This window comes from Podarcis cretensis (genome assembly GCF_951804945.1).
Source record: "Podarcis cretensis genome assembly, chromosome: 1".
NCBI lineage: Eukaryota > Metazoa > Chordata > Lepidosauria > Squamata > Lacertidae > Podarcis > Podarcis cretensis.
Genome location: NC_137170.1, coordinates 8,493,801 through 8,737,593, shown reverse-complemented (window position 1 = coordinate 8,737,593; position 243,793 = coordinate 8,493,801). Strand labels below are relative to the sequence as shown.

The 243,793-nt window shown below is 43.0% G+C and overlaps 5 protein-coding genes and 2 long non-coding RNA genes across 12 annotated transcripts; 6 read left to right on the top strand and 1 right to left on the bottom strand.

The window, feature by feature from the left end:
• The first annotated feature begins 4,188 nt into the window (after positions 1–4,188).
• Positions 4,189–19,578, top strand: LOC307208956. The gene is made up of 3 exons (XR_013835275.1): positions 4,189–4,326; positions 17,061–17,457; positions 19,297–19,578. It is a non-coding gene; the product is annotated as an uncharacterized lncRNA (long non-coding RNA).
• On the bottom strand, positions 14,055–125,832 carry LOC307209020. Its single transcript, XR_013835290.1, has 3 exons — positions 125,731–125,832; positions 79,079–79,209; positions 14,055–14,160 (listed from the first exon to the last, which is right to left on the bottom strand). It is a non-coding gene; the product is annotated as an uncharacterized lncRNA (long non-coding RNA).
• LOC307208000 (potassium channel, subfamily K, member 16-like) lies at positions 20,176–42,179 on the top strand. Its single transcript, XM_079962290.1, has 6 exons — positions 20,176–20,323; positions 24,037–24,237; positions 24,801–24,921; positions 36,594–36,757; positions 37,633–37,795; positions 41,914–42,179. The coding sequence occupies exons 2-6, from the start codon at positions 24,043–24,045 to the stop codon at positions 42,072–42,074; spliced, it is 804 nt and encodes a 267-aa protein (XP_079818416.1). The 5' UTR covers positions 20,176–20,323; positions 24,037–24,042; the 3' UTR covers positions 42,075–42,179.
• On the top strand, positions 47,833–60,101 carry LOC307207810 (potassium channel, subfamily K, member 16-like; the record flags this gene model as incomplete). Its single annotated transcript, XM_079961880.1, has 5 exons — positions 47,833–48,027; positions 50,357–50,477; positions 51,995–52,158; positions 54,304–54,466; positions 59,721–60,101. The coding sequence occupies 5 exons, from the start codon at positions 47,833–47,835 to the stop codon at positions 59,885–59,887; spliced, it is 810 nt and encodes a 269-aa protein (XP_079818006.1). The 3' UTR covers positions 59,888–60,101.
• LOC307207842 (potassium channel, subfamily K, member 16-like) lies at positions 66,703–124,266 on the top strand. Of its 3 annotated transcripts, none has more exons than XM_079962047.1 (6): positions 66,703–66,840; positions 69,180–69,380; positions 70,641–70,761; positions 75,633–75,796; positions 76,313–76,475; positions 78,060–78,325. In XM_079962047.1, the coding sequence occupies exons 2-6, from the start codon at positions 69,186–69,188 to the stop codon at positions 78,218–78,220; spliced, it is 804 nt and encodes a 267-aa protein (XP_079818173.1). In that variant the 5' UTR covers positions 66,703–66,840; positions 69,180–69,185; the 3' UTR covers positions 78,221–78,325. The 3 variants fall into 3 exon arrangements, with proteins under 3 accessions (XP_079818173.1, XP_079818172.1, XP_079818171.1); XM_079962046.1 differs by lacking the exons at positions 69,180–69,380; positions 70,641–70,761; positions 75,633–75,796; positions 76,313–76,475; positions 78,060–78,325 and adding exons at positions 109,798–109,998; positions 113,653–113,776; positions 115,717–115,880; positions 116,899–117,061; positions 124,001–124,266 and having other exon boundaries at positions 66,706–66,840; XM_079962045.1 differs by lacking the exons at positions 66,703–66,840; positions 69,180–69,380; positions 70,641–70,761; ... (1 more) ...; positions 76,313–76,475; positions 78,060–78,325 and adding exons at positions 107,960–108,108; positions 109,798–109,998; positions 113,653–113,776; ... (1 more) ...; positions 116,899–117,061; positions 124,001–124,266.
• LOC307207613 (potassium channel, subfamily K, member 16-like) lies at positions 88,084–100,610 on the top strand. The gene is made up of 6 exons (XM_079961590.1): positions 88,084–88,205; positions 89,723–89,923; positions 91,389–91,509; positions 93,653–93,819; positions 94,777–94,939; positions 100,129–100,610. The coding sequence occupies exons 1-6, from the start codon at positions 88,203–88,205 to the stop codon at positions 100,293–100,295; spliced, it is 822 nt and encodes a 273-aa protein (XP_079817716.1). The 5' UTR covers positions 88,084–88,202; the 3' UTR covers positions 100,296–100,610.
• A 485-nt stretch (positions 125,833–126,317) lies between the features above and the next one.
• On the top strand, positions 126,318–151,409 carry LOC307205169 (potassium channel, subfamily K, member 16-like). 4 transcript variants are annotated; one of them, XM_079957349.1, is made up of 6 exons: positions 126,318–126,371; positions 136,623–136,823; positions 138,055–138,175; positions 143,668–143,831; positions 147,156–147,318; positions 150,870–151,409. In XM_079957349.1, exons 1-6 carry the CDS (start codon positions 126,333–126,335, stop codon positions 151,124–151,126), a joined length of 945 nt encoding a protein of 314 aa, XP_079813475.1. In that variant the 5' UTR covers positions 126,318–126,332; the 3' UTR covers positions 151,127–151,409. The 4 variants fall into 4 exon arrangements, with proteins under 4 accessions (XP_079813475.1, XP_079813474.1, XP_079813476.1 ...); XM_079957348.1 differs by lacking the exon at positions 126,318–126,371 and adding an exon at positions 126,915–127,228; XM_079957350.1 differs by lacking the exon at positions 126,318–126,371 and adding an exon at positions 132,722–132,886.
• The last annotated feature ends 92,384 nt before the right edge of the window (positions 151,410–243,793 follow it).

Below are 243,793 nucleotides of genomic sequence, written 5' to 3'. Positions count from 1 at the left end.
ATATTCCGCTAAACCAGAAATAGTGCTTCAGGTTAAGAACTTTGCTTCAGGATGAGAACAGAAATCGTGCTCCGGCGGCGCGGCAGCAGCAGGAGGCCCCATTAGCTAAAGTGGTGCTTCAGGTTAAGAACAGTTTCAGGTTAAGAATGGACCTCCGGAACGAATTAAGTACTTAACCTGAGGTACCACTGTATTGGACCAAAGGCAGGGCAAAACACCACACTGTGCTGTCGAACTGGGTGGCAGCCACGTGCGTCCTTTCTAAGAGCTCGTTCCAATTTAAGAGCTGCTAAAGTTATTTAGGAAAATCATGTGTTGCAGCCAGCACTTCCCTCTGACATACTAACCTGCATCCTAAATAGTCGGAAGCCCCGGGAGGGCTGTACCACGTGCCTCCTCAGAGCATCTGAATCTGCTCACATTGAGGAAAAACCCCATAAATATACATGAATCGCTATGCATAACTCAAGCTACATAAACGTTACAAAGGAGAGTTGCCTACCAATGGCTTCGCTCGCCTCTGAGAGTAGCTTATTCTCAAAGCATTTATTGTTCTAATACTATTCATAGTTTCTGTGGCATTGGAAGGGATGTTATCGTCCTAATCTAATTCATCTGCACAAAAGCCTTCTAAGGTAAGCAAGACTGAGAAACTGAGACTTATTTACTAAACACCCCCTCTCCCCTCCCCTCACAGGGAGCTTCATGCATGAGTGCAGATTTGAAGTTAGGCCAAATCCCATCCTCTCCATCCCAGAATACTTTAAAGTGCACTCAACATCCACCCTCCTCCCCCCAAAAAATGCATTTTAGGAGACAATACATATTTATTTACACCCTGCCTTTTGCTGTCAGGGCTATCTACAATGTAGTGGGCAGATAAAGGGATATGAAGACTGAATTTGAAGTTTGTTTATAAAATTTGTGTCCAACACAAAGGAGTGAAATAATTGTAGGCCTGGAAGGGGTCCCAAGGATCATCTAGTCCAACCCCCTGCGATGCAGGAATCTCAGCTAAGGCATCCATGACAGATGGCCATCCATCCTCTGGTTAAAAACCTCCAAGGAAGGAGAGCCCACCACCTCCTGAGGGAGACAGCTCCACTACCGAACATCTCTTAGGGTCAGAAAGTTCTTCCTGATGTTTACTCGGAATCTCCTTTCTTATAACTTGAATCCATTGCTTCTCCTATGAAGATAGGGACGTCCTATGGAAAAGCAAGACATTCCGGGATCAGATCAGAAACCGGGGTGGCTCCTGAAAATAGGGTGCTGTTCCTGGGAATTAGAAACACTTGGAGGGTCTGCAAGAAGCTGGTGGTTACACAGGTTTATAGGGAGGACGTGTTAGTGGCCTACCAAGAAGCCAGTGGTTACCCAGGTTTCTGGCTTACGCTAAAATAATATTTCGTGATCAAGAGAAGCCACCTTCATTCAAGAGGCTGGGCTCTGACCAAGTGCCGCAGATGTTTCTCTGGAAAGGGCTGAGGTCCTGCTCTTGCCAAAGCTACTGGCAGAATTCCCACTGCGCTAGCCTGGGAAGAGGCTTTTGCCAGTTAATTGGCTGCTTCTTTCTTCTTGCTGCCTAGGGAGGCACCCTTGCAACAGCTGGACGGATTAGGCTAATCTGAGGAATGTCAGCCAGTTAAGTGCCCTGGGGAGATTGTGATCAATAGGTCAACTATGAGCAACCTTTCAAAAATGTCTACTCTTGATAGCACGTCACACAAGCTGCCCTCTGAGCAGGACTCACTCTTCCTGCGGTGCCCTGGAATTTCTTGGGGAATTTCTCTGGGGCAGGTTGTTCCGATTGGTGGACCACACGCTTTGCATCCTGGTTCAATCCCTGGCATCTCCAGGAAAGGCTGGGAGAAAATCCTGCCTCCGTCACAGAGAGAGCTGCTGCCAGGCAGCGTCAACAGTTCTGAGCTGGAGGGACCAATGGTCTGTTTGGGTATTATAAGGCAGCTTCCTAAGGTCTTCTGACTGCTCCTGCCTTGCTCTGCAGCCTCAGTTGGGATGTGTATTAAGGCAGGGATGGTCAACATGGGGCCTGTCAGTACACAAGTGCATGAAGAGACCTTCCCTGTTCCATGGGGGGTCCCCGGTCCTCTCTCCCACTGAAATTAGGCTTGAGAAGAAGCATCATCACCAGGTGTACTGAGTTGAATAGGATCCAAAATGCAGCAGTCTGATTGGTCCTAGAACAATAGGATCCAAAATGCAGCAGTCTGGTTGGTCCTAGAATAATAGGATCCAGAATGCAGCAGTCTGATTGCTCCTAGAATAATAGGATCCAGAATGCAGCAGTCTGATTGGTCCACAGGAGCCACCCAATCCAACTCTAGGTGGAAGTGAATATGCAACCTGATTAGCCTACAGGAGAATCCTGGAATTAGCCAATCACGTGAGGCCCATTGTGTAAATAATGTATATAAAGCAGACATTCTGGGGGAACTTCCATTCCTCCTCACCACTATGAGCTGAATAAAGAGCATGAAATCCACTCTCGACTCTGAGTATATTTCACCAACAAAATAGGTTATGACATGTGCTTTGTTGCAGAGTTGTGTGATGCCCACAACAGCTTCTTGGAACCCAAAAAGATATCCAGGAACTGCAAGAAAAGCCCTGCTGAATCTGGCCAATGGACCATCTTGTCCAGCATCTTGCTCTCACAGTGGCCAACCTGGCGCCTGTGGGAAACCCTCAAGCAGGACCTGAGCGCAACAGCACACTGTCCACCTGCGACTCCAAGAAACTGGCATTCAGAGGCATAATACCTTTGACCGTGGAGGGAGAGCTTAGGCATTGTTACAAGTTGCCATTGACAGCCTTTCCTTCATGAATTGGTCTAATAATCTTTTAAAGTAAGTGGCCAGCACGACAGAGATGGTGCAATGGGATCACACAGTGTCAGAGCTGCACGTTTTGCTTCCATTTTCTTCTCACTGGGAAGTCAGGTTACGCCCCAAGAGAGAGAAAGAGAGAGAGATTGACTAGCTCAGGGCCATCCACACAGTTGCACTGACCCTCCAAGTGTCTCGATTTTCCGGGGACAGTCCTGGATTTACAGAAGCCGTCCTGGTTTCTGATTTGATCTCAGAAAGCCCTGCTTTTCCTTAGGATGTCCCTATTTTCATCAGAGAAATGTTGGAGTGTTTGGAGTTATGCGATTCCCCAAGCCAAGGAGATAAGTAACTATACAACCTTCAGAAGACATCTGAAGGCAGCCCTGTATAGCGAAATTTATAAATGTTAAATGTTTTATTATGTTTTTATATATGTTGGAAGCTGTCCAGAGTGGCTGGAGCAACCCAGTCTGATGGGTGGGGTATAATTCTTATTCTTAGTCATATCCTTACTCTTATTCTTACTCTTGCTCTTATTATGGAATAGGATGTCCCTATTTCCATCAGAGAAATATTGGAGGGTATAATTGCATGGCAGAGGGAGGGGTTTTTGAACCCGGGTCTCCCTGGTCCCCATCCAGCACTCTATCCACTACTCAATGCGCAGGCATGATACATAGCCAAATGCAGCCTGATAAGATCCCACAACCGATGCGACTTCTCTAAAATCGTTTGCACTCCCCTGGCCTGTGCTCTGCTGGAGGAATGCATATCTAACAGGGGAGGAAAGAGACATTATACAACATGCCATATTGCCTAACACCAGAAGGCTTGCCAGACACAGGCTGCACAGCTGGAGCCCAAGGTTGTCCCAGTTCACACTCGCATGTGATGGCCGCCTTGGAGCGCCACCTGATTCTCTGCTCTGACCTCTCCCAGATAGCTCGGCCAGCAATAACAGACCCTGGCTTGAGTCCTGCTGTCTCTGAGATCAGGACAACAGGGCAAAGCATGGGATGGTCTGACCAAGACACTGTCAATCCTGGAGACAAGAGTTCTTCCAAGTCGAACAATAGGGGCCTGCTGCAAGGATGTAATCGGCAGAGTTTCCCCCTTTGAATCACGTTTGCATGTCCTAACACATAACAGGGAAGGGCTGCAGCTCAGTGGTAGGCCCAGCTTTGATCTGTGGTATCTCTGTTCAGTATAGTAATTTAATTCACTAAAATTGTAAATGCTTGTATGCATCACTATGTGTTTAAATGTGATTGGCTGGTAACTGAATTCTAGAGAGTTCTCTAGCAGTTCTGGCTAATGTCGGTCACATGGGAGGTATCTCGTGAAGGAGAGACTCCATTTTACATGAAACGAGATGACTGTGTTTTAGAATCCATTGTGAACACTGCTACGTTGAATAGAGTGTTAGAGAGCATCTTCTCTGCTTGGAAGAAGGAAAGCAAAGCTGCAGGAGAAGGTAAAAGTGGAAAACTCTCATAGGAGCTGCAAGGCATGGCCTAAAATGCTGAGCTCTGGAAAGAGAGGAAAATGCAGTTGCTTGGAAGTTAGAAGAAGAGACTGTAAGCCCATGCTTAGAGAAGCAGGTGACTGTAAATATCATGGTTTAATTCATGCAGTGCTTTTTTTCTTTAAAAAAAATGTTTGGGGTACTTTCATTTTCCTACTCAATGAGGTCAAACAACAACAACAACAACAACAACAACAACAACAACAACAACAACAACAACAAAGTTATACTCCGCCCATCTGGGCAGCTCCAACAAAATATTAAAAACACTAAAACATCACAGGGCTGCCTTCAGATGTCTTTTAAAAGTCAAATAGATGTTTATTTCCTTGACATTTGATGGGAGGGCGTTCCACAGGGTAGGCACCACTACCGAGAAGGCCCTCTGTCTGGTTTAGGGGTATTCGTACCACTGCGTACCCCCAGAAAAAAAGCACTGAATTCATCTATAACTATGTTTCTTCAAGTAAAGTTTTTGAATATTATAGTCTGGACAAAGAAGGGTATCAGTCATATATATGATTTGAGCTTCTTAGCACTGTTTTTGCTACCCTTACTCCAGCCACCTCCAGGTTGGGCTGGGAATGTCCCCTGTCTGAAATCCTGGAGAGTGTCTGCCAGTCAGTGTAGGCAATGCTGAGCTATGTGGATCAGTGGTTTGTCTCAGTAAAGTCAAATTCCTGTGGCCATTTCTGCTCTGGAGATCTTCCTGCTGCCTCTGCCATCTGACCCAGGGTTGGAGGCAGCTGGCGTGAAGCCTCTCCTCTTGTGGCATCCTGTTGATGTGGCATCCTCTTTCTAGAAAGCCCATCTCACATTGATGTCCTTTTAGCCTCACCTGAAGACTTCATTTCCTCACTCATCAAGCGTTATCATCTGGTTTTATTGCCACTTTTATTCCACTCATTTATTGGTTGTTTTATGGCGCTTTTCAAAATTGCACTTCTTCACAAAGCGTTCCAGGGGAAGGTGGCAAGGAAATCTAATCAATTGCTCAATCAATGAAGAGTGTGTGGCACAAGGCAAGGTGCAGGCGATAACTCCTAAGAGAGCCGAAAGCGGTTTGGCACAGACACAACCTTGGTCTAGTTAGGAAGGACCATGTTTCTTTTGTCTGGCCAAACAGGTTCAGCAGGATTATGCAACACAACTGAAACCTGAAGATCTTCTCTTATCAGAAGAGATAGTGGGATGAATGTACGCTAGGTTACCTGCAGGTGCCAGTGTGCCTTCTACAGTACCCATGAAAGGTCTCATGAAATATTGCTTCAAAAAATCACAGTGTATGAGGGACTGTCTGTTCCGTTCCTATTTGTACTTGCTCAGCTTCTTGTACATTGAACATGTGCCCCACTCCTTGAAAGATTCCATCAACGGTGTCTCCAAAAATTTTTACACATCACCTGGGAAGACAGGTGAACTAATGCCAGTGTGCTGGAAGAAGATCACCAGTGTGGAAGAGATGATTCTTCAACATCAACTTCGTTGGACTGGTCATGTTGTACGGATGCCTGATGATCATCTTCCAAAGCAACTACTCTATTCCGAACTTGAAAATGGAAAGCGTAATGCTGGTGGTCAACAAAATAGGTTTAAAGACTGTCTCAAGGCAAATATAAAAAAATGTAATATAAACACCAACAACTGGGAAACACTGGCCTACGAGTGCTCCAGTTGGAGAACAGCCTTTACCAAAGGTGTCATGAGCATTGCTCGAACTCAGGACAAAAGGGAGAAACGCGCTAGGACGAAGGCATGCTTGGGACACCCTCACGATGGTCAACTCCTGCCGGAAACCTATGTCCCCACTGTAGAAGGACGTGTGGATTCAGAATTGGCCTCCACAGTCACTTACGGACTCATTTATGGGAGACAATCTTACTCGGCTATGAGTGATCGCCAAAGAAGAAGACATTGAACATGCCCCCCACTCACATTTCAGACAACCACATTGTGAAATCATAGCCTTAAGATGTGGATTCTGTTGTTGTTGTTGTTATAAAAGTTGGGTGCCTCCCCCTCTCTCTGCTAAGCAGTAGCAAGAGCCCATGAAGTTCCAGGCACACACCCAGGGTCTGTTGTCCTTTGGAGAATTGAGACACTGAGGAGACCGTCCTAGCTTTAAGAAATATGTTTTTTTCACCTATTTACACCTTCAGTCTTCATGGAGGGAGTTCAGATCTTACAGCATGGTCATTTCAAGAGGGGCTTGTACCCCACAGCAGTACAGTCCAAGGCATCTCTCCCAGTCAGCCTGCAGCCAGCCTGCCCAAGATGGACCCCATTCTTTGTTCTCCCTTCTACCCAGAACACCATGCTAAAAACTCTTTCCCCACCCATCAACTCACACCCAGTTACCCTGGCAACCTTTAACCCCTTGTCTCTGTTCACACCTCAGGGCGAGGGGGGAGAGCAGGTCTCTTGCATTGCCAATGGCCTTCAATGGCCCTGTATTGTTGCTTAATGGCCCTAGCTTGGCCAGGTCATTTTGCATAGGCTAGCCCAGGAATTCATCTGCAACTTCTATTCTCCCATCACATCCCAAATAATCAAAATCCTAGCATCTTTTAATTTTGTAGGGATTAGGGGGTTCCCCCCCAAAAAAACCTATAACAACATCATCATCACTATCATTTATTAGCTACTTGCTGCAAAGGAGACTCTTAAGTGACTTCCAAAAATTACGCGTCAAAAGCATATTGTAAAACCAAAGAAGAAGAAGAAGAAGAGGAGGAGGAGGAGGAGGAGGAGGAGGAGGAGGAGGAGTTTGGATTTGATATCCCGCCTTTCACTCCCTTTAAGGAGTCTCAAAGTGGCTAACATTCTCCTTTCCCTTCCTCCCCCACAACAAACACTCTGTGTGGTGAGTGGGGCTGAGAGACTTCAAAGAAGTGTGACTAGCCCAAGGTCACCCAGCAGCTGCATGTGGAGGAGCGGAGACGCGAACCCGGTTCCCCAGATTACGAGACTACCGCTCTTAACCACTACACCACACTGGCACTGCGCTGGCACTGCATTGCAATACAACCGTCGCAGTGGCACAGCAAAAAGCAGCCGAACACAGTTTTCAGGAAACAGAATATTTATCACCATCGCGTCAAATGCCTTGGGAAAGAGAGAGGTTTTTCCTTGGCCCCCAAAGGATGTTAATGATGGGGCCAGGCAGAACACGCTAGGGAGAGAGAGCATTCTGTGCCCAGCTCCAGATCTTATTTATCAACATGCCTGTGCCTGGGAAGGATGCAGATTCCGTCTCTGTCTGCTGAGATTGGATACTGTTAGTTCTTTGTGTGGGCAGCAGCCAAAGAAGGTTGAAGAAATCCTTGCAGTCCGACTGCAGCATTGGGCAGCTCAGACTACAACTCCCATCGGCTCCAAGCAGTACTCCTGGTGCAAGCCTGACCTTGTCCACTCACCATTAGCTTGTTAAAGATTAACCTCGAGAAAGATCAGAGTCCAGTGAAGACAGATTCAAGACCGAGGACTGTATGCCAGGGTCACAAAATGCACAATCCCCTTTCATGCTAAATTACCATCCTCTTTCCTTTAAGGAGGGCAACGGAGGCAGGTTTGCATTAAGGCAAATAGGCTCCGTCCCAGCAACCTTAGCCAGCCGGCAGCTGCTTGCCTTCTTATTTAGAAACAGTCCAGTGGCTGGCACTGCCTGTTGCCTTCCTCCTCTGTTGCCTTCCCCCCCCCCCCCCCGTCTGCAATAACACAACTACCTAGGAGGTCCTTAGCACCCAGTTTAAAACTGAAATGTGAAACCTCTCCCCAGGGAGTTTTGCTCAGTGCCTACAGTAGACACCTTTGGGTGCCAGGTGAAAACGGTCCTCTCCAAATGGGCTTTGGGCTGGCTATCATCTTTTATCCTTTTTAATGTGGTTGTATGGGACGCAGGTGGCGCTGTGGGTTAAAGCCTCAGCGCCTAGGGCTTGCCGATCGAAAGGTCGGCGGTTTGAATCCCTGCGGCAGGGTGCGCTCCCGCTGCTCGGTCCCAGCGCCTGCCAACCTAGCAGTTCGAAAGCACCTCCGGGTGCAAGTAGATAAATAGGGACCGCTTACCAGCGGGAAGGTAAACGGCGTTTCCGTGTGCGGCTCTGGCTCGCCGGAGCAGCGATGTCACGCTGGCCACGTGACCCGGAAGTGTCTCCGGACAGCGCTGGCCCCTGGCCTCTTGAGTGAGATGGGCGCACCAACCCCAGAGTCTGTCAAGACTGGCCTGTACGGGCAGGGGTACCTTTACCTTTACCTTTTAATGTGGTTGTGGGAGGCGGCTTATCAGTTTGTTTTGTTCTTATTATGTATTTTGTGTCTTTATATTGTATTGCTAGGCTGTGAACCACCCTGAGATCTCTGGATGAATGGTAGTTCATCAATGAATTTCAATGAATCAATAAATTTCAATGAAATTTACCATAGTTTTCCGTGTATAAGACAATTTTTTTTTTGTTACTAAAATAAAAATAAAAATTGGGGGTCATCTTATACGTAGATAGTGCAGAGCGGGGATCGGGTGATGGTTGGATGTCTGCGTTGAGCGGACAGACAATTGGTGGCTTCGGCAAAGCATGCGATTGGCAGCTGCGGTCCCCCCCCCCAAAAAAAACAACTCTGGGCAATCTCCCCCATTAATTTGAAGTCTCAAAAAAATAGGGGTCATCTTATACATGGGGGCGTGTTATACACGAAAAAATACGGTAATTAATAATAATTAATCAAGGAGCTAAACATAGCCACCCTTTGAAATTAGCAGCTTTCCAAATTTTGTAATGCAGTTCTCTGGCTGGGTAATATGTACCAAAATGCCCATTTTAGGATTAAGTGTGCATGACCTAGATGGAGCAGTGATCTGACTCAGGATAAAGAAGCTTTTATCCCTAGATTTCAAAGAGCAAAATAAAACTTTGCATGTTCCCAGCCCTGTTTATACCAATTTTTCATAACTTCATAATTGAACCGATGTTGGGGGGAGGGAGAGAAAGTAACCCAACAAAGACTTAATTGCCCTTCTTTTTTAGCAATTGAGGGGCGTATGTTGAACTAACCCTTTTCAAATAAAGCTGTGCAGCCCAGTTTCAGCTCCTTTTAGTTCAAACAGCTTGCCTGTTTCCTTTCGAACCAAAATGAAGTGGTTTTGACCTAAAAATATTTGCCGAATTTAGATAAGCAGCTTAAAATAGTCCGAAACCCTCTGTGCATGTGGTTTGTGTGTGAGTGTCATTGTGCACAAAACCGCCCCTAATTTGTTCTGGCCCTGTCAAGGAAAAAACACATGGAAGAATAAAATCTGAGCTAGGGGGTTCGAAAATGTGCTTATATTTAATCATTGGAGCAACAGCTGGAGCTTGTTAATCTCTAAGCTGGCTCAACCATTCTTATTATTTTATTTATTTGTTTACAAAACAAGGAAGAACAATGGTCGCTTAGACCTAAAGACGTGTTGCTTCAAAAAGGAGCCTGGGGCTACTGCAAGGGACTCCACTCCGGATTTGTGTAGGGCTTACTCCTGAGCCTTTGCTTCTCCCAAAGATATTCCGCAAGGCAGTAGAGGTTTAGGATCAGAGTTTTCCTTCTCCTGGATGGTCTCCCTTCCCAGGTGGACGAGCCCCACCTGCCCCTCACTTCCCTCTACAGCACATGCAGAAACCACCTTCTTGACCATCAGACCCACTCTTGGTCTCGTCCACTGGAGCCTGTCTTCACATGAAGGGGAAGCCCCTAGCTCACTGAGGGTTTGAGACCCACCAGCTCCCCTCACCTGGTTTAGCCAGCCAGTCAAAACCATTCCCGGGGTGTGGCCACTGTCACATGTTGACAGCTTCTAGGAGCCACAGGTGAGAGCCAAGTGCAGGGTGGAGACCAAAGATGGAAAGACTACTCCAGAAGGAGTACAATGTATCACCCACCAGAGGTACTACCCCTCCTCTAACACCCCATACACCCAATGTAGAATACACAACATGGAAATCATTTAATAAATAAAACAGGCTGCCAGTATAGAGGACATCACAGCCCTTGAAATCTTTTGAGCCGGGCCCAGGTCCAGAGATTACCAGGTTTGCCTTGGTTTGCCTCAGTTGGCTCCTGATGTCAGTGCTCAGACGAGGAGCTTCCTCTCTCTCACACAGTCTACCCATGGTTGTGGGTTCAAGTCCCACATTGGGCAAAAGATTCCCGCATTGCAGGAGGTTGGACCAGATGGCCCTCGTTGTCCCTTCCAACTCTACAGTTCTGTTATTCTCGTGGCCCCTGAAAGACTAGTCGATGTTGAGGGGCATAAACATTTGTGTAAAAGCGTAGCCCAGTGCCCTAATAGATCCGTTAGTCTTTCAGGGACCTAAAGGAAACATTGCCGATTTCAATAAAGAGAGGATGATGATGTCTGATGAGGAGGCCAAGGAGAAGGAGAGATTATAATATAGATGAGAGGCGGTTTTCCCTCCATTCAGTCTCGCACGTACAATTCATTATGTGCAGAGAGGAAAGAGTCTCCATTGCTCCTTATCAGCTCCTTTGTGTGTGCATGACATTTTAAATGCAGTGTGGGACAAGCATATGTCGAGTGATTGATCGGTTTGTGCTACCTACTACAGATGGCTTCTTCCATTGAACGACTGGCCTATTTTTGGATGCCTGCTTTCCACTCACTCTCTCTCTCCCCCTGTCTGTGTGTCTCCCTTGTTTCTAGCAAAGAGCTCTTTCCCAGCTAAACAAGACAGGAATAGTTTCCATCCGATCACCCAGGATTGGAAGAGCAGCGTGGAGGGGGCTGGAGAGAAGAAAGTAAGAGGACCACCCCCCCTCCTGCAGTTTGCATTTCCTCATGCAGACAGACCCCTTGAGATTTGCAACTTTACATCTTGTCAACAGTTAATTGGTTGAAATTATTCTTGGCGGGGGTGGCGGTGTAGATTTTAACTGGATGTGCCTAGACGGCCACAGAGAACAAATTATTCCCTATGAATAATTCCTGCAAAACATTACCCCCGCCCCCTAGGACATAGCAAAGATCTGGCCACCCACAAGGCTTGTCTTATTAAAGGAAATCAGAATATGGATGGATGTGTGAAATATAAGGACCTAGGAAGTTGCCTTGTACAGAGTCAAACCATTGGTCCATCTAGTTCAATATTGTCTACACTGACTCCTTGGAGGCTTTTCATCAGAGGTGAGATGGCCATCAGTCACGGATGCTTTAGCTGAGATTCCTGCATTGCAGGGGTTGGACTGGATGACCCCTGGGGGTCCTTTCTAACTCTACAATTCTGTGATTCCTTGATTCTAAGCAGCTGCCTTCTGTGGGAAATGCTGGGTTGGAGGAGCACAGGGACACACACACACACCTGGCAGGGGGAGACAGGAGGGCTATAGCTCCTGGTAGAGCATCTGTTTTGCATGCAGAGGATCTCAGGTTTAAACACCGCCCCCCAGCATCTCCACCTAGATGCCTACTTGAAACCTGGCAGAGCTGCTGCTAGTCAGTGTGGACAATATTGAGCTATATGGCATGAAGTGCAGGCAACTCCATTTATATCAATAATAATAATAATAATAATAATAATAATAATAATAATAATAATATTTTATTATTTATACCCTGCCCGTCTGGCTGGGCTTCCCCAGCCACTCTGGGCGGCTTCCCAAAAAATATTAAAATACTGTAATACATCAAACATTAAAAGCTTCCCTAAACAGGGCTGCCTTCAGATGTCTTCTAAAAGTCTGGTAGTTGTTCTTCTCTTTGATATCTGGTGGGAGGGCGTTCTACAGGGCGGGCGCCACTACCGAGAAGGCCCTCTGCCTGGTTCCCTGTAACTTGGCTTCTCGCAGTGAGGGAACCGCCAGAAGGCCCTCGAAGGAGGACCTCAGAACGATGGAGGTGGAGACACTCCTTCAGATATACTGGACCAAGGCCGTTTAGGGCTTTCAAGGTCAGCACCAACACTTTGAATTGTGCTCGGAAATGTACTGGATGCCAAGGTAGGTCTTTCAAGACTGGTGTTATATGGTCCCAGTTACCAGTCTGGCTGCCGCGTTCTGGATTAGTTGTAGTTTCTGGGTCACCTTCAAAGGTAGCCCCAAGTAGAGCACATTGCAGTAGTCCAAGCGGGAGATAACCAGAGCATGCACCACTCTGGCGAGGCAGTCTGCAGGCAGATAGGGTCTTGGCCTGCATACCAGATGGAGCTGGTAAACAGCTGCCCTGGACATGGATTTGACCTGTGCCTCCATGGACAGCTGTGAGTCCAAAATGACTCCCAGGCTGCGCACCTGGTCCTTCAGGGGCATAGTTACCCCATTCAGGACCAGGGAATCCTCCACACCTGCCCACCTCCTGTCCCCCCAAAACAGTACTTCTGTGGCGGTTGCATTTTGAGTCATTGCATGAATTGTGTGCAATCAGAACACCCATTGAAAAAGCTTGCAAACACCACATTCTGCCCCCACTCTGCCCCTTTTTATGACATTTGGGGGTCACTTCCTGGTTCGGTGCGATGCATGTGTGTGGTCACCAGAGATTCCTTCTCACCCACAGGATTGTGGGTGCCCACTGCCACAATGCAGATGAGTGACATCACATGCACTACATTCTTCAACATCAACTTCGTTGGACTGGTCATGTCGTTCGGATGCCTGATGATCGTCTTCCAAAGCAACTACTCTATTCTGAACTTAGAAATAGAAAACGTAAGGCTGGTGGTCAACAAAAGAGGTTTAAAGACTCTCTCTAGGCAAATCTAAAAAAATGTAGTACTGTATAAACACCGACAACTCGGAAACACTGGCCTGCGATCTCTCAAGTTGGAGAACAGCCTTTACCAAAGGTGTTATGGGTTTTGAAGATGCTTGAACTCAGGACGAAAGGTAGAAACATGCTAAGAGGAAGGCGTGCTTGGCAAATCCACACCGTGATTAACTCCCTCCCGGAAACCTATGTCCCCACCGTGGAAGGATGTGTGGATCCAGAATTGGTTTCCACTGTCACTTACGGACTCTTCTTCCTCCTCCACTCTGCAGCCAGCTAGGCACCATTTTCCATGGGGAGGAACTTGGACTTGGACGCAGACTCTGCCTGGTTTCCTCTAACTTCACTTCTTGCAATGAGGTAACTGCCAGAAGACCCTCAGAGCTGGAGTTCAGTGTCTGGGCTGAATGATGGAGGTGGAGATGCTCCCTCAGATATACAGGGCCAAGACGGTTTAGGGCTTTAAAGGTCAACACCAACACTTTGAATTGTGCTCGGAAACATACAGGGAGCAACGTAGATCCTTTAGGGCCAGTGTTATATGATCACCAGTCTAACTGCCGTTCATTCATTGATATTTTGTCATTTATATCTCACCTTTTCTCAGCTCAAGGTGGTGGTTCTCTTCCTCCCCATTTCATCCGCACAACAACCCTGTGAGGCAGGCTACACTGAGAGCCTGCAAACTGACCTCAAGGTCACCCAGTGAGCTTCAGAGTTGAGCAGGGATTTGAACTCTGGCCACTCAAGTCCTAGTCCAACACTCTGACCACAACACCACAGTAGCTTGGCTGGACTTAAGCAATGGATCCCGAGGTGCTGAGTGTGTTGGAAGCATGAGAAGTCTCTTGGAACGTTTTGAGAGGAAAGAATGTCCTGAGGTACTGCCAAGTGAAGTGTGTGTGAATGCATCTCTGGGGAGAAGGGATCTGTGCTTTTGCTTGGGTCATTTTTCCTGTTCCACAGTATAGACTGTCCAACCGTGACCAGAAGGAAAAACCCCTTCTGTGTATGCCTACCTTTTCCACCCCACTCTTTTTCATCCCTGAATTCACAGCCTTTTTAGGGTCATAGTATAATCGGAGTGAAGTTGAAAATGAGGACAGCCAAGATCTCCTGGCACTCGCTTTGGACAAAGAGTTGGGATTTCTGAATGCTTAAGACCTCGGTCCTCCACTAGAAAACAAAGAAAAAAGGAAATGAAACACACCATAAAGAAGATAATCTAAATATAGCTTTGCTAGGGAGATATGCGCATATATGTGCACAGGTGGCAGCAACACACGCTTTGTGCAGTAACAGAAGATGCCCCAAATAAAGCCAATTTAATAACGTGCACACAGTCTCACAACCCCCTTGTGATGTGGCTAGCATGGCCAGGAGAGAAAGGCTTGGCGAAGTTGGAATTTGATTTGAAAGTGGCGCCAAATGTAATTTCTATAATACCCAGCGAAACACACAACAAAAGCATTCTATTAAGGTTACAACACTTTGCAGATGGAAGCCCTTGTGGATGCTGCTTTAAATGGTTTCTTCTAAAAAGGTAAAGGGACCCCTGACCATTAGGTCCAGTCGTGACCGACTCTGGGGTTGCGGTGCTCATCTCCCTTTATTGGCCGAGGGAGCCGGCGTACAGCTTCTGGGTCACGTGGCCAGCATGACTAAGCCACTTCTGGCAAACCAGAGCAGCACACGGAAACGCCGTTTACCTTCCCGCCGGAGCGGTACCTATTTATCTACTTGCACTTTGACGTGCTTTCAAACTGCTAGGTGGGCAGGAGCAGGGACCGAGCAACAGGAGCTCACCCCGTCGCGGGGATTCGAACCGCCGACCTTCTGATTGGCAAATCCTAGGCTCTGTGGTTTAACCCACAGCGCCACCTGCGTCCCGTATGGTTTCTTCTACTTTCCCTTATTTTATTTTATTTTTAAATGGGGGGGGGGGACAGTTTACTTATCCAGCTAAGGAGAGATTTCATCTCAACCAATGCAGAATTTGAACCATGTTCTGTTTCAACAATATTCAAAGACAACGGTCCACAATATTGAGGGAACTTGGGCGAGTTACATCCCACATTATTCCCAGCTTCTTGGTAGTCTCCTGGTTCTTAGTGAGATCATTCCCATACTCTCCAACTTTTCTCTAGTGAAAATAGGCACATCCTAAGGATCATATCAGAAACAGGGATGGAAACTTGGAGAGTCTGCATTCCTTAACAAATGTACTCCATTTAGAATGCTTAGGAACACGGGGAGCTGCCTTACACAGAGTCAGACCATTGGGACATTTGGCAGAATACTGTCTAGACTGACCGCAAGCAGCAATTCAGAATTTCAAACGGGAGTTTGGAAATGCTGGAGTTTGAACTCAGGACTCGCTGCCTGCTAAGCAGATGTTCTACCACTCAGTTTGGGAAAGGAGAGTCTTCCGTCTCAATGCTGGTGGTTGGATGTTCAGCTCCCATACAGCTGGAGGCACTCCCACAACGACAACAAGGGGCTGTAGCCAACAATTTTTTTTCTAAACCACCCGAAATTAATAGATCTAAGTCCGTCATGTTCCTTAATTTCTTTGTAGGAATAATAGTGAGGTAGGAGAGCTGAGAATAATGCCAATATATTTCACATCCGGCAACCAATGCGCCCCTTGGGTTTCAGATAAATTATGGGCAGACAAGTCTAAGAAGCCTGGGACACAAATTTTCACTGCCCTCTAGCGGCTATGGTGCCTTATTTACCAGAAGTAATGCATTTAGTGTTAACTCTGGAGGTGTATACTCAATGCTGACTAAACTAAGCCTCCGGAAAGGAGAGTGGCACGTCCCCATGTCCAACTGAGGTTTGTCTGCATCCAGTCGTGCCAACAAAGCTCTGCCCCAGCAGGTTCACAAGGGGTTCCAAATTCAACAGGCTGGTTTGTGGGTTAGCTTGGAGGCAATGCCCAATTCATCAAGGTCAAGATCTTAAATTTCCCGGAGATTTTTCACTGGTCAGTGTTGCAGCCCTAGCTGGACACGTGCGATTGTGGAGAGCCTTTGCCCTGCAAGGAGTTGCTGTAATAAAGCATGACAGCGGCTCATTGCCAAACAGAACAGAACGAGGTGCTAAGTCTAGTGTCCGTCATTTTTATGCACAGAACGCTTTTCTGTAACTGGGAGTCTTCATGGTTAAATGCTACAACCTGCTGTTGAGTTCAGGCATTGCACATTCTCTGCCCCAACTCCCTATGTATGTTTTAAAGGAGCTTTTAGTTCACCAAAATAGCTAAATTTCCCCACAGTGTTTGTCATACAATCCTGAACACAATTTCAGGTGGACTACAATTTCTATCATCGTTGACTTTTGGTCATGCTGCTTATTTGATTATTAATGTAAATCTATTTTGTATAGTTAAGTTTTTACCTCTTTCTTCAGTACATTTTATTTTATATTATTTTATTTTATTGCTATGGCTAGTGGCTGATGCAAATAAAGATTCTTCTAATTTGGGGCAGATGAGAGTCTGCAGGGCCACAGACCTTTGTTCTAGGTATTTTGTGGGAATAGCTTCTGAGCAAACTTTGCAGCTGTTAGGCTGCCAAGCAATCCAATGCACATTTACCGTATTTTTTGCTCTATAAGATGCACTTTTCCCCTCCTAAAAAGTAAGGGGAAATATGTGTGTGTGTTATGGAGTGAATGCAGGCTGCGCAGCTATTGCTGCGCACTGATCCCTCTTGCTCTTCTGGCTTCAGGAATAGCCAGACAAAGCCTCCAGAGCGCTCCTTCGCTCAAGAGGCTTTGCGTTGCTTTCATGTTCCTTGTTTTCCTCCTAGGTGCCTCTTATGGTCGGGTGTGTCTTATAGAGCGAAAAATACGGTACTTTGGCTGTAAACAAAGAAGGCTTCCTTCTGAGTAAATATTAATAGTTGTGCTATAAAATTATGTTTTTCAGACCTCCTTGCTGGCCTTCTGGAGGGTGTACACCAAAACTATAGCTCTGCAAGAGGCAAACTTCACTTCCCAGGAGCCTTTGAGGGAAGCAGTGTGCTTTAAATGTATGGCATGGACTATCTGATGATAAGCGCCGGCTCCCTCGGCCTGAAAGCAGAGATGTGCACTACACCCCATAGTCAGATTCAACTGGATGTAACCATCCTTGGGTTCTTTACCTTTTACTTTTATTACTTCCTGCGATCTGGACACTATGTTTCTGTTGATGTAGCGTAGAGTCACTTTGGAGAATAGAATACATGGTGGAAACAGTACTTTAAGAAAAAGGGTTTATTCAGCTAGCTACACCTTCGATCTGCATGGAGGAAGTCCAGATCTTATGGCATGGTCAGTTCGTTGTTGTTGTTGTTTAGTCGTTTAGTTGTGTCCGACTCCTCGTGACCCCATGGACCAGAGCACGCCAAGCACTCCTGTCTTCCACTGCCTCCCAGTGGAGAGCCAGTGTGGTGTAGTGGTTAAGAGTGGTAAACACGTAATCTGGGGAACCGGGTTCGCATCTCCGCTCCTCCACATGCAGCTGCTGGGTGACCTTGGGCCAGTCACACTTCTCTGAAGTCTCTCAGCCCCACTCACCTCACAGAGTGTTTGTTGTGGGGGAGGAAGGGAAAGGAGAATGTTAGCCGCTTTGAGACTTCTGAAGGGGAGTGAAAGGCGGGATATCAAATCCAATCTCTTCTTCTTCTTCTCCCACAGTTTGGTCAGTCTCATGTTTATGGCTTCAAGAACACTGTCCGACCATCTTGTCCTCTGTCGTACCCTTCTCCTTGTGCCCTCAATCTTTCCCAACATCAGGGTCTTTTCCAGGGAGTCTTCTCTTCTCATGAGGTGGCCAAAGTATTGGAGTCTCAGCTTCAGGATCTGTCCTTCCAGTGAGCACTCAGGGCTGATTTCCTTAAGAATGGATAGGTTTGTTCTTCTTGCAGTCCATGGGACTCTCAAGAGTCTCTTCCAGCACCACAATTCAAAAGCATCCATTCTTCGGCGATCAGCCTTCTTTATGGTCCACCTCTCACTTCCATACATCACTACTGGGAAAACCATAGCTTGAACTATACGGACCTTTGTTGGCAAGGTGATGTCTCTGCTTTTTAAGATGCTGTCTAGGTTTGCCATCGCCTTTCTCCCAAGGAGCAGGCGTCTTTTAATTTCGTGACTGCTGTCACATCAGCAGTGATCATGGAGCCCAAGAAAATAAAATCTCTCACTGCCTCCATTTCTTCCCCTTCTATTTGCCAGGAGGTGATGGGCCCAGTGGCCAGGATCTTCGTTTTTTTGATGTTGTGCTTCAGACCATATTTTGCACTCTCCTCTTTCACCCTCATTAAAAGGTTCTTTAATTCCTCTTCACTTTCTGCCATCAAGGTTGTATCATCTGCATATCTGAGGTTGTTGATATTTCTTCCGGCAATCTTAATTCCGGCTAGGGATTCATCCAGCCCAGCCTTTCGCATGATGAATTCTGCATATAAGTTAAATAACAAGGGACACAATATACAGCCTTGCCGTACTCCTTTCCCAATTTTGAACCAATCAGTTTTTCCATATCCAGTTCTAACTGTAGCTTCTTGTCCCACATAGAGATTTCTCAGGAGACAGATGAGGTGATCAGGCACTCCCATGTCTTTAAGAACTTGCCATAGTTTGCTGTGGTCGAAACAGTCAAAGGCTTTTGCATAGTCAATTGTAATGGTTCTAGGGGTTGCTCGTGCGTAAAATCGGCGCCACACCTGGCTGGGTTGCCTGAGTGAACCCTTTCTGTCCAGACAGCCACTCACCCGTGGCTGTCTCAATCGCTGGCAGAATCCGTCAGTGGGCGTTTCTTGAACTTCTTCCAGCAAAGAAGCTCTTTGACGCCTAGTCTCCGCCTACTCTCCCTGCGCGGAAGCCTTCCGTGCGGAGGGAGGGTGTGGGCAGCGGAGGACCCGTGCTCTCCCCGCTGGTCTCCGGTGAGGAGTCATGGAGCCACCTCGCCGATTCCCCATCTGCCTCCCTTCTCCACTGGTGCTATGCTGATTTGCTTCCCCAGAAGATGGGCTGCTTCTCTCCCTCCCGGGACACTCTCCGGAATCCCTCTGGAGCCCTCCCTCTCCCTCTGGCTCCGATGGCAGTTCCCTGACATCAATGAAGCAGAAGTAGATGTCTTTCTGGAACTCTCTAGCTTTCTCGCTCAGTTCAAGAGGCAGCAGTACAGGCATATAGCCTCTCTCTCCAAGATGGATCTCTCCTCCCCCCTCTTTCTTCCCCCCAGAAACCACTTGCCCTCCCCCAGAGCAGGTACCCTGGCAACCTCCCAAATCCCCAGTGTTCATTCACATCTAGGAGCAAGAGAGAAGTTCCCTTGCATTGTTAATGGCCCCTATTGTACTCTTAATAGCTACAGATCAGCCAGGTTAATTTGCATAAACCAGCCCAGGAATTCCCTGTCTGGAACAGCTCTGCAGTTTATGTTTTAATCCATATCCCAATTAATCAAAATACTAGCATTTATTCATTCCTAGGGTTTTTTTGGGGGGGGACTCCCCCCCAATCTATTACACTAGCACTAGCTTTGCTGCAGCATCACACTATTGACTCATGTTAAGATCGTGGTCCACCAAAACCCCTAGATCTTTTTCACATGTACTGCTAGTAAGCCATGCATCTTGTTCTTCCTTCCTATGTGCAGCACCTGACATTTGTCCTTACTGAAATTCATTTTGTTAGCTGGGGCTCAATGTAGGGTTGCAAAAAAGAGGACACTTTGCCAACTTCTGCTTTTAACTAGGGATCGCTATGATGACTCTACCCATGAAAAAGAGGGCATGTCCTGGACCAATGGCAACCCTCAATTCTGATTCTTTCTTCTGTGGCATTAGCTACCCTCCCAGTTTGGTGCCATCTGCAAATCTGATGAGCATTCCCATTGCTCATCAGAACTTGCTCCCTATACATTTCTAAAATACTGTGGGCTGATCTTCCTACCAGCCTCTCAGACCTAGAGGCTGTCAGCAGCCCAGCAGGTACAGAGGGGGTGACCTCACAGAGGACCAGCTAAGCAAAAGAAGGTAATGCACCCATGACCTCATAGAGCCCATGGGGGGGGGGGTTAAGCTGCTCCTCCCAAATAGCTACCCAGTGAAAGGGAACCACTGAGACTCTCCCATCAGATACTGGGAGTTAATGAAGTGGATAATTTAAGAATTACACTCTAAGGACTCTGACAGGGTGAGTGAGGAGCCAAGCAAAGACCTCTCCCCTCCTTTTAATTCCCTCCTCCAAATGACCCCGGGGCTGGTTATGGATGTGGGAAAACACACTAGCTCCACCATGACAAAGCCTCCTGGTTTTCTCCTTCCATGTTTCCCAATGAACTGTATTTCTTAAGAAACCAAACCAAACCAAACCAAACCAAACCAAACCCGGAAAGAAAAAGTGTGTTTTGACATGCAGTGTCCTAACACCTTGAACGACTTTCCCAAGCAGTTGTTTTTTCCACAGTCAATATATGGGAGTCCTTTTAGAAACCTATTCAACATGAAAAGGTTTTTCCTAGTTCTTCTAGCAACATATTCACATATGATTTTGTCCTCAGAGCTTCCTTGCAATGTCATATTCAAGAGACTTTTTTTTTGGGGGGGGGGGGAACAGCAGCCATGTAGAAGGCAAAGTAAAGGGGGGATGGGATGAAAAAAACCCAAAACTCTATACTTTACAGAGTTGTTATTGTAATTCACCAGATCTTAACCTATTAAAGTATTTCCCAATTTTTAAAGACGTGTTTCCCCACAAAGCCATTTTGTCAAATTTATATTTTTTTGAACATGTGATGCCATTTTGTTCAAACTGATGTTATTTTTTCAATAGTATCTTGAATATTAACATATTTAGACCCGAGTGCCATCCATCTTTCTTGCAGGGCTACATAGGAATATTCCAAGGTAGCCCAATTTGGACAGTTATTTTCAGTTGTGTGTCTCCAGAGTTGTGTAAAGGTAAAGGGTAAAGGAACCCCTGACCATTAGGTCCAGTCGTGGCCGACTCTGGGGTTGCGGTGCTCATCTCGCTTTATTGGCCGAGGGAGCTGGCGTACAGCTTCCGGGTCATGTGGCCAGCATGACAAAGCTGCTTCTGGCGAACCAGAGCAGCGCATGGAAACGCCGTTTACCTTCCCGCCGGAGCGATACCTATTTATCTACTTGCACTTTGATGTGCTTTCGAACTACTAGGTTGGCGGGAGCAGGGACCGAGCAATGGGAGCTCACCCCATCACGGGGAGTCCTAGGCTCTGTGGTTTAACCCACAGCACCACCTGCGTCCCCCAGAATTGTGTACCTGACATTAAATATGCTTGATGATACAGTTTTAAATCTGGGATCCCAAATCCTACTTCCTTGATCAACTTTTGCATTGTTTGAATAGATATTCTTGGAACTGAAGAGCCATGACGCCTTGCTCCGACTTTTCTCCCTCACTCCCCCCAGCACAGCCATCTGCCTAGCCCCTTCCATCTTTCCATGTAACGAGGAGAACTCTTTCTCGGAAGTAGCCCCTCCCGCTCAGACTCACTCTCCTCTCCTCTTCTCTCTCCTCTGAGGACGAGAAACTGCTAATCAGAGGGGATCATTCTCTATATCCTCCCTTTCTTTCCTCCCTCATTGCCTACAGTTCCCTGACACACACACCCCCCCCACCCCACCCCGACTTCCCTCAGTTCCAGTCTTTGGTTTCTCTAAGAATGCTGTTTTCGGCATGTTACAAAGTTGTATAGCTCCTCAAACTATTTAGCTGATTATTATCAATAAAAGGTTTGTGAATGTTTATTCAAAACCTGCCAAGGAGTCCAGTTTGCTTCGTTGCGTCTTCAGATACTTTGTAAAGGGTTCCCATTCATCCTTAAAGTCACAGTTATCCTTGTCCCGTAGCTTATATGTCAATTTTGCCAGTTCTGCATAGTCCGTCAATTTTTGTTGCCATAATTCTTTAGTTGGGGTTTCTTCAGTCTTCCATCCTTGTGCTACCAGAACTCTCGCGGCAGTTGTCGCATACATGAAGATGTTTTTCAACTTTTTTGGCAGGTCTTGCTCTACAATCCTCAACAAAAATGCCTCAGGTTTTTTAACAAATGTTAAATGGAACATTTTCTTCAATTCATTGTAAATCATTTCCCAAAATTTTTAATTACCTTACAATCCCACCACATATGATAAAATGTCCCCTCCTTTTCCTTACACTTCCAACATATATTTGAACTAGTTTTGTACATTTTCCCTAACTGCACTGGTGTTGTGTACCGTCTGTACATCATCTTCATGTAATTCTCCTTCAATAGGGAACAGTCTGTAAATTTTAAGTCAGTTTTCCATAATTTAACCCAATCTTCCATCATAATGTTATGCCCTACATCTTGTGCCCATTTAATCATAACTGATTTTACTTCTTCATCTTTCGTCTCCCATTCTAATAATATGCTGTATGCGGCCTTCAGTAGTTTCACTTTCCCTTCAATCACTTCCGTTTGAAACCTAGATCTAGTATAACTAAATCCTTTCTTGCTGTCTTCTTTATGTGTTTCATATAGTTGTCGATAATGCAACCAACTCTGAAAGTGGTCTTTGATCTCATCATAATCTCTTAATTTCCATTTTCCATCATGTTCCCTTAATAAATCAGCATATGTGAGCCATTTCCTTTCTTTCCAAGTGGTTTGAGCAGTAATGCTTCATGTGGTGAAAGCCACCACGGGGTCTTTTGTTCCAATAAGTCTTTGTATCTCTCCCATACTCTCATTAGTGATTTCCTGATTATATGGTTGTAAAAACTTCTATGAACCTTTCCTTTCCCGAACCATAAGTATGCGTGCCAGCCAAATCTGTTATCATGTCCTTCTAGTTCTAATGCCTCTTGCTTATCCAATCTCATCCAGTCCCTGATCCATACCAAACAAGCAGATTCATAATACAATTTAAGGTCTGGGAGGGCAAACCCGCCTCTATCTTTTACATCTGTAAGTATTTTATGTTTTATCCTTGGCTTTTTGCCCCCCCCCCCCCGATAATTCTTGAAATCTCTTTCTGCCATTTTTTAAAGCATTCATCTTTCAGGATGACTGGTATTGATTGAAAAAGAAATAGCATTTTTGGCAGCACATTCATTTTAATCGCCAATATTTTTCCTAACATTGAGACATTCATTCTGCTCCATATTTCTAAATTTCTTTTTACCTCAAGCCAATTTTTTTCATAATTATTTTTAAATAGGTTTATATTTCTTGATGTTAACCAAATCCCTAAATATTTAACCTTTTTATGGACTTCAATCTCAATGTTTTGTTCTAATTCGGTTCTTTGTTCTTCCTTCATGTTTTTAACTAATAATTTCGTTTTATTCCTATTTAGCTTAAATCCTGCCACTTCCGCAAATGCATTTTCTAAACAAAGATTTGATATTTTGAAAGTATTTGCTTGGTATGTGAACTGGAATTTCTTTTAAGATATAAACTAGGTATTATGTTCAGTTTAAGAGCTTTGACTTTCCCCCACAGGGTCAGGTTCAATGACTGCTGCCTGTTGATATCCATTGATAAGTCATGATACATTTTGTTGATGTTTAACAATGCTAATTTAGATAAATCTTGTGGTAATAATAACACATGGTTGACTCAGGTTCAGCTTGTGGTCCACCAAGACCCCTGGATCCTTTTCCCATGTACTGCTACTTAGCCATGTGTCCCCCATTTTGTATTTGGGCATCTGGTTCTTCCTGCTTAAGTGCAGAACCTTCCCTGTTGAAATTCATTTCATTAGCTTGGGTCCAGCTATGGAGAGTGCCCAGCTATGGGGCTGTACTGTTGAGTCTGGGTCAAGACAAATAAGGACTTGCTTTACTAAACTATAGTCCCTCTTGTGTCTGCTTCTTCCTTGGCTCTCATTCCCACACAGAACAACATGCGTGTGAGCAGGGTACAGGGCCTCCTGCTGGTGGCTGGCATCTTGACTTACTTGCTGATGGGTGCCCTCATCTTTGAGCTTCTGGAGAAGGATCACTACCTAAAAATGGAAGATGCAATGTTTCACCTGAAAGAGGATTTTTTTTTTAACTACACCGCTCTCAGCCCAGAAGAGGTGGAGTTATTCATACAGGTAAGGCATTACTTCAGGAAGAATGAAAGAGATGACTAAGGCATGACACCAGAGGTTAAGAGATCAGAAAGTATATATGGGGGGAATACAGTTTAGGAGGTGGGAATTGAGGTGGGGACAGAATCAGTGGCCAGCATAGAGCCATAAGGACTCACCCTTCCTACTAACCATTTATGGCAGTGTTCTGCCAACACTGTTGGAGGCAGCACACTGAGCTTTCCTCCACTCTCTCCAGGCCTGGCCATGATTTAAAGCTCCTTGTCTGAGCACCATTTTGTTACTCTGAGCACCATTTTGTTACACCATTTTGTTACTCTCCATTTTGTTACTCTATGCCTACCAGTTACTGGGGGTGACAAGTGAGGGGAGGGCTGTTGTGCTCAGGTCCTGTTTGTGGGTTTCCCATGAGCATTGGGTTGGCCCCTGGGGGAAGAACGTGCTGGTCTGATCCACAAGAACTTCCCTTCTGAATGCATAGCGATTTGGTTAGCAGTATCTGGTGATAATCAGAGGAGGGGCTATTCTTATTGTTGGAATATTCAGAGTCTTGCCTTCAATTGCAGAAACTGGTAAAATATGTTAAGATGGGAGTAGAACCTATAGGAAGACATGGTGATGAAGGAACGGCCAGCTGGGATTTCAGTACTTCTTTCTTCTTCGTGGCAACTATGTTAACCACAATAGGTACTGTCATTTGGTTCTGGCTTATTCGCGAATATAGTATGCAGGGCATTCAACTGCTCTCAGTTAAATTGTGTAAAGCTGCAGGCTTTGCTTTTGCTCCTTCATCATCCTTCACATCTCATTTTTGTCTTTCCATTTCTGGCCAAATAAATAGTTCATTTATTATATGCCCAACAAGACCATTCCCTGATTAGTTATTTATTCCCCACCCTTCTGGGGCCAACCCATTATTAAAACCATCCTGTGGAAAGTAGTTGGGCTAGGAAACGAGTTCAAATCCCACCTTGTGCAACTGACCCAATGCCAGGTCTCCCAATGCAAATCCGTCCCTCTCAGCATAACCCTATGCATTCAGTGGGACTTGTTCCCCAAAAAATTTGCATAGGATTGCAACTTCTTTCCAGTAAGCTACAAAATACAGTCAAGAAACCACACACCCTTTATGTCTAGATGAATGCCTTCAATGCAGAAAACCATGCACTGAATGAGTGGGAGAACCTACCTTATTAGCACTGTTTAATCCAGAGCTTTCAAAACTTTTCATGTTGGTGACACACTTTTTATACATGCATCAATTTGTGACATGGTAATTCAGTTTTACCAGCAAGCTGGTGGTTAAACTAAGCCCTTTCCAGCGTTGGCATGACCTACACACTGCAGCCAACACGCTAACATGTTGCGACACACAGTTTGGAAAGCTCTGGCTAAGCTTTTTGGTGTGAAGCACAAATTGGGATTCCAAACAACAAATTGAAGAACTAGGCCACAACCAACAAGATGCATTTCAATAGGGGCAAATGTAAGCTTCTGCACTCAGGCAGGAAGAACCAGCTGCACATATATAAGATGGGGGACATCTGGCTTACTAGTAGTACATGTGAAAAGGATCCGGGTTTTTGGTGGCTGTATCCAGATCAAGGGAAGCAATAGTACCACTCTATTCTGTCTTGGTCAGACCACCACTGAAATACTGTGTTCTGTTTTGGGCACCACAATTTGAGAAGGATTTTGGCAAGCTGGAACATGTGCAGAGAAGGGCAGCCAAGAAGATCAAGGGTCTGGAAACCAAGCCTTATGAAGAATGGTTGAAGAGCCTGACAGAAGATATGAGAACCATCTTCAAATATTTCAAGGGCTGTCACATGGAAGAGGGAGCATGCATGTTTTCTCTTGCTCTGGAGGGGAGGACTCGAGGCAATGGCTTCAAAAGACAAGAAAGGAGTTTCCGACTAAACATCAGGAAAAACTTCTGACAGTAAGAGCTTTCTGATAATAAGGGTTGTTTGACAATAGAACACACTCCATCATGAGGTTGTGGGTGTTAGTTTCTGTGTATTGCCACTGTGCAGTTGCTTGGAGTCACAAGACTCTGTTTTGCATTCCAGAGATTCCTTAAAAAAAAAATATATTTATTAAGTTTTTAACAAGAAAAAGGTTACAAAACAGCAAACAAAAAACACACAAAGAAAATACAAAAACCAAAATTTAACGTAAAAAGAATAAATAAATAAAAAATAAAAATCCCTCTTTCTAATATCTTACCACTCATTTACTTATTTTCATGACTTCCTCACACCTCCCTTTTTTGTATTCCATTTAAAAAATTGTTCAGCAAATTCATACCCTCTTAATTTATGCTTAATTGTTTATCCTCACATATTATAACTTCAAATTTTCATCTAATATCAATCCATTCTTGCATATTCTTATTTTGCCTTATTACTAGAACCACTTCGTTTCATTCCAACGTCATTAACATTCAATAATTTTACAGTGTTTCTGTAGATAGATTTTAAATTTCTTCCAATCTTCTTCCACCAACTCTTCTCCCTGGTCTCGGATTCTGCCGGTCATTTCTGCCAATTCCATGTAGTCCATTACTTGCATCTGCCATTCTTCCAAGGTGGGTAGATCTTGTGTCTTCCAATGCTTTGCAATGAGTATTCTTGCTGCTGCTGTAGTGTACATAAAGAAAGTTCTATCCTTCTTTGGCACCAATTGGCCGACCATACCCAGGAGAAAGGCCTCTGGTTTCTTCAAGAAAGTATATTTAAATACCTTTTTCATTTCATTATAGATCATCTCCCAGAAAGCCTTAATCCTTGGGCACGTCCACCAAAGGTGAAAGAATGTACCTTCAGTCTCTTTACATTTCCAACATTTATTATCGGGCAAACGATAGATTTTTGTAAGCTTGACTGGAGTCATGTACCACCTGTATATCATTTTCATAATATTCTCTCTTAAGGCATTACATGCCGTAAATTTCATACCTGTGGTCCACAACTGTTCCCAGTCAGCAAACATAATGTCATGTCCGATATCTTGTGCCCATTTTATCATAGCAGATTTTACCGTTTCATCCTCAGTATTCCATTTCAACAGCAAGTTGTACATTCTTGATAGTATCTTAGCTTTGGGTTCTAGCAGTTCTGTTTCTAATTTTGATTTTTCCACCTGGAAGCCAATTTTTTTATCTAAATTATAGGCCTCCCTTATTTGAAAATAATGAAGCCAATCTCTCACTTTATCCTTTAATTTCTCGAAACTCTGCAGTTTCAATTTGTCACCCTGCATTCCAGAGATTCCATACTGTTGGAAGTCTCACGGGAGACGGGAGACAGATGTGACATTACTGGTTTCCTGTTCCTTTGTTTGTTCAGTTGCTCTCTGCTCTCACAGAGAGACGATGTATTTCTTTTCTGTCTCCATAGCTTAGTAATAAAACTCTTAGCATGTAGCTCATACTTCTCGTCCTTCCCTGTGCTGGATACTCTGCATAATGGGAATGTGCTTGGAGCCTTATAAGGGGCTCTGGTCGTTAATTACTGTCGGAGGTGATTCCGGAGGAGCTTGGAGGAGCTCGGTCGAACGGAGATTCCGACATTTTTGGTTTTGGGCCCAGAAGAACGGAATGCAGATTATTTTCTCTGCGTGTCAAGAAGATTGATGGGAGGTAGGTGCTCATTACCCGGGAAGCCTGCCAGTCCCTCAGACTCAGAGATGGGGGGGGGGGTAAGGAAGGGAAGTTGCCCAGAACCTTTTTCTCATTGGTTAAAAACTGTAACCTAATAGATGCCTGGAGACTTAGACATCCGCTGGAAAAGCAATTTACGTACCACTCTGAGCCTAACCAATCACTGTCCCGAATAGATCAGATCTGGGTCTCGAACGAACTAACACCAATAATTATACGGGTAGAGATTCAGGCTAAAATAATATCTGACCACAACCCAATAAAGATGGAACTGAAAGGTCTGGAAGAAGGTACTTTTAGATGGAGACTGAAGGATTATCTCTTAGATGACCAAGATATAGTCGAAAAAGCGCAGAAAAGGATGAAAGAATTCTTTAAGGATAATATGAATAAAGGCACCAAAACTAAGGTGGTATGGGATGCGGGCAAGGCAGTGATGCGGGGCTTTTTTATTCAGCAGAATGCCATTAAAAATAAAGGAAGAGATAAAGGGAAAAAGGACATTCTGAAACAGATAACGGACTTGGAGGGGAAATTAGTTAAAAAACCTAATAATAAGAGAATAAAAGAAAATATTAAAGTACTGCAAGCCCAGTATGCAACAATAATAAATAGGGAAGTAGAATGGAACATAAAAAAACTAAGACAAAGAATGTTTGAGTTTGCGAACAAGTCAGGGAAGCTTCTGGCATGGCAAACCAAGAAAAGAAAGGAACAAAGCACAATAAATAAAATTGTTGCGAACGGAGAAGAAATAACTAACCCCAAGGAAATAAGGAAAGTTTTTCTGGATTATTATAGAGGATTATATAAAAATAGAGAGAGATATAACCAGAGAAAAATAGAAAGATTTTTGAAAGATAAGCAGGTTCAGAAGATTCCAATAGAGAAAAAAGAGCAATTAAATACCCCAATAGAGACAGAAGAAATAAAATCAGCAATTAAAGAATTAAAAAGAGGAAAAGCCCCGGGCCCAGATGGCTTCATGGCAAGCTACTATAAAGAAATGGAAAATATTGTATTGGCACCACTGAGAGAAGTAATGAATAATATTTTGAAAGAAAAAGAAATACCAGATACATGGAAGGATGCTTTCATTACTTTAATCCCAAAACAAGATTCAGATCTGTCGCAAGTTAAGAACTACAGGCCGATCTCGCTGCTAAATGTCGATTATAAAATCTTCGCAGGAATACTGGCAAGTAGAGTTAAAAACATATGGTCAGAATATATCCATGGAGATCAGGCGGGCTTTCTGCCGGGCAGGCAAATGAAAGATAATATTAGAAGTATAATAAATTCCATAGAATACTTGTCTGCCAGGTATGATAAGCAAGCCATAATGATGTTCGTGGATGCAGAGAAAGCATTCGATAATATAGTTTGGGACTTTCTACTAAAACAGTTAGAATATATGGAGGTCGGTATGAACTTCTTCAATGGAATAAAGGCAATCTATACGGAGCAAAAGGCCAAATTGATTATAAACAACGTGGTGTCAGAAGAAATAACGGTAGCGAAGGGTACAAGACAGGGTTGCCCACTCTCCCCGTTGCTATTTATAATAGTACTGGAAGTACTTCTGAACTCAATAAGACAAAATAAGAAAATAAAAGGGATTAGAATTGGTCAAAATGAATATAAAGTTAAGGCGTTCGCAGACGATTTAGTAATAACAACAGAAGATCCGCTGAACTCAATAAAAGAGATACTAGAAGAACTGGAACAATTTGGTAAGGTGGCTGGCTTCAAGTTAAATAAAAGAAAGACTAAAATAATGGTGAAGAATTTAGATTCGAAGGCAATCGAGGAATTACAACAACAAACAGAAATAGAAGTGGCCAAAAAGGTGAAATATCTAGGAATATGGATAACCCCAAAAAATATAGACCTATTTAAGAATAACTATGAGCAGGTATGGAAAGAGATAAAAAAGGACTTGGAGAGGTGGGGGAAGCTGAGATTGTCATTCTGGGGTAGGATAGCTTTAATTAAGATGAACGTTCTCCCAAGAATGTTATTTCTGTTCCAGAACTTACCGATAATCAAGGGCACTAAGATATTTAAAGAGTGGCAAAGAGGAATCTCAAAATATGTCTGGCAGGGCAAAAAACCAAGGATTAAGTTTAAATTGTTAACAGAAGCTAAAGAAAGAGGGGGATTTGCTCTGCCAGATCTGAAATTATATTACGAGGCATCGTGCCTTTGCTGGGTGAAAACGTGGATAAAATTGGAAAATAAGGAACTATTAGATCTGGAGGGGTTCGACAACAGAGCAGGATGGCATGCGTACTTATGGCAGGGGAAGAGGAAACACAAGGGTTTTGCAACACATATCTTTAAAGGCCCTCTAATGGAAGTTTGGGAGAGGAATAGATTTTTACTAGAACCTAAAGTACCACACTGGCTATCCCCATTGGAAGTTATGAGCGTGAAAAAAGTAAACATGAGAGGTGATTGGATAACTTATGAACAACTGTTAACAAAAGTAGGGGGGACATGGAAACTGAAACCATATGACCAGGTTAAAGAAAAAGTTTATGATTGGTTACACTATTTCCAAATAAACGAAATGTTTAGACAAGACATTAAAGAGAGAGGATACGCGGATAAAGAATCTAAATTCCAGACTGAAATAATAAACAATGATTATAAAATTCTTTCTAAAACGTATAATATGCTATTAGAGTATAACTTGATAGATGAGGAAGTGAAGTCGGTGATGATTCATTGGGCAAGGGACATCGGCCATAATATATACTATGAAGAATGGGAGAAACTCTGGAAAAAAAATCTTAAATTTACAGCTTGCATAACGTTAAAAGAGAACCTTATGAAGATGTTTTACTGTTGGTACATAACACCTGCAAAATTAGCAAAAATATATAAAACTTGCAAAAAATGCTGGAAATGCAGGGAAAAAGAGGGATCCTTCTTCCACATGTGGTGGGACTGCAGAAAGATCAAAGGTTTTTGGGAAAGTGTATATAATGAAATGAAGAGTATATTAAGATACAACTTTGGGAAAAAGCCGGAGGCTTTTCTGTTAGGCCTAGCAGGAAGTGATATAAAGAACAATGACAGTAAATTCTTTCAATATGCAACAACGGCCGCAAGGGTCCTATTGGCTCAAAACTGGAAACAACAGAACATACCGACGCTTGAGGAATGGAGAGCAAAACTATTAGAATACGCGGAGATGGATAGATTGACGGGGAAAATTAGATATTTAAAAGACCAAAGGTTCATTGAGGATTGGGGGAAATTCGTGGAATATCTGGAAAATATAAGTGAAGGTCAGATAACGCTAAAGGTAAAGGTAAAGGTACCCCTGCCCGTACGGGCCAGTCTTGACAGACTCTGGGGTTGTGCGCCCATCTCACTTAAGAGGCCAGGGGCCAGCGCTGTCCGCAGACACTTCCCGGGTCACGTGGCCAGCGTGACATCGCTGCTCTGGCCAGAGCCAGAGCCAGAGCCAGAGCCGCACACGGAAACGCCGTTTACCTTCCCGCTGGTAAGCGGTCCCTATTTATCTACTTGCACCCGGGGGTGCTTTCGAACTGCTAGGTTGGCAGGCGCTGGGACCGAGCAGCGGGAGCGCACCCCGCCGCAGGGATTCGAACCGCCGACCTTTCGATCGACAAGCCCTAGGCGCTGAGGCTTTAACCCACAGCGCCACCTGCTAGTTGGGTTTAAAAAAGCTCTGTGAAAAGGTTGGAATATTGTCTAAAGAGAAAAAGAAGGAAAGAGAAAATAATGTCAATATAAGCCAGGATTTGTGTGAATTTGTTAAATTAGGGTATGGATGATTTGAGGGGAAGCTGAAGGAAGTCTTATAGAAAGAAATCTGTGACAACAAGGTGTAAATTGCTGTATTTTTTGTTTGTTTGTTATGATTTAAAAAACAATAAAAATTATGCAGGGAAGCCTGCCAGTCCCTAATTAATTGGCAATAAGGGTGGACTTTGAACTTCAAGCCGAAGCACTAACCGGCTGCGGCAGAAGGGTGCTGTTTGAAATGCAGCTGCTGGGAAACAGACTGAGCTTGCTTTAAAGACACAATGGCCAATCCAAAAGTACAGGGGGCTCTTCAATTTGTGATGGGGATACCAAAGCTCTCAAAAGGGAATTATCAGGAATGGGTGCAGTATGCAGAAGCCCTGCTAAGAAAAGAGGGTCTGTTTAATGTCATAACAGATGCGCGCTCCCAGCTCCAGTTACCCAAGAATGGGAGGCTAAGGATTCCAAAGCAAGGGGAACTCTAATGCTTATTGTGTCCCCTGAAGAGTTTTGTCTTTTGCGTGACAAGGCCTCAGCCAAAGAGTAATAATAATAATAATAATAATAATAATAATAATAATAATAATTTATTTGTACCCCGCCCATCTGGCTGGGTTTCCCCAGCCACTCTGGGCGGCTTCCAACAAAGATGAAAAATACACCAAAATGTCACATATTAAAAACTTCCCTGAACAGGGCTGACTTCAGATGTCTTCTGAATGTCAGGTAGTTGTTTATCGCTTTGACATCTGATGGGAGGGCGTTCCACAGGGCGGGCGCCACTACCGAGAAGGCCCTCTGCCTGGTTCCCTGTAACTTCGCCTCTCACAGTGAGGGAACCGCCAGAAGGCCCTCGGAGCTGGACCTCCGTGTCCGGGCAGAACGATGGGGGTGGAGACGCTCCTTCAGATATACTGGACCGAGGCCATTTAGGGCTTTAAAGGTCAGCACCAACACTTTGAATTGTGCTCAGAAACGTCTCCAACAGTCACATTTAAGAACAGAGGTGGGAGCTTCTTTGTTCTTTTATGCCAAGTTGCATGATATGGCACTTGCTGATGGAGCAGATGTACGTGCTCACCTCATGGAAATGCAGAATCTAAGGCATGAGTTGCAACAGCGTGGAATCACCTTTCCAGAGGCTGTGTATTCCTTCATGATTCTACATTTTTTGGGTTCAAGTTGGGAAGCGATTGCCAGCCAGCTTGCTGTTTTGCCTACAGCTCAGCTCACGGTAGTGCATGTTACTGCTGTGGTGTTGAATGAAGCGGATCGGTGTAGTGCTAGCTGCATCACTAAGGGGGATTCCTCACAGACTTCATCCCAGAATGCAGTGCAACCACTAGATGGCACCAAAGCTTTGAAGGCAGTGAAATGCTACTATGTGGGCATCTAGGCCACATGAAGGGGGAATGTAAACATCCCAATGCCAAGGCAACAGAGCAACACAGCTTAAGTTCAATGCATGGAAAAGGCAAAGGTCAGAAGTCCAGGACAATGCAACACAAGGCCATGGTCTCACGCTATACTTCAAAGGTCCAGAAGACATCTAGATCTTTCTTCATCATAGACTCGGGAGCCACCCGGCACGTCTGCAAAGACAAACACCTGTTCGTGTCCATTACTCTGCAGGAAGGTGCCATTCACCAAGCGGATGACCACACAATCTCCAGCCAAGGCTACGAAACGGTTGTGCTTCACAGTTTGGATGCATCAATACGCAACGTTCTTTTTGTTCCAGATGCTGCACACAACCTATTGAGCGCCTCACAGCTGACTGAACAGGACATAGATGTTTTCTTCAAGAAGAGGAAGTGCACCATCACCAAGAAAGATGTCTTTGTATTGCATGCTGATTATGTTGATCATTTGTTTGTATTACATTATGATGATTCTGTTGATGTTGTGCAGGATGAAACTTGTTGTATTGCAAATACTAACAAGGTTTTGCATGCAGGATGTATTCATGATTATCACAGGAAACTTGGTCATTTAAACTTCGAGGCAGTTTCCAAAATGCCTGCCTTAGTTGAAGGTATGACTATTAACCCCTGCAGGTACCACATGAAGTGTAAGGCATGCGCAGCAAACAAGGTCAAAATGACTGCAAAAGGTAAGGTAGACAAGCTACAGAACCATACCAAGTAGTGCATGCTGATCTCGTTGGTCCACTAACACCCTCTTTGGGTGGAGCCAGGTACTTCATGGTTCTTATTGATTCATATTCCAGATATATTCATGTGTTCAATCTCAAGCAGAAATCAGAAGCGTTTCCTAGGTTCAAGGAATTCTGTGCTTGGTTGAAAAATGTGCATGATAAACAGGTGAAATGTTTATTTACAGATTGAGGGGGAGAATTCACTTCTCAAAAGTTTGAAGCTTTTGACCTTTCAAGTCCACGGTCTCCTTGGATGAATGGACTTTGTGAAAGGGTAAATCAAACATTGCTTCAAGGCTTGATAACCTTGCTGCATGACGCCACTCTTACAGAGTTATTGGGCAGAAGTGCTCAGCTGTTTTGTTTATACTTATAATCGCAGATTGTCATCACTGATTGGTTGTACCCCCTATGAAAAGATGTTTGGCAAGAAACCATACATCAAGCACATGAGAATTTTTGGTTCTGACATGTGGGTTCACACACCACAGAGCTCCAAGTTAGGCAAACGTGGTTTGCATGGTATTTTTCTAGGATATCAGAAAGGTTCTTACAGAGTAATGATGACTCACTCTAATACAGTTCGGCTCACTAGAAGTGTTGAGTACAATGGCAAGTAGGGGGAGAATGTGGGAATTTTCCAATGTTATCCTGATGACAGTGAAGAGTCTGAGGATAAACAGCAGCAAAGCCCCACACTCACTGATGAAGGTTATGATTCTGATTCTTAAACTGACTCAGATGGTTAAGAGGATTTCAAAAGTGCTAAGGCCTCTCTGCGACCCTCTGAAGGCTCTGATCGAGAATTGGAGGAACCACTGTTCACTATAGGCAGTGGGTTCTGCTTAACTGGAGGTTTTTAAGTAGAGGTTGGATGGCCATGTGATATGGATGCTCTAGTTGAGATTTCTGCATTGCAGAGGGTTGAACTAGATTACTCTTGGGGTTCCTTCCAACTCTGCAATTTTACGATTCTGTGACTATGAATTGCCAGAAGCTTGGTGGTTTTTTCCTCTGAGTTCATTTCCACCTGTGCACAAGATCCTTTCTCTCTCTATCTCTGCCATATGTTGATCAATATTTTCCCCCAAAGGTCCTGTGAATTCATTAGTCTGGTCTTTCTCTGATCCATTTTCATTCACCATTCTGTGCATCTCATCTCTGAGCTCTTGCAATTGCTCATCCAATAATTGTGGGATGATACTAACAATCAATGGTGCGTTCAGCCGTGTCTTTGCCATATTGAGTTCTGTTCATCACTCCCTTAGCAGCCTCTGCTTTGAAAACTTGTGTCTGTCCCTTTAGGTAAACAGTGCATTCCATTCCAACAGTTTGAGGTTGAATTCCAACAAGACCGAAGTATTGTTTTTGCAGAACAGGGGAAGCTACCCAGAGTGGCTAGGGGCAACCCAGTCAGATGGGCGACACATAAATAATAAATTGCAATTATATTATTATTCCCATGCTAATGGGTTCAATCTCACTGAAGGGGTGGAGAGTTAAAAGTAATATAAGATGAAGATTTTAAACTAACCAGATCATCCCAATCATCTGATAATTTAAGATAAGCTTTTTGCTTTGTTTTTCAGCCTCTTAAATAATGCCTCTTCTTACACCAGAAGCCAATTTGCATTCTGGATAAGAATTAATTAATAAGAAGTAATTGGCAGATAGATCAGCCAAGTCTTAATTGAGGCCAATCGCAAAGGAAACTAAAATGGAGGTTTTTCTGAGCAGAAAGCTTACCCTGAGGGCTGTTATCTGGGCACAATGGTGGTTCCTCTGTCTAAGACGCTCCTTGCATGCCCTATTTCATCACCAAAGACATATCATCAAATACATTTCTAAATTTATCCCAAAATAAATAAGTTTTTTGTAATTCATTTTTTAATCCAATAACTGTATCACAAATTTTGAAGAACTGAAAAATCTGAAGGTTAAGCATGTTTCAATTCACAGGCAAGGCTAGGTCACACTAGAATTGAGAGAAATCAAATTCCTTGAGCATTCTTAAAGTCTTTAGGGGCTTGGGAATTGCAACTTATTTTAGCCATGACGGTCATGAATGGAGAAACTCAGCTCCCTCCTCACTGCAGATCAACCTACATTTGTTTTGATTATCAGGAAAATGCTGTGACTGCCACTTTTTCATGACAAATATATTATCAATCTTTTGGGGTTTTTTAAAGGGTTGCCATGATGAGTCTCTATTTCACCCAATGTTTCACAAGGTCTCCGAAGTCATACCTCCACACTTGGCCTCTTCCATTGCATCTCAGGTCAGTTCTTCCACAGTGGGCCTGTCCGGTCCAAGGAACAGGAGGGAGACACTTGAAGCTCCCACATAATTATGCCTGGAGGAAGTTTCTTTGTTTGAAACTGTTAATTGCCCCAAGTGCATTGGCACAAAGGAAGTCAATAAGTGCAGTACATAAAATAAATACATTGGGCTGTATTCAAGGCTGCCATTTCGGTTGTGCACAGACCTCTGCTTCCACAATGAAACTTACCCCTCTTCTCCTCTCTGTACCCCTCTGAGCATCCTCAATGTCTGCTCCAGAGGGTATGGGGATCCTCTGGAGCAGATTTGGGGGTTGTACAGGAGAGAGGAAAGGAAGGAACAGTCAGTCTCAATGTACATGCTGCTCTCCACTGGAAACAACCCTTGGTAGGGACCCTACTCTGTAACTTCTCTAGGCAATTGGCAAATCGACAGTTGCTGACGTCCTCTGCAACCCTTTCTTAATCTTTCAACAGGCTATGGAAACCTCTGTCCCCATACGAGAGAAGGTCAGCTCTTTTGTGTTCTTTTTGCTCTCTTTGGAATCCCCTTCAACCTCATCTGTTTTAACTATATCGGCTCTTCAATCTCAAGACTCTTCGAAAGCTGTGCAGAGAAAGTGTATGGGAAAGGAAAGAAGGTAATTCAGCTACTTTATCTGGAGATAATTTCTAATCTTACCAATCACAAGACTGAGGCCGACATAGACAGCTATAGACATAGACAGCACTCAGGTCCTGTTTGCAGGTTTCCTGTGGGCATCTGGTCAGCTTTCATGAGAACAGGATCCTCAACTAGATGGGCCCTTGCCTGATCCAACAGATCTCTTCTTCTATTTTATTGCATATACATATGCATATCTGATTAGCTGCCTCTATAAGAGGTGGAAGACAAGGATAAATTAGACATGTGCATTATGCCATCTGAGGAAGATAAACTTGAACTGTGCCTTCAATTAGGAATGAAATACCACCATAGAGCTTGACCACCATGAATTGTGACATCAGCAGGAAATTGTGCTCTAGATGAAGTTTAACGGGTGGAATTATTATTATTTACAGTGGTGCCCCGCAAGACGAACGCCTCGCAAGACGGAAAACCCGCTAGACGAAAGGGTTTTCCGTTTTGGAGGCGCTTCGCAAAATGAATTTCCCTATGGGCTTGCTTCGCAAGACGAGAATGTCTTGCGAGTTCCTGCGGGTTTTTCCCCCTTTTCCTAAGCCGCTAAGCCGCTTATCAGCTGATCCGTTGATAAGCTGCTTATCAGCTGATCCGCTAAAAGCCGCTAATCCGCTAATAGCGCTAATCCGCTAAGCTGTCAATGGGCTTGCTTTGCAAGACGAAAAAACCCCTATACGAAGAGCCTCACGGAACGGATTAATTTCGTCTTGCGAGGCACCACTGTATCTGTTAACGCAGCCTAAAATAACAGTGCATGGCTGTCGGTCGAGAGAACTGAGCTCTGTTGCATCAAACCTACCTTCTTTTCTTTTCTTTTCTTGCTTTATCTTTCAGAAATCAGCAAGATACATTTTCGTGTTCGTGGTTCTGGGAATTCTAATGTTTCTTATTTTGCCAGCGTTCTTCTTTCAATGGATGGAGGGCTGGGCTTATTATGAAGCTATCTATTTTACGTTTGTTACCCTCAGCACCATTGGTTTTGGAGACTATATAATAGGTAAGGCTTTCAGAATACTTTGATATTGTGGGCTTAACTGATTGTACAGATAAAGCGAGGTCATTTGTGGCCTCAAGGTACTGGTGGCAGTAATAGGCAAACTGTCCCCAATCCCATCCCCACTAATTCCCCTGCCGCACCACCCATTATTCCACCACGCAGCACAAAACCTCCAGATTAAAACCTAGCAAACCAAACGCTTATATTGCCTAATAGACTTCTACAAAAATAACAAACCCTTGCCAACACAAGAAATACAAGACAAACTAGAAGACACCCAAATGTCCTGGTTAACACATCACCAATTGCATACCCTCTTAAACAATCCAGCAGTAAAATCAACAGCAACTAGGCCTCTGACAACCTTCAAAACCTCCTTCTAACAACAAAGGGACAGGTAGAGGAATGGCATCCAGAATATACAAAATACTACTACAAAATCCCACGAACTCCCTAGACGCAATAAAAAAAAAACGGGAGGATGACATAGGCGATGAGATTAACCCCACTCAGTGGAACAAAATGTGTTCTAAACCCCCCTTTAAATCCATATCAATGAAAAGAAAAGATCTCACCCTGAAACTCACCTACAGGTGGTACCTAACACCAAGAAAACTAGCTAATATGCCCAGGAACCTCACCAAAATGCTGGAGAGGGTGCACATCCACAGGTACATACCTCTCCACATGTGGTGGGAGTGCCCCAAAACCCAACTATTCTGGACAAGAACCATACGAGAAATAAGTAAAATAACCAAGCAAGTATTAGAAACCACCCCAGAATTGGCCTTACTAAACATCGTCCAAGACAATAATGCCCACTTACACCACAAAGAACTCATAACCTACCTACTTTAAGCATCCAGAAGCATCATAGCCAGACACTGGAGAGACCTGTCAGGAGTAAGCATGGACCAATGGTACCAAATAGTATGGGAAACAGCCTGACTAGAAAAATTATCCAATAAGCTGAAACTGACAAGGGGACAAATAGAAGAAGACACCTTCAACCCGGTATGGCTCCCCTTTATCACGTACACAGCCCAACAAGACAATGACAAAAACCCATCAACAGCATACAAATCAATATGGCTAACCTGATCCAAAACACACACACACCCCACTCACACATGAAAACAAAGACCACCACAGCCAACCTCAAATGAATAACCACATCCTAGGCCAACCCCAACCTCTCTCACCACCAAAGGAACACAAGCGAACAGCAAAGAACCTGCACAAGCAACGCTGACACCAAACCCTACATATAGTAAGTAAAAGAGAATCATCGCCACCCGACCCCAACCCCACTCATCTTCCTCCCCTTTTCTTCCTAATGTCTCAGCAAATGAAACTGATTTGTAAAAATGTTACATGGAAAAAATACGAGAGAGAGACATTGCACACAATTTTGTAAATCAATAAAGTCTTTAATTAAAAAAAGGGGGGGAGGTACTGGTGGCAACCAATCTGCTGCACTGAAGAATATGAAAGCTCAGTTCAGGTTTCATAAAAAATGATGACTTGCAATGATTATAATCTGGAACCCAAACCATATTTTAAGTTTCTCAAGTACAGACCCTCCAAGTATCCATATTTTCCAGGAACAGTTCTGGATTTACAGAAGCCATCCCAAAGAGTACTCATCAATGGTTCCTCAACATCCTGGGAAAAAGTGACAAGTGGTGTGCCACTGGGTTCTGTCCTGGGCCTGTTGTTGTTCAACGTCTTTATAAATGCTTGGCTGAATGAACTGAGAGGATGCTTCTCAAATGTACAGATGACACTGAACTCAGAGGGGTAGCTAATCTCACAGAAGACAGAATCACAATTCAAAATGACCTTAACAGATTGGAGAACTGGGCACAAGCTAATAAAATACATTTCAATAGGGACAAATGTAAGGTTCTGCGCTTAGTCAAGAAAAACCAGCTGCACAAATATAGGATGGGGGACACCTGGCTTACTAGCAGTACATGCGGAAAGGATCTAGGGGTCTTGGTGGACCACAAGCTTAACATGAGTCAACCGTGTGATGCAGCAGTGCGTGTGTGTGGGGGGGGGAGCTAACTCTATTCTCGGCTGCATCTGTAGAAGTATAGTGTCCAGATCAAGGGAAGTAATAGTACCACTCTATTCTGCCTTGGTCAGAACACACCTAGAATACTGCGTCCAGTTCTGGGCACCACAGTTTAAGAAGGCTGTTGACAAGTTGGAACATGTGCAGAGAAGGGCAGCCAAGATGATCAAGGGTCTGGAAACCAACCCTTATGAGGAATGGTTGAAGGAGCTGGATATGTTTAGCCTGGAAAAGAGGAGGCTGAGAGGAGACAAGGTAGCCAACTTCAAATATATCAAGGGCTGTCACATGGAAGAGGGAGCATGCTTGTTTTCTCTTGATCTTTAGAGTAGTATAATGATCTCAGGCAGTCAGATGGCTCCAGTATGCAGTAACAAGCCTCTGGAAAATTCATGTACGTTTATTTACAGATCAAAGAAACAAAGCGCGGCACACACCAATCAATCTCTGGTAATCAGGTGCTCAGTCTGAGTTTCCGTTCCTCCGACAACACAAGGTTTGACAACGTCTGGCCCTGCTCCTATGACCTTTACATAGCCTTCTCACCCTCTCCTCCCTCCTACTGTGAGGAGACCATAGGAACTCCCTCTTTTTGTTCTCCACTGAAGATTCCCCTGAACTCTCTTCCCTTCATGGTTGCCTAGTAACCTCAAGATGTCTCTCCCTTGGGTCTGATTCTCTGTTACTCTGCCAACTTTGTAAGACTGAGAAGGAAGGGGGTCAAGTTAATTCACTCCTGTCCTGCCTGTGATTGTGTTCTCTCATTGTCCAAGTCAGACCCCTGCTAGATCCCTGACAAGTAGGACTCAAACCAATGGCTTCAAGTTGCAAGAAAGAAGATTCGGACTAAACATTTGGGGGAAATTGTGACAGTCAGATCTGTTCGACAGTGGAACAGACTCCCATGAGAGGTGGTGGACTCTCTTTCCCTGGGGTATTTTAAGCAGAGGTTGGATGGCTATCTGTCATGGATGCTTTAGCTGAGATTCCTGCATTGCAAAAGGTTGGCTAGATGCATTAAACATAAAAGAAAAGAAAATGTCCAGTATGTTTTCCTGGACAGTGATTTTGCACCTTTCTCTTGGTTGGAACTGCAACTCCACCCCCATTGTTCAGCCCGGACACTGAGGTCCATCTCTGCGGGCCTTCTGGTGGGTCCCTCACTGCAAGAAGTGAGGTTACAAGGAACCAGGAATATGTCAAGGAGATAAAGAACTACACAACCTTTAGAAGACATCTGAAGGCAGCCCTGTATAGGGACACAAAATACAGTGGTACCTCGGGTTAAGTACTTAATTCGTTCTGGAGGTGCGTTCTTAACCTGAAACTGTTCTTAACCTGAAGCACCATTTTAGCTAATGGGGCCTCCTCCTGCTGCTGCACCACCAGAACCCAATTTCTGTTCTTATCCTGAAGCAAAGTTCTTAACCTGAAGCACTATTTCTGGGTTAGCGGAGTGTGTAACCTGAAGCGTATGTAACCCGAGGTACCACTGTAAAAAATTTCTTCCAGTAGCACCTTAGAGACCAACTAAGTTTGTTATTGGTATGAGCTTTCGTGTGCATGCACACTTCTTCAGATGTACCGTATATCAATAACAAACTTAGTTGGTCTCTAAGGTGCTACTGGAAGAATTTTTTTTTATTTTGTTTATGTACAGTGAAGTTTGTAATGTTGTATGTTTTATAATGTTTTGATATATGCTGGAAGCCTCCCAGAGTGGCTGGGGAAACCCAGTCAGATGGGTGGGGCACAAATATTATTATTATTAAGCAGGAGGTTATAGGATGTGCACAGATTGGGCATGTGGTAGGGCAACTACCCCAAAGCTTTTGCATCATGTGCCCAAACCATCACGAATCGGCAATAATAAGCACACTGGCAGTTTCCTCCGTTCATCTTCCCACAATTCAGTGGTAGAAATGTGTTTTAAATGTATGGTGTGAATGTGTAGCTAACGAACTTTAGATAAACTGAATTGGTGAGTCCTTTAAATCACCTCCTCACACATTATTGTTGCTTTTCTCTGTGTCTCCAGGGATTAAGCAGGACAGGACGTATTTTCCGGGCTACCGGGTCGTCGGAGCCGCTTGGATCGTCGTTGGTCTGGCCTGGATAGCTGTGTTGTTTCAACGGGTCTCTTCATTCCTGGCACCTGTGGATCCAAAAGCAAGCTCACCAAAAAAGAGTAAACGGTGAAGATTACACCGCCCCAAAGGAGTCAGTCTGCTAGATTTCCACTGGAGGAGAATTTATCATTGCATTCTGGTGGAGACAGACATAAAAATCAGCTAAACTCAAGAACTTCTGCTGAACTTTTTATAATTGTATGGCAGTGTGACATTTAACTGATTCCTTAAAAACTCACTAGTTCCTAATAAACTGTGAAATAGCCTGGTATTCTGCAACCAAGAGCGGGAGGGTCGGTCTTACTTGGACTGTGTGCAGAGGAGAGCAACCAAGATGATCAAGGGTCTGGAAACCAAACCTTATGAGGAGTGGTTGAAGGAGCTGGGTATTTTTATTCTGGAAACGAGGGGACTGGGGGAGATATGAGAGCCATCTTCAAATATCTCAAGGGCTGTCACATGGAAGAGGGAGCATGCTTGCTTTCGCCTGCTCTGGAGGGGAGGACTCAAACCATAGCTGTCAACCTTCCTTTATTTGGAGGGAAACTCCCTTATTCCAGCGCCGTTTCCCGCTGCTACCCCGGATTGTTGATATCGCGTAAATTTCCCGGATTTCAAAGGAAGCAGCTCCTCTCCCTCCCTCCCTGCTGGCCAGGGAGGAGGGAGGCTCCAACTGTGTTGCTTGGCTGCGTTGCTCACCACTAAGCAGTCTAAGAACGACTGGGGGGGTGGAGCTTGCATGCCTTGTGCCGATCAAATCGGCTGCGTTGCCTGGGGACTCGCCTTTGCTTCAGCGCTTCCCAGTGGAGAGGTGACGGTGTGGTTTTCCTTGCTGCTGTATCCCCTTGCCGGGTTGCTGCGCTGTAGGAACCACTGCTTGAGGCTTCGTTTGGCTGCTGGCTGGGCTTTCTGCTTTGGGGCTTTTGGCTCAGAGGGACTCTACTCTCTCTGTCTCTGTGTGTGCGTGTGAGTGTGAGAGAGAGTGAATGTGTCACTTAAGCTGATAGTAGGAAAGCTGATAGTAGGATGCAGGTGGCGCTGTGGGTTAAAGCCTCAGCGCCTAGGGCTTGCCGATCGAAAGGTCGGCGGTTCGAATCCCTGCGGCGGGGTGCGCTCCCGCTGCTCGGTCCCAGCGCCTGCCAACCTAGCAGTTCGAAAGCACCTCCGGGTGCAAGTAGATAAATAGGGACCGCTTACCAGCGGGAAGGTAAATGGCGTTTCCGTGTGCGGCTCTGGCTCGCCAGAGCAGCGATGTCACGCTGGCCACGTGACCCGGAAGTGTCTCCGGACAGCGCTGGCCCCTGGCCTCTTAAGTGAGATGGGCGCACAACCCCAGAGTCTGTCAAGACTGGCCCGTACGGGCAGGGGTACCTTTACCTTTACCTTTAGGAATGCTGTAGCTTCACACACTTACCTTCACACAATGTGTAATTAACTTGGGGAATTTTTTTACCGCAGGATGTGGTGAGGTCAGTACTTTAGATTTATAAGGGGATCGGAGAGATGAATGGGAGATACGGTTTGTCAGTATTAATGGACAGCTAAATAGAAACTTAAACCCCAAAGTTAGGACCAAGATTCAAATCCTGACTGAGTAACTTTGCTCACTAGTAACATTGAACTATGAGGACAAGGTGGTTGGACAGTGTTCTCGAAGCTACCAGCATGAGTTTCACCAAACTGCGGGAGGCAGTGGAAGACAGGAGTGCCTGGGACAGGTGAGGCTGCTGATCCCTTATTTTCAAATCTGAAAGTTGACAGCTATGACTCAAACCAATGGCTTCAAGTCTGTGATGTAGGTATGATGTTTCTGGGGGTGGTCTTGGACTCCAGGGCGGGCAATTTAAAATGTCTATATAAAGGCTTGCACGCATGGCTCGGGGCCCTCCTCTCTCCTGCATGTGGGGGAGCACCCTGTTGCAACAGTTAATAAATATCAGGCTTACGGGCTGCTTTGCTTCTCAGTATTCTCTGGTTGGTCTCTGTTATTTTCTCCTACCCATAGAGAGCCTACAAAAGGACTCTTTATGGGCTCTTGGGTACGCCATAAGGGAAAAGGAGCAGGTTTTTTTTACTTACCGGTATATCACATGGATGCAGCCTCACTACCAGGGGTATCTGATGACAAATGCCGACTCCCTCGGACTGAAAGCAGAGATGTGCGCCACACCCCATAGTTAAATTTGACTGGACTTAACCATCCTTGGGTTCTTTACCTTTTATATTTATTACTTCATGTGATCGGGACACTATTTTTGTTGATGTAGCCTAGAGTCATTTTGGAGAATAGAAGAAATGGTGGAAACTGTTGTACTTTAAAAAATAGGGTTTATTCAGCTATTTACACCTTCAGTCTGCATGGAAGGAGTCCAGCTCTTACGGCATGGTTAGTTCAAGAGGCAGCAGTGCAGGCATACAGCCTCTCTCTCCAAGATTAATCTCTCCCCCCCCCCACTTCTTTATCCCAGAAACCCCTTGCCCTCCCCCAGAGCAGGTACCCTGGCAACCTCCCAAATCCCCAGTCTTTGTTCACACCTAGGGGGAAGAGGGAAGTTCCCTTGGTTGTTAATGGCCCCTATTGTACTCTTGATAGCCAGAGATCAGCCAGGATAATTTGCATAAGCCAGCACAGGAATTCCCTGTCTGGAACAGCTCTGCAGTTTATGTTCTAATCTAATCCATATCCCAATTGATCAAAATCCTAGCATTTATTCATTCCAAGGGGTTAACAATAGCATAAGCTTTGCTGCTGCATCACACTATTGACTCATGATCAGCCTGTGGTCCACCAAAACCTCTAGATCCTTTTCACATGTACTGCTAGTAAGCCAAATTGCCCCCCCCCCTATATTTGTGCATCTGGTTCTTCCTTCCTATGTGCAGAACCTGACACTTGTCCCCGGTGAAATTTATTTTGTTAGCTGGGGCTCGATGTAGGGTTGCAAAAAAAGAGGACACATTTGCTGACTTCTGCTTTTAGCTATGGATCGCTATGATGACTCTGCCCATGAAAAAGAGGACGTGTCCTGGAAAAAGAGGACAATTGGCAACCCTAAATTCTGATTCTTTCTTCTGTGGCATTAGCTACCCCTCCCAGTTTGGTGCCATCTGCAAATCTGATGAGCATTCCCATTGCTTGAAAATAGATCAATCTTGCTCCCTGTACATTTCTAAAATACTGTGGTCTGATCTTCCTACCAGCCTCTCAGACCTGGAGGCTTTCAGCAGCCCAGCAGGTACAGAGGGCGTGACCTCACAGAGGACCAGGTAAGCCAGTCCACAAAAGTGGGTAATATACCCATGACCTCATAGAGCCCATGAAGGTGTGGTCAGGCTGCTTCTACCAAATAGCTACCCAGTGAAAGAGAAGCACTGAGACTCTCCCATCAGATATTGGAAGTTGAAGTGGATCAATTAAGAGGATTTGGAATCAAAGGACCCTGTCAGGGTGAGTGAGTAGCCAAGCAAAGACCTCTCCCCTCCTTTCAATTCCCTCCTCCAAATGACCCCTGGGCTGGTTATGGATGTGGGAAAACACATTAGCTCCAACATGACAAAACCTCTTGGTTTACTTCCTCCATGTTTTCCAATGAACTGTATTTCTTAAAAAAAACTAAAACAAACCTGGAAAGAGAAAGTGTGTTTTGACATGCAGTATCCTAACACTCCAAACAACTTTCCCGGGAAGTCATTGAAGCAGTGTTTTTTTTTTAGGCAGTATAAAAAAAGGTGGCGCTGTGGGTTAAAGCCTCAGCGCCTAGGACTTGCCGATCGAAAGGTCGGCGGTTCGAATCCCTGCGGCGGGGTGCGCTCCCGCTGCTCGGTCCCAGCGCCTGCCAACCTAGCAGTTCGAAAGCACCTCCGGGTGCAAGTAGATAAATAGGGACCGCTTACCAGCGGGAAGGTAAACGGCGTTTCCGTGTGCGGCTCTGGCTCGCCAGAGCAGCGATGTCACGCTGGCCACGTGACCCGGAAGTGTCTCCAGACAGCGCTGGCCCCTGGCCTCTTAAGTGAGATGGGCGCACAACCCCAGAGTCTGTCAAGACTGGCCCGTACGGGCAGGGGTACCTTTACCTTTACCTATAATCTTTTATTTTGTTGTTGTTTAGTTGTTTAGTCATTTAGTCATCTCTGACTCTTCGCGACCCCATGGACCAGAGCACGCCAGGCACTTCTGTCTTCAATCTTTTATTTTAGACACCTATAAAACAAGAAGCACATTTTCCCCTAGTTTTTCTAGCAACATATTCACATATGGTTTTGACCTCAGAGCTTCCTTGCAATGTCATATTGTAGAGGCATTTTTTGGGGGAAGAAACAGCAGCCGTGTAGAAGGCAAAGTAAAGGGGGAGATGGGGTGAAAAAAACACAAAACTCTATACTTTACAGAGTTGTTATTGTAATTCACCAGATCTTAACCTATTACAGTATTTCCCAATTTTTAAAGACGTGTTTCCCCTCAAAGCCATTTTGTCATGGGAGAAAATGTCAAATTTATATTTTTTTGAACATGTGATGCCATTTTGTTCAAACTGATGTTATTTTTTCAATAGTATCTCGAATATTAACATATTTAGACCTGAGTGCCATCCATCTTTCTTGCAGGGCTACATAGGAATATTCCAAGGTAGCCCAATTTGGACAGTTATTTTCAGTTGTGGGTCTCCAGAGTTGTGTAAAGGTAAAGGGTAAAGGAACCCCTGACCATTAGGTCCAGTCGTGGCCGACTCTGGGGTTGCAGTGCTCATCTCGCTTTATTGGCCGAGGGAGCTGGTGTACAGCTTCCGGGTCATGTGGTCAGCATGACAAAGCTGCTTCTGGCGAACCAGAGCAGCGCATGGAAACGCCATTTACCTATTAAAGTATTTACCTATTAAAGTATTTCCCGATTTTTAAAGACGTGTTTCCCCACAAAGCCATTTTGTCATGGGAGAAAAGGTCAAATTTATATTTTTTGAACATGTGATGCCATATTGTTTGAACTAATGTTATTTTTTCAATAGTATCTTGAATATTAATGAATTTAGACCCGAGTGCCACCCATCTTTCTTGCAGTGCTACATAGGAATATTCTAAGGTAGCCCAATTTGGAGTTATTTTCAGTTGTGGGTCTCCAGAATTGTGTACCTGACAGTAAATATGCTTAGTGCTACAGTTCTAAAGAGCATTGTCTTTCCCCCACAAGGTCAGGTTCAATGACTGCTATCTGTTGATATACATGGATAAGTCATGATACATTTTGTTGATGTTTAAGAATGCTAATTTAGATCAATCTTGTGGTAATAATAACACACAGTTGACTCATGTTCAGCTTGTGGTCCACCAAGACCCCTGGATCCTTTTTGCATGTACTGCTACTTAGAAGAAGAGTTTGGATTTGATATCCCTCTTTATCACTACCCGAAGGAGTCTCAAAGTGGCCAACAATCTCCTTTCCCTTCCTCCCCCACAACAAACACTTTGTGAGGTGAGTGAGGCTGAGAGACTTCAGAGAAGTGTGACTGGCCCAAGGTCACCCAGCAGCTGCATGTGGAGGAGCGGGGAAGCGAACCCGGTTCACCAGATTATGAGTCCACCGCTCTTAACCACTACACCACGCTGGCTCTCCCATCTTCTATTTGTGCATCTGGTTCTTCCTGCCTAAGTGCAGAACCTTACATGTGTCCCTGTTGAAATTCATTTGGTTAGCTTGGGTCCAGCTATGGAGAGTGCCCAGCTATGGGGCTGTACTATTGAGTCTGGGTCAAGACAAATAAGGACTTGCTTACTAAACTATAGTTGCTCTTGTGTCTGCTTCTTCCTTGGCCCTCATTCCCACACAGAACAACATGCGTGTGAGCAGGGCACAGGGCTTCATACTGCTGGCTGGCTTCATGACTTACGTGGTGATGGGGGCCCTCGTCTTTGAGATTCTGGAGAAGGATCATAACAAAAAAGTAATAGATACAGTGTTTCACCTGAAAGAGGATTTTCTTTTGAACTACACCGCTCTCACCCCAGAAGAGGTGGAGTTATTCATACAGGTAAGGCATTACTTCAGGAAGACTAAAAGAGATGACTAAGGCATGACACCAGAGGTTAAGAGGTCAGAAAATATATATGGGGGGAATACAGGTTAGGAGGTGGGAAGTGAGGTGGGGACAGAATTGTTGTTGTTTAGTCGTTTAGTCATGTCCAACTCTTCGTGACCCCCTGGACCAGAGCACACCAGGCACTTCTGTCTTCCACTGCCTCCCGCAGTTTGGTCAAAACTCATGCTGGTAGCGGGGACAGAATTAGTGGCCAGCATAAAGCCATAAGGACTTTTGACTTTTGCTCCGATTCAGCTATAAAGAGCAGGTTTTTGTTAGTATTAGCACTGTATTTGTTGGGAAATGTATTTTGCAAAGAATAAATTAGGGAATGGAGAACATACGTCATGTAGCAGCTGCAAAACAGGTGACTCCAATCAAGGTCACAGAAAAGCTGAATCATTGCCACGGAAAACCCAAATTTACATTTCCTCCAATTCAGCTGTAAAGAGCGGGTTTTTGTTAATATTTGTACATTCAAACCTTGGTTGTGGAACTTAATCTGTTCCGGTAGTCCGTTCAACTCCCAAAATGGTTTGAAAACCAAGGTGTGGTTTCCGATTGGCTGCAGGCACATCCTGCACTCAATTGGAAGGCACGGAAGCTGCGTCAGACATTCGGCTTACGAAAAACATTCGCAAACTGGAACACTCACTTCTGGGTTTGCGATATTTGGGAGCCAAAATGTCAGAGTACCAAGGCATTAAAAAACCAAGGTTCAACTGTACTATATATGTTGGGACACGTATTTTATAAAAATATATTGGGAAAAGGATAACATATGTCATGTAGCAACTGCAAAACAGATGACTCTGTTCAAGGTCACAGAAAAGCTGAATCATTGTCTGGTTAACTGCCTTGAAAAGTGTGTTTGTGCCTTAGAACAGAGGGTGGGAGATGGGGTAGTCTCACCATTGTTTGGTTGACTGAGAATATGGGAGAGCCAATACTCCAAGCAGACTCTGTCCAGAAGAATTTAGGAAGACAGCCAAGCCAAGGGGTAATGATTTATGCATTGCTACTAAAGTGTATGTTTTTGGAGCAAGAAGACCAAACCCTCTCTTGGGGTCAAGGGAGCGAAAAACTTAGTATTGAACTTGAGATATAAACAACACAGCTTGTTATAGTGTTGGCATCAGTGCTATTGGAGTGCGGCCTTTGCCTGGAAAGAGTGGAGGAAAAGTTGAGTGTGCATAAGCCCTATGCCTACCAGTTACTGGGGGTGACAAGTGAGGGGAGGGCTGTTGTGCTCAGGAGCTTCTGGAGAACGATCACCACAAAAAAGTAGAAGAGGTGACATTTCACATGAAGGAGGGATTTTTTTGGGGAGCTACACCAATCTCAGCCCAGAAGAGGTGGAGTTATTCATACAGGTAAGGCATTACTTCAGCAAGAGTGAAAACAGATGATTGTGGCATGACAACAGAGGTCGAGAGGTCAGAAAGTATATATGGGGGGAATACAGTTTAGCAGGTGGGAATCGAGGTGGGGACAGAATCAGTGGTCAGCGTAGAGCCTTCCTTCTGCATGTGGAATGTTATCCCCATGGAGCATTAGGCAAATTGATGGAGTGTATGTTTTTGGAGCAAGAAGACCAAACCCTCTCTTGGGGTCAAAGGAGAGAAACACTTAGTATTGAACTTGAGATGTAAACAACACAGCTTGTTATAGTGTTGCCATCAGTGCTATTTTTCTAGGAAAAGAGGTATTGGAAGTTCCCGGAACTCACCATGAACACCTCCCTCCTTCTTCTATAATGGCAAAGGCGCCTACTTGAGAGGTACCAGAACTGAGTTCCAGAGAGTTCCTGCTGAAAAACAGCCCTAGTTGCCATCCTGACCAGTCAAGACTCGTCTTTAAGTCTTGTGTAAGGAGTCTACTTTATCACTAAGCTTTGAGGGCGAAACCACTGCATCACTTTCAACAACCCAAACATAGATCACAGTTTTCACTGGGAAAGCTTGGTGCAAACCACAACAAGCACCCCTTGGAGTGTGGGCCTTTGCCTGGAAAGAGTAGAGAAAAAGTTAAGTATGCAAAAGCCCTATGCCTACCAGTTACTGGGGGTGACAAGTGAGGGGAGGGCTGTTGTGCTCAGGTCCTGTTTGTGGGCTTCCCATGAGCATTGGGTTGGCCCCTGGGGGAAGAACGTGCTGAACTGATCCAGAAGAACGTCCCTTCTGAATGCATCGTGATTTGGTTAGCGGTATCTGGTGATAATCAGAGGAGGGGCTATTCTTATTGCTGGAACATTCAAACTGAGTCTTGCCTTCCATTGCAGAAATTAATAAGATCTGTTCGGAAGGGCATAATTCCAGCAGCAACCCACCCTTCAGAAAAATTCAGCAACTGGGATTTCGCTAATTCTTTCTTCTTCGTGGGCACTATGTTAGCCACAATAGGTACTGTCATTTGGTTCTGACTTCTCCCCGAATATAGTATGCAGGGCATTCAACTGCTCTCAGATAAATTGTGTTAAGCAGCAGGTTTTGCTTTTGCTCTTTCATCATTCTTCACATCTCATTTTTGTCCTCCCTGTTCATTTATTGTATGCCCAACAAGACCATTCCCTGATTAGTTATTTATTCCCCTCCATTCTGGGGCCAACCCATTATTAAAACTACCCTGTGGAAAGTAGTTGGGCTAGGGTAATGAGTTCAAATCCCACCCGGTGCAACTGACCCAATGCCAGGTCTCCCAATGCAAATCCGTCCCTCTCAGCACAACCCTATGCATTCAGTGGGACTTGCTCCCCAAATAAATTATCATCGATAATTTAAGACAAGCTTTTTGCTTTGTTTTTCAGCCTCTTAAATAATGCCTCTTCTTACACCAGAAGCCAATTTGCATTCTGGATAAGAATTAATTAATAAGAATTAATTGGCAGATAGATCAGCCAAGTCTTAATTGAGGCCAATCGCAAAGGAAACTAAAATGGAGGTTTTTCTGAGCAGAAAGCTTACCCTGAGGGCTATTATGGGGTATCTGGGCACAATGGTGGTTCCTCTGTCTAAGACGCTCCTTGCATGCCCTATTTCATCACCAAAGACATATCATCCCAAAGCAAATAAGTTTTTTGTAATTCATTGTTTAATCCAATAACTATCACCAATTTTGAAAAACTGAAAAATCTGAAGGTTAAGCATGTTTCAATTCACAGGCAAGGCTAGGTCAGACTGGAATTGAGAGAAATCAAATTCCTTGAGCATTCTTAAAGTGTTTCGGAATTGCAACTTATTTTAGCCATGACGGTCACGAATGGAGGAACTCAGCTCTCTCCTCATTGCAGATCAACCTACGTTTGTTTTCATTGTCGTGAAAATGCAGTGATCCCCAGATTTTCATGACAAATATATTATCAATCTTTTGGGGTTTTTTTAAAGGGTTACCATGATGAGTCTCCATTTCACCCAATGTTTCACAAGGTCTTCGAAGTCATATCTGCACACTTCGCCTCTTCCATTGCATCTCAGGTCAGTTCTTCCACAGTGGGCCTGACCGGTCCAAAGAACAGGAAGGCGAGACTTGAAGCTCCCACATAATTATCCTAACACCAAGTGCATCGGCATAAAGGAGGTCACTGAGTGCAGTACATAAAATAAATACATTGGGCTGTATTCAAGGCTGCCATTTCGGTTGTGCACAGACCTCTGCTTCCACAATGAAACTTACCCCTCTTCTCCTCTCTGTACCCCTCTGAGCATCCTCAATGTCTGCTCCAGAGGGTATGGGGATCCTCTGGAGCAGATTTGGGGGTTGTACAGGAGAGAGGAAAGGAAGGAACAGTCAGTCTCAATGTACATGCTGCTCTCCACTGGAAACAACCCTTGGTAGGGACCCTACTCTGTAACTTCTCTAGGCAATTGGCAAATCGACAGTTGCTGACGTCCTTTGCAACCCTTTCTTAATCTTTCAACAGGCTATGGAAATGTCTCTCCGCAAACGAAAGAAGGCCAGATCTTTTGTATTATTTTTGCTCTCTTTGGAATCCCCTTCAACCTCATCTGCTTGAACTATATTGGCTTTTTAGTCTCAAGACTCTTTGAAAGCTGTGCAAGGAATGTGTTTGGGAAAGGAAAGAAGGTAATTCAGTTACTTTATCTGGAGATGATTTCTGATCTGACCAGTCAGACTGAGGCGCTCGCCTGGTGGAACTCTCTGCCTCATGAGACCAGGGCCCTGCGGGATCTGATTTCTTTCCGCAGGGCCTGTAAAACAGAGTTGTTCCGCCTGGGCTTTGGCTTGGAGCCAATTTAATTCCCTCCCCCTCTTTCTTTTTCCTTTCTCCTCCTGTGAAGAAGCTGCATCTTAATGTTTTAATGTTGTATTTTAATCTTGATATTTAAATTGTATTTTAATCAACTTTTTTTATTATCGGTTGTTACCCAGCCCAGTCTTGGCTGGGGAAGGCGGAGTATAAAAATTATTATTATTATTATTATTATTATTATTATTATTATTATTATTATTATGTCAGCTTTGATGAGAACAGGATGCTCAACTAGATGGGCCCTTGCCTGATCCAACAGATCTCTTCTTCTATTATATTGCATATACATATGCATATATGATTAGTTGCCTCGATAAGAGGTGGAAGACAAAAATAAATTAGACATGTGCATTATGCCCTCTAAATAAGTGAGGAAGATAAATTCAAGCTCTGCCTTCAAATAGGAATGGGAGAAGCTCGCCAAATTATTTGTTTTAAGAAGCTCATATTTTTGAAACATAGCTGTCTGCCTTTAGTAAAACTGGCTCCAGTATAAATTTGCAAAATATATCTTCCTAAATTCATGGAATTTATTTTTCTTAATTCTCCAAAATGTTAGTGGGTGCGAGGGTGTGTGCAACACTGTACAGCTTAACAACGTACAATGTACAGCTTAACAAATCATCACCTTTTCATGCATAAACGTTAACAAAATGTACAACACAGTTTAGATATTACAAACTCGGACATTACTTTCCCCTATAGTTCCATTTTTTTCAGTGTTTAGAAAATCAAGTTTGCCAAGTTAATTTGGGATTACGACAGACCAAGGCTTTTAGTTACTTGCCTGTTTCTAAAATGAAATCTTTTTCCCCCAAACCTCTTATCCTATCCGTTCTATCTTCTTTACTCAGCATTTCCCCCTCACACTCCCGCTCCGGTCCAACAATCATTTTAAAATAAAGTCCATTCAGCCTCAGTCGGGGGGGGGGGCATAGTAAAACCTTGTTAAATTCCTTATTAAGCATAAATCAAAGCCTCCCCCTTCTTTTCCTTGGTAAGAAAGTACCATAGCCACGGCTACACACAATTATTCCATTTTTGCAGGGGAGGACAAGAGAGAAAAGAATCATTTGGATGAAGGCACAAAGTGCTTTGTCCTCCCCTTTCCTTTTTGGCTGCTGTAAGGAATTTCAAGCTTCAGGAAAAAAAATACCATTTCAGGAGTTCCTCATGATTAACGGCAATATTCCAAACTGGTGATCACAAATCATGCCAGAGATGGAGGTTCGTCCATGGCAAGGGCACCCTTCCCAGGGCACACCCGTTCTGCCTTTCAAGTTGGCAGAAATGGGCTTAAACGACATTGTGGGATGCAGTGAACTCCCTAGAACCATCTGAGGAGCATTGCCAGGAATCTTACCTCATAAATTCTGGCTTTCCCCTGCCTGAACAGCTCCTCTGCCCCAGAGGGCAGTAGAGGTTGACCACCATAAATCATGACAGCAGCAAACCATGCTCCAGATGAAGTCTAATTAGGGTGGAATTATTATTATTTATAGGGATGCGGGTGGCACTGTGAGTTAAACCACAAAGCCTAGGACTGGCCAATCATAAGGTCGGCAGCTTGAATCCCCATGACGGGGTGAGCTCCCGTTGCTCGGTCCCTGCTCCTGCCAACCTAGCAGTTCAAAAGCATGTCAAAGTGCAAGTAGATAAATAGGTACCGCTCTGGCGGGAAGGTAAACGGCGTTTCCCTGCGCTGCTCTGGTTCGCCAGAAGCGGCTTAGTCATGCTGGCCGCATGACCTGGAAGCTGTACGCCAGCTCCCTTGGCCAATAAAGCGAGATGAGCACTGCAACCCCAGAGTCGGTCACGACTGGGCCTAATGGTCAGGGGTCCCTTTATCTTTTTATTATTATTTATCTGTTAATGCAGCCTAAAACTGAGAAAGAAAACTGAGTTCTGTTCCATCAAACCTTTCTTTTTTTCTTTTCTTTTCTTGCTTTATCTTTCAGAAAACAGCAAGATATATTTTCATGTTCGTGGTTGTGGGAATTCTAATGTTTCTTATTTTGCCATCGTTCCTCTTTCAATGGATGGAGGGCTGGACTTTTTATGAAGCTGTCTATTTTACATTTATTACCCTCAGCACCATTGGTTTTGGAGACTATCTAATAGGTAAGGCTTTCAAAATACTTTCATATTGTGAGCTTAACTGGTTCTTGGGGTGTTATCCACGAAGAACTTTAAAAAAATGTTAAAAGCATCTATAGAAAAGAAACCAGAGGCATACTTATTAGGCTAACTGGGAAAAGACATACCTCAGAAAATGAAAGGAATTTTCATATATGCTACAGCAGCTGCCAGGATAATAAGGTAAAGGTAAAGGTACCCCTGCCCGTACGGGCCAGTCTTGACAGACTCTGGGGTTGTGCGCCCATCTCACTTAAGAGGCCAGGGGCCAGCGCTGTCCGGAGACACTTCCGGGTCACGTGGCCAGCGTGACATCGCTGCTCTGGCCAGAGCCAGAGCCAGAGCCAGAGCCAGAGCCAGAGCCAGAGCCAGAGCCGCACACGGAAACGCCGTTTACCTTCCCGCTGGTAAGCGGTCCCTATTTATCTACTTGCACCCGGAGGTGCTTTCGAACTGCTAGGTTGGCAGGCGCTGGGACCGAGCAGCGGGAGCGCACCCCGCCGCAGGGATTCGAACCGCCGACCTTTCGATCGGCAAGTCCTAGGCGCTGAGGCTTTAACCCACAGCGCCACCTGCTAGCGCTGCAAATGGAAAGTGAAGCAATACCCACAAAAGAAGAATGGTTATACAAACTAACTGAGTTCATAGAAATGGCCATGCTAACTGCCTATATAAGAAGGCAAACAAACCAAAACTGAACATGTTGCTATGCTTAGACTAAAGGAGTAAAGAGGAAAGGATAAAACCAGTTAGGATACGATAAGGAACTTAAAATTCAATAACATAAAGATTGCAATGAGAGTACTGAAATTAAAAGTTAAGGAAGTTGAGGTGTGGTGGAGGGGAGTGATATGGTGGGGTGATGGGAATTCATGGGGGGGGGGAGGATATAGGTTTATATATATTTATGTGTTTTTTCTTTTGTATTGAAAGGGTATCTTACTTTTTTAATTTATGTAGTATGAAAATTTAGTAATAATAATAGCCATCCCAAAGAGTACTCATCAATGGTTCCTTGACATCCTGGAAAAAAGTGACAAGTGGTGTGCCACTGGGTTCTGTCCTGGGCCTGTTGTTGTTCAACGTCTTTATAAATGCTTGGTTGAATGAATTGAGAGGATGCTTCTCAAATGTACAGCTGACACTGAATTCGGAGGGGTAGCTAATGTCACAGAAGACAGAATCACAATTCAAAATGACCTTAACAGATTGGAGAACGGCACAAGCTAACAAATGCATTTCAATAGGGACAAATGTAAGGTTCTGCCCTTAGTCAGGAAGAAGCAGTTGCACAAATATAGGACGGGGGACACCTGGCTTACTAGCAGCACATGTGAAAAGGATCTAGGGGTCTTCGTGGACCACAAGCTTAACATGAGTCAACCGTGTGATGCAGCAGCAAAAACAAAACAAAACACTAATGGTATTCTAGGCTGCATCAACAGGTGTACAGTGTCCAGATCAAGAGAAGTAATAGTACCACTCTATTCTGCCTTGGTCGGAACATACCTAGAATACTGTGTCCAGTTCTGGGCACCACAGTTTAAGAAGGCTGTTGACAAATTGGAACATGAGCAGAGAAGGGCAGCCAAGATGATCAAGGGTCTGGAAACCAAGCCTTATGAAGAATGCTTGAAGGAGCTGGGAACGTTTAGCCTGGAAAAGAAGAGACTGAGAGGAGATATGATAGCCATCTTCAAATATCTCAAGGGCTGCCACATGGAAGAGGGAGCATGACATGTTCTCTCCTGCTCTTACAATATACGATATCTTTATTGTCATTGTCCCATGCGGAACAATGAAATTGAAAAACTACATAAAACTACATAAAAACTACATAAAACATTCAAAAACCCCTAAAAAGTCTAAACCCCATTTTAAAATACACTATACTATAAAGGTAGGACTCAAACCAATCGCTTCAAGTTACAAGAAAGGAGATTCTGACTGAACATTCATTAAAAAATTCTGACAGTAAGAGCGGTTCAGTTGTGCAATGGACTCCCATGAGAGGTGGTAGACCCTTTCCCTGGGGAATTTTAAGCAAAGGTTGGATGGCCATCTGTCATAGATGCTTTGGTTGGGCTAGACGCAATCAAACATGAAAGAAAAGAAAATTCCCAGTATGTTTTCCTGGAAAGTGATTTCGCACCGTTCTCTTGGTTGGAACTGCAACTCCACCCTCATTGTTCAGCCCAGACAGTAAGGTCCATCTCTGAGGGCCTTCTGGTGGGTCCCTCACTGCAAGAAGTGAGGTTACAGGGAACCGGGAAGATGTCAAGGAGATAAAGAACTACAAAACCTTTAGAAGACATCTGAAGGCAGCCCTGCATAGGGAAACAAAATAAAAAAATTCCTTCCAGTAGCAGCTTAGAGACCAACTATTTTGTTATTGTTATGAGCTTTCGTGTGCATGCACACTTCTTCAGATGTGTTAAAATTTTGTTTCGACTACGGCAGACCAACACGGCTACCTACCTGTAAATGTACAGTGGTGCCTCGCAAGATGAAAAGAATCCGTTCCGCGAGTCTCTTCGTCTAGCGGTTTTTTCGTCTTGCGAAGCAAACCTATTGACGGCTTAGCGGATTAGCGCTATTAGCGGCTTTTAGCGGCTTATTGGCTTATCGGATAAGTAGATAAATGGCTTAGCGGCTTAGAAGGGGGGGGGGAGGAAAAAACAACAACACAGGAACTCGCAAGACATTTTCGCCTTGCAAAGCAAGCCCATAGGAAATTCGTTTTGCGAAGCACCTCCAAAACGAAAAACCCTTTCGTCTAGTGGGTTTTCCGTCTTGCGAGGCATTCATCTTGCGGGGCACCACTGTATAGGGAAGTTCATAATGCTGTATGTTTTATAATGTTTTGATATACGCTGGAAGCCTCCCAGAGTGGCTAGGGAAACCCAGTCAGATGGGTGGGGTACAAATATTATTATTATTATTATTATTATTATTATTATTATTAAGCAGGAAGTTATAGGATGTGCATTGATTGCAAATGTGGTAGTGCAACTACCCCAAAGCTTTTGCAGGCTAAAACATCATCATGTGCCCAAACTGTTAAGTTGTGGGTGAACATATCAGACGACACAGCGATTCTTCAAACAGCTCTTCTTTATTCAGATGCCAGAACAGAACTAACTGAGGAGCTCAGTCAGCCTGCTTATATAGAGCTCCAGAACAATTGTAACTGTTGCAACTTTCCAAAACTATCCAATCACAGAACGTCACTTTTCGATCCTTCATTTGCATAAAAGGTAAAGGTAAAGGTACCCCTGCCCGTACGGGCCAGTCTTGACAGACTCTGGGGTTGTGCGCCCATCTCACTTAAGAGGCCAGGGGCCAGCGCTGTCCGGAGACACTTCCGGGTCACGTGGCCAGCGTGACATCGCTGCTCTGGCGAGCCAGAGTCGCACACGGAAACGCCGTTTACCTTCCCGCTGGTAAGCGGTCCCTATTTATCTACTTGCACCCGGAGGTGCTTTCGAACTGCTAGGTTGGCAGGCGCTGGGACCGAGCAGCGGGAGCACACCCCGCCGCAGGGATTCGAACCGCCGACCTTTCGATCGGCAAGCCCTAGGCGCTGAGGCTTTAACCCACAGCGCCACCTGCATACAAACTATCAAATCACAGAACGTCACTTTCGATCCTTCATTTGCATAACTATCTACAGTATCCCCCTGCTGGCCCAGGGTGAGAACATCACTACATAACACAAACCATCACGAATAGGCAATAATAAGGACATTGGCAGTTTCCTGTGTTCGTCTCCCCACAATTCATTTTTTGTTAAAAAAAATAATGTTTTATTTAAGTATATTTACAAACAAACAAACAAACAAACAAACAAACAAACACTAAAGTGCACACACTTAACCCCAAAAGCCAAAGAGAGTAAAGGGAAAGGGTAAGAAAGAAAAAGCGATGAAGTACCACACCCATTTGACTCCCCTCCACCAGCACTCGACATCTTTGAGTCATTTAAGTTCTTATTTTCATTGCTATCATTTATCACTGTAATTACTTCTTTTATAGTAGTATTATGGTATAACATCAAGTCACCTTACAAGCTTAGTTTAAACATATCAGCTTGTTATCTTCAGAGTAGTGTTTATTCATATATTCTTCGAACCATAACCATTGTGCCCTTAATTTCTGGTGTGTTTGATACTTTATTACCATAATTAATTTTGATAATTCTATAAACTCTGTTAGTTTAATTAACCAATCCTCTTTTGTAGGTATGTGATTTCCTTTCCAGTTCTTTTCAAGGAGTATTTTGGCTGCTGCGATTGCATATAGGAATAATTTTCTCCTATCTTGTGGTACCTTATTTCCAACTATGCTCAGCAGGAATTTCTCAGGGTTTTTTCCTATAGATATTCTGAGCATCTTTTTTAATTCTTCATGGATGCAGCTTCAATTTCCCCCCCTTTTTCGCATCCCCACCATAAGGGCATCACTTCCAGCAAAGGTTGGATTTGGTCTTATAGATTTTGGCAATCTTCAATGGTGTCATGTGCCATCTATAAGACAACTTCATCATTTCTCTTTTATAGAATAACAGGAAGTGAATCTGAAGTCAATTTTCAATAGTCTTTCCCACTGGTCTAGTTCTATTGAATGTCTGATATCTTGGGCCCATTTGATCTGTGCTTCTTTTATTTGTTCATCCTTTAGATCCCATTCTAGTAAAAAATCATATACTTTAGATAGTAATTTTTTGTTATTTCCTAATAATACTTTTTGTAATTTTGATTTTTCTTCTTTAAAGCCTGATTTTTTTTTATCCAAGGTAAAAACGTTATTTAGCTGATGATGATGGAGCCAGCCCATGAGATGGTACCTAATTTCTTCAATTGTTTTCAATTTTAACTGGCCCTGCTCTTATCTTACTACTTGTTTATATGTTGCCCAATTCTCTGACATATTTATTTTTTAAATTGAAAACGCTTCTAATGGCAACAGCCACCATGCTGGATATGGTTCCAACAAGGGTTGGTAAGTGGTCCATAAGCCTTTACAGGCTCAAACATCATCATGAGCCCAAACCATCATGAACAGGCAATTATAAGGACATTGGCAGTTTCCTGTGTTCATCTTCCCACAATTCAATGGTAGAAATGCCTTTTAAATGTATGGTGTGAACACGACCTAACAAAGTTTAGATAAACTGAGTTGGCTGGTCCTTTAAATCACCTCCTCACACATTACTGTCGCTTTTCTCTTCTGTCTCGAGGGAGGAACCATGAGAGGAGCTATTTTTTGGGCTACCAGCTGCTCGCAGCCATTTGGATCGTCATTGGTCTGGCCTGGATATCTGTGCTGTTTGAACTGTTTTCATCATTACTGGCACCTGTGGATCCAAAAGCAGCCTCTCAAAAAATGAGTAAAATGCAAAGATAACAGTGCCCCAAAGGAATCAGTCTGCTAGATTTCCACTGGAGGAGAATTTATCATTGCATTCAGGTGGAGTCTGACATAAAAATCAGTTATACTCAACAACTTCATTTTTATAATTATATGGCATTGTGACATTCAACTGATTCCTTAAAAACTGGCTAGCTGGTCTATAAATTAGTAATTCCTAATAAACTGTGAAATAGCTGGGTTGTCTGCATCAGATTATAATGCCTCTTCATTACAGGATATGTACTATGTTTTGATCATTTTTTAGCAACAAGGAGAGAAAGGAAAGGGAGGGTCTTACTTGGATTCTCAAAAATGGAATGTGTGCAGTGGAGAACAACCAAGATGATCAAGGTTCTGGAAACCAAGCCTTATGAGGAGTGGTTGAAGGAGCTGGGTATTTTTATTCTGGAAACGAGGGGACTGGGGGAGATATGAGAGCCGTCTTCAAATATCTCAAGGGCTGTCACATGGAAGAGGGAGCATGCTTGCTTTCTCCTGCTCTGGAGGGGAGGACTCAAACCAATGGCTTCAAGTCACAAGAAAGGAGATTCCAACTAAACATCAGGAAGAACTTTCTGACAGTAAGAGCTGTTCAGCAGTGGAACAGGCTCCCTCGGAAGGTGGTGGACTTTCCTTCCTTGGAGTTTTTTCAGCAGAGGTTGGATGGCCATCTGTCCTGGATGCATTGCAGGGGGTTGGACTAGATGATCCTTGGATCCCATTCCAACTCTGCAATTCTATGATTCCATGATTCTATGGGGCATTTTCGTCTAACATCGGGACAGACAAAGGGTCCACACGTATAGTGGGAGGGAGGTGGTATAATTTTCTGGCTTGAGGACCACACTGGCCTTTGCCTTCCAGTGGGCACTGCACACCCTCACATGTGTGAATGCCTATGACGGGGTGGACATGCCAGAGGCGATGCTTGGTGAAGTAATGGAAGGCTAAAGAGCCGGACAGGCATCACTGGTAATGATCGGGCATTCCTGGCTCCTGTTGTTGTTTGAAGATACAGTTATTGACAATTCTCGGAATGGGCAAATTTTTGAATGAATTGTCGACATTCTTCGTGAGTGGCTTGCCTGTGCTTTATGAATGACCCATTCAATAAAGTGTTTCAGTTTATGGATTGGTGTGTTGGATGTGTAGGTGGCGCTGTGGATCTGTCAAACATGTCAAAGCAGGCAGGCTGTTAAGTTGCGTTCGCATTTAACTGAGCAGGTACGTTTACAGTTATATACAGTGGTGCCTCGCAAGACGAAATTAATCCGTTCCGTGAGGCTCTTCGTATAGCGGTTTTTTCGTCTTGCGAAGCAAGCCCATTGACAGCTTAGCGGATTAGCGCTATTAGCGGTTTAGCGGCTTTTAGCGATCAGCTGTTAAGCGGCTTATCAGCGGATCACCTGATAAGCAGCTTAGCGGCTTAGGAAAAGGGGGTGGGGAAGGGGAAAAAACCCGCAGGAACTCGCAAGACATTTCGTCTTGCGAAGCAAGCCCATAGGGAAATTCGTTTTGCGAAGCGCCTCCAAAACGGAAAACCCTTTCGTCTAGCGGATTTTCCGTCTTGCGAGGCGTTTGTCTTGCGGGGCACCACTGTACAGTAAAATTTTCTTTCTTTCTTTAATCTTTATTAAACATTCAACACATATTTTCACAACAATATTAGCATGCTACAGTTTATACAAACCACCTGCACAAACACTACAGGAAAAAGAAAAAGAAAGATACAGAGAAAAGGAGAAAAAAAGAAAGCAAAGAATAAAGATAAGAAAGATAAAATAAACTGTTCTCAAAAAACTGAGTCTCATTATTATTTTGTACACAGTATCATATCATTATATTTTGTTTCCTTAATTTCATTCAGAATTTTTTTTGTTTGTTTATTGTCTATACATTAAAAGAATAAGTCAAGGTCTGCCAGGAGATTTTTGCTATCACAATAATTTTTAAAATATTCTTTAAATATTGTCCATTCATTATTCACCTTCTGCACTGAGTATCCTCTAACTCTCCCCGTCATTTTTGCCAGTTGAATATATTCTAACATATTTACCTGCCCTTCTGATTTTGTGGGTGTAATTTCACTCTTCCAATTCATTACGACTAGAATCCTGGCTGCAGATGTTGCATACATAAAGCGCAGTCTTACTTCTTTCTTGATTTCTGTGGACATTATCCCTAATAAGAAGGCCTTTGTGAAAGGGAATTTGAATATCTTTTAATATTCATTATATATTGTAATGGCTTGGGTCTCTCCCACAGACACGAGACAACTCCGGCAGTCAATGATTTCAGATTTATTGCTTAAACAAACAAATCATGACGGAGCTCAGCTACTTAGTGTCATCCTTCAAAGAAGCAGTTGCCAGGACTGAGCTCCGCCCCCTTTCCCCCTAACAAGAAACCCCCCACTTCCACTTTCTTTCCTTTTCTCGCCTCTTGCAAAGTCTCGAGAGCCAACGAGTCTTTGGAGAGGTGATAGGCGGTCTTTCCGAGTCTGAGTCTGTGCTTGAGCTGACAGGCTGCGTTTTTCCACTTGGACTCTCCCTTCTTTGATCTCTGTTTTCAGAGATCAAGTTATGGCCTGCCGCCGCCTCCTCAGTTCCACATTCCAGCCTTATCTCTTCTCCCTGTCTGCCAGCATTCCCATTCTCTGTCAGCAAAGGGACGTAGCTGACATATATGATGTCCCAGAACGCTCTGATTTTTTTCACATTTCCACAACAATATGCAAATATGTGTCGGGATCTCCGCTCGGCCAAGCTGATACAGCTCATTTTCTTCCTGAGCCTTCAGAATCGCCTCCCGATGTGTTTAACGACCTTGAGCCTTTGATGAGGCTCCAAGGCACGTCCTCCCAGCAGAGCATCAAAACAGCATGCGGAAGTGATGAGATTTATGGCTACATTGCTATACTTTATTTTCTAGCTACGCAGACAGCTAAGAAATATACATCCTCTCTCTCTGAGAGCAGAGAGCAACTGAACGAAGAAAGCAAAGGAACAAAGGAAACAGGAAACCTGTAACATCACATCCGTCTCTAGTCTCCCGTGAGACTTCCAATAGCCTGGACTATCTCTGGAATGTAAACACAGTCCTGTGACTCCAAGCAGCTGCACAGTGATAAGAACAGAAACTAACAATATGAACCTCTCCCCTTTTTACATCTCCCACAAGTTTCAGATCTATTCTTGTACATTTTGGGCAATTTGGCCGGGGTGAGGTACCACCGATACAGCATTTTCATAACATTTTCTCTCAGATTGCAACACGCTGTAAACCTGATATCCTCCTTCCATAATCTCTCCCACTGGTTCATATAAATGTTGTGACCAAGGTCTTGATCCCAACGTATCATGGCACTTTACACCTCCTCCTCTTTAACCTCCCAATCGAGGAGGAGGTTATACATCTTTGAGATGTGCTTTCTTTTAGTTTGTATTACCTTATTTTTCACCCCATAAGACGCACCTGACTATAAGACGCATCTAGCTTTTAGAGGGGGAAAGCAAGAAAAAAAATATTCTGCGCAGAGCATGTAAGCCACTTAAATGGCTTCTCTCCCGCTTTGCGCAGCTCTCACTTAAAAGCGAGGTGACACTGGAGCAAAAAGAGGAGGAGACACCGGGACAGGTGCTTTGCTTGCTTTACAGCGAGGAGGGAGGAGGGATGGGCAAGCAAAGTGAGAGCTGCTCTCGTCTGTGCCTCCTCCCGTTTGGTGTGAAGCCAGCAGAGCAAGAGGCGCCGTGCAGCACTCGCTGAAACCAGCAGAGCAAGAGCGAGAGCTGCGCAGCAGTAAATCACCACTCCCCTTTTTTGTTTGGTCTGAGGATATAAATTCTACTCCTAGTTTGGGATTTATCAATATTCTCTTATGTTTTCTCTTTACATACATTTCTTGAATGCAGATTATATCTAGTTTTTGTTTAATCACTATATGCTCTACTTTGTTTCTCTTCTTTTTGTCGTTAAAATGATTTACGCTCCATGTAACTATTTTTAAAGTCACCCTTTATTGTTAAAAACAGAACAGAGAGGAAAATTACGGTGATTAAGTCCTAGTGAATTAAATATCAAAGAAATGAACAAAAGAGAAAAAAAAGGGGGAAAGAAAAAAAATTCCTATAGGGCATGTTGGGTTGCTTACTCACTCTCACTTTCACAATCTGAAACCACCTGTTTAATATTGGGATCTCTCTCTATTGGCTGTCTTTCCCCTCCTAACTGCTTCCAATATTTCCTCCAAGAAATATTAGCCTCCTTAAGTGACTCAAATATTCATCTCTTCCCCTTGAAGTTGAATGAGATTCCTTCCAGAAACTCCTACTTATTGTTTATTGGTTTGGCTTTCAATGCTTTGGCCAGTCCAGGCTTATGTCCAGTTCTCTGAAGTTTGATATTTTGGCAGCTCCTAAATCATTAAACTTTCCGGTCTGGCTGTTGTTGAAACCTTCCTTTTATGATTTAGAAATGCAGTGTCTTACGGCTTATCGAGTTGTTCTTAAGCAGACTGCTTGCTGTGTTGCAATATATCAGTCATTTGGTGATCGATCAGCTTTCCTGGAAGCCACCCAGTCCCCTCTCCGGGCCCTAGAGGGGGGCTGCTAGACATCCATTTAGCCTTTTCTCTCGCTCATAATGAAAAAAGATCTTTTGCAAACAGATGCACTGTATATTATCCAAAATATTGTCTCAAACCGTTGTAGTCAGCTGGCAATTAATTCCTGTTTATCTTAATCAGAGAGGGATTCCAAATTTTCCATAACTGCGTAGTAAGGAGGCACCAATCTTAAATAAAGGGAACTGCGCACGAGTCCCAATTATAAATAAAACTCCATCTGCACTCATTTTTTTAAAAAGCAATTTAAGTTCCTAATGAGGCTTGGCATGAAAAAACAATTGTTGATCTTGAAGAAGGAAAAGAAGAAAAGCATACCGATCACCTCCGCATTCCACACACCATGACGAGGATCTCTTTGAAGTCCAAGCTCATACACCAGAGGCGGTATATTCTGCAGGGTTTTCCCCCCAGCTTCTTTGATTCAGACCGTGTCTGTTTGTTTTCTAAATCTACATATTTTCCCAAACAGATGTGACTGGCTATGGGAGTGGCATCAGGGATTGCTGGCCATTACCGTGCTCTTTTGACCCAGTGTCCTGCCGGCCGCACCTTAATGCACGCTGGCAATCTCGGACAAGCCGCAGGTCTTCGAGACAGTCCTCCCCTACCCTGGGCAGGCTGCCAGAGCTAATCGGCTCTGAATTATCGGCACGGCCGGGGTCCGGTCTTATGGGAGTCAACCATTTCCCACTGCCGGAAACAGGAAGTCCAAGGCTTGTAGACCCTTGACCTATATTATTTCCTGTGATGTGGACACTATGCTTCTGTTGATGTAGCCTAGAGTCAATTTGGAGAATAGATGACACGGTGGAAACTGTCGTACTTTAAGAAATAGGGTTTATTCAGCTACCGTATTTTTCTGTGTATAAGACACCCCCATATATAAGCCCACTCCTATTTTTTGAGCCCAAAATTAAGAAATAAATAATTACAACATTCTGTGTATAAGACGACACCCAATTTTAAACTTAAAAAATTTGGGGGAAAATATAGTCTTGTACATGGAAAAATAAGTATTTACACCTTCAGTCTGCATGGAAGGAGTCCAGATCTTACGGCATTGTTAGTTCAAAAGGCAGCAGTACAGGTATCCTTCAGCCTCTCTCTCCAAGATGGACCTCTCCTCCCCCCTCTTTCTTCCCCCCAGAAACCCCTTGCCCTCCCCCAGAGCAGGTACCATGGCAACCTCCCCAATCTCCAGTGTTCATTCATACCTAGGTGCAAGAGGGAAGTTCCCTTGCATTGTTAATGACCCCTATAGTACTCTTGATAGCCTTGGGTCAGCCAGGTTGATTTGCATAAGCCAGCCCAGGAATTATCTGTCTGGAAGAGCTCCACAGCTTATGTTTTTATCCATAACCCAATTAATCAAAATCCTAGCATTTATTCATTCCGAGGGTTTAACAATAGCATAAGCTTTGCTGCTGCATCACACTGTTGACTCATGTTCAGCCTGTGGTCCACCAAAATCTCTAGATCCTTTTTGAATGTACTTGTTAGTAAGCCAGGTGTCCCCCATACTATATTTGTGCATCTTCTTCTTGACTAAGTGCAGAACCCTACTGAAATTCATTTTGTTAGCTTGGGTTCAGTTTAGGGTTGTAAAAAGAGGACACATTTGCTGATTTCTGCTTTTAACTATGGGTCGCTATTAGATTCAGGTAGGTAGCTGTGTTGATCTGACGCAGTCGAAATAAATAAATAAATTGCCCAGTAGCACCTTAGAGATAATACTTAGTTGGTCTCTAAGTATGTTCTGGTTATAAGCTTTTGTGTGCATGCACACTTCTTCAGAGCTTCACCAAAGCTTATACCCAGAACATACTTAGTTAGCCTCTAAGGTGCTACTGAACATTTTTTAATGGATCGCTATGACGACACTGCCCATGAAAAAGAGGGCATGTCCTGGAAAAAGAGGACAATTGGCAACCCTAAATTCTGATTCTTTCTTCTGTGGCATTAGCTATCCCTCCCAGTTAGGTGCCATCTGCAAATCTGATGAGCATTCCCATTGCTGGACAATAGATCAAGCTTGCTCCCTGTACATTTCCAAAATATTGTGGTCTGATCTTCCTACCAGCCTCTCAGACCTAGAGGCTGTCAGCAGCCCAGCTTGTACAGAGGTGGTGACCTCACAGAGGACCAGGTAAGCAAAAGAGGGGAATGTACTCATGACCTCATAGAGCCCATGGGGGAGGGGGATAAGCTGTTCCTCCCAAATAGCTACCCAGTAAAAGGAAGCCACTGAGACTCTCCCATCAAATACTGGAAGTTGATGAAGTGGATAATTTAAGAAGAATTAAAATCAAAGGACCCTACCAGGGTGAGTGAGGAGCCAAGCAAAGACCTCTCCCCTCCTTTCAATTCCCTCCTCCAAATGACCCCTGGGCTGGTTATGGATGCGGGAAAACACATTAGCTCCACCATGACAAAACCTCCTGGTTTTCTCCCTCCATGTTTCCCAGTGAACTGTATTTCTTAAGAAACCAAACCAAACCCGGAAAGAGAAAGTGTGTTTTGACATGCAGTGTCCTAACACTCCGACCGACTTTCCCGAGAAGTCATTGAAGCAGTCTTGATTTTTCACAGTCAATATAATCTTTTATTTTAGACACCTATAGAACAGGAAGCACCATTTTCAAAATACTCACTTTTTCTAGTCTTTCTAGCAACATATTCACATATGGTTTTTGTCATCTGAGTGCCACACTTTTATTTTTCCAATTCATCAGTATTCATCTTTTTGCCATGGTAAGGACATGGAATGTCCACTCATATTGTCCTTTCGTAAGGTTCCATTTCCTGGGTATATAATTCAAAAGGATATTTTACATTGTAAATGTAAGATTATTCCGTACAGTTTTGTTGATAGTTTCTGTTGCCTTCTGCCAAAAATCTTTCAATATAGGACAATGAAAAAAACATAGGTTTTGGGGAAGCATTGTACCGAGTGCACCTCCAACAGTTAGATACCTTCGAGAGCCCTTTACTAAACAAATGTGATGGGGCCCAGTATATTCAAATTTTTATTTTTTGTTGTATGGGCCTCAATTTAAGGTACAGAGATCCCCTGTTAAGGCACTTAAAAGAGTTTCCTACTGTGAGGTGAAAATTGAGGTCTCTAATTCTTTATCCCATCCCTCCCTCAGTACCTGTATATCAAATTGATTTATATATGTTGATGGCCGTTTTTTGCTGCATAAGAATGAATCAACTGCTTTCTTATCTCTGGGGTCTCTGAGGCTGTAAAAGTAGCTGTTCCATAGATGGTGGTTAGCAATATCAGGAGATATTGCCATTGTAGGTAGTCTGTATTTGTCTCTTCAAAAGGAATATGTAAAAAATACATCCTCTTCATTTATCAGCTGGTCTAACATTAATATACCCAAATTCATCCACCTCTTCCATACAACCATTTCTTTCCCGATTTTTAAAGATGGGTTTCCCCACAAAGTCACTTTGTCATGGGAGAAGAGGTCAAATGTATATTTTTTGGACATGTGATGCCATATTGTTCAAATTGATGTTATTGTTTCAATAGTACCTTAACGTATTTTTCAGGGGACGCAGGTGGCGCTGTGGGTTAAAGCCTCAGCGCCTAGGGCTTGCCGATCGAAAGGTTGGTGGTTCGAATCCCTGCGGCGGGGTGCGCTCCCGCTGCTCGGTCCCAGCGCCTGCCAACCTAGCAGTTCGAAAGCACCTCCGGGTGCAAGTAGATAAATAGGGACTGCTTACCAGCGGGAAGGTAAACGGCGTTTCCGTGTGCGGCTCTGGCTCTGGCTCTGGCTCTGGCCAGAGCAGCGATGTCACGCTGGCCACGTGACCCGGAAGTGTCTCCGGACAGCGCTGGCCCCTGGCCTCTTAAGTGAGATGGGCGCACAACCCCAGAGTCTGTCAAGACTGGCCCGTACGGGCAGGGGTACCTTTACCTTTACCTTTAACGTATTTAGACCCGAGTGCCACCCATCTTTCTTGCAGTGCTACGTAGGAATATTCTAAGGTACCCAATCTGGACAGTTATTTTCAGTTGTGGGTCTTCAGAGTTGTGTACCTGACAGTAAATATGCTTGGTGATACACTTCTTAATCTGGGATCCCAAATCCTCCTTTTTTATGAATTCTTGGAACTGAAGAGCCCCAAATGCATTTTCTAAACAAAGATTTAATATTGTGAAAGTATTTGCTCGGTATATGAATTGGAATTTCTCTTAAGATATAAACTAGTCTAGGTATTATGTTCAGTTTAAGAGCATTGACCTTTCTCCACAGGGTCAGGTTCAATAACTGCCATCTCTTGATATCCATTGATAAGTCATGATACATTTCATTGATGTTTAACAATGCTAATTTAGATAAACCTTGTGGTATTAACAACACACGGTTGACTCATGTTCAGCTTGTGGTCCACCAAGAACCCTGGATCCTTTTCACGTATTGCTACTTAGCCATGTGTCCCCAATCTTCTATTTGTGCATCTGCTTCTTCCTGCTTAAGTGCAGAACCTTCCCTGTTGAAATTCATTTCATTAGCTTGGGCCCAGCTATGGAGAGTGCCCAGCTATGGGGCTGTACTGTTGAGTCTGGGTCAAGAAAAATAAGGACTCGCTTACTAACCTATAGTCGCTCTTGTGTCTGATTCTTCCTTGGCTCTCATTCCCACACAGAACAACATGCATGTGAGCAGGGCACAGGGCGTCCTACTGCTGGCTGGCCTCTTAACTTACGTTGTGATGGGTGCCTTCGTCTTTGAGCTTCTGGAGAACGATCACCACAAAAAAGTAGAAGAGGCAACGTTTCACATGAAGGAGGAATTTTTTTTGAACTACACCGCTCTCACCCCAGAAGAGGTGGAGTTATTCCTACAGGTAAGGTATTACTTCAGCAAGACTGAAAGGGATGACCGTGGCATGACACCAGAGGTTAAGAAGTCAAAAAGTATATATGGGGGGAGGGGAATACAGTTTAGGAGGTGGGAATTGAGGTGGGGACAGAATCAGTGGCCAGCATAGAGCCTTCCTTCTGCATGTGGAAAGTTATCCCCGTGGAGGATTAGGCAAATTGATGGAGTGTATGTTTTTGGAGGAAGGAGAGAAACACTTAGTACTGAACTTGATATATAAATAATACAACTTCTGACAGTGTTGCCATCAGTGCTATTTTTCTTGGAAAAACGGTGCCGGGAGATCTTGGAACTCACCATTAACACCTCCTTCTTTTTCCGATAAATGCAATGCTGCCCACTTGAGAGGTGACGGAACTGAGTTCCAGTGAGTTCCGGCTAAAAAAAAGCCCTTGTTGCCATCCTGACAAGTCAAGACTCGTCTTTAAGTCTTGTGTGAGGAGTGTAAGGAGTCTACTTTATCACTAAGCTTTGAGGGTGAAACCGCTGCATCACTTTCAACAACCCAAACATAGATCACAGTTTTCACTGGGAAAGCTTGGTGCAAACCACAAGCAGCGGCCTGGGTCCAGTATACCTGAAGGAGCATCTCCACCTCCAACGTTCTGCCCGGACACTGAGGTCCAGTGCCGAGGGCCTTCTGGTGGTTCCCTCACTGCGAGGAGCCATGTTACAGGGAACCAGGCAGAGGGCCTTCTCGGTAGTGGCACCCGCGCTGTGGAACGCCCTCCCACCAGATGTCAAAGAGAAAAATAAGTACCAAACTTTTAGAAGACATCTGAAGGCAGCCCTGTTTAGGGAAGCTTTTAATGTTTAATAGGTTATTGTATTTTAGTGTTTTGTTGGAAGCTGCCCAGAGTGGCTGGGGAAATAAATTATTATTATTATTATTATTATTATTATTATTATTATTATTATTATTATCATCATCTCCCCTTGGGGTGTGGGCCTTTGCCTGGAAAGAGTGGAGGAAAAGTTGAGTGTGCATAAGCCCTAAGCCTACCAGTTACTGGGGGTGACAGGGGAGGGCTGTTGTGCTCAGGTCCTGTTTGTGGGTTTCCCATGAGCATTGGGTTGGCCCCTGGGGGAAGAACATGCTGGTCTGATCCACAAGAACGTCCCTTGTGAATGCATCGTGATTTGGTTAGTGGTATCTGGTGATAATCAGAGGAGGGGCTATTCCTATTGTTGGAATATTCAAACTGAGTCTTGCATTCAATTGCAGAAACTGGTAAAAGCTGTTCGGTCGGGAATAGATCCAGTAGGAACCCATCCTCATGAAAAACACAGCAGCTGGGATTTCACTCATTCTTTCTTCTTCGTGGGCACTATGTTATCCACAATTGGTAATTTGGTTCTTTCTTTCTTTAAATAATATTTATTAAATTTCCATTTTAACAATCCAATCAAACCATATTATATATTCCAAATTATACAAATTATCCAATAATCGAAGTTCCAATATTATGCCTAATTATAAATTTTTAGCTGACTTCCCATGCTTCGAGATCTGAGGGAATCCTAATCACCTCATCGTTCTGCTGCTTTTCATAATCATTACAATAATTCCCATAATTCATTCCGATGTTAATCATTATTTTCAACAGCCTCTGCATTCATTCTGCAAGTGAGTTAAATGAAAACAATATATTTCTGTGTGGGTTTTATGTCCCCCCCCCTTCTTCTTCTTTATGCTCCCAATCTGTAATCCAAGCTTCCCCTCTGTAAATTCACATCCTCTCTTCTCAAGCTGGTGTTTCTGCCAAATCAGTCCAGGAGACTTCCACTGTAGGCGGCTGCCATATTGACATGCAGTCCAAATAGAATCAAATCAGGGCATCTTCCCTATGTTGTTCCTTAACCAGCTGCTATTCAAACATTAGCTTTTCTCAGAGGTGGTTTACCAAGTAAATCTGTAAATACAAGTATCGAAGAGTAAAATATTAGAGATTTTATCCCCCCCCCCGTAGCTATACAATTTGATTCAGCTAGCTGGTCAATCTGCTTTCAGTTTCCCTCCTGGCTCCCTGCCAAATGAATGTTGCGTAACAAATCTCCCAGGTAAATATCCAGAACTCTTTGGCATCTCTCCAGTTGTTAATGAGAAGTCGCTTCTACTCCAATATAATAAATCAGGGAGTCTTTTGATCTTCTTCCAGGAAACCAAGAGTCAAAAACCTTGATTTTCCTCCCCCCCCAGTAATTTCCACACAGTTAGTAATTATTAGAGTTGTTAAAACCTTATTATATCAACAAATGCAAAATTTTTAATCTCGCTTGCTTTCATAAAAAAATCCGCTAGTCGTTCCTTCCAGAGGGGATTTGCCAAATGTTATCACGTAGGCAAATATCGAAGTAAAGTAAATAAAGGCTCACGCCCACTTTCTGTTCCATCAGACTGGCACCTCAGATGATAATCCCTTTTCCATTCAAGTCTTCTAAGTCTTCAGAGGCTGAATTAATTGTTTATATCCAATTTTTCATCTTAAGAAACGGAGACTTGTTGCTCGTGGAGACAGCTTCAGAGAGTGACAGAATTGTGTGGGGGCTTTCTATCCAGTACCCCCCCACCCCCCTTATTCCTTCCGGATTTGGGGCCAGGTGTTGGGCGACCGCAGATGAGACTGCTCCCTCCAGCCCTGGAGGGGTTTAGGAGGCTGATTACTCCCATCTCAGCCTCTAATTACCCGGGTGAAATGGAGACGATGGAATTTTCAGCCATCTTCCGTAGCAACTAACCGGAAGTGATAATAGGTAATTTGGTTCTGGCTGGCTTCTCCCCGAAAATAATATGCAGGGCATCTGACTGGTCTCGCTCAGATAAATTGTGTTAAGCTGCAGGCTTTGCTTTTTTTCTTTCATCAGCCTTCAAATCTCATCTTTGCATAGGATTGCCACTTCTTTCCAGTAAGCTACAAAATACACAAGAAACCACACACCCTTTTTGTCTGGATGAATTCCTTCAATGCAGAAAACCATGCACTTAATGAGTGGGAGAACCTACCCTGTTAGCACTGTCTAATCCAGAGCTTTCCAAACTTTTCATGTTGGTGAGACACTTTTTATACATTTTGTGGGTTAAAGCCTCAGCGCCTAGGACTTGCCGATCGAAAGGTCGGCGGTTCGAATCCCTGCGGCGGGGTGCGCTCCCGCTGCTCGGTCCCAGCGCCTGCCAACCTAGCAGTTCGAAAGCACCTCCGGGTGCAAGTAGATAAATAGGGACCGCTTACCAGCGGGAAGGTAAACGGCGTTTCCGTGTGTGGCTCTGACTCTGACCAGAGCAGCGATGTCACGCTGGCCACGTGACCCGGAAGTGTCTCCGGACAGCGCTGGCCCCTGGCCTCTTAAGTGAGATGGGCGCACAACCCCAGAGTCTGTCAAGACTGGCCCGTACGGGCAGGGGTACCTTTACCTTTACCTAATTCAGTTTTACTAGCAAACTCGTGGTTAAACTAATTCTTTTCCATCCTTCGCGTGACACATCTACAAACTGCAGCTGAAACACTAATGTGCTGTGACATACAGTTTGGAAAGCTCTGGTTAAGCTTTCTGGTGTGAAGCACAATTCTACTATTCTACGATTCTATGAATTGCCAGATGCTTGGTGGTTTTCCCCTCTGAGTTCAGTTCCACCTGTACACAAGATCCTTTCTCTCTCTATCTCTGCCATATGTTGATCAATATTTTCCCCCAAAGGTTCTATGAGTTTTAAAGAATTCTGGTCTTTCTCTGATCCATTTTCATTCCCCATTCTGTGCATCTCATCTGTGAGCTCTTGCAATTGCTCATCCAATAATTGTGGGATGATACCAACAATCAATGTCTTTGCCATAATGAGTTCTGTTCATCTCTCCCTTAGCAGCCTCTGCTTTGAAAACTTGTGTCTGTCCCTTTAAGTAAACAGTGCATTCCATTCCAACGGTTTGAGGTTGAATCCTGACAAGACCGAAGTATTTTTTTCTGCGCAACAGGGGAAGCCACCCAGAATGGCTGGGGCAACCCAGTCAGACGGGCGACACATAAATAATAAATTAAAATTATATTATTAATATTCCCATACTAGTGGATTCAATCTTTTATAAGCAGCACCAGGATGGAGAGTTAAAAGTAATATAAGATTAAGATTTTAAGCTAACAAGATCACCCTTATCCGTTGGTAAACGTTATTGATCATCGATAATTTAAGATAAGCTTTTTGCTTTGTTTTTCAGCCTCTTAATTAATGACTCTTCTTACATCAGCAGCCAATTTGCATTTTGGATAAGAATTAATTAACAAGAATTAAGTAGTATATAGATCAGTCAAGTCTTAATTGAGTCCAATCTCAAAAGAAGCTAAAATGGAGGTTTTGCTGAGCAGATGCTCGGAAGGCTTACTCTGAGGGCTATTATGGGTATCTGGGCACAATGGTGGTTCCTCTGTCTGATACGCTCCTTGCTTGCCCTATTTCATCACCAAAGACATATCATCAAATACATTTCTAAATTTATCCTAAAATAAATATTTTGTAATTCATTTTTTAATCCAATAACTGTATCACAAATTTTGAAGAACTGAAAAACCTGAAGGTTAAGCATGTTTCAATTCACAGGCCAGTCTGGGGCACACAGATCAGGTCAGGTCACACTAGAATTGAGAGAAATCCAATTCCTAGAGCATTTACAAGTCTTTTGGGGCTTGGGAATTGTAAGTGATTTTAGCCATTGTTATGTGCCAGCGTGGTTGCTCGAGAGCGAAGAGGCAAGTCTTCCACTGGTCTTTTCCAGGCTTTATTATCGGTACAAAAACATTTACAGTGCAGAGCGTCTCAAGTCCATGTCTGCTCAGTCGCTAGCAGAATCTGGGAGTGGGCAGTCCTTAAACTTTCCCCAGCATAAACTTTGACCCTCATCCTTCTCCTCCCCTCTCTGCACATAAACTGACTGCGCAGAGAGGGCATTAGCAAAGGGGGACTTGCCTCCCCTCGCTTTGCTCAGGCTCGGTGTTGCGGCTCTCTCTAACATCTTCCAATCCCTGCATCCCCTCCCCACTGGAGGCGGGGCTTCCCTCCTCGCTGGAGGAAGAGCTGCTTCGCACGATCTTTGGAGGCTCCCTGTAACCCAACTGCCCTTCCATCTCTCGCCTCTGAGCTGATGGCTCCGCTCTCTCCTCACTGCAGATGAACCTACATTTGTTTTCATTGCCACGAAAATGCAGTGAACTCCTGATTCACGTTACAAATATATTATCAATCATTTGGTGTGTTTTTTAAAGGGTTGCCATGATGAGTCTCCATTTCACCCAATGTTTCACAAGGTCTCCAAAGTCATACCTCCACACTTGGCCTCTTCCATTGCATCTCAGGTCAGTTCTTCCACAGTGGGCCTGTCCGGTCCAAGGAACAGGAGGGAGACACTTGAAGCTCCCACATAATTATCCTAACACCAAGTGCATTGGCACAAAGGAAGTCAGTGAGTGCAGTACATAAAATAAATACATTGGGCTGTATTCAAGGCTGCCATTTCAGTTGTGCACAGACCTCTGCTTGCACAATGAAGCTTATCCCTCTTCTCCTCTCTGTACCCCTCTGAGCATCCTCAATGTCTGCTCCAGAGGGTATGGGGATCCTCTGGAGCAGATTTGGGGGTTGTACAGGAGAGAGGAAAGGAAGGAACAGTCAGTCTCAATGTACATGCTGCTCTCCACTGGAAACAACCCTTCGTAGGGACCCTGCTCTGTAACTTCTCTTGTTGTTGTTTAGTCGTGTCCAACTCTTCGTGACCCCATGGACCAGAGCACGCCAGGCACTCCTGTCTTCTACTGCCTCCCGCAGTTTGGTCAGACTCATGTTTGTAGCTTTGAGAACACTGTCCAACCATCTCATCCTCTGTCGTCCCCTTCTCCTTGTGCCCTCCATCTTTCCGAACATCAGGGTCTTTTCCAGGGAGTCTTCTCTTCTCATGAGGCAGCCAAAGTATTGGAACCTCAGCTTCAGGATCTGTCCTTCCAGTGAGCACTCAGGGCTAATTTCCTTAAGAATGGATGCGTTTAATCTTCTTGCAGTCCATGGGACTCTCAAGAGTCTCCTCCAGCACCATAATTCAAAAGTATCCATTCTTTGGCGATCAGCCTCCTTTATGGTCCAGCTCTCACTTCCATACTAACTTCTCTAGGTACGGTAATCGGCAGATCGACAGTTGTTGACGTCCTTTGCAACACATTATTCATCTTTCAACAGGCTATGGAAACCTCTGTCCCCAAACGAAAGAAGGTCAGCTCTTTTGTGTTATTTTTGCTCTCTTTGGAATCCCCTTCAACCTCCTCTGCTTGAACTATATTGGCTCTTCAGTCTCAGGATTCTGCGAAAGATGTGCAGAGAAACTGTATGGGAAAGAAAACAAGGTAATTCAGTTACTTTATCTGGGGATGATTTCTAATCTTACCAGTCACAAAATGGAGGCCAACATAGACTGCTGCTGCACTCGGGTCCTGTTTGCAGGTTTCCTGTGGGCATCTGGTCAGCTTTGATGAGAACAGGATCCTCGACTAGATGGGCCCTTGCCTGATCCAGCAGGGCTCTTCTTCGATCTATTATTTTGCATATACATATGCATATATGATTAGGAAGACAAGAATAAATTAGACATGTGCATTATGCCCTCTAATTAAGTGAGGAAGATTAACTCTTGCTCTGCCTTCAAATAAGAATGAGTGAAACCACCATAGAGCTCGACCACCATAAATTGTGACATCAACAGGAAAATGTGCTCCAGATGAAGTCTAACTAGGGTGGAATTATTATTATTTATCTGTTAATGCAGCCTAAAATCACAGTGCATGGTTGTAGGTCGAGAGAACTGAGCTCTGTTGCATGAGACCTGCCTTTTTTCTTTTCTTTTCTTTTTCTTTATTTTTCAGAAAACAGCAAGATACATTTTCGTGTTCGTGGGTGCGGGAATTCTAATGTTTCTTATTTTGCCAGCGTTCTTCTTTCAATGGATGGAGGGCTGGAATTACAGTGAAGCTATCTATTTTACATTTATTACCCTCAGCACCATTGGTTTTGGAGACTATCTAATAGGTAAGGCTTTCAAAATACTTTCATATTGTGGGCTAAACAGGTTCTACAGATAATACTAGGTCATTTGCGGCCTCAAGCTACTGGTGGCAACCAATCTGTTGTACTGAAGAATATGAAAGCTCAGATCAGGTTTCATCCAAAATGATGGCTTGCAATGATTATAATTTGGAACCCAAACCATATTTTAAGCTTCTCAAGTACAGATGATCAAGGGTCTGGAAACCAAGCTTTATGAGGAATGGTTGAAGGAGCTGGGTATGTTTAGCCTGGAGAAGAGGAGTCTGAGAGGCGATATGATTGCCATCATCAAATATCTCAAGGGCTGCCACATGGAAGATGGAGCATGCTTGTTTTCTCCTGCTCTGGAGAGGAGGACACAACCCAATCTCTTCAAGTTACAAGAAAAGGGATGCTGACTAAACATTTGGGGGAAAACTCTGACTGTAAGAGCTGTTCAGCAGTGGAACAAACTCCCATGAGATGTGGTGGACTCTCTTTCCTTGAAGGATTTTAAGCAGAGGTTGGATCGTCATTTTTCATGGATGCTTTCCTTAAGAGTCCTGCGTTGCAGGGTGTTGGGCTAGTTGCAGCAAACATGAAAGAAAGAAAATGCTTTCCTGGACAGTGATTTTGCACAATTCTCTTAGCTAGCAACTGCCACAACTGCTGCCTGTGACCAACAACTGGAGCAAACTGTTGCCAACAAAATAAACCAGAATCTTTCTGGTATAAAACTCAGAGTGCTGGTGCTGACCTTTAAAGCCCTAAATGGCCTCAGCCCTGTATACCTGAAGGAGTGTCTCCACCCCCATCGTTCAGCCTGAGGTCCAGACTGAGGTCCAGCTCTGAGGGCCTTCTGGCGGTCCCCCCCCCCCGTGGGAAGTGAGATTACAGGGAACCAGGCAGAGGGCCTTCTCAGTGGTGGCACCCTCCCTGTTGAACACCCTCCCTTCAGATGTCAAGGAGATAAAGAATTACACAACCTTTAGAAGACATCTGAAAGCAGTCCTGTATAGGGAAGTTCTTAATGCTGTATGTTTTATAATGTTTTGATATATGCTAGAAGCCTCCCAGAGTGGCTGGGGAAACCCAGTGAGATAGGTGGGGTAAAAATAATAAATTATTTTTATTGCACAGAATTTTGCTTAATGGTTGCCACCAATTTGATTTTAATTAATTTTTATAATGAAATGTTTTTAGAATGTTGGATTATTTGACTGTTGTTAGCTGCCCTGAGCCTGGCTTCGGCTGGGGAGGGCGGGATATAATTAAAATTTTTTATTATTATTATTATTATTATTATTATTATTATTATTATTAAGCAGGAAGTTATAGGATGTGCACTGATTGGGAATGTGGTAGCACAACCAGGCTCAAACAGCATCATGAGCCCAAACCACCATGAACAGGCAATAATAAGGACATTGGCAGTTTCCTGTGTTCGTCTTCCCACAATTCAGTGGTAGAAATGTGTTTTTAAATGTATGGTGTGAAAATGACCTAATGAGGTTTGGATAAACTGAGTTGGCGGGTCCTTTAAATCACCTCCTCACACATTATTGTTGCTTTTCTTTGTGTCTCCAGGGATGAAGCATGACAGAACCTATTTTCCGGGCTACCAGATGCTCGCAGCCGTTTGGATCGTCGTTGGTCTGGCCTGGTTAGCTGTGCTGTTTGAACTGGTATCTTCATTCCTGGCACCTGTGGATCCGAAAGCAAGCTCACAAAAAGACAGCAGAGGGTAAAAATATCACCGCCCCAAAGGAGTCAGTCTGCTACATGTCCACTGGAGAAGAATTTATCATTTCGTTCAGGTGGAGACTGACATAAAAATGAGTTGCACTCAAGAATTTCAAGTGAGCTTTTTATAATTTTATGCCATCGTGTCATTCTGCTGATTCCTTAAAAACTCACTAGCTGCTCTTTAGGTTATGCAGTTCCTAATAAACTGTGAAATAGCCGGGTATTCTGCAACCAAGAGAGGGAGGGTGGGTATTACTTGGATTCTCAAAACTGGAATGTGTGCAGAGGAGAGCAACCAAGATGATCAAGGGTCTGGAAACCAAGCCTTATGAGGAGTGGTTGAAGGAGCTGGGTATTTGTATTCTGGAAAAGAGGGGACTGGGGGAGATATCTCAAGGGCTGTCACATGGAAGAGGGAGCATGCTTACTTTCTCCTGCTCTGGAGGGCAAGAAAGTAAACATCAGGAAGAACTTTCCCACAGTAAGAGCTGTTCAGCAGTGGAACAGTCTCCCTCCCTCACTATTTATATATATGTGCCATCGCCAAAAACAGTGCAGGGTTCTGAAGAGCTAAAGAATAATTGTCTAGGGGCCAGATCAAGCTCCCAAACTGGGAGTTGGCCATCACTGAAGTATAACCGCCTCTGAAATATGGAATTGCAGGAGAAAGCTCTTGGAACGTTTTGAGAGGAAAGAATGTTCTGAGGTACTGCCAAGTGAAGTGTGTGTGAATGCATCTCTGGGGAGAAGGGATCTGTGCTTTTGCTTGGGTCACTTTTCCCGTTCCACGGTATTGACTGTCCAGCCGCCACCAGAAGGTAAACCCCCTTCTGCGTATGCCTACCTTTCCCACCCCACACTTTTTCATCCCTGAATTCGCAGCCTTTTTAGGGTCATAGTATAATCGGAGCGAAGTTGAAAATGAGGAGGACAGCCAAGGTCTCTTGGCACTTGTTTGGACAAAGAGCGGGGAATTCTGAATGCTTAAGACCTCGGGGCCTCCACTAGAAGACGAAGAAAAAAGGAAATGAAACACACCATAAAGAAGATAATCTAAATATAGCTTTGCTATGGAGATATGCCCATATTTGTGCACAGGTGGCAGCAACACATGCTTTGTGCAGAAGATTCCTCAAATAAAGGCAATTTAATGTTCACACAATCTCACAACTGCCTTTGGTGAATGTGGATTTGCTTAGATATGAAAGTGGTGCTAAATGTAATTTCTATAATACCCAGAGAAACACACACAAAAAACATTCTATTTGCATAGATAAAACATACTTTGCGTCTGATCTCTTCTGTCTTCTTCTTCTGTGGCGATCACTCATAGCCAAGTAAGATTGTCTTCTATAAACACAGTTTTAACGATGAGTCTGTAAGTGAATGTGGAGGCAAATTCTGGATCCACACGTCCTTCCACAGTGGGGACATTCATTTCTGGGCAGGAGTTGATCACGGTGAGGGTTTGCCAAGCATGCCTTCCTCTTAGCATGTTTCTCCCTTGTGTCCTGAGTTCAAAGCCCATAACACCTTTGGTAAAGGCTGTTCTCCAACTGGAGTGCTCGCAGGCCAGTGTTTCCCAGTTGTCAGTGTTTATACTACATTTTTAAAGATTTGCCTTGAGGCAGTCTTTAAATCTCTTTTTTTGACCACCAGCATTACGCTTTCAATTTTTAAATTCGGAATAGAGTAGTTGCTTTGGAAGACGATCATCAGGCACAGAATCCGGACCAGTGATTTGGTGACAGAGACGGGAGCAGTGATTTCTTCTTTTTTGTGATAGAGACTGAAACAGTGATTTGGTGATAGAGATTGGACCAGTGATCTCCTTTCTTCAGGGACACAGACTGAAACAGTGATTTGGTGATAGAGACCGGACCAGTGATTTTGTGATATTGGGATCTAATTGGTTTACAGGTCTGTTTTAGATCGTGGATTAAAGCCTGAATTATTATCCTTACTAGACCTTGGATTAGGACATGGACTAAGTTATAGAATATCCTTTACACGTGATGGATTAAACCGGCAAGTGGTGGAAGATTAAAGAAATTAAAAGAAATCGGAACTGAACATTAATTAATTAATTAATTAATGTTAACATTAATTAATTAATTAAAAAAAGGAACTACTGCTCTCCCATCAATCTACGTGGACTTTAGAAAACCACTTTAACAGGAATAACTCATACATAAGTAATAATTATTTGAGTCTTGGAGAAATTTACCAAACTTTCAGAGGGTGTTAATGTTTTAAGGGACGGTTTGGGAAAACACAAACTATATTGTCATATACTATTAATAATACCCTAGGAGGGGGGAATCATTTGAAGAAAAACAAGAGCCTAAGAAAGGTACTAAGGTGTATAAACAAGACTTTAAGATTGCCAAGGTCGAGATATACTGGGATTATAAGTGAAGCTACTTTCTTTCATTTCTGGACATTTTATTATCCAACTGGATCTGTAACTGTTTATTATAATAGTACATATTTTCTGGTGGTACTCGGAGATATTATGGTTGTACTTTAGGATACAGCTGAATTAATTGACTTCAAAGGTAATACTCTGTCTGAAAAAAAGGAAATACAATAGAAAGTGATATAAAAGAAATTGTAAGAATATAAAAGAAGAAGAAAAAAAATCACACGGGCATAATAAGGTAAATTAAAGGAGAGTGGTTAAGACATAGAAAAAAAAAAAAGAATAACAACAACAACAAAAAAAGATTGTGCCCCCCTCAGGGGAGAGACAGAAAATTAACACAGACTATTGTGTAAATAATCACAAAATGTCAGGGAAAAATGGGGGAAAGGTAGGAGGGACTCCTGGAGACAGAAAGGCCTCACGACAAGAGGAAATTAAAGACCTAGACATATTGTGGTTAAAGATCAAAGAGGAATTTAAACAGAGTGAATTGCATATGGAAAGTAAATTAGGAAGGTGCAGGAACAGATAGATAAAAAAATTGAAGTAGCTGTGGGAGAACTCACTAATAAAATACAAGACCTATCAGTTAGATCAAAAGTAATAGAGAAATCAAACAAGAAAATTCAAAAAGAAATGAAGGAACATAAAAGGGAGACAGAAAAAAGGAAGGAGGAAATAAGAGATTTGAACAAATCACAAGAACAGATTGAGGATAGCTTAGCTATGACAGAAATGCATCAGAAACAACTCAATTTAAAATTCAGAGTAGTAGAAGAAATTAATGAGAATATAAAAGAAAAAATGATAAGAGAATTAGCAAAATGGTTGGAAATAAAAGAGGAAGAAGTAGCCTGTACTGTAGAAAGCGCATTTAGAATAAGGGTGAAATCCCAGCAGCTCAAACTAAAAAAATCTCCTGGTGATTGTTTGATGATTTTCAACTCAATTGAGATGAAAAATATGATATTAAGAACAAGTTATCGAAAAAAATTAATAATTGAAAACAGAACAATTATTATATACAAAGAAATACCAATTAGACTTTTGCTTAAAAGACAAGGATACCGACAAATAGTAAGTGTCTTACAGAGAAACAATATACAATATAGATGGGAGTTCCCTGAAGGAATTACCTTCTATTATAAAGATAAAAGATTCAGATTGACAGATACACAAGAAGCAGAAATTTTTTTGAGAAGATATGAGAAGGAGCTAGGAAAAGGGGAAGAAAGATACGGAGGAGGAGGGAGATATACAGAAAGGAGGAAGGAAAAGAAGGCAAAAAAACACAGAGAAGCAAAAGAGAGAGAGAGAAGAGGAAGAAGAGGAAGTGGAAGAGGAAGGAGCAGTAGGAGGAGAAGAAGAGGAGGAGGAAGAAGAAGAGCTAACGGAGAAGAGGTCGACTAGAATATAAATTAAAGTCAAACAATATAATGTCGTTAAAGGTTCTTTCCTGGAATGTAAATGGTTTGAACGAAAAATCTAAAAGGAATAAAATTCAAAAGGTGTTAAGGAATAAAAATTATGATGTGATCTATTTTCAGGAAACACACGTGGCAAAAAAACCACAAACATATACTAGCAAATAAAAGGTTGGGGGTAGAGTTTGTTAATTCAGACACTAATAAAAAAAGAGGAGTTGTGATATACGTGAAGGAGAAATGGGACCCAATATTAAAATGTAAGGACAATGAAGGAAGGATTTTAGGAGTACAAATCAACCATCAGGGAGAAAAGATTAACGTTATAAATGTCTATGCACCAAATATGAATAAAGCTGAATTCTTAAAAAAATTGGAACAAATGCTAACAGAATTGGAGGATCATAAGATGATTTTACTTGGAGATTTGAATGCCGTGCCAACACCTGAATTAGATAGAAGCGTGAAAAGAAAAAAACTTAAGCAGGGGAAATTACCAAGAACATTTAATAATCTGGTGGAAAATCTAGATCTCATAGACATCTGGAGACATAAAAATCCAACAATGAAACAATATACACACCTGTCAGAACCACACCAAAGTTGGGCCAGGTTGGATCAAATATGGGTCTTGAGAGAATTAACATTAAGAGCACTTAAATGTGAAATCCAACCTAGAACTCTTTCAGATCATAGCTCGGTGACGTTGGAGATAAAAAGCAGATTACAAGGAACATACAGATGGAGAATGAACGATTATCTTTTTGAAAATGAGGAAATAATTGAGAAGGCCAAAAGAACATTAAAAGAATATTTTGAGATGAATTTAAATAAAGAGACATATAGAGATAGTTTGGGATCCCAGTAAGGCAGTGTTAAGAGGATTTTTAATTAATCAGAACAGCCATAGGAAAAAGTTAAGAGAGCAAAAAAAGAAGAAGAAATACTCAATCAGTTAAGAGATTGTGAAAGAAAACTAGCAATAAATCCAACTGAGGAGCAGGTTAAACAAACTTATAGAATATTACAAACGCAATACTCAAATTTAGTAGGCCAAGAAGTAGAATGGAGCATCAAGATATGGAAGCAAAAATTCTTTGAATCAGCAAATAAAACCGGAAAATTATTAGCGTGGCAATTACAAAAAAACAAAAAACAAAATATGATCAACAAATTAAGAATAGAAGAGCAAATTGTGGAAGAACCTAAGAAAATAAAGGAAAATTTCATCAATTTTTATGGAAAATTATATAAAAGAGAAAAAGAAGACAGCACAGAAATAAAGAAATATTTAGAAGAAAATAGACTAAAAGGATTAACAGAAGAAGAAATAACACAATTAAATAATCCTATAAAAATTGAAGAAATCCAGGATGCGATGAAAATAATGAAATTAGGAAAGGCTCCAGGGCCTGACGGCCTTTCAGCTAAATACTACAAAGTTCTAGAGGAATATTTAGCCCCGGTGCTGTGTGAAGTTCTAGAGGAATATTTAGCCCCGGTGCTGTGCGAAGTTGTTATTTCTATTTCAAAATATTCCGGTGATAAGAGGAAGCAAAGTATTTAAAGATTGGCAGAAAATTTTATCTAAATTCATTTGGCAGGGGAAAAGGCCTAGAATTAAATTTAAATTGCTTACAGATAGAAGAGACAGAGGAGGTTTTGCGGTACCGAATTTGAAACTGTATTACGAGGCCTCATGCCTCTGTTGGATTAAAGAATGGATTGTAATAAAAAACACTGACCTACTAGATTTAGAAGGCTTTAACACCAGATCCGGTTGGCACGCATATTTGTGGCATAATAAAGCAAAAGTACATAAAGAATTCTCCAGTCACATCATTAGAGGACCTCTGCTAGAGGTTTGGGAAAGAAATAAAAATCTTATTGAAAGGAAAACTCCCTGGTGGTTGTCACCAATAGATATTTTAACAATTAAAAAAACAAACATAGAAGGTAAGAGATGGACATATGAAGATTTATTGGTGAGAACAGAAAAAGGTTGGCAGATCAAAACGTATGAAGAACTAGGAGATAAATTAATGAGTTGGTTACAATTCCATCAAATTAATGCACTGTGGACAGAAGATAAAAACATCGGGATAAACAAAAAAAAAAATCAAGATTCCAGATAGAAATTCTGGAAGGAAATTCAAAACTCTTATCAAAAATGTATAATCAACTATTAGAATGGGATACTAAGGACGAGGAAATAAAAGAAGTTATGGTGAAATGGGCGATAGATCTGGGATATAATTTGGAATACGATAGTTGGATTAAGCTCTGGAATAAAGATATGAAGTTCACTGCTTGTGTTGCCTTAAGAGAAAACATGGAAAAAATGATGTACAGATGGTATATCACCCCTGTAAAATTAGGAAAAATCTATAAGAATAGAGATAAAATGTGCTGGAGGTGTAAAAACAAGGAAGGTAGTTTTTACCACATGTGGTGGACTTGTGAAAAAATCAAGAACTTCTGGGAGCTCATTTATAATGAACTAAAAAAAAATGTTTAAATATACTTTTGTTAAAAAACCTGAAAATTTTCTTCTGAGAATGATTGGCAATGAAATTAAGAAAGAGGACCAGACCTTATTCCAGTACGCAACAACAGCTGCTAGAATTTTAATCGCCCAAAATTGGAAATCAACCAATATCCCAACAGTAGGAGATTGGCAAAGTAAATTATTTGAATATTCAGAATTGGCAAAATTAACACAAAAAATTAGAGACCAGAAAGAAACAAAGTTTATTAAAGAATGGAATAAATTCATAACCTATATTGAAGTAGATTTTAAAAATCCAAAGATCACAGTAGGCTTAATATAACCCTTCGACATACAAAAGTTTTAAAGAAAAACTGCGGGGGAAAATGTATTACATAACCCAAAACTGAGGTGGAGGGAAGTCAATAACTTACATGTTTGTCTTTGTTTTTGTTTTGTTTTCTTATAATTAAGTTATGTTGTTCTTATTATTGTTTTTTTCGTGAATAATTTATTTTCTGTACATATGTGTGTATATGTGTGTATGAAAATTAATAAAGAGATTTTTTTTTTTTTTTAAAAAGGAAGACGATCATCAGGCATCCACACAACATGACCAGTCCAACGAAGTTGATGTTGAAGAATCATTGCTTTAACACTGGTGATCAACCATATTCAAAGAACAATGGTCCACAATATTGAGGGAACTTGGGCAAGTTACATCCCACATTATTCCCAGCTTCTTGGTAGCCTCCTGGTTCTTAGTGAGATGGAGTCGTTCCCATACTTTTCTCCAGTGAAAAGAGGGACATCCTAAGGATCATATCAGAAACAGGGATGGAAACTTGGAGAGTCTGCATTCCTTAAGAAATGCACTCCATTTAGAATGCTTAGGAACACGGGGAGCTGCCTTACACAGAGTCAGACCAGTGGGACATTTGGCAGAATACTGTCCAGACTGATCGTGAGGAGCAATTCAGAATTTCAAGTAGGAATTTGGAAATGCTGGAGGATGGACTCAGGACTCGCTGCCTGCTAAGCAGATGCTCTACTGCCTGCTAAGCAGATGTTCTACTGAGATTCATCCATCTCAGTGCTGGTGGTTGAATGTTCAGCTCCCTTACAACTGGAAGCGCTCCCACAACAACAGCAAGGAGGTGTCCTTAAACTTTCCCACTTTGACCTTGCAGAGAAAACATTTGCTCAGTTAGGAACCAAAATGGTTCCAGGTCGGTCTTCCTGTGCTGATCTATGTACGGGCTTGGTTGGTACGTTTATGAACATTACCATATATTTAAGACCATAAAATTCCTATCACAATATTGTAGCACTATGGCAGTGTGAGACCAGAGGAGAGCTAGCTTGACACCTGAGAACACACAAAAACGACGGAGAACAAAGCAAACTGCACTTTTCAATCGTTACTGGACCTTCCTGCTAAGTGAAAAGCATAGACCACTACTGAGTAAATGTTTCTCCCAAAGTGTTAGAATGCCGCAAGTAATTTAGTAACAAAATGCAACATGTGTTATTTTTATGTGATATCCTATATTTACACAAAGGCATCCATTTACAACATACGATGTTGTTATTTGTGGGGCAAAAAATTTAAAGAAAAATTCTAGCCCCAAAAGGGGGATATTGTGATAGGAATTTTATGGTCTTAGACATATGGAAAACCTTAGATAAGTGGGAAATCTCCTCATTGTCTGTTGTTGTTGTTTAGTCGTTTAGTCGTGTCCGACTCTTCGTGACCCCATGGACCAGAGAACGCCAGGCACTCCTGTCCTCCACTGCCCCCCGCAGCTTGGTCAGACTCATGCTGGTAACCTCGAAAACACTATCCAACCATCTCGTCCTCTGTCGCCCCCTTCTCCTTGTGCCCTCCATCTTTCCCAACATCAGGGTCTTCTCCAGGGAGTCTTCTCTTCTCATGAGGTGGCCAAAGTACTGGAGCCTCAGCTTCACAATCTGTCCTTCCAGTGAGCACTCAGGGCTGATTTCCTTCAGAATGGAGAGGTTTGATCTTCTTGCAGTCCATGGGACTCTCAAGAGTCTCCCCCAGCACCATAATTCAAAAGCATCAATCCTTCGGCGATCAGCCTTCTTTATGGTCCAGCTCTCACTTCCATACATCACTACTGGGAAAAATTGTCTAAAATTGTCTAAAAATTCCATACATCACTACTGGGAAAAATTGTCTAAAAATTGTCATTGTCTATTTCCTCACAAATCCTGTCTTAAGGGCACATTTAAGATATGAATAGGGTGTGAGCCTGTGACATGGCCCAAGAACTAAGTATTTATCATTACAAAAGACTGGCCAGGCTCCCCAGGAAATCCAGTCAAGTAACCTGCCAGACAGGAGATAAACAACGACAGGAGAAAAACAACATTCAAATTTCTGTTTTAAGACCGCCTTTTCTGTGATGTAGGTATGAGGTATCTGAGGGGTGGTCTTAGGTTACACCCCTTCTGTGATGTATGTATGATGTTTCTGGGGGTGGTCTTGATCTACAGGGTGGCAATTTCAAAAGTCTTTATAAGGCCTTGCGCGCCATTTTTCTGGGTTCCTCCTCTCTCCTGCAGGTGAGGGGAGCACCCTGCTGCAACAGATCAATAAAGATCAAGCTTACTAGCTGCTTTGCTTCTCAATATTCTCTGGTTGGCCTCTGTTATTCTCTCCTACCAATAGGGAACCTATGTAAGGACTCTATATGGGCTCTTGGTTACCCCATAAGGGAAAAGGGCAAATTTTGTTTACAACACCTTTCATTGTTAATGGCCCCTATTGTACTCTTGATAGCCTATGTCAGCCAGGTTGATTTCAATAAGCAGGCCCAGGAATTCCCTGTCTGGAACAGCTCTGCAGCTTATGTTCTAATCCATATCCCAGTTAATCAAAATCCTAGCATTTATTCATTCTGAGGGTTTAACAATAGCATTAGCTTTGCTGCTGCATCACACAACTGACTCATGTTTAGCGTGTGGTCCACCAAAACTCCTAGTTCCTTTTCGCATGTACTGCTAGTAAACCAGGTGTCCCCCATATTTGTGTATCTTGTTCTTCCTTCCTAAGTGCAGAACCAAAAATTTGTCCCTATTGAAATTCATTTTGTTAGCTGGGGCTCAATGTAGGGTTGCAAAAAAGAGGACACATTTGTTGACTTCTGCTTTTAACTATGGATCGCTATGATGACATTGCTCATGAAATAGAGGTCGTGTCCTGAAAAAAGAGGACAAATGGCACTCCTAATCCTGATTCTTTCTTCTGCAGCATTAGCTACCCCTCCCAGTTTTGTGCCATCTGCAAATCTGATGAGCATTCCCATTGCTGGATGTAACAATAGATCAAGCTTGCTCCCTGTAATTTTCTAAAATATTGAAGGCTGATCTTTCTACCAGCCTCTCAGACCTGCTTTCAGCAGCACAGCAGGTACAGAGGGCGTGACCTCACAGAGGACCAGGTAAGCCAGTCCACAAAAGAGGGTTAATATACCCATGACCTCATAGAGTCCACGAGGTGTGTGTGTTAACTGCTCCTAACAAATAGCTACCTAGTGAAAGGGAAGCACTGAGACTCTCCCATCAGATGTTGGAAGTTGAAGTGGATCATTTAAGAAGAATTGGACTTGAAGGACCCTGTCATGGTGAGTGAGGAGCCAAGCAAAGACCTCTCCGCTCCTTTCAATTCCCTCCTCCAAATGACCCCTGGGCTGGTTATGGATGTGGGAAAACACACTAGCTCCACCATGACAAAACCTCCTGGTTTTCTCCCTCCATGTTTCCCAATGAACTGTATTTCTTAAAAAAAACCCAACCAAACCCGGAAAGAGAAAATGCATTATGACATGCAGTGTCCTAACACTCCAAACGACTTTCCCAAGAAGTCATTGAAGCAGTGTTGTTTTTTCACAGTCAGTATAATCTTTTATTTTAGACACCTATACAACAGGAAGCACATTTTTCAAAATACTCCTTTTTCTAGTTTTTCAAGCATCATATTCACATATGGTTTTTCATCTGAGACCTTCCTTGCAATCATTTTCTAGAGACAAATTTTTTTTTAACCATGTAGAAGGCCAAGTCATATTGTCCTTTTGTAAGGTTCCATGTGCTGGGTATACAATTCAAAAGGACATTTTGCACTGTAAATGTCAGATTATTCCGTACAGTTCTGTTGATAGTTTCTGTTACCATCTGCCTAAAATCTTTCAATATAGGACAATGAAAAACACATAGGTTTTGGGAAAACATTGTATTGATTGCACCTCCAACAGTTAGATACCTTAGATAGCCCTTTTTTAAACAAACATAATGGGGTCCAGTATATTCAATATATTATTTTTTGTTGTATGAACCTCAATTTAAGGTCCAGAGATCCCCTGTTAAAGCACTTAAAAGAGTTTCCCACTGTGAGCTCGAAACTGAGGTCTCTAATTCTTTATTCCATCCCTCCCTCAATACCTGTATATCAAATGGTTTGCTAGTAACAAAGATTTATATTTGTTGATGACCCCTTTTTGTTGCATGAGAATTAATCAGTCTGGAGATATTGCCATTGAGCATTTGAAGGTAATCTGCACCTGTCTCCTAAAACAGAATATATATATAATACATCCTCTTCGTTTACCATCTTCTCTAACATTAATATACCCAAATTCATCCACCTCTTCCATACAACCATTTCTTAGTATGTGAATTGGAATTCCTCTTAAGATGTAAACTAGTCTAGCTATTATGCTCATTTTAAGAGCACTGACTTTCCCCCACAGAGTCAGGTTCAATGACTGCCATTTGTCGATATCCACTGATACCTCATGATATATTTTGTTGATGTTTAATGATGCTAATTTAGATAAATCTCATGGTATTAATATCACACTGTTGACTCATGTTCAGCTTGTGGTCCACCAAGACCCCTGGATCCTGTTCACATGTACTGCTAGGAAACCATCTTCTATTTGTGCATCTGCTTCTTCCTGCCTAAGTGCAGAACTGTACATTTGAGCCTGTTAAAATTCATTTGGTTAGCTTGGGCCCAGCTTTGGAGAGTGCCCAGCTATGGGGCTGTACACTTGAGTCTGGGTCAAGACAAAAAGGACTTACTTACTAAACTATAGTCGCTCTTGTGTCTGCTTCTTCCGTGGCACTCATTCTCACACAGAACAACATGCGTGTGAACAGGGTTCAGGGCCTCCTACTGCTGGCTGGCTTCATGACTTATGTGGTGATGGGTTCCTTCGTCTTCGAGATTCTGGAGAATGATCACCACAAATCTGTAAAAGAGGAAATTTTTCGCCTGAAAGGGGAATTTTTTTTGAACTACCCCAATCTCAGCCAAGAAGACGTGGAGTATTTCATACAGGTAAGGGATTACTTCAGGAAGACTGAAAGTGATGACCGTGGCATGACACCAGAGGTTAGGAGGTCAGAAAGTATATATATGGGGGGGGGGAAATACAGTTTAGGAGGTGGGAATTGAGGTGGGGACCGAATCAGTGGCCAGCATAAAGCCATAAGGACTCACCCTTCTTTCTGCATGTGAAAATTTATCTCCATGGAGGATTAGGCAAATTGTTGGAGGATAAGACAAGGAATGGCTACTAGCCATTATGGCAGTGTTCTGCCAACACTGTTGGAGGCAGCATGGGCTTCTCCACACTGAGCTTTCCTCCACTCTCTCCAGGCATGGCCATGATTTAAAGCTCCGTGTCTGAGCACCATTTCGTTACTCTGGGGCTTTCCACGTGAAAACCAGCTTGTGAACAGCAATCATTGAAAACCCAAATTGACGTTTACTCTGATTCAGCTATAAAGAGCAGGGTTTTGTTAGTATTTGTACTGTATTTGATGGGAAACATATTTTGCAAAGAATAATTTAACATACGTCATATAGCAACTGCAAAACAGGTGACTCTGTTCAAGGTCACAGGAAAGCTGAATCATTGTCTGGTTAACTGCCGTGAAAAGTGTGTTTGTGCCTTAGAACAGAGGGTGGGAGATGATGTTGTCTCACCATTGTTTTGTTGACTGAGAATATGGGAGAGCCAATATTCCAAGCAGACTCTGTCCAAAAGAATTTATGAAGACAGGCAAGCCAAGGGGTAATGATTTATGCATTGCTACAAAAGTGTGTTTTTGGAGCAAGAAGACCAAACCCTCTCTTGGGGTCAAGGGAGAGAAACACTTAGTATTGAACTTGAGATATAAACAACACAGCTTGTTATAGTGTTGCCATCAGTGCTATTTTTCTAGGAAAAGAGGTATCGGAAGTTCCCGGAACTCACCATGAACACTTCCCTCCTTCTCCTATAATGGCAAAGGCGCCTACTTGAGAGGTGCCAGAACCGAGTTCCAGAGAGTTCCTGCTGAAAAAAAGCCCAAGTTGCCATCCTGACAAGTCAAGACTCATCTTCAAGTCTTGTGTAAGGAGTCTACTTTATCACTAAGCTTTGAAGGTGAAACTGCTGCATCCCTCTCAACAATCCAAACACTCTCAACTGGGAAAGCTTGTAGCAAACCACAACAAGCACCCCTTGGAGTGTGGGCCTTTGCCTGGAAAGAGTGGAGGAAAAGTTGAGTGTGCATAAGCCCTATGCCTATCAGTTACTGGGGGTGACAAGTGAGGGGAGGGCTGTTGTGCTCAGGTCCTGTTTGTGGGCTTCCCATGAGCATTGGGTTGGCCCCTGGGGGAAGAACGTGCTGGTCTGATCCACAAGAACGTCCCTTGTGAATGCATAGAGATTTGGTTAGCAGTATCTGGTGATAATCAGAGGAGGGGCTATTCTTATTGTTGGAATATTCAAACAGAGCCTTGCCTTCAATTGCAGAAACTGATAACAGCTGTTCAGATGGGAATAGATCCAGTGGGAACCCAACCTCATGACAAACAAGGCAGCTGGAATTTCGCTAATTCTTTCTTCTTCGTGGGAACTATGTTATGCACAATAGGTACTGTCATTTGGTTCTGGCTTCTTCGCGAATATAGTATGCAGGGCATTCAACTGCTCTCAGTTAAATTGTGTAAAGCTGCAGGCTTTGCTTTTGCTCCTTCATCATCCTTCACATCTCATTTTTGTCTTTCCATTTCTGGCCAAATAAATAGTTCATTTATTATATGCCCAACAAGACCATTCCCTGATTAGTTATTTATTCCCCACCCTTCTGGGGCCAACCCATTATTAAAACCATCCTGTGGAAAGTAATTGGGCTAGGAAACGAGTTCAAATCCCACCTTGTGCAACTGACCCAATGCCAGGTCTCCCAATGCAAATCCGTCCCTCTCAGCACAACCCTATGCATTCAGTGGGACTTGCTCCCCAATAAATTTGCATAGGATTGCAACTTCTTTCCAGTAAGCTACAAAATACACTCAAGAAACCACACACCCTTTATGTCTAGATGAATGCCTTCAATGCAGAAAGCCATGCACTGAATGAGTGGGAGAACCTAACTTATTAGCACTGTTTAATCCAGAGCTTTCAAAACTTTTCATGTTGGTGACTCACTTTTTATACATGCATCAATTTGTGACACAGTAATTCACTTTTGCTAGTGAACTGGTGGTTATTGTTGGCAAACAAGCCTCCTAGGGAGAGGCTGGCAACTCTCCCAGACTCCTGGCTTGCTTACCGGTGATCTGCCCTGGCTGCAATCCCCGCAAGTCCAGGATAGATCTCGATAGGCGACATTTCCCAGTGTGGAAAATGCACACCCCCTCCCTCCTTGCTTCCCTAGCAGGGAAAGGAGATCCTTTTACATCTCTTTATTTCTGACTTTGCAGCACTACAGAAAACATGTCCGATCAGTTCAGACTTCAGCAAGCAAGTGACTAAGACCTCCTTTACATACGCAACAGGAAGGTCTCATATTACACACAGAGCAAATTCCGGTGAATCGCCCTGTGAACTGGCTGTAACATTCTTTCCCACAGTCAGCCACATCATGTGATGTTGTCAGGGGCTCAGGAGCAGAGGCACAGGGAAGAGAGGAGATGGAGAGCGAAGGGGAAGAATCCGAGGGGAGCGTAGGAGAAGAGGACAGTGGACCGAGGGATTCCATGAGCCTCTCCAGCGAATCGGAAGATTCACAGAAGGAGGCGCCAGTGGCCAGGGGTAGGGGGTTCCCAAGGGGAACGCCCCAGGAGCAAGGGGGCAGCAGGGACTCCCAGAGCAGTAGCTGGAAATCAGGACCAGCTTCCCCACCAGAGCAGAGTGGGGGGGAAGAGTCCCAAGGATCGGGGCCAGTGCATTCCCCACCAGGGAGAGAAGATAAGGCAGGGCTGACCACGCCTCCATCAGAAAGTTGGACAACGGAGGAGAGGTCAGATCCGGCCAGTGTCCCGGAAGAGGGAAGCAGTGACCGAAGTAGTGTAACGGTTAGGAGAAAGGTCACTGGGCTGGCGCGAGAGGCAAGTTCAAATGTACAGGAGCGCGGGACAGCAGAGAATGAGGATTGGGAACCGGGTCCTAAAGCCCGCCAGAGGGAGGGGGAGGAGCTAAGCGACTCAGCGTCGGAAGAGTCCAGAAAGGGCAATGCCCCAGCGGGCAGGAGGACCCAGAGGAGGAGAGAGCAGCGTAAAAGGTGGAGCAGGGCTAGGATCTTAAACTGGTGTCATAGGGGAGGAGACTCAGACGGGACTTCGCCGATCTAGGGTTTAAGACGTAGGGCTGCATGCTGTGGCTTTGAAATGGAAACTGAACTTCAATAAAGACTTTTGTACATTACTACAGCCTGGCGTTGGTCCTCTGTGAGCTGGGACCTAGAGGCAGCTCTGACAGATGTTTTCACCCAGCTGCCAGTTTGCAGCTGCGTTGCTCTCATATCGTAACAGTTATAACCCCTCTCTAGCGTTCACATGACACACCTGAACACTGCAGCCCACACACTAATGTCATGACACACAGTTTGGAAAGCTCTATTGAAGCTTCAAGTGTGCTAGGGATAAACTAATCTGTACTTCGAGTTCAGGCCATAAAGCTGCAGCTTCTGATACCCAAGAAAAGGGCTTATCTGTTTCTCGAAAAATCTGAAGGTAATTGGCAAATCGACAGGTGCAGATGTCCTTTTCAACTCTTTCTTAATCTTTCAACAGGCTATGGATACCTCTGTCCCCGAACGAAAGAAGGTCAGATCTTTTGTGTTATTTTTGCTCTCTTTGGAATCCCCTTCTACCTCATCTGCTTGAACTATGTTGGCTTTTTAGTCTCAGGAATCTTTGAATGGTGTGCAGAGCAAGTGTATCGGGGGAAAAAAAACAAGGTAATTCAGTTACTTTATCTAGAGATGGTTTCTAATCTAGCAGTCACAAGACTGAGGCCAACATAGACTGCTGCTGCACTCAGGAACTGTATGCAGGTTTTCTGTGGGCATCTGGTCAGCTTTGATGAGAACAAGATCCTCAACTTGATGGGCCCTTGCCTGATCCAACAGATCTCTTCTCTTCTCTATTATTTTTCACAGCAGGAGGCCTCATTAGCTAAAGTGGTACCTCAGGTTAAGAATGGTTTTGGGTTAAGAACGGATCTCCGGAATGAATTAAGTTCGTAACCCAAGGTACCACTATATAATTAGCTGCTTTTATATTAGGAGGAAGACAAGAATAAATAAGACATGTGCATGATGCCCTCTAAATAATTGAGGAAGACAAATTTGAGCTCTGCCTTCAAACAGAAATGAGAGAAACTCATGGGTTCGTGGGTGTGAGGGTATATGCAACAACATACAACTGAACAAAAATTGAATCATCACCATTTTTTTCAATGTTTAGAAAATCAAGTTTGCCAAGTTAACACAGGATTACGACAGACCAAGGCTTTTAGATACTTGCCTCTTTCTAAAACGATGGTTTCTGTTTTGTTTACAACTTGTGGTTTGTCTGGAGGAGGCACAAACAATGAGCCTGAGTTTGGACAACATGCTAAGCCAAACCATGCCTTAGTTTGTGGCCAAACCAGCCACCATCTCCTCTCCTGGAGCGTGTCTTGGAGAAATTTAAAAGGAGCTTCCTAGATTGGAGGTTACCCACACAGCAACCCAAAAGAAAAGAATGCAGGCTCCAAGTGAGAAGATGTGAAGCAAGCAATTGCATGTGAACAGAGAACTGGGTATTGTGCTCCAAATGAAGTCGAAATCCCTATGCATGGCTGAAGGTCAAGAGAACTGAGCTCTGTTGCATCAAAGTGCCCTTGTCTTTTCTTTTCTTGCTTTATCTTTCAGAAATCAGCAAGATACATTTTCATCTTCGTGGTTCTGGGACTTCTAATGTTTCTTATTTTGCCATCATTCTTCTTTCAATGGATGGAGGGCTGGGCTTATTATGAAGCTGTCTATTATACATTTATTACCCTCAGCACCATTGGTTTTGGAGACTATCTAATTGGTAAGGCTTTCAAAATACTTTCATATTGTGGGCTTAACAGGTTCTACAGATAATACTAGGTCACCTGTGGCCTCAAGGTACTAGTGGGAACCAATCTGTTCTACTGAAAAATATGAAAGCTCAGTTCAGTGACAAGTAGGGTGCCACCAGGTTCTGTCCTGGGCCTGTTGTTGTTCAACGCCTTTATAAATGCTTGGTTGAATGAATTGAGAGGATGCTTCTCAAATGTACAGCTGACACTGAATTCAGAGGAGTAGCTAATGTCACAGAAGACAGAATCAATTCAAAATGACCTTAACAGATTGGAGAACTGGGCACAAGCTAACAAAATGCATTTCAGTAGGGATAAATGTAAGGTTCTGCACTTAGGAAGAAGCAGTTGCACAAATACAGCATGGGGGGACACCTGGTTTACTAGCAGTACATGTGAAAAGGATCTAGGGGTCTTGGTGGACCACAAGCTTAACATGAGTCAAGCGTGTGATGCAGTAGCAAAAAAAAAAAAAGCTAACAGTATTCTAGGCTGCATCAACAGAAGTATAGTGTCCAGATCAAGAGAAGTAATAGTACTATTCTATCCTGCCTTGGTCAAACCACACCTAGAATACTGTGTCCAGTTCTGGGCACCACAGTTTAAGAAAGCTGTTGACAAGTTGGAACATGTGCAGAGAAGGTCAGCCAAGATGATCAAGGGCCTTTCAGACAGAAAGAGCAGTTTGGCTGTGCAATAGACTCCCATGAGAGGTGGTGGACCCTTTCCCTGGGGGATTTTAAGCAGAGGTTGGATGGCCTCCTCATGGATGCTGTAGCTGAGATTCCTGCATTGCAGAAGGTTGGGCTAGATGCATCAAACTTGAAAGAAAAGAAAATGCCCAGTATGTTTTCCTGGACAGTGATTTTGCACCTTTTTCTTGGCTGAAACTGCAACTCCACCCCCATTATTCAGCCCAGACACTGAGGTCCATCTGTGGTGGGTCCCTCACTGCAAGAAGTGAGGTTACAAGGAACCAGGAAGATGTCAAGAAGATAACGAACGACACAACCTTTAGAAGACATCTGAAGGCAACCCTGTATAGGGAACTTTATAATGTTGTATGTTTTATAATGTTTTGATATATGCTCCCAGAGTGGCTGGGGAAACCCAGTCAGATGGGTGGGGTACAAATAAAATTATTATTATTGCTATTACTATTATTAAGCAGGAAGTTATTATTAATATCATCATCATCATCATTGAGCAGGAAGTTACAGGATGTGCACTGATTGGAAATTTGGTCAGTTTGCTGGAAATTTGGAAAGTTTGTCAGACTTGCTGGAAGAACTGAACTGAAAGGACATGTTTTTCTCTAGTGCTGTAATGTCAGAAATAAACATCATGTAAATAGATTTCTGACTTATTTTCTTTCCCCTGCGGAAGCAGGAGGGAGGGGTTGTGCATTTTGCCTATGCTTGGGAAAATGTTGCCTATCAAAATCTCCCTGGTCTGTCTGGATATCAGCCAGAGGAGGTTACTGGTAAACAAGCTCCGAGGATAGTGAGAAGGGCCAGCCTCTATGGAGGGGGCTTGCAAATCGACAAGTGGTAGCAGAGGATGGTTGCAACAACAAGACGGCTGAGCACCAGGTGGGAGACGATTTTTTTTGCTGATAAGCAGTGATCCACGGACCTCTGCGATGCTGATTTATGGCTGGATGGTGAACGCGAATTGAAAAGTCTTCGGTTCCCTGAGAAAAAAAGGCTCCTGTTTTGGATAAAACAGAGCAGAGAGGCCACATACTTCGCATTCCAGAGCTGATAAGAAGTTCCGTTGCTATGCGACAAGTCGTGAGTACTTTTTGAGCTAAATTTATGAGCTGGTTAGTTTAAAAAGCATAGAGAGAAAAGAAGCTTCAAAAGTGAAAGCAAGGCTGTGTTTTTCAGCGACACTTGTTGTAAACAAACTGTTGGAAAGGGGGCTTTCCAAGAAGAGCGCAGCTTGCTGATTGCTGTTGGATTGCAGCGAAGGCTTATTGTTTACAGATTCTCTGTGGAAGGGAAAATTCCAGGCAGCAGAGGCTGGCTGCCAGGTGGAAAGCAGCTTGTAAACAGGCAATAGACTATTGGATTTTCCAGCTTGTAGCTGAAGCTGCAGCTTGGGATTAAAGATTTCTGTTCTCTCAGAAACCGAATAGCCAAAGCTGGCTAGAATGGTCATTTGCAATGGAATTTTTGCTGGTGGGAGAGCAATTATGGGACTTAGTACAAAGCCCACAGCCTGTTGCTGTACAAGCACAGGGGGAGAAGGCTGCAGTTCAAAGTGAATTGAAGCAGCATTGGTGGAAAATGTGGACGCTTATCTTGAGCCAGTCCTAAAGGGTGCAGCAGAACCAAGGGTCATTGGGAGTTACTCCGCAAAGCTTGTGAAGCTGGGGTGGGAAGCAAGAATTGGTTGCGCCAAAGCGGGAGAGCCAAGATGAAGCTAGCCAAATTCTTGAGAGCTCATCGAAAGCTGGGAGGAGCTTTGAGCCACAACAAGGAAGTGAAGGGGCTGTTGCTGCTGTTGCTGTTAATGATCCTGCTACTGCTGCAATGGCTGTTGCTGATGGGGGGAGTGAAGCTCGGGAATCAAGCACCCCCACTACTATTGCTACAGAGGAGAAAGCTGTAGCTCAGAACGCTGTTCGTCAGGAGACACCACGTCAGGAGAAAGGAGCTAGAGGGAGCTCTGTAAAGCCTCAGACTTCAAGTAAAGGTCGTACCCAGTCCCAGGCAAAACCAGATATGGCTTTGATGTCACTAAAAGCCACATCATCCGTGGAGAACTCATTTATAATAGACACAGGGTGCACGCAACACATGACATCACGTCAAGAGCTGTTTTCTACGTTTGAGAAGCAACACTTCACTGTGAAATTGGCCAATGGTCAGGAAATGGAAGCAACCGGGATCAGAACTGTGTATCTAGAAAGCCTGAACTTGACTATAAACAATGTTTATTTTGTTCCAGGTTTAAAGTACAATTTGCTGAGTGTTTCTCAAATCAGTAAGAAGAAACTGGTGTTATCCTATGATGAGGAAAGTTGCAAAATCTACAAAGATGGAGAGCTGTATCTTTCTGCCAGAGAGAAAGACGGGCTGTATCTGTTGATATTTGAGGAATCGAATTATAAAATGTGCACAGCATGTGAATCTAAAATGCTTTCTCTTGCAGGTATCTCGAAAGAAGACACGAGAGGAAAGGCAACAAAGATTAACAAAGTTTTTCAGCGAGTGTATGCTGATGTAATTGGTCCTTTAGCACCTTCTAGAGGCAATGCAAAATACTATCTTGTATTTGTTGATCATTTTTCTCAATATGTATGGATTTACACATTGAGATCTCCCAGAGAAACCTTAGAAAGGTTTAAGGAGTTTTGTGATAAGGTTAAGAATGTTCATGATGCTAATATTGATTTTCTTTACACAGATGAGAAGCCAATTTTTCTTTCACAGGATTTTCAGGATTTCCTTGAGAAGCAAGGGATAGAGCACAAGGTTGCTGTTTCAGAAGCTGCATGGAACAAAACTGTCTGTGTAAAAGTGAACAAAGAGTTGCAAAATGGCATGAATGCACAATTGCTGAGTTCACACTTACCACATGAGTTTTGGGCTGAATCTTTATCTTGTTACACTTGGGTGAGAAAGGTTTCAAAAGGTATGGAATGTTCTCCTTTTGAGAGGCTGTTCCGCAGAAAACCTTCTGCCACACATTTTAGGGTTTTTGGATCTCAAATCAGAACAGAAACTCCAGATGGGGTGAAGAATGCCAGAGGCATTCTTGTGGGTTATGAAAAGGGTCTCTACAGAGTCATTTTGTCTGAATCTGGTCAGGTGATTCTCACAAAATTTCTAGAGAGTGCTCCTGGACAGGAGAGAGTAATTTTTCACACATATCCCACTGCTGATGATTCAGATGATGAATTTGATTATTCTGATTATAGTGATACTGAAAGTGACACAGAAAGCTCAGAGAGTTCTGTTGACACAGTTATTGAGAAAGGTTCACACACAAAAGCTAGATCTTCACAGGTTAAGGATGAACCACTGTTTACTATTGGAACTGGTTCTTCGAAAAGTCCTGAGACTGAACCAGTCAGCAAAGAGGATCAACACCTCATACGCAGGTCTGAGAGAATCACAAAGGGCATACCACCCAAGAGGTATTCAAAAGAGTTTGCTAACTCAGCTGTTGCATGTGTTACTATTGTTGACAACTCAAGGCAGGTTGAAGCTGTGTCTAAGTCAGAGACAAAGACAAAGACACAACATGGAGTTGCTAAGCATAACACAACGTTCCCTAACCAAGGTAATGCAGAACCACTCATTCCTTGGAAATCTGATAACCAGAGAATTACATTGGTGAAACCAGTGGCGGGTAGTTCCAAGGGTGGAACTGAAACGACAGGGGATTGTTTCATGTATAACAACTGTTTGTTTTCTTCTCTGGATCAAGCTTTGTCCGCAGCTAACGATGATTCATATGGGGGAGGATGTCAGTATATTGAAACATCACTGCTGCAGACAGCCAGATTGTTGACACCACATGATGCGCTTATCTGTGGGAAAGAAGAATTTCCCAGGACGTTCACAGGCTGGATAAGTCTTTGTGAAGAGTGTAACTTGAAACCTTCTGTGTGCGCATGTTCAGGAAGTTTGTCAGACTTGCTGGAAGAACTGAACTGAAAGGACGTGTTTTTTCTCTAGTGCTGTAATGTCAGAAATAAACATCATGTAAATAGATTTCTGACTTATTTTCTTTCCCCTGCGGAAGCAGAAGGGAGAGGGGGTTGTGCATTTTGCCCATGCTTGGGAAAATGTCACCTATCAAAATCTCCCTGGTCTGTCTGGATATCAGCCAGAGGAGGTTACCGGTAAGCAAGCTCCGAGGACAGTGAGAGGGGCCAGCCTCTATGGAGGGGGCTTGCAAATCGACAGTGCAATCACACCAAAGCCTTTACAGGCTCAAACATCATCATGAGCCCAAACTGTGATGAATAGGCAATTATAAAGACATTGGCAGTTTCCTGTGTTCATCTTCTCACACTTCAGTGGTAGAAATGTCTTTTAAATGTATGCTGTGAATGTGAGCTAACGAAGTTTAGATAAACTAAATTGGTGAGTCCTTAAATCACCTCCTCACACATTATTGTTGCTTTTCTCTGTGTTTTCAGGGAGGAAGCATGACAGGACGTATATTCCGGGCTACCGGACGATCGCATCCTTTTGGATCGTCATGGGTCTGGCCTGGATAACTGTGTTGTTTGAACTGGTATCATCATTACTGGCACCTGTGAATCCAAAAGCAAGCTCACGAAAAGACAGTAGTGGGCAAAAATAACACTGCCCAAAAGGCGTCAGTTTGCTACATTTCCACTGGAGGAGAATTTATCTTTGCATTCTGGTGGAGACGGACATAAAAATCAGCTATACTCAAGAACCTCCCCTGAGCTTTTTATAATTATATGGCATTGTGACATTCAAGTGATTCCTTAGAAAATTGGCTAGCTGGTCTATAAATTAAAGTAATTCCTAATAAACTGTGAAATAGCTGGGTTTTCTGCATCGAATTATAATGTCTCTTCATTACAAAATATATATTGTGCTTTGATAATTTTTTTAGCAACAAGGAGAGAAAGGGAGGGTCTTACCTGGATTCTCAAAACTGGAATGTGTGTAGAGAGGAACCAAGATGATCAAGAGTCTGGAAACCAAGCCTTATGAGGAGTGGTTGAAGGAGCTGGGTATTTTTATTCTGGAAAAGAGGGAACTGGGAGACATATGAGAGCTTTCTTCAAATATCTCAAGGGCTATCACATGTAAGAGGGAGCATGCTTGCTTTCTCCTGCTCTGGAGGGGAGGACTCAAACCAATGAAAGGAGATGAAACACACCATAAGGAAGAGAATCGTATTTTTCTCGCTAAGGTCTCTATCACCAAAATAAATAATAATGGTGACAGGGGGCACCCTTGCCTTGTCCCTTTCGTTATTTTACATTTTTCCATAATCCCATTATTCGCAATCAGCATAGCTTGTTGGTCTGAGTAAATTGCCTCCATACCTCTACCAAAAGCCTCCCTGATGTTCATCATTTCTATCATCTTCTTCATAAAAGTCAATGAAATATTATCAAAGGCCTTTTCTGCATCTATGAACATTAAAGCTGCTTGTTTCTAATTCCTGACCTCTAGATAGTCTATGATATCAATGATATTTCTTATTTTATCCTTCATCTGGTGGCCTGGCAAGAAACCTGCTTGATCTTGACGAATTAAGTCCACTAAAACCCTCTTCATTTGGTTAGCATGTTGGCAGATAATTTATAAGGTAAAGGTAAAGGTAAAGGTACCCCTGCCCGTACGGGCCAGTCTTGACAGACTCTGGGGTTGTGCGCCCATCTCACTTAAGAGGCCAGGGGCCAGCGCTGTCCGGAGACACTTCCGGGTCACGTGGCCAGCGTGACATCGCTGCTCTGGCGAGCCAGAGCCGCACACGGAAACGCCGTTTACCTTCCCGCTGGTAAGCGGTCCCTATTTATCTACTTGCACCCGGAGGTGCTTTCAAACTGCTAGGTTGGCAGGCGCTGGGACCGAGCAGCGGGAGCGCACCCCGCCGCAGGGATTCGAACCGCCGACCTTTCGATCGGCAAGTCCTAGGCGCTGAGGCTTTAACCCACAGCGCCACCTGCATCCCTAGATAATTTATAATTATTATTTAAAAAAGAAATTGGCCTATAATTTTGAACTAAAAGTGAGCCAGCATTCTTCTTCAGAATCAATGTGATATAGGCCTTTTTTCAGAACTTTTCAGAATGAATGAGATACCAGTGACTGGGTGTTTCCCAGTCACTGGTATCTCATTCATTAACTATTTAAGTGGTTGTACCAGTAAAAAGGTAAAGGTACCCCTGCCCGTACGGGCCAGTCTTGACAGACTCTGGGGTTGTGCGCCCATCTCACTTAAGAGGCCAGGGGCCAGCGCTGTCCGGAGACACTTCCGGGTCACGTGGCCAGCGTGACATCGCTGCTCTGGCGAGCCAGAGCCGCACACGGAAACGCCGTTTACCTTCCCGCTGGTAAGCGGTCCCTATTTATCTACTTGCACCCGGAGGTGCTTTTGAACTGATAGGTTGGCAGGCGCTGGGACCGAGCAGCGGGAGCGCACCCTGCCGCAGGGATTCGAACCGCCGACCTTTCGATCGGCAAGTCCTAGGCGCTGAGGCTTTAACCCACAGCGCCACCTGCGTCCCCGGTTGTACCAGTAGGTCCTGCAATTTTTTAATAGTACTTTGCTGACAGTCCATCTAGCCCTGGCGTTTTACCTATTTTAGCTTCTGTAATTGTCTCTTGTACCTCCTGTTTCGATAATGGTGCATTTAGAAAATCTATTTTTTCTTTTGGAATTTTTTTGTTTTAAATATTTTTCAATTTTCTCTTTATTTTCAGAACTCGCTCAGTACAGTTCTGTATAATATCTTACAAATTGCCTTTGTGTATCTTTCGGATTATCTTTTACTTTCCCCACTACATTTAATTTATTAATTAAATTTATGGCACTTACAGGAGAGCATAAGACTGCGCCAGACTGCTGAGGTATGTGTGGGGAAAAGCGAAAGCAGAGGCTTTTCGTTGCTGTGGCAAAGAGACTTTGATCTCCGGCAGGCCTAAATGGTCTGGGAGCCGAGCCAAGAAGGCTTCGTGATTAATGGGAGCCAAGATAAGGAGTCTTTGAGGTAAAGAAAGAGACTCAGGCTCAAGTAAAGACCTGAAATGGAGTTTTTACAAGCCTCTGAAGCTGTTGAGTGCCCAAAGTTAAACAGGCACAATTATGACACCTGGGCAGTGTGGTGTGAGAGCTTGCTTCGACAGTTTGGGGTGTGGCATACTGTGAGTGAAGCCCCCCCAGTTCCTCTGACAGATAGATGGAGGGCCCAAGATTCATGGGCCATGGACGTAATAGTCCTGTCCGTCTCTCTAGAGGAAATTGCTACGCTAGCTGGCAACACCACTGCACGTCAGATGTGGAATGCTTTGAAGAAAGCTCATCTGCCGGTTATCCCAGCCCAGAGTGTGAATGCGTCGGAGGTCCTGGCTGTTTCCCAGAATGCGAGTGAATGTAGGGATGCTGAGGGCACCGGTTGCAAGCTGCAGGGGGAGCTGACTGTGATGTCATCCCAGGCAGCATTCCAGCCTCCAGGGGGAGCCAAGGAGTCAGCAGCTGAGAGCTCTGTCTCTGTTTCTCGTGGGAACCAAGGTCATCGCCTTTGCAGAGGCCGGAAGGCCAGAGGTAAACAGAGCAAGATGCCTGCAGATGGCCAGGAGCAGGGGGGCAAGCTGCAAAAGCCCACGCCAGTGGAAAACAAGGCTTTGTTAGCTGGCACAGCTTCACCAAAGGCTAAAGGCAAGTCTGATGGCCAGGAGCAGGGGGGCAAGCAGCAAAAGCCCACGCCGGTGGAAGACAAGGTTTGGCTTGCCAGAAGAGCTGCTCCAAAGGCCAAGGCAAGGTTTGTTGTGGACTCAGGTTGCACGCGCCATATTTCGAAGGATAGACACCTGTTTATCTCCTTCACACCTCAAGATGGCGAGATCCACCTGGCTGATGGAAGGACTTTGCAAATTGCAGGAAAGGGGACTGTAAAACTTGCAAGTTTGCATACAACCATCAGTAATGTACTTTTTGTTCCTGGAGCAGCGGACAATTTGCTCAGCGTACCACAGCTGATTATACGTGGTTTCGAGGTTTCCTTCAAGAGGAACGCCTGTGTCATCAGGAAAGGCAAAGAGGACATTTTGCATGCAATGTTTATAGATGGTTTATTCTGTATAACTTATGATGACAATGCTATTATGTCTAATGTTGATTCTTGTTGTGTTGCACAAACTAACAAGGTTCTTCATGCAGGATGTATTCATGATGCACATCAAAAATTTTGCCACATGTCTTGGCAGGTGCTGGCCAAGATGCCTGGGTTGGTTGAAGGTTTGGACATCAAACCCTGTAAGTTTCACATGAAATGTGTATCTTGTGCAGAGAACAAGGTGAAGGTTGCTCCAAAAGGCAAGGAGTCTAGCAAGCAGGCTTCCAAACCCTACCAGCTAGTGCACGCAGACCTGGTTGGTCCACTTGCGCCTTCTTTGGGAGGAGCAAGGTACTTCATGGTTCTAATTGATTCTTTTTCTAGGTACATTCATGTGTTTATGCTTGAGCAGAAATCGCAAGCGTTTACTAAGTTCAAGGCATTCTGTGCTTGGTTGGAGAATGTTCACGGTAAGCGTATCGGCTGCCTTTTTTCCGATCGGGGCGGGGAGTTCACTTCTCAGCAGTTTGAAGCTTTCCTGACTGAGAAGGGAATCCAGCATGACTTGACAATGCCTAGATCGCCATGGATGAATGGACTTGCGGAACGAGCAAACCAGACTTTGCTTCAAGGCCTGAAAACCTTGTTGCATGATGCCAACCTCCCTGAGAAGTTTTGGGGGGAGGCTCTATCAACGGTAGTTTATACCTTAAATCGCAGATTGTCATCACCTATTGGTTGCACTCCGTATGAGAAAATGTTTGGTACGAAACCGAATGTCAAGCACATGAGAATCTTTGGTTCTGACATGTGGGTACATACCCCACAAAGCAACAAGCTTGGGAAGCGTGGGGCACATGGTTTGTTCATGGGGTATGAAAAAGGTGCATACAGGGTATGGATGACTGGGTCTAAGTCCATTAAGTTCACAAGGAGTGTTGAGTACAATCCTAAGTGGGGGGAAAATGTGGGAATTTTCCAGAGTTACCCAGAGGAGGATGAAGGTGATGTGCAAAAACCAGATAATGTTGAGAAAGCTGAGGAAGCTGATGATGATGATGATGATGATGATCAGAGTTCGGATTCCAGTTCAGTTGGTGGCGCTGCTGCTGGTGTCAGTGACAGTGATGACACAGCAGACTACAAGAGCGCAAAGGCCTCAGTCAGACCATCTGATACGTCTGACAATGAACTGGAAGAACCACTGTTCACCATTGGTCACTTTTCTCTTAAGAAGGAGGAGATGAGTCCAGAAGACTTGCGTCTGATTCGCAGGTCTGAAAGGGCGACCAAAGGCAGACCTCCGAAGAGATTTGCTGATGAGTTTGCTAAGACAGCAACTGCTGTTCTTAGTAGCTCAGAGAAGGTGTGGGAACCTTCAAGCTTCAAAGAGGTTCAGGAGTTGACCTCTAAAGATGCTGAGCCTTGGCTTAATGCCATGAAGGCTGAAGTTGATTCCTTGAACAGGAACCAAACTTGGGAACTGGTACCGGTAGTCCCAGGAATGAGACTGGTTGGCAGCAAATGGGTCTTCAAGGCCAAGACAGACCAGAATGGCAAGGTTGTCAGACACAAAGCCAGATTGGTTGCCAGAGGTTTTTCACAGGTACCAGGACAGGATTACCACGAGACCTACTCACCCACCGTTAAATATGAGAGCATTCGGCTGATGTTCAAGATAGCTGCAGAGGAGAAACTGCATGTTTCCCATCGTGACATTAATACAGCTTTTTTGTACGGGATTTTGGGGGAGGAGCTGTACATGCTTCCACTTGATGGAATGCAGACACAGAAGGGAATGGTCTGTAAACTGCGGAAATCCTTATATGGTCTCAAGCAGAGTGCCAGGTGTTGGAACACAAAACTCACTGAGACATTGCTTTCTCTAGGTTTTCACCAGGGCAAAGCTGATCCATGTGTGTTTCTCAAGGACAAGGGCAAAACAAACTGTATTGTTTATGTTTTGTTGATGATCTTCTGATGTTTTGGAAGAATCAGGCTTTTTACAAAAGCACCCTAACTCAGCTGAAGGAGCACTTTGACATGAAGGATCTTGGTGAGGTATCCAACTATCTTTCTCTGCAGGTGGAGAAGGACCAAGCAGGTAATTTTCTGGTACACCAAACACAGAAAATTGCTGATGTATTAACCAGGTTGAATTTGGTTGATGCAAACCCAGCAGACACACCGATGGTGACAGGTTACCAGGTAGATAGTACTGCTGAAGCGTTTTCTGACACTACGCTGTACAGATGCATTCTAGGGAAGTTGAATTTCATTGCTAGATGCTCAAGACCTGACATTGCTGTAAGCACTAACCTGCTTAGCAGACATGCTAACAATCCTACTGTTCAGGATTGGAAAGCTCTGAAGCGTATAGCCCGCTATTTGAAGGGGACTATGCACTACAGGCTGAGGTTCACCAGTCAGAAGACTGGAGGTCTTGAAATCTTTGCAGATGCTAGTTTTGGAAGTGACACCACGGATGGTACAAGCACTTCTGGAGTATGCTACATGTACAACCACTGGCTGTGCAGGAAGCAGACGACAGTGAGCCTAAGTTCCTGTGAAGCAGAACTCAATGCTCTGTCATTTTCACTCATGGATTGTGAATGGTTGATGCAACTGTTTAAGGACATTGGGGTTTCTGTGAAATGTCCTATACAAGTGTATCAAGACAATAGATCCTGTTTGGCTTTGCTGAACTCAGAGAGTTGCAAGCAAAGAACCAAGTACTTGCAGATTAAGCTACATCGTGCAAGAGAGTGTATTCAGAAAGTACTCATTCGGGTGTCCTACATGCCAGGAAATGAAATTCCTGCTGATCTGTTGTCTAAGGTTGTTAACAGAGAACAACTTAAGGTTTACGTACAGAGGTTGCAATTGGGTTGAACCACAGGTACTACAGGTTACACGGAAAGGGGGAGGATGTTAGGATATTTCTGTTCCACCTTAAAAGGGAGCAGGCTTTTGTGCGTCACAGAGTCTGCGTATTTCCTGTTCACAGGATGTTTATGTTTTTGCTATTGCTTTCGTTTCTCTCTCGGTGCCTGAACACGCTAGCAGGCGGTCATGTTTTTCTTTGTTCTGACCAACGCTGAATAAACTTGTAAATATGCTCTCCTGCTGTGCAACTTTTGCTGTGTGAATTCTGCTGATAGAGTGTGCACCAGCCTAAGAATGTGGCAATATATTTCTGAGGCTTCGTGTCACTAATTGCTGATACTGCACGTCTACGGGAGATTGATGGACGTCCGGAGTCCGGCTGGAGGCAGTGATGGCCTATGTCTCCCTGGCAGTATTGTTTCGATGAGAGGAGTGGGAGAACCGGAGTCTTCGAATAGGCGAGTCACTTGCAATCCAACCCTTTGCGGCTTGTCCTTATTGTCTAAAACTAGTTTGGTTGTGTGCCAGTCTCTGAATGTTACCACAACTCTGTTTAGATCCTTGTCTGATGGCAGAAATTTAACATTAATGGTGTTTTCTGGTGGGACGAACCCTTTAACGGCTAATTCAGTTTTCTTGAGAATATAGATTCTCTGTTGTACTGGGGAAAGGAGATCTTTGTGCATGTATAAGGGTAGGATGATAAGTTTTTGTTTATTTCGAATTAGATTTCTGCGAGAGTATTTTGTTTTAGGCGAAGTTTCTTGCTTAGGGATCGGATTTTCCCTTGAATTTCCCGCGGTTCCATTCGGGAGCGCTACTTGCTCTGTTGAATTGTGAAGCCCAGCCTATATTTGTGTATCTTAATTGTGAAGCCCATCCTATATTTGTGTATCTTGTTCTTTCTTCCTAAGTGCAGAACCTGACATTTGTCCCCATTGAAATTCATTTTGTTAGCTGGGGCTCAATGTTGGGTTGCAAAAAAGAGGACACATTTGTTGACTTCTGCTTTTAACCATGGATTGCTATGATGACTCTGCCCATGAAAAAGAGGACGTGTCCTGGAAAAAGAGGACAAATGGCAACCCTAAATTCTGATTCTTTCTTCTGTGGCATTAGCTACCCTCCCAGTTTGGTGCCATCTGCAAATCTGATGAGCATTCCCATTGCTCATCAGAGCTTGCTCCCTATACATTTCTAAAATACTGTGGGCTGATCTTCCCACCAGCCTCTCAGACCTAGAGAGGCTATCAGCAGCCCAGCAGGTACAGAGGTGGTGACCTCACAGAAGACCAGGTAAGTAAAAGAGGGTAATGTACTCATGACCTCATAGAGCCCATGGGGGAGGGGGTTAAGCTGCTCCTCCCAAATAGCTACCCAGTAAAAGGAAGCCACTGAGACTCTCCCATCAAATACTGGGAGTTGATGAAGTGGATAATTTAAGAATTGGACTCTAAGGACTCTGTCAGGGTGAGTGAGGAGCTAAGCAAAGACCTCTCCCCTCTTTTCAATTCCCTCCTCCAAATGACCCCGGGGCTGGTTATGGATGTGGGAAAACACACTAGCTCCACCTTGACAAAGCCTCCTGGTTTTCTCCCTCCATGTTTCCCAATCAACTGTAATTCTTAAAAAAACCAAACCAAACCCGGAAAGGGAAAATGTGTTGGACATGCAATGTTCCTAAAACTGCATGTCCAAAACATTCTTCAGATGTGTGATACACATTCTTCAGATGTGTATCTGAAGTATGTGTATCTGGTGTATCTGAAGAAGTCTGCATGCACACGAAAGTTTATACCTAGAACAAACTTAGTTGGTCTCTAAGGTGCTACTGGACTATTTTTTAATTTTTAATTTTAACCTATTATGGTATTTGTAAGAATGGGTTTTAAATACCCTTTGATTTATCCATGGCAAGTCTGCATTTATATGCAAGTTGTTCATATTTTGCGAGTTTGTCTTCAATGCAAGGTAGAAGGAAGCCTCATTTTTATTTTTCCAATTCATCAGTATCCGTCTTTTTGCCATGGTAAGGGCACGGAAACTCCACTCATATTGTCCTTTTGTAAGGTTCCATGTGCTGGGTATATAATTCAAATGGATATTTTGCACTGTAAATGTAAGATTATTCCGTACAGTTCTGTTGATAGTTTCTGTTACCATTTTATCTGGAGATATTGCCATTGAGCATTTGTAGGCAATCTGTATTTGTCTCCTAAGACAGAATATTTATAAAATATAGCCTCTTCGTTTATCAGCTGGTCTAACATTAATATACCCAAATTCATCCATCTCTTCCTCTTCCTTTCTTGGCATGTGAATTGGAATTCCTCATAACATATAAACTAGTCTAGCTATTATGTTCATTTTAAGAGCACTGACTTTCCCCCACAGAGTCAGGTTCAATGACTGCCATTTGTCGATATCCACTGATACCTCATGATATATTTTGCTGATGTTTAATGATGCTAATTTAGATAAATCTCATGGTATTAATAACACACGGTTGACTCATGTTCAGCTTGTGGTCCACCAAGACCCCTGGATCCTTTTCACATGTACTGCTACTTAGCCATGTGTCCCCCATCTTCTATTTGTGCATCTGCTTCTTCCTGCTTAAGTGCAGAACCGTACATTTGTCCCTACTGAAATTCATCTGGTTAGCTTGGGCCCAGCTATGGAGAGTGCCCAGCTATGGGGCTGTACGCTTGAGTCTGGGTCAAGAAAAATATGGACTTGCTGACTAAACTACAGTGGTGCCCCACAAGACGAACGCCTCGCAAGATGGAAAACCCGCTAGACGAAAGGGTTTTCCGTTTTGGAGGCGCTTAGCAAAAACGAATTTCCCTATGGGCTTGCTTCGCAAGACGAAAATGTCTTGCGAGTTCCTGCGGGGTTTTTTCCCCTTTCCCCCCCCCCTTTCCTAAGGCGCTAAGCCGCTTATCAGCTGATCTGCTGATAAGCCGCTTAACAGCTGATCGCTAAAAGCCACTAAACCGCTAATAGCGCTAATCTGCTAAGCTGTCAATGGGCTTGCTTCGCAAGACGAAAAAACCGCTATACGAAGAGCCTCACGGAACGGATTAATTTCGTCTTGCGAGGCACCACTGTATAGTCGTTCTTGTGTCTACTTCTTCCTTGGATCTCATTCCTACACAGAACAACATGTTTGTGAGCAGGGCACAGGGCGTCCTACTGCTGGCTGGCTACATAACTTACATGGTGATGGGTGCCTTCGTCTTCGAGCTTCTGGAGAACGATCACCACAAAAGAATAGAAGAAGCAATTTTTCACATGAAAGAGGAATTTTTTTCGAACTACACCGCTCTCAGCCCAGAAGAGGTGGAGGTATTCATACAGGTAAGGCATTACTTCAGGAAGACTGAAAGGGATGACCGTGGCAGGACACCAGAGGTTAAGAGGTCAAAAAGTATATATGGGCGGAATACAGTTTAGGAGGTGAGAACTGAGGTGGGGACAGAATCAGTGGCCAGCATAGAGCCATAAGGACTCACCCTTCCTTCTGCATGTGAAAATTTATCCCCATGGAGGATTAGGCAGATTGTTGGAGGATAAGACAAGGAATGACTACTAGCCATTATGGCTCTGTTCTGCCAACACTGTTGGAGGCAGCATGGGCTTCTCCACACTGAGCTTTCCTCCACTCTCTCCAGGCCTGGCCATGATTTAAAGCTCCTTGTCTGAGCACCATTTTGTTACTCTGGGGCTTTCCTCGTGAAAACCAGCTTGTTAACAGCAATCCATTGTAAACCCAAATTTACTTTTGCTCTGATTCAGTTATAAGGAGTTTTTGTTAGTATTTGTACCATATGATGTGGTTGGTCCCTTACCTTTCCCTCTCCAATCTGGCCACAGTGATCCATGCGACGGTCACTTCCAGGCTTGACTACTGTAACTCTACGCGGGGATGTACTTGAAACTGTCCCAGAAACTCCAGTGGGTGCAGAATGGGGTCCTTGCCATGGGAGTATATTCACTCAGTGCTCTGCCAGCTGCACTGGCTCCTGTTGGAGTATAGGGTCAGGTTTAAGGTGCTGTTTTTTGACCTTTAAAGCCCTATGCAGCCTTGGACCCTCGTACTTACCCACAGAGGACCCTAAGGTCCATGAATAATAATAGCTTAAAGGTCCCGGGCCCTAAGAAAGCCAGACTATCCTCCACCAGGGCCAGGGCTTTTTCAGTGAGGGCTCCAACATGGTGGAATGCTCTGTCCCTTGAGACTAGGGTCCTGCAGGACTTAATCTCCTTCTGCAGGGCCTGTAGGACAGAGCTATTCCTCCTGAATTAGCCTGATCCTCTATTCTCTTGTCCCTTTCCTCTTCTATGAAGAAACCCTTTGTGGGACCCCCACATTTAAATCCTTCCTTGGTCTCCTTGCTGGCTGTAGTAGGACCAACTTGGCCAGTTAGCCCTAGTGATCAATCGATGTCTACTGACTGGGTTTTTTTTTTCTTTTTCCAAAAATGACCCCTGAATTTTTGAATTTTATTGATATTGATGCTGCATTTTATGTTGTATTCTATGCTGTTTTATGCTCTTAATAAGTCACATTTTAATCAATGTTTTATATTGTTTTTAGCTGCCCTGAGCCCGGTTTTTAAACCGGGATGGGCAGGGTACAAATAATAATAATAATAATAATAATAATAATAATAATAATAATACTTGTTGTACTGTACTGTATTTTGCAAAGAATAATTTAGGGAAAGGAGAACATACGTCATGTAGCAGCTGCAAAAGAGGTGATTCCAATCAAGGTCACAGAAAAGCTGAATCATTGCCACGGAAAACCCAAATTTATGTTTCTTCCAATTCAGCTATAAAGTGTGGGTTTTTGTTAATATTTGTACAGTTGAACCTTGGTTATTGTACTTAATCCATTCCGGTAGTCCATTCGACTCCCGAAATGGTTCGAAAACAAAGGTGTGGCTTCCAATTGGCTGCAGGCGCATCCTGAACTCAATCAGAAGCCATGGAAGCTGCGTCAGACTTTTGGCTTACGAAAAACATTCGCAAACCGGAACACTCACTTCAGGGTTTGTGGCATTCGGGAGCCAAAATGTCCGAGTACCAAGGTGTCCGCGAACCAAGGTAGGACTGTTCTGTATTTGCTGGGAAACGTATTTTGCAAAGATAATACTGGGGAAAGGAGAACATACATCATATAGCAGCTGCAAAACAGGTGACTCTGTTCAAGGTCACAGAAAAGCTCAATCATTGTCTGGTTAACTGCCTTGAAAAGTGTGTCTTTGTGCCTTAGACCAGAGGGTGGGAGATGGGGTAGTCTCACCATTGTTTTGTTGACTGAGAATATGGGAGAGCCAATACTCCAAGCAGACTTTGTCCAGAAGAATTTATGAAGACAGGGAAGCTAAGACATTTATGCATTGCTACAAAAGTGTGTTTTTGCAGCAAGAAGACTAAACCCTCTCTTGGGTTCAAGGGAGAGAAACACTTAGTATTGAACTTGAGATATAAACAACACAGCTTGTTATAGTGTTGCAATCAGTGCTATTTTTCTAGGAAAAGAGGTATTGGAAGTTCCCAGAATTCACCATGAACACCTCCCTCCTTCTCCTATAATGGCAAAGGTGCCTACTTGAGAGGTGCCAGAACTGAGTTCCAGAGAGTTCCTGCTGAAAAAAGCCCTTGACCAGTCAAGACCTGTTTTCAAGTCTTGTGTAAGGAGTCTACTTTATCACTAAGCTTTGAGGGTGAAACCGCTGCATCCATATAACACCGGTCTTGAAAGACCTACATTGGCTCCCAGTATGTTTCTGAGCACAATTCAAAGTGTTGGTGCTGACCTTTAAAGCCCTAAACGGCCTCGGTCCAGTATACCTGAAGGAGCGTCTCCACCCCCATCATTCTGCCCGGACGCTGAGGTCCAGCGCCGAGGGCCTTCTGGCGGTTCCCTCACTGCGAGAAGCAAAGCTACAGGGAACCAGGCAGAGGGCCTTCTCGGTAGTGGCGCCCGCCCTGTGGAACGCCCTTCCAGCAGATGTCAAAATGATAAACAACTACCTGACATTCAGAAGACATCTTAAGGCAGCCCTGTTCAGGGAAGTTTTTAACGTGTGATATTTTACTGTATTTTTGGTTTTTATGTAAGCCGCCCAGAGTGGCTGGGCAGGCCCAGCCAGATGGGCAGGGTATAAATAATAAATTATTATTATTATTATTATTATTATTATTATTATTATTATCCCTCTCAACAACTCAAACATAGATCAGTTTTCACTGGGAAAGCTTGGTGCAAACCACAGCAAGCACCCCTTGGAGTGTGGGCCTTTGCCTGGTAAGAGTGGAGGAAAAGTTGAGTGTGCATCAGCCCTATGCCTATCAGTTACTGGGGGTGACAAGTGAGGGGAGGGCTGTTGTGCTCGAGTCCTGTTTGTGGGCTTCCCATGAGCATTGGGTTGGCCCCTGGGGGAAGAACGTACTGAACTGATCCACAAGAACGTCCCTTGTGAATGCATAGAGATTTGGTTAGCGGTATCTGGTGATGCATAGAGATTTGGTTAGCGGTATCTGGTGACAAGGGACGCAGGTGGCGCTGTGGGTTAAAGCCTCAGCGCCTAGGGCTTGCCGATCGAAAGGTCGGCGGTTCGAATCCCTGCGGCGGGTTGCGCTCCCGCTGCTCGGTCCCAGCGCCTGCCAACCTAGCAGTTCGAAAGCACCTCCGGGTGCAAGTAGATAAATAGGGACCGCTTACCAGCGGGAAGGTAAATGGCGTTTCCGTGTGCGGCTCTGGCTCTGGCTCTGGCTCTGGCCAGAGCAGCGATGTCACGCTGGCCACGTGACCCGGAAGTGTCTCCGGACAGCGCTGGCCCCTGGCCTCTTAAGTGAGATGGGCGCTCAACCCCAGAGTCTGTCAAGACTGGCCCGTACGGGCAGGGGTACCTTTACCTTTACCTTTATCTGGTGATAATTAGAGGAGGGGCTTATTCTTATTGTTGGAATATTCAAACTGAGTCTTGCCTTCCATTGCAGAGACTGGTAAGAGCTGTTCACATGGGAATAGATCCAGTAGGAACCCATCCTCATGACAAACAGAGGAGCAGCTGGGATTTCACTAATTCTTTCTTCTTCGTGGGAACTATGTTAGCCACAATAGGTACTGTCATTTGGTTCTGGTTTCTCCCCAAATATAATAGGCATTCAACTGCTCTCGCTTTTGCTCCTTCATCATCCTTCACATCTCATCTTTGCCTTGCCCTTCTGGCCAAATAAATAGTTCATTTATTGTATGCCCAACAAGACCATTCCCTGATTAGTTATTTATTCCCCACCCTTCTGGGGTCAACCTAATGCAAATCCGTCTCTCTCAGCACAACCCTATGCATTCAGTGGGACTTGCTCCTCAATAAATTTGCATAGGATTGCAACTTCTTTCCAGTAAGCTACACGAATGCACAAGAAACCACACACCCTTTTTGTCTGGATGCAGAAAACCATGCACTGAATGAGTGGGAGAACCTACCTTATTAAGGTAAAGGTAAAGGTAAAGGTAAAGGTAAAGGTAAAGGTAAAGGGACCCCTGACCATTAGGTCCAGTCGTGACCGACTCTGGGGTTGCGGTGCTCATCTCGCTTTATTGGCCGAGGGAGCCGGCATACAGCTTCCGGGTCATGTGGCCAGCAGGACTAAGCCGCTTCTGGCGAACCAGAGCAGTGCACAGAAACGCCGTTTACCTTCCTGCTGGAGCGGTATCTATTTATCTACTTGCACTTTGACGTGCTTTCGAACTGCTAGGTTGGCAGGAGCAGGGACCGAACAATGGGAGCTCACCCCGTTGCGGGGATTCGAACCGCCGACCTTCTGATCAGCAAGTCCTAGGCTCTGTGGTTTAACCCACAGCGCCACCCGCGTCCCTTTAATCCAGAGCTTAATCCAGAACTGTTTAATCCAGAGCTTTCAAAACTTTTCATGTTGATGACACACTTTTTATACATGCATCAATTTGTAACACAATAATTCAGTTTTACTAGCAAACTGGTGGTTAAACTAACCCCTCTGTAGCGTTTGCATGACACACCTACAGTACACACCACAGTTGACAGACTACGGTAACTTGTCGCGACACACCGTTTGGAAAGCTCTGGGTAAGCTTTCTGGTGTGAAGCACAAACTGTTGATTCAAGTGTGCTAGGGATAAACTAACCTGCACTTCGAGTTCAGGCCATAAAGCTGCAGCTTCTGAGACCCAAGAAAAGGGCTTATCTGTTTCTCAGCTTTTGAACTTGAGGTATCCCAGGAGGCTTCATTTCTTGACTCTGTCCACTTGAGAATCTGGATCAGTAGATACTATTAGTTTTCTAATTGGTTCTCTGATTATTCCTGGTGCTTGGCAAAATCTTCATAGGATCTCAGCTGAAAACAACTCAAGTCTGGTCCTTACAGATGCATGGAGTATGCTGCTTAGTTATTGAAACTTTTCAACATACAATGCAATAAAAACCAAACTGATATAAAGTAAAAGAAAAGAAGAAACACACACAGAGAGAAATCAATCAATAAATAACAAATAAATAAATAAATCAAAGAAGGAAGCAAGGAAGGAAAGAAGGTGGGAATAAGGGAGAAAAGATTCAGAGCCCTCTATCAGAGGTAGAGTTTAACCCTTATCCATCCCAGCTCTCACCTGGGCATACTGATCAGGTCAGGTCACACCACAGTTGAAAGAAATCATATTCTTAGAGCATTCTTGAAAGAATTTAGGGACTTGGGAATTGCAACTGATTCTAGCCAACTGATGGTGACGAATGGAGGAACTCTTTTCCCTCCTCACTGCAGATGCCCTGAAGACTTACCTTCAGGGGTATTATGGGGTATCTGGGCACAATGGTGGTTCCTCTATCTAAGACACTCCTTGCATGCCCAATTTCATCACCAAAGACATATCATCAAATACATTTATAAATTTATCCCAAAAGAAATAAGTATTTTGTAATTTATTTTTAATCCAGTAACTGTATCACAACTGAAAAATCTGAAGGTAATTGGCAAATCAACAGTTGCTGACGTCTTTGCAACCCTTTCTTAATCTTACAACAGGCTATGGAAACCTCTGTCCCCAAACGAAAGAAGGTCAGATCTTTTGTGTTATTTTTGCTCTCTTTGGAATCCCCTTCTGCCTCCTCTGCTTGAACTATATTGGCTTTTTAGTCTCAGGAGTCTTCGAAAGCTGTGCAGAGAAAGTGCATGGGAAAGAAAACAAGGTAATTCAATTACTTTATCTAGAGATGGTTTCTAATCCAGCAGTCACAAGACTGAGGCCAACATAGACTGCTGTTGCACTCGGGTCCTGTGTGCAGGTTTCCTGTGGGCATCTGGTCAGCTTCGATGAGAACAGAATCCTCAACTAGAAGGGCCCTTGCCTGTTCCATCAGGGCTCTTCTTATATCTATTATATTTCATATACATATACATATATAATTAACTGCTTCTATAATAGTAGGAAGACAAGAAAAAATTAGACATGTGCATTATGCCCTCTAATTAAATGAGGAAGATAAACTCGAGCTCTGCCTTCAAATAGGAATGAGAGAAACTCCCCAAATTATTTGTTTCAAGAAGCACAGATTTTTGGAACACAGCTGTTTGCATTTAGTGAAAATGACTCTGGGATAAATTTGCAAAATATATCTTCTCAAATTCATGGAATTTATTGTTCTTAACTCTCCAAAATGCTCGTGGGTGCAAGGGTGTATGCAACAAGGTTTAGAAACTCAAGTTTGCCAAGTTAACGTGGGATTACGACAGACCAAGGCTTTTAGATACTTGCCTCTTTCTAAAACGAAGGTTTCTCTTTTGTGTACAGCTTGTGGTTTGTCTGCAGGCACAAAAAATGAGCCTGAGTTTGGACAAACATGCTAAGCCAAACCATGCCTTAGTTTGTGGCCAGGCAGCGCTAGAGGGGGAGCAAAGCAGCCACCATCTGCTCTCCTGGAGCCTGTCTTGGAGAAATTTAAAAGGAGGTTCTTAGACTGTAGCTTACCTACACAGCAATCCAAAAGAAAAGGATGTAGGTTCCCAGTGAATAGATGTGAACCAAGCACTTGCATGTGAATGTAGAACTGGGTATTGTGCTCCAGATGAAGTCTAACTAGGATGGAATTATTGTTATTTATCTGTTAATGCAGCCTAAAATCCCTGTGCATGGCTAGAAGCCAAGAAAACTGAGCTCTGTTGCATCAAACCTACCTTATTTCTTTTCTTTTTTTCTTTATCTTTTAGAATTCAGCAAGATATTTTATCTTGTTCGTGGCTATGGGAATTATAGTGTTTCTTATTTTGCCATCATTCCTCTTTCAATGGGTGGAGGATTGGAGTTATTATGAAGCTATCTATTTTACATTTATTACACTCAGCACCATTGGTTTTGGAGACTATCTAATTGGTAAGGCTTTCAAAATACTTTCATATTGTGAGCTTAACTGGTTTTAGAGATAAAGCTAGGTCATCTGTGTGTTGGTTTCTGCTCTCTTCACTGTGCAGCGAAGTGCTTGTCACGAGACAGGTGTTTACATTCCACAGTCTGTGCTGTTGGAGTTTCTCACGGGAAAGGAGACTGGATGTGACGTACACTGGTTTCCTGTTTTTCACTGTTCACACAGTGTTTTTCTCTCCGTGTTTCAGAGGAGAGAGGATGTTTTCTCTGCTCCAGCAGAGGCAAGATGTTTTTCTGTAATCTACCAGCTTTGAAATGTAAATAAAGCAATTTAGAGTATGTGCACGTATTCCTCATCATTCCGCTGTGCACGGGACACTGCAAATTCAACATAATTGGTTATGGGCCCAGAAGAACGCAATCAATCTTGAGGATGGGCTCCAGAAATTGGAACAGCGGCAGAGGGACGGATCGGACGATATCTCTGCGCGTCAAGATGATTGATGAGGTATGTGCTACTGCTCCGGGCAGCCTGCCAGCATCTAATTAATGGCTTTATGGCTGGACTTTGACCTTTTATGTCCGTTTGCCGGGCACAGGCAAAGGATCAAAGGATCAAGTTCCTATGCTGGGGAAATCGAAAGTAACTTTTAAAAGTGCTTTTGGGCTAAAGCAGCTGCAGCAGTGACGCAGCATGATTTAAAGCAGCAAAGATGACGCAGAAGGCTAATGTCAGAGTCATGATGGCTAGCTGCAGAAGGCTGGCTGATGCAAATGGGGAATCTGATGCCAATCAGCCACATGCTCAGCTCAGAGTAGCCTGTGATACTGCCATGATTCAGAATGAAGCAGACCGCCAGGGTGATAGCTGCATGGGTAAGGGGGAGTCTTCACAGACGTCATCCCAGAGTGCAGTGGAACCACCAGATGGCGCCAAAGCTTTGAAGGCAGTGAAATGCTACTCGTGTGGACATCTAGGCCATATGAAGAGGGAATGCAAATATCCCAGGGCCAAAACAGAGCAGCGCAGCGAAAGCTCATCGCGTGGAAAAGGCCGAGGCAAAGGCAGAGGTCCAGTGTCCAGGACAACGCAGCCCAAGGCAATGGTCTCACGCTTCACTCCAGAAGACGTCTAGATCTTTCTTCGTTGTTGATTCAGCGGCAACGCACCACATGTGCAACGATAAGCGACTGTTCGTGTCTTTTACACCGCAGGAAGGTGCGATTCACCAGGCGGATGACCACACAATCCCCAGTAAAGGCTACGGAACTGTTGTTCTTCACAGTTTGGACTTATCGATACAGAATGTACTTTATGTGCCAGATGCCAAACATAATCTGCTCAGCGTTGGACAGCTGAATGAGCGGAAAATTGACGTTTCCTTTAAGAACAAAAGGTGCATCATCACAAAGAAAAATGATTATGTATTGTATGCTGAATATGTTGATCGTTTATATGTTTTGTATTATGATGATGTTGTGCAGGATGACACTTGTTGCATTGCAGGTTCTAACAAAAGTTTGCATGCAGAATGTATTCACGATTTTCATCGAAAATTTGGTCATTTGAATTTTGAGGCAGTATCTAAAATGCCTGCCTTGGTTGAAGGTATGACTATTAAACCCTGCAGGTACCACATGAAGTGCAAGGCATGCGCAGCAAACAAGGTGAAAATAGGTACTTCATGGTTCTCATTGATGCATTTTCCAGGTATATTTATGTGTACAATCTCAAGCAGAAATCAGAGGCTTTTCCAAGGTTCAAGGAATTCTGTGCTTGGTTGGAAAATGTGCATGGTAAGAAGATAAAAATTCTTTTCAGTGATCGCAGGGGAGAATTCACTTCTCAGCAGTTTGAAGCTTTTCTGACTGAGAAAGGAATTCAACACGATTTGTCTAGTCCTCGCTCGCCATGGCAGAATGGACTTGCGGAACGAGCAAATCAGACATTGCTTCAAGGGTTAAAAACCTTGCTACATGATGCAAATCTTCCAGAGAGTTATTGGGCCGAAGCTCTCTCATGTTTCACTTACAGTTATAATCGCAGGTTATCTTCAGCGATTGGTTGTACCCCCTATGAGAAGATGTTTGGCAAGAAGCCATACATCAAACACATGAGAATTTTTGGTTCTGACATGTGGGTTCACTCACCACAAAACTCCAAGTTAGACAAGCGTGGTTTGCATGGTATCTTTCTAGGTTATGAGAAAGGTTCTTACAGAATAATGATGACTGACTCTAAGACAATTAAGCTCACAAGAAGTGTTGAGTACAGTGCCAAGTGGGGGGAGAATGTGGGAATTTTCCAATGTTATCCTGATGTAAGTGATGAGACTGAGGATAGTCAAAAGCAACCGCAACAACCCACACCCACTGATGAAGGTTCTGATTCTGAGTCTGAAACTGAATCGGGTGATTCAGAGGATTTCAAGAGTGCGAAAGCCTCTATGCGACCCTCTGAAAGTTCTGATCAAGAATTGGAGGAACCATTGTTCACAATAGGTCACTTTTCTCCTAAGAAGGAAGAGGAGAGTGTTGAAGACCTACGGCTAATTCGCAGGTCACAGAGAGCCACAAAAGGCAGACCTCCAAAGAGATTTGCTCATGAGTTTGCTAAGATAGCAGTAACAGCTGTTAAAAGCTCCAAGAAGGTATTTGAACCTTCAAGTTTCCAAGAAATCCAGGATTTGGATTCAAAGGAAGCTGAGCCATGGTTAAATGCCATGAAGGCTGAGCTTGATTCCTTGGAAAGGAACAAAACATGGGAACTTGTTCCAGTAGTTCCAGGAATGAAACTGCTTGGAAGCAAATGGGTCTTCAAAGCGAAGACTGATCAAAATGGCAAGATAGTCAGACACAAAGCCAGATTGGTAGCCAGAGGTTTTGCACAGGTACCAGGTGAAGACTATCACGAGACCTATTCACCCACAGTAAGGTATGAGAGCATTAGGCTTATGCTCAAGCTAGCTGCAGAGGAGAATTTACACATTAGTCACCACGATGTGAATACAGCTTTTCTGTACGGATCTCTCGATGAATCACTTTATATGCTTCCACCTGATGGCGTACAGGTAAAACAGGGATTTGTTTGTGCTCTGAAAAAGTCCCTTTATGGTCTCAAACAAAGTGCACGATGTTGGCACACAAAACTCACTGAGGTATTGTTTTCTCTAGGTTTTCAGCAAGGGAAAGCTGATCCATGTGTATTTGTCAAAGAGGAGGGGCAAAAGAAACTGTATTGTTTGTTTTATGTTGATGATTTATTATTCTTTTGGAAAGATGTCACAATGTACAATAACGCCCTAGCTCAACTGAAAGAACACTTTGACATGAAAGATCTTGGTGAGGTAAACAACTACCTATCTCTTGAAATAGAGAGAGATCAAGCTGGTAACATTCTAGTACACCAGTCACAGAAAATTGCTGATGTGTTAAGCAAACTAAACCTGATGGATGCTAACCCTGTAGACACCGATGACAACAGGTTATCAGGTAGATGACACTGAAGAAGCATTTTCTGACACTACACTGTACAGAAGTGTGCTAGGCAAGCTAAACTTCATTGCCAGATGTTCAAGACCAGACATTGCTGTTAGCTGTAATTTGCTAAGCAGACAAGTCAACAATCCTACTGTTAAGGATTGGAAAGCTCTGAAACGCATAGCGCGGTATTTGAAAGGCACTATGCATTACAGACTGAGATTTAACAATCAGAAGTCTGGTGGTCTTGAGATATTTGCAGATGCAAGTTTTGGAAGTGACACTACAGACAGGAAAAGCACGTCTGGAGTTTGCTATATGTACAATCAGGGTCTATTTGATTGGTCATGCAAGAAGCAAACAACAGTTAGCTTAAGTACTTGTGAAGCTGAACTGAATGCACTATCTTATTCACTTAAGGATTGTGAATGGTTGTTACAATTGTGCAAAGACATGAAAATTCCTGTCAAATGTCCAATCCAGGTTTACCAGGACAACAAAGCATGTTTGGCTTTGCTGAATTCTGAAGGTTGTAAGCAAAGCACGAAGCACTTGCAATTGAAGATGCAACATGCTAGGGAACGTATTCAGAAGGGACTCGTAACGGTGTCCTATATGCCAGGTAATGAAATTCCTGCTGATGTATTGTCCAAGATTGTATCAAGGGATCAACACTGTACCTATGTGCAGAAGTTGGGTTTGTACTGAAATTGTACGAACACGCTGCCCAGTGATGTTCACAGAAAGGGGGAGGATGTTGGTTTCTGCTCTCTTCACTGTGCAGCGAAGTGCTTGTCACGAGACAGGTGTTTACATTCCACATTCTGTGCTGTTGGAGTTTCTCACGGGAAAGGAGACTGGATGTGACGTATACTGGTTTCCTGTTTTTCACTGTTCACACAGTGTTTTTCTCTCCGTGTTTCAGAGGAGAGAGGATGTTTTCTCTGCTCCGGCAGAGGCAAGATGTTTTTCTGTAATCTACCAGCTTTGAAATGTAAATAAAGCAATTTAGAGTATGTGCACGTATTCCTCATCATTCCGCTGTGCACGGGACACTGCAAATTCAACACTGTGGCCTCAAGGTACTAGTGGGAACCAATCTGCTCGACTGAAGAATATGAAAGCTCAGTTCAGGTTTCATACAAAAGATGACTTGCAATTATTATAATTTGGAACCCAAACCATATTTTAAGTTTCTCAAGTAAAGACCCTCCAAGTATCCCTATTTTCCAGGAACAGCTCCAGATTTACAGAAGCTATCCCAAAGAGTAATTAATGGTTCCTTGACATCCTGGAAAAAAGTGACAAGTAGGGTGCCACCAGGTTTTGTTCTGGACCTGTTGTTGTTCAGCATCTTTATAAATGCTTGGTTGAATGAACTGAGAGGATGCTTCTCAAATGTACAGATGACACTGAACTTGGAGGAGTAGCTAATGCCACAGAAGACAGAATCACAATTCAAAATGACCTTAACAGATTGGAGAACTGGGCACAAGCTAACAAAATGCATATCAATAAGGATAGATGTAAGGTTCGGCACTTAGTCAGGAAGAAGCAGCTGCACAAATATAGGATGGGGGACACCTGGCTTACTAACAGTACATGTGAAAAGGATCTAGGGGTCTTGGTGGACCACAAGCTTAACATGAGTCAACCGTGTGATGCAGTAGGGAAAAAAGCTAACGGTATTCTAGGCTGCATCAACAGAAGTACAGTGTCCAGATCAAGAGAAGGAATAGTACCACTCTATTCTGCTTGGTCAGAACAATCTGACAATCTGGAATACTGGGTCCAGTTCTGGGCTGTTGACAAATTGGAACATGTGCAGAGAAGGGCAGCCAAGATGATCAAGAGTCTGGAAACCAAGCCTTATGAGGAATGGTTGAAGGAGCTGACTATGTTTAGCCTGGAAAAGAAGAGACTGAGAGGAGATATGATAGCCATCTTCAAATATATTAAGGGCCGTGATGGTAGGACTCAAACCAATGGCTTCAGGTTACAAGAAACGAGATTCTGACTGAACATTCATTAAAAATTTCTGACAGTAAGAGTGGTTCGGCCGTGCAATAGACTCCCTTGAGAGGTGGTGGACTATCTTTCCCTGGGGTATTTTAAGCAGAGGTTGGATAGCCATCTGTCATGGATGCTTTAGCTGAGATTCCTGCATTGTAGAGGGTTGGGCTGGATGCATCAAACATGAAAGAAAGGAAAATGCTCAATATGTTTTACTGGACAGTGATTTTGCACCTTTCTCTTGGTTGGAACTGCAACTCCACCCCCATTGTTCAGCCCGGACACTGAGGTCCATCTCCGCGGGCCTTCTGATGGGTCCCTCACTGCAAGAAGTGAGGTTACAGGGAACCAGGAAGATGTCAAGGAGGTAAAGAACTACACAACCTTTAGAAGACATCTGAAGGCAGCCCTGTATAGGGAGATTCTTAATGCTTTATGTTTTATAATGTTTTTATATATGCTGGAAGCCTCCCTGAGTGGAGGTGGGATACAAATAATAAAACAACATTATTATTATTATTATTATTATTATTACGTGGGTTAAACCACAGAGCCTAGGACTTGCTGATCAGAAGGTCGGCGGTTCGAATCCCTGCGACGGGGTGAGCTCCCGTTGCTCGGTCCCAGCTCCTGCCAACCTAGCAGTTCGAAAGCACGTCAAAGTGCAAGTAGATAAATACAGTGGTGCCCCGCAAGACGAATGCCTCGCAAGACGAAAAACTCGCTAGACGAAAGAGTTTTCCATCTTTTGAGGTGCTTCGCAAGACGAATTTCCCTATGGGCTTGCGAGTTCTTGCGAGTTTTTTCCCTCCCCCCCCCTATTCTTAGCCGCTAAGCCGCTGTTAGCCGCTAAGCCGCTAATAGCGCTAATCCGCTAATAGCCGTGCTTCGCAAGACGAAAAAACCGCAAGACAAAGAGACTCGCGGAACGGATTAGTTTCGTCTTGCGAGGCACCACTGTAGGTACCGCTCCGGCGGGAAGGTAAACAGCGTTTCCGTGTGCTGCTCTGGTTCGCCAGAAGCAGCTTAGTCATGCTGGCCACATGACCCGGAAGCTGTACGTCGGCTCCCTTGGCCAATAAAGCGAGATGAGCGCCGCAACCCCAGAGTCGGTCACGACTGGACCTAATGGTCAGGGGTCCCTTTACCATATATATATATATATATATATATATATATGCAGGAATTTACAGGATGTGCACTGATTGGGAATGTGGTAGCGCAACCACACCAAAGCTTTTATAGGCTCAAACAGCATCATGTGCCCAAACCATCATGAATAGGCAATAATAAGGACATTGGCAGTTTCCTGTGTTCATCTTCCCACAATTCAGTGGTAGAAATGTCTTTTAAACGTATGGTGTGAACATGACCTAATGAGGTCTGGATAAACTGAGTTGGCAGGTCCTTTAAATCACCTCCTCACACATTATTGTTGCTTTTCTCTGTCTCCAGGGAAGAAGCAGGACAGAACCTATTTTCCGGGCTACCGGCTGCTCTCAGCCATTTGGATCATCATTGGTCTGGCCTGGATAGCTGTGCTGTTTGAACTGGTATCTTCATTCCTGGCACCTGTGGATCCGAAAGCAAGCTCACAAAAAGACAGCAAAGGGTAAAAATAACACCGCCCCAAAGGAGTCAGTCTGCTACATGTCCACTGGAGAAGAATTTATCATTTCGTTCAGGTGGAGACTGACATAAAAATGAGTTGCACTCAAGAATTTCAAGTGAGCTTTTTATAATTTTATGCCATCGTGTCATTCTGCTGATTCCTTAAAAACTCACTAGTCGCTCTTTAGGTTATGCAGTTCCTAATAAACTGTGAAATAGCCTGGTATTCTGCAACCAAGAGAGGGAGGGAGGGTCTTACTTGGATTCTCAAAACTGGAATGTGTGCAGAGGAGAGCAACCAAGATGATCAAGGGTCTGGAAACCAAGCCTTATGAGGAGTGGTTGAAGGAGCTGGGTATTTTTAATCTGAAAAAGAGGGGATTGGGGGAGATATGAGAGCCATCTTCAAATACAGTGGTGCCTCGCAAGACAAAATTAATCCGTTCCGTGAGGCTCTTCGTATAGCGGTTTTTTTGTCTTGCGAAGCAAGCCCATTGACGGCTTAGCGGATTAGCGCTATTAGCGGTTTAGCGGCTTTTAGCGGATCAGCTGATAAGCGGCTTATCAGCGGATCAGCTGATAAGCGGCTTAGGGCTTAGGAAAAGGGGGGGGGAGGGAAAAAACCCCGCAGGAACTCGCAAGACATTGTCGTCTTGCGAAGCAAGCCCATAGGGAAATTCGTTTTGCGAAGCGCCTCCAAAACAGAAAACCCTTTCGTCTAGCGGGTTTTCCGTCTTGCGAGGCGTTCATCTTGCGGGGCACCACTGTATCTCAAGGGCTGTCACATGGAAGAGGGAGCATGCTTGCTTTCACCTGATCTGGAAGGGAGAACTTATACCAATGGCTTCAAGTCACAAAAAAGGAGATTTGAACTAAACATCAGGAAGAACTTTCTGACAGAGCTGTTCAGCAGTGGAACAGGCTCCCTCGGAAGGTGGTGGACTTTCCTTCCTTGAAGGTTTTTCAGCAGAGGTTGGATGGCCATCTGTCCTGGATGCTTTAGTTGAGATTCCTGCATTGCGGGGGGTTGGGCTAGATGACCCTTGGAACCCCTTCCAACTCTGCAATTCTATGATTCCATGATTCTAAGGGGCATTTTCGTCCAACATCAGTACAGACAAAGGGTCCCCATGTAAAGTGGGAGGGGGTGGTGGAATTTCTGGCTTGAGGACCACACTGGCCTTTGCCTTCCAGTGGGCACTGCACACCCTCACATGTGTGAACGCCTACGTGCACACACACACAGGCAGACATGCACAGAGACACAACCCCCCCCCCCCCCCACGATAGCAGTGGAGACCAGCTTAGGTGGAGGTGGTAACTGCACCCCTCCTTATCAAAAAATAGATGGGCATTCAAACTTTCCCCTACCAGGACACCCCATCAGGGCGCTGAGCCTCACTCACTATTTAAATATATGCGACATTGCCAAAAACAGTAGAGGGTTCTGAAGGGCCAGAAAAAAAATGTCTCGGGGCCAGGTCAAGCTCACAAACTGGGAGTTGGTCACCGCTGAAGTATAACCGCCCCTGGAATTGCAGGACAATGAGTGGGGAATTCTGAATGCTTAAGACCTCGGGCCTCCACTAGAAGACAAAGAAAAAAGCACACCATAAAGAAGATAATCTAAATATAGCTTTGCTATGGAGATAGGCGCATATATGTGCACAGGTGGCAGCAACACATGCTTTGTGCAGAAACAGAAGATGCCCCAAATAAAGACAATTTAATAAAATGCGGACAATCTCACATCCCCCCCCTTGTGATGTGCCTAGCATGGCCAGGAGATAAAGGCTTCTCAAAGTTGGACTTTTATTTGAAAGTGGCACTCAATGTAATTTCTATGCAGTGGTACCTCTGGCTGAGAACGGGATCCGTTCCGGAGTCCTGTTCGCAACATAAGCAAAATACAACCTGCGTGCGCGGTTCGTCATTCGCCGCGTCTGCGCATGCAAGTGATGTCATTTTGTGTGTCTGCGCATGCGTGAGTGCCAAAACCCGGAAGCAACCTGAAAACGCTCAACCTGAAGCAAATGCAACATGAGGTATGACTGTAATACCCAGAGAAACACACAACAAAAACATTCTATATGCATAGTTAAAACATACTTTGCAGATAGAAGACATTGTGGATGCTGTGCTAAATTGTTTCTTCTTTTTTCTCTTGGGAAAAAAAATGTTGGGGGGGGGGAAGAGTTCTAATTTATTTATCCGGGTTAGGAGAGATTTCATCTCAACCCAATGCAGAATTTGAACCATAATCTGTTTCAACAATATTCAAAGAACAATGGCCCACAATATTGAGGGAAGCTGGGCAAGTTACATCGCACATTATTCCCAGCTTCTTGGTAGCCTCCTGGTTCTTAGTGAGATGGAGTCATTCCCATACTCCCCAGCTTTTCTCCAGTGAAAAGAGGGACATCCTAAGGATCATATCAGAAACAGGGATGGAAACTTGGAGAGTCTGCATTCCTTAAGAAATGCACTCCATTTAGAATGCTTAGGAACACGGGGAGCTGCCTTACACAGAGTCAGACCAGTGGGACATTTGGCACAATACTGTCCAGACTGACCATGAGGAGCAATTTAGAATTTCAAACAGGAGTTTGGAAATGCTGGAGTTTAAACTCAGGACTCAGTTTGGGAAAGGAGAGTCTTCCATCTCAATGCTGGTGGTTGGATGTTCAGTTGGAAGCACTCCCCCCAACGACAACAAGGGGCTGTAGCCAACTAATATTTTTTTACATTCTTTATTAAATTTATACACCGCCTTTCATTTGAAGGTCTCGGGGAGGTTCACAAGAAAAAAAATACAGGGTAAAAGGACAAAACAAATAGTTAAAACAAAGCCCAAAACAAAATAATGCCCTCCACTCCCACAAACACATTTAAAAGGCCGTAAGAACAGGCATACTAAAAATTAATAGATCTGAGTTCGTCATGCCCCTTAATGCAAATATTGCCAATGTATTTCGCATCTGGCAACCAATGTGCTCCTCGGGCTTCAGATACAACACAGGCAGACAAGAAACAGTCTGGGACACAAATTTTCATGGCCCTCTAGTGGCTAAGGTGGCTCATTTACCAGAAGTAATGTAGTTTGCAGTTTGATCAGCATCGAGTTGTATACTCAATGCTGATCAAACTAAGCTTCTGAAAAGAAGAGTGGCATGTTGTGATGGAAAATACTGACTGTCACTCGTGATTCATTCTCCATTGGGGATTTCACCTGAGGGAAAGGGAAACAAATATTAATATGGTTGTGAGGAAGGTGCAGGGGAGGTTGTATTTCCTGAGAATGCTCAGAGGATTGAATCTATCTCAGCACCTACTTCTGTCCTATTATCATAGTACCATTGAGAGTGTCTTAACCTATAGTATATTATCGTGGTATGGGAGCAGCTCTGGAATGGATAAAAAAGCCTTACAGAGAATAATTAAAATTGCCCAGAATGTTATTGGGCTCCAACTACCAACCCTGGATGAGATCTTCACGTCTCGCAGCTTGAAGAAGTCACACAATATCCTGAGAGATCCCACCCATCCTGCTCACAACCTCTTTGAACTGTTGCCTTCGGGCAGAAGATATAGGACAATGAAAACACGAACTACACGCCTTCTGAATAGTTTCTATCCAAGAGCTCTGATTGCACTAAACAATGATCTCAGGGCCAGTTGTAAGAAATAGCAAGCAGTGAGTAGTAAGGAATGAGATAGGTTTTAGGTTATGCTATGCTTCTAATAGGTTGTGTTATATTCTGGATTATGTATGTTTTAATAGATTATGTCTGAATAGGATGAGAGTGTTGGAGATACGTGCAAATGTGTATGTGAATCCGGTCTTGGGTGTTTGATTTTCGTTGTTGTGTATACTGTGTATATACGGACAATGACAATAAATTTATCTAATCTAATCTAATCTAAACAGAGGGCTGGCACAGCGGCGCCAGGGAGAGAGAGAGCCATTGTGCCATTGCATATTAAGTAGTGGCAGCGCTGTGATATGAAGTTAAAAACCCCACAGAAACGTGCAGATATAGAACATCCAGTTTAATAAAGTACTGAGGTTATTTTATTGAAAGAAGAATTTTTTTCTGTCAGAAAATGGCCAGCAAGCACCAGGCAAAAGAGACTCGGGATGACCCAGTACAGGGAGCTGTTGCATCTGAGGAGAATCCTAATACTGAATTAGAAATGCTGAGGCTAGTATTAGAATTGGCTAAAGTTGAAGCAAAGAAAGAAAGAAAGAAAGAAAGAAAGAAAGACATAAGTTGAAGCAGAGAAAGGAAAGGAAAAAGCAAAATTAGCAGCTGAACAGGCCAGAATTGCAGCTGACATTCGGTCAGCACAGATACAGGCTGAGAGAGATATGGCAGAGAGAGAGAGCAGATTAGCTCATGAGGGAAAAGAAAAAGAAAGAAATGCCAGATTAGCCCAAGAAGAAAGAGAAAGGGAGGCCAAGATGGCCTATGAAAAAGACATGTTTCTTTTAAAAATGGAGGAAATTAAGCTGAGAGCAGAACTGCCACATCCATTGGTAGGGGGTGGAGACTTTACTCAGCTAATGTGAAGAGATTTCCCTAAGTGTGTCAAAGGCATTCCTGCTAAGTTTTGAACAGACCTGTAAGGACTTAAATATCCCTGAGGAAAACTGGATGCTGTATTTACATCCACAGATATGTGGAACTTTGAGTGAAATATACTCAGATTTAAGAGAAGATGAAACCTCTTATTATCTCACATTCAAAGAAAGAATGAAAGGGCGGTTTGGTTTAACTGCAGAGCAAAGCAGAAAAGCCTTTTGTGACATTTAAAGAAAACCAGGAGAGACTTATGCCCAACTGAGTAGCCGTATTGATAAAGCTCTGGACAGATGGGTGGAAGGAAGTGAAATTAAAACCATTGATGAACTTAAACAGTTGATCAGTTTAGAGCAATTTTATAGACAGGTTCCTGCACACCTACGCTGGTTCCTTAAAGATAAGAAACTGGAAACAGTAACTGAAATCTCTATCTTGTTAGATGAAATCGAAGGAGACTTAGGGGGAGCACTAGCACCCAGTCCCTTCAAGAAAAATAATGACTGGAAACCCAGAGAGAAAGTTGGGACTCAGAACAACAACCCTGCAAGGCGGACCGCTCCTACACAATACAAACCTAAAGGAGTAATTTGTCAGGAGGAGGGTCACAAATTTTCACAGCCTTCTAGTGGCTAGGGTGGCTCATATAATAAGTCAATCCTTTATTAGGCATAGCAAACCACACATTATCAAACAAACACCGTATACAAATTGTGCAAAATACGAGCTCAGCATAACAAGGTTTGTCCCAGTCAGATCTTTAACGCCAGAGAAAATCAATTTGCATAAATAATACAATATAACACTACCACATCGCCAATCAATTAAGAATCACTAAATCTCTTTATAATGACCTAGCCTTTCTACATGGACAGCACTCAAACATTCAGCCACTATTAAAGTAATTTGATCATTCCTGTCCGAGAGCAGGTCCTGAACCATTGGTGGCATAGAATTGAGCCTGTTGAGTTGTAAGGCCTCTAATAATTGTCTTCTGGCATAAATGCCAAAATCACAAGAAAATAAAATATGCTCCAAAGTATCAGGTTCCTGTTTACTACATTTGCAGAGACGTTCTGCTTCTGGGAGAGCTAAATATCTTCCTCTTACCTTGTTTCATGCTGTTAAGGTACTGCAAGGGTCCTTGTTGTCTTCCCTGGCCTAGAAACAGAATGGGGAAGCAAGGCATTTTGGGGTGTCGATGTTGTTCTTAAGAGTACAGCACAGCACTATTGTCATTAGTGGGGTAGGATAGCTGAAAATAATTGTCAGGGACGTGACTGAATCGAACGCCTGGGAAGAGTCAAACTGTGAAGATGAAGGAATGCCAGTACAGAGAGAGCCAGAGTCTGACTCTGGAGACGAAAGAATGCAGACAGAGCAGGAGTGGGTTAGCTCAGCACCTCCTTCACCAAGAGTTCCCAGACTCAGATAGAGCAGCAGACTCAGACAGCTCGCAGGCAGGAGGAGGGGGAGAGATAGATGGCATTGAGGGGGCTGCTATGCAACCAGCAGAGAAACAGCGTTCAGTGGGCTGTTCTGAGAGCGGGAGGGAATCTACTCACCTTCTCCCCGAATCAGAAGGGCTGAAAGGGTTAAAGTGCAATAGAACTGCAAAAGAGGAAGGTCTGGACTTTGGCACCCTTCGTGGAGTGACAGGAAAGGAGACTCAAAGTGACCGACTCGTAGCAAAGAGCGGCAGGCTCCGAGCCATGCTCTGGGTATAATTTGTAAATAAGCGTACCATAAAACTGCCAGAGACTCATAAATTTTTATCGGGACTTGCTTACCTGCCTGAGATCATTACAATAATATGCAGATATATTTCACATTTGGTAAACCTTGGGTTTCAGATCGGGGGGGGGGGGGAATTATAAGTTATTTAGGAGACCACTGTAAGCAGATGGAAACATTAGTAGAATTTTGATTTCACTTGTAGTGTAACAATTACTATGGATAATATGTTTTGATATAAAAATTGGAGTATGGAAGACTATGTAGAAATAAATGTTTAAAATGGGACTCCATGGAAGGGGCACGGGGGAGTCCTGAAATTTGGGAGCCAGAACGTTTGAGTTTCAAGGCGTTCGGCTTCCGAAGTTCCACTGTACTTCACTGGCCCCATGAGACCTGTCAATCCTAGTTATTAGGGAAGAGGATGGCATTGCTGTTGTTCCTTGCCTTTTCAGAGGCATTTGTCTTTAAACAGCTACCCAAATGCTCCTCTCTTCCCAGCCCTCAGATATAGAAAGGTTTTAAATGAGAGTCATAACACGGCGCAGGAAAAAGGGAGGACTGCTGTTTATCACAGGGATGGTGCTGCCAGGCCACAAAGCACTTCATTAGTGCAAAGAAAGTTCAAGCTGGGTGCATTTCACAGAGATCAAATGCTGTGGATCATATCTGGGGAAATGCAATTGACTTGCAACAAGAGATGCTAACTGGAAGAAAGATGGCTGTACCTCCCCTTGCAATTTAGAAACACCACAGTATTCCTTCTGGAAGAAACCGATTGCCTGGAAAGGCTCTGAAGGCATAATCCGATATTCAAGAGATGAGGAAGGGTCACAGTTTAGTGGCAGAGAACATGCTTTAAATGCTAAATGTTCAAGACTCTATCTGTAGCCCCTCCAGGTAGGGCTGGGGAAGACTAAAAACCCGGGAGAGCTTCTGCCGGCCAGTGTAGCTGATGCTCATCCAGACGAACCAATTATCTGACTTCATTTAAGGCTGTTTCCTATGGTCTGCCAGCTGAAGGGATTTAGGACAGGCGTCCCAACTTCTAGGGGTGGAAGGGTCTTCAGCCCCCTCAATAGGTACCCTCTATGTTGGCTGGGTCCTCCTGAATGTGAAGATGGTTCTCATATCTCCTCTTGTTCAGAATAAGCATACCCAGCTCCTTCAACCGTTCCTCATCAGGTTTGGCTTCTAGACTTTGTATACCTTTATTACTTCCTGTGATGTGGACACTATGCTTCTGTTGATATGTAGCCGAGAGTCACTTTGGAGAATAGAAGACACGGTGGAAACTGTCAGACTTTAATAGGGTTTATTCAGCTATTTAAACCTTCAGTCTGCATGGAAGGAGTCTAGATCTTATGGCATGTTCAGTTCAAGAGGCAGCAGTACAGGCATACAGCCTCTCTCTCCAAGATGGATCTCTCCTCCCCCCTCTTTCTTCCCCCCAGAGACCCCTTGCCTTCCCCCAGAGCAGGTACCCTGGCAACCTACCAAATCCCCAGTCCTTGTTCACACCTAGGGTCAAGAGGAAAGTTCCCTTGTATTGTTAATGACCCCTATAGTTACTCTTGATAGCCCTGGGTCAGCCAGGTTGATTTGCATAAGACAGCCCAGGAATTATCTGTCTGGAACAGCTCTGCAGCTTATGTTCTAATCCATATCCCAATTAACCAAAATCCTAGCATTTATTCATTCCGAGGGGCTTAACAATAGCATTAGCTTTGCTGCTGCATCACACAACTGACTCATGTTTAGCGTGTGGTTCACCAAAACTCCTAGTTCCTTTTCGCATGTACTGCTAGTAAACCAGGTGTCCCCCATATTTGTGTATCTTGTTCTTCCTTCCTAAGTGCAGAACCAAAAATTTGTCCCTATTGAAATTCATTTTGTTAGCTGGGGCTCAATGTAGGGTTGCAAAAAAGAGGACACATTTGTTGACTTCTGCTTTTAACTATGGATCGCTATGATGACTCTGCCTATAAGGACAAAGAGGACAAATGGCAACCCCCAATCCTGATTCTTTCTTCTGCGGCATTAGCTACCCCTCCCAGTTTGGTGCCATCTGCAAATCTGATGAGCATTCCCATTGCTCGAAGTAGCAATAGGTCAAATTTGGCCCCTGTACATTTCTAAAATATTGTGGTCTGATCTTCCTACCAGCCTCTCAGACCTGGAGGCTTTCAGCAGCACAGCAGGTACAGAGGGCATGACCTCACAGAGGACCAGGTAAGCCAGTCCACAAAAGAGAGTAATATACCCATGACCTCATAGAGCCCATGAAGGTGTGGTCAGGCTGCTCCTACCAAATAGCTACCTAGTGAAAGGGAAGCACTGAGACTCTCCCATCAGATATTGGGAGTCAAAGAAGTGGAACATTTAAGAGGATTTGGAATCGAATGTCCCTATCAGGGTGAGTGATGAGCCAAGCAAAGACCTCTCCCCTCCTTTCAATTCCCTCCTCCAAATGACCCCGGGGCTGGTTATGGATGTGGGAAAACACATTAGCTCCAACATGACAAAACTTCCTGGTTTTCTTCCTCCATGTTTCCCAATGAACTGTATTTCTTTAAAAAACCAAACCAAACCAAACCTGGAAAGAGAAAGTGTGTTTTGACATGCAGTATCCTAACACTCCAAACAACTTTCCCAAGAAGTAATTGAAGCAGTTGCTTTTTGCACAGTCAATATAAACTTTTATTTTAGACACCTATACGACATGAAGATTTTTTTCAAGTTTTTCTAGCAACATATTCACATATGGTTTTGTCATCTGAGAGCTTCCTTGCAATCATTTTCTAGAGACAATTTTTTTTCAAACCATGTAGAAGGCAAAGTAAAGAGGGGAGAGAGGAAAAACCAAACTGTATCCTTTACAGAGTTGTTATTCTAATTCACCAGATCTTAACCTACTACGTACAGTATTTGTAAGAATGGATTCAACATATCATTGAATTTGTCCACGGCAAGTCTGCTTTAAACGCAAGTTGCTCATATGTTGCAAGTTTGTATGTCTTAAATCCAATCATGGAAGGGAGCCTCACTTTTATTTTTCCATTTCATCAGTCTCAGTCTTTTTTAGTGATACAGTCCTAAATCTGGGATCCCAAATCCTCCTTCCTTTATCAATATTTGAATTTTTTGAATCGATATTCTTGGAACTGAAGAGTCCCAAAGGCATTTTCTAAACAAATATTTAATTTTGTGAATTGGAATTCCTCTTAAGATATAAACTAGTCTAGGTATTATGTTCAGTTTAAGAGCATTGACTTTGCCCCACAGGGTCAGGTTCAATGACTGCCATTTCTTGATATCCATTGATACATAATAATAATAATAATAATAATAATAATAATAATAATAATTTATTTATATCCCGCCCTCCCCAGCCAAAGCCGAGCTCAGAGTGGCTAACAGTAAAATAATGCAGCATTCTAAAATCAATTCATTATAAAATCAGTTTAAATTAAATTAATGGCAACAATTGGGCTAGAGTCCTGTGAGGATTACCAAAGCGAGAGCCTTGGCCACAGGACTGGTGAAACAGCTCTGTCTTGCAGGCCCTGTGGAAAGATGTCAAATCCCGCAGGGCCCTAGTCTCTTGTGACAGAGCGTTCCACCAGATCGGAGCCACAGCCGAAAAAGCCCTGGCTCCGGTTGAGGCCAGCCTAACCTCCCTGTGGCCTGGGATCTCCAAGATGTTTTTGTTTGAAGACCATAAGGTCCTTTGTGGGACATACCAGGAAAGGCGGTTCCGTAGGTATGAGGGTCCTAGGCCGTATAGGGCTTTAAAGGTTAAAACCAGAACCTTAAACCTGACCCTGTATTCCACCAGGAGCCAGTACAGCTGGTATAGCACTGGGTGAATGTGATCCCGCAGCGAGGACCCCGTAAGGAGTCTCGCCGCGGCATTCTGAACCCGCTGGAGTTTCTGGGTCAGTCTCAAGGGCAGCCCCACATAGAGTGAGTTACAATAATCCAGACTGGAGGTGACCGTCGCGTGGATCACAGTGGCTAGGTCAGGGTAATAGAGGTAAGGAGCCAACTGCTTAGCTTGGCGGAGATGAAAAAATGCCACCTTTGTTATAGCCTGCAATCTATGCCTCCATGGAAAAGGAGGTGTCGAAGATTACACCCAAACTCTTAACGGACAGTGCTGGCACTAATTGCGCCCCCGCAAGAGATGGGAGTTGCCCCCCCCCCCAAATCCCATATCGTCCTGACCCAGCCAAAGTACCTCTGTCTTCGAATAATAATAATAATTTATTATTTATACCCTGTGCATCTGGCTGGGTTTCCCCAGCCACTCTGGGCGGCTTCTAACAAAACACTAAAATACAATAACCTATTAAACATTAAAAGCTTGCCTAAACAGGGCTGCCTTCAGATGTCTTCTAAAAGTTTGGTAGTTATTTTTCTCTTTGACATCTGAGGGGAGGGCGTTCCACAGGGCGGGTGCCACTACTGAGAAGACCCTCTGCCTGGTTCCCTGTAACTTGGCTTCTCACAGTGAGGGAACCGCCAGAAGGCCCTCGGTGCCGGACCTTAGTGTCCGGGCAGAATGATGGAGGTGGAGACTCTCCTTCAGGTATACTGGACCGAGGCCATTTAGGGCTTTAAAGGTCAGCACCAACACTTTGAATTGTGCTTGGAAACGCACTGGGAGCCAGTATAGGTCTTTCAAGACCGGTGTTATATGGTCTCGGGGGCTGCTCCCAGTCACCAGTCTAGCTGCCGCATTCTAGATTAGTTGTAGTTTCTGGGTCACCTTCAAAGGTAGCCCCACATAGAGCGCATTGCAGTAGTTCAAGCGAGAGGTAACTAGAGCATGCACCACTATGGCGAGACAGTCTGTGGGCAGCTAGGGTCTCAGCCTGCATACCAGATGGAGCTGATAAAGAGCTGCCCTGGATACAGAATTGACCTGTGCCTCCATGGAGTCCAGAATGACTCCAAGGCTGTGCACCTGGTCCTTCATGGCACAGTTACCCCATTCAGGACCAGGGAGTCCTCCACACCCACCCGTCTCCGGTCCCCACAAAACAGTACTTCTGTCTTGTCAGGATTCAACCTCAATTTGTTAGCCACCATCCATCCTTCAAAGAATTTAACTTCAACGGGCTCCCACATAACCATCCAGCCACAGCTTCCAAACATCTGATCAGTATGTCTGGGGCCAAGTCAGGATGGCCATCCATCAACAGATAGAGTTGGGTGTCATCAGTGTACTGATGGCAGCCCAACTCAAAACTCCGGACAAGCTGGACGAGGGGGCGCATAAAGATGTTGAAAAGCATCGGGGAGAGTATCACACCCAGAAGCACTCCTCACACCAAGGAGTGGCGCGATGACAATTCCCTCCCAAGCGCCACCCTCTGTCCCTGACCAAAGAGAAACGAGCGCAGCCATTGAAGGACTGTGCCCTGGATCCCCACGTTGAAGAGGCGGTGGTCCAGGAGTTCGTGATCGACCATGTCGAAGGCTGCTGACAGGTCTAAAAGAATCAGCAGCCCCAACCTGCCTCGATCCAGCTGCCTACGGAGATCATCTCGGTCCAGAGACCAGAGCCATCTTGGTCCCATGACCAGCACGGAAGCCGGATTGGAATGGATCCAGAGCCGAGGTTTCATCCAGAAACCCACCAAGCTGTTCAGCAACCGCTCTCTCAATCACCTTACCCAGGAACGGAAGATTTGAAACTGGGTGGTAATTGGATAGATCTAAAGGATCTAATGATGTTTTCTTTAAGAGTGGGTGCACCACTGCCTCCTTCAATTCCTCTGGGAATGTCATTTACATTTTGTTGATGTTTAACTATACTAATTTAGATAAATCTTGTGGTATTAATAACACACGGTTGACTCATGTTCAGCTTGTGGTCCACCAAGACCCCTGGATCCTTTTCCCATGTACTGCTACTTAGCCATGTGTCCCCCATTTTGTATTTGTGCATCTGGTTCTTCCTGCCTAAGTGCAGAACCTTACATTCGTCCCTGTTGAAATTCATTTCGTTAGCTTGGGCCCAGCTATGGAGAGTGCCCAGCTATGGGGCTGTACTATTGAGTCTGGGTCAAGACAAATAAGGACTTGCTTACTAAACTATAGTTGCTCTTGTGTCTGCTTCTTCCTTGGCTCTCATTCTCACACAGGACAAGATGCGTGTCAGCAGGAAGCAGGGCATACTACTGCTGGCTGGCTACATGACTTACATAGTGATGGGTGCCCTTGTCATTGAGCTTCTGGAGAACGATCACCACGAAAGACTAGAAGAAGCAACGTTTCGCATGAAAGCACAATTCTTTTCGAACTACACCGCTCTCAGCCCAGAAGAGGTGGAGGTATTCATACAGGTAAGGCATAACTTCAGGAAGACTGAAAGAGATGACCGTGGCAGGACACCAGAGGTTGAGAGATCAGAAAGTATATATGGGGGGAATACAGTTTAGGAGGTGAGAACTGAGGTGGGGACAGAATCAGTGGCCAGCATAGAGCCATAAGGACTCACCCTTCCTTCTGCATGTGAAAATTTATCCCCATGGAGGATTAGGCAGATTGTTGGAGGATAAGACAAGGAATGACTACTAGCCATTATGGCTCTGTTCTGCCAACACTGTTGGAGGCAGCATGGGCTTCTCCACACTGAGCTTTCCTCCACTCTCTCCTGGCATGGCCATGATTTAAAGCTCCGTGTCTGAGCACCATTTCGTTACTCTGGGGCTTTCCACGTGAAAACCAGCTTGTGAACAGCAATCATTGAAAACCCAAATTGACGTTTTCTCCGATTCAGTTATAAGGAGCAGGTTTTTGTTAGCATTTGTACTGCATTTGTTGGGAAACATATTTTGCAAAGAATATACAGTGGTACCACGGGTTACATATGCTTCAGCTTACATACGCTTCAGGTTACAGACTCCGCTAACCCAGAAATATTACCTCGGGTTAAGAACTTTGCTTCAGGATAAGAACAGAAATTGTGCAGCAGCAGCAGCAGGAGGCCCCATTATCTAAAGTGGTGTTTCAGGTTAAGAACAGACCTCCAGAACGAATTAAGTTCTTAACCCGAGGTACCACTGTATTGGGGAAAGGAGAACATACGTCATATAGCAGTTGCAAAACAGGTGACTCTGTTCAAGGTCACAGAAAAGCTGAAGAATTGTCTGGTTAACTACCTTGAAAAGTGTGTTTGTGCCTTAGAACAGAGGGTGGGAGATGATGTTGTCTCACCATTGTTTTGTTGACTGAGAATATGGGAGAGCCAATACTCCAAGCAGACTCTGTCCAAAAGAATTTATGAAGACAGGCAAGCCAAGCCATTTATGCACTGCTACAAAACCCTCTCTTGGGTTCAAGGGAGAGAAACCTCCCTCATTCCCCTCTAACGGCAAAGGCTCCTACTTGAGAGGTGCCAGAAATGAGTTCCAGAAAGTTCTGACTGAAAGAAATGCCATGGTTGCTCGACGGATCCAGAAGAACTTCCCTTCTGAGTGCATAGCAATTTGGTTAGCAGTATCTAGTGATAATCAGAGGAGGGGCTATTCTTATTGTTGGAATATTCAAACTGAGTCTTGCCTTCAATTGCAGAAACTGGTAAAAGCTGTTCGGTTGGGAATAGATCCAATAGGAACCAAACCTCATGAGAGACACAGCAGCTGGGATTTCGCTAATTCTTTCTTCTTCGTGGGAACTATGTTAGCCACAATAGGTACTGTCGTTTGGTTCTGGCTTCTCCCCGAATATAGTATGCAGGGCATTCAACTGCTCTTGCTTAGATAAATTGTGTTAAGGTGCAGGCTTTGCTCTTGCTCTTTCATCATCCTTCACATCTCATCTTTGTCTTGCCCTTTCTGGCCAAATAAATAGTTCATTTATTATATGCCCAATGAGCCCATTCCCTGATTAGTTATTTATTCCCCACCCTTCTGGGGTCAACCTATTATTAAAACCACCCTGTGGAAAGTAGTTGGGCTAGGGAAACAAGTTCAAATCCCACCAGGTGCAACTGACCCCATGACAGTCTCCCAATGCAAATTACTTCTTTCAAGTAAGCTACAAAATACACTCAAGAAACCACACACCCTTTATGTCTAGATGAATGCCTTCAATGCAGAAAACCATGCACTGAATGAGTGGGCGAACCTACCCTTTTAGCACTGTTTAATCCTGAGCTTTCAAAACTTTTCAGGTTGGTGACACAGTTTTTATAGTTGCATCAATTTGTGACACAGTAATTGAGTTTTACTAGCAAACCGGTAGAGGGACGCGGGTGGCGCTGTGGGTTAAACCACAGAGCCTAGGGCTTGCCGATCAGAAGGTCAGTGGTTCGATTCCCCGTGACGGGGTGAGCTCCCGATGCTCGGTCCCTGCTCCTGCCAACCTAGCAGTTCGAAAGCACATCAAAGTGCAAGTAGATAAATAGGTACCGCTCTGGCGGGATGGTAAATGAGATAAGCACCGCAACCCCAGAGTCGGTCATGAATGGACGTAATGGTCAGGGGTCCCTTTACCTTTAGCAAACCGGTGGTTAAACTAACCCCTCTCCAGCATTCATACGACACACACACTGCAGCCAACACACTAACTTGTCGCGACACACCGTTTGGAAAGCTCTGGGTAAGCTTTCTGGTGTGAAGCACAAACTGTTGATTCAAGTGTGCTAGGGATAAAATAATCCATTCTTCGAGTGCAGGCCATAAAGCTGCGGCTTCTGAGACCCAAGAGAAGGGCTTATCTGTTTCTCAGCATTTGGACTTAAGGTATCCCAGGAGTCTTCATTTCTTGACTCTTTCCACTTGCAAATTTCAATCAGTAGATACTATTAGTCTTCTAATTGGGTCTCTGATTATTCCGAGGTGCTTGGCAAAATCTTCATGGGATCTCAGCTGAAAACAACTCAAGTCTGGTCCTTACAAATGCATGGAGCATGTTGGTTATATATTTAAACTTTTCAACATACAATAAAAACCAAACTAAACTCTTGCAATTGCTTATGCAATAACTGTGGGATGATACTAACAATCAACGGTGTGTTCAGCCATGTCTTTGCCATATTGAGTTCTGTTCATCTCTCCCTTAGCAGCCTCTGCTTTGAAAACTTGTGTCTGTCCCTTTAAGTAAACAGCGCATTCCATTCCAACAGTTTGAGGCTGAATCCAGACAAGACCGAAGTATTGTTTCTATGGGAAGTATTGTTTCTATGGGACAGGGGAAGCCACCCCGAGTGGCTGGGGCAACCCAGTCAGATGGGCGACACATAAATGATAAATTACAATTATATAATTATTCCCATGCTAATGGATTTAATCTCACTGAAGGAATGGAGAGTTAAAAGTAATATAAAATGAAGATTTTAAACTAATCCTTATCCATTGGTAAACGTTACTGAGCATCGATAATTTAAGATAAGCTTTTTGCTTTGTTTCTCAGCCTCTTAATTAATGCCTCTTCTTACACCAGCAGCCAAATTGAATTCTTTTTTTATACATATAATTTTCATTAATTTTCATTAATAACACTCCAATATGGGCCACATTATTATGATATCAAATCATTGTTGTATAGTCGTTTAGTCGTGTCCGACTCTTCATGACCCCATGGACCAGAGCATGCCAGGCACTCCTATCTTCCACTGCCTCCTGCAGTTTGGTCAGACTCATGTTTGTGACTTCGAGAATACTGTCCAACCATCTCGTCCTCTGTCGTCCCCTTCTCCTTGTGCCCTCAATCTTTCCCAACATCAGGGTCTTTTCCAGGGAGTCTTCTCTTCTCATGAGGTGGCCAAAGTATTGGAGCCTCAGCTTCATGATCTGTCCTTCCATTGAGCACTCAGGGCTGATTTCCTTAAGAATGGATGCGTTTGATCTTCTTGCAGTCCATGGGACTCTCAAGAGTCTACTCCAGCACCATAATTCAAAAGCATCAATTCTTCGGCGACCAGCCTTCTTTATGGTCCAGCTCTCACTTCCATACATCACTACTGGGAAAACCATGGCTTTAACTATACGGATCTTTGTTGGCAAGGTGATGTCTCTGCTTTTTAAGATGCTGTCTAGATTTGCCATCGCCTTTCTCCCAAGGAGCAGGCGTCTTTTAAATTCGTGACTGCTGTCACCATCTGCAGTGATCATGGAGCCCAAGAAAGTAAAATCTCTCACTGCCTCCATTTCTTCCCCTTCTATTTGCCAGGAGGTGATGGGCCCAGTGGCCATGATCTTCGTTTTTTTGATGTTGAGTTTCAGACCATATTTTGTGCTCTCCTCTTTCACCCTCATTAAAAGCTTCTTTAATTCCTCTTCACTTTCTGCCATCAAGGTTGTATCATCTGCATATCTGAGGTTGTTGATATTTCTTCCGGCGACCTTAGCCTTTTGCATGATGTATTCTGCATATAAGTTAAATAAGCAAGGAGACAATATACAGCCTTGCCATACTCCTTTCCCAATTTTGAACCAATCAGTTGTTCCATATCCAGTTCTAACTGTAGCTTCTTGTCCCACATAGAGATTTCTCAGGAGACAGATGAGGTGATCAGGCACTCCCATTTCTTTAAGAACTTGCCATAGTTTGCTGTGGTCGACACAGTCAAAGGCTTTTGCATAGTCAACGAAGCAGTAGATGTCTTTCTGGAACTCTCTAGCTTTCTCCATAATCCAGCGCATGTTTGCAATTTGGTCTCTGGTTCCTCTGCCCCTTCGAAATCCAGCTTGCACTTCTGGGAGTTCTCGGTCCACATACTGCTTAAGCCTGCCTTGTAGAATTTTAAGCATAACCTTGCTAGCATGTGAAATGAGTGCAATTGTGCGGTAGTTGGAGCATTCTTTGACACTGCCCTTCTTGGGGATTGGGATGTAGACTGATCTTCTCCAATCCTCTGGCCATTGCTGAGTTTTCCAAATTTCCTGGCATGTTGAGTGTAGCACCTTAACAGCATCATCTTTTAAAATTTTAAATAGTTCGGCTGGAATATCATCACTTCCACTGGCCTTGTTATTAGCAGTGCTTTCTAAGGCCCATTTGACTTCACTCTCCAGGATGTCTGGCTCAAGGTCAGCAACCACACTACCTGGGGTATACGAGACATCCATTTCTTTCTGGTATAGTTCCTCTGTGTATTCTTGCCACCTCTTCTTGGTGTCTTCTGCTTCTGTTAGGTCCTTTCCACTTTTGTCTTTTATTATGGTAATCTTTGTCCATGGAGTTTTCTTGGCAGGGATACTGGAGTGGCTTGCCGGTTCCTGCTCCAGGTGGATCACGTTTGGTCAACACTCTCCACTATGACCTGTCCATCTTGGGTGGCCCTGCACGGCATAGCTCATAGCTTCTCTGAGTTATTCAAGCCCCTTCGCCACGGCAAGGCAGTGATCCATGAAGGGGGATATCAAATCATACCAAATCATAATACAATTTATAAAACCCATTATACATTCCAAATTAAACACATTAGATGGCTTCCTGTGTTTTGATCTTTTGGAGATAATTTATTCCAAAGTCCCACACATAGTCTCATATGTAATCCAAAAATAACAATTCCTATCTCGATCCCTTCTTCTGTTGTTGTTTTTTTGCAGCCGCCAGTGTAACAACGTCACTCGTATTTTGAAAAATCCATATCCATTAACTTGCAAGAGGCATTTAAAGCTTACAATTTTCTGTGTAAAATACTTTTCTTTTGTACTTCTTTTCATGTTATAATGCATCATCCTTTTTCCGCGCTGTCTCCCTTCGAGAGTGATTTTTCAAAGTGTGTCAGAGCCAGCACTGTCACCATCTTGTTTATCTGAACCAAAAGCATACTGGCATCATGCCATGCCTTGTGGAACCTTGACATCTGCTCTTTCTTCTTAATCTTCCCAACTTTTTTAACAAGCTGATGTCTCACCAAAGCAGTTGTAGATCCAAATTAACACTCTCCATAGGAGACAGTAGGGACGTGGGTGGCGCTGCGGGTTAAACCACAGAGCCTAGGACTTTCCGATCAGAAGGTCGGCGGTTCGAATCCCTGTGACGGGGTGAGCTCCCTTTGCTCGGTCCCTGCTCCTGCCAACCTAGCAGTTCGAAAGCACGTCAAAGTACAAGTAGATAAATAGGTACCGCTCCGGCGGGAAGGTAAAGGGCATTTCCGTGCGCTGCTCTGGTTCACCAGAAGTGGCTTAGTCATGCTGGCCACATGACCCGGAAGCTGTACGCCGGCTCCCTCGGCCAATAAAGCAAGATGAGTGCCGCAACCCCAGAGTCGGTCATGACTGGACTTAATGGTCAGGGGTCCATTTACCTTTACCTATAGGAGACAGTGCCACAAAGCATCACAGTATTTCACAGTCTTTCATTTGAAGAACTCTGTAGGCAGATTCTAAAGTCTTTTTTTTAAAGTCCCTGTTGCATTCCCTTTATAGTTGTACTCCAATAATAAACTCAGTCCACTAATAATTTCTTAATATGTCTTTAGTGAAGGTTTGCTGGATCATAGTTCATCAAATATAATATAAATATAAAAAGAGAACAAAAGGCTTCCCTTCACTTACATAATAATCCTGTTACAGTGAAGTCCTCTCCAGATCAAAACCTTGGCACACAATGGCTGATTTCATTTAGCAGGTTCCCATGTCTCCTTGTTCCAAAACATGCCTGTTCTTTAAGTGCCCCTGCCCTCGTATTCCGTTGAAACGAGATACAGTTAATGGGCAACCCGCAAGTGAAGGCTCGCCCCTCCGATTGGGGTGTGTGTGTGTGTTTCCAGAAGGATAATTACTCTCATTTTTATCCTTGATTTAAGTGCAGAATCGGGATCTGCTATTATGGGACCGCGACACGCCATGGCATTCCGTGCCAGAAGTCCCAATTTACATTCTGGATAAGAATTATTTAATAAGAATGAATTGGCAGATAGATCAGCCAAGTCATAATTGAGTCCATTCTCAAAATAACCTAAAAGGGAGGTTTGTCTGAGCAGATGCCCTGAAGGTTTACACTGAGGGCTGTTATGGGCTGTTATCTGGGCACGATGGTGGTTCCTCTATCTAAGACGCTCCTTGCATCAAATACATTTCTAAATTTATGCCAAAAGAAGTAAGAATTTTGTAATTCGTTTTTTAATCCAATAACTGTGTCACAAATTTTGAAGAACTGGAAATTCTGAAGGTAATTGGCAAATCGACAGTTGCTGATGTCCTTTGCAACCCTTTCTTAATCTTTTAACAGGCTATGGAAACCTCTGTCCCCAAACAGCAGATGGTCAGATCTTTTGTGTTATTTTTGCTCTCTTTGGAATCCCCTTCAACCTCATCTGCTTGAACTATATTGGCTTTTTTGTCTCAAGAATCTGTGAAACCTGTGCAGAGAAAGTGTATTGGAAAGAAAACAAGGTAATTCATCTGGAGATAATTTCTAATCTTACCAGTCACAAGACTGAGGGTGACATAGACTGCTGCTGCACTCAAGTCCTGTATGCAGGGTTCCTGTGGGTATCTGGTCAGCTTCGATGAGAACAGGATCCTCGACTAGACGGGCCCTTGCCTGATCCAGCAGGGCTCTTCTCCTATTATATTGCATATACATATGCATATATAATTAGCTGCCTCTATAATAGGAGGAAGACAAGAATAAATTAGACATGTGAATTATGCCCTCTAATTAAGTAAGGAAGATAAACTCTCGCTCTGCCTTCAAATAGGAATGAGAGAAACTCCCCAAATTATTTGTTTTAGCAGTACATATTTTTGGAACACAGCTGTTTGCCTTTAGTGAAAATGGCTCCAGTATAAATTTGCAAAATATATCTTCTCAAATTCATGGAATTTAATGCTTCTTAATTCTCCAAAATGTTAGTGGGTGCGAGGGTGGGTGCAAAAATTGCTGAACAAAAATTGAATTGTCACCTTTTGAAGCGTAAACGTTAACAAAATGTACAACACAGTTTGGATATTACAAACTCGGAGATTACTTTCCCCTATAGTTCCATTTTTTTCAATGTTTAGAAAATCAAGTTTGCCAAGTTAACACGGGATTACGACAGACCAAGGCTTTTAGATACTTGCTTGTTTCTAAAATGAAAGTTTCTTATTTGCTTACAGCTTGTGGTTTGTCTGCAGGCACAAACAATGAGCCTGAGTTTGGAGAAACATGCTAAGCCAAAGCATGCCTTAGTTTGTGGCCAAAGCAGCCACCATCTCCTCTCCTGGAGCCTGTCTTGGAGAAATTTAAAAGGAGGTTCCTCGACTGTTGCTTCCCCACAGAGCAACCCAAAGGAAAAGGATGCAACCTCCAAGTGAAATGATAGGCCTTTACTGAAAAAGAAATGTGCATAGGGACAGCCTCACACATAAGAAGAAGGCTGCAAAGAACCACATCCAAAGCCACGTTCTTTATACATTTCTAGATTACACACGTCATTTTTATTCACCAATCCAAGCATCACAGCAATCTTAACAGGTGCAACCCCATGTCGTCATCCTGAACCAATTCAAATCATTTGGTACTTCAGATCAGCCCTCATCATAATCCCATGTGATTACATACAACCATTTTTCTTTTTTTTTTCTTTTTTAAAATAATTTTTATTAACAGGCCAATCAAATCACATTAATTCCAAATCACATTACAGTGGTACCTCGCAAGACGAATGCCTCAAAAGAAGAAAAACTCGCAAAATGGAAGAGTTTTTTGTTTTTTGAGTTGCTTCGCAAGACGGATTTCCCTATGGGTTTGCTTCGCAAGACGGAAACGTCTTGCAAGTTTGTTTCCTTTGTCTGGCAAGTTTGTTTCCTTTTTCTTAAAACCATGCATTCACTTCGAGGAGCAACTCATAGCACACGGTGTGGTAGCCTTTTTTGAGGTTTTTGAAGACTTTGGTGATTTTTGAAGCTTTTCCAAAGTCCGTGCTTCGCAAGACGAAAAAATCGCAAGACGAAAAAACTCGTGGAACGAATTAATTTCGTTCTTGCGAGGCACCACTGTAGTTCCACATTATACAGCCATTTTTTTTTTAACATTTTGTTGGGGGTACCCATACTTCGAGCTCCAAAAGGGATCCAAACATCACTCTTGCTGCTGCTTTAATTTCACAGTTCTGTCCAGTTCTGTCCAGATAGTCTTTTTATTATTTTCCTCATCTTCTTGTTGTTATCATATATTCCTTTCTTTGTGATCTGATAATCTTCACAAGTGGGTTGAAAACAAACATATCCTGTGTAGATTTTACACTCTCCAAGAGCCATATCACATAAAGGACAGACGCCATTTCCACACCTCCATAGAGAACATTCCCACAGTCTGTCCGTTGATTTCCACAGGCCTGCCACTCTGTATCTCAGGGGGCCCTGCCAGGTCAAATTCACATTCCGATAACCATACATTCACATTCCGATGACCATGGTCCTCCTCCCCCTCGTCCTCCTGTGGGCAGGCCTGTCTTGGCGAATCTCCATTTGTAACTGCGTCACAAAGCTTTCTTTCCATTCCCGATGTTCCCACCAGTCCTCTCTTTGATCAGTAATTCATTTCCACCCAGTTCTTAATCTCCTGCTTGTGATTAGTAATTTGCAACGATTCTTTCTCTCTGGGGGGGGGGAGGGTTATTGGGTACTCACATAAGACCCCCCCAAAAAAGTTTTTTCCTCCCCCCTTTCTGTTTCACTCCGACATACCGATCTTTTAATGATGAGTCTTCACTTGATTTATTGTCCAGCCCGTCACTCCGCATCACAGAGATCCCATTAATCAGCAGTCTTTACTCCCGATCTTCACTTGAAGTATGTGCATTTGCTTCTTTTCCAATTATATATTTCGAGCTGATGCAAACCAGTGCGCGATCAGAGACAGCGTCCGGGAGAGCCGACCTCACCTGAGGGCTTCGTGCCTAGTGCCCTCACCCCCTTCTTTCGAATCCGGGGGTGAATTATGGACACAGCAGGCAAGGCAATGCCCCCATTCCCTTGGAGGGCAAGGGAGGCTGCATACTCCCATATCAGCCTCTTAATTACCTTGTGTGGGTCGGAGAGTCTTTCTTTCTTAAGACTTTGACTAATTTTCCTGTTCATTACAAGTTTTCCAATTTCTTCCTCTTTCATTTTTTTTTTTTTTTTTACAAAACAATTCAAGACTGATCACAATTGCCATGCCTAGCTGATTCTTGTTTTAGGCATACAGTGGAACCCATAGATTCTAACAGTGTTTGCGAACGGACATTCACTATGCACAGTACCTCAAAGCAGGTAGTTCTGTATTGTAAAAGTTCTGTACTGTACTAAAAAGGCAGGTACAGGCCTTTTTAGTTCAGCCAAGCCATAAACTCAAAAGAACACGGAATGATCAAAATACAGTTTTATTAAATTATTATTTTCTCCAACACTTGCACCCTTCCACTGCCACACTAAACCGTGGCTTGGCTTATGTGTCATATGGAGAACTGGGTATTGTGCTCCAGATGAAGTCTAACTAGGGTAGAATTAAACAAAAAAATTCCTTCCAGTAGCACCTAAGAGACCAACTAAGTTAGTTGAAGGAATTTTTTTTATTTTGTTTTGACTGTGGCAGACCAACATGGCTACCTATCTGTAACTAGGGTAGAATTATTATTATTTATTTGTTAATGCAGCCTAAAATCCCTGTGCATGGCTGGAGGCCAAGAACACTGAGCTCTGTTGCATCAAACCTACCTTTTTAATTTTCTTTTTTGCTTTATCTTTCAGAAAACAGCAAAATATCTTTTCTTCTATGTGGTTTTGGGGATTCAAATGTTTCTTATTTTGCCTTCGTTTCTCTTTCAATGGATGGAGGACTGGACTTATAGTGAAGCTGTCTATTTTACATTTATTACCCTCAGCACCATTGGTTTTGGAGACTATCTAATAGGTAAGGCTTTCAAAATACTTTCATATTGTGGGCTTCACTGTTGTGCTGAAGAATATGAAAGCTCAGATCATACAAAATGATGGTTGGCAATGATTATAATTTGGAACCCAAACCATATTTTAAGTTTCTCAAGTACAGACCCTCCAAGTATACCTATTTTCCAGGACCAGTTCTGGATTTACAGAAGCCATCCCAGTTTCTGATTTGATCCTGGAATGTCCTGCTTTTCCTTAAGACGTCCCTATTTTCATTGGAGAAATATTGAAGGGTATGGAGCTTTATAACCCACAAGCCAAGGAGATAAGTAAACTTTAGAAGACAACTGAAGGCAGCCCTGTATAGGGAAGTGTTTTAAAGTTTACTTTTTTATTATGCTTTTCTATATGTTGGAAGCCGCACAGAGTGGCTGGAGCAACACAGTCAGATGGGTTGGGTATAAACAATAAACTTATTGTTACTATTATTATTATTAAGACATCCCTATCCTAGAACAGATAATTCAACATTTGGTCTGTGAGCATTTAGAAAAGGATGCTGTGATTACTAAGACCCAGCATGGGTTTCTCAAAAATAAGTCATGCCAGAAGAATCTCATTTCTTTTTTTGATCAAATTACAAACTTGATGGGTCAGGGAAATGCTGTGGACATATTATACCTTGATTTTGGTAAGGCTTTTGACAAAGTACTGCATGATTTTCTCCAGAGGAAGCAGGTAACATGTGGGTTGAAGAAGTTAAACGTTAGGTGGATTTGTAGCAGGCTGACTGACCGAACCGAAAGAGTACTCATTAATGGTTCGTTGACATCCTGCGAAAAAGGGACAAGTGGGGTGCCACACGGTTTTGTCTTAATAAATGACTTGGATGAATGAATTGAGAGGATGTTTATCAAATGCACAGATGACACCAAACTGGGAGGGAAAGCTAATGCCGGAGAAGACAGAATCAGAATTCAAAATGACCTGGAGAATTGGGCACAATCTAACAAAATGAATAGATTTTGCACCATTCTAGCAACTGCAACCACTACTGTCTGAGGCCAACAACTGGAACAAACTGTTGCCAACAAATGTTGGATGAAAATAAATGTTTCTACATTTCTTCTATTATTATTAATTATTATTATTATTATTATGTTTTATAAACAAGAATAATGTTATACAAATAAGTATACCAAGTTTTCTCATGTCATTTGTATATCACAAAAATAGCATAATAAATGTGGAGTGATATCTACAACGCATGGTTCATTATTAGTGAACCAATTTCTTGGTTCATGAATTGGTTTAAACTATTAGGAAGAAAAGAGGGGGAAAGAGGTGGAGGGAGGAATGGTAAGTGGGGTTGGGTGGGGTGGTTATACTTCTATTCAAGTACGTTTCTGAGCACAAAAGTGTTGGTGCTGACCTGTAAAGCACTAAATGGCCTCAGCCCAGTATACCTGAAGGAGCGTCTCCACCCCCATTATTCAGCCCAGACACTGAGGTCCACCTCTGAGGGCCTGGGGCCAGTCCCTCACTGCAAGAAGTGAGGATACAGGGAACCAGGAAGAGGTGGTGGCACCTTCTCATCAGGTGTCAAGGAGATAAAGAACCACAAAACCTTTAGAAGACATCTGAAGGCACCCCTGTATAGTCAGATGGTTGGGGTACAAATAATTAAATTATTATTATTAATATCATCATCATCATTGAGCAGGAAGTTACAGGATGTGCACTGATTGGAAATTTGGTAGTGCAACCACACCAATGCCTTTACAAGCTCAAACATCATCATGAGCCTAAACCATCACAAATAGGACATTGGTAGTTTCCTATGTGTAGTGGTAGAAATGTGTTTTAAATGTATGGTGTGAACATGACCTAACAAAGTTTAGATAAACTGAGTTGGCGAGTCCTTTCTTTTTTTTTGTAAATAATTTTTATTCATTTTCCAATTAAAAAACATTATTAATAACAAATCAAACCAAATATTTCCACATTCAAAAACAAAATAGGAATTATATAATCCGAATTAATTAATTTCAATGGGACTTCCCGTGTTCTGGATTCAAGAGCTAAATGTCCATCCTTTATCTTTCTGCTGTCTTCTTTGTTACTTCACAATTTTCCAGTCCTGATATTGACAATTTCCTCTCTCGATCAGTCAGTCGCTGGTATAACTATCTTGTTTTATTTGACCATTCCTTATTTCTATAATCATGCAGAGGGCTTTTTCCACATTGTTCTCAGTCTTAATATTTTGAAGCACAGTCCGCCTTTGACGACCCCTCCTTTTTCTGCTGATTGTTGTTCTAATAGGCTCTGGATTTCCATCCAAGGTTGAAGTTCATTAGCGACTTCGCACTGTCTTTTGATCTTTAATGTTTCAAATGTATTGTAGGAGTGTACTTGGCAATCAGTAAGTCACACAAAGATTGTTCCGGTTTTCCCATAAAAACCCACGCCAGCTCTCCGGGGCCCTCGGACAGCTGGCAGGCATCCAGAGTTCACCGCCACTCTCTTCTCAAACTGTAATACAGTGGTACCTCGGGTTACAGACGCTTCAGGTTACAGATGCTTCAGGTTACAAACTCCGCTAACCCAGAAATAGTACCTCAGGTTAAGAACTTTGCTTCAGGGTTAGACCAGAAATCGTGCTCCGGCAGCGCAGCGGCAGCAGGGGCCCCATTAGCTAAAGTAGTGCTTCAGGTTAAGAACAGTTTCAGGTTAAGAATGGAGCTCCGGAACGAATTAAGTTCTTAACGCGAGGCACCACTGAATTCCATGCAAGTAAATGCATCCTCTGTAAAGAACACCCCTTTTGTAATTCCAATAAAAATATATCTCCAATCTCCCCCCATTGAAGGAGACTTTTTCTGATCATATCCTTTTTCTTACTGTGTCAGAGCTTCTACTGTCACCATATTTCCTCCTCATCCCGAGCTGATCTGGTCATATCTGATCTTGCTCTGCCAATTTTGATCAGGGCTCTTCGTTGAGGACTGCGATAACGCCAATAAGTCCAATTATTTTACACCTCCTGCTTTTCCTTTGGGTAATTAATTCTTTCTTGGTGGGGTTCACCAAGTCATGAAATACCAAATATAACAAATATAAAAGTACAGCAGTCGCTCACCTCATTCATCAAAACGACAAGAAAGGAGTCTTTTTGAAGTCCGAAACTTGGCCTCCAGCGACAGTGTAGTTTAGCAGATTTTTCCTTTAACTTGTTCCGTCCATAACATGCCTGGATTTTTTTTTTTTTTTTTTTTTTTTGCCAAACCTTTTAATTTTTAGGAAGCAGGAACTCCCGGCTGACGGGACTGACGTTGGAGAGTTGCTAAATTCGTGCCTTGGACGCAGATAACCTACGGTCTGCAGGTGGTGCGGTGCAGCTCCCCCCTCTGTGTGTGTCAGGGTTAATTATTTAACCCTGAATTACTGGCACAGCTGTTTGTCTGATCTCTTGGGAGGCTGCCATATCTCATCGTCAGAAGCCGGAAGTCTGAGTTGGCAAGTCCTTTAAATCACCTCCTCACACTTTACCGTTACTTTTCTCTGTGTTTCCAGGGAGGAAGCATGACAGGTCATATTTTATGGGCTACCGGCTACTCGCAGCCACTTGGATCGTCATTGGTCTGGCCTGGATAGCTGTGCTGTTTGACCTCGTATCCTCGTTACTTGAACCGCCAGCTCCAGTAAGAAGAAGAAGCAGCGCACGAAGAGAGAGTAGTGGGGACAACATAACACTGTCCCAAAGGGGCCAGTCTGTTAGATTTTCAGTGACGGAGAGTACAAGTACATCATTGCAGGCTCGTGGAGATTGACATAAAAATCAGTTGTACTCAAGAACTTCCATTGAGCTTTTTATAATTATATGCTATTGTGACATTCTGCGTATTCCTTAAAAACTCACTAGTTGCTCTTTAAGTTATGCAGTTCCTAATAAACTGTGAAATAGCCATGTTTCGGCAACCAAGAGAGGGAGGGTGGCTATTACATAAAAATCAGTTTTATATACTGTTGTTTTTATGTTTACTTTTGATGTCATCTTTTTGGAAAATAAATTGTTATTAAAAAAATTACATAAAAATCAGCTACACGCAAGAACTTCCGCTGAGCTTTTTATAATCATATAGCATTGTGACATTCAACTGATTCCTTAAAAACTGGCTAGCTGGTCTGTAAGTTAGTACCATATTTTTCGCTCTATAAGACGCACCAGACCATAAGAGGCACCTGGTTTTTGGAGGAGGAAAACAAGAAAAAAAATATTCTGAATCTCAGAAGCCAGAACAGCAAGAGTGATCGCTGTGCAGTGAAAGCAGCAATCCCTCTTGCTGTTGTGGCTTCTGGGATAGCTGTGTAGCCTGCATTCGCTCCATAAGACGCACACACATTTCTCCTTACATTTTAGGAGGGGAAAAGTGAGTCTCATAGAGCAAAAAATACGGTAATTCCTAATAAACTGTGAAATAGATGGGTTTTCTGCATCAGATTATAATGCCTCTTCATTACAGGATATGTATTGTGTTTTAGCAATAAGGAGAGAAAGGAAGGGTCTTACTTGGATTCTCAAAACTGGAATGTGTGCAGTGGAGAACAACCAAGATGATCAAGGGTCTGGAAACCAAGCCTTATGAGGAGTGGTTGAAGGAGCTGGGTATTTTTATTCTGGAAACGAGGGGACTGGGAAAGATATGAGAGCCGTCTTCAAATATCTCAAGGGCTGTCACATGGAAGAGGGAGCATGCTTGCTTTCTCCTGCTCTGGAGGGGAGGACTCAAACCAATGGCTTCAAGTCACAAGAAAGGAGATTCCAACTAAACATCAGGAAGAACTTTCTGACAGTAAGAGCTGTTCAGCAGTGGAACGGTCTCCCTTGGAAGGTGGTGGACTTCCTTGGAGTTTTTTCAGCAGAGGTTGGATGGCCATCTTCCTGGATGCTTTAGTTGAGATTCCTGCATTGCAGGGGTTGGACTAGATGACCCTTGGAACCCATTCCAACTCTGCAATTCTATGATTCCATGATTCTAAGGGGCATTTTCATCCAACATCAGGAGAGGCACAGGGTCCCCACGTAAAGCAGGCGGGAAGTGGTGGAATTTTCTGTCTTGAGGACCACACTGGCCTTTGCCTTCCAGTGGGCACTGCACACACTCACATGTCCATGCCTGCTTGTGAACACACACAGAGACACAGAGTCCCCCCTCTCACCAAAGCAGTGAAGACTAGCTGAGGTGGAGGTGGCAGCTGCACCCCCATTCATCAAAAGATAGATGGGCGTTCAAACTCCCCACTCCCAGGACACCCCATCAGGGCGCTGAGCCTCACCTACTATTTATATATATGTGCCGTCGCCAAAAATAATGGGGGGGTCCTGAAGGGTCAGAAAAAAATTGTCTGGTGGCTAGATTAAGCTCCCAAACTGGGAGTTGCCCACCCCCTGAAGTATAGCCTCCCCTGAAATATAGGATCGCATGACCAATGTTTTATTTTAAAGCCCTATACAGTGGTACCTCGGGTTACATACGCTTCAGGTTACATACGCTTCAGGTTACAGACTCCACTAACCAAGAAATATTACCTCGGGTTAAGAACTTTGCTTCAGGATGCATTTATTACACTTATACCAAAGACTGAAACTGAAAAAAATCAGATCAAGAACTACCGCCCTATATCATTACTTAATGTGGATTACAAAATATTTGCTGACATTTTAGCAAAAAGACTGAAAAGGGTGTTAATGGGGGAGATTCATAAGGACCAGGCAGGCTTTCTCCCAGGAAGACACCTATCAGATAATGTAAGGAACATAATTGACATTATGGAACTGCTAACTGTAAATATTAATACGAAGGTAGTTCTAATCTTTGTGGACGCGGAGAAAGCCTTTGATAATATCTCTTGGAAGTTTATGAAGAAGAATCTCCATGGGATGGGGGTAGGTCAAAGGTTTGAAAATGGTATAAGTGCAATATACTCTGAACAAAAGGCTAAGTTAATTGTAAATAACGTGGTTACTGATGAGCTTTCCATAGAAAAAGGGACACGGCAGGGGTGCCCGATATCCCCATTGCTTTTTATATCAGTCCTGGAGGTTTTGTTGAACATGATCAGGGGGGACCAGCTGGTAAAAGGAGTTCAGGTCGGAGCTAAACACTATAAATTGAAGGCATTTGCGGATGACCTAGTATTGACTTTACAAGAGCCAGACACTAGTACAAAAAGAGTTTTAGAGTTAATTCAATTCTTTGGTCAGGTGGCAGGATTCAAGTTGAACAAACAAAAAACTAAAGTTCTGGAAAAAAATTTAACAAATGTTGAAAGAGAGAGATTCCAAAATGAAACTGGGTTAATGGTGGCAAAGAAAGTAAAATATTTGGGGATTAACATGACATCTAAAAATGTGAATTTATTTAAAGACAATTATGATAAATGCTGGACAGAGGTAAAGAAAGATTTAGAAATTTGGTCGAATCTGAAGCTTTCCTTGTTAGGCCGAATTGCTGTGATTAAAATGAATGTATTGCCTAGAATGTTATTTTTGTTTCAGACATTACAAATTGTGGATAAACTGGACTGTTTCAAGAAGTGGCAGAAAGATATATCTAAATTTATCTGGCAGGGCAAAAAGCCCAGAATAAAATTTAAGATACTTACTGATGTAAAAGAAAGAGGGGGGTTTGCCCTGCCGGATTTGAGACTGTACTATGAATCGGCAGCTTTCTGCTGGTTGAAAGATTGGCTACTTCTTGAGAATGCAGATATTTTGGATTTGGAAGGATTTGACAATAGGTTTGGCTGGCATGCATATTTATGGTACGACAAGGTTAAAGTTCATAAGGGTTTTAAAAACCATATTATTAGGAAAGCACTATATAATGTTTGGATTTGATATAAGGATTTGTTGGAAAATAAAACTCCTAGGTGGTTATCACCTATGGAGGCTAAGGAGGTGAAGAAACTTAACATGGAATCCAAATGGCCAAAATATTCTGAAATTTTAGAACAAGAAAGCGGTGAATTTAAACTACAGAGCTTTGAGAAATTAAAGCCCAAGGTGCGAGATTGGCTCCATTACTACCAAATAATGGAAACCTTTAAACAAGACAGGAAAATTGGCTTCCAGGTGGAGAAATCGAAATTGGAAACAGAACTGTTAGAACCCAATACTAATGTACAATTTGTTGCTGAAGTGGAATACAATAGATGAGACAGTTAAATCAGCCATGATTAAATGGGCACAGGACATTGGTCATGACATTATGTTTGCTGACTGGGAACAGTTATGGACCACCGGTATTAAATTCACGGCATGTAATGCCCTAAGAGAAAATATTATGAAAATGATTTACAGGTGGTACATGACCCCAGTCAAACTTGCGAAGATTTATCATCTGCCCAATAATAAATGTTGGAAATGTAATGAGACTGAAGGCACCTTCTTTCACCTTTGGTGGACCTGCCCAAAGATTAAAGCCTTTTGGGAAATGATTTATAATGAAATTAAGAAGGTACTTAAATGTACTTTTCATAAGAAACCAGAGGCATTTCTCTTGGGCATGGTCGGCCAAGTGGTGTCAAAGAGGGACAAAAATTTTTTTATGTACGCCACTACAGCAGCAAGGATTCTTCTAGCAAAGTATTGGAAGACACAAGAATTACCCACACTGGACGAATGGCAGACGAAAGTGATCGACTTTATGGGACTGGCAGAAATGACTGGCAGAATCCGTGACCAAGAGAAAGAGACGGTGGAGGAAGACTGGAAGAAGTTTAAAGTATATCTTAAGAACTGTTATAAAATTGAGGAGTGATAAAATGTCAAGGGGAAGGAAGATGCAGAATTACAGCTGAAATTGTTTGATGATTTAAGGTGAAACTGAGAAAGATAACATGTCTAAATTTAATTGGTAAAAAGGGTTGCTGAAAAATTGTAAAATAAGGATGCAAAAAGGGTGAGGTATGGGGAAGTCCGAGAAAGGAGGTTTATGAAAATGAGGTTAAGAATTTATATTTGTGTGTTTGTTTGTATTTGTTGATGTTTTTATGTTGTTGTTGTTGTTTTGTTCTAAAATTGGAAAATTAATAAAAATTATTTTTTTAAAAAAAGAACTTTGCTTCAGGATGAGAAGAGAAATTGTGCGGTGGCGATGTGGCGGCAGCGGGAAGCCCCATTAGCTAAAGTGGTGCTTCAGATTAAGAACAGTTTCAAGTTAAGTACGGACCTCTGGAACGAATTAAGTACTTAACCTGAGGTACCACTGTACGGCCTAGGACCCTCGTACCTACGGGACCACCTCTCCTGGTACGCCCCATGGAGGACCTTACAGTCTGCAAATAACAACACCTTGGAGATCCCGGGCCTCAGAGAGATTAGGCTGGCCTCAACCAGGGCCAGGGCCTTTTCGGCCTTGGCCCCGGCCTGGTGGAACGCTCTGCCACAAGAGATCAGGGCCCTGCAGGATTTGACATCTTTCCGCAGGGCCTGCAAGACGGAGTTGTTCCGCCAGGCCTTTGGTCAGGGTTTGACTCCCCTTCTCTTTTTGTATAAGAACTCGAATAAAAGAGGCCTCCCAGCATTCTCACAGGCCCATCCATATAAGATCAGCGTAAACAGTTGGGCCATTTACTGTTCCCAACCCTAACCCTGTAGAGAGCCATCTAATTACACTTCAATTTGATTTGACCTGTTTTTAGGAGGTAATTTAATTATTGTTTGATTTCATACTAATGTTATCTATCGAATGATAGCTGCCCTGAGCCTGACTTCGGCCGGAATATAAATAAAATATTATTATTATTATTATTATTATTATTATTATTATTATTATTATTATATATTGTTGCATGCCACCCCAATCTCCAAGTGCTGCAAGCTTCCAGGGTTTCCTAGAGTTTGATGTGCAGCAGAGTCTTTGGTGTTCAGGATATATGGCTTATTTACACATTCTTCTGCTTCGATCACTCCTAGCAGAGTAAGATTGTCTTCCATGATCACGGTTTTAACAATGAGTCCGTAAGTGACTATGGAGGCCAGTTCAGGATCCACACATCCTTCTGTAGCACCCTGCTTGTGGTTAACGCTTAGCTGGAATGAAATATTCAACGCAGCAATAGAGAAATTAAAATAATAATTTATTTGTCAGACAAATAAATGAGAGGCACAGTGGTATATGGTTACCAAGCTCTGGCCTGGCCTCCTGCCGTTATGGCCAGCACTTATATTTCCTTAACCCAGCCCCCTTGCTCCTCCTGTGGCTGCCTCTGTCCAATCAGCCTGGTTGAAATTCCTATTGGCTGTTTGCTAGAACCAATCACAAAAGATACACCCATTTCCTTTTGCCCTTTTATGGGAAACAAAAAGCTATATATTCTTCTATCTATAAATGACAAATAAGTAGTAATATATCTTACATGTGTCTCAACAAGGAACCTTAATTACCAGCTCACCTCTTGCCCTCCTTGCCCTATTGCCCTCCAAAACAGATGGTTTAATCTTAAATTTTTATCTTAAACAGATGTCAAGGATCTTGAGTTCACATCAACATTGAAAGATCTTCTTCTTTTGGAGGTCTTTAAACAAAGGCCTGACAACCATATGTGTGCTCTAATGATGTTTCCTGCTTGGCAGGGGGGCTGGGCTGATGGCCCCTGTGATCTCTTTCAACTATATGAAATAAGAATCTAGCATAAGGATTTAACATTTCTTAGCTTCTAATTCCTTTGCATAATTACATTTAAGCCAATATATTTAATACATAACATAAATAACCTTTTAAAAGGAAAAGAAATCTTAAAAGGATCTCAGTTTAAGAAAGAAACAACTTTAGAAAAAGACTTCCCAAAATACTCTCTTCCTTTCTGCCAGCCAGATGCTCTTGGCCTTTTAACCTTAGGAAAATATGGCTCAAGTTTAATGGGAGGCACATGGTTTTATTTTACTATTTACCAACTCTTAATTTAACCACTCTTACAGCTTAATTGTACTTTGCAACATGCAAGGTCAGTGTCCTCGCTCTCAGCCTGTAATTCCCTTTTTACGACTTTGAGAATTGTTTTCTGCTATAAATCAGGGGGGCCCCCTTGTCCAGGAGAATAAACATTGCCAAGGTTCTTAGGCAGCTGGTCTTCTGCCTGGCATGAAACATTTGAAAATCTTTAAGCTCATCTTAATATACAGGCCTTAATCAAAAATATAAGCTTTGATAAAAATGCAGGCTTATGATTAGATGCCTCACTTCCACAGTGGGGACATGGGTTTCCAGGCAGGAGTTGATCACGGTGTGGATTTGCCAAGCGTGCCTTCCTCTTAGCACATTTCTCCCCTTTGTCCTGAGTTCGAGTGTCTTCAAAGCCCATGACACCTTTGGTAAAGGTTGTTCTCCAACTGGAGTGCTCGCAGGCAGGTATATAACCTGAGGCTAAGATGGAGGGGCTCACAGCATCAATGCCCCCAGAAGGTCCTGTTTCTCCCCGTCACAGACCAGAAATCAGACAGGGCTCTGTCTCTCACAACTCTACTGCCCCCAAACTTTGTCTTACTCACTACCAACCAGAGAGGGTGGGGATCCATTTCCCCCCCCTCACAAAGCCACATCCTTTGTCACACTAATGTCCATACTCAGGCCCATCAACTTACCAAGAAGCTGGCCTGGCTAATCTACATCTTAAGACAGCCCTGTTTAGGGAAGTTTTTAACGTGTGATATTTTACTGTATTTTGGGTTTTTATGGAAGCCGCCCAGAGTGGCTGGGGAGGCCCAGCCAGATGGGCGGGGTATAAATAATAAATTATTATTATTATTATTATTATACATTGGAGTCCTCCCTTAGATTTTAAACCGGGGGGGGGGGGGCTGGACTAGAACAAAGGAAGGAAGACAACATGTGTATATGTATGTAATGACTAGATTAGAATGAAAATATGGTTTTATTTGTAGATGTGTGCTTTTTATTTTCTTTTGTTTTTCTTTTCTGTGCTCTGTTTTTCTTTCTTGTTTGTATAGTATTATTTTGGATACAATGTTTGTAATTTTTGTTGTAATTTTGCATTGAAAATAAAATTTATTTATATGTATATAAAAAGGAATTAGATGCAACTCGGGCATCATACAGACTAACCTGCTAAACTCAATGTATTCATGTGATTTGCTTGCTCAGGACTACGTGCTCCATATAACCCTTGCATTTTGAAAAAGCGCCAGCAAGTCTTTGCTGTTAAAGTTGAATGGTTATGGGCCATTATGCATAACAAGGGTCTAAACCTTTTCGTTCTAAGGCAGGGGTAGGCAGCCTAAGGCCCGGCGGCCAGATGCGGCCCGATCGCCTTCTCAATTGGGCCTGTGGACGGTCCGGAAATCAGGGTGTTTTTACATGAGTAGAATATGTCCCTTTATTTAAAATGCACCTCTGGGTTATTTGTGGGGCCTGCCTGGTGTTTTTACAGGAGTAGAATGTGTCCTTTTATTGAAAATGCACCTCTGGGTTATGTGTGGGGCCTGCCTGGTGTTTTTACAGGAATAGAATGTGTCCTTTTGTTCTAACCCAATGCCTAATTTTTGACTTGTCACACGGGGGTTACTGTATTGGCCCGAATATAAGCCACACTCCCCCCCCCCCAAAAAAAAAATTCCGACCACGAAAAGTTAAAGTGTGGCTTATATTCATGACCTTACGGTATGCAGCCAGGAGAGCGGAGCAAACAGGGCCAGGAGTGCGGTGAAGCAGTGTTGCCCCACACGTTATTCCCCCTTCCTCTCCCCCAAGGCCAGAAAGGGAGAGAGCGAGGAAGGGGAAAGGCAACACAGTATGCCCCCCCCCCCCCGGTATGCAGCCAGGAAGGGAGTGGCTTATATTCAGGTATTTTTTCTTTTCCCCCCCCTCCAATTATAAAGCTGCAGCTTATATTCGGGCCAATACGGTATTCTCAAAATTCTGCTGACTCCTAGATAGTATATCACTACTACAGTGAGTTCTTGCACAGACCCCTCCCCCCATCCCTGAAAATAGTCAGGTTTCATTTAAGATGCAGCTCCCCCCCCCCACTTACCTGGGAGTAAGCCCCATTGAATCCAGTGGGACTTACTTCTGAGTAACTACCATATTTTTTGCTCTATAAGACGCACCAGACCATTATGTTAATTTGGAATGTGCAGAATATATATATCTATATATATCTATATATATATAACAAATTCAGGGAACCGCAGAAAAAGAGGGAAGGAAGTCAAGTTTTGAAATGTTAAAATGATTGTAAAACTATTGAAATGTATAAAACTGAAATAAAACCATTAAAAAAGAAAAAAAAAACTCTTTTTTGTGTGAATTGTCCCCAAAACATAGCTCAAAAGCGTCATCTTTTTTCAGAGCTTTTGCAAAAAAAAAAAGCTCAACAAGTGTCCAGATTTTCACTTTTTTAAACACTATTTTATATAATAATGATAATAATAATTACCAATTTCCCAGCTGAAATCTCTCTCTTGTACCAATGCACTCCTGAAACTAATAACCTGTTATTAGCTCTGCTGGGAAAAATGAGAGGTATAATATGGGTCCTTGCCTTTTCCAGAAAACAGCTTGGGCGAGCCAAGGGTTAACCACCTCCCTCTGCCAATTTGGTCCTCCCCTGCAGGTGATGTGAAGCTTCATTGCTATTTAAAGGCTGACTTCCCAAACTGCTGGCCTTCACTAAGATGAGCAAAGGCTTGGGTTGGTGGGGTGTGGATGTTGTGGGTCCCTCGATGCAGAAATCTAGAGTCTAGACAACATTTATAAAAGCACATAGTGCTACTGGTGGTTCCTAAAAGGAAAGGGCTTTTGACAGAGCAGTGCTGCTTTGCTGCCTGTGAAATTTTTGCTTTTTTAAAAAAACATACTATTTTAATTCTACTAGACCTTGCTTGCTTTTGAGCTTCTCTTTCACGTTCTTAGTTTTTTAGGTTGGTTTGTTTTTTTGCAATTTATCTGTTTTAATTTGCCTAAGCTGCCTTGAGCCCCCAGTGTGGGAAGAAGGTTGGGATATCAGTATAAGCAACAGTTATAATAGCTGTGAAGATGAGGGAAGCTCTAGGTTTATTTATTTAAGCATCTGCTTTGAATGCAGAAGGTTTCAGGTTCAATCCCTGGTATCTCCCAGTGAGGTTAGGGATCTCCCTTGTCTGAAATTCTGCTGTTCCTTCCAGTCAGTGCAGAAAATGCTGTTTTGAGTGCATCTAATTATTATTATTATTATTATTATTATTAGTTGAATTTATATACCTCCCTATACCCAGGGGGTCTCAATGCTTCTAACTGAGAGCACAGGAAAATGACTTATTATACAAAGTTTGCTGGTCTGGCTTCTCTTCAGTTATAGGGATTTTATTTTATTTTTTAAAGAGAAACCATTATTCAAGTGAGCTCTGCAATTTAGGTCTGCAGGAAAGCCCCAAACTGAGGCAAGATTTGCTGCAATGTTAATGTTCTGAGCTTGTCCATCCTCTGTTTAGGATGTATATTAAATAAAACTATATAAAGACCAAAATAATAATCTAGCATGTAAAAGAGCATGACCGTAGCAAGTCTCATCTTATGTTTCCGAGCCTCAAGTTTGAAGTTGAATTCCAGAATACTAGTTTTAGCTAACAAAGAGAGGGAGGGCAGGGCCGGGGGGGGGGAACCCACCCCCCTTCAGTGATATATTATTCATGTCTGTGCAGAAGCAGGTCCCCATGAGTTCCATAGGACTTACTTGCAAGCAACACAAGTGCAGCCTCTTTTATGTGATGAAACACAGTATTCCTGTGGTTTCAGATTAACCCAGGATGTTTGCAGAAACAGCCTTCTGGCAAACACATTTTTTTTCTGCAGCAGATGTGTTCTTGCACTATCTTGTTTGCATTATTTTGCAGATAAAATGCAGTCTGGGCTGCAGCCTTGAAAAACACAAGGTGGGTGTGGAAATGGCAAAGGAAGGAAAGTAAGAATAAAAATTCTGAGGAGGAAAGCTGGCTAGCTCGAGCAAGATCCTGCATTTTCCAGGAGTTTATTCAAGTGAATCTGGATGAGGAGGGAGGGGCTGAGGGCGGTTTTCATCAGTTTTCACGTTGCTAAATGCAAGGTTTTGCAACTAAGGCTTTTGGGTGGAGGAATTTTTAGCATTCAATCTCATTTTGAAAGTTATTGGCTGCAGCTGCTTATTGCAAACAAAACACGAAAAACACACCAGCCGAGGCATTTGTAGAGGGCGGAGAGCACAAAAAAGAATTTAGTTTGGGAGGAACTCTGAGGTGTGTCACTTCCAGGCAAACGCAGAGAGGAATTTGAAGTTTGCTACAAGAATATTGGGTAGTGTTACAAGAAATTAAGCAATAATTGCTCCCGTTCTTTATGCTGTAAAAACTCAACCGTGTGATACTGTTAGCCACTCAGGCTGGCTAACATTGGTTTGTGGGGCTCAGCTTTTTGAATGGTTTAACTGGTCTTTGAAGGGCGGGGCTGGTGGGGATACTAGTTTAGCACAGATTTATTTGCTGTGTCCTCTCACCCTGAGATTGTAAACCATTCCCTGGCTTGGAATCTTTGGAAGGAAGCTGAAAACTTCGTAGACTTTTAAAACCTTGCAACCCTAGATTATTTTCAGAGTTCAGATTTTCCTTTTATCTCATTTTTATTAAATCTCCAAAACATTTATTGTCTTATAAATTCCCCTCCTCAACAAACTTTTCTTTGACTTCCCACCCTTCTTTTCCAATGTTTGTTTTTTGTTAGCTGTTTTACAATACATATGTTTTTATTACCTGGACTTCACTATAATTCAATCTTTCAGTAATCAGTGGGAGATCTCCCCATAAAATTTAAAACTGTGTTTAAGTCATTTTGCATTTCTTAAACACTAACCTACTTAAGGGGGCTGTGTACCTCTTACCTGTGTCCAAGAGACAGGTAATTTAATGCTGTAAATCGATCTTGTGTTAAATAATTGCAACTTGAGTGTTGAGTTTCCTAAATTATAGCAAGAAGGTAGTGACTGTGTTAAAATCCAGTGAAGCTAAAATCCATTTGGATAGATTTATTCAGACTGTATTAGCTAGGGGAAATGCCTAAATGAATCTTGGGCCAGGAAAAATAGAATATGTGTTGGAAAATACCAGTTACATGCAAACATTACAATATGCAAGATTAAAATTAACTATAATTTGACCAATCCTGAATCCTGCATTGGTCCACTGGAATTCCCCCTGCCGTTTTAGTTTAAGAAAAGAACAGAACTACCAAATATTGCAGGACGCAGCCTCTCATGGTCTTCCATGCACATTGCATAGATCAATTTGGTGTCAAGCATATGAGCCAAGAATATCCAAACAAAAAACTATTTCTGGGGGGAAAGTGGGTGAAATTTCAAGCCTTGCCAAGGAATAGGCAGAAAACATTATTTGCATATGAAATAAGAAAAATATATATGCAAGAGTGCAATCTTTTCCAAGTGGTTAATGAGCTGGAGTTTCAGCCCTAAACAACTGGTGCAGAAGAAAATTGCCACCAAAAACTTCAAACTTGGAAGGGGGGGCGGGGACAGGAAAAAGAGACTTAAAACAACAATCATGTTCCATTCTTTAAAAATTTGGGGGCATGTCCACCACATGTGGAATAAGGTTCCTTCATTTTGTTTACATCTCCAACACGTATTGCTGTTATTTATTTTTGCTAATCTGGATGGGGTCAGGTACCATCTGTAAATCATTTTCCTGGTTTTCTTTTATCAGATAGTACGTGGTGAATTTTAAGTCTTTTTTCCATAACTCTTCCCATTTTTCTGTCTCAATTGGATAGCCAAAATCATTCTATTATCACCAGGTTGTGCATTGCTTTCTTTTTGGGTGAAGGCAGAGGCAAAAGTAGGTGCTGAGCCGTTTCATCCAAGAGCATTTCTTTATCTTCTCCAGACAGAAGACCTACCACTTGCTTGTTCTTGCTTTGAACATAGCCAAAGAAACTCTTAATTATTGTTTGTAATCTCTCTTGAAAGCCTGAGCTCATTCTGAGCTTTAGCCACCCTGGCACTTGCTACTTCCACGTGATTCTTCAAGATTTCCCATTTCTTACACATTCCCTTCTTAACTCTCGGCTTATCTGTAAGCTCCTTATGTGCTGGTGGGGCATAAATAATAAAAAGGATTTCTTACCATGGGATATGTAGTAATGCTCCGGCCACTCGCCTCCCTCACCTGTCCTACCACCCAGCTGGATCGGGTTTAGAGAAACGGCGGTCGGAGGCATATACTTTTTACAGGACAAAACTCATCAAAAAAGTTAGTTGCTGCCACCACTCCCTTGTACCAGGGGCACCAGAAGGCTTCACCCAAGGGAGGTTATTCTTCCTAGCTACTGGCTGCCCCACCCTGCAGTTGCTTCCACAAACTGCAGGCAGGAATTCAACAAATTCAGTAGGCGGCTGATTAGTCAGGCTCTGGATTCAGGCTTTCCCTCAGAATGGCACACAAGACAAAAGAAAGTTCTCTTTTTAAAAAAATTATTTAAAAAAACAAGATTAAACATACTTAAAAAGCAGGCACATCTCTTATAGGTTTCAAACAGAAAAAACAATAACATTGTAGAATATGGCTAGCTAACATACTTAGAAAGTGAGAACAAAGGCAAAGTTAGAATGGCTTTAAAGTCCTCAGTGGAATCCGCATCTCAAAGATAGTAAGAATCTTCATCACAAAGACACGCATGTGAATGCAACAAGGGACTGTCAGGATGGCAATTTGACAGAAGGGCGAATTGCGGATTGCAGAGAGCGCCTACAGCTTCTTTCCTAGGGTCTTTATTTCTAAAACCTCACGTGGAAACGGAACTCAGATCCAATCAAAATTATTGATTATGTTTAAATTCACCAATGGTCAGCTTGTTGTTTAGTCATTTAGTCGTGTCCGACTCTTCGTGACCCCCTGGACCAGAGCACACCAGGCACTCCTGTCTTCCACTGCCTCCCGCAGTTTGGTCAAACTCATGCTGGTAGTTTCGAGAACACTGTCCCACCATCTCGTCCTCTCCCGTCCCCTTCTCCTTGTGCCCTCCATCTTTCCCAACATCAGGGTCTTTTCCAGGGAGTCTTCTCTTCTCATGAGATGGCCAAAGTATTGGAGTGGGGGGGTGGGGCGGTAGGGAGTCCTTTATTTTTCAGTTTTACAGTTGCATATTATTTTCCATACTATAATGGAATAATCCAGCATTTCATGACAGTTTTTTATACATCTTATTTGGCTGCATATACATTGATTCCTTCACCCAATTTCCCACTCTTTATCTTTCATGTCATCAGCTGTTGGGTCACAAAGTACCCCCAACCTGGAATGTATATTTAAGGTCCAATTTTTAGAAACATTCCCCTAGGTACTCCCACTCACTGCTTGTCAATTTGTTTATTTTAATGTCATACTGGCAAGCTCTGCATATTTAATTAGTTTGTATAGTAATTATTCTTTCTCTGGGATTTCTCTTAATTTCCAATACCTTGCATGTACTATTCTTGCTGTTGCTGTTGTGTATAAAAATAGGTTGTGGCCTTCCTTAGGTATTCATTCCCAATTATATCTAGAAGAAATGCTTCCGGTTTCTTGGGAAGGATAAGTTTGAAAGTTTTCAACTCATTGTACACCATCTCCCAGAATTCTTTTGCCCTTTTCCATTTCCACCATGGATGAATAACGGAACCCTCTACTTCCAGACATTTCCAGCCCATTGCTGATTTTTGGGGGGTACATTTTAGCCAGTTTAATTGGTGTCAAATACCATCTATGCTTCATTTTATACATATTTTCTCTAATTTGGTAACATGCTGAAAAGTTCATTGTTGAATCCCATAGTTTTCCCCACTGATTCATTTCAATATTATGCCGAATATTAGTTACCCATTTGGTCATTGTTTAAATTTCTCAACTTCTCTTTTATGTCTATCATAATTCTAGAAAAAGCCAAGAATTAAACATAAAATTAAGAATCCTGCTGCTGCAGCTTTTCAGATTTCTTTTTCTCCATGGAAGAAGCTCCCCTTGCTTTAGTTAGGTTAGACTCCATTTGTAAAGGCTGGTCCAAAGTCCATATAGTCCAGAATCTTTGTCAATTCCTACATTCCAGTCATGAGCCTCCTAGGTCATATTTGCCATCCTGTTTTAAAAGCTCAATTTCGTCTTGCGTGTTTCCCACACATTGTGTGACCACCCGGAAGCATTAATGCTCTACCTTTCACCTGGAGGATTGGGGCACAGAAGAGTAAGCTAGGTCCCAGTGCGACACCGTCGGAAGTAATGTTAAATCCTTTGCTACTCTCCTCCCCCTGGCTCTCACTTAAGAGAAACCTAGGTTTTGCCCCAGTTTGAGGGTCACATGCCTCTCACGCGGTGCCTGGCCTACACTTGTGTAGACTGACTGACAATGTGGGGGCTCCCCTGCCCCAATATCTCCCTGAAGCGGTGACCAAAAGGGGCTGACCTCGTAAGGCGGGCTGCGTTTCCTCAGCCCAACAATCAAACACTACCCTCCAACCTTCAAACAATTCCACAAAGAAAAAAGTTTGAACTGCGAGTCCACGCGCTAAACTCTGCCCCTGGAGCCTACCCCCCAGAAATGAGACATGATAACAATGTATGGGTTTAAATTAGGCCACAACTTTATTGAATTTCAGGTGTAGGAAGCTTGGCTTAGGCCTTTGAAGGTATCACTCTCAACCCAACAGGGGCTGAGGATGTGTAGGGCAGGCAGGCGCAGTGGGAGGGTGTTGCGACTTCTTTGCGGCGCTTTAGCAGAAATGCTCAAGAGTTCCAGATTCTTCAGTACAGTATATTTATATTTATTGTGAGCTATATATATATATATATTTATTGTGAGTTATTTATTTGTGAGCTATTTTTATTTATTTGTGAGCTATTTTTATTTATTTGTGAGCTATTTATTGTGATTTTATATATATATATATATATATATATATATATATATATATATATATATAAATAAAATCTACAGGCTATAATCTGTAACGTATATACAGTGGTGCCTTGCAAGACGAAAAGAATCCGTTCCGCGATTCTCTTCGTCTAGCGGTTTTTTCGTCTTGCAAAGCAAGCCCATTGACGGCTTAGCGAATTAGCGCTATTAGCGGCTTTTAGCGGCTTAGCGGATAAGCAGATAAGCGGCTTAGCGGCTTAGAAAAAGGGGGGGGGGAAGGAAAAAAAACCCCGCAGGAACTCGCAAGACATTTTCGTCTTGCGAAGCAAGCCCATAGGAAATTCGTTTTGCGAAGCACCTCCAAAACGGAAAGCCCTTTCGTCTAGCGGGTTTTCCGTCTTGCGAGGCATTCGTCTTGTGGGGCACCACTGTACAGGCTATATCTACAGGCTGTAATACACGAGCAGTTCATACAGAGTCCCTGGCTGCACCTTAAGGCAAATAGGAAGACTCTCTTTCTGACCACACGCCTCTACTACACCACCATCTTTACTGCTGGACCTTTTAAACCGATGACAGGCAATCAATCAACTGTCAGCACCTTACTGCTGAGTCATTCTGACCCAGCACCTCCATAGAAAGTATTGCAGGCTGATTTCACCAGCCAGTTGCATCAGCTAGCAACCTCAAGCCTGCAGCCTTACTATCTCACATAGCATTCTGTAGATCTCAACAGAGGGGACTGTTACGGAAAATCTAGGTGCGAGGCTGCTCTGCCACCTAGCTCGTCGGACTAAGTCCGCGGGTCCCTGCGGAACAAAAGGAGCGCAGCCAGAAACCGGAGCAAGTTGGAGAAGATCCACGTTTATTGCGCAACAGGTTCTCTCTTTTTTTTCTTTTTCTTTTCTTTTTTTAATAAATTTTTATTAGTTTTCCAATTTTTAACAAACACAACAAAAACAACATACAAACAAACACATAAATTCATAATTTCTTAACCTTATTTCCATAAGCCTCTTTTCTCGGACTTCCCCATACCTTCCCCTTTTTGCATCCTTTTATTTTTAACAATTATTCAACAACCCTTTTAGCCAATTAAATATAAATTCATTCTCCTTTTCAATTTCACCCTAAATCAAACAAAATTTACCGCTGTAGTTCTACGTCTTCCTCTCCCTTAGCATTTTAGCACTCCTCAATTTTATAGTAGCTCTTAAGATATATTTTAAACTTATTCCAGTCTTCTTCCACAGTCTCTTTCTCTTGGTCGCGGATTCTGCCGGTCATTTCTGCCAGTCCCATAAAGTCGATCACTTTCGCCTGCCATTCCTCCAGCGTGGGTAGCTCTTGTGTCTTCCAATACTTTGCTAGAAGAATCCTTGCTGCCGTAGTAGCGTACAAAAAGAAGTTTTTATCCTTCCTCGGCACCAGCTGGCCGACCATACCTCTGGTTTCTTATGAAAGGTGCATTTAAGTACTTTCTTAATCTCATTATAAATCATTTCCCAGAAGGCCTTAATCTTTGGGCAGGTCCACCAAAGGTGGAAGAAGGTACCTTCAGTCTCTTTACATTTCCAACATTTGTTATTGGGCAAATGATACCACCTGTAAATCATTTTCATAATGTTTTCTCGTAAGGCATTACATGCCGTGAATTTAATACCTGTGGTCCATAACTGCTCCCAGTCAGCAAACATAATGTCATGACCTATGTCCTGTGCCCATCTAATCATAGCTGGCTTCACTGTCTCATCTATTGTATTCCACTTCAACAGCAAGTTATACATTCTTGATAAATTCTTAGTATTGGGTTCTAACAGTTCTGTTTCTAATTTCGATTTCTCCACCTGGAAGCCGATTTTCCTGTCTTGTTTGTAGGCCTCAATTATTTGAAAATAATGGAGCCAATCCCGTACCTTGGACTTTATTTTCTCAAAACTTTGTAGTTTAAATTCACCACCTTCTTGTTCTAAAATTTCAGAATATTTTGGCCAGTTCTCATATTAAGTTTCTTTACCTCCTTAGCCTCCATTGGTGAAAGCCACCTGGGAGTTTTATTTTCCAGTAAATCTTTATACCGAATCCAAACATTGTATAGTGCTTTCCTAACAATATGATTTTTAAAACCCTTGTACACTTTAACCTTGTCATACCAAATATATGCATGCCAACCGAAGCTGTTATCAAATCCTTCCAAGTCTAGAATGTCTGCATTTTCAAGAAGTAGCCAGTCTTTTAGCCAGCAGAAAGCTGCCGATTCATAATACAGTCTTAAGTCCGGCAGGGCAAACCCCCCTCTTTCTTTGGAATCAGTAAGTATCTTAAACTTTATTCTGGGCTTTTTGCCCTGCCAGACAAATTTAGATATATCTTTCTGCCACTTCTTGAAACAGTCCAGTTTATCAACAATTTGTAATGTCTGAAACAAAAATAACATTCTAGGCAATACATTCATTTTAATTACTGCAATTCGACCTAACAAGGAAAGCTTCAGGTTCGACCATATTTCTAAATCTTTCTTTATCTCTGTCCAGCACTTATCGTAATTATCCTTGAATAAGTTTACATTCTTAGATGTCATGTTAATCCCCAGGTATTTTACACTCTTTGCCACCGTTAACCCAGTTTCCTCTTGGAATCTCTCTCTTTCAACATTTGTTAAGTTTTTTTCCAGTACCTTAGTTTTTTGTTTATTCAACTTAAATCCTGCGACCTGACCAAATACTTGAATTAATTCTAGAAGTCTTTTGGTACTAGTGTCTGGCTCTTGCAAAGTCAATACTAAGTCATCTGCAAAGGCCTTCAATTTGTAATGTCTGGCTCCGACCTGAATCCCTTTCACCAGCTGGTCCCCCCTAATCATATTTAACAAAACCTCCAGGACCGATATAAAAAGTAATGGGGATATTGGGCACCCCTGCCATGTCCCTTTTTCAATAAATAGTTCATCAGTAACCACATTATTTACAATTAACTTTGCCTTTTGTTCCGAATAAATTGCACTTATACCATTTTCGAACTTTTGGCCTACCCCCATCCCATGAAGGTTCTTCTTCATAAATTTCCAAGATATGTTGTCAAAGGCTTTCTCCGCGTCCACAAAAATTAAGACTGCCTTTGTATTAATATTCACTGTCAACATTTCTTTTTTTAAAAATTTTTTTCCCCCAATATAAATATCTTTATTAAGCAAGTTTTAAAAACCACATACAAAAATATAACAGAGATGATAACAAGCATATAGGAAGAAAGCAAACACAGATGAAAGAGAAAGAAAAAGAAAAAAGAAAAAAGAAAAAAATAAAGAGTAAAAAATACAAAAGACTTACAAACCTACAAACAATAGACCTCCGTCCAACTCGGTTTAGGATTACCTTACCTTATACTCTTTCTGCAGTTATTAATACCATCATACTAAAACGTGGTAGGTATTAAGTACCGTCTGCTGTTAAATTATTAATTCCAAAATTAACCTCCATATAACTTATAAATTTATTCCAATCATTTTTTAATTTTATACTATTATGATGCCTAATTCTTTGTGTCAATCTCGCTAATTCTATGTACTGATGCAGTCTCACTTGCCAGTCTCTGATCGTAGGCATATCGGGGGATTTCCAATTTTGCGCTATTAAAATTCTAGCCGCCGCCGTGGCATACTGAAAAAAGGTTTGATCCACATTCTTTATCTCCTCACCAATCATACCTAAGAGAAACGCCTCGGGTGTTTTAGGGAAGTTGTACTTCAATATTTTTTTCAATTCCTCATAGATTTGTCCCCAGAATTTTTTCACCCCGTCACAGGTCCACCAAATATGAAAAAAAGTCCCTACCTTTGCTTTGCACCTCCAGCATGCGATGTCTCCGGTTTTGTACATCTTCCCCAGTTTTGCCGGGGTCAGGTACCAACGGTACATCATTTTTTCTAAATTTTCTCGGAGAGCAGCACATGCCGTAAACTTCATACCCTTCTTCCAAAGTGTCTGCCATTTATTATATTCCACATTGTGACCAAGATCTCTATCCCATTTAACCATTACTCCTTTCACCTGTACATCTTTGGTATCCCAATCCAGTAATTGCTTGTACATTTTGGAAAGAATTTTATTATTACTTTCTAGTATTTCTACCTGGTATTTCGACTTTTTTTCGCTCATCCCTGATTTTTTATGTTCGCTCCAGAGAGCATTGATTTGGTGGAATTGTATCCATTCCTTAATCTTTTCCTTCATCTCATCATATGGCCTAAGTTTCCATCCCTCTTCTGTTTTGACTAGGAGATCTTCATACGTCCACCTTTCACCTGTCATATTTAATTTTTTTATTTTGATAATATCAATAGGGGAGAGCCACCAGGGAGTGCCTTCTTCAATCAGATTTTTATTCCTATTCCACACTTCAAGTAGTGAACCTCTAATAACATGATTAGAAAAGCCTCTGTGGACCTTACCTTTCCCCTGCCACATGTAGGTGTGCCAACCAAACCTGATGTTAAAACCCTCTAGATCTAGTAAATCTGTGTTTTTTAGGGTGGCCCAGTCCTTTATCCAACAAAGACAAACTGCCTCATAGTAAAGCCTTATATTCGGGACTGCAAAGCCCCCTCTCTCTCTTGAGTCTGTAAGGAGTTTGAATTTGACTCTAGCCCTTTTTCCTTGCCATATGAAATTAGCGAGGGTTTTTTGCCAGTTCTTAAAGCATGTGGTACCTTTAATTACAGGAATATTCTGGAATAAGAATAGCAGTCTCGGAAGGATACACATCTTTATTGCTGCCATCCTTCCTGTCCAAGTTAATTTCAACCTATTCCAGGTTTCCAGGTCTTTCTTAATTTCTTGCCACACCTTGTTGTAATTATCTTCCACTAAATTTATATTTTTCGGGGTTATCCAAATTCCCAGGTATTTTACCTTATTCACGACCTTAATGCCTATTTTTTGCTCCAGCTGAGTTTTCACATGGTCATCCACATTTTTTATTAAAATTTTAGTTTTTTTCCTATTTAATTTAAATCCGGACAAGTTCCCAAATTCTCCCTGATTTTATTTGCAATTACTTCCAACACCATGATAAATAACAAAGGTGACAATGGGCATCCCTGTCTTGTGCCTTTCATAATCATGAAGGATTTGGAGAGGTTGCTATTAATAATCAACCTGGCCCGTTGCCCTGAATATATAGCCTTTATTCCTTCCATATAAGGGCCTTCTATTCCTGCCGTTTTCATACATTGTAATAAAAATTCCCATGAAACATTGTCGAAGGCCTTTTCGGCGTCAATAAAAATCAGGGCCGCCGGGATGTCTATCCTCATGTCTAAATATTCGATGACGTTTAAAATGTGCCGGACGTTATCTTTCTGTTGCCTGCCAGGGAGGAATCCCGCTTGGTTTTTATGGATATATTTCTTTAAATGCTTCTTAAGTCTGTTTGCCAGAATATCTGCGAAGATCTTATAATCGCAATTAAGCAAAGAAATTGGTCTATAGTTTCTTATATCTTTTTTCAGTTTCCGTTTTTGGTATTAAGGTAATGTATGCCTCTTTCCACGATTCAGGGATCTTCCCTCCTTGTAAAATATTATTTATAACGTCCGCAAGCACCGGGGCTAGGTATTCCCCTAATGTTTTATAATATTTAGAGGACAGACCGTCCGGTCCGGGAGCTTTCCCAGGCTTCATTCTCTTAATAGCCTCCTTAATCTCCTCTACTGTAATCTTCTTATTTAATTGGGCACTATCCTCTTCTGTCAGATATTTCCTTCCACATTGATCCAGGTACTTCCCTATTTCCACACTGTCCTCCTCTCCTTTTTCATACAGCTTCTCAAAGAATTGGACAAACCTTTTTTCTATTTCATCTGGTTCTTCTATAATCTTATCCTCCATTATCAGTTTGTTAATTACTTTTTGTTTATTCCTTTTTCTTAACTGCCACGCAAGTAGCTTCCCCGTTTTGTTAGCCGACTCAAAATATTTTTGCTTCATAAACTTAATCCTCCATTCTACCTCTTGGTTTAATAAGGCTGAGTATTGTGACTGTAGCACTTTAGAGGTTTGGTTAGTCCTTTCATCCCCCGGGTTTATGGTCAGTTTCTTCTCACAATCTTTTAACTGGGTGAGGATATCCTCTTTCTTTTGTTCCCTTAGTTTCCTTCTATAACTATTTTGTTGTATCAAGAGACCCCTTAGGACTGCCTTACCGGCGTCCCATACTATATTTATGGGGGTGTCCCTATTCAAGTTTAGATCAAAGTAATTTTTCAGGGTACTTCTAGCCTTTTCCGTCACCTCTTCGGTTTCAAATAAGTATTCATTCATCCTCCACCTATATTGTCCCTTTACTTCATTTTTTATTTCCAAAATTAAAGGACAGTGGTCAGAGAGAGTCCTGGGTTGGATTTCACATCTCGTTACCCTAGGCGCTAGTCTCCTTGACACCCAAATCTGATCAATTCTGCCCCAACTCTGGTGGGGCTCCGAGAAATGAGTGAACTGTTTTGTAAGAGGGTTTTTATGCCTCCAAATATCAATTAAATCTAAATTCTCCTCGAGGTTATTAAATGATTTCGGCAATTTCCCCTGGTTAGATTTCCCCTTCTTTACACTTCTATCCAAATCAGGTACTGGGACACCATTCATATCTCCGAGCAAAATTAGTTTATGGTCTTCCAGCTCTAGCAAGATTTGTTCTAATTTTTCAAAGAATTCGGCTCTATTTGCATTCGGGGCATATACCGTCACTACATTAATTTTTTCCCCCCGATAGTTTAATTGGATTCCCAGTATTCTTCCTTCTTTATCCTTACAAATTAACACAGGGTCCCATTTATCTTTAACATAAACCACTACTCCTTTTTTCTTATTTACCTCCGAATTAATAAATTCTACCCCCAGTTTTTTATTTACTAAAATATGCTTATGTTTCTTAGCTATATGGGTTTCTTGAAAGCAAATCACATCATAGTTCTTGCTTTTCAAGGCCTTCTCAATTTTATTCCTTTTAACTTTTTCATTCAGCCCATTCACATTCCAGGACAAAAATTTTAATGTGGAGGTTATTATTTAACTTTAACCGTTACTGTCTCTCTGTCTGCAGTCACAAACTATAAACTGGAGCCCTTGTTTCCTGGGAGTTCCTCCTCCTCTGCCGCCTCTTCTCCCACTACGGCTGTCAACATTTCTATAATGTCAATTATATTCCTTACATTGGTAGATATATGTCTACCCGGGAGAAAGCCTGCCTGATCTTTATGAATCTCCTCCACCAACACCTTCTTCAATCTTTTTGCCAGAATGTCTGCAAATATTTTGTAATCCACATTAAGTAATGATATAGGGCGGTAGTTCTTGATCTGTTTTTTATCAACCTCAGTCTTTGGTATAAGTGTAATAAAAGCTTCTTTCCACGTTTCGGGTGCCCTTTTCCCCTCTAATATCTCGTTGCAAACCTCCTTAAGCGGCTGTATTAACCAGTCCTTCAAAGCTTTGTAGTATCTGGAGGTTAATCCATCTGGCCCTGGAGATTTCCCCAGTTGCATATTTTGAATGGCACCCTCTATTTCTTGTTCAGTTATTTTCTCATTTAAAACCAGCGTACTTTGTTGCGAAATTTTTGTAATCCATATTTCTTGAGGAATTCTTCCATTTCTCTTTCGTTTTCTGGCCCTTGTGCATATAATCTTCTGAAATAACTCTGAAAGCAATTGCTGATCTCATTTGGTTTAAAAATGTTCTTTCCATCCACCTCCAAACTTGTGACTGTGTTCAGTTTCTGTCTCTTCTTCAATTGCCATGATAGGAGTTTTCCACATTTATCTGCCGATTCGAATGTCTTTTGTCTCATTTGCTTAATTTTCCATTCAATCTCCTGGTTCATCAATTCCATGTATTGCTTCTGATACAGTTTAATTTCTCTCAAGATCTCATGTGACTTTGGTTTAGATCTCAATTTCTTTTCGCTGTCTTTTATCTTTTCCAGAATCTTGTCTTTCTTCTTGTGCTGTTTCCTCCTTTTTAAGGAATTCTGTTGTATCAGGAAACCCCGCATCACGGCCTTACTTGCGTCCCAGATCACTCTTTTCTCCACTTCTGTCCTCAGATTTATCTCAAAGTAATCCTTCAAAGTCTTTTGGGCCTTTTGGTAAACCTCTGGATCTCTAAATAAAGTGTCATTCATTCTCCATCTAAAGGAGCCAGCTGTTGTTATTTTCATTTCCATCTTCACCGCATTATGGTCGGAGCAAGTCTTTGGGCAGATTTCCACTTTTTTTTATCTTTGGAGCCATTCCACTAGTAATCCATATTTGATCTATTCTTGTCCAGGTCATCTGTGATTCCGAAAAGAATGTTCCCTCCCTCTCAAGAGGGTTTCTTGTTCTCCAGATGTCAATCAAGCCCAAATTGTCAGTCATTTCAAAGAAAGTCTTAGGTAATCTCCCATCCTTAGAGATCACCTGTCTTTGTGCTTTATCCATATTTGTAGAGACGACGCCGTTCATATCCCCTAAGAGGATCACCTTATAGTCCAAGTAGTCCATTAATGTCTCATGCAGTTTCTTATAAAATTCTGCCTTCCCTTCATTCGGTGCATAAATTCCAAATATCAAAAATTTTTCTCCTTGAATCTGTATCTCAATTGCCAAAATTCTTCCATGTTCATCTTTAAAAATCAATTTTGGAGCCAATTTCTCTTTTGCATAGATCACCACTCCTCTTTTCTTAACTTTATCTGATGAAATAAATTCTTGTCCCAATCTTTTATTTATAAGTAATCTTCTATGTGCCCTTGTCACGTGGGTTTCTTGTAGACAAATCAGATCCAATTGTTCTCTTTTCAAAATATGAAAAACCTCGCGCCTTTTTCTGGGAAGGTTCAGTCCATTGCAATTCCAAGTTAAAAACCGCAGAGACATTGTTAATTAATTACCTCCAACTGCTCCCTGCAGCTGTTCTTCTTCCGTTGGTGATTTGAGTCCAAATGTCAAGTTCCCCAAGTCTGTGTCTGATGTCGAATTTAACACTCCTTTCACCAGGTCCTCCTCATATCTGTCCAGAAATTGTTCTTTATCTTGTACTGTTCTTATTTTAACTTTCTTTCCTTTAAAGTTAAAGGACAAACCCTGTGGAAATTCCCACCTAAAGGGTATGTTGTTCTTCTTCAGCAGGTCGACCAAATTCTTAAACTGGGTTCTCACCTCCAGAATATATTTCGGGATATCCCTGTAGATTTGCACAGAGGCGTTTTCAATCTGGAGCGTCTTCTGATAATGCAAACTTAGTATCTTGTCTCTTTCCTCTTTAGATCTCAATGTTATCAGGCAGTCCCTTGGAATCTTCCTGCCTTGCCTTCTGCCCAATCTGAAGGCAGTTGTTATCTCAAATTCTTTTTCCTCTAGGTTCACCTGCCAGAAATCTGAAATTTCTTTTGTGAGAAAGTCCACTAGGTTGTCCCCTTCACTTTCTGGAACAAGCCTAAGTCTCAAATTCTTCTCCTTATGTTGCATGTCCCATAAAGAGAGGGTCGCCTCATGTTGGTCAAGCCTTCTGCAGACCGGAACTAAATTTCCCTGTGTAGATTCCGCAGTGGATTTGGCTTCTTCTGCAATCTTCCTAATTGTGGCGTTCTCCTGCACCAATTTATTTATAATCTCTGTGTTAGATGTCACGCTTTTGGTGTTCAAGTCTAGTTTTGCCGTAAGATCTGCCAATTGCTTGGTATTTTCTGTGCTCTGTTTATTCAGCTTTTCTAAAGATTCATTTATCTTCAATAATGACTGCGTCACTGACTCCATGAATGCACTTATTCCTTTTTCCTGTCCAACTGGGCCTGTTGGCAATAGTCCTGATAAAGAGCCCCTTTTCTTTTGTGCTGCTTTAGCCTTAGATCTTGTTGCTATCTCATGTCCCAAGGTCGTTCCCACAGGAACAGGTCTTGAATGGAAAAATCCAGTGACTTTGTTTTTAGCAGTCAATGTTGCAACTGTTACCTTCAGCCCTCTAGAGGGAGCCAAGATATCCAATGAGCAGAGAAACAAAGAGTCCAAAAACCCTCAGAGGGAAAAAGTTACTAAAGAACGTCTTTCAGTCTTTTAGTTGCAACAGTATTATTTCTACAGAATCTCAGGCAATTGTATCTAATAAAGTCCCCACTTTGCAACACGTCTGACAGTTCCCTGTCAAAGTGCTTCACCCAGACAGTCCGTTCCCAGAGTCAGAGGCTGCAGCAAGTTATCTCTTAAAATTTTCTCCTGCAGGTTTCCTTTTCTTCTCCCCCCCCCCTGTTCCTGCTTACTAGAGGGGGGATTAAACTTCAATGCTAGGGTTAGTCCTTTCAAAAGTTCTCCATAAATTATCAATTACAGCTTCCTGGTTCCGTTGCTTTAGCGATCATGCAATCCGGGGGAGGCAGACTTCCTTTATTTGCCGTCCCCACTTTCGGCCAAATTTTAAAGTTTTAATTTAAAATCCCGGTAAAGTTTCCAATCCTACTCACGGGAATCTCTTTTCAGTCCAAATTTTAGGAAGGAATCGGCGCTCTCCGTCAATGGCGATGCGGCTTCACTCCACGGGCTGGGTAGCGACTCTCAGCTCCGCGCACCCCCGATGCTCCTCCGGAGCCTTTAAAAAGGCTCTTTTGCAGTAAAGGGGGGGCGCAAATGGTGCCCACCGAGTCTCCTTGTTCACAGGCTTCCGCGCCTGTGATTTTAGGGGTCCCCGCTTCGCCGTAGCGGTCAGACCCGAACTCGTGGAGCAGCCCCTTCTCCGGAGATCAGAGAAAGAGCCGCCATTAGCGCTGGCGCCAACCGGAAGTGTTGCGCAACAGGTTCAAGGCAAGATTGAACCCCGAGGATGGGTTGTCAAGAACATTTTAAACTTCCCACCATTACCCAAGATACAGTTCAAAAGCATAATCACTGCATCACAATTACATCAGAGAAGGGGTGGGTTATAAAGGATTAACATATGGGCAAGGGAGGGGGGAAACATGCAGAGTTGGAACATGTATTGAAGGGCACATTTTAAGTACCGACGATAAGGAAACAATGGATCTTAGTTTACATAGTCTGCCACCTGGCCCAGCCTGGAGGAAGGGCTAGGTTCGGGTGATTTGGCATCAATGAGGTCCTTCCTGTGTGTACGTGACCTCCCGCTCGAAGGATTATGGAGGGCACTGGGTGGTTTCAAAGTCCTAAGGAAATGGAGCAGATTGGCATTGGAAGCAAGAGAATCGAAGGTTTGGGCTATTTTCTGTGAATTTTTATGTATTTTAGCCCTTTAAAACAGTGGCAGTCCATTTTGTATCATTTTTGATTGGCTTAGCAAGTTTACGAGGCGTCTGTCCATTATTCTCTCTTTTTTTTTACAATAATATTTATTAGTTTTCAATAAACATAACATAAAAACAAAAAAGAATATACAACAACACAACAACATAACAACAATATAGAAATAAAAAAGAAAAAAAGAATAACAGACGACATACCTAAACAGAAAAAAGAATCAATTAATTATTTAAGATCCGTTTTCATAAACATTTTAGTTGACTTCCTCTAATCTCCTCCATCTGAATTTCCTCTTAAATCGAATGTAACAGTTTCCAATATCATTATTTCATAAAACAATATTACAGTTATATTCCACTTTCTTTACCTTTCTTATAGTGCATTTTCTTAATTATACATATAAATCTAATTTTGTCCTAGGCCTAGTTGGTTCTTTCAAGTGGTTGATTTATTCAATTCAAAATCCTTTATTAGGCATAGGGCATCACACATTGACAAACAACATATACAAACTGTATAAAATACGTGTACAGCAAACACAATTTATCCTAGTCCTATTCTTAACTCCCAGAAATTAATCAATTTACATGAATAATTTAATACAATTTAATATAAAATAATAATAAGTGGTAGATTTATAATTTGAGAAAATTGAATCTGCAAGGCTTTAATTTCTTTTTGTATCTGTTGGCTTTTAGGCTTTGATCTTAATTCCTTTTCTTTCTCATTTATTTGGGAAAGAATTTTTTCCTTTTTTTCATTTTGAAATTTTTTCCTTATAGCATTCTGTTGTATGAGGAAACCTCTCATAACAGCTTTGCTAGCATCCCAAACGACTCTTGCGTCTACCTCTGAATTTATATTTAATTCTAAATAATTGCTTTAGAGTCTTTTGGGCCTTTCCCACCACCAAGTCATTCCTCAACAACCCATCATTCATCCTCCATCTAAAAGAACCCTGCAGATACAGTTTCATTTCCAATAACACTGCATTATGATCGGAGCATGTCCTAGGACATATTTGAATTTTGGATACCCTTGGAACTATATCTCTAGTAGCCCATATATGATCAATTTGTGAAAATGTTTGGGAAAAATTTGAGAAAAATGTATAATCTTTTTCAATCGGATTTCTTAGTCTCCATATGTCCAACAAGTCATATTTGTCCATTATCTCAAAAAACAATTTTGGGAGTCTGCCTGCATTTTGTACTTTTTGTTCTTGTGATTTGTCCATTAATGTGGAAACTACTCCATTCAAATCTCCCATCAATATTATTTTATAATCCAAATATTCGTTAAGCTTCAAGTCCAAATTTCTAAAAAAGTCCACTTTTCCGTCATTTGGTGCATAAATTCCCAATAAAAGGTGTTTGTCGCCTTGTGCTGTAATTTCAACCGCAATGTATCTCCCCTCCTCGTCCTTAAACAAAAACTTGGGGTTCCATTTTTCTTTAATGCAGAACACCACTCCTCTTTTTTTTAACCTTATCTGATGAAATAAAGTCCTGTCCGAGTTTTTTATTCTGTAAAATTTTTCTATGTAATCTAGTAACATGAGTTTCTTGTAAGCATATTATATCCAAATTGTTTCTTGCCAAAATATGAAAAATTTGGCCTCTCTTTCTTGAAGAGTTAAGGCCATTCACATTCCAGGAATAAATTCTTAAAGACATGTTGATATTTTTAGGGTCCTTTAGCCTCTGCACCCAGAGGGAGAGAACTTTCCAAACCAAGCTCTTTTGCGTTTTTCTCCAAAAACCTCTCCTTCCCTCCTACAGTTCTGATCCTCTGCTTCCTCCCTTGAAATTTGAAGGAGAGTCCCTCTGGAAATTCCCACCTGAAGAAGATATTTTTCTTCCTTAGAGTAGTTGTCAGATCCGAATAGTTGCTCCTCAAAGATAAAAAGTATTTTGGGATTTCTTTAAACAAAATGACAGCCCTACCCTCTATCTTTAAGCTTTTTTTATAATGATGTCCCAATATCGTGTCTCTTTGTTCCTTTGTTTTGAAAATCACCATGCAGTCATGTGTAATTTTAGAATCCTTTTTAGGACCAAATCTGTATGCTTTATCAGTCCACAAATTCAGCTCTTTTTTTTAAATCCCCCAATAAATTGAAAATTCCTCAATGAGCCAAGCCTTCAAGTTGTCCTGTTCTTTCTGAACCACTCCCCTCAGCCTCAGATGGGCTTCCTTGTCTTTTAGCTCCAAATACGCAATTGAAGTTAATGCCTGTTGCTGAACAGACTCTAATTCCTGTATTTTTACTGTTTCCAGTTGTGTAATTCTGTCCTCATGCGAGGTGATATTGGACCTCAGTGCTTTCAAATCCTCTTTCACTTCAGAGAAATCAGTCCTCAATTCTTGGATGGTTTTCTGATTTCCTCTAACTTCTGTTCTAATTTCCATGAGAAGGTTCATTACTGATTCTTCAAATGTTGGTGTTTTAGAATCCCTTCTAAGTTTACTTTTTCCTTTTTCTAACCTCTCTGTCTTATCTGGTTTGTCAGCACCATCCATAGTTGCTTTACTTTTTCAAGGTCAGCTACAGTCACAAGGGGGAGCCAGATGGCTAAACAGGCTGTTTCCCAACTACAGAAATCCCCACTCCAGAGTAAGAGTCTTTCCTGTCCACAATCTTTCAGTTTAGTAAATAGGATACAAGTCTTTATTTTCTCCTTTAAACAGTCCCCAAAAGTTAAATCCAGGTCCTTAATTTAATTGCAGAGGGTAGAGGATACAGTTCCAGATATTTTATGAGCTCTGGCAGCCGTGGTTACTTTGTAATTATGCAAAGTGGAAGACGAAAGTTGAAAGCTTCCGATCCCTTTGTTACTTCACAATGGAGTCTAGCCTCCCCCACCCTCCACAAAGAAGATACAATTCAGGAAACATCCTTAATTCTTCTGCAGGTAGGTTTGTTTTTTATCTTTCCCCCCTCCCCCCTGCTAGGAGGAGGGATATTGGAAAGACTTGAAAGTTTCTAAACAATAAGTCTAAAGTTACGGCTTTTGGTTATGTTAGCTGCTTTCGTTTTTACTTCAGTGAAAGAGATCGACCTCCGTTTTTTAAATCTCTTTCCTTCCCCAATCGAAGTTCCAAATTCAATCCTTTTACTCAGTTTCCAGGAAGGATAGTCCAGATTTTTATTTAGTTTTTTTCCTTAGAGGACTTGGTTGCTCACAATCGCTGGACTCAGAGCTTCATGCTTTGAAGGAAGCGAGTTGATTCCCTAGTGCCACCGTCTCCACCCCACCCGCTCTTGGCGCTCTTTTTTTAGAGCTTACCGGGGGGCAGGGGAGTCTTCTCCAGCACCTGCAGGAATTCCACGTCCTCAGAACGCTCGATTTGAGGTTTTTTCGGGGCGCCACTGCGCTCTAGCAGCTCTCCCCTATCTTCAAAGCGCCGGTGCCCTTCCCACGAAAGGGTTCCTGTCCGCCATGATCGGGCACCCCAAGCGGAAGTCGTGAGTCCATTATTCTCACAGCAGGGAGCTGTCAACAGCTTGTCAGAAGGTAAACGAGGCATTCAGGAGCTCGAGCTGAGCTGGCTCTGCAGACGAAATGCATTGCATTGATTGGCTGCAGCCTCCGTTCGGCGCAGGCTGATTGGTCGTGACATTCCCATACGCAAATAGTCTTTTCATTCATAAAATACGCTGATTGCTTCTCCCGGTCTACCCATGAAAATGGATGGGCACAGAGAGGGAGGAAAAGGCAATTTTATTTCGGGGCTTGGGTTTCGTGTGGTGCTTGGTGTGATACAATGGAAGGGCTGGAGGGGCTCAGTAGGGCAGGGTGCCCTCGAGGTCATTGCCTCGAACCCTCTACAGGCATCCTGGGAATGGGAATGTAAGAAATATGGCACACACCCTTCCGCTCCATAACAGGGACTGTAAAACGTGAACTTAACACAGCATTCCCTCCCACTTCACCAAAGCCAGGAGTTTGACCTATATGCCTCCTTTCTAGGGCCAGTGACTCTTGTAATCACCCCTTTAACTGGCCCTGCAAATGCCACCGTCTGGGGGTGCATGAAGATGTTACCCCCATCTCAAAGGTAGATGGTGATAGCACCTAAAACATAGATCATGGTTTAAAGGGATTATCCGAGCCACACAGGAGACCGTTTCTCTTCTTTAGGGATAGGACGCTGATCAAGAATCTGGCAACCATGAGTGATCTTAGGGGGTCATCATCAATTAGTAGATATCTCAGTTTGGCTTCAATCGTATCATCGGCAATTCCCTTAAGATATTGAGCAAGAAACTTGCTCCTAGCGGGTAAGTGAAGAGCACAGTCAAAAATTATGTGATGTAACGATTCCGGTGCCCCACAATTACAATCACATAAGAGCGATATCTGTCCATTGGAGAATCTATTTCTCAGCACGTTCGATGGGAAGGTGTTGAATCTGGCCTTTACAAAGGCATATCTATGAGCTGAGGAAGTTAATGAATTCAAATAGTTTGGGAGCCTTAAGAGGGGTAATAAACCAAGATTTAGAGGTGAGCAGGTATGCAGGCATGGGAGTGACTTTACTTTGGTGGGAGGATCAGATCAGATCTCCTGGCTAGAGCTGACACCGCCGCTCTATTCTCTCCCGACGGTCTTCTATTTGCCAAATGGGACCAGTTCAGTTTAAATGACTCTGCGAATTCGGTCGCTTGGTCCAAAGTAGCGGAGCATTGATCAGCGACCAGGCTCGCAATCTCGGGAGGCAATTGGCGCATAAACTGTTATTTTAACATCAATTGCCTTACTCCTTCAAAAGTATCAACGCCTTCAGCTGAAAGCCACAAGTCAAAATTTTGAGCCATTTTCGCGGAAGACTCAGAAAGACTGTCTAAGGGGTTGGACTTATCCCCCTTCCGGAAGGCCCACCTATAATTTTCAGCATGAAGCCCATGCCTTTGGTATTTTCTTTTAAATGCTTTTTATTGACATTTTTCAATAAAAAAACAAAAACAAAAAACAATACAAAACAATCTATACTATCAATCTTAATATCGTCTTATTAACATTGCGTTAAATCACGCCTCGACTTCCTTCCTTCCCAGTTGCGGTTTTCTTAATATACATCTTCTCTTACAGTTTCTTTTACGTTTCTGTACACGTCACAAGATTTATATTAGTCCTGCTGTAGTTCTTAAACTTCTACAATTACATTCTATATACGTTACAAATTTACTCCAATCTTCTATAAACTTTGCCCCTTTTTGGTGTCGGACTTTATATGTCATTTTCGCTAATTCCGTATATTCAAATAATTTTGCCTGCCATTCCATAACTGTAGGGATCTCTGATAACTTCCATTTTTGGGCTACAAGAACCCTAGCTGCAACTGTTGCGTATTGAAATAACTTTTGATCCTCCTTTTTTATTTCATCACCTATTATTCCTAATAAAAATGCCTTTGGCTTTTTTGGGAAGGTATATCTAAAAAGTTTCTTTAATTCATTATATATAAGCTCCCAGAATTTTTTCATTTCATCACATACCCACCACATGTGGTAGAGATCCCCGTCCTTACACTTACATGTCCAACAAGGTTTGTTACCCGTTTTGTACATTTTTCCTAATTTGACCGGGGTAATATACCACCGGTACATCATTTTTTCCAGGTTTTCCCTTAAAGTTGAACATGCTGTGAATTTCATCCCTTTATTCCACAACTTTACCCATTTATCATACTCTATGTTGTAACCAGGTGGCGCTGTGGGTAAAACCTCAGCGCCTAGGACTTGCCAATCGCATGGTCGGCGGTTCGAATCCCCGCAGCGGGGTGCGCTCCCGTTGTTCGGTCCCAGCGCCTGCCAACCTAGCAGTTTGAAAGCACCCCTGGGTGCAAGTAGATAAATAGGGACCGCTTACCAGCGGGAAGGTAAACGGCGTTCCGTGTGCTGCGCTGGCTCGCCAGATGCAGCTTGTCACGCTGGCCACGTGACCCGGAAGTGTCTGCGGACAGCGCTGGCTCCCGGCCTATAGAGTGAGATGAGCGCACAACCCTAGAGTCTGGCAAGACTGGCCCGAACGGGCAGGGGTACCTTTACCTTTACATTATGTTGTAACCGAAATCGATTGCCCACTTTACCATCACTTCCTTTATTAACTCATCTTTAGTATCCCATTCTAATAGAAAATTGTACATCTTAGATAACAGTTTTGTTTTTCCTTCTAAAATTTCTATTTGATATTTAGATTTTTTATCACTAATTCCTAGTTTTTTATCCTCATTACAGAAACCATTTACCTGGTGATACTGTAGCCACCCTGTCAGCCCATCTTTTAATTCTTCATATGTTTCAATTTTCCATCCTCTCTCTGTTTTTACTAATATATCTTCATATGTTATTCTCTTTCCTTCCATATTCAGTTTTTGTGTTGTTAAAATATCTATCGGAGATAGCCACCAAGGGGTGTTTCTTTCAAAGAGGCTTTTGTTTTTCCCCCACACCTCATGTAGGGCACCTCTGAAAATATGATTCGAGAAACCTTTATGGACTTTCCCCTTGTTATGCCACAAATAGGCATGCCAACCATATCTATTGTTGAATCCTTCCAAGCCCAGTAAATCCGTATTCTCTAAAATAATCCATTCCTTAATCCAACATAAACAGGAAGCTTCGTAGTATAGTCTTAAATTTGGTACGGAAAATCCACCTCTTTCCTTCCAGTCCGTTAATAACTGGAATTTGATCCTTAGTCTCTTCCCTTGCCAAATGAATTTTGAGAGGGTTTTTTGCCAGTCTTTAAATTGATAAGATCCCCTAATTACAGGGATTGTTTGGAACAGGAATAACATTTTCGGGAGGATGTTCATTTTAATTGCTGCCATTCTCCCGGTCCAAGACAGCTTTAATCTATTCCATGTATCCAAATCTCTTTTGATCTCTTTCCATGTTGTAATGTAATTGTCACTACTTAAATTGATGATTTTCATTGTTATCCAGATCCCTAAATATTTTACTTTTTTCACTACTTTGATTCCGTACTTTCATTCCAATTGCTCTCTCATATTCCTTTCCATATTTTTAACCATCGTTTTAGTCTTTACTTTGTTTAATTTGAAGCCTGATAATTTACCAAATTCTTCTAATTCTTCCAAAACCTTACCAACACTAGTTTGAGGTTCCTCTAACGATAATACCAAATCGTCCGCATAGGCATTCAGTTTGAACTCCTTAATACCAATTTTAACTCCACGTATCTCTGGTGTTTTTCTTATTCTGTTTGCTATTACCTCCAGCACCATTATAAACAGCAAGGGGGATAGACGGCATCCCTGTCTCGTTCCTTTCGTGATGTTGAATGACTCTGTCAAATTATTATTTACAATCAATTTAGCTGTTTGGTCAGAATATATAGCTCTTATAGCCTTCATAAATGTGCCCTCTATCCCCCTTGCCTTCATACTTTTTAACAAAAATTGCCATGATACGTTGTCAAACGCTTTTTCTGCGTCAATAAATATTAACGCAGCTGGTATTTCGTTTTTAACTTCTAAATATTCTATAATATCTACAATATGTCTCACATTGTCTTTGAGTTGTCTGTCCGGGAGAAACCCAGCTTGATCCTTGTGTATAAGATCTTTAAAACTTCTTTTCAATCTGTTTGCCAAAATTTCTGTGAAAATTTTATAAGCATTGTTTAACAATGAGATGGGTCTATAATTTTTAATATTTAGTCTGTCAGCTTCTGGTTTAGGCATCAAAGTTATGTGTGCTTCTTTCCATGTTCTTGGTATATTTCCTCCTTGCAAAATGTTATTCATAACATCACACAATACAGGGGTTAGTTGGTCCTCTAAGATTTTATAATATTTTGCTGAAAGTCCATCCGGGCCTGGGGCTTTACCTATTTTCATCTTTTTTATTGCACTTTGAATCTCTTCTTTTGTTATTGGTTTATTCAGTTGTTCTATTTCTTCCTCTGTTATTTGTTTCCCTTTGTAATCTTCTAAATATTCTCCTATTTTACTTATCTCTTCGTTCTCTTATATAGTTCTTCATAAAATTTCTGAAAGGTTTTCTTTATTTCCTTCGGATCTTCTATTTGGTGTTCTCCTACTTTTATTTTATTTATCACACTTTGTTTTTGTCTTTTTCATAATTGCCATGCCAGAAGTTTTCCTGTTTTATTGGCTGATTCAAAAAAATTCTGTCTCATTAATTTAATTTCCCATTCCACTTCTTGATTTACTAATATCGAAAATTGAGTTTGCAACATTTTAATTACTTGTTTGTTTTGTTCATCTTTGGGTTTAATCGTTAATTTCTTCTCACATTCTTCCAGTTGAGCTAGGATTTCTTCTATTTCTTTTCTCTCAATTTTCTTCTATAGTTATTTTGTTGAGAGAAAACCTCTCATGACAGCTTTGCTTGCATCCCAAACAATATCCAAATCTGTTTCTTTATTTAAGTTTCATTTAAGATATTCTTTCAGAGTCTCCTTGGCTTTTTCAATTACTTCTAAATTCTCAAAGAGGTTTTCATTCATCCTCCATCTATATGTACTTTGCACATTGCTTTTTATCTCCAAAACTATGGGGTTATGGTCTGATAATGTTTGTGGCAGTATTTCACATTTCAGTGTTCTTGGAGTTAGATCCTTGAAATCCAAATTTGATCTATTCTCCCCCAACTCTGGTGTGGTTCCGAAATGAAAGTAAATTGTTTTGTGGTTGGGTGTTTATGTCTCCAAACATCTATTAAATCCAAATTTTCTGCCAGATTAAAAAAGGACCGTGGCAATTTCCCTTGGTTAACTTTCTTCTTTTTTGTTAGTCTGTCCAATTCTGGTGTTGCCACACCATTGTAATCTCATATTAATATTATCTTCTGATCTTCTATTTCTGTCAATCTTTCTTCTAACTTCTTATAAAATTCTGCCTTGTTTGTGTTTGGTGCATAAATGGGAACCACATTAATTTCCCCCCCTTGATAATTAATTTGTACCCCTATTACTCTCCCCTCTTCATCTTTACAAATTAATTTAGGCTCCCATTTCTCTTTGACGTAAAGCACTACTCCTCTTTTCTTATTCACATCTGAATTAATAAATTCTGCCCCTAGCCTTTTATTTTTCAAAATGTGCTTATGTTTTATTGCAACGTGTGTTTCTTCAGTACATTCTCAACTTTATTTCTCTTAGATTTCTCATTTAAACCATTCACATTCCAAGTTATTAATTTCAAAGTCATTTTTTAATATATTCAAATCGGCCTTAATTGTAACTGAGTTCAAATTCGGGTGGATTTGTCACTTAGGTCCTCTTCCTCTTCTTCCCTCTCTTCTCCCTCTTCTGCCTCCTCTTCTTCTCCTCCTTCCCTTTCCCATGCCTTTGCATCACCAATTTTTTAAAACGCTCATAGTCATTTGCCTGGGACAAAGGGAGATGGCCCATCAGCTCGGCTAGCTCCCCACAAATTAAGGAGCGCAAAATAGGCATGTACATTTTTAAGGGCACCCCCATATCCCTGTCGTGAATTCCTCATGGTGCTTTAGCAGAATGCTCAGAGTCCCAGGTTCTTTAGTGCAGTATTTATTATTGTGAGCTAAATATATATACAAATATCTACAGAAGCAGTTCATATAATCAGACAGAGTACCTGGCTGCACCTTGAGGCAAAAGAAGACTCCACACTCATCTACACCACCACAATTACTATTGGACAGGCTTTACTTTTAAACCGGTGACAGCCAATCACATTACTGCTGAGTCATCCAGCACTTCCACAGAGAATATTGCATCAGCCTGTTGCACACTGAAGCCTGCAGACTTACTCACACAGCATCCTGTGAATCCCAACAATCCCGGCAAGTCATTTCAAAGAGAGTTAGGTAACTCAAAACATCGGTGGGGGGTTGGTACTTAGGAAACACCCGCCAGTTAAGGTTGCTCAAAGCAAGTCCCGGAGGAGCCTGTCTGGAAATTGCTCCTTGTGGCTCTGGGCTGTAATCATACCTCGAAGCATAACGATAACGAGGCGCCTGTCCATCCGGACGCTGAAGTTCCTCCTCTGCGTATCCACACGAGGGTTTGGGGTGAGGTTCGACCTCCTCCTCCTTGTACCATTGCACCACCCCACAGGTTTCCCAAGCTCTTACTGGCGAGTAGACCCGGACTGGGCTAGGCGAATGACATCTCACCGATCTGCGACTGTCACGGGATGGACGCTCCCAGTTGCCGTCCTCCACAGATGCTTCCCGCATTTGTTGTGGCAAGTCTCGATACTCATAAGCCATCTGGCTAGTTCTTGGGGCCATAATGATGGACTGGCCCATTCTGGGAAATTTCTCCTTTGTGCTGGGCACACCTGTAAGAAAATTAAATGGCAACAGTAAGTAAAAGTGTGCGGGGACGAATGTAGCCCGTTAGCCGTGGAACACTTAACGACCCAGCTCCTTGATATGGGCAGGGTCCCAGCCCTGGGTTGCCACTGAAGTGGCGGCGCCAGTGCGCAAGGAGTGGCCAGAGAATTCCTGGGGGTTGCTGCCACAGGCCGCCATGACCTTATGTAGGACTGCTGTGAACTGGCATCGTGTCAAAGGACGCGTGTCTGCGTGGATGAGGAAGGGGACCTTGTGGTTGGTGCACACTCTGGGGAACCGGCGGGTGTCTCACCACAGGCAGGGGCCCTGTGGTAAACTTGCCCCCAGCCGCTCGCCCCTCCCTCACCTGTCTTTGCTCTCCGGCCAGACCAGGTTTCTTGAGCAGGGCTGGCAGGCGCGCCTACGTTTTACAGAAACAGAACAAATTAGAACCGGTAGGACTAACACCACTCCCTTAGTTCCGGGGAACCCAGAGCCACAACCCAGGGAGAAGGCTGTGCCCCGTTATTGCTGGTTATCCCCCCCTCCACAAGTTGCATCCACAGACTTGCAGACAGAAATTCTACGGTAGAGTGTAACCCAAGCATAAGGCTAGGAATTAGCTTTCCCCCCGGAAAGGCACACAAACCAAACAGGTTCTTCTTTAAAATTTATTTTTAAAGAACATAAGAAAACATGCTAAAATAGCAGGCACTTCTTTAGTAAGTTACAAGCAAGAAAAGAAGAACATTGTGAAATCTAACTTACTTACATACTCATGACTAAGACACAGATAGAATAGTTAAAGTCCTTTCAATGTTCCGCATTCAGAGGCTTTCGCAATTCTCCATCACAAAGGACGAAAGGACGGCTACTTAGTTGGAACATCAGCAGCCGGGCGATTTGCGGATTGCAGAGCGCGCCTTCTCAGCCATTCCCAAGATCTTTTATCCCCAATTTGCACGTAGCGTCGGAACCCCCGAAACCAATCATAACTCCTGATTATTTTTAAATTCTCCAATGACCGACTTGCGGGCTAATCAATCTAACTTCTGGCAGCTGGACCCATTAAGAACCCAGAGCCTAAATCAAAGGAGTTTCCTCCCTTCCGTGGAGCTTATGCAGATGCACATTCCCAGGCAATCAAGGCAGATAACATCACTGAGGGGATGTACATAACTTCGAACCCAGGTGTCAAAGCTTTCATTAAATCGGGGGTTTCCTTTCCCATAGTAAACTTCTCACACCCTGGAAGCCTGTTAGTCTGAGGTTAAAGGGACAAGACTTATTTCCCATGGTCCTTGTGGCTTGTTGGTTACCCACAAGGCCTCACTCTCGTTGCTTGATCAAGGAACAGCTTCTAAACAAACACTAACTTTACTACACCCTCCCCCCTAAGATGAAATTACAGGGTTAAGTCCCGCAATTTCATCCAACAACAAAAAATTATATACATTGAAGTAGTTTGTCAAATCTAGGGGGATTAGCGATTCCAAAATCATTAGCGGCGTCCCCCAGTATGATATTTCCACAATTTCAAGACTTCATTTAACAGATTGGTACATTCTAGACAAGGTGTCAGCAACCACATTGTCCTTCCCAGCAATATGTGTGACTTTAAACTGAAAATCCTGTAAGGCTAGACTCCACCTGAGCAATTTCTGGTTGGATTTCTTTACTCTCTCCAGCCAGAAAAAATGGCTAGGTCATCCAAATAGGCACAACAGAACTCACTCATGTCATGGATCAAAGAATTAATCAACCGTTGGAAGGCTGCAGGAGCATTTCGCAATCCAAACGGTAACACTTTAAACTGGTACAAGCCTACATGAGTAATGAAGGCAGATTTTTCAGAAGCATCTGGGGACAGCGGGATTTGCCAATACCCTTTTGTCAAATCCATGACTGTAATGAATTTTGCACATCCCAGCTTCTCAATCAGCGTGTCAATCCTAGGCAAGGGAAACACGTCAGGAACAGTGACCAGATTGATTTTCCGATAGTCCACACAAAAGCGAATGGTACCATCGGGCTTTGGAACCAGTACAATGGGGGAAGCCCAGGCGCTTTTGCTAGGCTCTATAACTCCCAGCTCCAGCATCTCTTTCAGCTCAGACTCAATATTCTGTGCATGAGCCTCACCAACTCGGTAAGGATGTGAGGAAATAGGGGGGATTTCTGTGAGGAAAGATGGCGCCCAGTACACTCCTGCTGCGCCACTGGCCGTCCGTGCCGATTGAAAACTTCCCTTCGCTCTCTTAGCATAGTCCTAGCAGAGTTCAGCAGCGGGGAAACTGTTGCCGTGTGTGGATAATAAATCAGACTGAATGCAGGCTTCTCTCTTATCTCCAACAGTCTTTTAATGCGTAGAAAAACATTGTAAATTAGCCCGGCGAGAGAGCGCACATCCTTTCGTCTCTCAGCCAAAAACCGAAAGAGAACTCACACACAAAGAAAGATTCCCGTATGTGAACATAACCACGCCTCAGAATGTGAGACGTCACACAGAACTGTTTAACCCTGTAAGTTCTGATTCTCCTCACAATTTCCCCCGTAACAAAATGATGCTGAACCAAATGAGTCCGGCCAGGCTTGGTGCTAAAAACGTTGTTATAAGGTTGCAGTGCTTCGTAAAGCTCTTTAGCCTGAGTTTCACTTAAAGTAGGCAGCTACAACACATCAGAAATATCCCCAGCCTGTTTCTACTCAGTTAAAAGATCAACAGGTGAAGCAGGTACCTCTTCTCGACTCCGTGTTATGGTCAGCACAGAGATCTTTTGTTCAACATACTCTTTCAAGGAATTAACATGATACTCGCGAGCTGTGGGGTGCAATTCCTTGCAGCTTACCAGATATCACACAGAGCTCAGTCTCGCCTCCACAACACCCGGGCCTTGCCATTTCACAGCCAACTTATGAGGGCGAGTTGGCCTCAGAATCCATACCCGGTCTCTCACCTCAAACTGTTTGCACACTGCTCTAGCGTCATGTACCCTTTTTTGCTCTCGTCGGGCATTCTCTAAGTTTTCTCTGGCCAGTTGCCAAATGTCTGCCAGAGATCCTTTTAATTGGGCAAAGTACTCGCTGACAGAAGGCAGCTTTATCTCTTCTTTGGACCCTTCCCACTCTTTTTGAAGCATTGAGAGAGGGGTATTCAAAAGTCTGCCAAAAATTAACTGATGGGGTGCGAACCCAAGGCTTCTTTGGTGTGCATCGTTATAAGCAGCCACCACCAAAGGTAAATCCTGGTCCCAACTGGAACTATGAGCCAGGGCATACTTGCGCAGCATCTGAATTAAGGTCTTTTGTACTCTTTCCACCAACCCATTTCCATGATGCTGATATGCAATGGAGGTATGGTGGCAAATCTCTGACAATCGCAAAACCTCTTGGGTTAACTTAGCCATGAAATTAGTCCCCAAATCGCTCACCAAAACTTTAGGAATTCCTAGGGAGCAAAAGGCAGAAATCAAAGCTTTTACCAAATTATTAGCAGAAGTGTTGGCTAAACTGGTTGCCCAGACATAGCGAGAAGCATAATCTATTAATACGCACATATATTGCTTTCCTGAGCGAGTTTTTGGTAAGGGACCTACTAAATCAATTCCCCATTTTTCCAAAACATTCACTTCCAAGGGGACACTTTGTAACTCATTGGGTAAATTGTCACGGTCATTTCCTACTTTCTGGCATATAACACAAGAACACACATATGCTTTGGTAGTTTGATACACGTCAGGCCAGTAAAAATAACGACTTAGTCTCTCTAATGTTTTTTGCAACCCCATATGTCCTGCTAAGCCGTCTTCATGGGCTAGGCTAAGGACGGTTGACCGCTTCTTTTCCGGAACCACCAGCTGTAAAACCAAGTCTTTATCCTTCACCTTTGTTGGTACAAACTGGCGATACAAAAGTCCCTTTTTATACACAAATTGGGCCCTCTTCGCTCCTCGAAGGGGAGCGTTAACCGCCTCCCGACAATCCTGCAGGGAGGGGTCTGCTCTTTGCTCTGCCGCAAATCCCCCCAGGTCCCCTAGTTCAACATAAGCATCAAAGTCCTTAGTGGGCTCCAAATTAAAGGTGGATAACTCTCCCTCCCCTCCTCCCCTCCAGGTTTTCCATCCAGCCCTGGATTAGACTCAGCCGAGTCTTTGCCTGCTTGGAATGAAGTGGGGGGAGTTGCTATAGTTACGGGATTCACATTTAATTGTTGCTGCAGGTAAACTTGGAACCCAAGATCATTCCCGACCAAAACTGGACTCTTACAAACTTCTGGATCATGGACAATCACAAGATGGTCCCCACTATAGCCTTTATACTTAAGGGGGACTATTGCCGTTGAATGAAAAATCTCTTCCACCTCATAAGGACTAATCTTTAAGGGTTTAGCCTGCATCTGGCTGGGTAAGACCAGATCCTTAGATACGCTGGTAATATCAGACCCAGTGTCCCGGTAAGAGTTCACAATGGTTTTATTAATTTCAATAAGGGCGGAGAACTCCAAATTCGCCCAGTTCACATGGGGTATTTTCAGATTACTCCCAGTACTCACAGGCCCCACGGTAATAATATTATTATTATTATTATTATTATTATTATTATTAATAAATTTTATTTATATCCCGCCCTCCCCAGCCGAAGCCGGGCTCAGGGCGGCTAACAATAATCAAATAATCAAACAATCAAATAATCACACAATCAAAAATATTTCATTATAAAAATTAATTAAAATCAAATTAATGGCAACCGATTAAGCAAGATTCTGTGCAGGTTGCCAGAGGAGGGAGTCAGGCTGCGCCCTGACCAAAGGCCTGGTGGAACAACTCTGTCTTGCAGGCCCTGCGGAAAGATGTCAGGTTCCGCAGGGCCCTAGTCTCTTGTGACAGAGCGTTCCACCAGATTGGAGCCGCAGCTGAGAAGGCCCTGGCTCTAGCTGAGGCCAGCCTAACCTCTCTGAGGCCTGGGACCTTGAGGATGTTATTATTTGCAGACCGTAGGTTTCTCTGTGGGGCATACCAGGAGAGGCGGTCCCGTAGGTACGAGGGTCCTAGGCCGTATAGGGCTTTAAAGGTTAAAACCAGCACCTTAAACCTGATCTTGTACTCCACCGGGAGCCAGTGCAGCTGGTATAGTACTGGATGAATGTGATCTCGCAGCGAAGACCCCATAAGGAGTCTCGCCGTGGCATTCTGCACCCGCTGGAGTTTCTGGGTCAGTCTCAAGGGCAGCCCCATGTAGAGCGAGTTACAATAATCCAGTTTGGAGGTGACCGTCGCATGGATCACAGTGGCTAGGTCAGGGCGAGAGAGATAAGGGGCCAACTGCTTAGCTTGGTGGAGATGTCAGGGGTTCAGGAGCCGATCTAGGGTTTAAGATGTAGGGCTGCGCGCTGCGGCTTTGAAATGGAAATTGAACTTCAATAAAGACTTTTGTACATTACGACAGCCTAGCGTTGGTCCTCTGTGAGCTGGGACCTAGAGGCAGCTCTGACAGTCGCCTTTGTTATAGCTGTAATCTGCGCCTCCATAGAGAGGGAGGTATCGAAGATTACACCCAAACTCTTAACGGACGGTGCTGGCACTAATTGCACCCCCGCAAGAGATGGGAGTTGCCCCCTCAATCCCATATCGTCCCGCCCCAGCCAGAGGACCTCTGTCTTCGAAGGATTTAACTTCAACCGACTCCCACGTAACCATCCAGCCACAGCTTCCAGACATCTCGCCAGTGTGTCTGGGGCCGAGTCAGGATGGCCATCCATCAACAGATAGAGTTGGGTGTCATCAGCATACTGATGGCAGCCCAGCCCAAAACTCCGGACAAGCTGGGCGAGGGGGCGCATAAAGATGTTAAAAAGCATCGGGGAGAGAATCGCACCCTGAGGCACTCCACACACCAAGGAGTGGCGCGATGACAATTCCCCCCCAAGCGCCACCCTCTGTCCCCGACCGGAGAGAAACGAGCGCAGCCATTGAAGGACTGTGCCCTGGATCCCCACGTCGGCAAGGCGGTGGTCCAGGAGTTCGTGATCGACCATGTCGAAGGCTGCTGACAGATCTAGAAGAATCCGCAGCCCCGACCCGCCTCGATCCAGCTGCCTACGGAGATCATCTGTTAGGGCGACCAGAGCCGTCTCGGTCCCATGACCAGCGCGGAAGCCAGACTGGAATGGATCCAGAGCAGATGTTTCATCCAGAAACCTACCAAGCTGTTCAGCAACCTCTCTCAATCACCTTACCCAGGAATGGAAGATTCGAGACTGGGCGGTAATTGGATACATCTAAGGGATCTAATGATGTTTTCTTTAAGAGCGGACGCACCACTGCCTCCTTCAGTTGCCCTTGGAATATCCCGGTGCCAAGGGACAAATTGATGATATCCCCCAGGGGGGCCCGCACCTCGTCTGGACATGCTCTAATCAGCCATGACTGGCACGGGTCAAGAGGACAGGTGGTGGGCTTTCCAGCTCGGAGGAGTCTATCCACATCGGCTGGAGATATCCGATCAAAGTGGTCCAATACTGGACCCGAGAACAGTCGAGGGGCCTCCAGTTCCTTTATTGTATCCAAATTGGCAGGGAGGTCATGGCGGAGCAACAGGACCTTCTCCGCAAAAAAGCTCGCAAATGCCTCACAGCTGTGTGTCAGATTGTTATTTAAATTTGGCTGTCCTTCAAGGGACGTTAAAGACCGAATTATACTAAATAATTGCGCCGGGTGAGAGCTAGCGGATGCAATGGAGGCCGAGAAGTAAGACTTCTTAGCGGCCTTCACTGCCATCTCATAGGTTTTCATAAAAGCCCTATAAGATGTTCTTGAGGCTCCGTCACGGGCACCCCGCCATACTCGCTCTAGCCGTCTGAGGTCCCGCTTCATTTTCCGAAGCTCCTCGGTAAACCAGGGAGCCCGGTTTCTGCGGGGTCGCAGAGGGCGCTTAGGTGCGATCTCATCGATGGCTGCCAGGAGCTGGGTATTCCAGCCCTCAACAAGCTCAGTCAATGAGTCGCCAGGGGGAGCAAGGTCCCGCAAGGCTTGACGGAATCTATCAGGGTCCATCAGCCTCTGCGGGCGAGCCCAAATCGGCTCGCCACCTAAGCAGGGTGGGGGTGGAAAGTCAATCCTGGCTTTCAGAGCGTAGTGATCAGACCATGGCACCTTCATCGAAGGAGACATGATCACATCTATACCGGTGCCAAAGATCAAATCCAGCGTGTGGCCTGCTTGATGTGTGGGGCCCGAAACAAACTGGGAGAGCCCTAGTGTCGCCATGGAAGACACCAGGTCCAGAGCCTGTGAGGAGGGAGTGGCATCAGCATGGAAGTTGAAGTCTCCCAATACCAATAGGTTAGGGAACTCCAAGGCCCAGTCGGCCACCGCCTCCAGCAGGCCTGACAGGGTGGCTGCTGGTGCGCTAGGTGGCCGGTACACCAGCCAGACAGCCAAGCTCTCCTCGGAGCCCCACACTAGGCCAGCACATTCAATGCCGGGGATCGATGGCGATGGTAGAGCCCTGAAAGAACAATCTTCCCGGATTAATAATGCCACCCCCCCGGCCCACAGTCCGTGACTGGTGGAGGACGGAGAAACCCGGGGGCGCCATCTCTCGTAAGGTAACAGTTACCAGTGGTTACTGGGACTGCAGGTGTTTCAGAATGATTAACATCAGGTGCCACCCCGCACTTCTCTTCCAGGGCCAAACTCTCCTCCGCTCCAGGTTTTGACTGCTCCTCCTCCCAGTCCTCCTCCGGCCAATGGATCAAACGCATGGCAGGGGTGGAAGTGAGAACGGGAGGCTTTTTGCTACCCAGCTGGGGGCAAGCCGCTTTCACATGCCCCGGTTTTTTACACAAGAAGCACAGTCCAGAGCTTGGGGACAGTTTGGTACGTTTCCCACCTGCTGTAGCAGAGTCTCTTGCAGGCGTAGGGAAACCTTTGCTTTGTTCCTTAATGGGGGGAGCAGACCGTCCCGTCGAAGCTGCGGGTTTGTACGCATTACTTGGTCCCTTGTTGGTCAGATGGGAGCGGTTAAGCCTAAAAGACTCAGCAAAGGCGGTAGCTTCCGCTAGGGATCGTGGCTTTTGATCCCCAACTAGACTAGCAATTTCTGAGGGCAGGGAACGCATCAGTTGCTCAATTAACATAAGCTGTTTTTTTAAAAATGATATTTTATTAGTTTTTCAACAAGAAAAGAGTTACAAAACAGTGAAAAAAAGAAAAAGCACAACAAAAATACAAAAACCAAAAATAGACATAAAAAAGATAAAGGGAAAAAAAGAAAAATCCCTCTTTCTGATATCTTATCCCTCATTTACTTATTTTCATGACTTCCTCACACCTCCCTTTTTTGTATTCCATTTAAAAATTTGTTCAGCAAATCCATACCCTCTTAGTTTACCCTTAATTGTTTATCCTCACATATTATAACTTCAAATTTTCATCTAATATCAATCCAATCTTACATATTCTTATTTTGCCTTATTACTAGAACCGCTTCGTTTCATTCCAACGTCATTAACATTCAATAATTTTACAATATTTCTGTAGATATATTTTAAACTTTTTCCAATCTTCTTCCACCAACTCTTCTCCCTGGTCTCGGATTCTGCCAGTCATTTCCGCCATTTGCATGTAGTCCATTACTTGCATCTGCCATTCTTCCAAGGTGGGTATGTCTTGTGTCTTCCAGTGTTTTGCGATGAGTATTCTTGCTGCTGCTGTAGCGTACATAAAGAAAGTTCTATCCTTCTTTGGAACCAATTGGCCGACCATGCCCAGGAGAAAGGCCTCTGGTTTCTTCAAGAAAGTATATTTAAATACCTTTTTCATTTCATTATATATCATCTCCCAGAAAGCCTTAATCCTTGGGCACGTCCACCAAAGGTGAAAGAATGTACCTTCAGTCTCTTTACATTTCCAGCATTTGTTATCGGGCAAGTGATAGATTTTTGCAAACTTGACTGGGGTCATGTACCACCTGTATATCATTTTCATAATATTTTCTCTTAGGGCATTACATGCCATAAATTTCACACCTGTGGTCCACAACTGTTCCCAGTCAGCAAACATAATGTTATGTCCGACATCTTGTGCCCATTTTATCATAGCAGATTTTACCGTTTCATCCTCAGTATTCCATTTCTACAGCAAGTTATACATTCTTGATAGTATCTTAGGTTTGGGTTCTAACAGTTCTGTTTCTAGTTTTGATTTTTCCACCCGGAAGCCAATTAACATAAGCTGTTTTAGCCCCCTAAAATCTTCCACCTTCTCGGCTGCAAGCCACAATTCAAAATTTTGAGCCATTTTTGCTGAGAAAACTGTGATATTGTCATTGAGCCCCGATTTCTCTACTTTTCGAAAAGCCTTTCGATAATTCTCGGGGTGCAGTCCATGCCTCTGCATGACCAACTTTTTGAAGCTTTCATAGTCATTAAGTTCGTTTAGGGGGAGATGACCCATAAGCTCTGCCAGGTCGCCACAGACTAGGGGACGCAAGACGGCCATATACAATGTCGGAGCAACCCCCATGTCTTGGCAAGTTACCTCAAAAAGAGTCAGATAACTCAGAATGTCAGTGGGGGCTGATATTTTGGGAACACCCTCCAATTAAGAGTACTCAAAGTCAGTCCTGGAGGGGACTATTGGCGGTGTTTCCCCCCCCTCGCGGGAACAAGTTCATACTTCGGTGTAGGGTTTTGAGGCATCTGCCTCTCTGGGCGTAGTGGTTTAGCTGCCATTGCGTATCCACGCTTGGGTCTCTGAAAAAACTCCTCCTCTTCCTCTGCTGCATACCGACGCACCGGCACGCGCACCTCTTGAGCTCTGACTGGCGAGTAGACTCTACCCGGACTGAGCGAACGCTGTCTCACCATCCGGCGGACATTGGGCACGCACGCCTCTCGGCGGCAGTCTCCCACGGTTACCTCTTGCAGCTGATGCGACAGGTCTTGGTAGTCATATGCCATCCGGCTGACTCTCGGCCCCATCAGGATAGACTGGCCCATTTTTGGATACTTCTCTCGGCAACGGAATCCACCATTCACCGGATCTCGCATCCATTCCACATCATGACCCTCTGAGAAGTCCATCTCTTTAGGCTCTGTGTAAACAAGATAATTCCCCCTAGGACGTGTGGAGGCCATCCCAGCTTCCACTTCCTCACAAGGTGATAGGGGTTGGGTAACTGGCGTGCCCCTTGCTCTTTCCACAATACAGGGCTCTTGCCGACCTTTCCGGACAGTACTTAACTCGCTGGCGTCCACCAGCTCCCCCTCTGAATCAGGGTCTTCTGAAAACCAGGAAGCGGATTCCGCTCTGGGGCTTAAAGCTTGGGGGGGATTGGTCTCCAGAGGAAGGGAACTGCCTTCTCCCACCAATCCCCACTGGTCTAACGTTTTCATTGTGCATTCCTGAGGAGTTGCGGCCTCCTCCTCCATCTTTCCTAACGATCTCTATCCCAAAAAAATAAACCACCTGTAACCTACAAAGGATACGTGCCAATTTTAAAAAATCAAAGTGCCTTTCCGCAGGGAAGCTCAATCCCACCACGCTGCCAACATGTGGTAAACTTGCCCCCAGCCGCTCGCCCCTCCCTCACCTGTCTTTGCTCTCCGGCCAGACCAGGTTTCTTGAGCAGGGCTGGCAGGCGCATCTATGTTTTACAGAAACAGAACAAATTAGAACCGGTAGGACTGCCACCACTCCCTTAGTTCCGGGGAACCCAGAGCCACAACCCAGGGAGAAGGCTGTGCCCCGTTATTGCTGGTTATCCCCCCAATGTAGCAGGTGGTTCCGCTAAATTGTGGACCACCTGAAAAAGTCTCCTGCTGCTGTTTTCTGCAGATGCAATAGAGGCGGTGAAGAAAGTCTTCTTCGCCATCGCTACCGCCACTTGGTAGGCTCGACATTGAGCTCTAACCCATGTCCGGTCAGCTTCAGAATGAGTTATCCACCACTGGTGCTCTAGCTGTCTCAGCGATTGTTTCATTGCCCTCAGATCCGTGGAAAACCATGGGGCTGTCTGGGCTCCATGCAATCGGAAAGGGCGCTTTGGAGCCAAACAGTCAATAGCCCTGGTTAACTCCACATTCCAGCGGGCCACCAGGGAATCAGCTGAAAGGCCATCAACATGGGATAAAGTATCCCCTACCTCTCTCTGGGAACCATTAGGATCCATTAAGTGGTGGGGGCGGACCATCCGAATCGGTCCCACCTCCCTGCAGAGGGGAAGGGTCATGGAGAAGTCCAGTTGCACCAGGAAGTGATCTGACCATGGCACTTCTTTCGTTTCGCTTTTACTTAGTGTCAGATCATCAACATCCATTGAGGTAAACACCAGGTCCAAGGCATGTCCACAGCTATGGGTTGGGCCAGACTTATTCAGGGACAGCCCCATGGAGGCCATGCTTTCCATGAAGTCCCGAGCAGCGCCGTGTAAGGTCGTGTCGGCATGGATGTTAAAATCCCCTAGGACAACCAAACTAGGTGTCTCCAGGAGAACGTCCGCCATGGCCTGAAGCAGCTCGGGCAGGGAATCCTTGGTGCAGCGGGGAGGTCGGTATACCAAAAGGAATTCTGTACTGCCCCTATTGCCCAGCTTCCAGAACATGCACTCAGAGAACTGGGTCTTCCCAATAGGACGCCTGGTGCAAACTAATGACTTCCTAAAAATCACTGCAACGCACCCCTTCCCGCCCACAAGGCCTGGGTTGCTGTGTGTAAGAGAAACATGGTGGACAAGCAGCGGCAAGGACAGGCCCATCTGCTTCATCCAACCAAGTCTCTGTTACACATGCCAGGTCAAGTCCTCTATCCATGATCAAGTCATGGATGGCAGTGGTCTTATGAATCATTGACCTGGCATTGCATAGCAGCACCTTCAGGTCATGTGGGTATCCCTTGCTGATTCTAGTATTCATCCGGTCAGGACCAGACCCGGAGGTAGGGATAGTCCTGAGACAATGACTAAACCTGCCTCCTCTGTAAGGACGTGGTCTGGTCTTAGCCTAACTCCTCCTCCTACCTATGATCACTGAGATCGGTTGTCCCAGTGCATCCCCTCTGTGGAACATGCCTCAGCCATTTTGTTGGCTGGGACCCACTCCCTGGCAGCCCTGACCCCTCCCCTTAAGAACAAAATAACACCTTTAAAAAAAACAAAAAACCACAATAAAACAATACAAACAAAAAAACTGTAAAAATTACAAATACATCAAAATCAAACAAATTCCCAAGCCCAACCAAACATCCTCCCCCCCCCCATATACAAAAAATTCAAAAGGGAAAAAGAAAATTTTAAAACATTTTAACAAGAACTCTGTGCCCCTCTTGAGTCTTCCTGGACAGCAGCAGCAGTAGCAGCAACCATCCTTATGAGGCCTGTCAGGCCCTGCCCTGGGCCAGGTGGTGAGTGACAGGAGCGGGGCCCTTAGGCACTCACGCAGGGGAATACTCCTGGACAGCAGCAGCAGTACTTATGATATGAAGATAACTTATTCACACTCTTAAAGACAGAAAGTCTGCAATTAAAGAAACAGATACACTTTCCCAGGATTCTACAGCATTTGGCTCTCCCACAATGCTCTTCTTTAACATGAGCCAAAGTTTTTTTGTTTTGTTTTATCCATAATGCTTTTTATTAACATTTTCCAAAAAACAAAAAAAAACAAAAACAAAAAAGCAAAATAAAACCATTACAATCATTCTTAATATCATCTTATTAACATTGCATTAAATCACGCCTCGACTTCCTTCCTTCCCAGTTGCAGTTTTCTTAATATACATCTTCTCTTACAGTTTCTTTTACTTTTCTGTACACGTCACAAGATTTATGTTCATCCTGCTGTAGTTCTTAAACTTCTGCAATTACATTCTATATATGTTACAAATTTGCCCCATTCTTCTATAAACTTTGCCCCTTTTTGTTGTCGAATTTTATTTGTCATTTTCGCTAATTCCGTGTATTCAAATAATTTTGCCTGCCATTCCGTGACTGTTGGGATCTCTGATGACTTCCATTTTTGGGCTACGAGAACCCTAGCTGCCACCATAGCGTATTTGAAATAACTTCTGATCCTCCTTTTTTTATTTTGTCTCCTATTATCCCTAATAAAAATGCCTTTGGCTGTTTTGGGAAGGCATATCTAAAATGTTTCTTTATTTTGTTATATATAAGCTCCCAAAATCATTTTCATTTCATCACATACCCACCACATATGATTGAGATCCCCGTCCTTACGTTTATATTTCCAACAGGCTTTGTTACCCGTTTTGTACATTTTCACCAATTTGACCGGGGTGAAATACCACCGGTACATCATTTTTTCAAGGTTTTCCCTTAAAGTGGAGCATGCCGTTAACTTCATCCCTTTGTTCCACAACTTTACCCATTTATCATATTCTATGTTGTAACCAAAATCACTTCTTTTATTAGCCCATCTTTAGTATCCCACTCTAATGACAAATTGTACATTTTAGATAAAAGTTTTGTTCTTCCTTCCAAAATTTCTATTTGATATTTAGATTTTTTCTCGCTAATTCCTAGTTTTTTATGCTCATTCCATAAACTGTTTACCTGGTGGTATTGTAACCATCCTGTCAACCCATCTTTTAATTCTTCATATGTTTTAATTGTTTACTGTACGCTGTTGTTGGTAAACTTGATATCCCAAATCGTTTCCTACCAGAACAGGACTTTTACACACCTTTGGGTCATGTACTATAACTAACAGGTTTCCATTGAACCCCTTATAGGCTATTGATACAACAGCAGTGGGCTGATAAATCTCATTCACACCATAGGGGCTAATCTTTAAGGGTTTAGCCTGCATTTGTATAGGCATAACCAGATCACGGGACACACTGGTAATATCAGACCCAGTGTCTCTGAAAGAGTTCACAGCAATTCCGTTGATCTCAACGGGCGCTGTAAACTTTGAATTAGCCCACTTCACATGAGGCTCACTTGGATTAGCTCTGGTACCTACAGGTCCTACTGTAACAGCATTTACAGGGGCTGCAGCTGTTTCAGAAGCCATAGCGTCAGGAGTTGCCCCACCCTTCCCATCCAGGACTGGGCTTTCCCCAACTCCAGGTTTTCGTGGTTCCTCTTCCCAGTCATCCTCCGGCCGCTGAATCAGACGCACGGCAGGAGTTGAAGTCAGAACAGGAGGCTTCTTGTCACTCAATTGGGGGCAAGCCCCTTTCACATGCTTTTTGCAGTAAAAACACAATCCTGAATTTGGAGACAATTTAGTACGTTCCCCACCTGCTGCAGTAGAGTCCTTCGCAGGCATTGGGAAGCCTTTAGTTTGATCTTTACTGGGGGGGGGCAGACTTTCCAGTTGGAGCTGCTGGTCTGTACCCACCACCCGGTCCCCTGTTGGTTAGATGAGAACGATTTAGCCGAAAAGATTCTGCAAGCTCTGTAGCTGCTGATAAAGTTCGTGGGGACTGGTCAGCAACCAAACTTTCAATTTCTGGGGGTAAATACCGCATAAGTTGCTCAATTAACATCAGCTGTTTAAGCTCTCCAAAATCACACACCCCCTCGGCTGCAAGCCAAAGTTCAAAGTTCTGTTCCATTTTCGCCGAGTACACAGCAGTATTGTCTGTGGGACCAGCTTTCTCCCCTTTTCGGAAAGCCCTCTGATAGTTCTCAGGATGCAGTCCATACCTTTGCATGACCAGCTTTTTAAAGCTCTCATAGTCATTGATTTGGGATGAGGGGAGGTGACCCATCAGTTCAGTTAAGTCCCCACAGACTAGGGAACGCAAGATTGGCATGTACATTTTCGGGGCGACCCCCATATCTTGGCAAGTTACTTCGAAAAGAGTCAGATAACTCAAAACGTCAGTGGGGGGGGGGCTGATATTTCGGAAATGCCCTCTAATTAAGGTTGCTCAGGGTTAGCCCCAGAGGAGACTGCCTACGATAGTCTCTTCCCCTCTCGGGACTATAGTCATACCTTGGAACAAAATGTCGAGGCGCTCGTCCCTCCAGACACAAATGTTCTGCCGCTGTTGCGTATCCACGCGAAGGTCTCTGGAGAAATTCTTCCTCCTCTGCCACATACCGTCGCACCGGCACACGCACCTCCCGGGCTCTTACCGGCGAGCAGACTCGACCTAGGCTGGGTGAACGCTGTCTCACCATCTGGTGACTGTCGTGCGCTGAAAGTCCTCGACGGCAGTCTCCCACAGTCACTTCTTGCAGCTGGCGCAGCAGGTCTTGATATTCATAAGCCATCCAGCTAGCTCTTGGCGCCATCAGAATGGACTGGTCCATCTTCGGATATTTATCCCTGCACCGATATCCACTGTGCACTGGGTCTCGCACCCACTCTACAGCGCCCGCTGAAATATCCATCTCTTGAGGCTCTGCGTAAACAAGATAGTTCCCTTTAGGACGCGTGGAGGCCATCCCAGCATCCACTTCCTCACGAGGTGACAAAGTTTGGGTAACTGGCGTGCCCCTCGCTCTCTCCAAGTTAGAGGACTCACGCCTACCCCTCTGGACAGTACTTAACTCGCTGGCATCCACCAGCTCTGCCTCTGATTCGGGGTCTCCCGAAAACCAGGAGGCGGATTCCGCTCTGGGACTTAAAGCTTGGGGGGGGCGATTTGTTTCTGAAGGGAGGGAACTGCCCAAAGTCACTAAAGATATGCCACATCAAGTCAACTGCCTTTCGGTAGGCTAGATCATTTTCGCCTAATTGGATAACTAAAGCATCCGGGGGGCCCTCCACTGCCGCTCTGGCCCTAATCGCGGGCAACATTTCGGCCCAGTGCATTCCCCTCCGAGAGATCCAGTATATATTGATGTCAAGCAGTAAGTTAAGGCGTGGCCCGAGACCGGAATTGATGGCGCGGACCCTGGCCCAATGAACAATGCTGTGCCCAATTATCCAGATGTGCACCATCCTGCAAGAAAATTGAAAGAACAGGCCAAGGTCAGGTAACCCCAGGTAAGCAGCCATAAATTTTTTCTAACATAGTGCTTATAAGCATCCGATTTCCAGCAGCCCAGCTCCTTAATCCTCTCAGCAGTCAGGCCCAGGTGAATTGACGTGGTGGCCACTCCTATCCTAAAAGAGTGCGCCGCGAAATCCGCAGGGGGGAAGCCACATTCTGCAACTGTTAAGCACATGACACGAGTGAACTGGTGCCGCATTAGGGGTGAGCCATCTGCGTGAATCATTAGTGGTCCTACTGAATTAGCCCTCAAAAACAAAAAGCGCCTAGTGTCCTTAACCGGGCATGGGCCTGATTTTACGGTTGCCAAAAGCCGAACCAAAGCCCCCCTCCCGTACTGATCCTCCCGTGATAGCGTGACCCCGGGAGGAACCTCGCTGACCCTCTTCGTATACCACCTCACCAACCCGAAGTGCGCCGAAAAAGGCGATGGAATATGCCACTGAGAATAAGCGGGCCCTGTACTTAGACCAGCAAACAGTTCTCAACTTTGTATGAATCTGGCAAAGGATGTCAAATGATATTGGCCTTCTCGTATTGCAGATGGGGAGCTGCAGTCTGCGCCAGCCCTCCAAGGCCTTCCGCATGACAAAATCGGCACATGGGTCAGAGGAATAAACTGCCTTGCAAAAGAATGATATTGCTGCCTGTAGGTTGAGGGTTTTAGGGGCGCGGCCCAAGCGTCTCAAGTGTACTAAGTAGGAAAGAACCTCTGACTTAATGGGAGGGGAATTGCTTCTAACGGTGTAGGTTTTACTGCGGAATTTTAAGAAATCTGATCAAGCTTTCTTTTTTTCTTTTTTTATGACTTGAGTATATTGCTATTAAAATTATGTGGGTTTTTTTGTTTTTTTATTGTTAGTTTCAGTTCACTATACAACACCAAACACTAATAAAACGAAACAACAAAAAAGAAAAAAACATTGCAACAACAAAAAACACCAACAAATTAAACATACAATAACTAAATAACACGACAATAGTTGACTTCCCTTCAATTCAGTTTTGGACTATGTTACAAAAGGTTTTCTTTCTGCAGTTTCACTTTCTTAAATATCTTTACGTCGCAGGCGCTATATCGAGCCTACTGTGATTTTTAAATTTCTTACATCCGTTTCAATATATGTCAAAAATTTATTCCATTCATTCTTAAACTTTGTACCTTTTTGGTTTCTTATTTTTTGTGTCATTTTTGCCAATTCTATGTATTCAAATAATTTAATTTGCCAATCATTTACAGTTGGGGTTTTTGGTGTCTTCCAATTTTGCGCTATTAATATTCTAGCAGCTACTGTTGCATATTGGAATAATATTTGGTATTCCTTTTTAATTTCTTCTCCAATTATCCCCAAGAGGAAGGCCTCAGGTTTTTTTGTGAAGGTATATTTTAATATTTTTTTTAATTCATTGTAAATAAGTTCCCAATTTTTTCTAATTACCTCACAAGTCCACCACATGTGGTAAAAACTGCCTTCCTTAATTTTACATTTCCAGCATGTTTTGTCTCCGGTTTTATACATTTTTCCTAATTTTACAGGTGTGATGTACCACCTGTGCATCATTTTTTCCATGTTCTCTCTAAGTGTTGTACAAGCTGAAAATTTCATGCCATTATTCCAAAGTTTCTTCCAACTATCGTATTCCACATTGTATCCAAAGTCTATCGCCCATTTCACCATTGAGAGAATGAATGAATAGACTTTATTTGTGTAGCCGACAGGCCATAGCATCAAAAGACAAACACCGACAAAAATACATTACGAATATAGTTACCATAAAATCTTATGACCTATTCAAAACCCTGGGTAGAAGCTGGATTATCATTCATCCATGACCCTCTGTCCCATGGGCGGCAACCTTTTCTCTGGTAGATTGTTCCAGGTCGGTTAAGTGAATAGACCAGCCAAATTGAAAGATTATAAATATAAATATAACCTCGGACGGATGATCAGGACGGGGAGAAAGATAATAATAACCAGATGGAGATAAATTAATAATCTCAGTACGTAAAACTTGGCAGAGGTAATAAAATAATAATAATAAAACGTAAAGATAATAATAATAAGATCCTAGGCGAGGAATCCGGGTGACGACACTGATGTCATTCAGATAGCAGCTCTCAGTCTCATTGCTCTCTCGATAAATCTGGCAACCTTCTCTGTTGTCGAGCTGTTCTGGTCGGCTAGGAGTGAGAACAATTTGGCTTCACAAGAGCGGCCCGGGATGGCAGATAGGAGCGGCGGGATGGTCTCGTCCCTGAGATCTCTATATAGGGAGCAAGACGAGAGAACGTGTGACACAGTCTCTACGTAGCCAGCTCCACAGGGGCAGAGCCGGTTCTCGAATGAAATTTTTTGACATCTACCTTCAAGAACAGCTGAGGGTACCATATTTAGTCTGGCCAGTGTAAAGGCCCGCCTGAGTTTTGGAATGGTTAAGGTAGAAAATCAAAGTGGGAGGGGGGCAGATAAGCGTACCAAGCACTAAATTTCTTAATATAGGCCAGATTATTCTGCTGCTCAATATCCTTCATGCGCTGGTCAATAAAGGTTTTTGCCTTGGGGAGACCCATTTTCAGGAGATGCTGTGCTTGGAGGCCACATGTAAGTAGTTTTTGATGCACTACTTTGGACCACCGACTTCTATGAGCATCTCGTGCTACTAGAGGTAGTAGTCCGGATGGGTTTGTTTATTTATTTATTTTTAACTTCTTTTTATTCATTTTCTGTAATCAAACAACAACAAAAAAGAATAAAAATAAAAAATAGCCCACACATACCAAAGAAAAAGGCAAACATCACCCAAAGCAAAACACCTACACCAACCAAAAAACAGACATTAAATAACAACAAATAACGATTGACTTCCCTCCATCTCGGTTTTGGATTATGTGAAAATTAAAACCATTCTGCAGTTTTTCACTTTATAGCATCTACACATCGCAAGAGTTACATTAAACCTACTGTAATTTTTATATCTCTAAAGTTTGTTTCCATATATGTTATGAATTTAGACCAATCGTCAATAAATTTTATGCCTTTTTTCTGTCTGATGTTCTGCATCACTTTTGCCAAATCCATGTACTCAAACAATTTAATTTGCCAGTCTTTAACGGTCGGGATATTTGGGGTTTTCCAATTTTGTGCTAACAAAATCCTGGCAGCTACAATTGCATATTGATACATTGGGACAGGCAATTTTTTAACCATACATAACTTCACTGGAAGCTAATTCTGAGCTGGAAGAGTGGTAGTTATGCATATAGAATCAGGACAACGTTTCTCAATATTTGTTCAATCATATTTTTACATGTTTCTTATTTCTCAGTATTCTTCTGCATAGTTTTAAATCAATATATGAAATTTCAAGAGTCAAATAATGATTGGGCTTAAGAACTGTGACATGAAAAACCTGATAAAATTCTGGTATCTTCTTATGTAGCTTCTACTTTTGTGTGAGTAGACTGTACCTGAAATAATTGATAAATAGAATGTGTTTGAAACATTATATCCTAAAGTGCTGTTTTGAGATAACAGTAGTTATTGTGGCATAACTATTATTTGGGCATAAGCCATTTCATATGAGAGACAAAGTTATTAAATCCAGCAAGTAATGTATAATTTAAGGTACATAAGATGCATCTTTTTATAATTTTTCCCTTAATAAAATAATTATTTTTTAAATTCTGATTGATGCAGTGAATATTCATAATCAGTATATATCTGTACCTTTCAAAGCTGGTTAATAATATGACACCTCCCCACCATGCGCCACATTTTTATATCTGGAGGGAGTAGCAAATTCAAAAGAAAAAAGCAATCTTGTTATGAAAATCATCTTAGCACAATCAAGTTTATGTAGAATATTATGGTACAGTACATCATATTTATCATGCAACAAAACAGTTAGATTTAGGCTGCAGATCTATAAACCCTTAACTGAAAGTAAATTTTATTAAACTGTGGGATGTTTACATTTGAGTAAGCCTGCTTAGGAAAGTGGTATCGGTCACATGAACAGTTTAGGCTGCAATCTAACACTGCTTAACTGAGAGAGAGCCCCACTGAATTCAATATGACTTACAATCATAGAAACATAGAATCATTGCTTCTGAATAGACCTGGTTCGGATTGGACAGTTGAAGTTTAAGGATAGGGGTGTAATTATAGTTCTGTATGGAGGAAGGAGGGACGCAGGTGGCGCTGTGGGTTAAAGCCTCAGCGCCTAGGGCTTGCCGATCGAAAGGTCGGCGGTTCGAATCCCTGCGGCGGGGTGCGCTCCCGCTGCTCGGTCCCAGCGCCTGCCAACCTAGCAGTTCGAAAGCACCTCCGGGTGCAAGTAGATAAATAGGGACCGCTTACCAGCGGGAAGGTAAACGGCGTTTCCGTGTGCGGCTCTGGCTCGGGCTCTGGCTCTGGCCAGAGCAGCGATGTCACGCTGGCCACGTGACCTGGAAGTGTCTCCGGACAGCGCTGGCCCCTGGCCTCTTAAGTGAGATGGGCGCACAACCCCAGAGTCTGTCAAGACTGGCCCGTACGGGCAGGGGTACCTTTACCTTTTTACATTATGTGATCTTCTTTCTTGATCTCCTCTCCAATCATTCCCAGAAGGAAAGCTTCGGGCTTTTTGACAAAGGTGTATTTAAGTATTTTCTTTAGTTCATTGTAGATGGAATCCCAATTTTTTTTAACTTCTTCACATTTCCACCACATATGGTAGAAGCTCCCCTCTTTGGATTTACACTTCCAACACCTTTTGTCGCCAGTCTTATACATTTTTTGCAATTTCACAGGAGTGATGTACCAACGATACATCATCTTTTCCATATTTTCTCTGAGGGCAGTACAGGCTGTAAATTTCATTCCTTTAGTCCACAACTTTGTCCATTTTTCAAAATCCAAATTATATCCAATATCTATAGCCCACTTTACCATGACCTCTTTAACCTCTTCATCCTTGGTGTCCCAATCCAAAAGTTGATTATACATTTTTGATAGTAATTTGGTTTTACTTTCTATTATCTCTACCTGGAACTTAGATTTTTTCTCGTTCATTCCAATCTTTTTGTCATCCTTCCATAAGGCATTAATTTGGTGATACTGCAGCCAACCTGTTAATTTACTTTTTAACTCTTCATAGGGTCTAATTTTCCATCCTCTTTCCGATCTTTCCAGAAGGTCTTCATAGGTCAGTCTCTCACCTTCCATGTTTATTTTTTTAATAGTTAATATATCAATAGGTAATAGCCACCAGGGGGTATTTTTCCCCAGTAATTTTTTATTCTTTCCCCACACTTCTAATAGTGTTCCTCTAATGATGTGGTTTGAGAAGCCTTTATGCACCTTTTCCTTATTCTGCCAAAGATAAGAATGCCAGCCAAATCTTAGGTCAAAGCCTTCTAAATCTAACAGATCTGTGTTCTTTAAAGTAACCCATTCTCTAAGGCCCTGAAAAAGCTTAATATGGAATCTAATTGGCCAAAATATTGGGAAATTTTGGAGCAGGAGGGAGACAAAGTGAAACTGCAGAGTTATGAGAAACTTAAGGACAAGGTGCGAGACTGGTTACATTATTTTCAAGTAAGAGAGGCCTATCATTTTGACAGGAAAATCGGTTTCCAGGTGGAAAAATCAAAGTTGGAAACAGAATTGTTAGAACCCAATGCTAAGATACTGTCGAGAATGTATAATCTGCTGTTGAAGTGGAATACTGAGGATGAAATGGTAAAATCGGCTATGATAAAATGGGCACAAGATGTTGGTCATAATATCATGTTTGTTGACTGGGAAAAGTTGTGGACCACCGGTATGAAATTCAAGGCATGTAATGCCTTAAGAGAGAATATTATGAAAATGATATATAGGTGGTACATGACCCCAGTCAAACTTGCAAAAATCTACCATTTGCCCGATAATAAATGTTGGAAATGTAAAGAAACTGAAGGGACATTCTTTCACCTTTGGTGGACGTGCCCAAGGATTAAGGCTTTCTGGGAGATGATATATAATGAACTGAAAAAGGTATTTAAGCATACCTTCTTGAAGAAACCAGAGGCCTTTCTTCTGGGCATGGTCGGCCAATTGGTGCCAAAGAAGGACAGAACCTTTTTTATGTACGCTACAGCAGCAGCAAGAGTACTTATTGCAAAGCATTGGAAGACGCAAGATCTACCCACCCTGGAAGAATGGCAGATGCAAGTAATAGGCTATATGGAACTGGCTGAAATGACCGGCAGAATTCGAGATCAAGGAGAAGAGCAGGTGGAAGAAGTTTAAAGTCTATCTACAAAAACATTGTAAAATTTTTGAATGTTGAGGACATTGAAAAGGAAAAGAAGGGGTTCTAGTGACTGAGTTAAATAAGAGCACAAAGGGAGGGATCAAGAATTAAAATGAACAAAGATTGAGCTTGCTGAACTAATTATTACATAGAATACAAGATCGGGAGGCGGGTGGAAGTAAGGAAAATAAGGTTTTGAAGGTTATAATTGGAAAGTGAGTTTTTTTTAATGTTAAAATTCCTTTTTTTCTCTTCTTTATTTGTCTGTTTTCTTTTTCTTTTGTAATGTTTGTGAAAATTTGCTTTTTTGTGAAAAATGCAATAAAAAATTATTAAAAATAAAATAAAATAAAGTAACCCATTCTCTAAGCCAACAAAGGCACGAGGCTTCATAATACAAGCTCAAATTTGGGACTGAGAATCCTCCTCTGTCTTTTCTGTCCGTTAACAATTTAAATCTAATTCTCGGTCTTTTACCTTGCCATATAAATTTGGAAAGAACTTTTTGCCAATTTTTAAATATTGAACTTCCTCTAATCACTGGGGCATTTTGGAATAAAAATAAAAGTTTCAGTAATATACACATCTTGATTGCAGCCATTCTGCCTGACCAGGAGAGTTTTATCCTATTCCAAATATCTAGTTCCTTTTAGATTTCCTTCCAGGTGTTTGTATAATTATCAGCCATTAAATTTATATTCTTCATCGTTAACCACACTCCTAGGTATTTTATCTTTTTTGCTTCTTTGATTCCCGATTGGAGTTCTAGCTGCCTCCTTAGATCTTCTCCCATATTCTTAACCATCATTTTAGTTTTGGTTTTGTTTAGCGTAAAGCCCGATACTTTCCCAAATTCTTCTAAAAGTCCCAGAACTTTGTCAATACTCTGTACCGGGTCCTCAACTGATATCACCAGGTCATCGGCGTATGCCTTCAGTTTGAATTCTTTCACCCCAATTCTGATTCCTCGTATCTCAGATGTTTTCCTTATCTTATTCGCAATTACTTCCAACACCATTATAAAAAGAAGCAGAGACAGGGGGCAGCCTTGTCTTGTGCCCTTTGAAATTTCGAATGTGTCTGATAAATTGTTGTTAATGATCAGTTTAGCTCTTTGATTTGAATAAATTGCTTTGATTCCCTCCATGAAGGCACCTTCTATCCCTGCTGTCTCCATACATTCTAATAGGAATCGCCATGATACATTATCGAATGCTTTTTCTGCGTCGATAAAAATTAGTGCTGCAGGAATTTCATTCTTCTTTTCCAAGTATTTTCCAAGTGATATTTATTATATGCCTGACATTGTCTTTTAGTTGTCTATTAGGAAGGAATCCAGCTTGATCCGTATGTATTGCATTTTTTAAATAGCTCTTGAGTCTGTTTGCCATTATCTCAGCAAATATTTTATAATCGTTGCTGAGAAGTGATATCGGTCTATAATTTTTTAGGTTTAATTTATCTGAGTCCACTTTATGTATCAGCGTTATGTGAGCATCTTTCCAGGAGTCCGGTATCTTCCCTCCTTGTAGAATATTATTCATTACCTCACATAACACCGGGGCTAAGTATTCTTCAAGAGTTTTATAATATTTAGCCGATAAACCATCTGGGCCCGGTGCTTTCCCTAGTTTTGTTCTCTTTATTGCTTCCTGAACTTCATCTACTGTTATGCACTTGTTCAATTGGGTTTTCTCATTCTCCGTGATGGATGTTATACTGTTATTTTCTAAGCATTTTCCTATTTCTGCTATATCTTCTTCTTTCTGGTAAAGTTTTTCGAAGAATTTCAGGAAATTTTTCTTTATTTCATTTGGATCTTCCACAAGCTTTTCTTCTATTTTTATCTTATTAATCACATTTTGCTTTTTGCTTTTTCGCAATTGCCAGGCCAAGAATTTCCCTGTTTCGTTTGCTGATTCGAAGAATTTTTGCCTCATTGATTTGATTCTCCATTCGACTTCTTGATTGATTAGCATTGAATATTGTGTTTGTAACAATTTGGATGTTTGTTAGGTCTGTTCATCACTAGGATTTATTATTAATTTTTTCTCGCATTCTCTTAATTGGATCAGGATTTCATCTTTCTTTTGTTCTCTTATTTTTTTCCTATAACTGTTTTGTTGGATTAAAAAGCCTCTTAGCACCGCCTTGCTGGCGTCCCAGACTGTGTCAGTATTTGTCTCTTTATTAAGGTTTAAGTCAAATAAGTCTTTTAAAGTTTTTTTTTGCCTTCTCAATTACCTCCTCATTTTCAAATAAATATTCGTTCATTCTCCATCTGTACATGCCCTGAACTCCACATTTAATTTCCAAAGATATTGAATTATGATCAGAAAGAGTTCTGGGTTGTATTTCACATTTTTCAACTCTTGTTACTAATTCTCTTGATACCCAGATCTGGTCTATTCTACCCCAGCTCTGGTGCGGCTCTGAAAAATGTGTAAATTGTTTTGTCAATGGGTTTTTGTGTCTCCAAATATCCACCAAGTCTAAGTTGTCTTCAAGGTTTTTAAATGATCTTGGTAGTTTCCCTTGACTCAATTTTTTCTTTTTTACACTTCTGTCTAGCTCTGGTATTGGAACTCCATTTAAGTCACCTAATAGGATCAATTTATGAGGCTCTAGGTCCAATAATATTTGTTCCAATTTTTTAAAAAATTCTGCTTTGTTCGTGTTTGGGGCATAAACATTTACCACGTTTAATTTTTCTCCCTGATGGATAATCTGTACCCCCATGATTCTCCCTTCCTCATCTTTATATATTAATTTGGGGTCTCCTTTTTCTTTTGCGTATATCACCATTCCTCTTTTTTTTGTTTATATCTGAGTTGATAAATTCAATCCCCAACCTTTTATTTATCAGAATATGTTTGTGTTTTTTGGCCACGTGTGTTTCCTGACAGCATATCACATCAACATTCTTTTCCATCAAAACCTTCAGAACTTTATTCCTTTTAATTTGTCATTTAGTCTGTTCACATTCCAAGATAGGATTTTAAGAGTCATTATCGTATACGTTTATTTTCTAGTTCTTATTACACGCATGCACAAGCTTATAGTCTAACTTTCCTGTTCCTTGTAGTTTCTTCCTCGTTTTCTTCCTCTTCTTCTCCTCCCTCAGCCCCCTCTTCCTCTTTTTCTTCTTCTACCTCTTCCTCTTCTTTCTCCTTCTCTCCTTTCTCCTTCCCCTTCTCTTTCCTTCTCTTCTTCTCTCTCACCTCTGTAAATCTCTCTCCCTCTTCCAACCTTTCTTCCACTTTCCCAAGTTCCTTCTCGCATCTTCTCAAAAATTTATCAGCTTTTTGGGTACTCATCAATCTAAATCTCTTATCCTTGTAATAGAAGGTAATCCCTTCTGGGAATTCCCATCTATACGATATGGCATTCCTTCTCAAAACACTTGCTATTTGTCTATATCCGTCCCTTTTGCGTAAGAGCCTAATTGGAATTTCTTTATAAATGATAATCGGTCTTCCTTCAATTATTAGTTTTTTTTATAGCTTAGTCTTAGAATCATATTTTTCATCTCAATTGAATTGAAGACCGCCAGCAAGTTTTTTAGATTTTGCTTGCTGTGTTTTCCCTCTAATTCTGAATGCCTTATCTATCGTGTAGGCCACCTCTTCCTCTCTTACTTCTAACCATTTTGCAAGCTCTCTAGTCATTTTGTCTTTCACATTCTCATTTGCTTCTTCACCCACTCCTCTAAATTTTAAGTTAAACTGTTTCTGCCGCATTTCTACCATGGCTAAGCTGTCTGACAGTTGGTCTTGTCTATTATTCCATTCTCTTATTTCCTCCTTTATTTTTTCTGTCTCTTTCTTTTGTTCCTTCATCTCCTTTTGAATTTTCCTGTTTGTTTCTTCGATTGATTTTTACCTAACTGTCAGGTCTTGAATTTTACTAGAAAGCTCTCCAACGGCCCCTTCTATTTTCTTGTCTATCATCTCCTGCACCTCTCCTAATTTATTTTCCATATGTGCCTCACTTTGTTTAAATTCCTCTTTAATCTTTAACCACAAGATATCTAAATCTTTGATTTCCTCTTGTCTAGATGCCTTCCTTTCCCCAGGGGTCCCTGATACCTTTTCCCCATTTTCCCCCAACATTTTATGTTGTTTTCCCAAGTTATCAGTTTTATTTCCTAGTCTCTCCCTTAGAGGGCTCACAATCTCTCTCTCCTTTTTCTTCTAGATCTTTTGTGTTCCAATATATTCCTCCCAGTATTCAAACCTGAGGGGGGTCTTTGTCCCCAGGACTTGAAGCAAACCCCGTCAAATCTAAATAATAGACATCATGTAACCAAAAAATATACTGGAGTTTCTTCTCTGGGTTCACAATATGTTTGCTAATGCTGAAATATCTATTACTTTAGGTCATCTTATCTAAATTATATTTTAATCCAACTACGCAACATTAGAAACTTTAAGATTTAAATTAAAGATCTTTCCCAGAAGAGAAACAAAGCAAATGAGAAGAAAGAAAAAGAACAACTAAAAAACCCCAAACTTAAACCACTGATAAAACCTCTGATAAGACTTAATTTTTTCCCTAAAAGGAACCCAGAGGTTTTAATTCTTGAAAATAAAAACCCTATTTGCGTGGTTTTTTCCGAGTATATATGATGAAAAAGAAAGGAGGAGAAGAAAACAAAGAAATAAGAAAAGGTAATGTTCTTATGGAGAAGAATTAATTATCAAATGTTCTAATAGAGAAAGAATAGTTATCAAATATTCTATAGAAAAAACATAATTATTAAATAGTCCTGGTCAATTCAACACAGTTCTAAATGGTTCTGATGTCTTCCGCCACTTGTCGGCTCAATCCCACTGGCTTCTTCCATGATAAATTATTTCTTCAGTACCCTTCCGAAGTAGGATCTCAAAGTATATAGTCGTAATTTATTTTGTGCAGAAACCAGGCTATCCAAATATCTTCAATATTAAAGCTCCTTAAGTGAATTCAGAATCCTTAAGAGATTCCATACAACTTTGCCAGGTCAAAGAAGTTTTAATTTAGAAAAGTGAGTTTAAGTTGTAATGAGAAGGGTGAATTCAGTATACCAAGGCTTAAGACGAAGAGTGGGGTGTAATTTCCAATTTTCTCCACTGGGGACAAAGTCTGGAATCTTCTAACTCTTTCCAACTCAGACTGTGTCAGAATGCCCCCTGCACTATCGTTTCAACGATCATAAAAATGGAAAGTTCTAAACAGTCCCTCCAAAGAAAAAGGTAAAACGAAGTGACAGAAAAGAGAGTATAGTTCAGTGGTCCCCAGGTCTTTTGCGCTGCTTAGTGAAGGGGGATTAAATAAGGTTTCAAAAACAAAACAACTAATATAAAGGTAGATAGAGGGCTGGTCACTTATTTGCTTAGTGTACCGAGGAGAGGCAGGGGAGTAAAGCTGATTTTAATTTAGGTCCCTCTTTCCTTTATCCCTTACAGCCCATCCACAGTTCTTATACATTCCCCTTCTAATTGTGGTCTCTTTTAATCCAACAGAGAGGAGGAGGGTAGAATTTTCATGCAGTCTTTCTTTTCGGTCTCCTTAAAGCCTTGTCAAATTCTCTTAAACAGTCCGCTTGGCTGCAACTCAGTTGAAATAAATGGACGCGGTTACTCTTTAGCTCTTAACTTTCCAGCATAAAGATGTTCAAAGTCTCTAGTCAATTCCTTATTAGTTATTTTGTAATTGATAAGTTAATCTGCCACAGCAAAGAAAGAAGCTGTTGGCTTTTTTTGTTTGTACTCACTCAGATAGGCAACAAGACACTTCCTTTCTCCTTCTTGCAACTTTGTTTCCTGCGCCATTTTTTTCCCTCAGCCGGGATGAATTCCTTGTTTTCAATCTTAAGACATCCAAAAACCACTTGGTCCAATCTTCCAAATTTTGAGATGTAGATGTTCCACTTTCGCCAAGGGTTTTATTCTTATCTTTCTGGAGATTCGTCGCGCTTCTCAGCGGAAGCTGCAGGCATCGCAACACAGGTTCGGTGCTCTCCCATTTGCGTTCGCAGTCTCGCCGTCCTCGAGCTCTTCTAAGGGAAAACCTCGAAAAAACGACAAAACCGCTCCTCCGCTGCTGGGAAGCCTGTCCCTCAAGGGTCCCCCCTTGAGATTTTTGGGGTGCGCGGTGCCTAGCGACTCCCCTAAGCCCCCATGTTGCTGGAAAACCCCCGACGAGGTTTTCCGTGCTTCCTCGCTGTCCGCGGGTCAAACCGGAAGTCCAAGGAAAGTCAAATTCCCAGGTCCATACAGTTCTTTCTTGTGAGGACCATGTTGAGCGTGGAAAAAGGTAATTGGGAGCAGTTTGTTGGAATCTCTTAGTCCTGGGTTTTTTGGCTTCACTTGGCTCAATCACAAGACGGATTATGTTTATCTTCCAGTTTCCCACCTTCGAAAGGTGGGGAGGGTTGTTTTACAAGCAAGGTTTCATGCTTGTCCCTTATCTCGGTGGACCTCTAGGGTTTCTGCTCCCTTTTCCTTCTTTAGTTCTCAGCTTTAGGGTTTTAACGCCTCTGTCCTGTGGTGCCTTCCCCCTTATAATTGCGAGCAGAAATACAGAGGCTGTCTCCAGTACCCTCGTCACCCTCAAAGAAGTTATAAATGACTAATAAATCAGAATGGTTTACTGCAGCAAAGTAATAGGGCTTGTGCCAGGGGATAAAATGAAGCAGAACTTGCCTTCAATTTCAGCCGCTCCTTGTTTTCTTCCTCATTCCAAGCCAGCAGAGACTCCGTCAGCCCCCATTTCACCATTACTTCTTTTATTTCTTCATCCTTAGTATCCCATTCCAGCAGCTGGTTGTACATTTTGGATAGGAGTTTTGATTTTCCTTCCAATATTTCTACCTGGAATCTGGATTTTTTTCGTTCATCCCGATCTTTTTGTCTTCGGTCCACAAGGCATTAATTTGATGAAATTGAATCCAACCTGTTAGTTTATTCTTTATCTCTTCATATGATCTGATCTTCTATCCTTTTTCTGTTTTTACTAACAGATCTTCATAAGCACCTTAAAGACCAACTAAGTCAGTTCTTGGTATGAGCTTTCGTGTGCATGCACACTTCTTCAGATACACTGTGTATCTGAAGAAGTGTGCATGCACACGAAAGCTCATACCAAGAACTGACTTAGTTGGTCTTTAAGGTGCTACTGGAAGGAATTTTTTTGTTTTGACTATGGCAGACCAACACGGCTACCTATCTGTAACTAGATCTTCATAAGTCCATCTTTCTCCTTCAATATTTATTTTTGTTGTTGTTAAGATGTCGATTGGCGATAACCACCAGGGAGTGCTTCTTTCCAATAATTTTTTATTTCTCTCCCATACTTCCAACAGTGGCCCTCTAATAATATGATTAGAGAATCCTTTGTGGACCTTTTCCTTATTGCGCCACAAATATGTGTGCCAGCTGAATCTGATGCCGACCAAGCTTTCTTATAAGATCTTAACGTGGAAGGCGCCACCAAGGCTAATACTCCCTGAATCACTTCTGGTTCCCAAGGCTCCATAAGTGCTCCGGGAACGGCTGAGGAAGCTGTTGTGCGTCTGGGGCTAACAAGAGGAAGCGGTCCATCTGAAAACGAGATAGGGCATTCACAATGTCATTGTTAACACCAGGCACAAATTTGGTGGAGAAGTGGATATTGAGCTCTAAACACAGGAGAACGAAGGAACGAAGAAGGATCCCCACCCTTAGAGACCGGGCGGCCTGCTTGGAAAGGACTGCTACTACTGCCTGGTTGTCGGTGTGAAAGCATACCCTATGGTTACTAAATTCCTTAGACCACAAGTGCACCGCTACTACGATCGGAAAGAATTCCAGGAAGGTTAGGTCTCAGGTAATGGGGCCTCCCTGCCAGGCTGCGGGCCAGCGCTGGGCACACCGTTGCCCCCTAAAATAAACACCGAACCCAAGACAGCCTGATGCGTCCGTGTACCTGGAAGTCAACTTGCAGCAACATGTTATCCTGCCACAAGGACATTCCATTATAATTTTTCAAAAACTTCAACCAGACTTCCAGATCGGATTTTACCTCCTTTGATAGGCAAACTCTGTGATGAGGGGATCGCAGACCTGCTGACAGCCTCGCTAGGCGGCCGCAGAATGGGTGACCAGGGGAAACCACACGGCAAGCAAAATTTAAATGACCTAATAGTGACTGAATCTGCCTGAGGGTAACTTTCCTTAGGGGGAGAAGTTGTCGAATGAGGTCCCCGAGTGCGATCAATTTTTCTTTGGGCAGTTTAGAGGTCTGGGCGACAGTGTCCAATTCAATACCCAAGTAAACCATAGTTGTAGCTGGGCCCTCCGTTTTGTGTGTGGCTAGAGGGACGCCTAACTCCCCCGCTAAAGAAATGAAGGCTTCAAGAAGTTCTGAGCACTTAGGTTCACTATCAGCTACGAGGATAAAGTCGTCCAAGTATTGCGACACGCATTCTTGGGTGAGCGCCTCCGGTGCCGCTGCCGCCTGGCCTGCAGGCCTGCATTGCCTATAAAATGCCTCAAAAGCAGTGAAGAACTGTGCAAATGCCTGTGGGTTACATGGCATTACCAGGGCCTGAGGCCCCTCCCGGTTCCCTTGTGCCCCCTGGCTACAGCGGAATTCTGCTGGTTTTCTTGCCACCGAGGGCGTTCGGACACTGCAGTGAAGGCAAATCCACAGGAAAGCCGCGACCCTGCAAATCACAATTCTAAAGAAAGGTGAGCATGAGGTCAAGCACAGGATCCCAATACAAACCTAAAATGTGCTGGCCGGCCGGCAAAAGAGGGCGAACCCTGGCCTCGCCCCCCAGCCACACGATTGGCTGGCTGGGCGGACGATGTGGCTGGGATTCCCCTGCTATCGTGGGGGCTGCGACCTGGCCCCCGTGCACGTGGGGTGGGTGTGAAGCCCGCAACCCCACCTCCTTGGCCAGGTCCGGAAGTGGCTTTCCTATTTCCCCATTTCCCCATTCCTTTTTCATTCATTTCCTCATTTACGCCTCTAAATTTCAGGTTAAGTTGCTTTTGACGCATCTCCAATAAGGCTAAATTGTCCCAGACCTGCTTCTGTGTTTTGTTTAAATCTACCACTTCATCTTTAATTTTCTCCATCTCTTTCCTGTTTTCTTTAACTTCCTTTTGAATCTTTTTCGTTGATTCCTCAATCGTCTTGGACCTAACAATCAAGTCTTCAATTTTATTTGAGAGTTCTCCCACCACTCCCTCTATTTTTTTATCCGTTTCCTGTACTTCTCCTATTTTTTTCTCCATATGCTGTTCATTCTGTTTAAATTCCTTATTTTTAACCACAAAATATCCAAATCTTTAATCTCTTCTTGTCTAGAAATTTTCCTTTCACCTGGTGCCCCCCCAATTTTTTCCCCATTTCCCCCTGACATTTTCAGTCTTTTGCTGTAATACTCAATTTTGTCCACTAGAGGGCAGGGAAAGTCTCCACAAAACAAAACAACCTTGTAATTTCAACACTGTACCTCTAGATGTCCCCCTCTCACTCCCCTCCTCCACAGTGACTTTCACTTTATCTCTTTGTTCCCAACTCCAATTAATACCAAATCCTTAACAATTCCACTTCAATAATTTGTTACAAAAATAAAGGAGCAGAAAAAAACATAGAAAAATACATAGACTCCTATTATTAGTCCAATTAAAAGTCCTCTTCTGTTCTTCTATTCTTCCATAAAATCTTAACTCAGTCTTTCAATAAAGTCTTCAACCCCTTGATCAGCCTAATCTACGTAATGGAAACGCAACAGGAGAAAAAAGAAACATCCTTAACTCAGTCTTTCAATAATATCTTCAGCCCCTTAGTCGGCCTAATCCACCACGATGAAGGTACAGAGGGAGAAGAAGACGAAAAGAAACCTTTAAATTTTTATATCTCAGTATTTATCTCTGGCCTCTTATTAATTTAATCCATCATCACATCTTTCAATGGGTTTACTAATTGTTCACTTAGCTTTTTGTAATATTTTGCCGTTAATCCATCTGGTCCTGGAGACTTACCACTTTTTGTCCAAGTTATTGCCTCTAATACTTCTTGAACTGTTATTTGGGTATTTAAAATCACTAATAGTTCCTCTTTTATTTTTGGCAGATTACTATTTTTTATATATTCCTCTATTTAAAAAGTTTTCTCATTTCTTTTCTTATACAATTCTGAAAAGTATTTCACGAATGCTTCTCTTATTTTCTTCATCTTATCTGTAATTTTTCCATTTATATTGATTTTATTTATAAAATTTATTTGTTCACTTTTTTCAATTGCCATGCTAGCAGTTTTCCTGATTTATTGGCATGTTCAAAATATTTCTGTTTCATTCTTTTTATTTTCCAACTGATTTCTTATTTAACTATCATGGAGTATTGGGTTTGTAATATCCTAATTGCCTGCTTTACTGACTCTTTATTAGCTTTTTTGCAATTCCTTCTCCTTTTTCATAATTTCATCTATAATTTTTTTTCTATTTCCTTTCAATTGAATTTTATTGTATAAACAATCCCCTCATCACCGCCTTACTTCCATCCCAGATCATTTGTTATTTAGTCTGGCCCTGGAGATTTATTTCAAAATAATCCCCCAAGGTCGTCTTTGCTTTTTCCATAAAAATTTGGTCTTCGAATAAATCTTCATTCAGTCTCCATCTAAATGTAGTTTGACTTTCCTATTGAATTTCCATTATCATGGAATTGTGATCTGATAATGTTCTGGGATTAATTTCAATTTTTATTTACTTTGGATTCCAACTCTTTGGAAATTCATAAAGTGTCTATCCTTGAACTGCTATCATGGACATAAGAATGAAAAGTGAATTGTTTATCGAACAAATGTTTTACTCTCCAGATATCTATCAAATTTAAGGTTTGAACCAAATCAAAAAAGTCTTTGGTAATCTGCCTTCTTTTGTATCTCTTTTCCTAGCTGATCTATTCTTTTCTAATGATGGAACACCATTTAAATCTCCCGTTAAGATAATTTTTTGATCTGCATATTCAAGTAATTCTGTTTCTACTTTTTTAAAGCAAACTGCTTTTTTCTCTTTTGGAACGAGAAGTAATCTTCTTTGAAACGAGAAGTAATCGACTAGAAATATTATCTTGTGGAAATAAACTAAATAATAATAAAAAACGCTTAAGGGAAAAAAATTAGAAAAACCTAAAATTGAACAAAGCCTCAACGGGATGCTGGCTACAAACCTTGTTTGGCCATATATCAAACAGGACAGTTCATACATGGAATAAGACTGAAAGATAAGCAAAACCAACACAGACAATTAGTGCAAAATTGTATGCTTCTCTTCAATAATTTCTTTCCTTTTCAAGAAGGTGGCGGTGAATGGAGAATAGTCCAACTTTATAATTGTAATCCAATATGTTATAGTCCACTTCTTTAACTTTGTAATCCAGTATATTATAGTCCAAATCTTCAAATTTTAAGCTTTAAGAGATATGCATCCAAAAATGTCAGAAAATGTTAAAAAGTTACATATTGGCAAGGAGTGTTGCAATAAATTTCCCTGGTCTTCAGTAAGCACTTATATCCAATCCAACTCCAACTATTCCAGGTTCTCTTTTCTTCCTGGGGAATTCCTTTCCTAATATGATAGAGAGTTCTCTTGCTTAGCTTCGGTTTTGTGCCTCCAAGTTCCAGGGTTTAAAGTTTTCCTTTCTGCGACTCCATTCTTCTCAGGACTCTGAGAGTTTGTTTTATTATGCCCTATTCCATGTCTTCCCAACAAAGACTGAAACGCATTAGATAAAAACTCTCCACCTCAGTCGGATTGCAACTTCTGTACCTTACAGGAAAATTGCATCTCCACATATGCTACCCAGTCTTTAAACTTGGAGAACACCCCTCCCTGATGTTTCATAGGATAAACCCAGCAAAACCTTGTAGCATCAGTTATTGCAAGCACATATCGGGAATTACCCCTTCTAGGTTTAAAAGGACCACATACATCAGCATGGACTAGCTGAAAAGGTTTCTCACTTACTCTCTGACTGTGAGGATAATACCCTCTGTGTGTCATGGTCCGGCGATCAAAGTCCCGGCAGAGGACGTCAGGACCGGGGGGCAAGATGGTGGGGTGGGAGCAGGACCGGGGGTCCAGAAGCCAGGAGTCAGGAAGCCGAGAGTCAGAGAGCCGGGAGTCAAGAAGCCAAGGGTCTGAGGGTCAAGAAGCAAGGAGTCACAAAGTCAAGGGTGTGAGGATCAAGAAGCAAGGAGTTCCAGTTGGTCCCCCATTATGGCAGACAGGAGCTTCAGAATCAGGCCCCAGAATAGGTTCAGCTGCCGCCTGAAGCAAAGGGTGCAGTGCGGACTCAGACTCCTCTGGCTCTGAGTTCAGGCAATCACAGCCGAATCTATAATCCAAGTGTTGTGTCGTTAATCTTCTGAACACTTGACCACCGTGGTGATGAATTGCACTGTCTCTGCTTCTGCTGCCGACGTCTCTGACCTTCGGAACCTGCCGCCTTGGGACACACTTTCCTCAGATGCTTTGTAGAACCACATCTGTAGCAGTGATGCACAGCAAACACAGACTCCTCACTGATAGCTTCTCAAGAATGCTGAGACAGCTGCTTCTCATCAGACAAACTACAGGCATTTCTCACAGACTGACTACCCATCATTACACCCAGAGTTGCCGGCTGCCTGCACTCCTACTTCTGCCATTCCTCAAGCAACCTTCCACTGACAGTCCAGAGTCAAATCCCGCTCACGCATAGACTCCAGCGAAAGAACAAGATTGTCCCAACTTGTGAAGAGAACTCAAAATTATGCAGACCTTCTCTTCTTCCTGTCAATTGCAACCTCTCTCCTGAAGAGCAACAGACTTCATATACAACTCATGACGATGGTCCTGCATTGACACACCCGGTTGAAGTAGAGATTTATAAAGAGCTTTTCTAATCAAAAGCTTTGAACTGGCTGTTTTCCGCACATGGAGATTTCGCAGAGCCGCCCACACAGCTTTCACAGAGTTGCACTCACACACATGGGGCAACTGTAAATCATCCAGCCCCAGGACAATAGTGGCTCTCACCCTCTGGTCCTGCTCTATCTCCTCGGCATCAGGTTTCAGAGGAGGTTTGGCTACAGCATCCCAGAGATCTCTGTAGAGTAGCTTGCATCCGCTGGGACCACAACAAGTAAATGTTATTGTTCAGCAGTTCGAAAGGCAATGCAAATGGATGTGCCATGCTTTCGGAGCAGTGTTTCCTCAAACCCGGAACCAGTATGACCACTCACAGCTCCAGCTGAGAATCAGCTACAGCATACAACAGCTGGTGTCTGTGTTAGTCAGCATCCAGTCATCCTGTAATAATAAAATAAATATTATAATAATAATAATAATAATAATAATAATAATAATAATAATAATAATTTATTATTTGTACCCCGCCCATCTGGCTGGGTTTCCCCAGCCACTCTGAGCGGCTTCCACAAATACCAAAAATACACCAATCAGCTCTTAGCATTGACTCCATGACACTCTACCACTGATCACCACCGATACGTCCTCACCAACTCCTTCGATAGGAATCTGGGAGACTTCCGACCCTTGCGTCCACGACTTGGCTAGCACCTTGCAGACATGCAGCGCTCCATAACCTGTTGATGGATCTCAACCGTAACTCTTGCTACCAGCTGCCAAATCAATGAATTCCAGGACGACGAACAGGAACAGAACTTGCTGACGAGTAACTTGATTTTTAGTTTTATTATATACAGCAGAGTAAAGCACAGCTTCGTACAAGGTACTATATACACAGATGAGATTCAAACTCCTACTCAAAACCCCAACAAAACTGCTGTGTCATACTGCTTATAAGGGAGAACTTAGCCAATCACCGCCTGTTGCTAGGCTTCCCTGTCCCCAAGCAGACTTTCTCATGTACTCTGTTTAACTTGGCTTGTTGCCAACCTACTAATTGTCTACTCCAAAAGCTGTATGAACTCAATGTCTCAACAGAACCTATTATCGTTTTTCCTTAGGGCCTCTGTTATGATACTATAATTCTGTCTCTTTTGGGATTTCCTTGTATATTATGTTTCTTCCTTCGGTCACTAACTTCCTTTTTTTGTAGAATCTTTAAGTAATCTAGAATTCAAGAAAATCATACAGTTACCTAGCCCTTTATACGTCTTAGATTTGTCGGTCCTTATTCTGAATGTTTTGTCTATGTCTAAGAGCAGTTCTTCCTCTTCAACTCCCAACCAATTTGCCAGTTCTTTTATTAATTTCTTTCCTATGTCTTCTTCTTGCATCTCTGGGACACCTCTGAGGCACAGAATTGGCACATTGTGATCATGCTCCAGGAGGCCTGATGTAGTACGCCAAAAGAGGGAGGTGTCATTGTTGCGCAAGGCCTTTATTAGGCTGAGCCAAGCGTTTCTTTCTGCTTTTTGTCTTTTCCATTCTATTGGAAGTTTATACTTCTGTCTGAGGGAGACATATTGTGCTGGTCCCGGGGGGGGGGGGTGTTACCGTGAGGCATGGTCAAAGTCCGGTCCTGGGTCAAGGGTCTGGAGACTGTCCACCAAGGGTGAAGCGGGGTCCAAAGCAAGAAGCCAGGCGTGGTCGGGAACTCCGGAAAAACAGGTCTGGGTGCTGGCAGAAACAGGTTTCCAACGACGTTGCTCCCGCAACCTGGGACTGGGCTGTCTGGCTTTTATCTCCTCTGAGGCATAGGGCGGTCCCGGCCCACAGGTGCCTTGCCTCTCCTGGCCTGGAGGCAAGCACTCCTCCTGCGGGAACTTAGTTCCCTCTGCCTCTCTGCCCTGAGCCTCTGCAGCTCAGGAGAGGCTGGAGGGTTGCTGGACTCAGAGGCAACCTCACCTTCCCCTGACAGGGCTGGGAGAGGAGCACCTGCAGGCAATGGGTCCTCAATCACCCCCGGAGCCAGAGTGGATTCATCTGGTGTCTGCTCCTGAGAATCTGGCACAGGCGCGGGCCCTTCAGATTCAAGGCCCTGCCCTGGCTCAGCCGGCCCTGTAGGCAGGGATTCCTGTGCAGGCTGGGATTCCTCTGGTTCAGCCTCTGAATCAGATTCCCAGGCCATCACACATATGCAGTGAATGGGAGTGGGGGGGATTTAGAGTTCCTATATTTGCAGTAAACTCTCTTCAGGTGTCTTTTAGCCTGTTTGCACTCATTGTCAAACCATCTGGTAGATTCCATTTGCCTTTTTGAATTTTATTTTGAAGCAATTGCTAATCACAGTCCATTTAGCTGGGCTTGCAACTGTCCCTGCTATTATTTAGCTTTCCACCAGGTGGCGCTGCTGCACCACAAACAGCAGATATACAAACCAGCCAAATTGCAAAGGTGAAAGGCAAAGGAATAACAAAATCAAAAACAACAACAAAACCACTGTAATTGACTGGCAAAAAGAGGAACAAGAGCAGTCCCTTTTAATGAGGCTCCCCCCCTTTAAATAAATTGCTCTAGACAATAGCGGTCACAGCAAATTACCAGTAAAATGGCTGTTCGCGCCAAAATAAACTGCCCAAGATGCTGCTCAAACTAGTGCAGTTTTAACAAGAATTAACTCCACAAATAGCGCTTGCAAAACCGCCCCTTCAATTTAGTGTTGTGCTACATTAACCTGCACAAAAACTGAACAGGTCAAATAATAAGACACCCAAGTTAGCTACGCTCCCCGCAATAACAAAGCAAAGATTTCCTTCGCAATACAAGAGCGTGCACTTCAAATGCCACAGAATCCTCTTGACAAACAAACCTTGCAACCCAATTCAAATGAAGTAAAATTGGCAACAAGGAACACCTAACCCTCAAACCCAATTCCCCCCCCCACAGCCCCCCAATAAGCCACTACCCCCCCCCCCCGCTTCTTCCCCCAACCCTCAAAATACAAAATACAAGTTTGACTTTACAATTCTTAATGTGCAACCACAATATCAACTAAAGTCCAAAAAAGACCCAAGCGCTAAGCGCCCCAAATTGGAGTTAAGAAAACGGAGGGCAGATTGGAGATAAGGAATGACAGCTCAGAGTAAAATACAGTGTTACCTCAGGTTACATATGCTTCAAGTTACATACGCTTCAGGTTACAGACTCCGCTAACCCAGAAATAGTGCTTCAGGTTAAGAACTTTGCTTCAGGATGAGTTTAAGAACAGACCTCTGGAATGAATTAAGTACTTAACCCGAGGTACCACTGCAGAGGGCAACGAAGCAGGAACACAGGCAAAATAATGAACACACACACAACGGGTATATGGGGGGGGTATCAGGCAAGCTGGCTAAACAATTCCTTTATGGTTTTGGGCAAGGGGAAGGCAGAAGCAGCGAAGCCGCTTCTGAGGGGTGGGGGGGTGGAAAAATTAACGTGGCAACGGCGCTGCTCCGGAGGGCTAGGGGATGAAGATCAACGCGACAAATGGAAGGATAGAAATGGCAAAAGAACCCTTTCTGTAAGGTTAATGTACTGAAAAGGTAAAGGAATTAATTGACAGTTGACAAGAATTATAGCTATGGCCTTTGAAGAATGCAGGTGACAGAAGTCTCAGCTCTGTTTTGCAGCACGAAGCAGGAGCCTGACACATGTTGCGCTGCCCCTTTAATACTCCCCCCCCCCCGCTATCACCCTTTGATATGATTGGGCAATAGCCCTGGGTGATTGTGGTGCCACCAAGGCATGAGGGTGATAGCTCCACGCACGCCAGGGTGGGGGGAACCAGGTTGAGAGCCTGCCCGCAACCAGGACCATCTATTGAGATGATCCCATTCTTGAAAGTATTGCTGCATCGTCTGCATAGAGCAGAACAGAGATGTGTTTTGGGGAGTGAAAGTTTGTATTATGGAGGTGGCCCACCATGGAATTGATGTAGAAATTAAATAAGAGTGGGGCCAGTATGCAGCCTTGCTTGACACCTTAGTTTCAATGGCATTGGTGAGATGGCCCCCGGGGGGGGGGGTTACATCTTACTTTGAGTGAGGTCCAAAGAGTTGTGCTCGCTATTGCAGACATCCAAGCATTGGTAAATTCAGGTTCAAGTAGCTTGGCTTCAGTTGGGGCAACATTTCAGGGTGTGGGGAAATTTCAGTGCCTGCACCTCTTGCCAGGTCCACCCTTGGGCCCACATCTGTGAATTCTGCATTCAGATCCTCTGAACCTTTGTATTTATTTGCCATGCTTATATCCTCCTTTTTTAAACAAAACATTCAAGGTATTTTACATTTTATAATAATACAGTGGTACCTCAGGTTACATACGCTTCAGGTTACAGACTCCGCTAACCCAGAAATAGTACCTCGGGTTAAGAACTTTGCTTCAGGATAAGAACAGAAATCGCTCAGCAGCGGGAGGCCCCATTAGCTAAAGTGGTGCTTCAGGTTAAGAACAGTTTCAGGTTAAGAACGGACCTCCGGAACAAATTAACCCCAGGTACCACTGTAGTTTGCAAACCAAACAACTCCCAGCACCTAGACAAACAGCAGCTCCAATAATTATTTGGGAGACGCCATGATGGTTTAAAGTGGTACGATACTGCTTCAAATGCATAGTGCAGATGAAGCCTAACTCAAGAAGATGTTGCAGAATTTGCCTGTAATAAAACACCAGCCTGGAGTTTTTGTTGGGGCATTTCGTGCCAAGCACGGCACTGTAAAAATATGTTGCCTTCTGCAATCCTGTTGTGATTGAGGGTTGCTGCCTTTTCAGCTGTCCTGCTCTTCCTGTCTATATATAGAGCTGTAGCTCAGTGAGAGCAGAGGGTTCAATCCTCAGCATCTTCAGATGGGGCTAGACGTGCCTCCCTGTCCGAAACCTTGGAGAGTCGCTGACAGTTGGCGTCAACAGCATTGAGCTAGATGGACCATTGGTCTCGCTCAACAGATGACAGCTTCCTATTTTCCTATAGCATGAAGCCGCATAAGATACTTTGCTCAAAAATCCCTGTTCTCCCCTGTCGTCCTGCATCTCGGGCAGAAGGGTTGTTGCTTTCCTCACTTGGTTCTCACAACTCCTGGCTTCTGATAACGTAATAGAGAGAAAGCGGTCATTCTGGAAAACAGATTGGTCAAAAGTATAGGAGGACACTTGAAAGAAAGTGGACTCTTGGGAAGGTTTTGCAAACAACAGCTCAAATTCCAGGGCAAATAGAAAGTCCTCCAGCCTTCCTGGTGAAAGCTTCCTACCAGTATTATTCCCAGAGGCAGGATATACTTCGCATTTTGCCCCCTCTTAAATGCATTAGGGATGGTTTTAGGTTTCACTTGATGTATTCCTCCCAGTGCTTCTGTTTGCCCCATTATGAAATAAGGGATTTCCTTTCTCTTTGTTTCCATTCCCGTCCCTTGTACTGTTTCGTAGCTGCTCCCCGTGCTTTTCTTTCACCTTTTAAAAAAGGAGGCTTGAAATGATGTTTATTTCCCCAGTGCTGATGGTGTTTAGAACAGCTAACCCCTTGCCACGAAGTAAGTAAAACACGCATCCCTTATGCCTGCTCAGCCTGAAAACTTCCCAAGATAGAACAACAGTAAAGAATCTTGTGATACTTCCAAGACTTTCAGCAATATTGTAGATGCTGTTGGTAATATGAAATACAATTTATTCACATATTTACACCTTCTGTCTGCGTGGAGGGAGTCCAGAACTTACAGTATGGTCATTTCAAGAAAGGTTTCTTCCCCACAGCAAGGCCTCTCCCCCAGCCAGCCTTCAGCCATCCTGCCCAAGATGGATCTGTCCCTTTCCTCTCCTCCTTTTCTCTAGCACACCTTGCTCTAAAGACTCTTTTCCTGACACCTCAAACGCACACCCCTTCACCATGGCAACCTCTGTCTGCCCAGGCCCAAGAATTCTTCTTAGATGGGCTATCAACAACTTTTGTCATGCTTTTTTTTTAAAATAATATTTATTAAAGTTTTAAATGTTACAAAAGGAAAAAGAGAATTGTGAATCATCAGCACCGCTTCCAAGGATTCACCTTGCCACTATTCGGAAATGAGATGCATTCTGCTATACGGAAAAGCGGAACACAATTCAAAACTGCATTCAAAAGGACACGGTAAAGCCTTTGCTTGTTTGACGCCTTGTTTATTTGCAGGCGCGCGGGGTGCGTTGCTTCACAACTTCCTCTTGCACAAGTTCCCCAGGATTACAGCTTGTTTTGGACCTATCCATTCTTTGGGAAATCAGCCCTGAGTGCTCACTGGAAGGACGGATCCTGGAGCTGAGGCTCCAATACTTTGGCCACCTCATGAGAAGAGAAGACTCCCTGGAAAAGACCCTGATGTTGGGAAAGATGGAGGGCACAAGGAGAAGGGGACGACAGAGGACGAGATGGTTGGACAGTGTTCTCAAAGCTACGAACATGAGTTTGACTAAACTGTGGGAGGCAGTGGAAGACAGGAGTGCCTGGCGAGCTCTGGTCCATGGGGGTCACAAAGAGTCGGACATGACTAAATGACTAAACAACAACCACAATATATATATACATACATATCAATTTCTATCTTGTCTCATTGTGAGTTACATCCTTCATGGAGGGTAAGGCTATCAATGGCTACTGGGCCTGATGTTTGTGCGCTGTCTCCATAGCTGGAGGCAATAATGCCGTTGAGTGCTAGAGAACATGGCTGGGGAGAATGCTGTCACCTGCCGGTTCTGCTTGGCCGCTGTGAGAACAGAGTATTGGACTAGCCGGAGCCCTTGACCTCACTCAACAGGCTGTTCTCCTGCCTGGTGCAGAACACACACACCTTTTCATTTTTTTTTATTTTTTTAAAGATGTTTGACAAGACGGTAAAGCACATACCGGTTCAACCAATAGCACAGAAAGCACATTGAAGTTAAAATGTGAATATAAATGTTCCATTTCTGCAAGGCCAATATAATCTTCGTACGTGCATATCAGAAGCACATTGTTATATTGGATTGGGCAAAATGAATATTGTTTTCTTGTATGGCGGACAGATGAAGAATCGAAAGTACTTTACTTTCTAAATCATATTTTTCTATCTTTCTCTTTTGTACTCTCTTTTCTTTAATTCTTTAATAATAATAATAATAATACCTTTATTGTTATTGTACAACCTGTGCACAATGAAATTAAACAAGCCTCCCCCCCAAAAGAAACACTCAGTTTCGTTGCACTCTGTGTGCTTATCGAACAACACACCACCTCGCAAGTCAATTTCGCTATGTTATTTTCTGTTCAACAGCCTAACAGCCCACGGATAGAAGCTATTTTTTAGCCTGTTGGTATGGCTGATTGTGCTTCTATATCTCATTCCTGAGGGTAGAAGATTAAAGAGGTGATGGCTGGGGTGTGAGTCATCCCTGAGAATTTTTCTCACTCTCCTAAGGCAACGATCCCTTGCGATGTCATTTAGCGGACTCAAGGGATATCATTTATCTATTTCTCTCCCCCCCCCTCTTTTTGGTGTTTTTATTGTATCTAGATAAAAGTCTTGGTTTGGTTAAAAAATGAGAGAAGATATTAAATTTTGTATTTTCCTCTATGAACCTTAATAATTTTTGTTTTTTTAGTGCATTACAGTCATTCAACACACTGTTTGAGAGGACTGTGGTCCATGTCTGTTTAGAAGGCACTCAACTAGAGGGAGATGGTTTAAGCATCAGGTCCCCCTTCAGCGCCCAGAAGAGTGGGATAATTGACTGGGCTGCTAGAGAGTTTGCAAAGAGGATCTTCAACCAGCCATTTAGGTGGATTAAATAAGTGCATGGGGGACGTCGAGGAAATAATTGTGGATTTGGTTTGATGCAACATGGAGATGGAGAACACTGTGGATTCTCAGAGGATGCATCTAGAAGATGACTGTGCTGTCCGGAAGACAGAATCCAGAAAGTCAATCTCCGTTCGGACATTTGACATCAGATCTTATCTTCCTACAATAAACAGATCAGAGGAGTCGCTGTCTCTCTTTCCTTTCCCAGGAAGGAATGTGGGCTCCCATTTGTCTAGCTCTGCCATCCCAAGTTTATTTTTAGCTTTCATGTGTTGGGTTGGTGAGGTCAGCAGCTGAAACATGTTTTGAGCATATGCTGCCCAAATCTGCCTGAGATCTGAATTGCCCTTGGCTTGGGGACAGCCTAAAGGAACATAACTGAAGGCGGAGGAGGAGAGTGTTTTGTTAAGAGTTCAAACAGCCAAATATTCTAATTTATTGCAACCATCATGTGTACATTGGATACCAAGAAAGTAGGGGGGCGGGCAAGGAGAAAAACAACAACGCACGCTTCGAGTGTTTGGTCCAAAATAAACCAGAGAATTAAAAATCCAGGATGAACGTGTCTTACTGGCTGGCCTGTTACTTGTTTCCATTAATTCTCCCATGCAGGATGTTATTTTTACAGTTCAAGGATTAATTCTTCATTTCCAGTTCTAGGAAATGGATTGGATTTCAAAGCCACCATCCAAAACACTGAGGCACTCGAGGGCTGAAATTTTTGAGGGCCAACTACCATTGCTGCCTTTTGGTTGCATCTGCAGGCGCAGGACTTAAAACAAGATGTTCAGTGGAGAGTTCAGGTCTGGGAATACTTTTGTTTAACCCTCGCCCAGCACAACTTCCCCTTGCCCTTTGCTTCCTTCCCAGAGTTCCTTTTGCCCAGCCTAAGATTAACCTCTTCTCTGAGGTGCTACTAATAGGGACTAGAGGTGTCAGATAACTCTGACAAAAGTGGGAGCAGTAATTGTCAACGCTCACTTATTTGCCCCATGTCTGGAATGGAAACCCGCTCAGCAAATGCAATTGGTATTTGCTGCTGTTGTGGGCCTTAAGCAACAAATGATAGGCAACTGATCTGCAAACAGAGACCATTTGTGTTGTGTTTCCTTTGCACCAAAATGAATGGAGATTGTGTTTGATGAAGGTAAGAAGAGTCCTCTTGGATCTGACCAGGGGCTCCTCTAGTCCAGCATCCTGTTCTCACAGTGGCCAACCAGATGCCCTTGGGAAACCTGGGAGCAGGACCTAAGCACAGGTGCCCTCTCTGCTCCTGAGGTTTCCAGAATTGGAAATAAGCATTTCTGCTTCCCGAGTAGTGAGTCAACATAGTTGTCACAGCTAGTAGCCACAGGTAGCCTTCACGAATTTGTGCTGTCATCTTTTAAAGGCATTCAAGTACAGTGGTACCTCGGGTTAAGAACTTAATTCGTTCCAGAGGTCTGTTCTTAACCTGAAACTGTTCTTAACCTGAAGCACCACTTCAGCTAATGGGGCCTCCTGCTGATGCCACGCCGCCGGAGCACGATTTCTGTTCTCATCCTGAAGCAAAGTTCTTAACCTGAGGTACTATTTCTGGGTTAGTGGAGTCTGTAACCTGAAGTGTATGTGACCCAAGGTACCACTGTAATAAGATACCTCTCGTGTGACCAGAGCTAACCAATCACATGAGAGTTACTGGGGAACATTTCAGAATTAAAAACACTGTAATGCATTGAAGCATTCCCAGTTTCATTAAATTAAACCACTATACCTAACAACTTGGGATGCAGGTGGCGCTGTGGTCTAAACCTTGCTGATCAGAAGGTCGGCGGTTCGAATCCCAGTGACGGGGTGAGCGCCTGTTGCTCGGTCCCTGCTCCTGCCAACCTAGCAGTTCAAAGGCACATCAAAGTGCAAGTAGATAAATAGGTACCACTCCAGCAGAAAGGTAAACAGCGTTTCCGTGTGCTGCTCTGGTTCACCAGAAGTGGCTTAGTCATGCTGGCCACGTGACCCAGAAGCTGTACACCGGCTCCCTCGGTCAATAAAGCGAGATGAGCGCCGCAACCCCAGAGTTGGCCACGACTGGACCTAATGGTCAGAGGTCCCTTTACCTTTAGGTTAAGGGTAACAACTTGGTGGCAATCACGGCTTCCTGTTACCATTATGGTTCAGGAGTCAAAGAGTAGATTAGAGATAGCCCTAAATTCCCCCCCCCAAAGAGCAGATCCCCACCCACCTACCCAACACCCTCTGGCAATCAGCCAGTTGTTTTTGCATGGTGAGCCCATGGTTTGGCCACGTGGAATCAATTGTGCAAAGGGGTGGATTCCATAGGACCCTAAATAAGCAAGAAACGAAGGTTCTGCCCCAAGCAGTTTGCAGTCCAAATTCTAAGAGGGGGATGGGGAACGGACCTAATGGGAGGTTAGTGAGAAGTGTCAGATACTGCCAAGCGTTCAAATCACATCCTTGCATCTCTCAGGCATCAACGCAAGTGCTTAACTTTGGCTGGCCCATGCCAATGGATGGGGGGGGGGGCAGGTGGTGGGCAGGGTAACTCTGAACTTTTGAATTACTTATTCAACATCGGGGCTCAGATGAAACCTTGTTCCATAGGGACATGCTTTTGTTGTAGCCCTGTTTAACATTCTTGGTGTTTTTGTAGGCAGAGCTGCAACACATCACCTATAATTCTTTTTGTTAGTGTCGTTTGCAGGCAGTAAAGCAGTGAAAACCATCTCACTGCCTGCCCAGAGGATCAGTGGGGTTTAGTGATAGTGTTTTAAATGGTTGTACTGAACCATAGTTCATAAATATGAAATGCTATAAAATCACAGAACTCTGGCTATATTTACAAGTACTGTACTGCTTTAATCTCTCTCTCTCTCTCTCTCTCTCTCTCTCTGTGTGTGTGTGTGTGTGTGTGTGTGTGTTGCTTTTGGTTTGGATAGGACATAGGCTTTTACTTTTTTCAAGGATTTCTTCTGCTTTTAGCTCTTTCCCCAGTGACCCAAAATTATTTTTTACAATAATGTTCAGATCCGCTTTACAGTCGGCAAGTAACCCTGAAAGAATTTTAAAAGGCTACAAGCAAATCCGTAGATAAGAGCAGTCCAAGTACATCATATGATTGGCCTTCCAAAAATATTTAGAGAAAGTCCCTTTACTGGAAGCTCCTACATAAACTTCACAGTCATGGAATAAAAGGGCAGGTATCTTACAAGCAGAAGTTGGCTAAGAAAGAAGGAGTAGAGAATGGGAGGGGGATAACACAGATCTCATGTTGCACCTCAGCAGTGGTGTCCCATAAAGATCTGATTCCCACAAAATTGCTCAGTTTAGTCAGTGTTGCCCCATTCCATGTTTTCCCCAAGACATCTGTGTAAATTTCCATCTTGCTGAAATTCCTCTTCTTGCCCGTGTTAAGATTCTCACTGCCAGCTGTAGATCTTCCTCAACCACTAAATCTCTAAAACGTAAACACAGACACCCCTTGAATCTCCTTTATTAAATCGGATATGCTAATCCAAACTGTTTGCTTAAAAATTGATTACCCCCCCCCTTCAGTAAACTCATCCATGAAGCTCACAAGGTGATCTTGGGCCAGTCACCTTCTCTCAACCTAGCCTGACCTACCTCACAGGGTTGTTGTAAAAGAAGAGGGGAGAGCAAATATGGACACCACCCTGAACGTCTTGGTGGAAGGATTTTATTTTATTTTTAATGTGAGGAATTGACCTCTGAAACAGCTGCCCAGGCTGGCCATCTCCTCTACCTTCCCTTTGATAGGAGCATATTCCTTTTTGTTCGAGGCATCATAACACGAGTTCCCAAAGGTCAGCAGATACATGACATTATTGCATGTTGCATAGGAACTGCATTGCTCTTTGCTTATTGATTTCTGTACATCTTATGGTCAAATTCCACTTTGAAAGCTGTAATTAAATCATCTTCTTTCTGGCACACGAGTCCCCTGAAATAGATGGGAGTTTTTTTAATTATAGCTTTCGAGAAGGAGTTTGGTATATATTTAGAACCAATCAACGGGCTGTACACAGTTCCCACAGCTAAGCCACTTTGGTTGCTGACCTCGCTTTGCCTCTGCCACTCCCTTCGCCCCATTCTTTGTTCGCAATCTCTGTTCTGCGGTCTCCACAGACCACAACACACGCTCTCTCCTTGGGTGCTAAGCTTGGTTTTGCAATCGGGAATCCTTCCCGAAGTTTAGACAACTTTGAACACAGAAAGCCGCAGAGTTGAAAGAGAAGCTTGTCATCATGGAAAGCTGTCCAGCAGAGGTGGCTTGGAACTCTCACGTGTTCTTAATTCCAGATATAGGTAAAGGTAAAGGGACCCCTGACCATTAGGTCCAGTCGTGGCCAACTCTGGGGTTGCGGCGCTCATCTCGCTTTATTGGTCAAGGGAGCCGGCGTACAGCTTCCGGGTCATGTGGCCAGCATGACTAAGCTCCTTCTGGCGAACCAGAACAGTGCACAGAACACCGTTTACCTTCCCGCCAGAGTAGTACCTATTTATCTACTTGCACTTTTGTGCTTTCGAACTGCTAGAAGGCAGGAGCAGGGACTGAGCAACGGGAGCTCACCCCGTCGTGGGGATTTGAACCACCGACCTTCTGATTGGCAAGTCCTAGGCTCTGTGGTTTAACCGACAGCGCCACCCGCGTCCCTTACTAATTCCAGATATATTTTGGCTCAGTTGTTTTGCACCTTGGAGTATTTGCAAAGCACCAAATACATGATGTCAGGAGTCCCTCCAGCCCAGACCCTGGAGAAAATCTCTTCAAAGGAGTCCCATGGGCAGATTTGCTGCAGCAGAAGACCAGGAGGAACGTGCCGTTGTCCAAAGGCAAAACAACAACAACAAACCTATGGTTACGTGAAACATACTCAAGAAACACACAAGACGTAACCAGCTGTACTTTTGAATAAATAAGGTATACTATTTATTGTATCAAATTGTAGATTTCATAAAGTTCAACGAAAAAAGCAGGAGACCCAGTGGATCAGTTCATTCTCTAGTCAGTTCATGCATAAGGTCCATACATGTATAAGTGTCTATTCCTCCTGTCTGTTCATAGAGTCCAATAATCCACATGAAGGGTTGTTACAGTTCCACAGAATCCTTTCACAGAGTCTAAGACAAGGATTTCTGGAATATTCGCCTTGTTTCGCCATCCTAGGCTTCATCAGTAGAACAGGCTCTAGGTAATGCAAATAAATACAATATCGTAATCTCACACATTTTTACAGCAAAAATAATATTAAAAAACATAAACAACTGTACATACCATATGTAATATGATACGATAATTTTTATTGTCATTGTCCCATACAGAACAACGAAGTTACAGTATTGTGGAATAAGAGAGGAAGGAAACCTTTTCTTAATCCGTGCCATAATTTTATAAACTTTGGTGGTATCTCCTCTTACTTGCCTTTTCTCTCAAGTAAAAGGTCCCAAGCACTGGAAACTGGGGCAACCCAGTCAGAAGGGTGGGATACAAATAATGAAATTATTATTATTATTAATTCTTCCTTCATAGCAGAGTCACTGTGTGTGTGTGTGTGTGAGAGAGAGAGAGAGAGAGAGAGAGAGATGGGGGATGAGGGAACACTGGAGATCTTTTCCTCTCAGGGCCTTCAAAAACCTGAAGCCTGGCCTGTATATTTTCCTAACGTGCACTGGTGGAAGAATTGTATCCCCTTGTGTCATTAACGAAAGCTAGCCTTCCTTCCTCCTTTTAACACATGAGAGCCAAGGGTATGACCAGTGACCCAGGAACATGTCCCCGAGGCCCATCAGTAGTCAGAACAGCAACTTCCTCTTTGTTTAAAACAACAGAAGAAGAAGCTCAGAAGTTGTTTCTGGGCACCAAGAAGAGACTTTGCGGCCGACATCCAAATTGTGGCAAAGGTTTTGTAACTGGCTGGTAACTGCTGTTGTATTATTTTGTAGATCTTAATTGAACGAAGAAGAAATAACAGCCTTTTGCTATTGGGTGCGTCTAAAAGGAACAGCTTGCCTCCTTTCCTTTAACCTAGTTGGGTGTTTGCATCCAATTATGTTTTGCAATGCTTTCTTCTTGATGAAATCCAGATAGCCTGTTGGGAAAGAGTCTGGGAATATATTGGCAGGGGCAGCTAAGGTCAAGATGACAACAGAGGAGACACTGAGCTCCTGTGGAGGGCAGCCAACTGCTGGGGTGCCACCACTAAAAGGCCCTTTACCCCATCCAATGTCAACACATCATCCAGGTAACAGGTATGTTACCTGTATGTTACCTGTGGCTTTACTTCTGGCTTCCTTTCCATTTATTCTTCCCTGACCTTATCTTTACCATAAGGTCCCCGTGGGGGTTGCAGCAATAAGATATATGCAGGTATGTATCTTATATGCCACTGGTATCTCACCCCAGTAAGATTAAGTTGCATGAAAGTTTGTCTCCTTATACTCACAGATAGTAAGCTCAGTTTTGCAGATCTACTTAAATATCTCTCCAGAATCAGTCACCGCACTGTTCCCAAATTTCAGGGAGGCCGGAGAGACATTGCCCTACTTGTTATGTACTGAAGTTCTCACCCTGGGCCAGCAGGGGGATACTGTAGATAGTTATGTAAATAAGGGATTGAAAGTGACGTTCAGTGATTGGATAGTTTTAGACAGTTGTTACAGTAACGTTGTACTGGAGCTCTATATAAGCAGGCTGACTGAACCCTTCAGTTCAGTTCTGTCCTGGCCTGTGAATAAACAAGAGCTGTTTGAAGAATCGCTGTGTCGTCTGATATGTTCACCCACAACTTAACACTACTGTGTTAAAAATTCTTTTAAATGTTTTAAAATAGTTTTTAATCTGTGGCGTTTTAAATGTTGGGGTTTTGTTTTGTTTTGTTTTTGCTCTGTTGAGGGTAGGATAAACGTTTAGTTGGGATTAGGGATTAGTTTAATTTTAGTATAAACATATTTTTTTTATTTTTTATTGGTTTCTACTGTCTTACTGGTTTATTGTATAGTTTGTATTCTGTTTTGAAGGGGAGAGGGTCAGGGTTGCCTGGGAGTGGGCCCCAGCCAACAGAATGACTGCGGCAGGTTCGACGGGGTGTGTGTGTGTGTGTCCTTTTATTAGTAGGTGCCAGAACGACAGTGACATATCCTTGGAATTTTCTATAACTGGTACTATTGCATTTGGAGATTAGTCTTAATGGGAAAACGAATGCACAGTGTCAGATTAGCAAAGGGTCAGGCTAAATCTGATGTGTTTACAGATGCATGGTTTTCTTATCAATTTATGCACATAAATGAGTCAAGATGGCTGCTGAATGCCTAAAGCACGGTTTTGCGCTCTAAGGCCAACTCTAAGGCACGTTTCTGCTCTATAACCAACCCTTAGCACTTGTTTTTATCCTCTCTTCCATTTTACTTCTTAACTCCTTTTGGTGCTTTGTTTTGTTGTTTTAATTTATTGTTAGAATTTTTTTCATGCTGGAGAGGTCTGTGCATATCAAGTGGAACTGGTCCTGAAGATAGATAGCCATCTCTCTCCTCTGTTTGTGTACATTTGGAGTAACCTGATGACTTTGAAAGTTTTTTCCAAGCTCAGAAGGTAGCCTCTGGGTCGTTATATCAGTTATATTTGCCTTATAGAATTTCTCAGCTAAGGCCAGTCTCTGATTCTTCAAGAGAAACAATAGTACAGTGGCGCCCCGCAAGACGAAATTAATTTGTTCCGTGAGTTTTTTCGTCTTGCGATTTTTTCATCTTGCGAAGCACGGACTTTGGAAAAGCTTCAAAAATCACCAATCTCTTGAAAAACCTCAAAAAAGGCTACCACACCGCGTGCTATGAGTTGCTCCTCGAAGTGAATGCACGGTTTTAAGAAAAAGGAAACAAACTTGCAAGACAAAGGAAACAAACTTGCAAGACGTTTCTGTCTTGCGAAGCAAGCCCATAGGGAAATCCGTCTTGCGAAGCAACTCAAAAAACGAAAAACTCTTTCGTTTTGCGAGTTTTTCGTCTTTCTTTCTTTTTTTTAATAAATATTTTATTAAATTTTCAAAATACATAATAAAAAGAGAAAAATATAACCAACCATTCAATATAACTTTTCTTATATAACTAACTGGACTTCCTCGCGTCTCCTTACCCTGCGTTATTTATAATCAGAATGTCAGCAAATTATTACCTTATTTCATACCTTATTTTATACTTTCCAAATATTATACTTCTAAATTATACTTCTAACTTTTCTTATACTTCTTATACTTCTTATACTTCTTATACTTCTTATACTTCTAACTTTTCTTATATAACTAACTGGACTTCCTCGCGTCTCCTTACCCTGCGTTATTTATAATCAGAATGTCAGCAAATTATTACCTTATTTCATACCTTATTTTATACTTTCCAAATATTATACTTCTAAATTTAAACTAATTTTTATCAATTGCTCATACCTTAAAATTAAACAAAATATTGCCTTAAATTTTGACCTTTTCTTACTTATAACTTAATTTTCTATTTTACAAAGCCTATTTGCTGGAGCTGGTATTTTCTAAATCATGCAAATACTTAACATTCATACAACTTATAATATTTTTGTAGATAATCCTTAAACTTCTTCCAGTCCTCTTCCATTGTTTCTTCTCCCAAGTCTCGGATTCTGCCAGTCATTTCAGCCAGTTCCATATAGTCTATCAATTGCGTCTGCCACTCTTCCAGTGTGGGCAAGTCTTGTGTCTTCCAGTACTTTGCAATGAGTATTCTTGCTGCTGTTGTCGCATACATAAAAAAGCTTCTATCCTTCTTTAACACTTTCTGGCCGACAATGCCCAATAGGAAAGCCTCCGGTTTCTTAACAAAGGTATATTTAAATACCTTTTTTAGTTCATTATAGATCATTTCCCAGAAGGCGCGAGTTTTTCGTCTTTCGAGGCATTCGCCTTGCGAGGTACCACTGTACTGCTCTATTCTGCCTTGGTCAGACCCCACCTGCAGTACTGTACAGTATGTAGTTCTGGGCATCACAGTTTAAAGAGCTGGTCAAAGAACAGGGGATATGATTCAGAGAGTCCCTTATTCAAGTCCTTTCCCACCTCATAGGTCATGTTGAATTCCAGCTAAATCCCCTTTTTAAAGGGAGGCATCCTCATATCACAAAAACCAAGAAAGGAGGATTTACCATGGCCGAGCGACTGGCTGGCTGCAGAGCATTCTCCCAGAAGTGTGTTAAGCCAGGATTTCCTCACTTTTTTCAAATATTAATTCCTCATCTCATTAGGAGACTTGGGGAATACACTCTAATCTCTTTGAGTTGTACGAGATTATGCAGCTCAGTACCTTGCAAAAATAGAGGGGGGGATTGGAAGAGAACAAATCATCTCTTAAGTGTTTGGGTTTTTTTTTTTTTAAAGTAAAAAGATATCTGGGGGTGGAGGACATATTGGCAATACGTTAGAATTAGGGCCAGACCAGAAGACACTGGAAACTGAACTTCCTGGCTCTTCGCAGCCCCTGAAAATCAGAAGTCGGTTCCCCAAAGTGTTTGAATAGATTCCATGGTGAATCATCTCTCGGTGGTTGCAGTCAACAACCTCCCTGTCCCTCTCTCTCTAAATAAATAAACTTGGAACAAACACACTCAGCTCCGAGTGGTCGCCAAAGAAGAAGAAAGATAGCTGAGTGGGCATTCGAACCCCAGTCTCCCTGTTTCTAGTCCAGCACACTAACCACTACACCATGCTGCCTCCCTAGCGTTAGCCCTTTTCCAGCTGTGTCAGAATTGCAATTCAGTAGCTCAACAAACAGAAAGGCAAATAATGATTTCCAATGAGAGTTTTTATTTTTGTGAATTTTTCACCCCTGACCCCCACTCCATTATATGTTTCTTTTATTATTAGGTAAAGGTAAAGGTACCCCTGCCCGTATGGGCCAGTCTTGACAGACTCTGGGGTTGTGCGCCCATCTCACTTAAGAGGCCAGGGGCCAGCGCTGTCCGGAGACACTTCCGGGTCACGTGGCCAGCGTGACATCGCTGCTCTGGCGAGCCAGAGCCGCACACGGAAACGCCATTTACCTTCCCGCTGGTAAGCGGTCCCTATTTATCTATTTGCACCCGGGGGTGCTTTCGAACTGCTAGGTTGGCAGGCGCTGGGACCGAGCAGCGGGAGCGCACCCCGCTGCAGGGAATCGAACCGCCGACCTTTCGATTGGCAAGTCCTAGGTACTGAGGCTTTAACCCACAGCGCCACCTGCTATTACAAGGATGATTATTATCTATTCCCCCCACCTAGCCACATTGTTCGTACTGCAGTTGGTTTTGTAAACCAATTTTGAAAGCAATACATATAACCATTCTGAAATGGATAAATAAATTGCCCTCCGAGCTGCAGGATCTTTGAAGCAGCCTGACAGCAGTTATCACCTGGCCACAGCCTTCCTTTCTTGTTGCATAGAGTGAAAAAGATAGATAAATAGAAATAGCATCTAGCTATCGATCTAAGTTTGGGTAGTTATTTCTAAATTCGCACCTATACACCTATATTAAATGTGCATATCTATGTCCTTTTTTGTGGTGATGGACGCACCTTTCCTTGTGTGTGTGCAATGTGCAAATGGCTGCCACATCTCTTGGTGCAGCAAGTTTGGGGAACGGGTGGTGGGCTTGCAGCAGGGGATGGTAGTAGAAAACACCCGGCCCCCCACATGATCTTGGTAGAAATTTCTTTTAATTGGGCCCTTTGTAAATCAGCTGGGGTGTCACGGTCTGGTTCATGGGCAATCGAAGTCCTGGCTGGCGATGTCGGGACCGGGGGCAAGATGGCGGGGTGGAAGCAGGAACGGGAGTCTAGAACCAGGAGTCAGGAAGCCAAGAATCTGAGGGTCAGAGAGCCGGGAGTCAAGAAGCCAAGGGTCAGGAAGCAAGAAGTCACGAAGTCAAGGGTCCGAGGATCAAGAAGCAAGGAGTCACGAAGTCAAGGGTCCGAGGATCAAGAAGCAAGGAGTCAAACACAGCAAGGCAGGGAACGTGTTGCTGTGGCAAAGAGCCGAAGGGAAATGCTGACCTTATATCCATTCTTGGCTCTTGTCACCAGGTGCTGTGAGTTACCAATCGGCCTCACCTGTTTGGCTGCGCCTTGCCTCTCCAGAACAAACTTAGGAAGGCCCCAGTCCTGGAGTACTGTGTCCAGTTCTGGGCACCACAGTTCAAGAAGGACACTGACAAACTGGAACATATCCAGAGGAGGGCAACAAAAATGGTCAAAGGCCTGGAAACGATGCCTTATGAGGAACGGCTAAGGGAGCTGGGCATGTTTAGCCTGGAGAAGAGGAGGTTAAGGGGCGATATGATAGCCATGTTCAAATATATAAAAGGATGTCACATAGAGGAGGGAGAAAGGTTGTTTTCTGCTGCTCCAGAGAAGCGGACACAGAGCAATGGTTCCAAACTACAAGAAAGAAGATTCCACCTAAACAGTAGGAAGAACTTCCTGACAGTAAGAGCTGTTCGACAGTGGAATTTGCTGCCAAGGAGTGTGGTGGAGTCTCCTTCTTTGGAGGTCTTTAAGCAGAGGCTTGACAACCATATGTCAGGAGTGCTCTGATGGTGTTTCCTGCTTGGCAGGGAGTTGGACTCGATGGCCCTTGTGGTCTCTTCCAACTCTATGATTCTATGATTCTATGAAATCACTGCCAAACTTCTTTTATATTAATGATTATGTCACCGTGACCTTGGAGATTGTTTCAACACTACTGATGGCTAGCAGTTAAGAGTTTGCTGGCCCATCTAGTTTTGCATCCTGTCGTCACATTGGCCAACCAGATGCATCTAGGAAACTCGCAAGCAAATTATCCTTCTACCCTCCTATGGTTTCCAGCAACTGGTGTTCAGAAGCATTGCTTCCCACAAATTTGGAGGCAGAGCATGTCACGGTCTGGTTCACAGGCGATCAAAGTCCCAGCTGGGAGCAGGAACGGGAGTCCAGAAGCCAGGAGTCAGAAAGCCAAGAGTCCGAGGGTCGGGAGTCACGAAGTCAGGGGTCTGAGGATCAAGAAGCAAGGAGTCACGAAGTCAGGGGTCCGAGGGGCGAGAAGCAAGGAGTCACGAAGTCAGGAGTCCGAGGATCAAGAAACAAGGAGTCACGAAGTCAGGGGTCCGAGGGGTGAGAAGCAAGGAGTCACGAAGTCAGTGGTTCGAGGATCAAGAAGCAAGGAATCAAACGCAGCAAGGCAGGGAACGTGTTGCTGGGGCAAAGAGCCAAAGGGAAAATGCTGACCCTTCCTGGCTCTTGCCACCAAGTGCTGTGAGTTACCAGTCAGCCTCACCTGTGTGGCCAAGCCTTGCCTCTTCAGAACAAACTTAGGAAGGCCCCAGTCCTGCAGAGTTCTACTGGTCACAGGGCCTGGCTCCTGCACACACACACCTGACAGAGCATAGCCATCCTGCCTAGTAGTCATCGATAGCTCTCTCCTCCGTGAATTTGTCTAACCCTAAGCCATCCATGCCAGTGGACATCACTGCCTCCTGCGCATAGCTGTCAACTTTTCCCTTTTCTTGTGAGGAATCCTATTCGGAATAAGAGAATTTCCCTTTAAAAAAAAGGGAAATGTTGACAGCTATGCTCCTGCGGGAGTGAGTTCAAAAGTTTTAACTGCGTGCTGCGTGAATAAGCACTTTCTTTTCTCTGATAAATGATAATAATAAATGGGAGAATTACACAGAGAAAGAAATGCTATGTGCATCTGTAACAGCAAAATCGGACGCCTTTATCTGCCACGGCTATGGCTGATGGGAGTTGTAGATGAAAACATCTGGAAGGCACCCCATCAAACTGCTAAGAGAATAAAAACATATTTTAAAGCTAACCTTTACCACTTTAACCTCTTAGTCTTCTGGGCACATCCAGATTTTTGGAAGAAATCGTCCCCGGTGTTATAGGTTGGCCTTTTTTTGTTTTAAATGCACATGTGATTTCTGCTGC

Coding starts and splice junctions, on each gene's coding strand:
- LOC307208000 (XM_079962290.1), top strand. CDS start 24,043: ATGCGTGTGAGCAGGGTACAGGGCCTCCTGCTGGTGGCTGGCATCTTG. Junction 24,238..24,800: donor AGGTGGAGTTATTCATACAG/GTAAGGCATTAC, acceptor CTTCAATTGCAG/AAACTGGTAAAATATGTTAA. Junction 37,796..41,913: donor TTTTGGAGACTATATAATAG/GTAAGGCTTTCA, acceptor CTGTGTCTCCAG/GGATTAAGCAGGACAGGACG.
- LOC307207613 (XM_079961590.1), top strand. Junction 89,924..91,388: donor ACGTGGAGTATTTCATACAG/GTAAGGGATTAC, acceptor CTTCAATTGCAG/AAACTGATAACAGCTGTTCA. Junction 91,510..93,652: donor AACTATGTTATGCACAATAG/GTACTGTCATTT, acceptor ATCTTTCAACAG/GCTATGGATACCTCTGTCCC.
- LOC307207842 (XM_079962046.1), top strand. CDS start 109,804: ATGTTTGTGAGCAGGGCACAGGGCGTCCTACTGCTGGCTGGCTACATA. Junction 113,777..115,716: donor AACTATGTTAGCCACAATAG/GTACTGTCATTT, acceptor ATCTTACAACAG/GCTATGGAAACCTCTGTCCC. Junction 117,062..124,000: donor TTTTGGAGACTATCTAATTG/GTAAGGCTTTCA, acceptor CTCTGTCTCCAG/GGAAGAAGCAGGACAGAACC.
- LOC307205169 (XM_079957348.1), top strand. CDS start 127,097: ATGCCCCTTAATGCAAATATTGCCAATGTATTTCGCATCTGGCAACCA. Junction 136,824..138,054: donor AGGTGGAGGTATTCATACAG/GTAAGGCATAAC, acceptor CTTCAATTGCAG/AAACTGGTAAAAGCTGTTCG. Junction 138,176..143,667: donor AACTATGTTAGCCACAATAG/GTACTGTCGTTT, acceptor ATCTTTTAACAG/GCTATGGAAACCTCTGTCCC.